The sequence below is a fragment of the Paroedura picta genome, chromosome 3, assembly GCF_049243985.1.
Source record: "Paroedura picta isolate Pp20150507F chromosome 3, Ppicta_v3.0, whole genome shotgun sequence".
Taxonomy (NCBI): Eukaryota; Metazoa; Chordata; class Lepidosauria; order Squamata; family Gekkonidae; genus Paroedura; species Paroedura picta.
Window position 1 is genome coordinate 52,109,681 of NC_135371.1, and position 205,975 is coordinate 52,315,655.

The 205,975-nt window shown below is 42.8% G+C and overlaps 2 protein-coding genes and 1 non-coding gene across 13 annotated transcripts; all 3 read left to right on the plus strand.

The window, feature by feature from the left end:
- Nucleotides 1–8,947: 8,947 nt before the first annotated feature.
- On the plus strand, nucleotides 8,948–40,057 carry TAMM41 (TAM41 mitochondrial translocator assembly and maintenance homolog). Of its 6 annotated transcripts, XM_077325677.1 has the most exons (9): nucleotides 8,948–9,264; nucleotides 9,711–9,778; nucleotides 12,675–12,854; nucleotides 14,174–14,266; nucleotides 24,613–24,763; nucleotides 27,232–27,377; nucleotides 31,014–31,179; nucleotides 34,692–34,763; nucleotides 39,151–40,057. In XM_077325677.1, the coding sequence occupies exons 3-9, from the start codon at nucleotides 12,681–12,683 to the stop codon at nucleotides 39,222–39,224; spliced, it is 876 nt and encodes a 291-aa protein (XP_077181792.1). In that variant the 5' UTR covers nucleotides 8,948–9,264; nucleotides 9,711–9,778; nucleotides 12,675–12,680; the 3' UTR covers nucleotides 39,225–40,057. The 6 variants fall into 6 exon arrangements, with proteins under 6 accessions (XP_077181792.1, XP_077181793.1, XP_077181794.1 ...); XM_077325678.1 differs by lacking the exon at nucleotides 9,711–9,778; XM_077325679.1 differs by lacking the exons at nucleotides 8,948–9,264; nucleotides 9,711–9,778 and adding an exon at nucleotides 11,350–11,712.
- Nucleotides 40,058–48,415: 8,358 nt separating this feature from the next.
- LOC143834598 (U6 spliceosomal RNA) lies at nucleotides 48,416–48,519 on the plus strand. Its single transcript, XR_013229849.1, has one exon. It is a non-coding gene; the product is annotated as a U6 spliceosomal RNA (small nuclear RNA).
- Nucleotides 48,520–69,449: 20,930 nt separating this feature from the next.
- On the plus strand, nucleotides 69,450–190,602 carry VGLL4 (vestigial like family member 4). 6 transcript variants are annotated; one of them, XM_077325684.1, is made up of 6 exons: nucleotides 69,450–69,611; nucleotides 79,366–79,442; nucleotides 151,885–152,074; nucleotides 180,663–180,885; nucleotides 185,707–185,830; nucleotides 187,605–190,602. In XM_077325684.1, the coding sequence occupies exons 2-6, from the start codon at nucleotides 79,379–79,381 to the stop codon at nucleotides 187,874–187,876; spliced, it is 873 nt and encodes a 290-aa protein (XP_077181799.1). In that variant the 5' UTR covers nucleotides 69,450–69,611; nucleotides 79,366–79,378; the 3' UTR covers nucleotides 187,877–190,602. The 6 variants fall into 6 exon arrangements, with proteins under 6 accessions (XP_077181799.1, XP_077181796.1, XP_077181802.1 ...); XM_077325681.1 differs by lacking the exon at nucleotides 69,450–69,611 and adding an exon at nucleotides 70,944–70,961; XM_077325683.1 differs by lacking the exons at nucleotides 69,450–69,611; nucleotides 79,366–79,442 and adding an exon at nucleotides 121,853–122,542.
- Nucleotides 190,603–205,975: the final 15,373 nt, after the last annotated feature.

Below are 205,975 nucleotides of genomic sequence, written 5' to 3' on the forward strand. Positions count from 1 at the left end.
AAGGGTGATGTGACAATAGAGACACATTCATTTTGCAAACAGGTCCTGTTCATAAAAGCAGGTCCTGTTCATAAAAGAAGATGCAGCAATCAGCTGTGGATACCTACTCTAATGTTACATGGTTTTTCTCTGGGCCATTCCACACTCGTCAGCATCCAGCATTCCAGTAGCAAACCGGCAGTTACATCTTCCATTTTTCCTTCGCCGTCTCTCTGGAACGGTGCTTTTTTTTTTTTTGTAACAAGCTGCCTGGAGCAACGAATACATGTTGCTTGATCTAGGCAGAGGGAAAAAATTCCACCCACCAGTTGGCGCACAAAGCATGCCTCGCAACCCCCTCCCCGCCCAAATCGGGAAAATAATTATTCTGTTGATCTTCAGGTATCATAATTCCAAAACAGGGTGGCATTAAACTGTGCACTATGCATCTATGATTATAGGCATAGCAACAGAGAATTTTTACTAAAAAAAAAAAGACAGCTTTCCCTTTAAAGCTGGGAGAAGGGCTAGCTGCCATGATTGGGGGAGACTTGCAAGAATAGTGAGTCCCTCTCCTCTGCCATTTTAATCAGCTGTGTGGAGTGCCAGGAAGTGTGAGGAAGCGGGAGAAGAAAGTGAAAGAGCGAGGAGATGAGAAATGGCAGAGGGCACAATTTTTAATAGTGTTAAGCAATTGCACTGGCTTAACACAATTTTCTTAGATGTGCGGAATGGTCTCCCTTTCTGGCTTTTTCCGGCTATCATTTTGTTCTGATTTACTTAAATACCTTATATTACAGAAAAGGAGAGCTATACTCTTCATTTGATACACTTGGTTCCCCATTTTTAATCCCTTTTGTAAATAGTTCAGGTAAGGGCCCCATTATTCTTGAAAGGCCTCTTAGTGTCAGTTTGGCTATCTTGGTAAGATCAGCTAGTTTATTCACCCAGTCTTCTGTCGAGGGTAGTTCTTACGTTTTCCATTTCTTGGCCAATTCTAGTTTTGTTGCCGTCGTCGCATAGTAAAAGAAGCTCTGTATGTGGGTTAGGAAGCACTGTGGAAAAACATTTTGGTTCCCTGTTTCAATCTTACAAACCTTCTTCTCTCCATTTAAGATTATAGACTGGCTACAATATTATGGACTTTTACCCAAAGCTTATAGACTTTTTATAGACTTTTTCACGTTTGCACCACATTTAAAAAGAGAAGTCTACTTTGTTACCATCATTTCAACATTTGTTTGCATAGTTTCTGATAGTTTTAACAATCATAAACAGTTTATACTTAACATAGTCCTAGAGCCCTCCACAATACCTTATATTCATTTGCCATCATCCAGCCAGGATTCATTCACACTTGCCAAGACTAGAGCCTCCTTCCTCATGGAGGCAAACAGCCTTATTTTTCAACACCAAATTCAAATTAGGTGTCCGACCTCATTCAGCACATCTGGAGGCTATTACACAGTGATTGAGTCCAAATTAAACTCCTCCATTTATTCGTAACACAGCCACTATCTCCACAACCAGAGGAATTCAACCGGTTAGCAGTGCTCTTACACACAGCGAATTACACATTAAACTCCTAGAGTCATTGAGTTATCAAGGAATAGCGTTACCAACTCTAGGTTGTGAAATTCCTAGATGTTTGGAGCATACAGGCGAGATTGAGGTTTGGGGAAGGGAAAGACTTCAACTTCATATAAGGTCACAGAACCCACTCTCCAAAGCAGCCATTTTCCCTGGATAACTGATCTCTGTTATCTGGAGATGAATCACAAGTCTATGAGATCTTCATACCCCTCTCCCAGAGCCTGGCACCTCAAACGCAAACTGGCAGTAAATCTTTAGGAACTCCTACGACTTGATCCTTTCAATATTGGAAATACTAGGGATTGAATCAGGGACCTTCTGAGTACAAAGCAGATGCTCTACCACACTCTCCACTTTTCTGCATGCACCCTTCTAAACACTATGCTTAATACAGGAAGCACCCTAAAGTAGTTCAGTCTTTTTATTATTTTCCCTTTTCCATTTATCCATCCACTTTATCAATTGCCTGAAAAACATCTGAACCAGCTCTTAGAAACCTTTGTATTGTGCTGCTGACTCCATGTAACAAAAAAGGTATGCTTTTCAGCAGCAAAACAGCCCAATAAAATTTTTATTTTCCTGATTTTAATTCCCTTATGACCATATGACAGTAACAGGCTGTAGGATCCAGCACAAAACAGGCATTCTAAAGGAAAGACAAACAATGCTACAAACTATAGCCCATTTTAGAAATGGATAACTATAGTTTTAGGAAAAAAGGACACCAACTGGTAGTTGTTTACAACTGCACCTGAAGCTTAGAACAATAACAAATGCCAAGTACGTGCCTGGAACAGTTCCAGTATGTTTTTTCTCTCTGATTAATTGCCAGTATATTAATGAAGATGGTGGTAATGTCTTTTGATTAGGGTTCACATAAACATGTTAAATATTTTAACAGATTCTCAAAGATATTTCATGCAAATACATTTCCTAATCTAATGAAAAGAGAGATCATGGAGCAGAAATGTTACAAACGCACTTCTTAATTGGAGCAAGCTGATTACAGGGCTTGTAAACAGTCTGAGCTGGTCTTCCAAAAACAGCTACTGAACAGGTCTGGAAAGCCATTGCTTTTAATTGCTCCCCACATTTTGCTGGTGCAAGTGTTCCAAAATCTTGTAGGCAATCATGACATTGGAAGAGTTCAAACTTTTAACAACCAGTGTGGAATAATCATTACCAAAACAAAGGATCCTACAATTACTGGGAAAGGGAAGCAAACGAGATGGCCATGGAAAACAGCATTAACGTGTTGCTATAGCCACAGAGAGCACAACAGGGTAAATCTAATTGCATTACTGCTGAGTGATTTGAGATAAAAAGTTCCAACAGCTGAAGTCACATTGCCAGTTCATTGGAAACTCTCAGAGGGATTTGGCCAGATGGACAGAAATGAGAAAAGTCTACTCATACTTAGAAACCCCAGCCAATTGAGATATAACTTTTGACAACATCTAGGTGGTGAATGAAGATCTCCTGGGATTACAACAATTCTCCAGACAACAGAGATCAGCTCACCTGGACAAATGGCCACCTTGGGAGGTGGACTGTATCAAATTATACCCCCTTGAAGTCCCTCCCCTTCTCAAACCCTGCCCTCCTCAGGCTCCACCCCCAAATCTCGTGGAGCTGATAACCTTAGAAAAATTTGCAATTGGAAAAGAATAAATCTAATGCTCCACTTCCTCCTGTCTTTTAGTCATTCTGGCTCCTGCCATCCATGCAACTGGATCATCCAGTGCAGCCAGAAATATTAGACTGTCTTCTCTTCATGAGGATTTAGGTACTATTCATGCCAAAAGCAGCATGCAAGAGACTTGAGCATAGTTTCCAAAATGCCTTGAGCTACATGAGAAGTGCAAGAGTACCCCAGAGCTTCCTCTCATTTTCCACATGCCTTTTCCATTCTCTTCTTACATTACTCTACACTTCCATAGTGCTTCAACCTACACTCAGTAATATTTAAAAAATTAGGAATCTGTCTTGTTTCACAAAATGGGAAGGCAACTACCTTCACTGTGAGCAACACAAGCTGTTTAAGGGAAATGAAAGAGTACACTTTCTTGGAACATTCATTTTGCTTCTACAGATGGCCCATCTCACAGCTATTTGCCTGACACTTGTCGAGTGCAGACCTGGACCTGCAATTAGATGTGCATTGAGGGAATTCACTTAAAAAATGCCTGTGTGCTTGGGCCCGAGCCCAATTTACAATGGAAATGAAAGGGATGTGTACTGCTGAAGCATTTGGAACAGCAGAGCCTTTGTTGATAACTAAATTCCCATGCACACCAAATAAATGGTAAATAAATGGTAGAGACTCTGTTTAGCCAAAGTATCATTATCATACAGTTTAAGCACAAATACATGGAGGTCCTATTTTCCTGACTTCTATATTCTCTTTATGGCACTATGGGCATAATTTCATGACAACAAGTCTAAAACAAGAAGGAATCCAATTGCCTGGGGTTGTTGGAAAGCATGGGAAAGAAAGGAAGAAGGAACAGCAAGAATGAGATAATGTTGGTGAGTGGGCTAAGAGCTACAATGAGGAGGGGTGCAAGTGTGTTTTCAGGATAATTTCAGAAAGGTAAAGCAGCATCAAAACTGGAAGGTGTTGCCTATTTTATGGCTCTTGACCATTACACAGACTTTATCAGTGGACTTCAAAAATTGGTAGTTATATAACTCAAGTGTTAAGAAAAAGAAAAAGACACTCAAAAGAGCAGTTGTCCCTTTAGATTTGACCATTAGACTTTAATAACTTCTTTATCAATCTTTGCCAGTGGCAGCAGGCAGTCACTGCTTGAGTAATTGTCAACTCCTTATGTTCCCAGAAGCCAATTAGCCAATCTAATGGCAAAAATAATCAGATTTCTTGGTAGTTCAGAGTAAGGATATCCATTTGTATCTACATGCATTATCACTGCTTAACAGAGTACCAAGAAGCTTGGACAGTCTGATACATAATACAGTTAAGAAGAAATACTAAGGCCCATTCCGCACAAGGACAAATGTTGCCATTTGGTTTCACAAAGCAATAACAGTATTTTAAATAGTGGAATCTCGGCGTTCCGCATACCTGCATTTGTAGTGGAATCCAGTAGTGTTTCATTCATTCCCCACAGGTTTCTGGTCTCGCAGAAATCGCTAGAAAGGAAGCAATTTTTTCTGTGCTTGTTCCCGCCCCTGGCCGTCAATCAAACGAACAGCCAATGGGTGGTTGTTATCATGCTCCCGAAAAGCCCCTTTCCTTTTAAGCACAGTTAAAAAAAACACACACACGTTTCAACGAATATGCCTTGATTCTTCCTAACGTAGAGACCCATCTAGCTGGCGTGTGAGCTGGCGAGTCATCGTTACCACGCTTCCCCAAGTGGAAAAAAAATCCCCCTCCCCTCATGGGCATGATTTTTGGCTGAAATTAAAGGGAACTGGCAAACAGGGGGCTGTGTTGTGCTTGGGGACTTAGGGCAGCTTTAAAGCACTTCTGTGGAGCGACTGTAGCCGGAGAAGCCTCACTGGGTGAATGAAGCCTCGCTGGTTCGTTGCTTTCCCTGCTCGCTCCAAGGGTGGGAAAAATGGCAATAGCTTCGCCGGAAGTTCGGAGGAGAGAGCCAGGGGGAGGGACTTTGTTGCAACCGCTACACTGAGAATGCACAGGTCTTTTTCGCAAGTGTTACAGGTTGTTGGCAGGAGTGTCGCAATTTTCTGAGGGTGAATCCACTTTTCTGGATTCCCCGGAAATCGCTACAACAAAGTGATTTTCGCGCTAGTGTTGCAGGAGTGTTGCAGATTGTTCACGACATCATGCGGAACATAGTTTTAGTGGTGAAAACAAAATGCAAGACTAGTGCTATATTAAAGTTGTGCGGAATGGACCTAAGGCTGATCTAGCCTAATGTACATTCTCATTCTATGCATGATGATCAATCCTGCTGAATTTAATAAGCCTCAGTCCCACGTAAGTGTGCATAGCAATGCAGTCTTAGTTCAAAGGGTAAAAGTAAATGCAGATACATGTGTGTGTGTGTGTGTGTGTGTACGCATGCGGGCATGCATGCATGTGTCTGTGTGGCTATATATATGTGGGTGTAAAGTTTACGTTGAGGGACAGATTAAAGGGTTAAGGACTGACTCTCATCTGCAATGCGAGGAAATACTAAGCAGTAGACCAAGTCTTGTGGGAGTCAAAGAGCCTCACTAGCTGGCCCAGTGGTCTACCCCTTGTTTTCCACTGCTGGAGGCAGGGACTTTAAAGGCCAGGAAGGCCTGAAATGCCCCAAAACTGCATGCAGGGCACTGTGTGGTCTTGGTAAAGCGAATGGGATCAAAGATTAGGTCAATCCAGGTAACCATTTCAGACCCTTTTTTGAGTAGTGCACCAAACCTCTAGATTATGCAGGCCTAGACTCATGGTCATTTGAAAGTTAAAGAACTAGAGCATCAACTCTCAGCTCTAAATCACAGGAACATTTTCTCTTAGTTTTAGACTATGAAGATTTTCCGATTTTACTAATGTTCAATGTCACAACGGGGGGGGGGGGTTATTTAGAATTTAACTATTCAGTAGTCCTAATCTAGACAGAAAGATCCTCTTGTGGCGCAGAGTGGTAAGGCAGCAGACATGCAGTCTGAAAGCTCTGCCCATGAGGCTGGGAGTTCAATCCCAGCAGCCAGCTCAAGGTTGACAGCCTTCCATCCTTTCAAGGTCGGTAAAATGAGTACCCAGCTTGCTGGGGGGTAAACAGTAATGACTGGGGAAAGGCACTGGCAAACCACCCCGTATTGAGTCTGCCATGAAAACGCTAGAGGGCGTCACCCCAAGGGTCAGACATGACTCAGTTTTGCACAGAGGATACATTTACCTTTAATCTAGACAGACGAGGTTACCCTAATCTCATCAGATCTCTGAAACTAAGCAGGGATTGCCCTGGCTAGTAGTTAGATGGAAGGCCACCAAGAAACCCAAATGTCACTGTGCACAGGTGAACAATGGCAAAAGATCTCTGTTAATATCTTGCCTAGAAAACCTTGGGCTTGTCATAAATCAGCTGTGAAAATAGCCGGGGGGGGGGGGGAGGTAGCCAGAGCCAACTTGGCAACCAGCATGGGGAGCAGGGACACTGGAAATGGCCCTCTCTGGGAATTCCCCAATTTAACTAATGGGCAAGAAGTTGTCCTGGAGTAGATTCTAGTTTCTTTTTCTCTAAAGTCTCAAACCTGTAATGCTTAAATTACCCCCAACTTCACCCCGCCTATGGTTTTCTCCAGAAGTGATGTCAGCCTTCTGTAGGAATTGCAAAAAAATCCCATGGTTTTTACCAAAACTTGGAAGAAAAACAAACCCTCTTCTTCTCCAGGGGAACTTCTTATTGTCCATTAATCGAACAGAAGCAGAGTCATGTATGGGTGGGGATGGCAAAAGCAGAGGCCATGGAAACCACAGTGCCTCCAGCTGTGGTTTCTGTTTCCAAGTGGCAGACAGTATCCTCCATGAATTTATCTAATCCCCTTTTAAAGCCGGCTGTGGTTGTGGCTATCACAACATCCTCTGGCAGTGAAGGAGGCATTTTCATCACTTGTTGTGTAAAGATCTTCTTTAAAGTGTATTTTGACCTTCCTGATACTTTCAGATAATGGTCTGGTTTCATGAAACCTGAACACCAAACTAGGGTTTAAAAACTCAGCCCAAACTCAGTGCTGTCATCTTGTTGCCAGCCTCAGGAGGAGGACTGCCAGGTCTCCCGTGGCCACCATCTGGGGATGGAGGGTAGGATTGTCAGTTCCATGTTAGGAAACCCTTGGAGATTCGGGGATGTAGCCTGGGGAGGACAGAAGCTTCAATCCAGCCTCCAAAGCATCCATCTTCCCAAGGACAATTGATTATAGAGATGAGCTGTTATCTGAGGGATCCCAAGGTCTCACCTGGAGCCCAGCATCCTTACACTGGAGGGGCCCACAACTTTCCTAAGATTAATCATATTATCTGTGTTAGAACTGTGCCATAGTATGATGGAGCTGCAAAATGGAGGTAGGGACAGAATGTGAGGAGGATTTCTGTTTAAACCTGACATCTTTGCAGAAAAAAGTTGATATCTGAGGGAAAATAATACATCTTGGAGGAAAACTCCCTGACTGAACACAAACAACGTATGTAGCTTTAAGAATACCCACAGGATTCTGTGGCTGTTGGGGTCGCTTAGCAACCAAAGATTATGGCCAAGGATTCCAAGCGATGATTGCAAGAAAGCAAAATTATGAGAGGGGGAACAGGAGTATATTGGGAGGCTGAAACAAATCAGGAAAGGCCCCTCCCACCAGATTGTCATGTCCCCTGTCAGAGGAGGCCAATGACAGGGCCCTGTAGTAACTATTGGAAAAATCACAGCTAATATGATTTAGCCTGGGCTTGGCAGGGTTCGCCATAGTGCTCTTAAGTCTGGCCCACTGACAGCAGCAGCAGTTGCACAACTGGAACTGGACCTGAACTGGCAGCCAGTCCACAACACAGCCTGGGGAGACAGTGACAGGTAGAAAGGGGGGTGGGGGCTGAAGTCAGGAAAAACGTAGGCTATTGAGTGGGAACCTAAAATTAAGAAAGGGATGAAGTGGTAGGTCTCTGTGGTTTTTAATTTCTGTATTTTACAGGTTTCATGATTTTTAAATTGTGTTTTTGTATTTTTGAAATGTGGTGCTACCTTGAGTTCCACAAGGGAGAAGGTGGTTAACAACTGTCTTAAATAAAATAAATGAATAAAAGATGACCAGATTGTTTATTCTTATAAAAGATCTAGAAATAACAAAGTAGCAGGGAAGAACTGTGGAAAATAGGGTGATCCATATATACACATATTCAAATTGAAGTGTAAAATGACATAAGATATGTGACTACTTTCCTTGACATTTCACTGCAGTGACCTCAGCTACTGTGACTTGCTAAGGCCATCTTATCAAAGGAGGACTTGTTAACTCAGGGACAATGCTACCTATAGAGGCAGCCACAAATTAGGAGGAGGAGGAGAAAAGAGGTGAAGCTTCCCCTTAGTTCCCAAACTAGCCCTTATTGTCTCTCTGTTTCTCAAAGAGTGGCAAGCATGCCAGTCAATGATGTCATGAGAGCAGAGCTGATCCAGAGAAGAGGATGGGAGAGGCTGAACCGGGCAAGTTTTACTGTGCAAGTGGGAAGATGTGTAATGTAAGCAGGGTTTGTAAAGAAAAGGTGGGTGATAGAGGGGGCACATTTCTATGACCCTATCAAGGCTTCTGTGACCTCACAGTTGTGCTCAGACACAGAGGCCTTATTACCTGGGGTGGGGGGGAGGCTTCAGAGAGAGGCAACCTCAGGGATGTTCTGATGAGATGGGTGGACATCTTACCAAGTGCTGCAACGAATGATCTTCTGGATCTCTTTCCAACCAATCAGTCAAGAATTGATGTATTTTGATATGCCACTTATATTTTCTGTAGGGAAAGTTCAGGGAGTGGAAATGGGAACAAAGAGGCCACCCAACAGGCTGAGGTCAAAGTAGACCTGGATTCTCAGAATGGCCTTTAAGTCCTACACTGTTTTTACCCACAAGATGGAGGCAAACATTCAAATGGAGGCTGACAAGAGAGGAGGAGAGCTGATACAGAGAAGAGGGTGATGTCTGGCTGGGAGAGGATGAAGCAGGCAAGTTCTTCTGGGTAAGTGGGAGGAATTGTAGTGTTAAAAAGGGACAACTGATGCTTTGAAGCCTGGCAGATACCACAGCCTGAAGCCTGTGATGACATTGGCTGATGGAAATTGGGAACAGTTGGCTAGCAGAAGCAGGTAGATATTCGAAGATGGAAACCAGGAGTGTATGTGTACACTTGGTGAGTACATGTGACGAGCTCAATGGAGATATGAGTGGAGGTCTTCTGTTGCTAGCATGCTTAGAGTGGTCAGCATGGTGCACTGTTGCCTATGGTTGTAAAGTTCATGTGATGGGTTGAATGGGAACTGGTGGAAATTCATGGACTGAAATCAGTGGACATGAGCTGACCGACTCTGGTGTATGTTGGCCAATTGAGGGCGGTAGAAGAACCTGGAGGGCACCAATGGAGGGCAGTTTGGGAGCCAGTCTGCATACCAAGCATTTGCCTTATAGGGATGTCCTCAAGTGGAGTTCTGCTGAGGTGAGCCTGTAAACCAAGAGAGCCCTGACAATTAAGGCAGGTGAGCAAAGACCCCAACTCCTTTCCTTTCTCTTATCTCCTGAGCCCCGTTTTTCTCTTCCCCAAGGGTCCTTGGTATCAAATAGGCTTCTGATTTTAATGGGATGATTGATATTCTTCCTATTCTGGTTGGGGAGTTGAAAGCAGGGAACATGCTGATATTGTTGTCCAAGTACTTACTCTGAAATAGCTTCTAGTGCACTGATCAAAGAAGAGGAAGGTGAAAGGGAATGAAGAGGAAGGAACAAGTCCTTGTGTGTTAATCTGTTCCTTATGGCAGAGCTATTCTGAGAGAGTTGTTAGTATATCACACTGTTATGCCCCCCACCAATTTGTATTCTTTTGCAGAATGTAGAATGGAATGGCTATTTATCTTAGCTTATAGAAATGCAGCTTTGTGGAACTTCTTTCCTTATAATATTATTCCCTCATAGTGGTTTGAAAGAGGATCCAATCTGCAGTGGGTCAAGATATAACTGTTCTTTTTTTTTAAATTCCAGGTGCATTTCCGCACCCTTTAAATATAATGTAATGTTTAACTTATGAAGTTGTTATACTCCAGCCCCTCCAGATGACGTCACCAACATCCAGCGTCTGGGCAGTAACCGGCTGGCTACATCCTCAATTTTAAAACGCTAGTTGGTGAATCCCAAAAAGTGGGTACACCAACATATTTAGCACTACCTAATGGAGAGCAGCCAGCAGCCCACCAGCCAAAGACAGGTATGGAGCCTCAAATGTGCAAAAGATGCCTGCCTCATCCCACCCTTGCTCCCGCCCCGTCTGCGGATGGGAACATGCAAACCACCCCGTATTGAGTCTGCCATGAAAACGCTAGAGGGCGTCACTCCAAGGGTCAGACATGACCTGGTGCTTGCACAGGGGATACCTTTACCTTTATGCATCTATGATTAGGTGCATAGGCGTTTCAACAGAGAACTGATTTTAAAAACAATTAATGGGCATCGTGGGCCCTTCAAAGCACGGAGAAAGGTGATTGACTGCCTGGCTTGATTGGCAGGCAGAAGAGAGTCATGGAGTATAAATCGTGTTGCTCTCTTCTGCTATTTCCAGCAGCAATTGTGGAGGGGAAGAAGCACAAAATGGCAGCAGAGAAGAGCAAAAAAAAGGTGAGGAGGAGCCGGGAGGCAAGATTAAATGTAGCGTTATGTCACTCAGCTGGCATAATGCTATTTTTAACCAGGTGTGGAAATGCTCCAGATATTCATATGATGGATGACACTTGGACATTAACATCATTTTTAAAATTAAAATAATATATCTTTCAATATTATAAGAATAATTTTATACATGTGTGATATGCTTGTTTCTATTAGCTTTTCGTTATGAGTAACAAAATAAGAGAACGTCGTAAAGATCATTAAAATTGATTCTTGGCTTTCCCCCGGTTTTACGCCCCAGGTGCTCTTCCTCGGGGGTGCCCTTGCACAGTCTTGCCCACCGGTTGAGGGGGGGGGGGTGGATCAGACGTCACTCATCCGGCCCGAGCTCCCCGGGCCATTCCCCTGGGCACAGACTAGCCAGGCAGGAGGGCCCGGGAGTCATCACTTGCTCGGCCTCGCTCGTCTTCACAGGCCGCAAAAAGCATCTCCTGCGGCTTCCTACCACTGGGGGCGCCACAATCCGTCGCGCCTCTTGGCCGGGCTTGCCCTCTGCAACGTCTCCTCGCCGACTCCCTCCGCGGCTGAAGCTGGGCTTCCGCCCGGCGACGCCGCTGCCCGTCCGGAGTGGCCTTGGCCGGCGCTGCGGGTCCGCGTGGGAGGCGCGCTCTACCGGCTTGCCCGCATGTCTCTGCCGAGCTCGGCGGTGAAATTCCACCGGATCCTGTCGCAGTTCCCCTCGGAGCTCAGCTTCGCCTTCGCTTATGGCTCCGGCGTCTTCCAGCAGGCGGGCGCCTCTGCGGGGGAGAGCGAGGTGAGGGCGGCAGGCGGGGCTCTCCCGTGGGCTTGCGTCGCCAGGGGCCCGAGGCTTGCCTTGGGAGGGCCGGTCCTCCCGGGGTTTCCCTCGCCGAAGGGGGCTACAATGAGGCGCCCCGAAGCGCCTGCCCCGAGCCCGCTCCGTCCGCCTTTGCACGCTGACCCGCCCTAAGCAGCCCCAAGCAGCCCCCCGGCAGACAGAACCGGCCTTGGAGCCCTTCGCCTTTGATGCTGAAACGGGACAACCATCAGGTGCTCTTCGCAAAGGCCGGCTGCCTCCCGCTAAGTGTCTCTCTCTTCTCTTGGTAGGCAGTGCTCGAGCCGTGGAAGAAAAGGTAGGAGGCTCCGGATGAAACCCGCCCACTCAGCCCTCCTTGTAGCTGCCTAATGTTGTAGTTAAGGTGGGGCAGGGTTCTTAATTTCCGGGATGTGGGTCGGTAGAGCAAAACTGGAGTCGGTTCGTCTCTAACATAGTGTCTTATTTCGCCTGGCATACTATGTGCAATCATCAACATTCTTCTAAGTACAACAAAACGAAACCAGAGTGCAGGGGCACCTTCAAGACCAACAAAGATTTATTCAAGGCGTGAGCTTTCGAGTGCAAGCTGAGGAAGAGTGCCCCTGCACTCTGGTTTTGTTCTGCTTCAGACCAACACGGCTACCCTCTTGAATCTATTCTTCTAAGTAATTATTGGGCCTGTTGGATACACTCTTTGTTTTAGCCCCCCCCCCCCATGTAGTGTATAGCTTTGGTATCAAAGTCACATAGACTTGACTTCTTGCTATGAACAATGGTCATGTGTGTTGTTTACTGAGCTGTTCACTTTGTGGGCCTTAGAACTGAAGTGTGCAACCTGGATTCATCAACGTCATGCCTTTTCCTAGGTATGGAACAGAATGTTGCCTGACGCTTACGTTCATGCTTGGTGATGAGTCTTCTGCTTTCGGTTGTGTTTGTAGAACAATATGCTGGACTTTGTGTTTGCTGTGGATGATTCCGTATCATGGCACAAGAGGAACCTGTCAAAGAATCGCGGCCATTATTCCTTTCTAAAATATTTTGGAGCCAAACGAATCAACAATGTCCAAAACTACGGAGCAGGGATTTACTACAATACATTAGTGCCTTGTAGTGGCAGGGTAAGTAAATATGGGTTGTCTCTGAGTAAGAGCCAACTTTGGGGAGGGGTCACAGCCAACTGATAAAGAAACTGCTTTGCACGTAGAATGTATTAGGTTAAATCTCTGCAACTCCAGTTTAAAAGTATCAGGTGTTTGGAGACAGACAGAATAAGACTGTTTATTGGATTTCAAACCAGAAACCTCCTGCTCTGGAGCTTGGTCTCATAGCCACTCTGATACACAGGGATCTGTAGTAACTTGTGTTTGACTTGGAATTCATGGTGCAAGTCTCTGAGGAGATGGCTTCTTGGTTCATGTTTCTCCATTCTTTTCAGGGGGCAAAACTAGACCAATTCTAACCCTTGCAGTGCCACCCTAACCAGAATTGTGTGCTTCTAAATATCAATAGAGCCTCTTGTGGTGCAGGGTGACATGCTGCCTGAAGCTGTCTGCCCATGAGGTTAGGAGTTCGATCCCAGCAGCCGGCTCAAGGTTGACTCAGCCTTCCATCCTTCCGAGGTCGGTAAAATGAGTACCCAGCTTGCTAGGGGGTAAACGGTAATGACTGGGGAAGGCACTGGCAAACCACCCTGTATTGAGTCTGCCATGAAAACGCTAGAGCAGTGGTCCCCAAACTGTGGGCCGCGGCCCGGCGCCGGGCCGCAAAGGCCATGGCGCCGGGCCGCGGCTCCCTCTCCCCGCCCCCCCCCCCGCAGTAAAAAACTTCCCCGGCCGCAAGGTTGCGGCCCGGGAAGCTACTTACTGCGGGAGGGCGGGGAGAAGGAATGAGGGCCGGGCTGCGCCCGTGCAGGCCGCGCCGGCGCGGCCCGATCCGCGGGCGCGGGCGCGGCCCGCGAGTGCGGCCCGATCTGCGGGCGCGGCCGGGCGCGGCTCGCGGGTGGGGTCGGCGGGCGCGGCCGGGCGCGGCTCGCGGGCGCGGCTGGTGGGCGCGGCTGGTGGGCGCGGCCGGGCGCGGCCGGCGGGCGCGGCCCGAAGCGTAGGCGTGGCCCGCGCGGGCGCGGTCCCTGCGGGCGCGGCCCAATGCCCTGCCGGTCCCCAGCCTAAAAAAGGTTGGGGACCACTGCGCTAGAGGGTGTCACCTCAAGGGTCAGACATGACCTGGTGCTTGCACAGGGGATACCTTTACCTTTACCTTTTTAAACCTCATCAATAGGTGGAAAAGGGTACAACTGCTTGTGATTTCATTATTGGGGAACTATTATCCACAAGATTCAGCTTCTCTGCCTGTGTACCTTTCAGTCCTCCATGTTGGAAACTATGTATTTGTCCCTGATCTATACTATGCAGTTAACTATCACTTTTCCACCCTGTTCCAGGTTATAAAATATGGTGTTATTAGTACTGATGCTCTGATTGAAGATTTACTTTGCTGGAAGACTCTCTACGTAGCTGGACGTCTGCATAAACCGGTAGCTATTAAGCTCATTTATCCATTAGCATTGGCTGAAAATCATAGTTGTAGGAATATGGCAGAGGAAACAGTGACACATATATGTGTGGGTGGAGTGGGGACAATGAATTCTTGTGGCATTAACTAGATCATTCACTTGCATTTGAGAGTCTTTTGAAAAGATGATAAAGCAGTTTTGGCATTCCATCTACCAGTGCCCTCCTCGAACCAGAGAGTAGTGTTCCCAGACTTGCTTCCAAATTTGCAGCTTTTGCAGAAATTCATGTCATAACAGGTACAGGTTACTCAGTCCTTCATCAGTCCTGGACCTTGAGTCAAGTGGGGAGGGGTGGCATTACTGATCCGGGACGCTTACACATTCACAAACTGAGTGTGCTGGTCTTGGGTAGAATACAGTCAAGAAGTTGGCCATCTGGCTGGTGTACTGTCTGTCTAACAAACTGGCCAATGTTCTGCTGAACCTGCTCAAGGTGGTGGCAGCTTGTTCCAGTATCCTAGGATGATTATCTTGGGGGACTTCTATGGGCATGTCAGTGACTCTGCCTCTGGTCCTGGTGTCATCCATGGTAACACTAGGCTTCTTGCAGTTTGTTGCTGGTCCCACCCATTAAGCAGGCTACATCCTGGACTGGATCTTTGGTGCGGGGCTGTAGGTCAGTCAGTTAACAATGAATCCTGTGACATGGTCAGATTGTTTTACCTTGAAGACCCAGCTCCACATCCTACCCCCACCCTGGGAGGCAGATTTATGCCATCCTGTGGAGATCCTAATGGATTCCTGAATGTGGGGCCCAGTGCTTCTTAGTGACTCAGTAGATGAGTTGGTTAGCAACCGGCAATCCCAACTAGCAGTAGCCATCAACAAGATCACCCCTGACACCCTCTCTGCCCCTGTCTTAAGGTAGCCCCTTGGTATTTTAGGGAGCTATGCAAAAAGAAACAGGAGCTCAGACAGCTAGAGCATCTTACAGGACCTTTATGAGAGCCTATGGCTGTGAAAACTGCAAAGAAGAATTACTATGTGGTTTCTATTACATTACAACTCACACCCAGTGCAATTGTTTAGGGAAATTTGGTCTCTTACTGCCCTAGAAGGGCAGCCAAATAATACTGAATTGGCAGTTAGTTGTGAGGCTTTTGTGAGCGATTTTGCAGATAAGATCTTGATGCTCTGCTGTGACCTTCCCCCAGTGGTTAATACAGTGAGAAAATGGGAGGCCCCTTGGCCACCTTTGGGGGATGGTTTGAGAGCTTCAGAATGTTCACACAAACCAAAATGAATAGGTTGCTGACTTCTGTGAGGCCGACCACTTGCCCCCTGGATCCTTGTCCCTCGTGGCTCTTAAAAATGAGCGCCAAGAGGATTGTGAATCCAGTCCAGGATATAAGAAGTCTATCCCTGTCCATAGGGACTTTCCCAGGGAATCTAAAGGAGGCAGTGGTTCAGCCCCTATTGAAGAAACCAGCACTTGATCCACGGGACCCAGCCAGCTACCACGCCATTTTGCATCTAGCATTTCTGGGGAAGGTGGTTGAATGGGACAGCTGCAGCTCAATTAAAAGCATACCTAGAAGAATCTTAGGCCCTGGATTCATTTCAGTCTGGCTTCCGACCTCACCATGCAGTGGGAACTGCCTTGGTCACTCTTACAGATGATCTCTGGCGACAGCTGGCCCAAGATGGGTTGGTGCTGCTTGTGTCACTTGATCTCATGACACCATTTGACATAGTAGATCATGAGCTTTTAGCTTGCGACTGTGTTGATATGAGGATATGGGGATCAGCCTTGCAATACCTGATCTCCTTTATTTAAGGCCGAGGACAGAGATTTACCATCAGGCAAGAGCAGTCACACCACTGCCAACTCCAGCATGGGGTACTGAAGGGCCCGATTTGTTCCATGGTATTATTTAACATCTTTATGTGCCCTCCTGAGCAGCTGTTCCGGAGACGTGGGCTTGGGTGTCACCAGTACGTGGATGACACCCAGCTCTATCTGTTAAGGAGCAGCCGACTAAATACATCACCTAAGTCCTCGGCCAGGTGTTTGGGAGCCTTGATGGAATGGCTCCAGCAGAGTTGCCTGAAGCTGAATCCCACGAAGGCCAAGGTTCTGTGGCTGGGGAGAGAGCGCCCAGAAGAGAAGGTGTGACCAGTTAGCCTAGATGGGGTACAACTGACAGCTGCACCCACTGTGAGGAACTTGGGAGTGATCCTCGCCACCTCCCTTACCATGGGGGTGCAGATCACTAGAGTAGTGCAACAGGCATTTTTCCACTTACGCCCTGCAAAGCTACTAGTGCCCTATCTGACCCCAGAATACCTGGCGCTAGTAGTGTTCCATGCCACAGCCACCTCCAGGCTAGCCTACTGTAACTTGCTCTATGCAGGCCTTCCCTGGACTTTGATACCAAAATTATAGCTGGTGCCGAACGTGGCTGTATGGGTCATTGCCAGGACCCCATGGAGGACCCATATTCGACTTGTCCTCCAGCAGCTGCATTGGCTGCCAGTTGTGTTCTGAGTCAAGTTCAAGGTGTTAGTTTTGACCTTTAAGGCCTTATGTGGTCTGGGTCCTGTGGACCTACGGGACCGTCTCTCCCGTGTATGTCCCCCAAACAATGTTGTGTTCCATTAATTCCAATCCGTTGGTGGTCCCTGGCCCCAAGGAAGTGTGCATGGCCTCAACCAGGGCCAGGGCCTTTTCAGCCATTAGAGAATGAGCTGCTGTAAGAGATCTGGACCCTTTTGGAACTTCCAAAGGGCCTGTAAAATGGTGCTCTGCCACCAGGCATATGGTTGAGGCGAAAACGAGCAAGCGTAATATCAAATTGGGGCCCCCTCCCAATGCCCTTTCTAACGAAGACTGCCTCTGTTATGTTCTCCAATATGGGTGTGTTAGGACAGAAACTCACAGGGCTGGATTGATACAACCAGTTTTTCTGCTGGGAAAAAGAAACAAGTGTCTCGTGCAAACACCCAAAACAAGCTGTGGGGATCATGATGCCATGTGGGTGGGAGCTGAAATAGAGGAGAGAACTGGGTGAGGCTGAGTGGAAGCCAGTCTGGCTCTAGTCCCCCCTGAAGATTTCATTGTCTGTATTGCAGATATTTCGATTGGCCACTAGATGGAGCAAGAGTGAAACCAAATTGAAACAGCTTTTAAGTTCAGCTTCAGATAAAAATAAAAGCTCTCATAACAGTGTTGATACCCTCTCCCCATTACAGGCCTACTTGCATGCACTCTTCCCCCCTCCCTGCTTTGGGTTGGATTTTTTAACGGAGCGGACTGTTGCAGCTCCTTCAGTCCTCTGAATTGTTTGAAGTCATCTAGAAGACTTCTAATTACGTTTTAATTATAAAAGTATAGTTGAAGGGGGGTGTCTCTTCAATCTTCTTGTCAGCAGTGTGTTAAAGGAAACAGATAAGAAGCCTGTAAATGCCCAAGAAACTTGTGTCCAGCTCTTCCCCCCACCCCTAGGTAATAACTCTGTTAGTAGGAGAAAGTGGGCAGGAACAGAAGACACCAGGTAAGAGGAAGTGTGGTTGCAGAGGGATCCATCCGGTGCTTTGAAAGGGAAGTGGCCTATAGCCATGTTCTCAGAACAGATTTTTGCCATTGCGTTTGTTTGTTAAAGCAAGGGCACATACCTACTCTCAAGTTTATTATCATTGTGATAAGTTCAAAAAACAAATGGCATAAATGAATAGTGGCTATGTTCTCCATGAAGGCATACGTCAAAGCCCAACTCTGCATTTTATTCATATAATTAGCACTGCCCACACACACATTGTTGCCATAGGACTGTAGTGTCTTAAAATACACACAGAGGGTCCCTTGCCTGAAAGTCTGTGTCCAAACTGTGTCATATTTCAACTTGCATGGAAATCATGATGGGCTGATTCTTTCAAACAGTTGTCTGGCAATGTATACTAAATGAGTACAGTCCTTGAGAGGACTAAGGTACAGTAAGCTTGCTAAAACGTAGTCAGTCTGGGTCAAGATAGTGATGGATGGGAGACCCTTCTGGGAGCCCTGTGCATTCTGTCACGGAAGAACGGCTGTAGGAATAAAATATGGATTCAGATATACTGGTTTTAAGAACTTATTCATACAAGGTTGGCATCAGCATTCCCTAAGCAGCCAGGGCCAGGGTTTCTGGCAAGCCCCACTACTACAGACCCCCCCCCCACGCGCACACAGTACATGCTGCCAGGGAAGGCCCATCAGGTAGTGTACAGTAGTGGCACTTATTTCAGGCACAGTCTTACGTGTTCCTGTCTGCACACGCCACCCAGCCCCGTGGGAGAAATGACATGTGAACATTTGGAATGCTCGTGAAAGAGTGAAGGGAGGGCATGCAGGCAGATGGGGGTTTGGGTGGGCTGGAAAGAAGTCATGAAAGGGGTGTGTGTGTCCTGGTGGTAGTCAGAGCAGGAAGGCCCTTGGACACACTCTGCCCATGACTCCCTGAAATCGGTCCTGTATACACTTATTCTCGAACCACCCTAGGATTGCCTTTGCTTTGATGCAGAATTGGTGCCAATTTGAAGGAGCCCCTCACCCCCCTTCTTGTGTAGTTTCTTTCCTTGTGTGCTGCAAGCATGTAGCAATCTAGGAAAACCTGTTGGCTTATAACATCTGGATTAGCAAACTGGTTTTTTCCACCTTCAGTTAGAAGTTTAATTTGCCCACAGTGTAACAGGGAAGGCAGTGGGATCATGTGAGATCGCCCTGTATACCTCTTTGAAGGTTCCAGAGCCACAGACCATGGCTTGGGGTTAAAACCTGAGCCAAAGTCTTTAAATTTTGCCCTCTGGAGTCTTGCTTATTTGTTTTGTTCCTGGGAACTGTACAGAACTAAACATTTTGCAAGATAAACAACTTATTTAATTCTAGCAAACTTTTGAGGGGAGGGAGTAAATATCATGAGGAAGGTTTTGGTTTTTAAACCCTGTTGCCTGTCAGCTCCTAGTTACAGTACATGAGGGATCGTCTTTGAAAAGTCCTTTTTCGGTAGGTTTGGATGTCCTAATTTTGTTGCATTTTGATGTCGGCGGTTGACGGTGACAAAGCATTCTGTTTGAAGCTGTTTTGCACCAGTCTTAGTAGATATAGTAAACTGAACTAAGCATTAAATGCAGGTTTTCAAGTTTCCATCTGAATAAGGAAGCAAGCAAAATACTTCCTAATGTCAGCTGCGGGGTTGTGTGCTATCTAGTTAATGTTCCGGGGGTGTGAAGGAGAAGGAGGTGACAGCCAAACTTTCTCTAGTCTCCCGTGTTCCGAATGTTCTTGCCCCTCTCCTAATACAATCTAAATATTTCAAATGAAGACAGTTCCAAGAAAAGCACAAATGACTATTGAGGCTTGTGGACTCTTTTCTTCTTCCCCAGGCCTCTCTGGCCATGGCTCAAGAGTTGGCTGGCTTTTCATTTTGGATGCCACATAAAAGTAGCCAAATGATTCTTGCAGACTGTGTTGAGGAACTGGTTACACTGTCCTGACTTTTGTGGCCTGCTATTTTGTGTTCCGTTACATCAGGCTTTCTCAACCATGAAACCCTGGAGTCTCTTGACAGCCCTGGAAGGATTTCCTGAATGGGTGGGAGTTAAGTGTTATATATTATTAAATATTATTATTAAATTCCCACTGAAAACACCTTGAAAACCCAGAAGTGGCACAATCATGCAGAATATGGTTGAGAAGGATAGCTGTGTGCACACCCACCCTCTCAAGGCTCATCACTGGTAATTGGGGAGGGGGTTGACATTACCATATATGGTCATCTCACCTGATGAATGTTTAACAAATGTTTAATATATGTAAACAAATGAATTAGCTTCCACCCATTTGGGAAACTCTTCCAGGGTTGTCAAGAAACCCCAGGGCTTCACAAAACCCTGGCTGAGAAAGCCTGATTTATCAGCTGATATGACCATAGGCCAGTCACACACACACTTAATTTACCTCACAAAGATTTCCCCAATAAAAATCTTGTATAGGGGGTGGGAAGAGGGGTGCAGATGGAACCCCCAAGCTGCCACTCACTCCTAGGAGGGGGGCCATACAGATCTTCCTTGCCGCACTGGCCTCAATCATAGACCTGGTGGAAGAGCTCCATTTTACAGGCCCTGCAGAACGCCCAAAGCTCCCATAACTCCTCTGGGAGCTCCTTCCACCGGGTAGGGGCCAGGATTGAAAAGGCCCTGGCCCTGGTCAAGGCCAGGTGCGCTTCCCTAATTGCCAACATGAAAAATAGTCATCGCTCAAACCTACTGAGTTGCCATTTTCAGTTTTAGCCCTCTCTGATAGCTGAGATGGGTGACAATCTGACTTGAGCTTACTGTTTCAGGTGATACAAGTCCACCTGTGAATGAGTTTGTTTATTTATTTAGAATATTTCTCTGCTTCCTCTTCAGTATCCTACTCGAGTTGGCCTGCAACAAAACAAAGCTAGCATAAAAACAGAAGCAGACCATTAAAAAAAACTGGTAAGATAAGCCCCAAATAAAAGCTTGGGTAAAAATATGTGTTTTGGCCTGGTGCCTGAAAGTAACTAAAGTAGGTTGGGTGCTGCCACAGAAAATGCTGTTTCTAGTCACAGCTTGCCTAACCTCTGAAATTGGGGGGCACAAAGAACACTGCTTGAGGGACAGATCTTAACCAGAAAGCTGTATAGCAGGAGTGGCCAAACTGTAGCGCTCCAGGTGTCCATGGGCTGCAGTTCCCATGGGAATTGTATTCCATGGACACTTGGAAAGCCATAGTCCCCCCCCCCCATATGTATGGGAGGAAATGGTCCTTCAGGTAATCTGGCCGCACATTGTGGGCCTTCATGGTAACAACCTGCACTTTGCATTGTGGCTGGAAACAGATGGCCAACCAATGCAGTCTTTCAGCACAGGGCTTTTGGTAAACAACTTGACAGTTTGGATCTTATAATACCTTGTGGTAAAAATGATGCCAGGTGGGCAAAAATCAGTGTTTGGGGAAGATACAGTCTGAGAGGCTGTGTTCTTCATGCGATGAAACCATTTAATACTGTTTCATAGGGGTATTAGCATGACAGCACAACTCCTGCTTAGGGTCAGAGTTCATATCAAATGACAGGCTTGCTCAGGAGTTTTTCTGTCACTAAGGTATCTGCTGAGCAACCACAGAATGCCAGTTAGCAGCATCAGGGGGTCACACCACCCCTGCTTTCCACCGGCCTCAGTTCTGCGGTTGGAGCTGCCTAACACTTGGAAATAAGCTCAGGTAAAGTCAGTGGTGTGTATTTCAGAGGGATGTCCTGTTTGGGAGGTTCCCATATTCTCACTTCATGGTTGCGATTGATCTTGCAATCTAGGAGCATGCTCAGAAGTCCGTTACATTAAAACAGGAGAACAGTTATCTTAGTATAAATTTACTGTATTTGCTGGCGTATAAGACTACTTTTCCCCCCTGAAAAACATGCCTCCAAGTGGGGGGTCGTCCTATATGCCGGGTGCACTTCAGTTGGGATAGACATAGCTGCCCATAGTGGCCTCCCGATGCCCCACCTCATTCTACATACCATCCCGTATCGCACGGTATCCAGCACGGCCGTGGCGGGTCATCAGCGTGGCTGTGGTGAGCATCAGCAGAGAGACAGGGGTGCCAGCCTTTTCGGTGTGACCGGCCCGTTCTGCTCGGCGGGAAGCAGCAGCGCTCCGGCCCACCCCTTGTCTGCGCAGAGCTCGCACATGGACACTAGTGCCGGTCACAGGGAGGTGCAGGGGTGGGCCGGGTATATAACAAACTCCATATTTTGAGTGGAAATCTTGGGGGGTTATCTTATACACCCAGTCGTTTTATACGCCGGCAAATACGGTATGTATTTATTTATTCATATTTATATACTGCCCTCCTAAATCAGGTCAAAGGGGACAGTTATGGGGCTGTGTTTCATATTGCATATTTTCACTTGTCCAAACAACTATGCATTCACAGACGGAACTTTCCAAGCACACCAACACAGTGGTCTCCAGTAGAGGTGACTTAACCATTGGGTCATTCAGCTAGCTGTGCAGTTTGGCCCTTGGAGACAGTTGGCAAATGCAGCTGTCCCTCATTACAGTTGCCTATTGTCTTCTCAGCTGCCATTTTCAGCTCTGGGAAATGATGCTGGCTTTGTTCCCTCTGCCTTCAGTGGGGAAAATGCTCCCTATAATGCTTATTTGTAAAATTAGTCTTTTAAAAACATGCAGGAGAGCAAATTAAAAACATGTGTTCAAATGGCCTCTCCCAGGACCGGTTTACCTTTAACTGTTCAGATGGTTCAGATTTTATGTTGCTAACGAAAACCACACTTCAAATGCAGCGGGAGATAATGGAAGAATAATGACACTGTATACCCCGAAGATTCATTTGGGGTCTCTAGGGTTGCATTCAGAAATATATCTCATCGACTCTGGTTTAAACTTGTAAGGTTCTGGATACAATCATCCCTTTGTCATGGACTGCCTTTTACCCATAGACCTTCTGCATGTCTGCAAAACTATAAGAATAGCAGTCTACTTACTTGCTTCAAAATTTACTTTCAGCAGTCTCCTTTGCTCTGAAAATCATCACATGGAATTTTTAGAGGGAAACTGATAATTTAAGTGGGAGGTGATACTTAGTGTACACAGTGTGTTGTGCCAACTCTGGAAAGCCAGGAGCAAAGCATACTGCATTTTTAAAAAGTGGTTTAAGATGGTTTGTTTTGTGGAAAAACTTAACATTGTTCTGTGCAGCTTCAAATGAAATCAGCCTTCCAACCCAGTGACTGGACATGGCTTAACTTTGTCCAAGTAACTCAAGAAGTCAATTGATAAAACAATGGCAGTTAAGCTCTCTTAGCAACAGCAGAGAAATGCAGGCTGAGGTCCAATCGCTTCTTAGAGACAGATTTGAACTACCTCAGGGGAAAGCTTGATTATGAACAGTTGACGGACATGTCATATCATAAACTTCTGAAATCCCTCTGCTTCCAAAACCATTTGCTATTGGGAGAAAAGTTGCTATCCAAGGAAGAAAAAAAAAAACAAGCCTAGAATTTTCCAGAGGCACATAAGGTTAATTTCACAGCATTTTAGCTCTAACCACAGCATTTTTAAAAGTAGTGGTTTGTCACTTATCCTGTTGCGTGGTCTAGTTGAGGATCTGTGTAAAAGAAAATAAGTGCTTAGCTATGAAGCTGCTGGGACCCCTGATGGGCTGGCAGGGCTCTGCCTGTGGGTTGTGATGCTTTCCTATTTTTGTGCATTTTTGGAAGTTTCAGCCTTAGTGTGGAGAAATGGCACACTGAGGAGCAGTGTGATGGCAAGAAAGAATCACTCAGTGGTGGAGAGGATTCTTTTTAGCGCAAGCCACCAATCCCTTGGCTTCTTCTGCTCTACCCAGCCAGCCTATCGATCAGCCTCCCCACACACCCCCTGTGCTGTACACAGGTGCTTGCAGAGCAGGAGTTCCCTGTCACTGGGAAAGCTAATCCCTTCATAGGCAGAGGAGGTTTGGGGTAGTCTAATAACATTGTACAATAGTGTGGGGATGGAGAAGGTCTGGGAGAGCTTTTGAGGAGGAATGTCTCCTCAGTCTGGACTGGCTTATTCCTTACTACAGTACATGACCTAGTACTTTCATGACCCTGACTGCCTCGGTTTGCTGCCTGTGGTACTGTCCAGGAAGCTGATGAGGTCATAACTTGGGTTGCTTCTCTTCCTGTCAGTGTCACTGTGATGTCACCTGACATCATTTTGCTTGCTACTCAGTGGTTTCCATATTGTCACCAGGAGTTTAAAGGTGGATGCCAGCACTCATCTTCTACTTCGGACTTTCTAGATTGCCAGTCACAAACAAAGCCATTTTCTCCACATGACTGAAGATGATGTGCTCTCTTTCTTAGCCCCACTCAAAATGAGGTTCAGGTACTTCTAAGAATAGAAAAGTCTATAGAGAAAGAGACAGTCTTCGCTTTGTTTTTGTTTTTTTGTTTGGTTTTTTTTTTGTTGTTGTTGTTTTTGTATTTAACCTGATGGGATCCTACAAACTGTAAAACTAGACTATGGAGGGTTGTAAAAGTCATTAAATCAAACAAGCCCTGCTTTTAAGAACAAGCTGCTCACTGAAGTGAGTGCACCTCTGAGTATTGAATGACTGTAGATGTTTAGTTATCCCCATAGGTCTGGAGATGCTTATTTACATAGACCGTGAAATGCTTTAAGGCTAAGTAAGAGCAAATTAAAGATGTCACGATCATTGTGTTCCATTTAGAGCTGTCTTGTTTTATGTTAAGTGATGATGATGTCTTTTTAGTAGATCTGATTACTACTTTCAGGTAAAGATCCTTGCCCAGAATGAGAACGGCAAACTTCAGGCTGCTCTTTCCAGCAACTTGAAGAGTGCAATCACAGCAGCTTTCCTTATATTGCCTGAAAGTTTCTCTGAAGAGGATCTTTACGTGCAGATTGCTGGGCTCTCTTACGCTGGTTTGTATGACTTTTCAAAAAAAAAAGAATACTAAGTTTCAGTGAAAGCTGTGTTGCTGTTTGATTCCTGTTGTGATTTGTTCTGGTTGTGATTTGTTCTTCCCCTCTCTGCTTTCTCATCCTTGTTCCCACAATAACATTTAGCCAACAGCTACCAGTGATTGAAGTGTGGCTCTCCACAAATGGCTGAACCAGCCAATAAGTCAAGGCACCATTACACTAAATATGTCATTGCTTACATCCCAACCACTAGTTAGGGCTCATCACTCTTCAGACCTCTCTAAAACAATCCTAGGTGCGTGCCACGTTTGTATACAAAATTAATTCAGACCACCACTTCACCAAACCGAAGTGCAGGGAAAAAGAATCAAAGAGGTGTTAAGCTGCAACTTCTGTTACCTGTGTAACTTACTGCTTTGGTTTTATTTCTCCATTTTGTTTGTGGGTTTCACCTGAGAGGGGTTTTTTTTAAGGATAACAATTTAACTCGGTGGGCTGTCTTGGTGGGACTGTAGCCTGGAAGCTGACTGAGGAGGGCAAGCAAATGAGTATTTTACACTAGTCTCTGGTGAGGAAAACCCTTCCACAAACTGTCTTTGACCTTCCCTGTCATGTCTGACAGAGCTGAAGAGAGGCCCAAGTGCTTTCTTTCAGAAAAGCTTTTCTTTCAGAATACCTTATCGCACACAAGTGTTGTAACTACTGTCTCTTGAGTCAGCATATCAGAACTGGATACTCTGCTCAGCAAATTTTGATTATATTCCAAGATTATGAGAAAGTGGCCTTTTCCCTTGTTGTTATGGTCTGCCTCACCATATTTTTCTTCCCAAGTTAGAAAAGGTTCCCCTACTGTGGAAAGTTTAACTCGTTCAGTATTCTGAGGGGTGCTTTTTACAATCTCCTTCCATCCCGAAATTAGTTCCTGCTATGTTTACAACATTCAAAACAAAATTGTGTCTCCATTTATAAATACTCCCCTCCCAATCACAAGAGATACTGGAAAAAGAAGAAATACAAAAACAAATTGATATTGCATAAATGGCACAAGAGCTGAAAATGTATAACTTTTCACCCTCCCTTCTTCACTCTCAGGTAATCTCTGGGGGAAGAAGCACTCCTGTCTCACTGAGTGTTTTGTTCAATGGGCTAGAAGACAATTTAACATTTTCTCTGCCTTATAAGTGGAGCATAATTCTAAAATAACTTGTTAGCGTAGCGTCACCTGGGAAATACAAATTTCGTGTTCTTGTTTCAAGAACTTTTTTTCCTTTACAGATAGCAGCTCCCAAGGCTGCAATCTCCAGGGGAGGGGGGGCGAGTGACTGGTATGGGAATAAAGGAGCTTTTGAATCCTTTTCTTCTCCATGCAGTCATTTTGAATTCATTGCAGAGCCAGAAAAGAAGCTACTTTGTTAGAACATAAGAACAATCATGTCAGATCAGACCAGCGGTCCAGCTAGCCCAGCATCCTGTTTCACATAGTGACCAATCAGATATATCCAGAAGGCCTTACAAGCAAGGCACGGAGGTCAAAGCTTTGCTTCTATTGTTGCCCCCACCCCAGCACTGGTATTCAGAGCAGATTAGTTTACAGATAAAGTGGCTTCCAAATTTGCCTAGCCTGTGACCCATTTCCTGAGAGGGGGAGGGACACATGACCTCAGCCCATTCACATGACGTGGACCTGTAATCTGTCTTTGCGCTACAGTAGGCTGAAACAGATATCCAATTATTAATTGAACGAGTAATGATTGGGTGTCAATATTGCTGTTTGCACCAGTTCTATACATCTGAATATCCTGGTAGCATTTTAAATACATGCAAAACTGTTTCAGCTACTGAGATAAAATGTCACTCTAGGACTGTTTCTGTATTAGAGGCTCCACACTGAGCTGCAGGCTGTAGTTTGAGCTGGGACAGGTTGCCCAGCCTCTTCCTGCTCCTGCATTTGGCCCAATGAACTTCCCAGTGCGGAAACAGTCATGGGTCTTTTCCACTAGATCTTGACACATATTTTTCCTGTGAGCTTAGAAGTGATGAGCAAGGGTCTGGTAAAGTTAAACCCTGTTTATCCTAGACCAGGGCTGCAAATGCTGGCAGGGGCTCATGGGAATTGTAGTCCATGAACATCTGGAGGACCACAGGTTGACTACCCCTGTCCTAGACTAAACAAGATTATATCAAGTTATGTAGGATATCAATTACTTATTGAACACTGAAAACTAGCAAAATGGTCCCAGTCCGGGCAGAGCTAGATTCCCTGTGAGCTTGTACACTACTCTCCTCCCTCCTCTTGTATTTTTTTAGTTCTTCATAGTTTTCATTAACTTCTGCACTGTTTTTGCTACTCATGTTTAACTCCAAACTATGTTTTTTGACCATGGTTAGAAACTGAGGCAATCTGCATGCAAGTTGAGGTAATCTACATTTCTGTTGACCATGTCTTGACCATCTCATGTTGGGTTTAGGTGATTTCAGAATGATGATTGGGGAAGACAAGGCAAAGGTTATGAACATAGTGAAGCCCAACATGTTGCATTTTGAGAAGCTTTATAGCAACATCTTGCAAGATTGCCCACAAGTAGTATACAAACACCAGCTGGGCATATTAGAGGTAAGTTGGTCATTGTTGCAAACTTGAAAAGCTATTAATTATATGATGTCCTTGTCCATATATGCTTTCTCCTCCACAGTTGGACTTCCTGCTGTAAGTACTTGGGTGAACTCTCATGTTCAGCTTGATTAGCCAACATGTGTTTGGTTTTATTACAAACAGATTGTGCACCCATTGTTGAGTAATTATGTGACACAATAAATAACAGTGAATCATAATGGCTGGCAGCACATGTTTCATACATATAAGTTACCAAAGTAATAACTGCAGTTATCCACTGTGTTTTGTCCTTGGGTCTTTATTTACACGTTAAGAGGCCCTGAATGTAGTGGAAATGTGTCGTAACATACCAGCTAAATAGATCTTGTATATCTGAAAAGACCAGACTCTTAGTCGGTGAACCCTTGGGTCAAATGAGGTCTCATTGTCTGCAGTGGGGAGTACTGTCTGTGAGCCTCACCTGTAGTCAACAGCTCTTCTTCAGGAAACTTGCATCTCACTCCCTCATGAAGTGTGGAACTGTGGTGGTTTTGGGATGACAGCCCTTGGCTTCTGTTAGCTCAAGGGTACCTAGACTTTTTGAGGCTACTGGCATCTTTGGACTTTTGAGAGTGGGTGGTGAGCACACCCAAAAATGGCTGCTGCAGGAGGCAAATCAAAATACAATATCTCCCTACTTGTTCTGAAAAATAATTGCAGATTGAGCAATAGAAAGAAAAGAAGTAAACCCCAGATGGGAGAAAGAGGGGGAGAAAATGAATACATGAAGGGGGATTGGAGCCATAAACCTGAGTGCTTACAAGTTCCCCTAATCCTCAAATGGCTGCAACTGCTGTTGAAGCTTTTGAACACCCTGCTACTGGGGAAGGTGGGCAGCAAATAACACACCTTCCCTCACTGTATCCATTCTCTCTTTCTGAAAGATTTGGTAGGTGCCAAGGGAAGTACTGGCTGGTGCCAAGGCACCCACAGGTAACACCCACTTATGTCTCCTTACAGTATATAGAGTTGTCTTCGTCCTATTAAGACAGAATTGTTTGAGGACACAGTTTGATCTTGTCGCCAAGTTCTTGTGGTCTTTTCAGAAATGGAATGGAATGGAATGCTAATGGGGAATTTGGCAGCTTTTCCTTTCATTGTGGGCACAAAAACATCCTAACTAGTGCTTATTAATATTAATGGTGGTCTTGGTACATCCTTGCATAAAATCTGAAAACAGATAACTGTAGCCAGCCCAGTTTCTAGTCGCAGTCCTAGCATTAAGGAAAGCATTAGGACATTTTGAAAAGTAAGGCCTGGTCGAAACTTGTCCAAAAGCCCTACCTCTGATCATGTACATTCTTAAGAAAGCCTTTTAGGCTGCATTGCTGAGACTTTGCATGAAGAACTAGCCAATAACCAACTTTCAATAAATTAAATATATGCTGAGCAGTGAAGTAGCGGCCTACCATTCTGCTGAGCAAAGTTTGAATCCTTCCTCCATCTCTAAGGGACTCTTCTGCCAATGAAGTAGCAGACTATTGAGCTTGTGGCTGAGTAGAATTTGAATGAGGACCTTCTAGTCATTACTCTTGATCACTAAAAGGGAGTGCTGGTGACAAAATGGTGCAGTGAGGTCCCCAACCCCTATAAGTGGTGCTTCTAGCCAGGGCTGTAGTTGGCTGTGAACAGCAGCATACAATGCTCTAGTTTTGAGGATGGGGGCAGGAAATGTTCCAGGAGAGGTGACAGTAGAAGAACTGTTTTTTTTGGACCCTGCTTTCTACTACCCAAAGGAGTAGTCTCAAAGCAGCTTACAATTGCCTTCCTCTCTTCACGACAGTAGGTGAGGCTGAGTGCTCAGAGAAATTGTGACTGACCCAAGGTCCCCCAGCTGGCTGCAAGTGGAAGAGTAAGGAATCAAACCTGGTTCTCTAGATTAGAGGGTACCGTTCATAACCACTACACCAAGCTTGGCCCTCAGTAGAATAACTGGTCCCTTTCCCTTTCTCCAGAACCTCTCCCTCCCTCACCTCGGTAATAACCAGTAGGTATCCCTGAATGTGGTCCCCTTATCACTCTATAGTGGGCTGTCCCCCATCCCACACACCTAACCTCTGCGGAGCTCCCAGGTGAGACTACAGTCTTTTAAAAGGATGGTTTAGAAGTAAAGGGGAATCTCACTGGAAAAGGTTTGGAAAGCTTTGAAATGTCATGAGATTCTGATATCCTTTTGGGGTCTCTTGGTGTAGTGGTTAGGAGTGCGGAGTTCTAATCTGGCGAGCCGGGTTTGATTCCGCACTCTCCCATATGCAGCCAGCTGGGTGACCTTGGGCTCGCCACAGCACTGATAAAGCTGTTATGACCAAGCAGTAATATCAGGGCTCTCTCAGCCTCACCCACCTCACAGTGTGCCTGTTGTGGGGAGAGGAAAGGGAAGGCGATTGTAAGCCGCTTTGAGACTCCTTCAGGTAGAGAAAAGCGGCATATAAGAACCAACTTCTTCTCAATCTTTTGCCAGTTAGGAAAAAGCGGAGGGACCCTAATTTCCCACTCACCTGCGATAAGCAAAAAGCCCCTTGCTTTCCCTAAGCTTAATGGTCACAAGGTTTATGCGCCACCCTCAAGTTGTGATGGTTCCCCAGCAGTATTCGAACACAAGCCCCAGCCTTTTCTGGTTTGGGTGCAGATGAAGGGAGAAACAGGGATTCAGTTGCTTACAGGTCTGGCTAAAATCTCCTTCCTTTTTGTGATGGCTAATTTGCAGTGCTTGGGTAATACCATCAACTTTACTACCAGACAGACTGATGCAGTACAAGCTACCAGTTTGATTAAAAGATGTTTTTGAATGATTAGAATAAAACTAGGGGTATTAGAATCACATGGCACTTTTTGAGTACCCATGGAGGCATAAATACTTCTGGAGGAATTTGTAAGATTTTTTAGTGCCTGGTGTACTTGGGCGCCCTTTAAAATAATATGGAAATTTCATTTTATTTTGCTGCTTATTCATCTTTTAAAAAGCTCCACTTGCTTGATATTTATTTGCCAGGCTCACTCATATCATGAGAACATCAGACCACCGGCAACTTACTTGCGGAGTACCACAAGGAGCGGTCCTCTCTCCTATCCTATTCAACATCTTCATGAGCCCTCTCGTACAACTGGTGCGGAAGTTTGGGCTGGGTTGTCATCAGTATGCCGATGACACCCAGCTCTTCCTCCTGATGGATGGCCGCTCTGACTCCCCCCCAGAAGCATTAGGCCTAGAAGCAGTGACGAGATGGCTCAAGCAGTCGTCTGAAGCTCAGTCCTTCAAAGACGGAGGTCCTGTGGCTGGGTAGGAAGGGCCCATGCGAGGAAGCGCGCCTGCCTGCCCTGGATGGTGTGCAGCTCTCTACGGCTCACTCCGCCAGGAACCTAGGCGTGATTCTGGATGCTTCCCTTACAGTGGAAGCCCAGATCACAAAGGTAGTGCAGCTAGCATTTTACCCAGAATAAAACTCGGTTGATCTTAAAGGTGCCACAGGACTCAGACTTTGTTCTGCTGCCTCAGACCAACATGACTCCCCATCTGAATATAGGTGACTAACTGTAGCTGTGAAATCTTGAGAAGTTGCTAAAAAAGAATGTATGTTCATTCCTCTGAATCTTTAGATCGATAAGAGTCCAGAAGGTCAATTTGCACAACTAATGGCTCTGCCAAGGACCCTGCAGCAACACATAACGTCTCTCATGGATCCTCCAGGGAAGAACAGGGATGTCGAAGAAATTTTATTACAAGTTGCCCATGATCCTGACTGTGGATTAATAGTACACCAGGGTAGGTTTATCGATTATTATTAAGAATGGATACATTAAGTTGATGTTTAAGAATTAAATGTGTAGGCAATGACTACAGAACTCTGAAAGATACAAAATCATATGATTCATATGAGGGCCAGTTCGGTGTAGTGGTGAAGAACGGTAACCTCTAATCTGGCTGGGTGACCTTGGGCTTGTCACAGCCCTGATAGTGCTGTTCTGACCAAGCAGTGCTGTCAGAGCTTTCTCAGCCTCACCTACCTCACAGGGTGTTTGTTATGGGGAGAGGAAGGGAAGGTGATTTTAAGCTGCTTTGAGACTTCTTTGGGCAGGAGTCTTAATTTTACTTTAGGAAAAATGTGCAAGATAAAAGTCATCTTTTTCATCCTCCATTTCTCCTGCCACATTACCAACTACATTTGAGATTTGGATCGCATTAGGGGGGAAGCCTGATATTTTATTTTTGTTATTTACAATCCAACATTTGGATAACTAGTGGGGTGACTGTAGAATGGGGCTAACATGCCTGGTTTACCTAGCATTATGTGCCAGCTTGTGTCTCTGAGTTGACTTTGAGGGGCAATCTATGTAGACTATTACAGTAGTCTAGTATCAAGTGTTACTATGACATGAATTCAGTTGATCAGATCAGCTGCAACAAGATATGGGGCCACCATCTGTGTTAAACTAAATTGTTAGGAAGTGGGTTTTTTTGTAGCTGCATTCATTTGCTCCTCCAGCAGTAATTTTGGAATTAGTATAACACCAAGGGCCTTCCCTCCCTCAGTCAGCAAGGAACAGCTGAACCCCATTGAAAGGGGGGGGGAAGCAGAATGTCCTTCAAGATCTCTGCCTTCCCAGTTAGGAATATTTTTACTTGATGGGAGTTAATTTTAATTTGTTCACTATTAGCCATTTCACTACAGCAGACAAACAATGATTTAGGAGCTGTATGACATCAGCAGGATACTTGGATAAGTAGACATAGAGCTGTGTGTTATCAGCACATTGATGACAGCCTGCCCCCAAACTACAAATGGTGTGTCCTGGGTTGAACAGAATGGGGAGATAGGACTGTGCCTCATGGAGCCCCAGAGAACTAGTCTCACACTGATGACAACTGGTCTCCAAAAGCAACCCCTTGAGTACAGTCTGAGAGGAATGATTTGAGCCAGTCCAGATTAAATCCCTAATGACTACTTACGTCTCCAAATACTTCAACTGGATGGCATGGTCCACGGTATCAAAGGTTAAAGAGAAGCCTGGTAGGAGCAACAAAGCATCGCGGCCTTTTTCTGTGTTCAGATGGAGAGCTAAAGCCAGCAGGGCTGTTTCTGCTCCCTAGCTTGCCTTGAAGCAAGGCTGAAAAAGGGAACAGAGTAGATGAATTATCCAAGAAGACCTTGCCCAGTTAGAGACTGAATGATAATTGGCAGTGTAATTTTGGTGTAGGGATGGTTTTAAAGTAATTGATGGATAATTGCTCCTTTGTGTGGCTAAGGTGCCTTCAGTTAGACCGATTATGCATGGGGCGGATAGTCCTGGGTGGCAGCAGCAGGCTAATCCCCGATAATGCATGATGCTGCCGCCATCTTGGTCCTGGCCTGGTGCAGCACCCAAGATGGTCTGTGGTATGCGAACGTGGAAACTCCTGCGTTCCCCGTGATACTATGAGCGCTATCTGTGGCCCTCCTGGGCCATCATAACCCCCAATCTACAGTGTCTCTGCAGGGACACCACATGCCCCTGTCAGCTCTGCAGAGCTGGATGGGGTGTTCCTCCACCCCACCTAGGCAGGAGAGGCACCATTGTTCGGTAGGGGCACCATGTCCCCCTCTCCCCCCCCTACTGTCGCTGCGCAGCACACCAGGACAGTTTGCGTATGCCAGGGGATTCCTTCCCCCGTGCATACGCAGGAAGTGGCGAGCTTTGTGATTCATTTATTTTGAACATCAGTCTTTGTGATTCATTTATTTTGAACATCAAGAGCACATTTGTGTGATCCCTACAAGATTTTAGCCAGGATGGGCTGTAGTCCGGTGCCCAAGTACTAGCCTCCACAGATCCCAGTGTCCGGTCACCATCCATCCCAGTAATTGCTGTGGAGGCGAGGGCTGGTGCCTGGGAAATTCTAAAACCAATGCCAACTTCGTTGCCTAGTTCTTTCAGGATCATCCAACAAAATACAGCTGGGGGCCAGTATATATTGTATTGTGAGTTTCTCACATGGACCATGGTGAGAGGTTGGGGGAGATTGTATTTCTTTCATCCACGATGTTGTCCATCAGTAGAATGGGCAAAACTGTGACCTATTGAATCAGTTTATTGTGACAATGAGCAAGGTAAAATCTCATGATTTTCATGAGAAATTGTTTTAACTCGTTTAGCGTTAATGAGACTTCAGATTTAAAAAACATGACATTGGGTAGGATGTAACCCACGTGACTTGTGCGAGTCCTGTTCTCAGGCTGCAGCAAATGTAAGATCTGTGTACATTCCTACATTACAGTCAACAAGCACACAACTGAATATGTCATTTAAACACTACAGGTGCTTGCTTATAGTTTCATTTGGAGTGAATGTAGGTTGGTTCTTCCTTACAGAGTCATGCACGTATACTGCAGGATATAGATGCATTCACCATGACATGTAAACCGGGCTTTATTCTTGGTCCTTGAGGAGACCAATTCTTTAAATTCGTGAACAAGTATGTGTTACAAAAATAAAAAATATGTAAATAGCATTGAGTGAAGAAATCAACATAAAAGACAAGGTGTTTATTTCAAAGATGTTCTCATATATATCTTTGGCAGCATGCCAGTATGTGTTCAGAAGGGAAGACTCATGAGTAAACATGAGCCATCTGCTGTGTTGGGAAGTATTATACTTTGAGAAATAATTTTCAGGCTCACTTTACATGTTACTGGGAGAGCAACCAAATTTGTTTGTGAATATATGTGTTTTATTTTTTTAAATCACATTTATCCCCCCCTTCCTTCAAAGAACTGAGGGCAGTATACATGGTTCTTTTCTTATCTACTTAATCCTCACAACAGCCTTGTGTGGTAGGTTAGGCTTAGAGATAATGGACCATAGGTCATAGAATCATAGAGTTGGAAGGGGCCATACAGGCCATCTAGTCCAACCCCCTGCTCAACGCAGGATTAGCCCTAAGCATCCTAAAGCAGGTCACAGTGGACTGATTGCTGTGTGAAAATCAACGAAACTATGAATGGCAGCTTCTTGCTGAATGTACATCCAATGGTAAAATCTAAATTTGCCTCTTTATAATGTGTGCAACAAGCTTCCAAATTATTTTCCTATGCAAATGTATGATTTGTACTTTAGTATCGTTGAAATGAATATTTGAAGCTATCTTACAAAAGAAAGATAAACACAATTGTGTAAAATAGCCAAGTTATGCTGCCATGCTGTGTTGTGTTACTGAAAAAATATTTGATTTGTAACATTAAAAAAAAAGAATGTGATGGATAACCTCTGTTTGTTTATCCTTTTTCTCTTTCTGTCCAGGCATTTCAGGAATTGTAAGATCCTCCAGTCTTCTTCAGAGTGCTAAAACCACCCTAACAGCTGGTGAGAGTGGTGTGTTTTCCTGTCTTGATGGTACAATTGAAGAAGGCATAGCAGTGCAATCCTAAACAGAGTGGCTGCAGGTTGAGTTCCCTGAAATTAGTTGGCTTGGGTTACAGAAACTCTGTGTGGGATTCTCCTGTAATTCTAGTGTAGAAATGGATAACACTCTTGTTTCCTGAAGCAGCATTGAAAGATGCATGAAAAGCCGCAGAGCCTGTTGCTTCAAATGCCTTTAAGCACCAGCACCTTGGTAGAGGTCGGAAGGTGTGGGAAACCAAGCTAGTCTGTCATCTTCTTTTAATACATCCCTGTGGGACTTTGAAGTATTGACCTTGTCCTACAGAAAGGGAAGGGAACTATTAGACTTCCTTTTGATGTGGCCCACATTCACTGTTGTTCTGGTTTGGGTTTTTTTTGCTGTCTTTTCCTTGAATTATGAAACTTTCATGACAGAAACGGGAACATTTGCAGTGCCTTTGGTGAATCTCAGTTGAAGTTCAGCAGATGTTTCATAAATACATGAGATGCTTATGCCACAAAAGGCCAGTGGCCAAAGTCTGTGCCTCCCAAGCAGAAAGCATTCATTGTAAAACAATTTAATTGGTAGGAACCTCTGTCTGTCTTCATTCTGGACTGTTAACGCACTCTAACAAAACCATAGACTCACCTACATGTGCATGAATGACTGTAATACACTAGAACGGTCGTCTTATAAACATCTTTAGGTTGGCTAATGTATAGTTGGCTTTCAGGTGTATACCAAGATTCCGGTTTAACTACTTTTTACCCCTTAACCATCCATCTCTTGTTACAACCATAATTCTTCTCATGAATCTTTGAACTTGCTGAGACTTGCATGGGTATTATTTATCTTTTCTGCATTATCCACCCATCTGCTACACCCTTTTCTCTCTTTCCCACACAGACTTTATCCACATTTCTAATGGCAGACTTTAGGCAGAATCTTCAATGCCAGATGTTGTTGAATTAGCAACTTGTATTTTCTTTTTATCACCGCCCAGTCATTCCAAAGTATGGTTGACATTTAGACCCTGCTACAGGTTGTCATCATTTTATATTGTTGCTGTCTCTAAGCGCATGACAGGCTTAACTTGCTTCAAGAAGATGCTGTATTTCATAATTGTGTAAGATGTCATATTTTAAAAGCACAAGTGAAATAGCCCTTGTTAAGTTCTGAAATAGGTATAGTTCAGATGATCACAAGATGCTCTCACCTGGGAAACAGAGTTTTGGTGGTAGTTGTTTGGTAGCTGACATGATCTGTTTGCAAACTTTATTTGGCAAAGAGCACAACAAAGGCCTTCAACCAACTGAGAGGGTTTCCTTCAGCTTTCTATGCCACTGTGGTTTTAACATAGCTCGAGCCTTATATTTTTGTTTACTGTAAGATGCCCAATTTAGCTCTTCAAGAAAAGAGCCTGTATGTTTTCTGAAAGTCTGTGGCAAGACTTCTAGTCTGGTTTCTATTAGAAGAGGCACCGTCCATTGATTTATTTTTCCTTTTAGCCTTACAGTCTTTCAGAATTTAGAGCTTTGAAAAGTTTTATATTTAGCTGCTTCTAAGGAGTGTTGCATGGCTTTTATGTCTTTAAAGATCTATATTGTTATTGCATTTGGCAACCTTATGTGGAATAACATTTTGTGTTATAGTTGCAATAATTATCCAGTCATTCTTAGGTTTTGCCCAAGGGCATGCGTTGCTGATGAACTCTGATTGACAGCTCTTCTAAGTATTCATAGATAGAATAGGGGGGAGGGGAGAATCTAAGCTTTTAGATTTTTATATGTACAACTAGATGTGTGCAGGACAGATATTTAGTATCAGGCACTAAATACCCAATGTTAATTCACCGGGATAAACTTCAGGACTTGCCTACTCTTGAATGAATTCCCTTTCCTTTGCTCCATTTGTCATGGCAGCCTTGGTCTATATGTAATGTCTAGCCTCTACCTCCAAGGGAAAGAACAGTCTCTGGCTGCAAATCAGAAAACATTACTTTTTATGGGGTGGGGATGGATCTACTACTTTATTTTTAATCTCAACACAGCTTTGGCTGCTCCATGAGCTGCTACACTGTTTTAAGTTCCTTTTAGGGAAGGGCCATGAAATCAGCCGCAGAGCACAAATGCTTTGCATATAGGACTGCATGCCTCCAGGCAGGGGCTGAAGTTTTCCTAGATCTCCTATCTATGAAATTTCCCTGGAGAAAATGGCAGTTTCAGAGGGTACAACTCTGTGGTATCACAACTCCACTGAGCTTCCTCTGTCCAAACTTTCTGCTTCCTTCTCTCCTTCCCACTCAACATCTAATCTACCTAAATCCCCTCCCCCTGCAGTCTTCAGCTTTCTCCCCAAGGCAACCTCTACCTGGGAAAGCACTGGTCCAGTTTTGCTTTGCCCCATTGTGTTCTTCCTCAAAGCCCAAAGGAAGCCTGGAAAGTTTCCAGCTCTGTCCCCCACCTTTTGCTAACAGAAGCCAAGGCTTGAAGATTGGCAATACTTTCATTTCTACCTGGCAATGGCCACTGAGAGCCTTTATTTCTTAAAATTACAGGTGCTGCTTTCATTATTTTTGGGGGTTTTTAACTCCTCTTTTTAAGATTTCAGAAAAATCTGGAACCTACAAACCTGGAACTTTTTCAGATTTGCAGATTGGAGCTCCAATCTCCAGATTTAAGTATCCTTAGATTTGGCTGGGTTGAAAATCAGATATATTGATCATTATATACTGTATCATTAATATAAACCACTTTTGAGTTGTGAAGAAAAGGCTTTAAACAAGTACATAAGCTTTAGGGAGAAGAATATGAGCAGGCTCAAAGTTGAACACTTCACAGAAAGGACACACGGAAGATGCATAAGAAACCCATGATTCCTTCCCCTATTTCAATACAAGGCCAAAGCTGCTCTGCTTTTTTTACTTGATTTATACAAATATTCCTATTTTATACTGGTGAAGGAGAGCAACCAGACTGATGTTCAGAACAATTTCTTATTCAATAAGGAAGCTTTCAGAAACACTGCTTCCTTCTGAATGAAACAAATATCTTCCATTAGCATATGTTACAATATACAGCACATGCCATCAATGGAATATGGCATCTGTTTTTCAAGCTTTACGACAGTGCACCATAAAAAGCATTATATGATATATTTGGCAGAGAGCAATGTTTCGTTGGGGTAGGGGGATGATTCTATTTTTTGCAGAGTTCACATACCAGGAAGTTTTAAAAGGACACATGGTTGGGCAAGAAGGAAGTACTAAAGGCAGTTTCGTGTTTTTTTGCACTACGTAGTGCACTACATAGTGCAAAAAAGACTTAAATATTGATGTTATCCTAATTTCAAGAATCGGAGTTGCTTCTATAGAGTCTGACATGAGAGAAATGTAAAAAGTTAGAGCTCTTGTTCTGTTTCCTCGACAATTGTGGATCTTCCCTACTTATCCCTTGTAGTAGCCACCAATGCTGTGAAATTTGATTCCTTACATTATAAGACTCAAGCAGGTCCCATGGCTGAAGCTAGATGGGGAAATGGTGCAAAATCATTCAGCATCGCTCAGGTTCATGGAGTGAGAGAAAGATCCATGACATCAGTACTGCCCATTGACAGATCACTGACTCTAACCCGAGGAGTTAGAATTTAGAAATGAGATTTCAGGAATGAACTGTTTTGGAGCTGCACTCTAGGAGGCTACCTAAATCTGATTTATTTTGTTTTGTTATGAATCATTCAGAGTCCAGTGGCACCTTAAGGACTAACATAGATTTATTCAAGGTGTGAGCTTTCGAGTGCAAGCACTCTTCCTCAGACTTCCTTGAGTGCTTGCACTCGAAAGCTCACACCTTGAATAAATCTTTGTTGGTCTTAAAGGTGCCACTGGACTCTGATTTTGTTTTGTTGTGCTGCTTCAGACCAACACGGCTACCTACTTGATTCTATGAATGATTCATGTTGACAAATCTTCATAAACAATTGATCATAAAATTGCCAGGTATTTCAGTAGCCTGTAGAGCAACAATTTACAGCTCTTTTGAGTCTGAGGACCCCATTTTTAACATCAAACATTTTTGTGGATTCCTCACAAAAGTAGCCGTGCTAGTATCCATTGAGCGAAAAAATATATAGTGGGGGGAAAGGTTAAAACGGCAATGCTTAGTGGACCCCTTGCAAAAACTCCATGCTCCCCCTCCAGGTTGAGGCCCTCTGCAGTAGAGTACAGGCATTAATTACAGAATGGTAGCATTACTTGAAATGCTTACATTTTTAAAAAACAGTTATAATTTTTTGAATTTGTAGTTTGAATGTAAAAAACAATTCTAGACACTAAACTCCACCCCCCTTCTGACGTCTTGCCTTTTCTTTTTCTTTAAGGATTCAAAAAATCTATGGTGTACAGCATGAAGAAGATGTACAAAATGTCAAAAGGATTATTAAGAAAGTCGTGATATCTGCACTTGGATTTTCTGGGAAATCAACCTGCTCTTTCACTGCTAAATATGGAAATTCTTCCTATTGCATAATCATTGCCTTGGAAAACTAAATATGCAAAAACACATCTTTGCTACTTATATGTGGACAGTTTCATACAGAAGACAAAACACAGATTGTCATTTTTGTTTTTTTGAAGATTATTGCAGGGTGGGTTTGATACTCTTATTTTTCTACAGAAAACTCTGGGTCAGTTTCTATTTTTAACTCCTTGAAAATGTTTCCCTTTACATATGTGCGATTAGAAGCCTTATTTTGTTATGTAGTTTGTTTTCATGTGCTTGCATCTTAACACTTCATCAGATTGTGCTTAGGTTTCTGTATTGGACTGAATTTTTTTCCGTTGCACTCTTGCTGACATACAGAGTTACATGTTGAGTAATTTTGAAAAAGGTTAGTCATTCATTTTTAAGGCATACTTGACAGCTGCATAATTCAAAGGCAAATACTGGTGAGGGGCTCATAATTCAAATTAAGGTCAGGTTTTTGGGCCCAAAAGCTCAACCTAATGTGTTTGGATATCATTTAAGAGTTCTGCATTACTGCCAGTTCACAGAATGATTTTTAGTATCAGCTTGTCATTAAAATCAGAAAACAGCATTCTTCATATGTGCTGATTCCTCTCTAAGAATTATGAGTTTTGATGATCTCTTATCAATTAAAATATTCCATATTTTATGAAAATCGGTTGGGAAGAGACATATTAACTTTTCCAATGTATTATCAACAGGCAATGCAAATAATGGTGCTGATCATTAAAAAATATCTCGAAGTGAGATTATGTACTGAATTTGCTATGGAATTTTAGATGCTTTCCCCTTGCCTCCCTCCTCCACCTCCTCCTCCTCATTATTATTATTATTACTGTTACTATTGTTATTATTATTATTACTACTACTATTATTTCTTCAATTTATTACCCACCACTCCCGAGCCAGCTCATGGTGGGTTACAGACATCCAATAAAAACATCAATAAAACCCCCATTAAAATGCACAGCAAATACAATAAAGCAAATACAATAAATAAATACAATAAATAAACAACATAGTGGTAAAAGTCCATAAAACTTCTCCATCTCCCCCCCCCCTTACCGCCATCTATAAAGAGATGGAAAGAGATCATAAGACTAGCTGCTGGCTGACTGGGGGGGGGGGGAGGTTGGCGATCTTCTGCACTACCCCAGCCTCTACCATAGACCTGGTGGAAGAGCTCCATTTTGCAGGTCCTGTGGAACACCAAAATCTCCCGCAGCTCACCTAGGAGCTCGTTCCACCAGGTCAGGGCCAGGACCAAAAAGACCCTGGCCCTGGTTGAGGCCAGTCGTGCTTGGAAATGACCAGTAAATTATCACCCACAGAGCGCACAACTCTGCGGGGGGCATAGGGCAATAGGTGGTCCCTCAGGTATGTGGTTTCCAGACTGCGGAAGGCCTTGAAGGTTAGAACCAAAACCTTGAGCCGGATCTGGACAGCAACTAGCAACCAGTGCAGCGGCCTCATCACTGCCTGGATGTGGGCCATCCAAGTGTTCCAGTGAGGACCCTACCAGTTGCATTTTGTACCAGCTGTAGTCTCCAGATCAGGGACAAGGGTAGGCCCACGTAGAGCGTGTTACAGAAATCTAGTCTGGAGGTGACTGTTGCATGGATCACCGTGGCCAGGTGTTCAGGGGAGAGGTAGAGCACTAGTAACCTGGCTTGGCAATGATGGAAAAATGCCTGGCCGGCTACTTTCTTGACCTGTGCTTCCATGGTTAATGAGGCATCAGTGGTCACACTGAAATTCCTGGCCTGGGTTGCGGTTGTATGTGGATAAGTGCATTTCGTGGCCTATCCCCCCACTTCCCAGCCACAGGATGTCCGTCTTGAAGGAGATGAGTTTCAGGCGACTCTGCTCAAGCTATTCACTGCTTCCAAGCATCTGGAAAATTGTTCCGGTGGAGCAGTGGTCCCCAACCCGCGGGCCGCAGCCCGGTGCCGGGCCGCGGCTCCCTTTCTCCACCCCCCCGCAGTAAAAAACTTCCCAGGCTGCAAGCTTGCGGCCCTGGTAGCTTCTTACTGCATGAGGGGGGGAGAGGGAATCAGGCCCGCGCATTGTGCATGCGTGCCGGGCCACGCTTGCACACATGCGTCATGTGCGGCCGAAATAGTGCATGCTCGCGCATGCGTGCATGTGCGAGAGCGCAGTGCATGCGCTATTTCGGCCGTGCATGGTGCATGTGTGCATGAGTGGCCCGGCACGCATGCGCAATGCGCGGGCACGCATGCACGGGCAGGCAGTTGCCCTGCCGGTCCCCAGCCTCAAAAAGGTGGAGAGTTCGGGCGGCCGTCCATTGGGAGAAAGAGCTGGGTGTCATCCGCATAGTGATGACAGCCCAGCCCAAAACTCCACACCAGCTAAGCCAGAAGGGGCATAAATATGTTGAATAATGTGGGGGAGAGAACTGCACCCTGAGGGACTCCGCACGGAAATTGATAGGTGCGTGACAACTCCTCCCCACACTATCCCTCTGTGTTTGGTTATGGAGAAAGGAGCATATCCAACTAAGAGCTGTGCCCCGTATTCCTGTCTCCATTTGCTACAACTGTTTCTCATATAGATAGTTGGGCAAAAGAATCAAATGTGCTTTCAAGCCTCAAAGCAAGTGACTGTGGGACTGAGAGAGTGGTATAATAACAATCTTGCCAGTATAGAGCTGCAGAATAAAATAATAGCCCTTCTGAAGAGTTTAATGATCAAGGTAAATAGTATGACATTTTTCACTTGTTGACTGGAAATCAGATCTGAGGTCATGGCAGTTGACTGCAAATATGTAGTCGTGTGTCAGTCTGTTCAGGGACCTGAAAAGTGATTGTAGCAATTTTCAAGACCTAAGACAGGCTTTCTCAACCAGGGTTTTGTGAAACCCTGGGATTTCTTGGCCCAGGGAGGGTTTCCTGTATGGGTGGGGAGTTAATTGATTTTTAATACATATTTTTTAAAAATTTTAACATTTATTGCTATGACCATACTAGCTGCAAAGTAAAAACAGGCTTTGAAAGCCCTCCCCCCCAGGCTCCTGCGGGCTGCTGGTGCTGTGGCCGCCTACCTGGGGACCTGCCAAGGACATGCCAGGCCCTAGGAAAGGGAACCTCCCCCCCCCCTTCCTACCATTGGTGCAGCCAGTTCCCTGGGGCCCAGTAAGTGCTCTTGCCACCTCTGCAGGTCACAGGGAAGGGAATCTTCCCCCCCCCTGTGAGCGGGCAAGGAGTGAGGATGGGAGGTGGAGAGGGAAGGCCAATCAGCTGCCCGCACCCTGATTGGCCCTATTCCATCTCGGACAGGAAGGACAGTCTCCACCCCCAGGCCTATTTCACAAATATGTAAGAGGAACAATGGATAAGGATATTGTCATGCTGACAATTCCCCCCCAATTGCCCAATGAGAAGACTGGAAGGGATAGGAAGAAGAGAGCCCCCAGGTGGGCCTGCACACAGCAATACTTCCCAAACATATTTTGCACCATCGTACCACTTCTGGGGATTCTTGATGCCTGAAGAATGTTTAAAAAGTTGAGAAAGGCTGACCTAAAGTGACAAACCAATAAAATTTAATTACAAGACTAAGTATAAGTAATACGTCATAAAATTGCTAACAAACTTAGCAATGTGTGCAGTCCACCTCTGGGTGCAGGAAGATCTATACAATTTTTGGCATATTTTTTTCTTGATCTAATCAAGAAGAAAAACTGGCTCATGCACTAGTACCATCAGCAAATCTTGGCTCTTATGAAGAAACTGCTTTGAGAATTCACACTTTTGCACGTGTACTGGGAATAGTTTCCCTTTAAAGAGCTCTTTCTTTTTCACCCTGAAGATATTTAAGAAGCAATTTGGAGACAAATCTGGATGAATGCATTCCCTACTGCTTCTGTGTCCTGAATTTAGCTGGGGGCCTCAATTCAGATTGCTAGCTGGTCTTGCAGACCCTGGGGTACCTGAACTGTTCAGTGCTTGCCGATTCTAATCTTCCATGTGCCATATCCCAAGCAGCTCTAGATATGTGCCAGGTGCAAGGGGAAGCCTGTTTAAAGTTTGGTCCAAGCCTGTAAACCTAAAAAAAGGCTTCAGATCCTCCTTGAAAGGTCACTAGTTCATAAGAGGGAGGAAACAGGCTATGAAGAGCTGGATGCATTAACCAAGTACAGAGAGCTCATTCAAGGTATTCTTTACATCTGTAAGCATTTACATATGCTGAACACGTGAAAACAATCACATATAATCAGGATGTTATCATGGAATCCCAAAAATTACTTTTGTGTGTGTTTCACTGCTTTCCCTTGATTGAAGAGGATGTCTAATGTGAGTAGAAGGAATGTGATATATGCCCACAGAATAATTCTGGCCTCCATAATAACAAAATATGTGAATTTTATCATATATGGTTTATCTCATATACATGTAGTATTTGCTTTGTTTTTCCAGATAATATATTTTAACATGGCAACATTTACTGTTCTGTAAATTATACTTTTTAAATGTTCAGTTCTTTTTGGCAGAATACCAGAGAGGGGGCAGAGTACTTAAAAGGCTAAATTTAAGCCAGTTTTCTGAAAATTGCAAAAAAAAATTATAATAATAATTAATGGATGGTCTCTGAGCATTAGTAAATGTTGTTTTTTAAGCTCTCCAGGTAATCCTAAACAGTCTTGCATAGCTGTCAGTACAAAACCAGTTTCAAGGCTTCTGCAATAAATGCAAACATCTAATTAGCATTCACCCTTCTAATAATGGCTTCAGGGCAAGGTAGTTCAAAGGGTAAGATTTACAATTCTTTGCAAAGCACAGATACATCTACTTTAGACATTATCTTCATTTACTTGCTATTGATTTGTGAAAATTTTTTGCAACCAATAAGACAAATCAGAATACAGTCAATTGGTTCTTAAATTCACACAGCTTAATTGCCATTTGTAAGAATTTAGCCACTTTACCAACCGTATCTGGATCCTGATTGGAAAGAAGGAACTGTATCTTGCATTTATCAGAGTAGCCAATACATTTAACTAGGAGTGAATCTAGAACTTTAGCCTGAATGGCACTGTATATGGGGCAGTAAAAAAATACATGCTATGGTTTCATACCAAATAGTGAGAGTCTGGTATGGATGGCAGAAAGCACTTCAGAGAATAAGATTTCTGTTCCTCATACCATTGAATTGCAATTTGAATCAAAATGATTTAATATTAGGCAGACGAAGGAGGAGGAGAAATGTCTTTCTCAAGATGATCAACAAGAAACTTGGGAAATCTGAGCAATATAGGATATTTCATGGAATTTAACCAGCAGTTGCATAAAGTGAGGTTGAGAGGTTTTGCAGTTTAAAAAACAGTGTAATCAATTTAGACTTAAAGAGAGACTTAAAGAGATGGGAGTCTAAGAGGGCTGGGAATATCTTAAAGGTGAAATACTGAAGGCTCAATCACAAACACTTTTCTTGAGAAAAAAAGATGGAAGGAGCCTAAGGAAGCCAAGGTGGCTCCATAAGCAGCTGTCAAATGATTTGAGGAATAAAAAAGTAATTTAGGAAATGGAAGGAAGGCCTTATTACCTAGGATGAATATAAACAAATAACCAATGATGTAGGTAGAGTGTTAGAAAAGCTAAAGCTCAATATGAGCTTAGGCTAGCAAAAAGTGGTAGACACAGCAACAAAGGATTCTTTGGTTATATTTCAAGTAAGAATAAGAGTAGGGATTCTGTATGACACTGCGAGGAAAAGAAAGTGAAATTATAGATGATGAAGAGAGGGCTGAACTGCTTAACTCCTATTTCTCCTGAGTCTTCTCTTGTGAGAGAAATAGTGCTCAGTGTGGCAAAAACATATCATAACAGGGGGATGGGAATGGTGGCCTAGGATCACTGTGAGGGCAGTCTATAAACATCTAGTTTCTTTAAATGAAACAAAGTCTTCTGGGCCAGATTAATTGCATCCAAAGGTACTAAAAGAACTTGCAGGTGTCCTCTCTGAACCTTTGTCCATTATTTTTGACACTTCTTGGAGAACAGGTGAGGTGTCAGATGATTGGAGGTGGGCGAATGTTGTCCCCATCTTCAAGAATGGGGAAAAGGAGGATCTGGGTAACTTCCAACCCATCAGTTTGACATCTGTAGCTGGCAAAATTTTGGAACAAATCATCAAACAGTCAGTCCTTGAACAGCTGGAACAAAGAGCTGTGATTTCTAAGACTCAGCATGGGTAATCGCAAGAACAAGTCATATCAGACCAACCTTATTTTTTTTTTTCAAGAAAGTGACTACCTTGCTGGATCAGGGGAAAGCTGTGGAAATAGTTTATCTGGATTTCAGGAGAGCTTTTGATAAGTTTCCACATCATATTCTTGTTGACAAGTTGGTAAAATGTGGTATGGATCCTAATTCTGTCAGGTGGATAACTGGTGGATAGTTCATACCCAAAGGGTACTTGTTAATGGTTCAGCATCCTCTTGGAATGACAAATGGAGTGACATCCTCTTAGAGTGAGAAATTGAGTGTCCCAGGGATCTGTCCTCGGGCCTGTGTTGTTCAACATATTTATAAATGATCTGGATGAGGGATTAGAGGGAGGACTTATTAAATTTGCAGACAATACTAAACTGGGAGGGGTAGCAAACACAACAGAAGACAGAATCAGAATACAGGATGATCTTGGTAGGCTTGAGAAGTGGGCTAAACTAAATAAAATGAAATTCGATGGGGACAAATGTAAAGTTCTGCATTTAGGTAGGAAAAACCATATACACAATATAGGATGGGGGAGACTTGTCATATATTTATTTATTAGATTTATATACCACCCTCCCCAGAGGCTCAGGGCGGTTTACATAGGACTTATGAACAATACATGAAACAGTCTATAACATATGAATAACCATAACAATACTGATAGTTGTAACAATATAAACAATGTAAATGCAACAGTGCAAAGTGCAAACAGGTCCAGAGCACTCTGGTGGAGTTCTGGGAGGGAAGGGAGTAGGGGCCCTTCAGTCACTGTTGGTTGTGCCTGGTTTCAACCAAATGCCTGGCGGCAGAACTCCTTTTTGCAGGCCCTGTGGAACTTTTTAAGCTCCTTCAGGGCCCTGATCTCAGGGAGCTCATTCCACCAGATGGGGGTCAGAACAGAATGCTCTGGCCCTGGTCGAGGCCAGGTGGGCTTCTTTAGGGCCAGGGACCATTAGCCGGTTGGTGATGGCAGAGCGTAGAGCTTTTTGACGGGAATAGGCAGGGAGGTGGTCCCTCAGGTACACTGGGCCCTGACCGCGCATGGCCTTGAAAGTAATTACCATAACCTTTAGTCTGATCTGGAATTCAGCCTCACTTGGAGTACTGTGTTCAGTTTTGGGCACCACAGTTGAAGAGGGATGTAGACAAACTGGAGCATGTTCAGAGGAAAGCAACAAAGATAGTGAGGGGTTTGGGGACCAAGACGTATGAGGAAAGGTTGGGGGAACTTGGTCTATTTACCCTGGAGCGGAGATGACTGAGAGGGGATCTGATAACCATCTTCAAGTATTTAAAAGGCTGCCATGTAGAGGGTGGAGCAGAGTTCTTCTCTCTTGACCTGGAGGGACAGACCAGAACTGATGGGATGAAATAAATTCAAAAGAAATTCTGTCTAAACATCCAGAGCGGAACATGACAGAGCGGTTTCTCAATGGAACAGGCTTCCTTGGGAGGTGGTGGGTTCTCCATCTTCAGAAATTTTAAACTGAGGCTAGATAGCCATCTGACGGAGAGGCTGATTCTGTGAAGGTTCAAGGGGGTGGCAGGTTACAGTGGATGTGCAATAGGTTTGTGAGTGTCTTGCATAGTGCAGGGTGTTGGACTAGATGACCCATGAAGTCCCCTCAAACTCTATTATTCTAATTAAAAACTAAAATAGATTTCCCAAATAGAGTAATACAATTAAAAAAAATGAAAACTAGTCATGGCAAGCTGGGTATTATAAGCCTGGCTCATTGCATGGTTTACCTCAACCAAGAGAGCAACCGGTGGAAGAAAATGGTTCAGCCAATATTTCTCATGCTGTGATGTGTAGTTATACAACTTGTGCTTGTGATGACCCATGCCATTTGTGTCTCTCTTAAAATCAAACCAGCCTCCGATTCAAAATGAAGACAAACCTGCTGTTTCAAAAGATCTTGGTATATTCAATTTGTGTGTATTTTATAATTCAGATTTTATATAATAAAATCACTTCAATTAAACTTTGCACTTTTAAAGACAGTGTTTACAAGTTAGTCATGAAATAGGAATAGCTGGCATCCTGAAATGCACAAGTGAAGTTTTGTTAGTGGAGTGAATCTTTTCCATCTTTTTCCTAATTCATCCTGCTGTTCCTCCCAAAAAGCTGAGAGAGAATGAGGGAACTGGAAGGGGAGGGGCTTCCCTCCCTTGCTGTGAACAATGGGACTTCTGCACAAAGCGGGTTTTAATCCAACCCTGTGAGCTTTTCCTCAGCTTTCTCACAAAATATTTATAAATAGATACATATTCATAAACCAATCTTGAGTTGCCAAGTATAACTTGGGAAGTACCTTGAGATTTTGTGGATGGAGCCTGGGGGAGGTGGGAGTTGAAGAGGGCCTTTGGTATATAATGCCATAGAGTTCATCCTCCGAAGCAGTAATTTTCTCAATCAATTGGAACTGCAGATAATCTCCAGGCAGCACCTGGAAGCCGAAGACTCTGATCCTAGCACTGTACCATCTGAAGCCTTCTTCCAGCCTCCAGAGTCTTCTAACCTAAGTGGTTCTTTCTCTAGAAATCTGTATTCTCCAAAAAGTGTTTCATGGATCTGACCCTTCACATGCACTCTCTCATCCTGGTCCAAAGTGCTTCAAAACTTCTCCCAAGATCCAAGCCTAGCTTGGGGATATTGAGGAAAACAGTGTGGCTATCTTGATCTTCTCTACACTCCTGAACACAGAACCAGCAAGCATGACAGCTATTGTTCTATTTAAAACAAACCTTTTCATCTTTCCCTGCTGAACTGTGGGACATTAAGTGTAAACAGCACATATTGAAGAGCTGCAAAACTTCAGGTGGCAGTGTAGAAACTTATCTGACTTAAAGTAGGAAGCCTCAAGAGTTTACTACACCATGGTGTTCACTTCGGCACCACATATACTAAAACTGGAATGCTACAGAGAAGATTAGCATGGCCCTTGTGCAAGGATGACATGCAAATTCTACTGCACCATGCATTCAATACATGAATGGGGATCAAGAAGGCAAGGGATACAAGTACCATGCATTTTTTTGTTCAATATTATGGCTATTGTAATTGGGCAAGCAACTAAGTTGTCATGTCCAAAGGGGGACTCGATAGTTTATAAATAGGTTTTTAATTTTGGAAGTGTGAAGAGATGGAAGTATAAAATCTCATTAGTTTATTTTTATATCCATGCAGACTCACATTTCACATATCTGCTTTCAGAAGACAGGCAGCCTTGGGTAAACATCTAACTTTCAGAGTGGCCAAACATAACAATTTTAAGAGTTTATTTAATGCTTCGGCTCGGTTCGGCTGCCTCGGCAATCACCAAAGCCCAAAGTGGTGTGTAGGAGGCCGATGGTGGCCTCCTATGTGCCGCTTCAGGCTTCAGTGATTGCCGAAGCACACAACCGTATTTGCCACTTTGGGAGAGTGTGCACTAATGCAAAATGTGGTTCCAGACAGTAGGAGCAACATGATCAAATCTGCTTAAGACGGGTGGATGGAATCCCCCCCCCTCTTGATAAGAACCTAGTTGCTTCCTCCTGAACCTTGCCAGCTGAGTGGGGGTAAATGTAGTGTGTCGAAAGCAGAAAAAAAGTATCATGCAGTTCAACAGCTAATTAAACATTTTTATGTACAGCAGATGTTCTGCATAAAGGCAAACCCCAGTGGCGTGGGCTTTTTCACATTACAGGTGTTGTTTTATTACAGATCTTGACTGTAACCGGAGTCAGTTTTATTTGTCTGACGTGACTGAAATATGCAGTGCATCTCTGAGCTGGGGTGGTGAACTTGTTTGTGTACGGAAACCAAATACGCTGCTACTTATACTCCAGGGAAAGGATTTTTTTTAAATCCCAAATTTAATGGGAAATATGCTAGTTTATTCCATCTGTTTATGCCTTGCAAGTTGCAAGGATTTTTGTCTGCACAGTAAATCTTTAAAGGGTGGAGGCTTAAAGCTTTTCCTGGGCAGTCTCGATAGCCTTTTATTTCAAAATAGTCTTGTTCTGTAAATCATTCATGTCTCTGTGGTTTTTGAAAAGTAGCTTACCTTCCCCTCTGGAGGCCACAAGCTTTGCCGTGCAGGTTCTTTGGCAGGGAGCCATGAATAAATTGTGGGCTGAAGAAGGCCAGGCTGTGAGCTCTTAATATCTTAATTTTTTAAAAAATTGAAGATATTCCATAAAGTTACAAAGTCTTTTTAAAAATAGAACCAAGGACTTCTTTCTTCCTAGCAGACAAAAACAGGATAGAAATCATCCATGCAGCCTGAAGGATTTGGGGACAATATTTGTGTGGGTTGTTGCATTAAAGGTTCTATTGGCACTTACTGTTTGCCATAAACATTCAAGATAATGATTTTAAAGGGATACAAAAGGAAAAGAGGGATTATGTAACAAATTATATATATTGAAGGTTATTATATATTATGGGATATATAGAGCAGAAAATATTTATCTCCAACAGCCTGTTCATGTATAATCTTAAAACATTTTCTATAGAATCCAATAGCCCTCACTTCAAACAGGTTAGATTTCATAACTGATCAATTTTGCAACTGTATTATTAATTTAATCATTATGAAGGGCGTTTCTACACATAGTTAAAAATAGCATAATGGCAGCTGAATAGCGTAGTGCTAAACATCGTGACTTCTGGCCCCTTCTCACCTTTTTGTTGTCTCGTTCTAGTCTGCCGCCTTTTCTGCTTCGCACCCTCCCTATTGCCTGCTGGAAATAGCAGAAGAGAGCAACGTGCTTTACACGTGACTCTCTTCCGCCTGCCAATCAAGCCAGGCAGCCAATCCCCTTTCTCCTTGTTTTAAAGGTCCCACGATGCCCGCTATTTTTTAAAATTCATACTTTGTTTAAACATTTATGCATCTAATCATAGATGCATAGGCTTTTTGAATGCCACCCTTTATGGAATCATGAGTCCTGACACTTAAAAAAAATAATCTTGTTCCTGCTTTTTGGTGGTGGTGAGGCTTTAGAGAGGCATGTTTTGTGTAACAGCTTGGGGGGGGGATTATTTCTGGCATTGCCTGCACACTTGTTTGCCTAGTCGCTGCTCCAGGAAGTTAGACTTAAAAAAAAAAGAAATTCCTGTCTCCAGGAACAAGGGAGAGGAAGGTGGGTGTGAGGACAGGACGAGGCAGGCTCTTTTAGTGCAGGGGTAGTCAACCTGTGGTCCTCCAGATGTCCATGGACTACAATTCCCATGAGCACCTTCCAGCAAACTCTGGCAGGAGCTCATGGGAATTGTAGTCCATGGACATCTGGAGGACCACAGGTTGACTACCCCTACTTTAGTGCATTTGAGCCTCCATACCTTCCCTCTACTGGTTGCCTGCTGGCTGGTCTCCTGTAGTGTGTGCTTAAATAGGTTGGGGAATCCACTTTATGCAATTCCCCAACTAGCACTTTAAAATGGAGGATGTAGCTGCCCGGTTACTGCCCAGACGCTGGATGTTGGCCACATCATATGTAGAGGCCGAAATATAACAACTACTTAAGGTAGTGGTTCTCAACCTGGGAGTCGGGACCCCTTTGGGGGTCAAACAACCCTTTCACAGGGGTCACAGTAGGGCAAGCAGCTTAGCTGGGTGGGGCATCACCATTGTTGCCGCTCCTCCTGCAGGTGCCCATGCTCGGCCACCAACCACTCTAGCAGCACCCCCAGGAAAAAAAAAACATTTCATATACAATCATGAACTATGGATCTTCACGCCATTGGTTAGTTTCAGTTTAATTTCTGTGAAAGAACCCTTGCATAATTTTATGGTTGGTGGTCACCACAACATGAGGTTGTGGTTTAGGAGTGTTGAGAATGACTAACTTAAAGGTAAAGGTAAAGGTAAAGGTATCCCCTGTGCAAGCACCGAGTCATGTCTGACCCTTGGGGTGACGCCCTCTAGCGTTTTCATGGCAGACTCAATAAGGGGTGGTTTGCCAGTGCCTTCCCCAGTCATAACTTAAGGTAAGCATTTCACTATATTAAATATAGTTAAATATAGTGAAACTTAAGGTAAGCATTTCACTATATTTAACAGGTACGGAAATGCCCTAAATACTGTTATGTGTTTCATCATTTCTGCATATTAGCTGTAGCTTTTAATATACCAATAACAGTCTTAATGATGGGATATTTAATCTCATGATCCGATGACTGTGGAAACGTAGATCACATTACAAAGTTCTGTACCTTTCTCTGTAGCTAATTGCTCCTTTATTGTACATTTCTGCTGGGTATATTATTTGGCTGAATTTATTACATCACTTCCTTGTTCCTGGAGACTTTCTATGATATATTTATAGCCATAATCTACTGCTTGTCCAATTTCTTACTTGCTTATAGCACTACCAAAAAACATGAAACTTTTCAAGAAGAGAAGCACCTTTCCTTGGTGAATTTGGGGGGGCTGAGTGGAGGGTGGCAGGCCTCCATGGGAAGATCTACAAGGGGGGACCTGCCCAGTTGATTTCAATAGAATATGAACCAGAGTAGCAGTGTAATCCTAAACAGAGCTGCACCTTTCTAAACTCATTAACTTCAACTCATATAAAAAGATCTAACTCTGCTTGGATTATACTCTATAGCATACAGTTTAATTGGATACTCTAATACCACCTCTTTCCAGTGGTATAACAAGGTATAATCCAGCAAACTGGGAAAGTCTGTCAGCAAGCAAGTTGATATAGGCTTCTGAACCGACGGATGTCAGAATGCAGTGGCTGCAAACTGAGCCTGTTGGCTGTCAAAAGAAGAAGGAAAATAAGCCTTCTGGCTGGGTTTATACCATTAGTTGCCAATTCAGACACCTGCTCATCTCATTGCATGACAGGGCACAGTTGCAGTTATCCTACACTGGACACAAACAAGTTCTTTGCATGCAAAATGGAGTGGTGGTAATTTTGACAGATTTATAGTACAAAATTTCAGTTGCGATACACCTGAATGTGTTACTCTCAGCCTTCCGAGCCCCAGGAGCAGCTTTTCAGAGAGCACAGGGGGCTGTTGTGCTACTGAAGACCTTCTGAGCTCCCCAAAATTCCCTCTGAGTGCCCCTCTTAACCCCACCCCAAAATCATAAGAGAAGCCAATATGAAAAACCCTTCTTTGAGGTGTGGCAGGCAAAATGTAGTCCTCCTAAATCCCCATCTCCTTGAGCAGTCCAGCAAAGATGCAGAAAGGTCTTTCCTGTTTAGGAAGCATTGCTCATTTTTTTTAGGATCCAGCCCTTCAGATAACTAGACAATCTTTTGAGTGTCAAGTGGACCTAATTTGACAATAATTGACATTTTTCATTAATAACTTGGGAGTTTGTGCAATGACTCTTCCGGTCAAACTGGATCTGTGTTGTTTGTTTTTCTCTACAGCCTTTTGAAATCTCCTGTGACCAGGTTTAACCCCAGTACTTGTAGCAACCTAGTACTGCACTTGGATTATTTCAAATGAATTCTGTTTCACAGTTTATGCTTCATACAGACTTGGCCAGATATTTTGGCAAGGCAACAAGCTTCAGAAATAAAAACCCTGGAAAGATTTATTGTTCTCCATCTGCTCAATTCCCTATCTCATTCTTTCCCCCTTAAAGCAATATGTGGGGCATAACTGAATGGCACATTGCCCCAGGATGTTAGATATCTGACTCCTCAAGTGTTCAACGCTATATTTAGAGACAATCTGAAACTCAACTGCAGGCTCCTTTTAAACTTAGGGCTGCTGTAAGCTCCTCTGCTTTATGGGTTAGTAAAATTCTCTAGCAAAGGAATGCCAGCTGGTACTGCAGGACAACAAAGAATAATCACATCAGCCAGCCATTGTAAACCTTGACATGGAGCTGACACTTATTTGTGCCTGCAGTGAGCTTTGTTTAGACACATGTGTGAATGAGTCATCACCTAAAACACATTCTAAGTAACTTGCATCAGTTGTAGAGTCTGAGATAGGGAGGAGTATAAAATCCTTCTGTTCTCTACAGCATGCTTCCTGGGGATACACCCATACATGTACACAAGTGTGGGAAATGTTAATGAAATTCTTACTGGGCACCGTTCCTGCAAGCAAGATGTTCAGTACTGTTCAGCTGCATTGCTCACAGATACAGCTGCAAGTCAGCCGTTATTGAGAAATCATCTGAAGACACAGCCAATCGTCCAACAAGCCTACATGCCTTAATACTTTGAACCAGGAAATATATAATATAGTGATCACTATTGGGCCACAAACTGACACATTTTAAGAAATGTGTAAGATGACCTACCCAGGCATGGACACTGACTTGCATCCTTCATTTATTTGTTTTTATTTGTCTATCATCTGCCTTTCTCACAGAGACTCAAGGGGGGTTATGCAGTGCAAGTCAGCAGAATCAACAGGCTGATATATAAAACAATAGCACAATGGTGGCTGATGGAACTCTGGCTCTTTAGGAAAGCATTTGGCGTTCTCATTTTTTTCTTATGAGGGTATTTTAAAGGATAAAATAGGGTTGAATGTATAGTGTGGCTGACTATGAAGAGATCAGAGATTTTACATTTTGCTGGGGGGGGGATAAGGGGAGTGATGTGATACAAGTTTACAAAATTACTGACAGCAGTGCAACAGATTTCCCCCCTCTTCCTGTAATTTTAGAATTGAGTTACATCTAATTATTTTGCAACCAAGAGACTGTTTCTGCACAGAGGCGCAAATTTCATACTGCCTCCTACTTGCAAACGCGCAGCTGTAAGCTGTGTGTTTTCATGCCTCCTTGCAGGAGACCCCCCCCCCACACACACACATTTTCCCTCTGCCTCATGGCAGATTTTTGCCTCCCAATGAGACTGCAAGGGGAAAAAAGCCAAACATCTCCCCCCACATACTCCTTGGCTTGTCAATTATAGCAAGCCACCAATCACGGCACAGTGGTTGTCTCATGGACTGAAACTTTCTCCCCCCCCCCCTCCGAGTCCCAAAATGTATTTATTTTAAAAAGGCACTTCCACGTTGCTATGCAGTAATGCCACAACACAGAAGTATTTGAAATAAAAAATTAACACTCCTGTGTTGCTATGGAGAAATGCCAGAACAATACAGCATTTACCCTCCCTTTTTGGGATTCGTAGTGTTTCAGATTCTACATGTCTGGGTAGATTTGTGAGAGGCTAGAAATGATAACTGGACCCTAAAGAGTAATTTTGTGTGTTTTCCTTGGCAAAAAGACTTTGGAGACTTTGCAGAAGATTTTATTTTACCTTTGACAAAGTAGCTTTGTGGCCCTGCAGCAACGTGGACCGCAGCATTAAAAAAATTTTAGGAGCAGGAAATGGAGAGGGCAGGTGTGAGGACGAGACAATGCTACAGAGACTATGGCACCTTTCCCCCTCCATACGGGCATGCCCCTGGTTGCTCCCTGATGAGATGTGCAAATCCAGTTTTGGAGATTTCCCTCATCCCATGGAAAATCTGAACAAAATTCAAGCCAGCCTGGACAGCTTTAGGATGCAGACAACGTCATGTGGAAGGGGCTCTAAAATCTGCCAGCAACCAGAGACTATCCAGAGGCAGATTCCTTGTCAGAAAAAGGGCATTGTAATACTGCATAATTACGCTATGGAATTCACCACTGCAAAGAATGGTGACCAAGATTAAAGGGTTTGCGGAGGGGGAAGCATACAAAAATGTAAAGGATGTGTAAATGTCTATCTGTAAATGTAAATGTCTATCTGTGCCTATTAACTATGACAGTTAAAACGGAGCTGTCTGTGTGGCAGCCTACAGGAGGAGATGAGGGCGGGGGAAGCTCAGTGGCAACTGTCCTAAATAACGTCCAATCCCATCAATTCCTTAAACCCCAATCACACACAATCAAATAAAGGGGGATGCCAGATTTGATTAAAGGACTGGTAGAGTATAAGTACTGGGCTCCCTGATGATGATGTTATCCGTACAGGTGTGTCCGACCCTCAGCGATTCTATAGGAAAGTTTTCATCATACATTTCTGTCTCTGCTTTTTTTAGTTGGTTCATGGTCATTCCCATATCGGCTTTGATTGTGTCAAGCCAGCGGATCCTCTGGTGACCATGTTTCCTTTTGCCGTTGACCATGCCGACCATTAATGATTTTTCTAGCAAATTTGATTGCATGATGTGTCCAAAGTAAGTGTGCTTTAGCCGTAAAATCTTCCTTTCTAATGACATAGTTGGTTTGCTCCTCTCTAAAACTAGAGAGGTAACTGTGGCTGTCCATGGTATTCACAGCATTCTTCTCCAACACCCTAAGGTCTCTTATTTGTAAACCTGCTGTTTCAAGGCTATGCATATCTGTGAGATCAACAGATGTTACTGCTTCCTGGATTTTTTACTAGATAGACAAGACACATGAAGATGAAAAGCTAAGACTTATTTAATAGAAAATAAAGTAATAGGTTAAATGCTTTGTGCAGCTGGCTTTAATACATACAAACTGGCTCTCAATTTCACCCCCCCCCCGAGATTATATACTTTCCCTCAATAAGAATAACTACTTTGTAGCTGAGCTTTGAGTAAAATAATTAAATCCTGAAGAAAGACTAGATTCTCTTTCTCCAAGCAGGCTGTCCCTTTCCCACACAGAGCCCTGTCCTTTCCACAGAACCTAGACACATCAGTTACGAATGACAAGCCCTTAAAAACATGTTTATTTGTCATACAAAAACAAGCTTGCTTCCCTATGCTGACTCCCAGACCCTACCTTAAAAAGCCAAATAAAAGCCCGGCTAAGCTTAAGCCCCTTTCCACAGCCACAAATTCCCTGCCCAAAGGGGGGGGGGGAGTTTATCTTCACCCCACTGAAGCCAAGACTGACTCGTTCCCTCCCAGCCAGCAGAGTTCCATGGGCTCTGATTGGTTGACAACCAGTTGGATTTACATGAGGGCTAAATCACAAAGATTGGTTCAGAACCCTGAGCGAAAGGCAGAGCTGTTAGGGATAGGCTATGTACCCCACTGATTTGGCACTTGAGGGGATAATTTTTAATACCCCACCCTTCTATTTTTCTTTCCATCATGTCACAGCTTACTTTTGGTGACCTCGGAAGCTTTTCAAGGCAAGAGATGTTTGGAGGTGGTTTGCCATTACCTGCAACCAGGTTGGTCCTGTCTAGCTTCTGAAATTGGATCGGATCAGATCTGGCTAGGAATGGGCTACCCAGGTCAGAGTACATTCTCTATAAGACAACATTATTTTCCATAATAAGGAAATAAAATTAATACTAATGGCTAGAAAATAGATTCAAGTGGGTAGCCGTGTTGGTCTGAAGCAAGAGAACAAAATTTGTCACTGGACCCCAATTTTGTTTCAATGGCCAGAAAAGAAATACAGACAGTGAACATTTTCTTTTATTTAATATTGTATATATAAACATGCCAGTAAAAACATTAAAATTCCAACATGTTATTCCATCATAAGAGCCAGCATTGATTTGGGGCTTGTCTTAGGATCTGGGAAATCCAGGTTCAAATCCCCACTTGTGCCAGTCATATTACATTCAGCCTTGCTCTGATCTGGATAGCTTGATCTTGTCAGATCTCAGAAGCTATACAGGGCCATCGTGAAGGCAAGCAATGGCAAATCACCTCAGAATGTCTCTTGACTTGAGACCCATACAGGGTTGCCTACAGAGTTGTATACCGGATCAGGTTCAAGGTATTGGTCTTGACCTTTAAAACCATTCACAGACTGGGTCCTGTATTCCTGAGGGACTATCTCCCTATGCCCTTCGCAGGGCATTCCACTCTCTGCTTATATATGTGGCCTTGTAATTTCCATTTCATTGTGTCTAATGAAGTGTGCTGTTCAAATGAGAGCTTATAATACAAATAAAACTTTGTTGGTGTTAAAGGTGCCACTAGATTCAATTTTTGTTACCAAGCAGGATGAGAAGGTCTTGAGACCAAAAAGTCAAAATAAAGCGGGGAGGAACATGTAAAACTTAGATGAAGGGAGACAGAAATGAATAAGCAGTGTGTGGGAAAGAGAGAAATTGAGAGGCACAGGCTGTTTCTCTTGCTGCAACAGTAGGATTTTCGTATTTTGAAAAGAACAAGACAACTTCAAACAACTGATCACTATAACAGGGCAAAATAGGCTCAGCCTCCCAACCCAAAAAGAGGAACATTTAGGTTTTTTGTTTAAAAGATCCCAAAATAGGAAATGCACCCCAAAAATCTGATAATCATATGCAACATCCTAACGACTGCTTTGCAAGATCTGGAAGAGAGAAAGAAAATGATATACAGACTGGCACAATTTCTGTAGCCACTTTCTGTGCGTTGGCTGGGTGATTGATAAGGGAGACTGCTTCAGTCTTGGAGCGATGGTAGTTTTAGGTGATTCACCTGACTGCTTTTTCCTATGCTCAGACTTCCCTATACCCCTAGTGGCTGCAGTCAAAACTACACTTTAAAATAAAAGGAAAAACCGTTCAGTTTGACGGGGCATGAGGCTGACTTCGAGTACTCTCTTTTCGAGAGCTTTCCCGAGCTTCACCTGGGGTGGATCGCTTCCCTGCCCCCTTGGCACACCACCCATGTGGATGATGGTCCCAGTCCACCATTCCCATAGTCTTCTATTTTGACTGGCAACAACTGGACCACTATCGTGGATTAGAGGAATCACAAGTCTGATGTCTCAAACAATTCAGATGTTTATTTTCTATTATGTTTGCTACTTCCATTCAGATATATTTCCCAATACTTTGTCCCATCTCTTATTTTGTGCTGTCCCAGCGCTGTGGTGACGTCTACACAGTTAATAACACAGAATCAGGTGATCCAAATGTCTCCCGGTTTCCATTCTTACCTGTTGACTGCCAGCCTGACTGATTTTTGTTTGTGCAGAATACAGTGCAACCAGCTCCCTCATTCTAGACCCTTTTGGAACACCTCATTCACAAGGTAGCAGGGTGAAAAGATAAACCAACTGTGACTGAGACTCTTTAAAAGACCTGTCTAGACGTTATGATATCATCATAGTGCTATGAGAGCACAAGTAAATGCAAGGTCAGATCTTTCAGTAACAGTATCTTCATAAGGAAATCCCTGTGAAAGGCGATGAGGTGTACTAGACAAAGTGTTATGTAAAGGCCATGGGAGCCTGGCTACTAAGCTATGAAGCTCACTGGGTAGTCATATCCTGTGACTGCTATCTTGAGTTGCCAGCAGAAGTCTGTGAGAAGTATTGATCAATGATAAATAAACTTCCCTCATTTTCATCCCTACCTGATAGAAGTTTTAAATTATCTGGTACTTATTTATTAAACTTATATTCCACTCCATTTCTGCAGGCTCTGGGTGCATACACAGTTAGATGTGCGTAACAATGGAATTTTTGTGATAACCATATTATATGATATATTAAATAATTATTTCTCTTGTGCATGAATGTTTTGTTTTATTGTTATTATTTTATATGGAATGTTTAATTTCATTTTTGAATTATCCTTATAATTCAAACCAATTTATATTGCCAGATTTTTTTAAAAAGTGGAGCCAAGTCTCAATAATTAACTTTCTTTTTGTGCCCCAGTTTCCCCCATTTCAAAGGTACAGTGTCAGTATGCAAGGCAGTGATGTTATTGCTGAATAAGCTACTTAAAGTGATCAAAAGGTATATGTGTTCAACTAGATGTCTACAATGAATTTCATTATTTGGGGGGGTTACCCCCCCCCCAAGAATATAGAGAACACATAATCTCTGAACTTTATATAAGAGGTAGTCAGACATCCCCACATGAATCTTTACTAATTAAAAAAAAATCTCAAAATAGTGTTACAAACTGTTATTCCCAAATTCATATGTGTATCCTATGTTTTCTAATGTGACTAAAACAATTACAAAACTCATTATAATTTAAACTGAGATTTGACTTATATCTTCCACATGTTCAAATAAGATTGTTGTTGTTATTGTTGTCAGCCATTCAGTCGAGTCCGACTCTCAGCTGTCACCATGATCCCCAATCCCGCACCATCTCCCTCAGCCATGCAATGTTCTGGCCAGTGTCCATTTTGATTGTGTCTAATCACCGTGTTCTTTGTTGGTCGTGTTTCCTTTTTCCATTGACCAATCCTAGCATAACTGCTTTCTCCACTAAGTTGCATTGCATGATATGGCCAAAGTAAGTGACCCAGAGTTTGTGATTTTGCATATCAATGATATATTGGACTTTATGCGTTGTAGTATTTCCTTATTTGTGACTTTAGTCAACCATAAAAGCTTATACAATATCTTAGAATGTGGGATTTTATTTTTGCAGGGAAGCTTATAGTGAGTCCTTCCTATCAAGCTGATAGTTGCCCACAGAGAGCTCCATTTTAATCTTCACATGTACACTTAATGCCACTCTTTTAATGGCTTCCATCACACTGATAGACATTCATATAACTGCTTATGTAGATAGGGTTCCACTAACTGCATATTTACTTTCCCATACCTTAAGAAGCATCTCCTGCATGACAAGCTAAGCATACTGTTAGCCAACACAAAGATGAAAGCTCTACATTAGCATGGGAGAAACCACAGAGGTTATAGCTACTTGGATTATATGCTCAAAAGTGTGCATCTGAAAAAGTAACTGGTTGCCTGTGAAACATATGCCTTCACAGACCTGTTAAGCAAGCCTCTATCAGTTCAGCAAAACTTACTTTAGATCATCATCATAGTATACATTAAAAGTATATATAAACAAGGCTGGTATATTGAATCCCCAAAAGACCATAACATTAATTAATTATCCATTAATAATAGGATCCTAACGGGCTTTCAGTACTCTTCCAATATTATTGGGAATCACAGCTAAATTACTTATTCCTTTAACTAACACAGTGTTTCCCAAACTTATCTGGCCTACCACCCCCTTTCCAGAAAAAATATTACTTAGCGCCCCCTGGAATTTTTTTTTTTTAAATTTTAATAGCAATTAATACCGGCCGGTGATACCGGCATGCGCCGCTTGGTGTCCAATTACCGAGTAGCCGAGTAGCCAAACCGAGTACCGAACGGCGTCAGCGTCACGCCATCGGCACTAGCTAGAGACGGCAACCAGCGATTCTCAAATACATTATTCCCAACAAATAATTCCCAACAAATATTCCAAGTATACGACTGACCTATTTATAGCTGCAGCTGGTGGGGACTGGAGAATCGGTTCGTTTCTCTACAAATACTTTACCGGAGAATCTATAGTTTTCAGGCCTAGTAAAAAGGCTTAAGCAGGGATCAGAAAACGGTTATAAATAAATAAATTACTGATAAATAAGTAAGAAATTTTGGTTTCAGACTAAAAACACAATACAAATAAAGGATGATGTTTTATATTTATTGGTATGCTTACGAGTTTGAAAAAAAATGATTAAAAAATTCAGAGCAAGACAGTCTCGCTCTTCAGCGGAGAGAATCGAAAGTGCAGAGCGATACTGTCTCGTTCTTCGGAGCAAAAAGGTCTGTAAAGCGCATATAATTATTACAAAATAAATAAATAATACTCACCAATTATAGTCGCACTATTTGTTAGTTAACTTTAACTTGTACAATATCACAACAATCTAACAGAGTTATATTACGCTGTAATTTTACCCTAATAATTACGGGAAATCTCCTGATTCATAGCGTGCTCCAAAATCTGCTGGTAGTACTTCTGCTGCCGTTCCAGACTTTGGCCTTGTGATTGACCAATCGCACGAGTGGCAGTTGCCCACAGCAATGCTCGTAGTACTCACGTGTTTTGGAACGGCAATTCAGTGGCACCGCATGAACAATAGCAGTGCGCGATTACACATATCTCAATGCAAGTGACGGAGTATGCTGAAACCGAGCTAACGTCCAGTACGTTGTTCAAAGAAAAATTAAGTGTTATGAGCGGAATACATAAATCAATTTTTCTAAATCTTCTCTTCTTTTTTTAATGCTTTCACCGCCCCCTTACAGTTATTCATCGCCCCCAAATGCACCTGTGGCCCATCACCACCCCCCTGGATCGCTGCAGCACCCATCAGGGGGTGGTAGCGCCCACTTTGGGAATCACTGAACTAGCATGATACTTTGTGAGGTATTCGTTCATACTAAGTTGCAAAAGGAAGGATTTTGTGGGAAGAACATAGATTTGGATACAAAACTGAAGATTGGAGATTTGTGTTTGTGATGTCAAGTTCCAGCTGATGTATGGTAGCCCCACAGGCTTTTCAAGGCAAAAGGCATGTAGAGGTGGTTTGCCATTGCCTGTCTTTGTGTAGGAACCCTAGACTTCCTTGGTGATCTCCTATCCAAGTACTAACTCAAGCCAACCCTGCATAAGTTCAAAGATGTGACGAGATTGGGCTAGCCTGGACTAACCAGATCTGGGCACATTGGTGAATACTTGGCTGAAATACAGAGAACCAGACAAATTCTGCACCACATTGCAATAATACATAACACTTGATGTTCTTGCTACTGAGAACATTCTGCACTCACCCAACTGGAATTATATGAGAGTTTCCCCATATTATGAGCAATATAATGCTTAAGCCAAATAGAAGAGTGGTGAACAGAGGCCATGGAAGTTTTGCATGTAAATTAAGTATTCCTTGCACTACAATTGGGGCATGCTGAATACATTCTTTGTATGGTTTACTGCATCAAAGCACTACATTGTCATGGGACTTGAGAATTACGGCATGTCTGAACCACCCCATCCATTTACAGTATTTCTCTTACATTTATGTTTGAATGGCATGTGCAACATTCTTGGTCAACATTGGAAAGGACGCATGTGATAAAAGAGAGCCAGTTTGGTGTAGTGCGGACTTCTAAATCTGGCTTGCCGGGTTCGATTCTGCACTCCCCCACATGCAGCCAGCTGGATGAAGAGCCTTACTGGATCAGTAAGGAAGAGCCTTACTGGATCAGATCAGTCATCTATTTTGGTGTAGTGGTTAGGAGTGCGGATTTATAATCTGGCTTGCCGGGTTCGATTCTGCACTCCCCCACATGCAGCAAGCTGGGTGCCCTTGGGCTCATCACCACAGCACTGATAAAGCTGTTCTGACCGAGCAGTGATATCAGGGCTCTCTCAGCCTCACCCACCTCACAGAGTGTCTGTTGTGGGGAGAGGAATGGGAAGGCAACTATAAACCGCTTTGAGCTTCCTTCAGGTAGAAAAAAGCGGCATATAAGAACCAATTCTTCTTCTTAAATATTTTTAAAAGGCAACATCTGGATTTTTGTTAAATCCAGCAGCTTCCCCCCCCCCTTGAAAAACAATGATCTGTAATGGCTGGAGCCTAAATTGCTAGACAACAGATTCCCATCATACAGGGGGATTAACCAACACAGCACAATGCTCATCAGTTTCAAGAGTCTTGGTACAAGTAGCATGCAGGGATGCTATTCAAGCACATGTTATTTATTTAAAGAAAATCATAAAGGAAACAAAAACAAAACACTTGTGATACTCAAGCATTTAAAACAGGTTAGGATTGTATTAAAATTAAGCTAAAAGATATCAGTATGAAAAATTATCATTATAAAAAAGATTAAAAGTTCAGAAATTTAGATCTTTCAATATATTTTTTGTCCTTCTGGTGAGTTTGGATCACAAATGCACAGAAATTCACTGTCTGCAGGGAGATCGGAGGCTTTTCAAGAAATTCTCTAATCCATGCTGCATTGGTTTGATGTGGCATCATGTCTAGTAGCAGGTGAATAAGTTTGGAGTACACTTGATTGTAAAGCGGGCAGTGGAGGAGAATGTGCTCTATTTTCTCGGCTTCTTTTAGAACAGCGGTCTGCAACCTTTTTTGTGTTGTGGACTGCTGCCATGGGGTGGGAGGAGAGGGCGACCTGGGCCCCCGTGCAAGTGTGGCAGCCCCCGCGCAAACGTGCATGCTTGGACCTGCCGCGCATGCGTGTTTGCACCCAAGTGGGACTGCAAACTCACATGCGCAGCAGTTTCGCGCCTGCTGCACGAGTGTTTGCACTCCCAGTGGGGCCGCAAACACACATGTGCGGCGGTTCTGCACAGGTGTGCATGCGCAAAACTTCTGCGTGTACGCATCTGCAGCCCTGCCCCGGTGCATGCACGGCAGGTCCGCGCATGCGCATCTGTGCTGCCGGCATGACAGCGGCCTCACTTCCCTCTCGCAGCAAGAAGCTTGCCGAGTGGCAAGCTAATTGGCTGCTTCGGTGGTTCTGCCTTGATATTTACACATGACCTGTCCATATTGCCTAGAGTTTATGTTTCCTCATTCCAGGTGCAAGAAGGATCTTCTAATCTTGCCACAAGGGCAAAGGGTATCTAATACAATTACAACCAAAGTTTATTGTCTTTCTTGCATTATTTCCGTTTGATACAACTTGAAGTTGGCATGAACGAAATCTTTCTTTTTCAAACAACTTTTGAAAAGGAGTTCCCTAAGTCTCCCCATATGGACAACAGTGTCAATGCTGAGGAACATTTCTGATACAGTTTGACTATATGTTGTTACTTGAGTGTGTCTAGATGTCAGGCTGTGTGAAGTGGGAGCTTTACTGCTGAACAATGCTGAAATGTTTGCTCAAATTATTTGCATATGGAGTGAAGTGACGTTTTAGATTAACGTTTCCTTGAAGTACATTTTACAAAGCTGATGTCAGTTGTTAACTGTGACCAATAATTTTATTAAGGCAAGATGTGAATGGAGCTAAAATCTCCAAGAATCAACTGCACGGAGACAAAACTGTAAAATTCCCTGGGGCACTAATGATGACCTTTACTGACACTAAGCTTACCAAGATGTTGTGACAGCCTTGAAAAAAATACTTGGTGAGTAGTATAAATTATTCTTGATATTCATAGCTTCATGTGCCTCTCCAGGACCAGCTTTGTGTCTGTTTCAGTATATGCCAGCTTTATAAGTTGTCTGGCATCAAAATGTTTCCAGGAAAACACCCTATGATATTCTCAGCGGTAGTAAACATACAGTTATATCAGATGGAAGGCCTCTTGAACTTGGGCTACGCATCTCCGGCTAGAGCGAATACCAATTCTTACATGCCAATTTTTATGATTTTCTACTTGAAAACTGCCCAGGGCAGTTGATTCACTCAACTAGCAATCAGTGTTGTTCATATCCAGTTGTTTGCAATTCTGTTGTTAAACTAATGTGATTTTCTTCCAGTGGTTGAGGTTAAAAGGGTATTCTGCTAGGACAACATTGCTTCTTTACTTTCCTCTTTTCTAAAAGTTGTTGGTTTTCCGAGCATATTTCACTTTGCTCACTTTCACAAATGTGTGAACAACCTGTATTTATAACGGTATGATGTTTACCATGACGGCAGCATGGATTTCATACTTAAGCAGTATGTTTATAATCCTCTCTCTGCTTGCCATGGGATATTATTGGCTTTAATCTTGGTCAGGTGCTTCTACTTCTACATGAACACAGAAATACATGCTTATGTCAATCTCTGTGGGAGAAGGAACTACCAGAGGGCCATGGAACCAGCAGAAATAATTAAGCTTCCCTTTCTCCCTGCCACTTCCCTAATCTCAGTTACTTCCTACTAATTATAAAGCATTGAGGTGCTCAAACAAGTCGTTGTGATAATATACAGCACAAATGGGAAAGGGTTGGGAAAATAAGCAAACTCTGGTTCCAACAATGCCAGGGAGAAATTAGGCCTTGATTTTAGGGTTACAATGAGAGAAAGTATAAGTTAATGTGCACATTTAGGGAAGAATTCTGCATTTAAAGGACAAAAGCCCAGCTCAGTCCCCACAATGTTTCAAAAAGGGAGAGAATGCAAATAACTACATAGCTAAAACTTGTTTAGCATGATCAGACATGACATTCTGTTCTGTATTTCTTTCCATTGCTTTCAATTGAAAACATACTTGTTTTCTCTTATCAGTTGTGATGGAATTGTAAAGACACATTTCAGACAAGGTAGGAGAAAGGGTCACAATTTTTTGTTATTGTTGTTGTTAGGTGCAAAGTCGTGTCCGACCCATCGCGACCCCATGGACAATGATCCTCCAGGACTTCCTGTCCTCTACCATTCCCCAGAGTCCATTTAAGTTTGCACCTACTACTTCAGTGACTCCATCCAGCCACCTCATTCTCCATCGTCCCCTTCTTCTTTTGCCCTCAATCGCTTCCAGCATTAGGCTTTTCTCCAGGGAGCCCTTCCTTCTCATGAGGTGGCCAAAGTATTTGAGTTTCATCTTCAGGATCTGACCTTCTAAGGAGCAGTCAGGGTTGATTTCCTCTAGGACTGACCGGTTGTTCGCCTTGCAGTCCAAGGGACTCGCAAGAGTCTTCTCCAGCACCAGAGTTCAAAAGCCTCAATTCTTTGACGCTCGGCCTTCCTTATGGTCCAACTTTCGCAGCCATACATTGCAACTGGGAATACCATAGCCTTGACTAAACGCACTTTTGTTGGCAGGGTGATGTCTCTGCTTTTTAGGATGCTGTCTAGATTTGCCATAGCTTTCCTCCCCAGGAGCAAGCATGTTTTAATTTCTTTGCTGCAGTCCCCATCTGCAGTGATCTTTGAGCCCAGGAAAATAAAATAAAAATAAAATCTGTCACTATCTCCATTTCTTCCCCATCTATTTGCCAGGATTTGAGATGGCCGGATGCCATGATCTTCATTTTCTCCTTATCTCTTCTAGCTTTTCTCTGGAATTCTGCATTCAATTGGGTGTATCTTTCCTCAGAAACCATTTTGATTTCTTGCATTCCTTTTTCTTTGAGATGTTTTAGTTGCTACCTCTTGTACAATGTTGCGAACCTCCGTCCATAGTTCTTCAGGCACTCTGTCTATCAGATCTAATTCCTTAAATCTATTTGTCACCTCTACTATATATTCGTCGGGGATATGATTTAGTTCATACCTGAGTGGCTTAGTGCTTTTCCCTACTTTCTTCAAAGTAAGCCTAAATTTTGCAACAAGAAGCTGATGATCTGAACCACAATCAGCTCCTAGTCTTGTTGTTACTGACTGTATAGAACTTCTCCATATTTGGCTGCAGAGCACATAGTCAATCTGATTTCTGTGTTGACCATCTGGTGATGTCCATGTGTAGAGTCGTCTCTTGGGTTGTTGGAAAAGAGTGTTTGCTATGACCATTGTATTCTCTTGACAAAATTCTACCAGCCTGTGCCCTGCTTCATTTTGTACTCCAAGGCCAAACTTGCCTGTTATCCCGGTTATCTTTTGTCTTACTATTTTAGCATTCCAATCCCCCATGATGATCATTTTTTGGCGTTGCTTCTAGAAGGTGTTGTAGGGCTTCATAGAACTGGTCAACTTCATCCTCTTCAGCAGCAGTGGTTGGGGCATAGACCTGGATTACTGTGATGTTGAATTATTTGCCTTGGATTCGAACTGAGATCATTCTGTCATTTTGGGGATTGTATCCCAAGACTGCTTTTCCTACTCTCTTATTGATTATAAAGGCTACTCCCTTTCTTCTATGAGATTCTTGTCCACGGTAGTATACCTGATGGTCATCTGAATTAAATTCACCCATTCCTGTCCATTTTAGTTCACGGATTCCTAAAATGTCGATGTTCAGTCTTGTCATCTCTTGTTTAACCACGTCCAGCTTGCCTTGATTCATGGATCTGACGTTCCAGGTTCCAATGGAATAAAAATCTTTACAGCATCGGACTGTCTTTTCACCTCCAGTTACCTCCACAACTGAGCGTCCTTTCAGCTTTGGCCCAGTTGCTTCATTCATTCTGGAACTACTCATACTAGCCGTCTGCTCATCTCCAGTAGCATACTGGACACCTTCCGACCTAAGGGGCTCATCTTCCGGCGTCATATCGTTTTGCCTTTTGGAACTGTCCATAGAGTTTTCATGGCAAAGATACTGGAGTGGTTTGCCATTTCCTTCTCCAGTGGATCACCTATTGTCAGAGCTCTCTGCTATGATCTGTCCATCTTGGGTGGCCCTGCACGGCATAGCTCATAGCTTCACTGAGCTACGCAAGCCCCCTTGCCACAACAAGGCAGCGATCCTTGAAGGGGATTAAAAAGGCAATTAAAATTCACACTTGTGAGCGGCTATAGACACTTGGCAGTATCAGGTAAGACACAGGCGGATGCATTCCTCAGCACCTGAACTTAGAGTGATAAGGCATGGAAGTTATAGAAGCATGGATTAATGTCACAAGATTGGATTATGTAGACAAGATGAGAAAACACACAAAAGGCACTCCTAGCAACATCCAACGTATTTTCAAACGTCGACTTGGGTCCAGGAGCACCCCAAGGCATTAGTTGAGGAGACATAGAGCCACTCCTAGATTATAAGAGAGAGAAAGAACTTGGGTGTATTCAGTATACTGATGACACCCAACCCCAAAGCAATAGATTATCACATATAGCACTCCCTTAGATGTTGAAGCAACACTAGCAACAGCACTAACCTCTGTGGTGCGCCATATAAAGTGATGCTAAATTCAGTGTCCCTATTGGCAGTACTGGGAATCTCCTCAGACCAAAATGGCCCTCACTTAGGCCCATTATGCACGGCCGCCGAAACGGCGATTTCGGGTCACATGGAAAATGCGGAGGGGGAAGACGCGACGCACACCGGTTATGCACGGGGCGGGGCGCGACGGCGGCAAAACCCAGGGTAACCGATTATGCACGCGGCGATCCGGGTGCCGCTTCTGGTTGCGCCCCGGTCACCCGGAAGCTGCACTTTCTTCCGCGTTTCACTGACGCGGCTTTTTCGGCGGCATGCACCGAAGCTGCGGCCGGTTGCAGCCGGCTCCGTGCGTCATCGGTGATTTTAGTCGCCGCCATTCCACCTCGAATGTGCGCTAAAACCCCCGTGCATAATGGGTCCTGGAGAACACATTTCAACCTGAATTCTAAGCTACTGTTTACATGGAAATGTTCACAATGGAATCATCAAGGCTACCAAAACATTCAACAGAATTAGCTTGGAGGAAATCTCTCCAACCGAGGCTGTCAGTCAGTGCCATAGTCAGGCATTAAAGCAAACTACAAGGGTCAAGAACAGGAGTAAGATAATGCTTTCAAAGATTTTGGGCAGGGGGCTCTAGAGCTTTTAAGAGTGGTTTGCTCAAAGGCTTATACTTAGTTGGCTATGAGTGGAAATGTCTTCTGTGTATCAGCAGAAGCTGCATTAAAACATGGTTAACCCTGTGTTAAAGCATGGTAAATAACATACTCTCTGCCCTCTTCATAATGATATGCATTGGCACCCAAACCAAGAAAGCAGAAAGCAAACTAAGGAAGATAAGCCACCCAGTTCTTTAACTTTCTTGGCCATTGTACACCCCACCCCCCACCCCCCAAATTCTCTACTCGCAGGATCCCACAGTCTGAAACCGAGCAGCTTGGTTACAATACTGCCTAGCGGGAGACCGAAGACTTTGTCTAACGGCCAAAACCAAGTCTAGGCTACAGCACCAGCCGCTTCCCAGAGCCACAACCTGAGAGCTCCACTGTAGCTCGCCCAACAAGCCGGCCTGCTTTGTCCCGAAGCTCCAGTTCGAGGCGGCGCACTGCCAGCTGCAACCCGGCTCTGGGAAGGGGGGGGGGGAGGCAACGAAGGCGAGCTCCGGTCCGTGAGGCTTTCTTTCTCTCCTCTGTCGTAGGGATATTTCACCTCCCCCCCCTGCCCGCCCGCAATTTCTACCTGCTGAGGATGTGATGTCAGGGCCTCATTAGCCTAATGTATGCTGATCTCATGGGCTTGCCAGCCAATGGGGCAGCCGGGCTCTCCCCACCTGCTAGGAAGCGAATTCCATCATTCCTGGGATTCTTCCTTCGGTGAGTGCACGGCGGCGCTTCGCGCGGGGCTCCGAGCGCGGCTGCTGACTCGGCAAGGCTCGCATTGTTTGGGGACCAGAGGAGCGGCCAGCCAATCAGCGAGCAGGGCGCTCCCCGGCTGGAGCCCGCGCAGCCGAGCCCGGCGGCCGGAGCGGCGAGAGGCGCCTGGGGGAGCGGCGGCGAGGAGCACGTTGTTCGCCGCGTCCCTCCTGGCCCGGCACCGCAGGAGGCAGGGGAGGGAAGCCAGCCAGCCAGCCGCGCGAAGCTCGTGCAAACTGGTAAGCGGGGGCAGCGGTCCGGGGGACGCGCCGCGCGCCTTTGGGGAGGGGGACGGGACGGCGGAAACGCGGTGCAACTTGGTCGGCGGGAGCGCGGGCTGGTGCCTCGCTCCCCGGATGCTTCGGAGCGGCTGGGCGGCCCCCTGCAGGAGTTCCGGCACAATTGGGCACCGAGCCGGCTCAGCGCGGTCTCGTGGCTGCGGCGACACTGGCTAAGGGATGCCCTTCTCGGGCCGGGGCCGGGACCGGACCCAACTGTTGCCGTTAACCTCTGGCCCAAGTGAGGCTCCCTGGACCTTCGGGGCGGAGATCTTCAAAAAAAATATCTTTGCCCCGAACTTGCAGAGACACGCGCGCAGAGGGGGCTGAGAAGGGCGCGAGTTGCACCGTCGAGTCCGGCGCGCTCTGCAGAAAGACCTCGTTCTGCGGGCTTAACTTGCCTTTTCTCGAGGAACGGCCGCGGCCCGAAGAAATCCAGAGGGGAATACCTGAGGGAACGAGCTCCGACTCCCGAAGCGGTCTAATTCGGAGGGAATCCGCCTGGCCCTGGCTGGCTTTAGGCATCCATGCCGAATGGGCGCAGCGTGAGAAGTTGCCTGCTTTCACGTGATGTGGACTTCCCCGTCTTTCTCAAGCCGAGGCCTTTAGCTTTCTCTTCTGCGGAGCCTCCCCCTCTTTTGCGGCACTCTACCCTCGCTTATGCGGCATGAGCGCGCTGGCGCAAGAGGCGCTTGAGGACCAGCTGCACGAATGCAACATCCCGGCCTGATCGGGCGGAAAGCAGACCTCCTGTGAGGAGAGCAGAGGAGAAGCCATAGTAAAAGCGTGCGGCTGGGAGAGCCCAAAGTGGCAATCCTGAGCAGACCAAAGAAGTTCTGTCTTATTTCTGCCGTCCCTGCCCTTCCCCCTCCGCTGCTCCATGTGTCTAGACTTGCCGCATGCCCTTAGACCTAAAAGACTGGCAGCTCTCTCTGGTCCACAGGTTTCTGTAAAGGGCAAGGTCTGACTTGCTAGATCTTGTAGTAGCAGCTCCCATAGTTCACCGTTCTACTTTTGGCCATGATAGCAGTGATGGTCTGCTCTTGTCCTCTGTTTCTGGATTATGCATCCCTTGCGGTCCATTCTGACTCTTAAATTCAGCACATTTTCTGCTGTGGGTCTTTTCCTGTGGGTTTTTAAAAATAGTCTCTCACCAATGAGAGCCTTTGTCCTGGAAGTTCTTTTCAACACATTGCTGCTACCTGTTGCCTAGTTAAAAATGAACAAAGGGGCATCTCCTGGTTGGGTTCTGTGAAATCTGATGCCATAATGCTGCCTGCACCTCATGGGTGCTGTTTGCATTGTTGACAGGTACGTAATTCCTCAGCAGTTGTGATGTCACTTGGTTTACATTCAGGACACTTTCAAACTGAGAGGTCTGGGAAAGTTCCTTAAGGCAAAATGTCATCTGAGTTGCCAGTCAATGAGGGACAGCAGCTGAAAAATCCACAGAGGTGTGCAAGGAGTTACTTCCTGCCATGAAGGAATGTGAAGTTGTAAAACTGCAGAATGAAGTGTGTGTGTGTGTGTGTGTAAAATGTTTCTAGTTTCATGATGGAAATCCTTGTGCTCTTTTTGAATATTTGTTGCTTTTCTTGCACAGTCTAAAATTTCCTCCACGCAAACCACTTTCAGCAGTCTCCTTCAACGGGGCAAATTGGCAACATGATAGAATGTTGCACTGGGGAAAAAACTAAACTAACCGGCTTAATTTTGAAACTGAATCATTGGAGAAGTTTTTTCAGGACAGTTAACAATTGCAGCTAGTTTATAGTCACAGTTAAGTTGTTAAGTGGAACTGCCTGGAGGTCATTTAACTCATGCCTTTCTCAAAGGGACATGGTAGACTTTAATTCACATTTCAGATGGGAAAATTTTACTGAAAATCATAATTTGCTTTTCTAATTAAGAAAGTGTTAAAAAGAAACTAAACTGGTTCCTTTTATGTAAAATGAAGTATGAGGCTTTTTTCTGGGACAGGATGGAAACACTTGCTAAAAAGCCCAATATAAACTTAAGATATATTTTGTAAAATTTCAATTGGTGACTTATTGGTAGTCATAAGTGGTGGTCTATCCAAGCATGTATTTTAAAGCCAGATACAGATTAGAGAATTTGATGGATACTACTTATAGCTGATCCTGAATACAGCCAAATTTTTCCAGATATATTTGGCTATACAGAATAGCTAGTGGTAAAGTTTAAAGGGCTACAAAGTTACATTTCAGTTCTTCAGAGTTCTTTCCTGCCTTTTGCTGTGGTTTCCAGGGCAATAGGGAGAGGGAAGAGACATCTCTGCAGCCCAATGGCAAAAGAGCCTTATGGTAATCGGCAGTGGTTTTGAGCCAATCGTTGCAATGCTTTTCTAACTGGCATTGCATTGCAAGTTTGCAACTATTAGGATTTCAAATGACTTTGAAAACTGCTCTTTCAGAAGTTTGTTATTTTTAAAAATTCTTCTGTGCATGGGCAAACAGCATACAAGAAAGGGTCTGGATGTGTTAAACTCCATTGTTGAGAGAGGTTTGGAGAGTGTGATCTGGCTTTGGCTTCAGTTGCTGTTCTGAGCTTGACGCAGAGTTCTGTTTTTAAAAAATATATATTATTTTACTCAAATGTTCTCTCTAAATCACCATCCATTTTTTTCTTTCACTTTTTTGGGAATTGGGGTAGGTGGATGAAGCTTTGTTGCTTGTTTGCTTTCCCCCCCTTCCAGGTGTGTACAGAGGGACTTTTACTTTAGGTTCTTTTTGCTTTCTCTTCTATCACAAATCCTTTCTCCAGTAGATTTCCTCTCCCTGTTTTTCTTCCCTTTAATTTCTAGATGGTTGGTTTTCTTGAGGAATGGGTGTTCAGGTTCACAATTCTGTGTTCTGAGTGTGTGCTTCTAGTTTCAGGAACTATTGAGTATAATAAGGTGCTTCTAAATAGGCTTTTAGTAATAAGAGCCTGTTTTAGGAATTGGTTAACTTTTAAAAACTTTTAATTAAATTTCAACATAAGAATCAGATTCAGATTCTGTTTTCAGTGCAGGTAGTTAGGTGCATAATACTTCCCCACAAGTACTACTTAGAAAGAGTTTGGCCTGAAGTAACAGTGAGTGGCAGGAAGGGAATTCAGCAGGGCCTTGGGGGCAAGGAGAAGGCTACAGGGGAGGGGGAGGGCTGCTCCACAGCTGTATTCCACTACTCTATCATCTGGCTGGAGGGCTGCAATGAAGTGGCCATGTAAGACCTGCTGCTGGGGTGCCCCCAGTAGAGGGCCCATAGGTGTTGGTCCTGGGCAGGGGTGTGCTGTTCAGGGAGCCCCTCCTCCAGCTGTTGATAGAAGAAGAAGAGTTGGTTCTTATATGCCACTTTTCTCTACCCGCAGGAGGCTCAAAGCGGCTTACATTTGCCTTCCCTTTCCTCTCCCCACAACAGACAACCTGTGAGGTGGGTGAAGCTGAGAGAGCCCTGATATCACTGCTCTGTCAGAACAGTTTTATCAGTGCCATGGCGAGCCCAAGGTCACCCAGCTGGCTGCATGTGGGGAAGTGTAGAATTAAACCCAGCATGCTAGATTAGAAGTCCGCACTCGTAACCACTACACCAAACTAGCAGGGTGAGGACCCACAGCTTGGCTATTGTCAGGCTCTGCTCCATGCCAAGATACTCAATAGTATGCACATGGTGGACAACATATCAATCATCACTGAAAAACAATTAGTGGCATGGATAGGCAGGAACCTCACAGTGGGCTTCATGGTGACCAACATGAGGGCAACAGCACAGGCATTGGGCATCAGGCTGCATCCTCCACCTGATGGTTAAGGATGACTTGGGGCTGGATATAGCAGATAATTCCAGTTTGGATGCTGAAACCTGTGAATTTAGTCATCTCTTCAAGAAGTGCTGGGACATCACAAATGACTTCTCATGCAGTGTGAAGGACAGCCTACTGATGCATGAAAAACAAATACTGTCAGACATGCCAGTATACTGCCTGATTGGTGACATGAACACTCTGGAACTCCATGTGTGCCATGCTTGAGCACTTGGGGGAACAGAAGAGAGCCCAGACTGTCCTGATCTCTGAGAACTGGGTAATTTGGGAAGAAAGCTGATTCACTCAGGAAGAGCGGCAGACTGTGAAAGTTCTAAGGCCCTTTAAGAGCTACACAGAGAATCAGCTGGGTGTAGTGCTTAGGAGCAGTGGCCTCTAATCTGGAGAGCTGGGATTGATTCCCCACTCCTCAGGATGCAGCCAGCTGCATCCACCTTCGGCTAGTCTTAATCCTGTTAGAGCTGTTCTCACAGAGCAATCCCATCAGCTCTCTCAGCACCCTACCTCACAGGATGCTGTGGGGAGAGGAAGGGCGGACAATTGTAAGTCACTTTGAGACTCCTTTGGGTAGTGAAAAGCCGGGCATAAAAACCAGCTGTTCTTCCTCTCATCTGACATAGCAAGTCTGGTTCTGGTTGTTCCCTATGATCCAAGTGATGTGTGAGGACTCGACCTCCTTTCTGGAGCCAGCTGTAGGACATGCAGACATGGTTCCAGCAAAGTGCTGGATGAAAATGCAGGAAGATGGGCTTGAGACCTGCCTTCAGTCTCCAATATAGCAGGCTAATTAGTTTATTTGTAAAGAGATGAACAGTCCCAGTGAGTTGAGTACATTTAAGCCAATTGCCATAGTGGAAGTTGAGGAAGAGATTGCTGTTCATCCCCCAGCTAGGCAGTGCCCCCCCCTCCCCAGGGCTACCACCACAATGACTTGTGAGATGGAACTCATCAGGCAGATAGTCAACTTCTCTGAAAGTGGTAGGCACATTAGATAGGACATGGTAGCTGCAATGGTGAAGGAGTTCTATGAGTTGCAGGCTACCAGTCTGCTGAAGGAGGCGGTCTGGCCAGCCTTCTCTGATGTGGGCCAGAGGTTCCTCTCATATCCTCCAGTGAGCATTTTATTTATTTATTTATTTATTTAGATTTATATACCGCCCTCCCCGAAGGCATGCAAAGTGAACAGGTTTTTCTTTCCATGCGAGGGATATTGTCAACTCACATTGGTCATGTCATGTCTGTTCCCCTGGACAGAGAAGTTGGTCTTCCTGAAGGTCATCTTGCCACTGTTTGACTACCAAGCCCTGGTCCTTGATGGTGACTGAAGCGAGCACGTATTTGTGCCTGCATCTTCTCAGACTATGCTGGGAAGCTGGGGCAAAACAACACTCCCAAAATTAAAATGAGACTAGAAAGAAGTATCAGGGCAATAAACCTATTGAATTGGCACAGAAATGCCCAGCCATCTCCCCAGTGTCATTCTGAATCTATCTGCACCAAAATACCTCTACAGAACCCTGATAGGAGTGCAGCACAGGGTGATATTGAAGTTCACTCATTGAGTCACCAACTACCCCAAACCCAAATTGTATGCTGAAATTAAAACAGCAGCTCAAATACTGTTCTTCAGTCTTGGAGACAGAAGGGTAGAGTAGGAGGGTGTGACCTGTGTGTCAAACAGAAACCTGCAGAACCCACAGGAGCACCATAAATAATGAAGCTAATTTGCTGTGAAACATTTTTCTTTGCAGGGGTGGGAGATGGGAAAAAGAAAGTCTGTGATGAAGGACAGCATCTAGGCTGAGGCAGTGATGATTGGTGTGTACTGCTCCTGTAACCCCTCCCTCTAACCTTCCAAGGTCTTCCAAGGACAGGCATAGCCAGAGAGAAAACCCCCATAGTGCAACCAAAGCTCCAAAGCCCTCCCGGACTCAAAGAGACAGATAGAGGGGAAGTTGGGAAGGCTATGAGGGAGAGAGAGATAAAGGCAGGGCAAAGGATACTTACCAAGGGAAACAGGCTGTTCTGGAGAGCTGTAGGAAGGCTTGGGAAGAGGTTTCTCCATCAGCCCACAAGCAGGATGAAGAGCTGGAGAAAACTACAGTAGACCCCCCCAGCTCTGCCACTCTCGCAAAGGGCAGACCGAGGTCTTGAGTGTGATGGAGCCTGGAAGACAGTAAAATTAACTTACCTGAATGCCCAGCAGGAGAAAGAAGACTGCTAGAGGGGAAAGAAAGGGTGAACACAGCTGAGGGAAAGACACACAATGGGGCTTAGAGCCAGGTGGGCAAAGTCAGAAGGGGGTGAGTGTGACTAAATAAGGGGGTAGAGTCAGCATAGGGGAATATAAGGAGGGGAAAAGGAAAGGGTGGTGGCTGGTGCAGTTTGGAGGAAACACTTGGGTGTGTGAACTGATGCTGAATAAACTGTTGCTGTGGAGAGCTGTGAGGGCTGCCTGTCTTTACCAAAAGCGACGAAGGAAGGCCCACATCACGGCAGAGAAAGAGGAAGCCGGGAAGGGGTCCCAAGAGCGCCTCACAGGTCTTCCCTGTGGAAATGATGCATAAGGTTTCTTTGGGTTTGCCCTTGGCTTTGGAAGAAAACAAAACATTATTGGGCTACTATGTATTGGGCTGGCCTTGGTTCGGGTGGGCTAGCAAGACTGCCTGCCCACCCTACACTTCTGAGTGTTATGCTGGGCTTCTTCTGCCCTTGCTTCTTAAAGAATGCCTGTTACGGTTCTCTGATGTGACATTGATTAATTCTGTTGGGTTGGCACTGCTGCCACATTGGTACTGAATTGTGTTGCTGGGCCCTATTGCACTGGCTCTGCTGTCCTTGCAATTCTCCTCACTTGGATTGTGTTTCTGTGCTCGACATTACTCCTGTTGAGCTAACATTTGCCACAATGGTACTGGGTTGTGCTGCAGGGTGCTAGCAGGCTAGCACTGGTTTCTGCTGCCCTTGCAGAAATACCCCCTCCTCACTTTCTACTTCAAAGATTCTCAGATTTGGCTGTAGTCCTGTTGGATTGTGGTGCTGTCACAGTGGCATTGCTTTTGGTGGGCACATTGTACTGGTTTTGTTGCTGGCCTTGCAGAAATGCTCCCCTTCACTTTCTATTGCAGAGATTCACTGGTTGTTGTTTCCCATTGGAAATAATGGAGGATGGTTGCACATTCTTTCAGTGCCCATAGAATTAGACTTCCTGGTCCAATCTCTTTGAAACCGTTGAGGAGGATCCAGCAGCTGTTCTGCTTCAATCCCCCCGCCCTGAATATACCTCAGGATAGATTTGCTATTGACTTTAATGGTCCCCATAGGATATAATGGACCCTTCAAAAATTCTGGAATCCTGAATATTTAATGAGTACCATACTTGTCTTGGGATTTGGGAATATTGGGAAATGCTGATATTTTCCAGATACCTGAATCAGGGAAAAGGGGGGGGCAGTATTATTTCTTGCACACCCGTGGTAGTCACAGAACCTGAAATCCTTCCAGTCTACCTCCTTACCCTGAGGCAGGATCTTCTGCTAGCAAACCAATGTTGCAGATGATATCTAAATTATAGTTTGGTATAATTGAAGAACAGGTGAGACTAAGATGTTGGAAGCTTCTGTGAGGTAGGCCCTTAATGCAGATTTTTATGTGAACATCACTGAATGTCTTCCATAATTTTAATCTTCTGCTCTTCTCCATTAAAACTATTAGGCCATGACAGTATTGTTGTGTAAACTATTGATCGGAGTGACAAAGAGCTATCTTCTTCTCATAGACAAGAGAGATGTGGCATTCCGTGCAAGAAAGCAGGGTCAGCAGAGGTTCTTGATCAATGTCAATTTGTGGCCATTTCTATTGAGCATTTTTTAACTAAGCCCATTTCAATTTAGATTATTATACAATGGAGTGGTTGCTGGGTGACGAGTTTGATGAGGCAGGAAGACAAAGGAGCACTCCTGAAGTGGAAGGAATATGATATTTCCTCAAAACCATAGGTTGCATTCTAGTGTCATGAGAATGAACCTAGTTTAATCCTGGACTCGTGCACTCCCTTTCTCTTGCCCTCATGCACAGATCTCAGTTTGAAGTTGTTTTGTCTTTCCATCTAGTTTGTTGTAATGTCCAGGTTTGGGAGAAAGGTGGTCTAAAAGTGTAGTAGTAGTAGTAAAGATATGGTTGTTACTTTCTGAGTACTGGGGATTCAAAATCACAGTTTAGATTGGATCAGACTCCCGGTCATTCAAAAAGAAACACACTTCAGTTAATGGAAACACCCACTTTGGAAGTCATAACAAACTAGAGTTCGATGGAAGGCAAAGATCTAAAACAAGGAAGATTTAAATCACAGCTCCATGTACAAGAGGAGGAGAAAAAGAGAGAGCGTGTGTGCAAACTCAAGGACATGCTCTCATCATAAATAAACTGATTTGCTTGCGATGTCTTAAGAGAGCCATAATGTTTAGCCACATAGAGGTGGGCAGAAACAGCAGTAGTTCAGGCTGTCATGGTCCATATTGGAGCTGCAAGTGGGCTGTGAATGAATGAGTCAGTCTTCCATCCTGCTGTGTAACCTGGCAGGCAGCCAACATCAAGGTCACAAGGTAAGCGGCTGGGCTAGTAGTAAGGCCATGGATGTAAGTTAAGCTGCTGTGTCTGAGCAGATCTGTCTAGGTGTCTGTAAAATTCCTAAGGAGCTGACAAATCTCTTTGCCATCAGCAGCAGCTTGGTTTTTCAGCCATGTTTTGTGCCGGCCTTTCTTTTATTTTTGTCTTATTGGTCTCTATATAGCTATAAAAACACTTAAGAGTGATGGACTTTTATGTACTCTTGGAAGCACTGGGAACATGTTTTAGATTCCTAGGCACCAATATCACATGTTTAGGCACCCAGCACTTTGCAGGGTTGTTTCATGGATTTTAGGCTAAATGTTCTGGATTATGTGTCACATAGCAATGATACCTTGTCTTGTTAGGCATGCAGTGCTCTGGGAATGCCAGTTGTCTTACAAAACAATACATGGAGATATTTCCCTTCATCTTCTGTCCTGTGTAGTGTAATAAAAGTGGATAAGTAGGCAGGGTGAACAAGACAATCTGTACAAAGGCAGCAGTCCTATAGGCCTGTGAGTAACTAGCTTTTTTGGACAGCCGCTATGAGCAATAAGCAAAGGATGTTGGGTGGGTCGGTGGGAGGTAAGCTGAATTCTCACCCCATGCACATACTTTCTTTCGTAAGTTGGAAAACAGACCAGGGCTCTTTCATTATGTTTAACTGGCACCTTCCAAGAGCAAGACAGGATGGCAAGTTGGTAGTTTACCATATTGTTAGTGCTGAGAGTCAGTCATCCACCACAGCCATTGTCACAAATGCTTTTAAAGTTCTTTTTCTTGCGTGTTTTTAAACTTACTTTGCCTTACCAGGTTTTTAAAAAAGGTTTCACACACATTATGGATAAAACGTTGTCCTTCCTCAGTTAATGGAGCCTTAATCTAGATTTTCACCAAATCTGTTTTGACCTTTTGAGGGGTGGTGCACCGTCGATGTTTCTGAAACCTTTAAAAAAATCCTTTGCCTGCAGATGCCGTGGATTTCAAAAGTCTGTATGAAAGAGACCTTAGTTTGATATTGGTATTAGTTAACTATGGGGAAGCTTATCTGCAGGTCATACTTATATAGTAAAGATTAATTAAAGTTGGATTTAAAGCAATGTGTGTATTGATTTTCAAGTAAACTTTGTGTTAAATATTATTGCATTTTTTCAAAAAGTTGCTGATAAAGTCCATATGTTATGATTGTTCACTGGCTATTGAATGGAAGATACTTTTAGCTCTTTTAGTTGCTGTTAATGATTCAGATAGTAATATTATATTATCCTCTTCCATTCAGGACCCTGTCAGGAATGGAGACTCCATTGGATGTTTTGTCGAGAGCAGCATCCCTAGTGCATGCTGATGATGAAAAACGTAAGTCTAAAACAGGATTTATGGCTTAATTCTGCATCTTGGTAAAGTATAGATGCTGTGTACTTTGCTTAAGTTCTGCCCAGTCAGCCTTCCACAGTTTCTAGATAAATGCATACATGAACAGAAATTGTTTAAGCATTATAAGTATACATCAATGCAAAATAATTCTTAAACAATTCTAAATGGATTTACTCTGTGCTATCAGTATATGGTTTTTCTCATGGAGTTTTGCATGTGACAGAATAATTGTGAAAATTCTGTTTAGAAAGTATTATACAATTTTGTTTTTTGCTTTCAAGTCACAGATGACTTGAAAAACCATGGGGTTTTCAACGCAAGAGGTGGTTTGCCAAGCCTGTCTCTGTGTAGCGACCATGGATTTCCTTGGTGGTCTCCTAGTTTGGTGTAGTGGTTAGAAGAGCGGGCTTCTAATCTGGTGTGCCAGGTTCGATTCTGCACTCCCCCACATGTAGCTAGCTGGGTGACCTTGGGCTCGCTATGACACTGATAAAGCTGTTCTTGACTGAGCAGTGATATCAGGGCTCTCTCAGCCTCACCTCCCTCACAGGGTGTCTGTTGTGGGGAGAGGAAAGGAAAGGCGACTGTAAGCCGCTTTGAGCCTCCTTTGGGTAGAGAAAAGTGGCATATAAGAACCAACTCTTCTTCTATCCAAATACTAACCATGGCCGACCCTGCTTAGCTTCTAAGCTCTGATGAGAGCGGGCTATCCATGTCAGGGAAACATCCAAATTGCAGGGAAAAATTATTAATAGTTCCTCAAAAGTCGATAAATTATAAAGTCACTTACAGTGATACAAATGAAGATTTAGTGTTTTCAGGATGAAATAAGAACACCCTTTGCCTAGTGTTTTATTGAAATCCCACTTTGAGACTTCCCCTGCTTTTTCATAGTCAGTTGACATTAGACTCGCATAAGAGCCACAACTTTGCTATTGCATTGTCAAAAGATGCCATAATGTTATTCCTGGTGCAAATACTTAGAATTATAATATCTCTGAAGGGTTAATTGAGGGTTATTAGCAAGCAGGTGATTGCATCCTACCCCATTATCAGTTGAAGATTAAGGAAGGCTTTTTAGTTACTTTACTAGGTTGTTTCTTAGGCTGCATTCAGCCTAGTGCATAAATTCTATCACTACAAACCTTGCTACGTGCTAGTGAAAAAGAGATGCTGTGTCAAGAAAATTGAAAGTGAAAGAATTCAGGCACAATTCAGGCTGTGATGGTTTGTTTCTGAGCACTGTACAAATAGTTACCGACAAACAATAGCAATGGTTACTTGTCTATTTTGTTGACTTAAGCTTATTCAGCACTTGATTAATCAATATTATTATGTATGAACTGATTTCTTCACTTCTGTTTTGCAATTCCGCTGTAGGCTTTACCCTGTGTTCCTCTCTGCCCGTTTTATCATTCTTCTTCAGGTTTTGCCCTCTGTTCCCTTCTGTGTACTTGACATGGAGAACCTGTAGAAAGAATCTGAGGATTAGTATATGTATTCTGACAGTATGCTATTTCTGCATCTTTCCGTTAGCGTATATGTGGGTGTTCAAGGTAGGCCTGGTATGTGAGTTTTAATGCGCATTCAAGGTCTGTATATGTTTTGTCATATGATAAGGTAAAGGTATCCCCTGTGCAAGCACCGAGTCATGTCTGACCCTTGGGGTGATGCCCTCTAGCGTTTTCATGGCAGACTCAATATGGGGTGGTTTGCCAGTGCCTTCCCCAGTCATTACCGTTTACCCCCCAGCAAGCTGGATACTCATTTCACCGACCTCGGAAGGATGGAAAGCTGAGTCAACCTTGAGCCGGCTGCTGGGATTGAACTCCCAGCCTCATGGGCAGACAGCTTCAGACAGCATTTCGCTGCCTTACCACCCTGCGCCACATGAGGCTCTTGTCATATGATAGGTGGATCCTAATGTTCCCATTCATTTTAAAAGTATAAAACTTTTTTTTTTTTTTTTAGGAATACAAATGTGTACTTTGCTTTTTAGCAAGAAAAGAAATAGACTGTTTGGGAAATGGAGAGAAAGGCATTGCTAACTTGTGGATGGAGCCCCATTTAAATCCCGATTGGCTTTTTAGTGCTAACTCCTCTCACTTTGGGTTGTGGCAGTTTCCATGGTCTCCAGGGTCAGAATCGATGAAAAGATTGTGCTATTTGTCTGTGTACCAAATAAATCTCATTTAGACTTCCTTCACTGTATTAAATGAAAAAAAAACTATGCTTGATTAATAGAAATGTAACATCTGCCTTTTAGTTGGTGAATAATCATAGCTACAGCTCTGAGTAACCCCCTCTTGAGAGCAGACATTTTTTATGAACGACAGGAACTGTAAACTTGCTAGACAGTTGAATTAGTATGGTTAAGACAGAAACACTTGGTATCCTTATAAAAGCAGTATTTTCACAGTCAGTTGAACCTCTTATGAGCATCTTTCAAAATAGATGTGAAAAATGTTCAGCCATCTCTCACCCGTTATGAAAATTATACATCAACTAGTGATTATGCTAATGAACACTAAGCTGCATAATTATGCTATGAAAGCCAAGCTCCAAAGCAGACAGTTACTCCATTTTCCAGTCTATTTAACAACTTAAAAACTGTCTATAAACTTTCTCACAACCACATAACGCCATATTGTTGACATATCTATTTTTCCTGGAAAAAGGGTAGGCACTGAATAAAAGTTTGAATTACTAAAACATTTAATTAAACCTTCAGGACAATAATGTTCCATTTCTAGCTTCTAGATCTCTGTTTTAAAAAGACTTACTCTTTTCTGATTGTTACATTTGATAGTAAAAAAGCTTAGTAACTGTGGTTACTTCTGTTGTGTATAAGGCATTGCAAAAATGGGGAGATCCAATGATTTAGAGTTAGGTTTGAGGAGATAGCACTAAGTATAGGGTGCCCAAGTTAGAACATGTGTTACGAGCACAAATCACTCCATAATAGATACAAGGTTTTTAGAATGCAAATTTAGAGTATGAATTTTCTTCCCATCTCCTACATATCTCTTCAATTATGTTGCGTTTCTTTGATCGTTTGACCCAGGCTCCCACATCTGATTACCTGGCTAATGCTTCCCTTGATCTTCCCCATCCCTTGTATGCTCATCATGGCCTGCAATTTCAATAGAACTACGATAGCTTCTTGAGAATGGGACTTTTCCTTTTTAATAGCCTCAAGTAGCCACTTCTAATAGTTCCAGCAAAGTGGGTTGGTCTCTCTTCCTGTCTCTCTCATTGACCTACTAGATCTGGAAAGGGAGAGTACTTGCAGAAAGACATGCTGCTTCCCAGCTGGGTATCATGTGTAGCTTTTACAATGTTTTTTAGGGCAGTACGTGCAGCTCTTCAGACAATTTCCCTGAGGGGGGAGCACCTGAGCTCTTTGTGCTGCCGGATGAGTGGGTAGGTGGGGTTCAATACATGGTGAATAAAGGCAAGGGAAATAAGTAGAAAGTGTCTTTCTGACTTTCTGATACCACAAGATAGCCATAAGATTTGCCAGGGGGTAGGGGTGGGGTCAAAATTTGGGATTCTTCCTGGGTGCTAATTATTATTATAAATAATATTATAAATAACAATAAACTATTATATTGTTATATTAATATTAAAGTATTACCATTTTGTGGTGTATTCAACATATTTGCTTGATGCTCCCAGTTTCAGCTTTCAGTAAATTAACAATACATGTATTGAACTCACGCCTTTATACATTAGAATTATTTTATTGCTCATAATTTTATTGTGAGTAGTTGCTGAAATAAATATGCTTACCTGGCCACTAAGTATGATCGTTGCACAACACGCAAACTTCACAGCTAGTTATAATAAAGTTATTATTTGATACTGATTTCTGGTAAACAGCAAGACAACTGTAATGCCTGCATATACCTGGTTCAGAATGTGGCAGTCCTATTATTGTTGGGGGTTAACTATTGGGACATAGGTTGCTTACCTTTAAAGAGCTACACTGGCTACAAATTAGTTTTTGAATGCTTCTCCAAGACTGTTAAAAAGTTCTTTATGATATAGGACCACATACCCACTGGACTATCTCTTCCCATACATCCCTATGTGCTTCCTATGGTCCTCAGGCAGCCACTTAAGGTTACCTACCTGGATCAGTCAGAGCCCTTGCCCTTCTCCCTTTTGGCTCCTACTTTGTGGAACAGGTTCCCTGAGGAGGTGAGAGTGGGCACCACCATTAGAATATTTCAAGAGACATTGCAAGACTGTTTTTTTTGCTAGGGCTTTTCATTGGGCACAGGCTGCAAGCATATGGGGTTGTTTAGGATTTTTTTTTGTGTTGCTTAAATTGTTATGTTTTTCTTTTTGTGAGCTGTCTTTAGCCATGAGGGAAAATGGGATATAAATATTTTCATAAATAAAATATAGGCCTCCTTCTGTTTGTTATGTTTTCTACTTTCTTTGCTACGCATGCAATAATAATCCTGCCATGTGCTGGCTTAGGTTTGTCTACTCCAGAGGAGAGGATAGTAGAAATCACTTATTTATTTATTTGTTTATTTTATTTCTTAGATTTTTAGCCTGCCGCTCTCAAGAGACTCGTTACAGGGTGCAATATAACCCCCTCCCCTTAAAAACACCATCCCATAACAGAACAATAGAACATAGCTAAAAAGAAGATAAAACAAGATTGGTGGTATAGTCCTCCCTCCTTTAGAATAGGTTTTTCCATGGTTATTGGATCATAATGATGTCCTTTGATGGTTGTCTTTAAAGTTAACTAAAGGTCTTCAGAGTATAGTTGATAAGTAAGTGATGAACTTTCATCCTTGGCATAGTTGCTCCTGGATTTAGGAGATACTCTGCTTATAATAGAACAGTCACTTGATTTAACTACTAGTATCTTATTTTATTTCTTGCCACCTTAAAATAGATCTTAAATAGTTAACATTTGCTTAGGTCATAGTGGCAGCACCAAGAAATACAAACGTGTTCTCTCCATGTGTATTCATTCCTGTTTCATCCTTTTTATAATCTGATGATCATTGAGCAAATATGCTTAGCAGACATGCCTTGATAACAAATAGTATTTTTCCTTTCAGCTTAGGTTAAACTGGGCATTGGTAAACTAGCTGCCTGTTTCAAATGTAATCATAGCCACTTGAAAGAGGAACATAAGCAAATCACAGTGCAAACATGTTTTTCCAGAGTTCAAATCTTTTGGTATCAAAAATGTAAATTTTGTTTCTGAAAATGGAAAACAGGTTTTCTGCTACCAACATGCAGGGAGGGATGATTTCAGGCAAAGTCGTTATAATAAAGATTAATATTTCTGTATTCTTTTTGGGTAGAAATAGTAGAATGTATATGTGTGCACTGGAGGTGTGAACCATTAAAGAGTGTGAAACAGTTGTGTGACAATGTTAACACCATTTTTTCAGTGGTTGTATTTAACAGAAGGTGAATCTCTCCATCATAGCACTCTTGCATTCATCATCATCATCATCTTTATCACGATCAAAGATCAACTTAAAATAATACTGACTGGCATAAAGTAAAATATCTTCATTATTATTCAAAACTACTGACCCGTTAAAATTGGACTAAAATATTGGTTATACAACAATATGTACCACTTTAAAATCACACTCGGGCACATTTCTCAGTGTTAATAGGCAAGCAATGACAAAGAATCTTGCTACTTTGCAAGTAATGTCTATCAGTGAGAAGCAAAGATAGATAGTAGCTATTTGTTCTGCCTTGATGTCTGTCCAATATTGGTGTTATGTATTGGGATCGGATGTTTTGATGGAAATTGCAATGCAAAAACACATGTTCTACGGTTTCTACCACCTGGCATAAAGCATAGAGAGTTCAGGCATTTCTTCCTTCCTTAAGAGCTGAAAGGAGGGCATTGAGTTGAGCTATAGTGAATGTCTGTGATGCTTTGGAGAAACCAAAAGAGGTAGATATCTTGCTGGTGTAAAATTTCTATGTAAGTTTCCTACTATGATGGTAGAGTGCAGTCATGCTAGATTATAAAGAGACTAGATATTAAGCCCGCTGTGGGCAAAATACAGCGGGCCCTAGCATGATGGATGGGTGGAGGGATGGGGTGAAGGAAGGAGGAAAAGGAGAAAGAGAGACAGAAAGACAGAAAGAAAGGGAGGAAGATAGAGACAGAAGAAGAGGGAGAGAAACAGGTAGCCAGAAAGAGGCAGATGGAAGAGAGGGAAGAAGGGAGAAAGGGAAAAACAAAAGGAATGCTGGGAGGAAGGGAAGGAGAAAGGGAATGCTGGGAGGAAGGGAAGGAGAAAGGGAATGCTGGGAGTAAGGGAAGGAGAAAGGGAATGCTGGGAGGAAGGGAGGAACAGAGTAAGGTAGGTGGCCTTGGGACCTTCTGCTGGGCCCAGGGGCAGGCTTGGCTGCCCCAGGGCCCAGCAGAAGGCTCGGGACGGGGGCGGGAGGCTTTGCGGCCTACTGCCGGGCCCAGGGGCAGGCTCGGCTGCCCCAGGGCCCAGCAGAAGGCTCGGGACGGGGGCGGGAGGCTTTGCGGCCTACTGCCGGGCCCAGGGGCAGGCTCGGCTGCCCCAGGGCCCAGCAGAAGGGTCGGGACGGGGGCGGGAGGCTTTGCGGCCTACTGCCGGGCCCAGGGGCAGGCTCGGCTGCCCCAGGGCCCGGCAGAAGGCTCGGGACGGGGGCGGCGGGCTTTGCGGCCTACTGCCGGGCCCAGGGGCAGGCTCGGCTGCCCCAGGGCCCGGCAGAAGGCTCGGGACGGGGGCGGCGGGCTTTGCGGCCTACTGCCGGGCCCAGGGGCAGGCTCGGCTGCCCCAGGGCCCGGCAGAAGGCTCGGGACGGGGGCGGCGGGCTTTGTGGCCTTCTGGCGGGCCCAAGGGCAGGTGAGCCTGCCCCAGGGCCCGGCAGAAGGCTCCCTGGGCGAGGGGAAGCCGGCCGGAGGACTTACCGCTGGGGAAGGCTTCTTCCTCTGAGCGGCAACTCCCCGGCCGGCCCAGGCGAGGCTGGGCCAACCAGCCAATGGGGAGCCGCGCTTTGCGCGGCTCCCCATTGGCTGCTTGGCCCTCGAGTGACACTCGGAGGGCCCAATCAGGAGCCGCTTCGCGGCTCCTGATTGGGCCCTCCGAGTTTTTATCCCGGACAGGGCCCGCCCTAACTCCTCCCCACTTGCCCTTACTCCTTTATTCCTCCCGCTCCTCCGGAGCGGGGGGAGGGTTAAAGATATCCCATAGTCTGTTTAATTAAAATTCTGGCCTGTTGGATCCCAACTTTGAGTTGATGATTGTTGGATATAGACCAATGTGGAGGAGAAGTTTCTCCTCTAATTTCTCAACCAGGTGGAGTGGAAGTTGTCTGCAAAAGCTAATGATGTTATAGCAGAAGGAATATAATTAATTTTAACCATAGTTCTGTAGCTTAAAGCCAGACATGGGAAATGAGCCCTACTCCTGGCCATAAGCGGGCATTTCATATGCATCAAGGTACTCTAAATACCATTCTAAGAAATTGCTTCTAATTTTGATTGTTTTTTGTAGGTACTCTTGCATTAAGATAATGACTAGATAGGATTTTGTCACAGAAAGATTCCATCACAATTATATGGCTGCAATCAGGAGAATAAACTGTAGGAGCACTGCGTTCCCCTTTGGGCTGCCAGGTAGTATTATGAAACCGCTTAGGCTTATACTGTGTGGTCTCCTTCTCTCTGCTCATACAGAGGCTGACAACTCTACTTTCTTTCTCTGGGATTTTGGGACACTTAATTGTCAGACAAGGGCCACCCCTCCACTGCCTTACCTTTTTGTTTCATTGTGATTTTTAGGTTCTGAGTAAAGGCCCTACTTTTAACCTGTGGCTCATCAAAACACACAATATACTAGAAGTTAAGCTGATTTTGGTAGCCTGGAAAATGGAGGATATGTCTTTAGCCATGTGTGTTGAGGGGCCTATGGCTTAACTGCTGGAGGTTAAGGTGATTTTGGTATCTTGAGACTTGCAGCTTCAGAGAAAAAGAAACGGAAGATAGGGGAATAGCTAGTTTTTGGCTCTGCATCTGTAAATGTGGTGGTGGGGGGGGGGGGAGATAAAGCTGGTTCACCAAATATAGGAAATGAGGTGATTCTGCTACCTTGGACTGTCCTTCAACCAAACAAATTTCAGATCAAGGTATCTGAGTAGCCAGTATTTACTGTGGGCTTATTGTGGATTCTGACATGCATTTGGAGATTTATATTGCATATCAAGTATGTGAGTGGGGTAGTTGTTAGTATTGGTCTAAGATGGGGGAGACCAGAGTTCAAATCCTCACTTAGCCACAAAGCTTGCTATGTGACATTGGACCAGTTACACACTCAGTCTAAGTTGTGAGGAAAAGAAACAGGGGGAGGAAATATTTCTATCATACACAAATGAAATATTTACTCAAATTATCTCAGTGATGGAGTTCATGACATCTTTCCTCAGAGTCCTCTTCCTTTGCCTGGAATTGAAATTATTGAGTGAAAAAATTGTGTTTAGAACAATGATTAATTGTTGATTACATATTTTTGGAAATATACATTATTTCATATTTAATTTTAATAGATTACTAAATGTAGTCCTGGACTAGGGTTAGCCCTGTACCCTGACCTGAGAAATGAAAAGTCCACACACCCCTGGCTGTAATAGCATGCTGTTGGTAGCAGCCAGTGAGGTGGTATGCTGAGAAGCAGAAGGCCGCTGAAGGAAAACAGATGTGATGCTCTGTCCTGTAAGAGATGCAAAGCATTAATGAAATTAAGCGGGTGTCTGGAGTCAGCCTGCAGTACGAGTCAGACCACGAGTCAGCCTGCAGTAGGCACTAATGTTGTGCCCCCTACTTTCTCTGCAGTTCTACCTCTTTGGCTGGTAAGTTTCCTTCAATTGCCAGTCAGCTGTATAGTATTCTTCCTGCTTCCCTGTTTATGAACTCAATGGCTGCTGCTGACTTGTATTTGATTCCATTCTTTGCTCAGATACCCCTTAATAGAAACTCTAAATAACATTCTGTTTGCTATTTTCTTAAACACCCTGTATTTGTTAGACAATTGCACAAAAACATAAATGTAAGTGTATTTTTATGTTGATTTTACCCTAATAATTTGTTTGGTTGCTTTTGGGAGTGGGGATTTAAACAGATTGTATTGCCATGACCCATCCAGATGGCATATTAGGCCAGAGACTGAGATACTGACACACTTTTAAGGTGCTAACTAAAACCTTTGTCCTTGAAGACTGCTTTAGATGTCTAGCGATGTAGTAGAAGTACGGTAATGGATAGTCAACCAATTATTGTTGCATAACAAAACCCCCCCAACAAAACCAGTAATTAAAAGCAATTCATAAATATAGTTCAGATGTTACTAATATTAGTTCAAGGTTAATTCACGGATTGTATACACTGAGCGAGAATATACATCTATAAATATGCCTGGGTCCTTAGTAAAATTCCACCAGCCTTGAGTCAGCAGAAACTCTTTGACAGGTTTCTTTCAAAAGAGCCAGCTGCTAGTGAGCAGTCATTATCCTTGTCATCCAGGTTAATCAATGTAATGTTCTGAATGCTTGCGACTGGAGCACAGTTGTTTTGCTGTGCTTAACATTGCTTTAAATAAAATACAGAACTGACCTATTGGCTTGCTTGTGTTTGCTACAAAAGCCTGATCAAGCTTGGTAATCTATAAATGCATTAGCAGAAGCCAGTTTGTAAATCATAAAAGTTCTTAGAAGAAAGTACAACTGAGAGGGCTCTGGGAATAAACCGTTGGTTACTTAATGTCTTTATTTAAATAGAACATTATATCCCAACTTTCCCAAAGAGCACCATGGCTCAGTGTAATTTAAAGAGGTATGTCCATCAGCCAACACCCAATTAAAAATCAAACAGTTAATTAAAATAAACCATAATCTAATCTCACACTTTAAGAATCCTGCAAATATTAGTTATCTGCTAAGTGCTTGCCAGAAAATGACAGTGTTGCATTTAACATGTTATATTGCTATTTTTGCTTAGATAACCCCTTGGCATGTGTTGTGGCAGCATTCAAGCCTCAGTGATTGTTTGTCAGAAATATACATATACTAGTAAACAAGCCCGCTGCAGGCTGAATGCAGCGGCCGCTAGCGGGGCCAGGGAGTCTTGTGGGGCGTGACGGGACAGGGCCGGGAGGCGAGGGTGGGTGAGGGGCGGCATGTGAGCGGGCGGGGGCTCGTCTGGTGCTCCCCCGTCCCGCGGCGTGGCCTACCTTGGGGGTGGTGGAGGAGGCGATGTTGCAGGCTAGGGGCTGGACACGTGGCGTTTGGCATAGGCCCCGATGGTTGCAGGCGCCATGTTGGCGAGGCTCCGCGGGTGGGCTGTCTTGGCGTGAGGCTGGCGTGGTGGTGGCGTGTGCAGCAAGGGCAGCTGGCGTAGCGGGGCGGTCTCGGCCGTGTGGGCCAGGGCCAGGCGTTTCTGAGGCTGGCGCAGCTGGAGGCAGCATGAGGACGACGGCGGTCGTCCGTTCCTGGATGTCTCTGAATGTGGAGGCGGCGCGAGGACAGCGGCGGCGGGGGCTTCCAGGGCGGCCTGGCAAGGTGGAAGGGGGGCGGATCGGGAAGTGCTTCGCGCCTCCTGATTAGTCAGTCCGGCAGCAAGGGACCAATTGCGAGCTGCGCTTTGTGCGGCTCGCAATTGGTCCCTTGCCGCCTGACTGACGATCGAAGGGGCCCTCCGATTGTCCGTCTGGGGGAAGGGGCATATTGGCACCCTTCTTCATCACGGACAGGGCCCGCCCTGGGGGCCCTTAGCAAATTATTTAATCCGCTCTGCTAGGCACGGGTTAAAGATTTGAAGCAAGATGGCATACTTCAATAGTAACTGCATGTCCCCCTCCAAAAGTCCCTGTTCAAGCAGTTAACTCTATAAGCTCTCAACACATGGTTTTGATTTTGTGCAAAGTTCTGGACAAGCCTCACTGACACTGGAGCAATAACTGTTGAACTATTCACCTAACAAAAGGATCATGAATGATTATAAATGTGTTTGAGGAAATGCACACAAATGGAGCTGAGTTCTTCTGTGGTTGCCACAGAGGTTCTTAGTCTAGTCTATGAAATTAAATACCAGCAATAGAAATGTAGATATTCTCATGATGTGGAATGACAACAGCGTCTCATGGCATCTTCAAGACTAAGATTCATTGTCACCTAAGCCAGACTGTGCAGAAATATATACTTGTATCTGCCCAAGTTTGAGGCTGTTAAGTTCCAATTTTGCTTAGTCTGCTGTTATGAAGAAGAATGTTATCAGCCTTCTGCTTGTCTTGACTTCTACTTAGTTGTCATGAAAGAGGTAGATGAAGACTGTTCTGTTTTAGTAGGTTTATGGGTTTGGTTAAAATACTTTCGGTCTTAGTTGTTGGTTGGGGTTTTGGGATGTGATTCTACTAAATTGTTTCTATTGTTGGGGGGGGGGTTAATTGTTAAATGTTAAAGTGTTAAGTATCATGAAAACAGGTCACACAGCAGGTGCATAATAAGTAACTTTATTGTAATCCCAAGGTACATCAAGAGGAAATCTTGAATAAGACTAGGTGCTGACGAGACGAAGTGGAAAGTGAAAGTGCTCTTAAGAGGCTGAATTCTAGCAGCATGGCAAGTTCAGAGGGCTGATATATTATAGTTATGTTGTTGACTGGCTGTTCAAAAGCTTGACTATGTGTGAGGACAGGCTGATATTTGTCACCCACACAAAAAGCTTGGGTCAGGAAAGGTGGCAACTCCTGGCCATATATCCTCAAGCGATCCTGGGCGGGGTTTGTGATAATATCAAGAGTGCTTGGCCTCTTTACACCTGAGTGTTATTGGGGCCAGTTGGTCAGAGTTGCCTCATTAGATCTTCTCAGTTGCCCAAGGGAAGGTTTCTTGGGTGAGCAGCCTCATTGCAAATTTTAACATCCATTTGCAAGGGCTCTGCTGGTGCACACTTGGGTAAAGTTCAGACCTGCCTGAAGTCCTCTCATCTCCCAGCTGTAGGGGGAGGCGAGATTCAGTTAGGGTTCTTTCCTTTAATCTCTGGCACATAATCTTTTAATACACCTTTTCACAGATATTTGGCTCTGGTGTGTTTTATTGCCTCTAAGCCCCTTGTGGGACCCTCAGACCCTGAATCCGGCATACCCCGCAAGGGAGGCAGGAGGAAGATCCCTAAATCTTCCTTACACTGTGCTACCAAATAAATCCATGTAGGTCTGAAGCCTATCTGTCTTGCGTCCAGAAACCTGCCCTCTTCCCTTCTGATGTTCTACTTCTGAGCTTCTCACAGATACACTTGCTTACTACATCAGTCAAAGCAAATGAAACAGCACATTAGGAGGTGAGCGTGGCCATTTTTGTGCTAGTACTGTGTTTGGAGCTAGCCACTATATAGGAACTTTACTTTCCTTAATATTTTTTTTTAAGTTATGCCTTTCACTGTGAACTGTTTCCTTACTCCAGGAAGTAATTTGGTGCTGTTCTGAACAAGCATGCTTTATTTAAGTTTCATTGTCTGAAATAAACAATGAGGTTTAAACATCAGATATGTCTTCATAGTTCTCGTTTGCACACTGGTCTACATCTTGCTCAAATTGGAAGGATAATGGAATCTTTCTGCATTGTGTTTTTCATCTCCACCCACCCTCAGTTTTGAACAAATACTTTTAAAAGTCTTTACACATAAGTTTACTTTTGAAACATGCCAGGGTGGGATCAGGTTTGCATGTGTGTACACTCAAGTGTGTAGTGCTGATTGATCTGCAATCTGCAAATGTAATATGTGTCTGCCTCTCTCCAAACCTTTATGTCAGGATTTCTTAGAAATGTCACATATCCCCAAAATGGTCTCCACTCCTCCCTGCAGCAACATTGTTGCCACTGTGTTTTCCTCCTTGCTCTGGTCACCTCTGCTCTCTCTCAGGCTCCAGTCTTTGCATATACTGTGGTCAGAGTTGCTAGGTCTTCCACCATAGCAGAGGACCTCCTGTTAGCAATCTGCTCTGAGTGGTGGTAGAAAAGACAAATTTAATCGTGGTTGGTTTTGTCATAGAGTTTACAGTGATTCTTAGAGGGGAGTGATGACACTTCTTAGTTCTCCCTGTAAGTGATGTGCTATTGCTAACAGTCCTGTCCACCCATATACCCCCTCTGGAATCCAGCCAAACTATTGTCAGGATGTGTGTGTTTTAATGCTTACAAATGGACAGAAATATGGCAAAGGTTCTTTGGTGGTGGTGGGGAGACTGCAATTTTAGTTTCAGTAATTTATATACCCATACTGGAGATCTGGCGCTAAACCAGGTGTTGGGTATTTCACATAAGATTTTAACTTTAAAGTCATGGAAGGGTTTTTTTGTGTGTGTGTGAGAAACAGCATTGTTATTCTTGAAGCTAGCAATAATAATGGTGACATAAGAGAGTTGGATTAGCTGCAGGATCTGCCTTAAACTACAGCTAGTAGGAGGAATACTAATAAATAAGCAAACCTGTCTGAACTTTCTTTGACTGCCTTGGATGTTTTGCTTTTGAAGGTCAATTTAACATGTGAGATATCATAGTAGTTAAAAACTGGGATATAACTGTTCAGCATTAGAAACATATTTTAACTGTTGATTTACCTGCTCACAACACATCTGTGTGGTTGTAAAAACAGAACTTTGACCTTTAAGGAGTTCTCAAATTTATGTTGTTTGGCAAGCATGTTATTAATAGGTTCAGTCATACGCAGAAATTGCATTTACATGTAGATTTCCCCCAGAAAATTGGAAACTGTCTTTCAGATTTAGGGTTTATTTAGCCTTCTCATTTAACATGAACATGCTCCTGCAGTAAGGATTTTAAAGGGAGAATGGGAAGGGCAGGAGAAATGTTAAGACAGGACGGTTTTAAAATGTGTACATACTAGTTAAAATTTTATTGTCCTAGCTTCAGAAATTGTAGCTACCTGAATCTTTTTTTAAATCCTCCTAGATACATGTCTAGCAATCTGAATCATTCATTTTTCTTGGCTCTTATAGGCTAGGACATCCATGAATAATCAAATAGTGGTGAAGCCAATGTTTTTAAAGATGATACTGACTGACTGATGTTTACATACAACAAAAGCCAGGCTAAAATATTTTAATCTGGTAGGATTATTTGACAATAGACTTTTTCTACTTGTAAACAACATGTCATTTCTGCGAGGTGCTCTACTGACCCAAATGCAGACAAGCTGACATCTGCTCTGAACTTTTATTAAATAAAATGTCAGATCTGACACCATGGTGATGTATCTATCTGCTTAGATGAAGCATGCTGCATTTCAGCCTAGATGGCTTACCTTGCTATTAGATTCTGGTTGGTTCTGTTGTAAGATGAGCAGCTACTTTCTTTCATAGAGGCACAGCAGTCCTGTAATGTGATGATTTGTTGATGATGTTAGTGCTATTACTTGAAACATAGAATAGAAGAAATCCCAAGATTTCAGATGAAGAAACCCAAGTCCTTTATCCAAAGGTAGAGTCCTGCATCTGTCAGGTCTCCACATGATATTTCAAAAAACGCTATCAAAAACAGTACATTTGGCTAACAGTTCTAGTAACTGAACCCAGTCACAATGTGATACAGCTCCTGGAGAGCCGAGCCAGCCTGGCCCATTTGGAAAGTATTCTTTTCTTGACATAATTTACATTTACATCCTATCTCCCATGAGCAAAGTATTGAATTCAAACCTATTGTAAGTAATTGGATATGATGGCTCTAATGCAAAGTCAAATCTTGTTTGTCATTCAGAATAACATAAAATTTCCAAAGTTATTGGGGGGGGGGGAGGTGGTTGGCATCTTTCCTGCATCAGGGCATGTTTAGTGGCAAAGTTAGGTATAGAGAAGTTCAGGGTCTTAGTTGAGCTGCCAAGACTTGATTTGTTGCTGCTTTAGTTGTAATAGAACCTGACAGATACAGACAACATGTAAATTCAAATCACTTCAAAAGGGCATGAAGGGGTGCATCAAAAGACTTGTGAATGTCACTCCATTCATAAAAGAGATCTTTCCTATATCCCTTTGTATTGTGCAACCCAGTATGCCATCTCAAAAACTTCTCCTGAGAACAGGGGATCATCAGGATTATGCAGGAAGCAGTAGAAGCGGTGAAGTCTGCTGCTTGAACAGGCATCATCTACAGAAATTGTGGATCCCTGTTTGTGCAGAAGCACCTTCATAGTCAGCCTATGGAGATCTACCTGAGGCTTAACAAACCACTTGTGTTTATGCTGAACCTTAAACAAAAAAAAGCATTGTTGCATATCTGGTATGATCCAGTGTATCTGCCAAGTTTTTAAAGACATCCTCAACTCTTGTCTATATTGTTTTGTTTGCTCTGGCTACCTTGTAATGTTGAAGGAAGGTTTTAAAGAACTCCAAACTACATTCCATGTTATTCCTCAGATTACAGATGATGTGGTGCAAAGGATAGGGAAATGTAGGAAAGATACATTCTGCTAATAGAGTTTGCAGTTGTTTGCATACAGTCTTTTGGGTTGTGGTCAGCTTAGTGGGTTGCAACTGGTATGGACAAGTAAGGTTCTATTTAAATTGTATTGAAAATGTTTGGACTTCCTGAAATAAGCCCCCCCAATACATAACAGGACACAATTTGAAAATAAGGAACATTCAAGAGCAGTTTGTAATACAGCTCTAGGTACAACTCTATCTTTGCTTATGGATTAGCACTACTAAGTTATTTGAGGACTATGCATTACTATATGTTTCTGGGCTTCTAGATATGATAGCAATAACTTGTGCTGTGTAAAACTGTTAGGTTTAAGAGGGGGAAAGTGAGTAAAGTTTACATGTTAAGCTAATTGGTCTGTATCCTGCTATAGTAAATTGAATAGTTTTATTATAGTAAAATCTTTTAAAGCAAGACTGTTTCTCACAATATTCTACATATTGACTTGAGGCTTAATATAGTTGCAGTAGGGGAACAAAACTCATAGCAGAGGAAAGAGACGAACTATTGCTTTTGATTTGCAGTTTTTCTTTGGGAATTCCCTGGTTGTCAGGGAAAGATGAATTATCTCCTGAAGAAGGCCTCCTATCCACTCATTGCTCGTTTTGAGGACCCGAGATGGGCAGGGATCTAATGGACAAGTGGTCAGTCTCACTGAAATTAGCAGCCTATCTTCTTTGATCAGCAAAAACCGCCTGAAGCCATTAAACACCCTCCAAGGTAGCTGAGGGGCCTCTATTTCCCATTCTGTACCAAGGATGGCCAGAAGGTCATGACGGAGTGGCTTACAAATGGCTGACAGCTGATCTCCAATTGGCTACTATTTTGGCACCCTTCCTTGAGAGCAACAAGAGACTGAATTACCCTAAATAATTGTGCTGAGCGTGGACTAGCGAACGCGGTGGTATTGCATAACCTTAGCAACCTTTACCACCATCTCATAGGCTTTCATAAGTACCCTATAAGATGTTCTAGAAGCCTTATTGTAAGTAACTGACCAGGTCATCTAACAAGTTTCCAAGAGGCCTTGGGTCCTGCATAGAACATATGCAAACTTCTGGGTCCATAAGTCTTCGTGAACAAGCAAAAATCCACCTGCTCACACTTGGACAGGGTGGTGGTAAATGAAACTAGGACTTCATAGCACAGTGGTCTGACCATGGAATGGCATTAACTGCAACCAGATCCACATCCACCCCTGCACAAAAGATCAAATCCAGGGTGTGGCCCACTGGCTGAGTCAGACCAGTAACAACTTGCAAGAGCCCTAGTGTCATCATGGCTGATACAAGGTTCAGGCCATGCCCTGAGACTGGCAGCTTTGCATGAACATTGAAGTCACCCAGAATTAAAAGTCTGTGGAACTTCAAGGCCCAGGGAACTCCAGCCTCTAGGAAGTCCGACAGGGCATATAACTGCTTCCAGGAGGCAGTATATCAACCAGATGGCCAACCTCCCAAATGAATCCCATCTGAGGCCTACACATACAATGCTTAGGATCTTTGGTGCTGGTAGTGCCCCAGAAGGAGTAAGCCTCCCAGACCAGTATTGCCACCCCTTCCCCCCCAGCCTGAAATCTGGGACTGATGGAGAATCCTGGGCAGGCAGTTCTATCAAGACTATTGTTCCATCCTCCCTCACCCAGGTTTCGGTCACGCAAGCCAATCTACTTCATGTTCAGCAAAATATGCCTGCATGGTCAAGGGTTTGCTAATCAACCTGGTATTGAACGGCATCAGTGATGGAGCTGGGCTAATTACCCTAGTCTTTATCTTGGCATTTCTGGGGGTGGAATGGCATTTATATGCTTGTTCTGAATACCACATGTTCTGAATTTCAAAAATACATGTTTAATTTCTGCAGATCTTTATCAGTTAGCTTTCGATGGTTTGTCCTGTTTTTTTAAAAAACAAAGTAGGAATGGATGGAATCTAAAGGCAAATTCCTCTTGCAAGTTACTTGAAGTTGCTTTGAATGGTTCATTCATTCATTTTCATAGCCACCTGTTGCTTTTCATCATGTGCTGAGATTATAAATTGTATGGAAAAGAAAGTAGTCTTTGATTGAATTACAAATATTTTGATTTAATTAAAAATACGAAATTCTAGAAACTGTGTTAACACAATGAAAGTGGCAAGCACTAACATTTCATAACTGCTCTGATATCTGATTTTGTTTATGGCTTTTTAAATTTTTTTAGAATACTAGAGTCTTGGTGAACCACACAATGAATTTGCCAGCAAAATATTTATACAGCACTTTTTAGTGTTTAAAACTCTGCATATATTATCTCAGCAATTCTTGTGACTGTAACTTTCCCAAAAGGATTGGTTTTGTTCTCTGCCTAAGCAGACTTACTCTAATTATCTGTTGGTATGGGAAAGCTCCCTAAGCAATACTGGAAAAATCAGAGATGGTTTGAAATGTATGCTGGTTCTCATGGAGAATTAGAAAAATATATTTGATAGTAGTGTTGATGCATTTAACTGTAGTCCAATGCTACACAAGTCCACTAGCTGTTTGATTTATGTCCTCAGTTCAGAATTGTATGGCCTGAAATACCTCCTGTGTCACCTGCTAGTGGAAGCAAAAATAGTAATATCAGGAAAAGATGAGAGCTTTATAAAGACAAACAAGGCAGCTGAGAGAACTCCTGTAAAATGAAGCATTGATATGCTGCTATTTTAAAACAAAGAATATTTATTATTTTTTTCTTTGTTTTCCGTTAATATAGGTCAATAAGCATCTTGGTGAACATTAAAACGGCAACGACAATTTTAAAAACATCAATGAATTTACTACAAGTGTATGCAATAAGAAGCAGTTAAAAAGTGCCCGTACCATACAAACGCATAAAAATACTGCTACGTATTCAGCAAAACTTCAGTTGGGTCTGTGGACTGCAGTGGGAGTGGGGGGAGGTCCAAAAGACCTGCTGTACAAAGTGGATGACTAATGGACTACTCTGGATTATTTGGGCTATAACCAAAAGACCCTAAAAATAGTTAGAAGCAGACCCTGCACCCCTTTAAGACGGCACAATAAAACATGAAGAACAACTTTCATAACCTGAAAAGGTGTCTCAACAGTGGCAGCCATTGCAAACCAGCTGGGTGCTGGAGGTGCAGGGGATTATCTAGCCTTATTCAAAGGTGTCATGTGGAAGTAGGTGGTATTACAATTAGCACTATACAGCTGTTGGATACTGGTTTATCAAAAGGGCTTGCTCATAGCAGCTAGTGGAAATTTTTCTCCTCCCTGTATTGCCCCTCAGCAGTGGCTGACATTCTGTCTGGTGAAACTGTGCAGGGGCTGCTTTACATCAGTGCTTTTGGGGTGTTATTTGAGAAATGTGATGTTTTTTACTGCTGAAATCACATCTGTAAGCTCTCGCCCAGCACAATTATTTAGGGTAGTTCGATCTCTTACCGCTCTCGAGCAGGAGCGCCAAAATAGTAGCAAATTGGAACTAAGCTGTGAGGCATTAGCAAGCTTTTTTGCAGATAAAGTATGTCGCTCCACCACAACCTTCCCACCACATTTGATACAGAATGTGAACTGGGAGCTCTGAGGCTTTTGCAGAGGGATGCTGTTTGATGGTTTCAGCTGGCTATCTTTAACCGAAGTGGACAAGTCCTCGGGTCAGTGAGGGTGACCTCTTGCCACCTGGATCCCTGTCTGTCGTGGTTACTCAAATTGGGTGACCACTGGATAGGAGGACTCTTGAGGGATATTGTCAACCTCTCCTTAACATCAGGAGAGTTTCCCAAGGGGCTTAAGGAGGCAGTGGTTCATCCACTGCTGAAAAAAACATCACTGGATCTGTGGGAACCTGTGAGCTACCGCTTGGTCTTGCATCTTGCATTTCTGGGAAATGTGGTAGACAGGGCTACCATGGACCAGCCCCTAGCATACTTGGAAGAAACTTTTGGCTCTTGACCCATACCAGTCGTGCTTCCATACTGACTAAGTGGTGGAGCCCATGCTGGTCACCCTAATGGATGATCTCTGGCACCAGCTGGATCAAGGCGGTTTGGCTGTCCTTGTGCTTTTAGATTTGTTGGCAACATTTGACATTGTCGACCATGACATGGGGATTAGAGGAACTGCCTTGCAATAGCTGATCTCCTTTCTCCAGAACCGAACACAGAGGGTTGCAGTGGATGACCCTTTTGTACTCCCTTGTGATACTTTCACTCATGCTTTTTAACATCTATATGCCCTCTAGCACAGCTGGCCCAGGGCTTTGAACTGGGTTGTCATCAATATGTGGATGACACCCAACTCTTATCTCCTGATAGATGGATGGCCGGATTCCACCCAGAAAAATTTGCCAGTTGTTTGGAAGCTGTATCTGGATGGCTCAGGAAGAGTCACCTGAAATTCAACCCTCCAAGGCGGAGGTCCTGTAGCTGGGTGGAAGGGGTTTAGTTTATTAATAGAAATTTAGGGGGGAAAGCCCCCTTCAAGGATCGCTGCCTTGTTGTGGCAAGGGGGCTTGCGTAGTTCAGTGAAGCTATGAGCTATGCCGTGCAGGGCCACCCAAGACGGACAGGTCATAGCTGAGAGCTCTGACAAAAGGTGATCCACTGGAGAAGGAAATGGCAAACCACTCCAGTATCTTTGCCATGAAAACTCTATGGACAGTTCCAATAGGCATAACGATATGACGCTGGAAGATGAGCCCCTCAGGTCGGAAGGTGTCCAATATGCTACTGGGGATGAGCAGATGGCTAGTACAAGTAGCGCCAGAATGAATGAAGCGACTGGGCCAAAGCCGAAAGGACGCTCAGTTGTGGAAGTAACTGGTGGCGAAAAGACAGTCCGATGCTGTAAAGATTTTTATTCCATAGGAACCTGGAACGTCAGATCCATGAATCAAGGTAAGCTGGACGTGGTCAAACAAGAAATGACAAGACTGAACATCGACATTTTAGGAATCAGTGAACTAAAATGGACAGGAATGGGTGAATTTAATTCAGATGACCATCAGGTATACTACTGTGGACAAGAATCTCGCAGAAGAAATGGAGTAGCCTTCATAATCAATAAGAGAGTAGGAAAAGCAGTCTTGGGATACAATCCCCAAAATGACAGAATGATCTCAGTTCGAATCCAAGGCAAACCATTCAACATCACAGTGATCCAGGTCTATGCCCCAACCACTGCTGCTGAAGAGGATGAAGTTGATCAGTTCTATGAAGCCCTACAACACCTTCTAGAAGCAACGCCCAAAAATGATGTGCTTATCATCATGGGGGATTGGAATGCTAAAGTAGGAAACCAAAAGATAACTGGGATAACAGGCAAGTTTGGCCTTGGAGTACAAAATGAAGCAGGACACAGGCTGGTAGAATTTTGTCAAGAGAATACAATGGTCATAGTAAACACTCTTTTCCAACAACCCAAGAGACAACTCTACACATGGACATCATCAGACGGTCAACACAGAAATCAGATTGACTATGTGCTCTGCAGCCAAAGATGGAAAAGTTCTATCCAGTCAATAAAAACAAGACCAGGAGTTGATTGTGGTTCAGATCATGAGCTTCTTGTTGCAAAATTTAGGCTTAAATTGAAGAAAGTAGGGAAAAGCACTAGGCCACTCAGGTATGAACTAAATCATATCCCCAACGAATACACAGTAGAGGTGACAAATAGATTTAAGGAATTAGATCTGATAGACAGAGTGCCTGAAGAACTATGGACGGAGGTTCGCAACATTGTACAAGAGGTAGCAACTAAAACCATCCCAAAGAAAAAGAAATGCAAGAAATCAAAATGGCTGTCTGAGGAAGCTTTACAAATAGCTAAGGAGAGAAGGGAAGTGAAAGGCAAGGGAGAAAGAGAAAGATACACCCAACTGAATGCAGAATTCCAGAGAAAAGCTAGAAGAGATAAGAATGCCTTCTTAAACGAACAGTGCAAACAAATAGAAGAAAACAATACAATGGGGAGGACCAGAGATCTTTTCAAGAAAATTGGAGATATGAAGAGAACGTTTCATGCAAAGTTGGGTATGATAAGGGACCAAAATGGTAGGGACCTCACAGAAGCAGAAGAGATTAAACAAAGGTGGCAAAATTATACAGAACAACTATACAAGAGCGAGCTTAACATCCCTGATGACCACAGTGGGGTAGTTACTGACCTGGAGCCAGACATCCTGGAATGTGAAGTCAAATGGGCCTTAGGAAGTCTGAGCAATAATAAAGCTAGTGGTGGTGACAGCATTCCAGTTGAACTATTCTAAATCTTAAAGGATGATGCAGTAAAAGTGCTACACTCAATATGCCAGCAAATTTGGAAAACTCAACAATGGCCAAAGGATTGGAAAAGGTCAGTTTACATTCCAATCCCAAAGAAGGGCAATGCCAAAGAATGTTCAAACTACCGCACCATTGCACTCATTTCTCATGCTAGCAAAGTTATGCTCAAAATCCTACAAGCTAGGCTCCAGCAATATGTGGACCGAGAACTTCCAGAAGTACAGGCAGGATTTCGAAGAGGCAGAGGAACTAGAGATCAAATTGCCAACATACGCTGGATCATGGAGAAAGCTAGGGAGTACCAGAAGAACGTCTGCTTCATTGACTATGCTAAAGCCTTTGATTGTGTGGAGCACAACAAATTGTGGCAAGTTCTTAAAGAGATGGGAATACCAGAGCATCTTATTTGTCTCTTGAGAAATTTATATGCAGGTCAAGAAGCAACAGTGAGAACTGAACATGGAATCACTGACTGGTTCAAAATTGAGAAAGGAGTTCGGCAAGGCTGTATACTGTCGCCTTGCCTATTTAACTTGTATGCAGAGTACATCATGAGAAATGCGGGATTAGAGGAGTCACAAATTGGGATCAAGATTGCAGGGAGAAATATCAACAACCTCAGATACGCAGATGATACCACTCTAATGGCAGAAAGTGAAGAGGAACTAAAGAGCCTGTTGATGCGGGTGAAGGAGGAGAGTGCAAAAGTTGGCTTGAAACTCAACATCAAGAAAACAAAGATCATGGCATCCGGCCCTCTCAATTCCTGGCAAATAGATGGGGAAGAAATGGAGATAGTGACAGATTTTATTTTTATTTTATTTTCCTGGGCTCAAAGATCACTGCAGATGGGGACTGCAGCAAAGAAATTAAAACACGCTTGCTCCTGGGGAGGAAAGCTATGGCAAATCTAGACAGCATCCTAAAAAGCAGAGACATCACCCTGCCAACAAAAGTGCGTTTAGTCAAGGCTATGGTATTCCCAGTTGCAATGTATGGCTGCGAAAGTTGGACCATAAGGAAGGCCGAGCGTCAAAGAATTGAGGCTTTTGAACTCTGGTGCTGGAGAAGACTCTTGTGAGTCCCTTGGACTGCAAGGCGAACAAACCGGTCAGTCCTAGAGGAGATTAACCCTGACTGCTCTTTAGAAGGCCAGATCCTGAAGATGAAACTCATATATTTTGGCCACCTCATGAGAAGGAAGGACTCCCTGGAGAAGAGCCTAATGCTGGGAGCGATCGAGGGGCAAAGAAGAAGGGGACGACAGAGAATGAGGTGGCTGGATGGAGTCACTGAAGCAGTAGGTGCAAACTTAAATGGACTCCGGGGAATGGTAGAGGACAGGAAGGCCTGGAGGATCATTGTCCATGGGGTCGCGATGGGTCGGACACGACTTCGCACATAACAACAAAGGGGGGAAAGATATTTAATTAATACAAATATTCTCTCAAGACAAGCAACACAAAGCAATAAACTAGCTTACCACGTGGCATTTGAAAAGTTGTATCAGGAGGTGCATCCTTAGTTACTTGCATAAGGAGGCCCTGATTCAAAGTATTTTCTATGATGAAAATCCAAGCTAGCATACACTCTCTCAGTGATCAGGCCAGATATAATGTTTGGCCTTCCAATGTCAGATGACCAATCTGGGCAATTAGGAACCATCCTTGCTAGAATCTTCTAAAAGTGAGGACCTCTCCAACTCACCTCCTCCCCTTGCAAGGCTCCAGGTTTCTCACATAACTAATTATCCAGGCAGAGTGCTGTCCTTGAGGGAGCCTGAGGGAGCCTGAGCCAGTCTCCTTGCAAACCTCTGCAAGATAAAACCATTAAAGAAACCACATTTGAACCCTTGGGAGGAGGAATTGTGGCTGCTTTGCTTGACACTGTCTATAATGTATAATTAGGATGTCCAGATTCTTTTAGTCTGGTGGCGACACTGAGGTACAGAAATTGTTTAGTGCGCTGGGTATGGGCATCATCTGTCCCATTTTTCTAAGACCAATTTATCAGTAAAGGTATTCAGATATTACTTTGACATCTAACTGTATGAAGCCAAAATGGTAATTTAATTTTGGAAGGTTTAAGAGCAAATAATTAGTTCCCACTAATCCCTTCAATGTTGACAGTATTCAACCAGGAAAGCTGGAACCACCTATGATTTATATAAATATGATTCTGTCATGGCTAAAAGGTCATACTTGGGCTTGGATTTGTGTCTTTGGGTCCTGAATCATTGTTTAAAAATCAACATGCACAAATAGAAGTCCCACACCTATATTTATTTAAGAGTACATGGATGCCAATTTCTTTTTAAAAAATGGGATTTGCAAGTAATGACAATAGTAGCTGTCAGATCATTTGTGTTCACTTAATACTGAAATAAAATTTCTGAGATGTTTTTGTATATTGCTAACCTGCCTATCTTAAAGTAGAACAGAAGTAGTATGTATTTTCTTCTTGTATGTAAAGACCAGGCCCTTTCAGAGTAAAGTTTTGGTTCTTGTGCAACAGTCCCTAGTCTTTACATTAAGGCATTTTCTGCCCTTTGCCTACCTACATACACAGAGAAAATGGCTGAGGTCTGAAAAAGAAACTGGTGTCATGTCACCAGTAATAAGCTGAAACAGTCTGTTTTCCTATTAAAGAAATCATGCAGTAGAGAATTGCATGTGGAGAAAGAGCCACTTTTCCCATTCAAAATTTCATCATTCTGCAGCTGCTTTTATGTCTGTTAGGACTCATTTAACATATAGTTTGTCCCACAGAGTACTAGCTGGATAACACACTAATTTCCTTTCAGTTTTGAGCCACTAATAACAAAGATTATTATGGTCATAGCAACCAGTCTTTGACACATCCTCATCCATGGTTCCTATATATATATTTGTGAAACAGCCTGGGGTGTGGAATGGTCCGGGGTTTCCGAGTTGGAATAGGGCTAATCAATGCTGGCTGCATCCTGATTGGCCCTGCCCTACAGCTCCCTCCCTGGATGCTAGCCACTTTTCTCTCAGACGCACCAGGGACAGAGAGAGACACACAGAGCCCTGCCAAACCCAATACAAGCCCTCATTCCCTCCTACCACTCCTGTTGCGAGGGAGGCAGAGACACAGAGGGCCATTTCGCACGGCTTCAAAATAGCACAATGGTTGCTAATTGGAAACGCTACTAATTTGCCGTAACCCACGACGTCGTAGACAATCTGCAACAATCCTGAAACCGACCCGCAAAAAGCGCTTCGTTGTAGCGCTTTCAGGGGAATCCAGAAAAGTGGATTCACCCTCCGGATAGCGATACACTCCTGCAACCAATCTGCAACAGTAGCGCTAAAGACCTGTGCGTTACCATTGTTGCTGGTTCTTCAAAGTCCCTCCCCCTGGCTCTCTCCTCCAAACTTCCGGCGAAGCGATCGCCATTTTTTTTTCTCCGAGCGAGCGGGGATCTTTCTGTTTAGAGGCTTCCCTGGCTTCAGTCCTTCACCTTTAGTCACTAAGCACAAACCACATAAAAGCCCGTTTGCTGAAATAAAGTCCCTTTATTTTTTACACATAAATTCAGCCGAAAATCGGCCCGTGAGAGGGGGGGGGGTTTATCACTCGAGGCAGCGTGCCAACGATCATACAATCAAACGACAGCTCACATTAGGCAGCTGGATGGGTCTCTCCGTAGCAACGAATCTACGTAGATTCGTTGCTATGGGTCTGTTTTTTTTTTTAAAAAACCTTAAAGGGAAAGGGGCTGTTTGGGAGCATGCTAACGGCTGCCCATTGGCTGCTTGACGGCCAGGGGCAGGACGAGCTTGGCAATAGCGCTTCCTTTCTAGCGATTTCTGCTGAGACCGGAAGCCTGTGGGAAACGCTAAAAAACACAACTGATTCCACTACAAAGGCAGGTATGCATAACGACAAATTCCACTATTTTAAATGGCGATTTTTCATTCCGCAAACAATTTGCAACAAAGATCCCCGTGCGAAAAGGCCCAGAGAGCTGCCCCAAGCTGCTGACCAGCCCTGTTTCCCTCCTAAGAATGAGCCCTAATTACCTGCTATGGCTTTTGCTGCCATGGAGAGAGACACACAGAAAGAGCCGCCCCTGCTGCTGCAAAGGGAGAGTGACACGGACTGCACACCAAACTCCACACCGGCACTGCTTCCCTCCTACAAATCAGCACTGATTACCTGCTATGCCTCCTGCTGGGAGGCACACCGAGAGGCATGCAGGGGGGGAGAGAGAGACAGAGATCTGCACTTCTCAGTGTCCCCTGGGTCCTAGCACCCATTTCATTCCTGGTTGCAATGGGCTTACTTGCTAGTATTCCTAATATATTCAGCCATACATTGGTAATTTGGGAGAGGGAGGAGAGATACAAACAGTTGGGTGGCATTTTTTCTGTTTCACAAATTTTGATGTTTGCAAATGATTTTCTTATCAGTAAATATCTGCAGCTTTGCAAAGTACAATACTGAGTTCAACACGCAACCTTACTCCATCTCTAGCGCTCTGTGACTATAGCTACCATTCTTGATGAGATCAGTAAGTGAAACATGAAAACTGAACTGAAATGCTGCAGGTGTATGCATGTTGTGACTTGGCTGCAAAGCGTGTATTTATACTGAAATTAAATACATGGAAATTGTAAAGACATAGTCTGATAACTTGCTTACAGCAGATGTTCTGGTATGTGCTGTCTGAATGAGATTTTTTTAAGAGACTGCATTTTAATAAGGGAATGAAATGTGAGAATGCTTGATCTTTCACCACAGGGAAGGCTTGTCTACTCTCGTACATAAAAATGTAAATTTCAATTAATGACTAAAAGGTTTCTACTGTGAAAGCCATGTGTGCCACAGATGGGGTTTCTAGCTCTATTCTTACTATTTTATTATGTCCAACTATGCTGAAGCCGGCGGAACTAATCAGATAGAAAACTATGCAAAACGGAGGTATAATATTTCTGTTTATGAGTATATTTGAACATGAGAGACACGCAAGACGTTAAAATATAGTAGCACTTACTCTTCACCATTGAATTTCTTTCATATGAATATGGACAACAGAACGTGAACCTTCTGAGGTAAGAGTTAATAATCTGATCTTTGTCAGTGAGCTGACACTATGGTAATCGCCAGGGTTGTTTTTCTAGCATGGAACTGTTTTAAAGGCTTTGCTGCTTTATGAGGAGATTTATGAGAAGGGCTTCCATAGAAGTGGACAACAGCACTATCAGTATATGCAAAGAACTGTGCTGAAGGTGAACTCAGGTACAAATGAGACAACTGCTTTAATGACAGATTTAAGATGTAATATGTTAGCTTTTACTTTTCGTACCACAAAACTGTAGGATTATGTGGGAATTTTCAAGGGGTCCATCTACTCCAGCATGCTGTTTCACACAGCAACCAACCAGTTCACTTGGAGGGCACACAAACATGGTAACACTGATATTTTGATATCCTTCATTTTCAGTTTTCTGTGATGCAAAACAAGCAAACAAACAAAAGCCCTTCCTTAGTATCTTAATTCTATTCATTGTATGGAATTTAAGCCAAAAATGTTAGGATTGTGGGAGATTTTTTTTAACCAACCCGTTAAGTGGTTCACCATTTGTAGGTTGGGTATTGAAGTATCTTGTTTTTTAAGAAGCTGGAGAGTCCCTCATAATCCTGCAGTAATACTAAAAGTATTTGTCAAAATACCAGAAGTTAAATATCATTATGTAGTGTTCTTATTTATGCCTAAATTCATTGAGTTCCTAATGTGCCTTCCTTGCTTTGTGAAAAAACAACAACAAGCATTGCTTTACAAGTCTACAGAGGTTGTATGGGAAGATATCTGCATGCTAAGCTCACATATCTGTAAATGACCCAGGTTGAAGTATTTGTCCCAAGATGCCTGTTGTGGTTCCATCTTGGCCAGGACTGTGATGGGTGATCTTGTATTATGCATTCTTTGTTATGAACATTACATATACACTTTAATATTGGAGCTCAAAATATCAATGAAGAGAATAATCAGTTGAAAACACAGGTATATACATGTAGAACTTGTTATGAGCTTTTTGATGCAATCTTGTTATGAACTTTTTGAAGCAATTTAGTTAGCCCCAACAAGAATTTGAACTCAGTAACTTTTTTGTGGACCTGTTTCCCATACAGCTTCCCCCACCAGTCTGTGTAACTGCCTTAGGCTGCAAAGTTAGAACCCAGTTTGGTTTCATTATTGTTTCTGATGGATGTTTTCACTCTGCTGCTTTATTTCTGCAAGCTGCATTTTAAAATTCAGACACAATTTGCTGTGCCAGAGAGCAAAGGAGGGGAAAATAATTGGGAGGAGGGGGGACACCTGTCTGCTCTTGCATCTCAGTAGCACCACCTTTAATTACGTAGGAAGACATGTAGTAACACTATTGTAAAAAGGAACTCTACACAATGTCTTTAGGCATGTTCACTGCATAGGGGTTCAACAGGTCTGACAGGTTCTGTGTGAAAGTACTTAGGAATGACTAAACAACATTAAATGAAGAGGGTGTGGTATTGCACAAAAGATGATGCTCTAAGAAATTGCTTCCTCGGGCCATTCATATAGCAATTATATTTCTTCACTTTACCATCTGCAGAAGAGGCAGCATTGTGAATGATACTGCAAAGTGTGATATTGTAAACTTTTTGCTTTGCAAGTAGGAGACTAATGTTGACAATAGTTTTGATTTTTCTGACAGAGAATCTCATATTACAGGATGTAATCCTATGGATTCTTGTCAGAGAATTGTTCATTGGAATGTATCAATACATCCAAACTTCGTATGTGCTTTCATTTCCTTAAGAAACTTGTCTGCAAGATTTTGTATATTTGTTCCTTGCTTACTGTGAGTAGAAGCAGGATTTGGGGGTTAGCAGTACTTAAGTGTAACCTCCATATTCCAAAACACTATACCTTTATTCATGACATTATAAACACAAACTATTGATGTCTGTTCTGATTTGTTTTAAATCTTTATCCCACAAAACATGCTGATGACTACCTTACAGAAATGAATACTAAGATTACATGTCAGATTGACTAGCCTTCTTCTACCGCTGTGGAAAAGTACTGGTAAACAAATCCACGGAGTTTGACTATGATTTTTGAAAAGATCATTGCTAGATTGTGACTTCAAATAAACTAACAAGGTTAGCATAAGATCTGGTGATTCTGTTATTGCCTTTGACCTCTGTGCATAGTTTAGTAAATCTGTCACACTGAATCACATCTAAGCTCAAGGTTCTTTCAGATTCTGCCTCCTCTAACACAGGGGTAGTCAACAGTGCCTGCAAACGCTGGCAGGGGCTCATGGGAATTGTAGTCCATGGACATCTGGAGGACCACAGGTTGACTTACCCCTGCTCTAACAGACCCTTGTTGGTACATATTGTAGGTGATCCTTCAAACCCATTTTTTTCCAAATGAAGATCTTGGCTATTGTTTTGAACCAAGTAATGAGGATGGTTCAACCACTTGGCTCTGCATCTCAGGTGAATGATCCACACTACAGATCAGTATATTCTAAGGCTGCCATTTCCATATGTTATTGGCCTTCATTTTATGTGGCCATGGAACAAACTACAATAAGAAGATTGTCACTTTCTCTTCAGTCACTCAGAACCCAGCTTGTTAACTGGGTTATTAACTTTAGAGAACCAAGGTGATGATAGCTACCAGTGGGAGGTGGGGGATTTACCAGGAACAAAAGGAGTCCTAGGAAGCAGAATTACTTCTAGTGCATGCCGTTATGATGCTGTCATGGGGATACTCTAGTATCTGGGCAGAAACTCTATTGTGGAAGTTGATTTTAACCATAGTTTTGACCAAACACCAGAGCATTCCTGCATTGGCCATGACATGATGTCACTTCTGGTACATGATGGAAGTGACGTTGCTACATTGCCAGCAATGCCAGCCTACGTCTGCTTTTGCTACTGCTAAGTCTCTCCCCACCAGAGGCAGGTGGAGAGCCCCTGGGCTTGAAGTTTCCCCATCCCCATTAAGGGCCTGGCAACCTGAAATACCTTCTTCTCTTTGTAAAAAAAATTACAGAACTGTATGGCAACCACATACCTTATTCAGAGATTGACTACTGAAGTTAGTATTGTCTTTACTTTGGTTGGAAGTAGAGTCCAGACAATGGGAATACAGCAATTCTGGAGAAGGGGCTTCTATAATGTGGACCAGAAAGCTGGTCAGGCTGATACGTTTGTCAGACAAAAAGTCTACTGAATGGGGTTTCATGGCTGCTTAAAGCAGTATGTTTTTTGGCAGACACTACCTTGGGCGCTGTAATTTTTGCAGCCCAGGGATTAGCGTCACGGGCAGCCACTAGATGGGTTCTGTGCTTAAGGGGCTGGTCAGTGGATAATCACTACAAAACCATTGCTATAGCTTATCCCTTTCAAGGAGATAAGTTGTTTGGGGAAGCCCTGAACAGAATATTGATTAAAACCAGGGACAAAAAACATGATGCCAAAGTTTGTGAGGTGAGGTACTGATTGAAAGTATCAAGGATTCTGTTTCAGGTCTCAAAACACCTAGCAGGACAACAGGAGAGGCTCCTGGGGATATAATCGATATTCCTTTCGGAGAGGAAGATACTCGAGGTTCAGCAGGCAAGGGTCAAACAGACAAGACATACCTGACAGAGACAACTTACAAAGCAGAGCATGATTGCCAGAAAGATGGAGAAATTCCGGTAGGGGGTTGCCTGCCATTGTTCCCTCAACCTTGGTTAACTGCTCAGTCTGACAGGTGGGCTGCAGAGGTAATTCAAATTGGGTACAAGATAAGAGTTTTATGCTCTCCCTCCCAGTTGTTTCTTAGTGTCACCCCTGAGTACAAATCAGCACAAGAGAGCGGCTCTCCTGCAAGCCATTCACCACCTACTCAACATAAAAGCAATAGAGTCTGTTCCATTGATGGAACAGAGGACAGGTGTATTCAATTCTGTTTACTGTTCCAACGCCAATCAGGAATTAGTGCCCCATATTAGATCTAAAGTTCATAAATCAATTCATTCGACTAAAGTGATTCCGCATGGAGACATTAAGGTCAATCGCAGAAGCATTCAACCCAGAGGAATTCCTCACTGCATTAGATCTAAGGGAGGCATACTATGTCCCCATCTTCCCTGGGCACAGACAGTACCTCTGTTTTTGTGTGGGGAATTCCCATTTCCAATTTCAGGCCCTTCTGTTTGGCCTAACCACAGTTCCTTGAATATTCACCAAACTGATGGTGATTCCAATTGTGGCTTTTCACCAGTCAGGGGTGTAGATCCATCAGTATTTAGACAGCGTCTTGAACCGGGCATCCTCAGTACAGGAGTCAGTATCACACACAAGGAAAACGATCACTACACTGGTGACCTTTCAGTTCCTGATGAATTTAGAAAAGAGTTCCATCACTCCCACCCAATGTTTGGAACATTCGGGGATTTTGTTAGATACAAAGCAGGACAAATTGATCTTATCAGAAAAAAGGTAAAGAAAACTAGAGGGCTGGTGGGAATGGTATTCAAGTACAAGTTCATCCCACTCGTGACTCTAGCAAAGCAATGGGGCAAATTCCATCTCCGTCCCCTACAGTCCCTTCTCAAACCTTATCAGAAAAGGATTACAGCAAAGTCAAATATCATGTTCAGGGTTACATCCTCAGTGAGAACTAATCCGTTATGGTGGCTAAAGATTGTGAAATTAAAACAGGGACAGTTTTTTCTTATGGAACAGGAATCAGTCCTGTTCATGGATGCCAGCCTCTCGGGTTGGGGAGCATCTCTGGAGACCTGGCATACTCAAGGAAAATGGTCTGCAAAGATTAGGTACTTTCAGTAAATGTGCTGGAAATCAGAGCAATTAGATTGGCCTTGGTGCATTTCCAGAACAGGTTGGGCCACAAAAACATACTTGTCAGAACAGACAATACAACTGCAACGGTTTATCTGAATAAACAAGGGGGGGCATGATCATCCTTGCTCCACAAGGAAGCAAACCTGAGGGCAGAACATATCAAGGGCACCATGAACATTCAGGCTGACTGGCTCAGTCGCCAGGAGGTATCAGAGGCAGAATGGTCCTTGAATGCAGGTGTGTTCAAGACAATTTCAGAGCACTTCAGCAATCCCTTAGTAGATCTCTCTGCCAGTCAGGAAAATGCTCGCCTACCTCACTTTTTTACCAGGTTCTTCTACCCCAGAGAGGAGCAGACCAATGCTCTGACAGCACAGTGGCCGTAGGGCCTCTTATATGCCTTTTCTCCCTTCCTGATACTACCCAGGGTGCTCCTTACTGGCCACGCAGGCCATGGTTTGTGGCAATACTGAGCTTACCAGTAGGAAAAGAAGAAAAAGAGTTGGTTCTTATATGCCGCTTTTCTCTACCCAAAGGAGGCTCAGCGGCTTACAGTCACCTTCCCTTTCCTCTCCCCACAACAGACACCCTGTGAGGTGGGTGAAGCTGAGAGAGCCCTGATATCACTGCCAGGTCAGAACACTTTTATCAATGCCGTGGCGAGCCCAAGGTCACCCAGCTGGCTGCATGTGGGGGAGTGCAGAATTGAACCCAGCATGCCAGATTAGAAGTCCACACTCCTAACCACTACACCAAACTGGAAAATACCTAACGTTGCCAGTAATTCTGGATCTATTAATGCAGGGTCCGATCTGGTATTACAATCCTGGTTGGCTACAGCTGACCACATGGAGACTGAACAGTCAGTTCTCTTAAAGCATAAAGTCTTAGTGAGAAGGTGATCAATGCCATCTTAGCCTCTAGAAGACCCTCCACAGTCAGGATCTATAACTATTCCTGAAAGGCAGGTGTAAGAAGCAAGACTTTTTAGAACTCGGGGTGCTGGTCATACTGGACTTAATGCAGGATGGGTTGGATAGCAGTTTAAAACTGTCCACATTACGCAGATAGCTTGCAGACTTAGCAAACTTGATCTCAAGGGTACAGGGCATTCCATTAGCTAGACACCATCACATTAGCAGATTCAGAAGGGAGCAACGGTTATATCTCCAACTGTCTATTGGTTCCCAACCTGGAGTTTGAGTATGGTACTCTTGGTACTTCAAGTCTGTCAAGGACATTTCCTTAAGATATTTACAGCTAAAGGTTATCTTTTAGGTGGCGGTTACTTCCACCAGATGAATTTCTGAATTAGGAGCTTTATCAATCCTTAAGGATCTATGTGTCTTTCATAAAGACAAGGTTTTTTTGAGGATAGACCATCTTTCGACCTAAGGTAGAATCCTGATTTCATAGAATGCAGAAAATTAATTTGCAAACTTTCTGTCCCAATCCAAAATTCCGAGGAGATTTTGTGGCAGAAATTGAACGTGCAAAGAGCGCTTAAGGTTTTCCATATCTGAATGAAGGATGTCAGACTCATTGTTCATAGGTATTTCTCCCCCCGATAAAGGGGGGAAGGATGTCTTCAGTGGGCATCGGTAAGTGTCTAAGAGAGTGCATTATAGAAGCTTACAGAACACCGGGCAGGGCCATGCCAACGGGCATCATGGCTCACTCAGTCAGAGGGATGGCAATAAATGCCGTTATGATCAGTTACGCTTCGGTCGAGCAAATCTGCAAATCGAGCAAATGGTCTTCAATTTCAATCTTTATCAGGCATTATAAAATAAACTAGCAAGAAAGCCCATTGCCACCAGGAATGCAATGAGTGCTAGGACCCAGGGGACACTGATAGGCACAGATCTCTCTCTCTCTCTGTCACAGCCATAGTAGGTAATCAGGGCTGTTTGTAGCAGGGAATGAGGGCTCGTTTGGGAGGCTCTCTCTCCCTCTTGCCAGCAGGAGTCATAGCAGGTGATCAGGGCTGGTTTGCGGTTTGGCAGGGCTATCTGTGTCTCTGTGTCTCTCTCACACACCGGCTCCGGCTGCGTCTGAGAGCAGAGTCCAGGGAGTGAGGGAGGAAGCTGTAGGGGCAGGGCCAATCAGGGTGTAGCCAGCTTTGCTGACTGCACCCTGATTGGCCCTATTCCAGCTGAGACAGCCAGGACACTCTCCACCCCCAAGGCTGTTTCACAAATATTAAGAGGAACAATGGATAAGGATGACTACAGTGCTGACTTTGGCAGAAGTGTCCTATCGCACATGTTAGACACAGATGACACTTTCCCACTCTTATGTTCCACCAGGCATGGAGTCCTAGAACCAGGGAGAATGACCATTGGTACTTACTGTGAAGGGTACTTCTCCCTGGGTTCTAGGACTCCATCCAGCCCACCCTGGGCATCGTCTGTGGTTAATCTTAAATACACTTAGTGTACCTTGTCAAGAGGGAATTGACAGAAACAATTAGTTCCTTAAATAATTTATGCTTCCTTTTCCTGTGTCTGTAATTTCACTGTAAAAAAAAGAATTTTAAGTTTATCAAAGTTGATATAAATAGGTGTGTTAACCTTGAATAAGTTTCTCCTTGAGCTTTTGGAAGAATCAAAACTGAAGCAGATGGCAGGTTCCTCTAGGGAGACAGGAAGAGGAAGTCGTTTTTTAGTCCTGCCTCCCTAGCAACAATGATGAGAACCACCCATCAGGGATGGAGTCCTAGAACTCAGGGAGAAGTACCCATCATGGTAAGTACCAATGGTCAATTTGGTCCTGTCCCTGAACTGGTGGAATGAGCTCCCAGAAGAGCTGAGGGCCCTGATGGAGCTGTCTCAGTTCTGCAGGGCCTGCAAAACAGAGCTCTTCCACCAGGACTTTGGTTGAGGCTGGGTTTCAGGCACAACTTGGACTCCTCCTCTGGCCAATGCTATAGTACTTTGGGATCCTATACCTGTGATGGTTGGCTGTAGATTGGGAAAGGACTGGGGACTATGCCATTGTGTTATGGGTTTTTATGGTATTGGGGATTTATGATTGTTTTAATGGGGTTTTAACCTGTTTTTCATGTAATCCACTACAAGTCTACGAAAAGTGAAAGGATATAAGTCAAAATAATAAATACTCCTGAACTCTTAATGTAACAGCCCAGTTCTCTGGACTAAGAGTAAAACAGAGTTCCTTTTCTTGTTTGGAAAACAAGCTTAGGGTAATACTTGTCAGGCCTGAAGGGGGAACAGAATCCCACTGACTAAGGAATCACTGTGGGCTTCCTCATCCTCCAGTGGCTACAGCTACAACTGCAACTCTGGGAATGGTTCATTTGAATGAGAGGAACCACTGACTAGCCCTGCCCTACAGTGTTCATTTTCTGAAAAACTCAGTGGGTACCACATTGTAAACCCTGATGTAAATTCTGTTTTAAGAATGGGGAATAGCAGGTGGCAGTTGCTTAGTGTGAAGAGAAAACACTTGGCATTTGTTTAAAGACATTCATTTTATCATTTTTTTCCTGATTCTGAGCCAGGGTTCTATGGGCAAGGCACTTAGTGCTGTACCTAAATTGGAGATAAAATGGAAACCGTGTCCTCTGGTGCAAATAAAATATAGTACATTGAATTTTTATACCAGTTAGAAAACACTGGACCCATTACACTTTGAAACCAATTTGCTGTATAGCTTGTGACCCACTGTACTGCTTTTGTCATCAGTTGTATTCATTTTTATTTTTTGCCTCTGGCACATTATAATTTAGATTGTGTTTGACTCACTTTTGCTTTCCGGGCTGTGCCATTGGGCTGCTGGGCTTTGTTCCTAGTTCTATCCATTGACACATAGGAGTGTCCCTATTTTCATCTGTGAAATGCTGGAGGGTATGACTCAGTACTGGCACAGATAAAGCATAAGTGCATTTTAAAAGGCTGTTCCAAGCACATCTAGTTTGTCTTGGATTCGGCAGTTTTCTGTTAGTCCAAGGATGATAAAATTGTTGTTGTTTTTAATCATATCAGTAGTTAGTGAAACCTTGAAGCACTCACAAAACTCTGAATGTTGCTAGCAATTGTTAAAATGAATAAAGCTGCTTTGCCATTTTTTAACAGTATGTGATTCAGCATTTCTGTGAAACTGAAGAACATGCAGTTTTGATGATTGCCTGTAGAGGATAGTGTTGGGCTAAAAATATATCTGAAAAAAATTGCTTTATAATTCCTGAATAATAATAGTGTATGTTTTGTTGGATCAAAAATATCAGTTTTGTGGTTATTTAACGACTATGTTGTAAGTGTCCATGGAATGACATATTTACAATGTAAGTTATAGCTAGCATGAAGAAGAAGATTTGGTTCTTATTTGTTGTTGTTAGGTGCGAAGTTGTGTCCGACCCATCACGACCCCATTGACAATGATCCTCCAGGCCTTCCTATCCTCCACCATTCCCCAGAGTCCATTTAAGTTTGCACCTATTGCTTCAGTGACTCCATCCAGCCACCTCATTCTCTGTCGTCCCCTTTTTCTTTTGCCCTCAATTGCTTCCAGCATTAGGCTTTTCTCCAGGGAGTCCTTCCTTCTCATGAGGTGGCCAAAGTATTTGAGTTTCATCTTCAGGATCTGGCCTTCTAAGGAGCAGTCAGGACTGATCTCCTCTAGGACTGACTGGTTTGTTCGCCTTGCAGTCCAAGGGACTTGCAAGAGTCTTCTTATATGCCCTGAGGTCCCTTGGATAGACAGGGCCCGGACCACATATGGCCAAGACCAATACCTTCAACCTGATGTGGTACTCAATTGGCAACCAATGCTGTTGAGCCTGATCCGGTACTCAACTTGCAGCCAATTATATTGTTTAATTACTTTTTTGTTTGTATACAGTAAAACCAATTTGAGATTGTGGCAGCTGTTTTAGCTGTGAGAGCTCATGATGATGTTGTAATGGTAAGTTAAGAGGCAAATGCTGTTCTTTATTTTCAGTTCTTGCATTTAATAGTCATAAGAGTGCTGATTTTTTTGTATTTTTCTTAGTAATGACAGTTCTGTATGAAACTGACAATACCTAATATGCCCTGATATTACTGCTCAGTCAGAACAGCTTTATCAGTGCTGTGGCGAGCCCAAGGTCACCCAGCTGGTTGCATGTGGGGAGTAGAGAATCAAACCTAGCTCGCCAGATTAGATGCCTGGGCTCCTAGCCACTACATCAGGAGACATACCCACTTTGAATAGACCCTGTGTATGTACACATACCTAAACACTTCTTTGCCTGATTATTATTATTAGGACAGGAAGGCCTGGAGGATCATTGTCTATGGGGTCGCAATGGGTCGAACACGACTTCGCAACTAATAACAACAACAAGATTATACTGTACATCTGATGAAACAACTTAACTCTGTTAGTCTTTAAAGTACCACAGCATGATGGAAATGGTAAAGGTAAAGCACTGGGTCATGTCTGACCCTTGGGGTTACGTACAGTGGTGCAAAAACACGTTTTGAAAATCCCCATATGGTATTCGGTGAAACCTAACATGAATGAGGGAAACATTAAATGTTAAGGTTTAGTTCAGCTAAAGGCTGATATTTGCCTTCGTTCCATGTAGCATATTAATATTTGTATCTTTTGATTTAAAAAATTGTACTATTTAACTTTGTATTATTTAACTTTGACTGATAATGTTTTAATGTCTTTCCATGATGTAAACTGTCCTGAGCTCCTGGGAAGGGCAGTATACAAACACAATAAATAAATAAATAAATAAATAAATACTTCCTATGATGACAACAGCTTATGCTTGAGAAGTCAGGGAAAAAAATTTTTTTTAAGATTGTTGTGGTTGCAATGTGATGTCGCTCTCAGGGAAAACAGGCGCATAATGTCATGTTGCTGTTTGAATCACCATAGACTCTATGATAAAAACATAAGAGGTTCCATCAGTTCCTAGATTGACGTGTAACACTTTTCTTGAAAGTGACTTCCTGTCATGTTCGACAATGATGCCTCCACCATGTCCCACTGGTACCTGCCAAAGGCTGGCAGCCCTACTTATCACTGATAACATTTTCATAATGTATAGTATAGCTCTTGCAGGGAGTTTATAACTTTTTTGTAATAAGATTTTATTGGTGTTCATGTGTGTACTCACACATGTCCATAAATGGGAGTGGGTAAGTGAATGTGTTAATTAACTTCTTTCGGTACTACTTCAGTTGAGCAAAAGCTTACTAAAATACATCAACAATGACTGGTTTTGGCCGTTTATGTGGTTCTGTACTAGAGGTGGAAATAAAAGTCTGAGGTACTTTTTAAAGTGAAAAATCAAAAAGGTAGGCACCTGGAAGGAAAACAGAAGTGCAAGTATAGTTTTGAAAGGAACCTGATGATGATAATTCTTTTATTGTATTCATTGCCGAGTAAGCTGCCTGATGAACATTTGCTTCAGAACAGAGGATACAAATGTCTTGATAATAGTACTTTTATGCCCGGATGCCAAGAGGTTAGGTTGAATGAATAGGTATTTAAATTGTGTTCCAGAGCTATGTCTGTTCGATGGGAGGCGTCCCATTAAATTTTGCAGGTTGGTGAAATGGGAAGGGCTGCCACAGTTGCACTGGGAGATATCTGTTGTGGGGAGAGGAAACGGAAGGCGACTGTAAGCAGCTTTGAGCCTCCTTCGGGTAGAGAAAAGCGGCATATAAGAACCAACTCTTCTTCTTGTACTATCAGTGTGTATCCCAAATACCAATGAGATACAGCCAGCATAAGGAGAAAATTGGGGGGTTGGGTATGGTACAGGGAAGAGTGGGACTAGATCTAGGATCACTTCCAGGTCCCGATAAGTGTAATATTATACCTCTAAAAACCCTCCCCCTGAGTCTATGAATAGTGTTTTTTTCCCTACCTCTTCCCCATCAGTCTGCACAACCACATTTGAGGATAGGATTGACTAATTCAGGAATCAGTCAGCTGTCACAGCATGAGCAATACACAAGCTCCAGCAACACACATCCAAAAACATTGGGGGTTGTATTTTACTCTTGTTCTCATGGCTGCAAAATGAGATACTCAAGTAGTAATTCAGGTGACAGGCGAATATATTGCTTTGTGGAAAAATATATTCCTCAGTAAGAAAAATAGGATTGTCAAATGAATTAGCCTCATCTTCTCTCAGATCCTTTTATAGGTGCTCTGCTGTAGCAGGAAGACCACAGTCAAGGTCTATAGTGGCAGTAGTAATAATTAACAGCTGTCCCTGTGTTGGATTGCTATTTTTTTCTTCCCTGGGATTCTGTGCCTCACAGAAGTATATGGCAGATGGAAATAGAACAGGTGCAGGAATACAGAGTATGAGTGGAAGCCATGGATTGGTACTTGTATCAAGCAGCTTTCAGAGAAACAGAAAACCCTCCATGGATACAGGCATGGCATCCTCATATTTCTGTGATACTGTCAGGACTCAATACAACAATAATACTGTTCACTAAAAGCTGCAAAAGATACCAGTGCACCTGCTATCTATATTGTTGAAACGTCGTGTGCAATTTATTGAGGATTAGAATCCGTGTCATGGGAATCTGTGGCTATGGGTTCTGCGTGCAGCTTTCCTGTCTACCAGGTTATGGGATGGGCTAATCATTTCATATATGTGTATGTGTGTATATAAAATTATATCAAAGAGTGATAAGAGTGTTAAATATTTTTTAAAATAAAAAGCTTTGCAGATAAAAAGTGCTAAAGCACCAGAGATCTCAGGGTCTTTATCCTCAAGAAGAAAATGTATCAGCCTCATATCAGAATGAAAAGATCTCCTTCTCAGTTGTGGGGTAAGGTATAACTCCCGCTCCAAGGATATATATAATATATATTGCAGGCTCCTATTAGCCTGGTTTGGACTGATGGGTGTTTTGAGCCCTAGCCTGAAGGCTGCTCCAGTGGTTGTGATTAGAGAAGTGTCTGTTGCTGTTGTTTTTGTAACTAGAGGGCCATGGAGGCTTTTAAGAAGTTGCTGCGGCATGTGTCTGGCAGTGTGTGTGTAGGAAAAGTTGTGGATTAGGCAGAGTTTTTATAATGTAACATACTTTGTTGTGATTAATGTCTCCCCTTCGTAGGGGCTATGGAGATGTCTCTTCAGTGGTCAATCTTGAAGAAGAGTTGGTTCTAATATGCCGCTTTTCTCTACCCGAAGGAGGCTTACAGTCGCCTTCCATTTCCTCTCCCCACAACAGACACCCTGTGAGGCTGAGAGAGCCCTGATATCACTGCTCGGTCAGAACAGCTTTATCAGTGCTGTGGCGAGCCCAAGGTCACCCAGCTGGCTGCATGTGGGGGAGTGCAGAATCAAACCCAGCATGCCAGATTAGAAGTCTGTACTCCTTGACCACTATGCCAAAATGGCTCTTGTGATGAGTGTAAGTGGAATTGCCAGGGACACTCTGGGAGTAACTTTCTACCTGCATTGTTTCACGTAGGGCAGCCTTTCTCAACTTTTTTACCCCTGAAATGTTTCCCAGACTTCAAGAAACCCCAAAAGTGGCATGATAATGCAGAATATGGTTGGGATGCAGAGCTGTGCACCTACCCACCCAGGGCGCCTTCCCTTCCCATCCTTCCAGGCCCATTATTGGCCATTTTAGGAGGGGGAGATGGGTCAATATGACCATATGTGGTCATGGTCATATCACCCAATAAATGTTTAACAAATTTTTAAAAATATTAAAAATTAACTCCCACCCATATGGAAAACCCTTCCAGGGCCATCAGTAATTCCCAGGGTTTCATGAAACCCTGGTTGAGAAAGCCTGATGTAGGGACTAACATAGTACTAGTGTAGCCTAAATATAGCAGACACTAGCATGGCCAATTCTATTGCAGTATATACTCATGTCCTTGAAGTTAAAGAGAAAAATATATAAATGAGAAGGAGGAAGAAGTTGGATTTTGTACTCTGCTTTTTACTGCCCAAAGGAGTCTCAGAGAAACTCACAGTTGCCTACCTTGGGAGGTAGATAAGGCTGAGAGAGCTCTGAGAGAACTGTGACTACCCAAAGTCACTCAAGTGGCTGCATGTGGAGGAGTGGTGAATCAAACCCAGTTTTCCAGATTAGAGACCACCACTCTTAACCACTACATCAAGCTGAAAGACTTATTACCATAAGCATCTATATATGGCCTCAGGGGAAGGGTTGCATACAAATATAATAAATAAATACATTGTTGTGAAACGGGGGAAATAAAAAAGCATTTGTGTTTGTGTAGGGGGTGATTCTGTCTTTTCTGAGCAAGAAGACAAAGCCAAGTGCTACTGCATTGCCTTAATTTCTACCTCTTTGAAAAATGATAAGTGATAAACGTAATTGTATCCTCATGTAACATTTTTATCACTTTTCATCCAGGATCAAAGCCTTATCTGTTTAAAAGATTGTGTTTCAGACCTGTAGATGGGATAGCAACACCTGTAGGTTCGTGTGCAGGGTTCTCTTAAAAAGTGAAACCCTTCAAGAGAAGGATATTCCAGCTATCTAGAAACTTGCTTTATTGTTGAATAGTTATCAAACATTCTCTGGTATCCAAGTAAATTTATCTCACTTCATCAGAGTGCTGCTTGTTTTTCTCTCAAGAGTCCTTAGAACCAGCTCTTCTTCCTCTTTTAGGCCTTTTAAAAACTGCTGTTATATCACTTCTTAATCGTTTCTCTAACTTTGTGATTCTTAAACAATGTCATAGGTTGTGCCACACCCCAAAAGAGACTCAGAAATAGGGTGGGAAGGTGAGAGACAGAAACAATATGGGGAACAACAGCTGGGGTGCCAGCCTCAAAAGGCACCCCTGGTTCAGCTTCTGAGTCACCACACTTAATGACTGTGGCTGTCACTTAAAACATTTTGTTGTAAGTTCTGTCTGATAGAGTATTTAAAATTAAAGGAGAAATCATTGCCAGAGTATTAAATTTCTGTTCCTGGCATCCTCTCTTTTTCCTATTACATTTAGTTTTAGTAAAGCAGATCAGGTTTGAGGCAATAATCTTGCACAGGGGAGCAACAGATTGCTTTCCATTGACCCAAGATTCATATAGTGGCATTGATTACAGATGTTCCACCTCTTGAGGGTGATTCACATGCATCTGTATAAACAAGCAAGAACATTTTGGATTGAGATTTGATGTGCAGTAAAACAAGCCACATCCTGAAATGCAAACAGTGGGCAGATAAATCCCCTTTGTTTCTCTCAAGATGGAGAAGGCTTAAGCAGTAAAATTCCCAGATAGTAAAATGCCACTTTTATAGCTTTTTCCAACTATTATGGTCCTATAAATATTTCAAATGTACTAATTTACGAATTAAACCATAAAACAATCATATGCTCCCTCTCTGCCTCCGATTGTTATAGTGGCTAGCTCTTGTATAAAAATCAATTAAACTAGATCTTTAACAAATACGTTATTCTTTTAAATAACATTCAAAATGCCACTAACTTGTGTCTTACAGCTTGGAAATTAAACAGGAGTTATATGGAGTATAAAAACAAGCAAGAGGGTTACTTTTAAAGCTGAAAACTGACTTGCAGCTTGATACGTTTTAAAAATTCCTTTCGGCGTGTGTGTGTGTGTGTGTGTTGTGGGGGTGGGGGGGCTTCTGTAAATGGAGTTTGCTAACGTGTTGCCCAGAGCTCCTCCTCCTTTCTTTTCCCTCCCTCCTTTCTCTCCCCTCGTAGTTCTGCAGTGGCAACAGCGCTTCCTGTAAGGGCAGAATCTGACATGGCCTCTTCTGAATAGTCTCCACCTCCTCCTCTTCTTTCTCTGACTTGCATTCAAAGCCTCAATACATTTAGAGCCTGATCTTGTGCAGAAAATATCCCTGACATTTGAAGAGCTCCAGGGATTCACGGAGCATGCTCAGTCATCACTGTCTGCTCGAAAGAGGAAGCTAGTTTACATAGGAGTCATACCAAGCATAGCCTGCATGTCAGTGCAGTTAACTTGCAGCGGGCTGTGAGGAGAATTAGCATGTCTTTGTGCTAGGAAATCGTTGCCGTTGTTTTTCCCGCCCTCCCCTTCCCAGTCTGGAAACTGATCCAGATGCAATTTTGTTTGTAATCGGGAACGCGATACGTTTCCGATTCTCCGTCTCCGGTTCTAAAGCCCCGAAAGCAGATTTTGGTCCCCCTCCCCTTCCTCAGCTCGCTTTGAGTATACTTTGTTTTGATCAGTCGGAGGCTGGGCCTGGAGCTTGTGTGGCTCAGGGAAGAGCCGGGAGCTACTGGCCAGCATTTGCCCGCGGTCTTGTCGCTGTTTGGAGGGGCGGAAGCAAGCAAGCTGGTCTTCTTTGCTAGCCCGCTAAATGCTATTTATGAAGATGGACCTGTTGAACTACCAGTACCTGGACAAGATGAACAACAATATTGGCATTCTCTGCCAGTATGAAGGTAACTTGGACTCGTGTTGCAGTGTGGTTTTCCGCTTGTTGTTTTAGGGTTCCTCGTTCTGCCTTTGTAAGTGGAACAGCTTTGCAAATGTGTTTGGGGGGTGTTTTGTTTTTTTTAACATTTAAATGCAAGCTCCGTCCTTCGTGGTTTGGAATGTTGATTTCTTCCCCCTTCCCCGTGCTTGCGCCTTATGCAAGTGAAATTGTTGATCCAAATTAATGTAGCTGTGTGAGGGGATCATGGTGTAATGCTTGTCTAGTCAGTGAACACTTTTCATGAACGGCTGTTTTTTCTCTCTCGAAAATATAGATTCATTCACACGGACTATAGACATATTGTATCAGTGACTGGATGTAGGATTGGGATATTGTGTGTGTCTTGCTGAGATCACTTTCTGTTTTTAAGGTGTAATACAGAGAGTTTAACTTCTCAGTGCCGGCGAATGAAGGGTGTCTGTGGTACAGAATACAGAGTGGCCCTTTGTTTGACTTCTCGCTTCCTGTACAGCTCTGAGAAAGCTCTGACACTGAGAGCTGCCTCCCCTTCTTCTCAAAGCCCACATCTCCTTCCTCAATTGCAGCCTCACCAGTCTGTCCCAAGCAGAAAGGACGCCATGGCCACTAGAAACCATAACTTTATGGTCATCTTCTGGGTGGTTTCTCGTTGCCCTCCCCCTTCCCACACCCAAGTTTGTGCTCTTGTTAACATTTTGTTAACATTGTTCCGAATGCATCAGTTTTACTATAGGGTGGTTGTGTTTAATTTTTCTTCAGGTATTGTCAGGAGGGGTGGCAGAGCTTAGCTGCTTTTTAACTAGTTAGCTTTGTATGTACGTGCTGTTTGAAATAGTAGTAATGGCTTGGCTTAGTAAGCAAAGAAGAGGCAGGGCTGGGCGAATTCTGCCTGGAAATAGGGCTCTTTTCGGTGTTTTCTCACACTTACACACACTCTCTCCCTCACACCCAGAACAAAATCTGAGTTCAATGGTACCTTTAAGACAAACTAAGTTTTACTCAGGGTTCTCTCCCTCACACCCAGAACAAAATCTGAGTTCAATGGTACCTTTAAGACAAACTAAGTTTTACTCAGTGTATAAGCTTGTACTTTTAATAAAACTTTGTTCATCTAAAAGGTGTCATTGAACTTGAATTTTGTTCTCTTGCTTCGGGCAAACACAGCTACCAACCTAAATCTACACTCTCACTCTGTCTCACTTTCTCTCCATCTCTGTTTTGTGTGTGTGTGTGTGTTCTAGTACATTTTACTATGGTGGTCAGTGACGAATGTGTAAAGGATATACCTAAACGTGAAACAGCTAATGTTGGAGGAATAGGCTGACTAGGCCTCAGGTCAGGACAAGTGGTGTTGAAAGTATGTCAGCTGAAATTTTCATGTCTCCAAAGGGAAATTACTTTGTTTGTGGTGTGTGGCTGCACCCTTGAAATATGAAGAGAAATGCATTAAATGTATCTGTTTGTTCATTAGTAGTGGAAGGGGAAATATGTAAGAGCGGTGTGATGGATCCAGGATATTTTTCATGACTTTGCAGAAATTTCCCTTTTTTTCCCTTTCAGATCTTGTTATTTGTTTGAAATTTGTTACTAGTAAAGTTCTTTCAAAAGCCTTTATTATTGCCATAATCACAATTTACTGTTAATAGTTGCTGCTGTTTCCTTCTGTTTTAGCAATTAAAACATTTTAACTGAAAAGACAAGAACAGAATTTGAAAGGCCTTTTATATAACAATATTAATGCTCTCCTGGCTTAAAAAACATATCTGCCATTATCCCCCCCCCCCTTCCCATCCCAGAATTTCAACAAAGAGTTGTTTTGTACAGCATAGTTCCACCTCTAAATCCAGCTGACTTGTAATAAAGGTGTGCCAAACACTTGTAGAACTTCAGTGATACTTTCTTTTTTCAGAACCACTTCTCATCTCATGGACTATACATTGGGATAAATGCCTTTCCCTCATAGAACTAGCTTTTATCGAGATTAGTACCTGGACATATGTATTCTACTCAAGAAAATGATTTTGAAGAAGCAGGTTTTAACTGATAATAGAACTGGAAAGAAATGTAAAGATTCTTAGGATACCTGCTTTGTTACTTTGTCCATGTTTATATGAGGGCGACACCCCAAGGGTCAGACATGACTCGGGCTTGCACTGGGGATACCTTTACCCTTTTATATGAACATTAATTGTTTGTATCTAGCTTTTTTTAAGTGGTGAGAATGGGAGGAAGGGAAACCCTTTGACCACTAGTGTTGGCTGTGTTTTGGATTATGGGATATGATCCCAAAGCCATATATAGAACAGCAGGGCTACAAATAAGAAGAGGAATTGGATAGGATTGAGCCAAAAAGGCTGGCTGGATCCAGTCCAACATCAGTTTTAACAAGGCTCTGATGCTTGCATTTTTCTCCGTAAAAGAGTTATACGGATCTTTATTCCTGAAGTCATGTGAGGATATTCCATTTGCACCTTTACAGGATTCTTTATAATAAAGGGAGGGGTTCAGTGTATTCTGTCTAGGAAGTTAAGCAGTAGAGAACTGGAATATCCTCACATGACTTCACCGAACAAAATCTTCCTTGCAAAAATATATTTAGGGATGTACCTAAATTTAGGTATGTACTTAAACATTTGAGTTCTATACCCACCAGAATAATGTTCATAGGACCCTAGTGTTTAAATCAAGAGTGGAGTTCTTAAGGGACTTGTCAAGAAAACTCTTCTTTAAAAAAAAATCAGTATATATATGTAGTTCCTTTGAAATAGGCATCCAGATGCCTTTTTTCAGGTAGCACTTATGTTCCAGGAATATTACAGTTTCTCAGCTCTCAAATAGTCATCCAGATGTTACTTGGAGAAAATGCAAGTTGCTCTTTCCCCCTCCTTTTCAGTGAGCATTATAGGTTTATTGCACTGTTAGTAAAATGGATTTCCAGGGTGCATGTTGATTGGTTGTCTGAAAAGCCCTTATTTCCCTGTGGTATTCAGGGCTCACTTTCCCAAGAAGCATAGTTATGATTTGTTTCATAAAAGGTACCGAGGTACAGAGATAAGTAACATTATTAATAAAATAAATTTGCAAGAGAAAGAAATTGGTGATATGACTTTATCTGTTCAAATTTTGTTGAACCTTGGCTGGAGACCTGTGGTGGTTGGAATGTTTGAACACCTACTCTGTCATGGAGGTTTGCTTGGGTGACCTTGGGTCTGACATACACTTTCAATCTAATCTACCTTGCAGGGTTGTGTGCAGATAAAATCAAGATGATAAAGTTAGTGTAACTGCTTCGGGTCCCTTTGATATAAACGAAGTAAAATAAATTGATTCAGCCCATGGACAGAAACACATGTTTGTGTTTCTCATATGTAATAGGAATTCTATTCATAGAATTTATTATGAGAACAAAGAAATTTATCCATAACTGTTGAAGTGAATGGAGCCATATAAAAGCACCAGCGCTTTTGCACAGATCTCATTTATTTCAGTGGGATTAGGGTAGGGAATTTCTCTGCTGGATTCTATCCTATCCTAAGCCTAATGGTGTATAATTCAGGACAAATACTCGAAAAGTCATGTGGGGAGGGGGAAACAAGAGCAGTGTGCTGCGGACCCATTGAGATTTTGACTCACAGAATTTTAATTAATCAATTAATTATCCTGGATTTCTATACCGCATTACCATAAGGCTCAGGGCGGCTTACATAAAGCGTCATGAATATACATCAAAATCTAGTGACAACAAACATAACAGTGGCTCTAAAATGTCTTCCGATGTCTTTACAGTGGCAGCAGTGTTCTTGTGATGGCCATGAAGACACAGTCATAATTAGTTTGGCCTTCAAAGTAAATCTTAAGTGTAAGAATGAAATTAAGCTCCAAATTGTGTTTCAGAGGAATAAACAACAAAATAACTGATTCTTAGTGTTGTGCTTTTTTTCTGTATATAGGCCATTTTGAAATTACCTTATGTTTGTTTCTAAAATAATCAGTTAATTAAAATGAAATATGATAATCTGCTTGTCACTGCTTATAACACAACTGGTCATCTTGAAAGGAGCTATAAAAAGGCATCTTATTTTCTTTCTTATACATGACTTTGATACAGCTATTGGCTCCCCCACAAAGGCATTTTACTGCAAAGCCTGTCTGCTTAATCTCAAATCAGGTTCTTCTGTCTGGACTCTAGCTTCCTATCACCAGTGGCAAAACTGATAACAGGGTGGTTTTGTTGATAGGAATAGATGGAATCCTGCTTCCTGTTGGAGGAAGTTTCCTACTTAGCAGGAAGGTAATGCAACAAAAGCTTGACTTTTGGCTTGTTTACATAAAGCAGACATCACACTGGTTGAGGATGCTGATTCACAAGTGTGTATTAGTATTGTGAGGACAAACTGTCAGGCATATCCTTTATTTCTTTGCCTGTTATGGATTCCTCATGATGCCCAGTGTCATAAGGAATGATGAAACACTACAGTAGAAAAACTCCTTTCCTGTATAAAATATGCCTTCATTTAGTTAGAGGTGAGGGGGATTGGGGGATGGTATTGGGTGAAAAGTATGCTGTTTACATTAGTATTACAGTTGCAGATTAGAAAATTCAGCTGACAAATAATATCTTTGTTGTGTAGAAGAGGGAATGGAAGACATTTTCTACTTCAAAAACTTACTATCAGTAGACAGACAAAAGGAAAGCAGAAGCTTGTTGAGGTAAAGGATGAGTAGGATTGTTTGTATCATAGTATTTTTATGTTGGTGTGTGGATGTAATGAAAGCAACATTTTAGAAAAACTGAAGAAGGACAAATATACTGCTTGTTTTATTCAACAGCGACATAGAATATACCTCCTGTGAAAATACTAATAAATAGTAATGCTGTGGAATGCCAATAAAGGTAATGAAAGAGTGCTAATAAGAAAACATAGTACATATTAACTGATGCAAACATTGAACAAGACGGTTTGATCCACCAGTATAGTTTTTATGGCTATGGAAATGTTATAAATTTGTCATTCTTATATGTCACAATTCTTTATAGAATCATAGAATTGGAAGGTACCTCCAGGGTACCTGTACCAACCCCAGCCTGTACCAACCCCAGGTTCAGATGAACCTTATCCACACGGTAGGCTTGGAGAGATAGGTGGTGTGTGAGAGCAACAAATTGAGGAAAGGGGGATGGATCTAAGTTGCTTTGAGTCCCCATTGGGGAAGAAATTGGCATTTAATTAAGGGGGGAGTTAAATCATTAACTGCAACTTGTATTGTAAGAGTAACTTGGGGAAGGGTGCATGTTCTGATTCTTGCCCGTTTTTGCAAACATTTGTAAGGCAAACATCTCCAAATGTGGAACTATACTGTTAAGCTGTCTTCACAGGGTATGCAGATGCTTCTGTGATCAAGGAGGATATATCCTTCCCCCTTCCCAGATGTAGAATTCTTGAGTCTTCAGCTGGAGCAAAAATGCAATAAATTGTAGAGAATTCCCTTAGGAATGTTATGAGGCTTGCAATAGTATTTCTTCTACATTTTATATAGACAGCCTAGAAGGCTGCATTTTATAATGAAGGAAATTATACCCATATGTGAGTATCAGAACCCCTAATTTTTTTTGTTCTAGCTTTGCGTGTCAGTTTATATTAGTTAGTTGCATATTACATAATTACTTCACTCTCTTCCTATAACATTGAAACATTACTTGGCTGAGAGTAGTGTTTGGCAGTGTAGTATAGAATGAACTTTTAGTGTAGCTCCCCCCCTCCGAGTAGCTTAGTGTGCACATACTTTTAATATAAAAATGCAGGGCCTGGAATCTACTTTCTAAACTTTGATTCTGCACCAGTAAGCAATTTGCTTAAAGCCTGTGACTTGCTAACTTGCAAGTCAAATTTGTTACAGTGCCTAGTTTCTTTGTATGCAAATCCAGGAACATTGGGAAGTATCTGACAAAGCTAAAATTTCTCCAAAGTCCACACAATGTGTTGTATTGTGTAAAATGTCTTCTGCACAGCAGCTCAAAGCTTAAACAAGTCTACATTTTGTGGCACCTAAACTGTTTGTATTATAATTAATATTTATATTTTTCAAAAGGTCTGATTTGAATGAAATGCTTTCTTAGTAGTTCCTTCTTGAAAGATTAATATGGGCATTGAGTTTTTACATTTTTCTTTTGGGTGAGTAGGTGTTGGAAAAAACATGCTGCATATAGAGTATGTACCAAGCAATTTAGTATTTTCTCAAGATCATGTACAAGGGCAGAGCACATAATTTTTCATATAAAATGGCACGAGCAATGAATAGGGATGAGTACAAACTGGAAAAATACGCTTTGTGTTGGTTCATGGTTGAACCATGAACTGAAGCAAACCAGGAGGCTCATTTATGAACCAAACTTGTTTGTGGCCCACCAACCCCACTGAAAGGGACCACAGTTCATTTAAATAAGGTTTGCAGAAAGCCCCAAAAAACCTAAGCAGCAGGGAACAGAGGGCTGTTCCCGTTGCACAGCTGTTTTTTGGGCTGTCTTGTACAGTCCCTCTAAAGTTTACAGAGACTGTACAAGACAGCCTGAAGCAGCTGAGTTGCTGGGAGCAACCCGCTCCCCCCGTCAATTGTTTTTGCTGCTTTCATGGAGAACAGAAAAGGATTTAAAGAGCCAGTGTGGTGTAGTGGTTAAGAGCGATGGCCTCTAATCTGGAGAACTCTGTATGATTTCCTTACTCCTCCACGTGCAACCAGCTGGGTGACTTTGGGCTAGTTACAGTCTTCTTAGGCCTTTTCTCACACAGCAGTTCTGTTAGAGCTCTCTCAGCCCCACCTGCCTCACAAGGTGTCTATTGTGAGGAGAGGAGAGCAAAGGTTTTTAAACCTCTTTGGGACTCCTTTGGGTAGTGAAAAGCAGAGTATGAAAAAACAGCTGTTCTCTTATAAAGGGAAGATTCCAAGTTTTCATTTGTGGTTCAGTTCATGCCCATTCCTAGCAGTGAACACAAATTTCTTCATTCAGACTTGAAAGACATTCTGCTAATTTGATTTTTAAATGTTTGCCAGTCTTCTACATACAGTCAAGCTGTATTGTCAACCCATGTGTTAAAGTACAATTGCTCCTTGATACCGGGATGATTTGCTTTCCTTCCATTTTCAGTGAAAAACCATGTAGTTCAAAGTTAGTTAATGTTACAGAGATACGCTTGGATCCTGTTTTTAGAGAATGAGGACTGTGATTGAAGTCACAAACTTGGAGTGTGTAATCCAAATTCATTTTGATGTTTTATTAATTTCGCCCTTGGAAAGCCTAGGAGACCTGGATGTGCAAAGGGAACTCACTTCCCCCCACTTTTGCAGTAGGAAATTTAGCTTTATTGTTCTGGAGGGGAGGAGTTCCCCCATCTCCCCTTCAGTCGTCTCTTCCTGTGTATGGAGAAGGCAGCATTTGGAGAGAACTTTCAACATGCTTTCATTTTCAGATCCCTCTTTGAAGCCCAGCATCTTGATTTACAACATTTGTCCTTATCTTCAGCCATCTCCCATTAAGAAAACATGCCTTGGCTCAGGAGAGTTGAGGGGATTTCCACTTTGCAGTGCTGCATGGAAACATCAGGGAAGCTTGGCAGTGGAGCCATCAGCGGGATCTTCTGTCTGTCTGCCCGGCAGAGTTCTGAGGGCCACGTATTGGGTCATTGATAAACCTACAGGTTTCAGGTGGCTCAGATTAAGAAATGTTATGCCTTCCCAGCTTCAACTAACTAACTCCTATGTAACTTGGTGTGGGTATTACTGTGGCCAATACGGCAGCAGGATCAGACTGCCCTATGGAGAGGGGAGAGGACACATAATAAGGCTGCAGTCTATGGGAGTGGCACAGCCCTACACAGAGTCCATGAGACGAGTGCCCTCTTTATCTAGACTTCAATGGCTTACTGCCTTTTTAGCGTGTTTATCATTCGTTTGGCTGTGCAAAAAAAGAAAGTTTTCCAATATCCCCCCACCCTTTCTGACCTCCTAAGGGCAGAGAAGATCATATTTTGCAGCTGATAACTACCTTGGCCTTTGTGTGATTCAGCAAGGTTCATTCGTGCTACTGTGGTCTCCTTCTGCCTGAGCTTCAGGGCATATTACTTTTCAAGGGAATCGTTACAAGGAAGATAATTAAAAAATCTTGCTACAGGTTCCAACCTTCAGCATCTAGTTCCCACACAGGCAATACTGGACCCTTCTTTCCTAAGGTGGTGGGAAGTCAACTGCAAGAATTCAACATTCAGTGGATACAGTCTATTCAGGATTAGTGGGTCCTCTGGGCGATTTTCTTCGGTCTTTCCAGCTTGGGTCTTCAAGTAGAATTCACCTCACCTCCTCCAAGAAGGTTTCTTCAGTCTCCTCTGTCTTCCAATCAAAGTATCAACAAGTTCTTCAAGCTCCAACATCTTCATGAGCTTGGGATTATAGAACTGATTACTTTAAATCAGTATGCTTTAGGTCAATACTCAATTTTTTCATGTTTCCAGAGAGGAGCTACAAATCCGCCCAACTCACTATGCCTCAGTATGAGTTGAGCTGATCCTCGTTGCAGTTCCCACCGTTCTTTAATGTTATTATGTTAATGCTATTGTTATCACCTTGTTATTGGTGATAAATGGAGTTACCTGTATCGTTTCTTGTTTTATATAAACCGCCCTGAGCCTTCAGGGAAGGCGGTATATAAATACCATAGATTAGATAGATATATAGAAAATTGTGACCCAGTCTAGGCCCGAAGTTCTAAACCAGTTGCTGAAACTCCTTTGGGTCTGGATGGGAACTCTTTAATCCAGGTTATAATTTCTGAACAGATACACTCTTGGTTTTTTTTTTTGTATAGACCTCAGCAAGATGTACATTTGTTTATCTGGTTGACCTCTATTTTGGAAGTTTTTTGAATTCTCTGTTCAGGACTGGTATGTCCAGTACTGTTTTTGCTCTGGCATTCGCTCCTAGATGTTTCACCAAATTGTTGGTATCTTTATTGATATCTCTTTGGAGGAGTGGCCTCTTTTTTAACTATTATCTAGATCAGTGGTCCGCAACCTTTTTCAGGTTGCGGACCGGTGGGAGGGAGGGCGATCCGGGCGCCGCACATGCACGGCAGCCCGTGAGCAAACGTGCATACGCAGCAGGTCCATGCGTGGCCACAAACACGCATGCGCGGCAATTACACACGTGCGCATTTGCCCTCCTAGTGGGGCCGCAAATGCACATGTGCGGCACTTTCGCGCATGCGCGCACAAAATTGCAGCATATGGCGCAAATGCACATGCGCTAACCTGCCACACATCACGTTTGCGCCAGCGGCCGTGCTTCCCTCCCCCACCCACAGAAAGAAGCTTGCGGGGCCGCAAGGTAATCGGACGCTTTAGCAGCCGATTTGCTTGCGGCCTGGGAAGTTTCTCATTGTGGGGGGTGGGGCGGGGAGAGGGAGCCGCGGCCCAGTGGTTGGGGACCACTGATCTAGATGACCTTTGGCTAAGCCTGAAAACTAGATATTTTATTGGAAATAATGGTAGCTGAAATGGTAATTTCAAGCCTGTGCAGACTTACTTCCAGCCAAGTATGGTTTAAATGGCCTGAGTAGCCCTGGTCTGAGTAGGCCAGGCTAGCTGGTCTTGTCAGATCTCAGAAGCAGAGTCGGCCCCGGTTAGTATTTGGCTGGGAGGCTGCCAAGGAAGTCAGAGCCAGGCCATGGCAAACCATCTCTGAATGTCTCATGTCTTGTTAACTATGGGGTCATAATAAATTGGCTGCAATTTGATCGCAGAAAAAAAGACTGCAATAGCTCCATGTAGGATTGCGTTGCAAGACTTGGAAAAGCACTATAGGTGTGTTATTCCTTACCCCCTTTCTATAGTATTGGAGTAGAAGGGATGAATGAGTGCTGATAGGATGAAACAAGGGAATATTGTTTGGTCTTTAATTGTAATCCTGGAAGTAACCCTTTAGAGTTGAAGTAGAGTTGACATGCATGGTCTTTTGAGATGTACCAGTATTGCTTCCATTTACCATGGAAATCAATCCAATATTATCTTTTAATAATAAGTACGTTGCAGGCTCAGTTTTGAGAAACAGAATGAGGGTGTTTAAATGAAGGTTATCTATTTGTGTGATCAGTGATGGACTGTTAGCAGAATATGCTCTAGAACTGGACTTTCAGTCGATCAGGGGTTACTGATCTGTTTCATGGAGATAACTTGTGTGTGTGGGGAGGAGATCAGATTTATTGTGACTTGAACATTTCCTTGCCTGCTCCAGTTGAGAATGGACATTCCATGGGTATGCAATATGTAGAAAGTTGTGTAATGAAGGGGAGAAAAAGGTGGTGCCATGATTTCTACAAACTGAGTTTAAATATATTGGTCCTTGGATTACATGCAGATATTTATAGCATAGCAAGGAGATTCTTTGTGTATGCCAGAATTTAATAATTCAGATGTTTGTACTGACATCTGGTATGCATTGCTGCTGTTCAACTCTCCCACCCCACCCCCACCCCAGTCTTCTAGCTTGCATGCTGTGGCATCTTAAAAAGCTATCACAGTCATTCTGTGGTTGGCTTAAATTAAATCACATGGAGCCAGCTAGAAGAATGCTGACATACACAGTTTTCATGCTGAACACACTGAAACCACAAGCCAGAGTTAAAGAACTCCTGACTGTTTTGAGTCTAGACAGCAGGCTACAATTTGAAGGGAGAAAATTGTGCATAACACAAAGATTTAATTATGAAAAGTGATAAAAACCCAGGCTTCCAAATCCAAAACCTTTTGCTGTACACCAAAAGCTTTCAAGATTCCTAACTGTGGCTGTCAGTAAAATCATTTTTGCAGCACTTCTGACATAAGCTTTGGATGTAGTAAGTATGCGTACATCTACATTTGGCACTAATTATTGTTAAAAATTTTGAGATGTCTGGTCCTTAATTCGTCACATACTTGTTGGATTGTGAATTATTCATATATCAAAATATAAAACAGAGCAAGCATTTAAAAAAATAATCTTTCTGACTAATGAATTCAGATTTCAAAAACTCTTGCGCACTTGGGCTGCTTCCACCTGGCAATGATTTTTTGTGTTCTTGTTGCTGCTGCAAGTGCAGAGGTATTTGCAGTATCAGTGCAATATCCAAACAACAGTTCTCATGGACTTTCATTGCCTTGGCCTCTTATAACTTCCATTTAAGGAATCTGAGGATGACCTTTGATGCCTCCCTTGCTATGGAGGCCCCAACCTGGTGGAATAAGCTCCTGGAAGAGCTAAGGGCCCAGACAGAGCTCTCTGCGTTCCGCAGGGCCTGCAAGACTGAGCTCTTCTGCCAGAGTTTGGTTGAGGCCAGGGCAGGGCAGTGATCAGAGTTACTAAATCTGTGGGTCCCTCCCTCTCATCTACAATCTGCCCCCCCCCGCTAACATCTTTAGGGTCATCCAGTGGAGAATTAACGACTGCGAGCATCAGAGTTGTATGTCAGCAAAGGAGTTAGGTTATTGATCATGCCATTATCTACTGTAAGGGGTTTTTTATATCTATTTTATATTTTACATTTTGTAAACCACCACGAGACAGCTGGGCCGAGAGTGACGGTCTATAAGTCTAATAATAAAAAAATAAATCATGAGTGTAGCTTGTCTGGAGTTCTATCATCTATGCTAGGTGAAGCTACTAGCAACCTATCTGGCCCCAGAAGACCTAAGTAACCACAGTGATCCATGTGATGGTCTCCTGGCTTACTGTAACTCACTCTGTGTGGGCCTACCTTTGGCTATGATCCAGAAATAATAGCTGGCACAGAATGTAGCTGCACGGATCCTGACGGGGACCCTTGGCTGCCAGTGGATTTCTGGATCAAGTTCAAGGTGCTAATATTAACCATTAAGGCCTTACATGATCTGGGCCCTGCATCCCTACAGGAGCCCTTCTTCTGGTACTTCCCCCACAGAACATTATGACCTGCAAATATAGAGAAATCTGACTGGCCTTGACCAGAACTAGAATTTTTACACCCTGGCTCCTGCCTGGTGGAACAAGTTGCCAACTGAAACCTGAGGCCTGATTGAACTAGTAAAGTTCCATAGGGCCTGTAAAATGGTACTCTTCCACTAGACCTATGGTTGAGGCCAGGACACATGGGGACTCTAGGCCTTCCTCTACTTTTCCCATATCAATGTTTTTAACTGTGGACATGTTATGAGCCTCCCCAAGCCTACTTGTGGGGACGGGCAACCTATAAATTAAAATATAAAACAGGAATTGCTAGATCTTATTAATGTTATAATAATCTGTTGCCATAGTTCCCATAGTTGTTGGTTTTTTTAAAAAGTCATAGTCTGGCCCTTTCACTGCAGAGTTTTAAGGGGAAAGGTGCAGTCTATAAGGAAACAATCATGGACCAAAGCATGTGGAAAAGGTCATTCCTGCATTTCTTGTACATGTTTATTTTGATATTTGCTTTGCTTAGCCATGGCTAGACAATAGGTAGATGACCTGCATTTTAGAACTGTTAGCAGGAATTTTGTCTGACTAAATATAGTCATGGCTCTTGTGACTGGACTTCTTGCCTTCTAAAAGTAAAAGATGTTTGGAAAAAAGGAGCATGACATCATATCGGTGAGTCAAGATACTAATATTTCTAAAAGCCAGGTATCTTGTCCAGCAATTCTCAGTTTCTAGAATGTCATGAAAGGAGCTTAATCTCAGTTGCCTAATTTAATCATAGATTTTTCTTTCCCTTTTCTGTGAACAAATCTGAATTGCAACAAGGTGTGAGAAATTGATTGCTCCATTGAACAATTCAGATTGGATATCTGCAGTTGCACCAATGCAGTATCTCTGTATGTGACACTGGGTTGCCCTTACAAGTCTGAGTTAGAAGTGACACTGGCTGTATAAAAGAAACATACCTCTGTGACTTTACGTGCACATCGAGCAGTGTGTTGTCAATTCCTACATTTGTAGTATTAACAGGATTCTTTTGCTCATGCGCACATTGAGTAGATGTGCCACTGATGAATGTGTAGGAGTTGGTAACGTACTTTAAGTCTGACATTGGTCTTGTGTAATAGCAAAGAGATGATTGTAGGAGCTACAGAGCGTGAGAAGGCGGCATGGTATAGCCTGATCTCATTAGGTCTTGGAAGCTAAGAGGGTTGGTTCCTGTAAGGCCCATTATGCATGGAGTGGAAGGTCCGCATTCGGGGTGGAATGGCGTTGCCTAAAATCACTGATAACGCACGGGGCCAGCTGCAACCAGCCGCAGATTCGGTGCAGGCCGCCAAAAAAGCCGCGTTAGCGGAATGTGGAAGAAAGCGGAGCTTCTGGGTGACCAGGTCACAACCAGAAGCGGTCCCGGAGTCACCGCATGCATAATCGGTTACACTGGGTTTTGCCGCCATTGCGTCCCGTCCCGTGCATAAGCAGTTTGCTTTGCTTCTTCCCCCTCCACGTTTTCCATGTGGAAATCGCTGTTTCCAATCGCTGTTTCGGTGGCTGTGCATAATGGGCCCAAGGGAAGTCATCAAGGAAGACCCTTTTGAGGAGCAGTTAGATTTAAGTTCAGTAGCACCTTAGATATCAACAGGAGTTGACAAGGTATAAGCTTTCAGGTGTCAAAGTTCCCTTCACCAGACACTTGCAGAGGTAGGCAATGGCAAATGACCTCTGCTTCTCACTTGCCTTAAAAGCTCCTTGCTGTGATCACCATATAACTCAGTTGCAGCTTGCTGGTATTTTACACGCAGTGTGTTGCTGCATTAATGAGATATTGCAGATACTCAGTAAAAATAAATCCTAAATTTGCATAGAAGTTTTAAAAGATTTTACATTCCTCAGTGATATATATTAGGAGTATGGGCTGAGTATTTAAATTGTAATTTCCAGCAAGGGTTTGATTTGGGATATTTGAATGTTCTTAATGTTTCCTGTTCGCTGCTTTTGAGTATTTCCTATATATTTTTTGAATCTATCAAATAAAAGTATAAACATCTAGAATAATCTCTGATTTGGTTTGTAAAGATCATATTACCTTTCTAGCTAATGACCAACAGATAAATCATTTGTTTATTAGTGTAACATAATTACACCCTGCATAGCAGCTTACACATCATTCTTCCCTCTTCCATTTTACAGTAATGGCTCTGTGAGGTAGTTTAGAGTGCCAGAGAGTGATTGGCCTAAGGTCATCCAGTGGGTTTCCATTTGAACCTGGGTCCCCAAGATCCTAATCTGATTCTCTAACCAGTAGATCACACTAGCTCCAGAACTGATTAATAAGGGCATCAGGTGAATCCAAAAATAAATGAGAGACTACCAATTGGACCATGTCTAAAATGTACAGGCATGGGTTCTTTTTGCAAACCTTGATGATCGTGTTTTTCTTGCATGTCGCAGGACTTTTACACCAAAGTGCAGGGGCTAATAAGTTTTGACTGGTCTTGGAAGCTAACAGGAATTTGAGTTCAGAACTAATCATGTTTCTTTTCTGGTACTAAAAATATAGGAAGAATTTCATTCTTTTTATGCTCCCATCTCATCCTCATCAGAAAAAGAGAGACATTCACTGTGGTGACTGGTGAACAAATTTATGTACCACTGCCAGAACGCTGTAATATGTTGGTGTTTGTGCCACATTTTCATGATTGGCAAAGCAATCATCTGTTGGTCAATATAAGATCCTGTTCCCTCAGCTTGTCATTTTTTGGGCAGGATTCAGGTTTTTTAAGTTCCTACCAAGAACTCTAGATAAGATGACCACTGAGTTCTCCGGAGTAAGTGCCATTTGATTATCGATTTGGATCACTTTCCTGTAATGTCATTCATTCAGTGGTGAGTATGAACAATCTAGCGTAGTGAGTTTAATGAACATAAATTTCCCTGCCTAATACTAATTTGATTAGAAATGCTTTATTTGGGTTCATAACTCAATAATCATTTCATTAGGAATTGCTTCATAATTCAGTCACATCTGCTTCTTTGAGACTGTTGCTAAATCAGTTTGCAGTAGGTTTTGGAAGTTTTATAGAGATTACCTTTGTGCAAGGAGTTTTGCTGGGGGGCAGGAAGAGTTTCTTTGTTCAAGCTCTTTCCTCTGTTAAGAGTTGTAGCTGTATTATCTGGCAGCTCTCCACCCCCTGTTTAACAATTGTCTGTGATCCAAGCAAATGCTTCCTGTTTCTTACTTGTACAGCAGTACATGCAGCAATTATCTGGAAAAGAACAGAGACAATGAAAGTTGTCATAGCTAAGTGACTAAGGCATTTCATAAAATCTTGAGTATGTCTGTTAAAAGAAAAATAAAATGGTGGTAAAATTCTAAACATGACATTCTATAAAGCAGTTGTTTCCAACCTTTTTGTTATGGTAACCCAGGAGTCTAAATTTACTTGGTTAGTGAATCACTTAACAAAACAACAACAGCAGACACAAATCAATAAAACTGCAAAAGTCTGGGATCCACTTCCACAGGCTTTGTGACCCACAGGTTGGGAAATGCTGCTGTAAGAAATGTTCCATGTACAGACTCTTTTCCATTAAGGCTAGCACTAAGACACTGGCTGTCAGGCAAAGAGTTTATTTTCAGTCTTGTACTGAAGATTTAGGGGCTTTCTAAGCTATTTCATAGTCGTATAATTCAGATATTTTTCCTAACGTGCATCCCAGACGAGAAAACTGATTTTCCAGTGTTATGAGGGAAGTGCAACATCACTTCCCCTTCTTCTCCAACAAATTTGTCCATGTAGCGTGTCTTTTCTAGAGTTTCACTGAGGGAGTCTTTTTGTTCAGTTCATTTGATTAATAAAAGCAGCCGAGGAGTGGAAATGGTGGCTTGAAGGTCTTAGCCTCTTTATACAGCATCCAAGGTTGCTTGTTCAGTACCCAACCAGCATTAGTTTTTTCCCTTTCAGAAGGACTCATTTCAGCTATTGCAGGCCCCGTGTTGGCCTGCCCTCTCTAAAATTGCATTGGTAACAAATGCACTTTAAATATCTTTAATATTCCTTTGCAACAATCAGCTATGTACTCAGTGGTATAAAATATAAGATATTTCCATATTTTAATAGATGCATTGCAAATATCTCTGAATACTGCTAGCCTATCATGATACTGGACAGGAAGGCCTGGAGGATCATTGTCCATGGGGTCGCGATGGGTCGGACACGACTTCGCACATAACAACAACAACATCATGATACTGCTATTAGCAGAAGATCTAACTTGATTTTCCTGTTGTAACTATACCCTTGCAAAAATTTGTCTTTGAAGTATAAGGGCAGCAATAAGCCTTGATCATTTTCAGTTAATGACAGAGACACCTTTGATCAGTTCACTTTCCCTGTGTCTTGTGTTTCAAACAAATCACTTTACTGGCTAATAGCAAAAGGCTGAGATTTTGTGATGCTTTGCCTTTAGGAAGCAGGGGTAATTTGAACTGCATATCTAATGTATTGAATACTGAAGTGAAAAATTAGTGTGTCCATTGAAAACTTTTTTTTAATCATAGAGGTCTTATTAAGGCTCTGTTAAGATCAGTTTTGAACACAAATTTAGAATTCTTTTGCAGTCTCCAAGTTCTCATCTATGTTAAAATGGGACTCCTACACATCCTAATTATTTGCACAAAATGCAGGGATTATTTTAGCATTCTAGATGTTGAAAGCAAAGAATTCATTCTCAACAATCAAAGCATTGAATTTCTTAAGGTTGCATTTGCTTGAAACTGAAACAATGGATTTTACTTCCAGTTTGTAAAGATTGACTGTTCCCACTTTATTGGGGAGTTTCTGCATGATGATGTGCTCTGTCCTGAGCATGACTATTGGGGTTCCCAGGATTTCCCCTTTTAAGCTTCAGCAAAGTCAAATCTCCTTTGTTCCAACTTAAAAGGGAAACAGCCTGCCAGCTGCAGACAGAGTGTCCCTGTGAAAGTTCTGCCTGCAGCCATCCTTAGAGAGGGCTGTGCTTACTGCTGTCTTCAAAATGGAGGCACTAAGTTCTCGCATTTCCCTCTCCCCTGCTAGCTGCTTAACAGGGGTGTTTTATTTTAAAAACAAACACCAAAAACAGTTAAAGCTTTTGGACAGAAGAGAAATTGCCAGGCCATATAGATAGCTGGCAAGTGTCTCATCAGGTTAGCACTTCTGGAGAGGGGTGGTGCCAGCAGCGATAGCGCAAGGATGTTGCACATGGACAGTGACCCTACACTCCTCTATCCCACTTGCTGCTGCCTTCATAGTTGGGTTGGGAGTGGCTTTTCCCAGCCTATTGTGGAACCAACCTTTGTTTTTTGCCAAATGAGCTGTCCAATTACCCCAGTCTTGCACTTATATGTATTTAAGGATCTATGAAAGTCAGATCTAAAATTTATAGGCCAGGCTTTCTTAATCAAGGTTTTGTGAAACCCTGGGGTTTCTTGATGTCCCTGGAAGGGTTTCCTGAATTGGTGGGAATTAATTCATTTTTATATATATTTTAAAAATTATGTTAAACATACATGGTCATGTCAATCCACCCCCACCTTCCCATAATAGCCAATGATGGGGCTAGAAGGGGTGGGAAGGGGCCTAGGATGGGCATATACACAGCTATGCTTCCCAATCATATTCAGCACAACCGCGCCACTTCTGGGTTTCTCAAAGTGAAGAATGTTTCAGGGGTTTCTCAACGATAAAAAAAGTTGAGAAAGGCTGGCGTATCTGCAAGACTTTACCTAGTCTTTTAATTCTTTAAAAATATTTTTGGTTATTGTATAGCCTGCTTGTGGTCTAGGTTAGGAGATTAAAAAAAGAATATTAAGCTGTTTCATCCTTTTTTGATGCCACTGGTTTATTTTGTAACTAGTAAAAAAGCCCATTGTATCCTAAATACAATGGGTGCTAGGAGGCAGTGGGAGAGCAAAAGATGTCTTACCCGGTGCTGCGTCTTGTGGCTGGCGGCCATTTTGTGCGGCGGCTTGAGCGGCGGCGGCAGAGGCTTGAGGGCGGAGGCGGCTTTACAGCAAAGGCCTGAGCGGCGGCTTGACGCGGGGAGAGGTGCTTCGCGCCTCTCGCCGCGCCAAGCCGCCGGGCAGGGAGCCCCCGGCAGCCGCACTTCGCGCGACTGCCGGGGGCTCCCTGGCCAGCGGGCTGACGCGTCGGAGGCGCTTTGCGCCTCCGTCGCGTCAGCCCGCCAGCAAGGAAGCAACTGCGAGCCGCGCTTCGCGCGGCTCGCAGTTGCTTTCTTGAGCGGCGGCTTGACGCAGCGAGAGGCACTTCGCGCCTCTCGCCGCACCAAGCCGCTGGACAGGGAGCCGCCGGCAGCCACGCTTCACACGACTGCCGGGGGCTCCCTGGCCGGCAGGCTGACGCGTCGGAGGCGCTTTGCGCCTCCGAGGCGTCAGGCCGCCGGCAAGGAAGCAACTGCGAGCCGCGCTTTGCGCGGCTCTCATTTGCTTCCTTGTGAGTGGGGTGGGAATTGGCTCGGCCGATGGTCCATCAAGAGGAAGGGGCCAATCGGCACCCTTCCTCATCCCGGACCGAGCCCGCCCTAACTCCTCTTACACAGCCCTTATGGCTTTATTTAGTCCGTGGCGCCCGTGGCGCCACGGGCGGTGTAAAGATGATGTGATTTATTCATTAATTAATGTAATAATGCTAATTGTTACTGTACCCAATCTATTAAAATCTTAAAAGTAGAATACAGAGGTAAGACAAACTCAAACACAATAATAAATGTTTGATTGTTTTTTGTGATCATGGGTATTTTCCAAGTTCATCATTCCAAGCCTGGCCAATATTAAGATATTGCTTCAAACATGAAGGCCTCTGTTTTCTCATGTGTACATTTTTTCCTCAAATGTGAATCCCGTATCCATTGTTTTGGTAGTAAATGATATTATAAGCACAAGCATGGTTTATTTCACTGTGGTAAGCCTGATTGGTACCAGACTGTAACATGCAGAGGCTAACAGAATTAGGGTCCTGCCATACAAATTCCACATGTTGAAAATGAGATATCAGAGAGCAGACTTCTAGCCTAGCCATTTCCATGAAGTAAAGGTAAAGGTGTCCCCTGTGCAAGCACTAAGTCATGTCCGACGCTTGGGGCGATGCCCTCCAGCGTTTTCATGGCAGACTCAATATGGGGTGGTTTGCCAGTACCTTCCCCAGTCATTACCGTTTTACCCCCCAGCAAGCTGGGTACTCACTTCACCGACCTCGGAAGGATGGAAGGGTGAGTCAACCTTGAGCCGGCTGCTGGGATTGAACTACAAGCCTCATAGGCAGAGCTTTCAGACTGCATGTCTGCTGCCTTACCACTCCGTGCCACAAGTAGTTTCCTAAATGCACATATAGCATCCAGTCACAGGTTTATCGCCATAGCCAGAACTAGCCATGGTTACCATGACTTTTTCTTAACTCTGTCCACCTAGCCAGCTGTACATGTGATTGCCATCATGTAACAAAAAACTTTACATTTAAAACTAAAACCCAATTACTGGTTTGGCTTAGTTTAGTAATTCCTGCTGAAATACTTTATGCAACACATTAAGAACTCTGGAATTCGACATGGGTCTTTTTGTTCCCCTTATTTGCATACAGGTGGCTGCCTTGGACACATGCTAAAGAGTATAAAATATAAATCTTTTTAACAAATAGATTGCACAAGAACATATTGCAATAGTTAGATGAGGCAGTCAAATTCATACACAGACTCTGCCTGAACAAAACATTCAGGTGATGTCATCTTAAAGCTGGAACACCTAAATATGAAGAACTGTGTGAAATAGAATCTTGAAGACCTTAAGAAGAGACACTGAACTAATTTAATTCTTCTTAACTTGGCTTATACATTAACAAAGTCCGTAGGACGTTCTAGAATTGGTCAAAATGATTAAAATTAGGCCGTGGTATTTTGCAAAAAGTTGCACATCAAGTGGGCTGAAGAAAAACCTTGCTTTTTAGTTGTGTACTCATCAAAAGAAATTTGTTTCCCCTGAAGATTATTTCACAAACAAGGCTTCAGCAGTAACGCTTTTTGAGCATCATTTCTGTCATTCCACATAAACTCATGACTACAAAACTTGAATATCCTTAACAGTTTAATCTTAAAATCCATTGCGACAGACATACAGAATTGTACAGACTTACAGAACTGCAGAACTTTTTTGCCATTATTAAGACACTACTCTTGTCATTGTTCAGGTGGATAGCCATGTTGGACAGAAGCAGTATAACACAGTTTGAGTCCAGTGGCACCTATAAGACCAACACAGTTTACCTCTGAGTATAAGCTTTTGTGTGCATGCATGCAAGAGTTTCTACCCAGGATTGAACTTTACTGGTCTAAAAGGTTCCACTGGACTCAAACTTGTCATTTTCATTCTGCTCCTTTATAAGTAACCCCCAGAAAGTTACTCTGCAGGAATTTAATGTTTTCAGCTTTCCTATAGACACCACATTAAACAAAATGCGGGTATTATATGTTTCCATATTGTCATTCTCATGAATTTATTAGTACGTACTGAAGTGTACAGTCTTCAGGCTCACAACCCTGTGATCAACCTGTGAACTTCATGTCAGAGTGAGGGTCCAAACAGAGGGCTCCTGGGTCTAGCCCACTCTAGCCACACAACTACACTGAGAACTGACAGGATATAGCGGACATAGCCTGGTTTCAACCTCCCGCTTGTGCCGTGGAAGCTCTCTAATAGCCTTAGGCCAATCTGTGAAACAAATGGAGGAATGGAGTGTACCGTTCTAAGCTGCTTTAAATTCTTATTGGGATGAAAAGGGGGGTATCAATAAATGCACTCATTATAAATTGGCTCCTTTATAATATTTATTTAGTTGGTGAATTTACATATCACCCCTCTCCAGAGTTCTGCTTGAGGCAGCTTACAAATAAAACCAGTGCCATAAAGCGTGATGGCAGCTGCATGGACTAGGCTAAGTGGGCAGAGTTACAAAAAAGGTCATGGTAACCATGGCTGTGGGTGTCATGCTGCTTCAGAGATCTTGGAATCCTGATCTTGAAAAATACAGAGGTTAGGGGCAAGAATGCGAAGCTTCCTTATTCACGTGCGCTTTGTAAAGATGCTGGGCCCGTCCTTTATTTTAAATGTGGATAGTGGGCATGCAAATAAAGTCAATAAACTTGGGCTGCCCTGTCCTTTCCCCTTGGCTCCCTAATGTGCGTGGGGTGTGAGGCAAACAGGGAGTCATAGGCCCATCTTTTTAATCTAACATAAAAAAAAATCAGCCTTCCACTGTAATAAGACAGTCTTCTTTGGCCAAGACATTTGAATTGCTAAATAAGAGGAGATTGTGGAGACTGGATTAAGGATCAATTTATACCCAAGTTTTAAAAGTTGTGGGGAGGGGAGAGAAATGTCAGACTAAGAAAAGAAATGCAGGATTTTAAATGTCCCTGATCTGAAACTTTCTATCTCTGGACTATATGGACTTCTTATTCAGAGAACTTGTAAGTGAATTGCCATGCTGATTTGGTACTATTACTATACTCAGACAATACGTCACATGGTTATCTCTGATTATCTTGTTTATACTTCATCATGTTGCCTAACATTCCAGATCTTGGGGGAGGGGGGGGAGTTGATGAATAGAGCTATAAGCTGAGCTATTTGAGAGATGCAGATATGCTGTGCCCCAGCCCAGCTGCTTGCTGAAACAAAGAGGCATTCTGAGTGGTGCAATGAATATGCATTCGTTGTGTGCAATTCTGTTGTAGGCCAGACACTGGCCTGTACAGTAATGAATTTGGAAGACTTTGGGTTATGGCTCTGGGGATTTTTTTTAAGTACATTTGTTTTATCGGTGGGTTACCTTGCCAGTGAGATGATGTCAGTCTGGTTACCATAGAATGTGGTCAGACAGAGACAGACAAATGCCGTGTGTGAAATAGTGTTTTGTTTTGGTAGTCTGAACTGTGGTTTTTCTATTCCTTTCTAAAACTTGATTGCTGCGCAGAGAGAAAGGCTTCAAAAGCTGAATGTGAAAGAAAGAAATGCACATGCTGGGGGACTTTATTTTGTTCTGCATGTGAAGCGGTCCTCCATCTCTTGGCCTTGGGTGGGGGTCTCGTAGTGAAATTAGTGAAATTAGCAATCAAATGTGCAGCCCCTTCTACTCTGAAATGTTTGAAAAGGAAACTTGAATAGGCTGTATTGGTATCTGCAGCCTGTGAAAGCTGACCTTTTGAACCTTAGTAGAAATTCTGCCATACAAATGGAGAAGCAATTGCGTATTTAGCTGGTTATGGTTTAGCAGGAAAAAAAATCCAAAGCATCTTTGAGCTTTTTATTGTTCATGCTCTTTGAACACAAACCCACATATCCTTTTTGAAGGGATATAGGTAGTTGCTCAGGGGTAGTCACTGTGGCCCTCCAGCTGTCCATGGACTACAATTCCCATGAGCCCTTGCCAGCAAATGCTACCCCTGTAGTAGCTGTTAGCTGGAGGGATACATTGTACATTTAACTGTTTAGCACTGTTTTTGAAACGAACAGTTGCATGGCATTTAATTGACTGAAAGTTGGGGTGTGGCAGGAGATTCTGCTCGGTGGCACTAAACAGTATTTCTGTTAACAATTAAGTAATGTCTAAGTTGGATAATGGGCATTCCTATTAGACTGTTTTTATTCAAGTATCAGAAGACTTCAAAGGAGACCTTCAGCATAGAAATAGGATGATGTAGGAAGTATCCAATTGCTTCAAGTAAACAAGACTTCAACTTTTGAAGTAGGTGCCAGTTGGTCTCTCAAAGTAAATAATAACAACACAACAACAACATTATAAAATTGAGTGAACCACTTCTTACAGTTTGGGAATAACTTGATTGCATCTGGTCTGCTAAATTAAAAGAATTGATGTTGTAATTTTATAATACAGTTCTGGGTACACAAATGGCAAAATTTAAAACCCTCTTTATTAAGCCCTCTTAACTTTTTGTGCTGAGTTATGTGAGATTTTGAACTGACAAGAACTTTCCAGAACTTTCCTAATGATTCTTCATGACTTTTACATTTGAGTATATTTTGTACAATTTGATTTTCATGTTCCTGTAATAATCTTGGGGACTGACTTCAACTGAAAAGTAGCGATCCCCAACCTGTGGGCAGCGGACCACATGTGATCCTTCGACTAATTGGAGGTGGGCCCTGAAGGACGCCTCCCCCCCCCCGGCCCTTTACTTCATCCCCCCCCGGCCCTTTACAACACACTTTGGGTGTCATTGTCTCCCATCACTCCTATCACGACTATCTCGTTGCAGAGAAACAAGCTCAGGGTTCCCATTGATTTGTCATTGTCATGAGTTAAAATTTCCATGAAAATAAAATGTTCCTTATGTTCATTGTTGTGGCGTGTCTGTATCCTATTTTGAAGGGATGTTTTAACATTATCATAGCAATCAGAGAGTGTTAGGGCAGTGGTTGAGAGTAGAGGAGTAAACTACCCCCCCCCACCGGGCCTCGGTAAAAGGCGTTGCGTGGTCCCCGGTGATAAAAAGGTTGGGGACCACTGCTGAAAAGCATTAAAGATTGATATAAAATACTACTACAGATTTGTAATCTTCCACTTTATAACTATTTTTTTCTTTTACTCCTAAAGGAAGGGTGGAAGGTGGGAGAGAAGTAGTCAGTCATAATTTAATTTGTGGGCTAACACAGCAGGATGGCTGAATGTTTGACTTCCAAGTAACTGGGTGACTATGGAGCGCACAACTTTTGGTTTTAGTGTTCAGGTGGAAAGTTACAGTTTAGCTTCAGTGCCAGAGTCCTGAATAAAAGTCATGGTTTGTGGTGTGTTTAATATTTGCTAGTTTATATCTTGCCTGCTAAATTAACAAATGTTTATTTTTTACTTGTAAACATACTGGTGATGAATCCCTGGTGGTTCCCTTCACAACAAAATAGTATTTGTTGCTTATAGTAAACAGATCTACTTTTTATATAATATGTCAGCTCAGAAATGAAAACACATGGCAGTAGAAGCAATTACTTTCTTCGGTATGACGTGCTACAAATATTCTTACCTTGTGCATTTTTCCAGTTTCAAGTCATTAAAGGGGGGAGGGGAGGGGCCCTCTTTAAATTTAAACCGTTTGGTGGTGTGTGTACTGTAACTTGGGAATTGGTCTGGTTTCATTGGTTGATTACATTTAGTTAAAGAAGTGTAGTTGTATGACCAGATTTGACATATTGTAAATTTTGTAGCCAAGCTACATAGGAAGAGCCTTACTGGATCAGATCAGTCATCTATTTTGGTGTAGTGGGCCTGTTTGGTGTAGTGGTTAGGAGTGCGGACTTCTAATCTGGCATGCCGGGTTCGATTCTGCACTCCCCCACATGCAGCCAGCTGGGTGACCTTGGGCTTGCCACAGCACTGATAAAGCTGTTCTGACTGAGCAGTGATATCAGGGCTCAGCCTCACCTACCTCACAGGGTGTCTGTTGTGGGGAGAGGAAAGGGAAAGGCGACTGTAAGCCGCTTTGAGCCTCCTTTGGGTAAAGAAAAGCAGCATATAAGAACCAACTCTTCTTCTTCTTCTCTTTCTCCTCTTCCTCCTCCTCCTCCTTCTTCTATTTTGTCCAGCAGAGACAAAGTGTCTCACAGAGAGGCCAACAATTTGCCTGGAGGGCCAACACACAGAGCATAAAGGTCAAGGCCTTCCCCTGATACTGCCACCTAGCACTTTTATTCAAGGTATTCTGCCTCTGTATGTATAGATTCCTTTTATTCATCATGGCCAACAGCCATTGATGGATCTGTTCTCCATGAATCTGTCTAATCTGCTTTTAAAGTCCTCCAGTCTTGTACCATCATTATGGCCAGTGACAGGGTTACAAATCTAAAGAAATAAAAATAAATAAAATCACTTATTGATAAAGGAAGTATTTTCTTTTCACCATCCTGAATCTCCTGACCATCAGTTTAATTGGCTGTCTCTGTATTCTAGCTTCCTGGAGAAAGAATCCTTTTCCCTATTAATTGAGTTTGTGGAAGTTTTGGAGGCTTTGAGACCCAGCTTGTAGTGGTTAAGAGCAGCAGCATGTACTCTGGCAAACTAGGGGCCATTCCGCACCGAATAAATATAGTGTAATGCTTACTGTCTGCAGATGCCATATTTTCGGCATTTTGAATGACGTCGCCAACATCCACCATCCAAGCAGGAAACCAGTAGCTATATCCTCCATTTTAAAGTGCTAGCTGGGGAATCACATAAAGTGGATTCCCCCAGCTAAAAAGTGTGAGCTACAGGAGAGCAACCAGCAAGCCACACGCTAAGGAAATGTATGGAGCCAAAGAAACACTATCTCTGCCTCCAGTTCCTGGCCTTGCACCCACCTCCCTTCTCCCAGGGACGGGTTTTTTTTTTTTTTTGAAGCAAAGTGCCTGGAACAACTAACAGGCATTAAATCGTTCAGGGGAAGCAACCCCCCCCCCAATTAAAACACAAAGCATGCCTCTCTAAAGTCACCCCCCCAAAAAAAAATTGGTCTCAAGATTAATTTTCACAATATTCAAAGCTCATGATTCCAAAAGGGATGACATTTAAAAAGGCACTACACATCTATGATCAGATGCATAAGTATCACAATCGAGAAGTTTTACTTAAAAAAAAATTAGCTGGCATCACGGGCCCTTTAAAATATGGAGAAAGGTGATTGGCTGCCTGAATTGATTGACAGGTGGAGGAGAGTCGCGGGTAATACACATTGCTCTCTTCCACCATCTTAAGCAGGCGTACCGAGTGCTAAGAAACGCGAGAAGGAGGCAGAAAAAAGCGAGAGAGCCAGAAGGTGAGGAATGGCTGGAGGGGTGTTATTTTTTTTAGCATTACACCATTTTGCTTGCTTAATGCTATTTTTTTTCAATGTGTAGAACTGCCCTAGATTTGATTCCCCACTCCTCCACATGCAGACAGCTGGGTGGCCTTAGGCCAGTCATAGTTCTCTCAGAGCTCTCTCAGCCTCACTTACCTCACAGGGTGTCTGTTGTGGGGAGAGAAAGAGTAGATGATTGTAACCCACTTTGAGACTCCCTTTGGATAGTAAAAAGCGGAGTACAAAAAAACAGCTCTTCTCTTTAAGGCTTACATGTCTCAACATGAAAGAGGTGTGAGCAGTTCTTGCTTGCTAGCCAAGACAGAAGTGGGCTTCTCTTGCCCTGCTGTAATTATTTTAGGAAAAGCCAGTCAGGTGATGAGTTTGGTTCTTGAGGATGAACTTCAGGGAATGCTAGTGGCTTGAGGTGCCCTATATCTTTATTTGATTTGGAAGTATTTTTAAGAGACCAGCTTACACATTTTGGTGTTATTAATACTATATTTTTTTATGTACTCCGTTGAGTTGACTGTTTTTTATACTTAAATATTTCAGATTTTTAAAAATCCGTTGGTACATACAGTAGTCTTGAGCAGACCATCATTTCACAGTGGTTGTGGGGAGGCTACATTACAGTTTTGGAAACAATTGTAACAAACAGTTATTTTTGAGTAAATGTTAATATGACTGCCTGATTTAAAATTAACTCAAGACTATAGCTCAATTATTCTTGTACTTAATTTTTTAAACATATAAGCTAGTTAACAAGACATTTGTGGTTTGATTGCATGCAATATATTATGTAAATTCTGGTTGTCCCATCTTAGAAAAGATAAAATAGAAAGTTTTATTTATTTCATTAATAACCTGCGGATCTCCCTGCCTATTGGGGACTTGAAGCAAGTAACATCATGCTCCCCTGTACCACGTTATCACAAAAATTCTGAGGTAGGTTAGGCTATGTCCATCCCAGCAAGATTGGGCCCTGGTTTTCTTAGATCCTAGTCTGACAGTAACCAATGCACTACAGTGGCCTCACGTTGTAATCTAAGAAAGGTTATTGAGAGGCAAAGTCTTCCCAGTTTGGAAAATTTTGAGGAAACAGTTTAGGAAATACATAATAGGTGTCTGTAAAGAGAGCCAAGGGGACATTTTCACTTGATGAGAAAATGAAGAGTCACTCAGTAAAATTGGGAGACTTTCAAGGGATATCAGAGAGTGTAGTTTTCTCCACATAGGCCCATTCCGCACACAATAGATAATGCCCTTTCAATGCACTTTAAAAGTAGATTTTGCTGTTCTGCACAGGAAAATCCAGCTGCCAAAGCACATTGAAAGTGCATTATCTATTGTGTGTGAAATGGGCCATACACTGCATAATTAAGAAATAGTGATAAGCTTTAAAAATGACTCATTTCATGGAGGATAGTTCTATCAGCAACTTTTAGCCACACTGCTAATTGGAATGTTCATATTCTGGGCACTATGCTACTTGCTACCAGATACTTAGGGCTTGAAATGGAAAACCCAGGATCTGGGATGTAGTCTGATAAGATACAGCGGACTCTGGGACTTGGTCTAATAGAGGCTTTTATGAAATCTTGGGTTTCTCGATGGCCCTGGAAGGGTTTTCCAAGTGGATGTTTTAACGTTTTTTTAAAAACATGTATTGGGTGATATGACCATATATAGTCATGTTGACCCCCCTCCCAAAATGTCCAGTGATGAGCGCCAGGTGGGTGTGTACACAGCTGTGCTTCCCAACCATATTTGGCATGATCATGCCACTTCTGGAGTTTCTCAAAGCCTGAAGAAAGTTTCAGGGGTTTCTAAATGAAAAAAAAAGTTGAGAAAGTTACAGTAGACTCTGTTAATACATATGTGTATGGTTCTCAATGGCCTCTTAATAGAGAAGAAAATAAGGGTGTAAAATGGCTCCTGGGATTAAACGTTTGGCACTTAGACCTGGTATAAATTTGCAATGAATGACTTATTTCCAGCTCAAGCCACTAACTGTAGGAATTCTGAGGTACACTTTCCAGGTCTAGATTCAAATACGCCCACTTGCAGTCCTGGCCTGGCCCTGATAAGGCTCTCAAGCAGCAGCATCTCCAGCAGCAGTTGTCCAGGACTAATATTTCGTTGTGTAGTTTCTCCATTGCTGTTCTGGGTAGTGATGCAGCCCAATGGCAATAGGGCTTCCATATGGCAGCCCCCCCCCTCCATTATTTCATTGATGTTGTCTCTGGCAGTGGTGAGGGCCTTCCTCATGTCACAAGTTAGTTTTTTAAATTAGCAGCTAAATATTGTTATAGGAATTTGTTTATAAAGATCTCTGAAATCACAGATTTTTTTAAAGTACCTCCCTAACGCCTTCATTGCAGAGATACACCTTTTTTTAAATTTCTCATCAACAAAACTGAAAATTCAGAGAACTTGATAGTTGTCCTTTAAAAAGGCAAAAGAACTTCCTGATTCAGGGTAGAGGAATATCCAGATTTTGTTTCACCCACACAGCAACAATTCAAAGCCTTGCGGCAAAGTCAGTTTGAGAAAGACAGAATGGTCATGGACAACTCAGCGGGCACAGGACTGTGCCACAGGGCTGTGAGGAAGCAGGGAGAAAAAACTGCTTCCCAACCATTGAGCCACAGGTACATAACATGATGTGAAAAGGGCCTTTGACTGATAGTGCAAAGGTTTTCTTAAACTGTGACAGTTATTTACTTACTCATGTGCTTTTTAATTGCTTTTCCCCCAAATTTGCATTCCAGTAGAAATAAATCTTTGTCAGTAAAATGACCATTATGGCCAGTTGGCACTTAGTCAACACAGACCTTTCATATGGTTGTTTTACATTGTAATGTACAGAGGGGATGATTTATTTATATTGCTTCCTGTTAGAATCATTATTTGTACGAAACACATGAAAAACCACCATTGTTTAGGGTTGGCCATTTGCTCATGATGCAGCCAGTGCCAGGGGGGGGGGGGGAGAGGTGCAGACACACACATGCAGGTGCGCCAACACCCGCACCTCTCCACCCCCCTGCGGCACGGCACTGGCTGCGCATCAGTTCAGTTCCTAATATTGGATTGAGTTGATAGAAAGTGAACAAGAACTATGAGAAATATGAACATGTTAAGTTGATCATTAAAATATTGTTCGATGCAGGTGAAAAATTGAATATCTGCCAATAAGAATGCTGTTTAAAATTATAGGTCAGTTTATTGTCCTTCAGGGGACCTGAGGTGAGTCAGCTGTTCTTCCCCAAGCCTTTTAAATAAATTGGTGTTATAGTCCAGTTATTTGTATTTTAAGAAGCATTTGGATTGTAACAGTCATTTCTTATTTTAAGAAAATGAATGTTCCACTTATAACCACATTTTAAAATGTCTCAAGCAGGAACGACAAGGCTTTTGTGCCTTTTTTGTTTTTTGCTTTTATCCCTTCTCTTTAAAAAAAAAATAATTCTCCTACACCTTTAGGTGAAGCTGCTCTAAGAGGGGAACCCAGGATGCAGTCGCTTCCAGTATCCAGTGGTGTAACCAACCATAGGACAGGGCCACCCCCTATCAGTCCCTGCAAGAGGAAGTTCAGCATGGATCAAGGAGATGATGACCTAGACTGTGAAAATGAACATGTCTCAAAAATGAGTCGAATGTTCAGTCCCCATCTGTAAGTCTTCTATTTTCCTTTGGCTGTTTTGACTTTTATGTCTGATGATTGTTTGTGCCTAACATGTTCATTTTTATTCTTTAAAAATGTATTAAGATTTTAAAGAGATACAGAACACATGAGAAAACACCCACCAAATGGCATCCACTTGTCAGATTCTCCCCACTTAATATGTAGTGATGTCTTCCAAATTCTGTGTCTCTTCATTCGCCTCCATTTTCTGTGATGTTGCAAGAGGAAAATGTTCAGTGACATAATGGTGCATCACACCTAAATGCTACTACTGATAAGTTGGGAGGAGGGTAACTTGACACAGGGCTTCTGTTTTGAGTGGCATTCCTGTGACTTCTGTAATGTCTAGTTGCATCATGTGGCATATCATCATCAGGATATATATTGCACCCAGAAGTGGGTGTGACATTCTGATGTTGCGCTATGACCATTTTTAGCTTTATTTGTTTTGTCAAGTTGAAAATAATGCATTTTTAAATCATTACTTGGGACAGGTTTTGCTTCTTTTCTATGGACATAACAGAACATGGTACTTTAAAACCATGTTTTCCTCTATAGCCTGGCTTCTGCTGACAGGAAATAGTTAGGTATATTTAAAAATACCATTCCTATTCACTTTAACTTTTCCTTGCAGTAATCTCCTACGCCTTAAGTCTCCCTGCCCTGGGAGGAAAAAATGCTTCACATTTTTTTTTTTTGAGGCCAGGAAATTTAGTAACAGCTGCTTAACAGACTCTGTACTGACAGCTGGTCTGTCCACAAACTCTAAACTCTAGTTATGTGCTTTCATTTTCACTTGGCAACAAGGGTATTTTTGCTGTTCAGGTAAAATATGGGTTGCTGGAAAGGAGGAAAACTCCATCTATTTTTTTGTTATAATTCCTAGGAATGTTGCTATGGTTGGCCTGAAGTAGAAACTGAGAGAATTCCTTTCATTCCTTATTGGAGGAAGTGATTGCAGTGTTTCAGTGAGAGCCAGCTTGATAACTGTATGCTGTTCCCTGCTGCTTTTAGCTCAAGAAGCACTCCACATTCCACACATGCCATTCAGCTTTGGATTGTTGTGTTCAGTCATAAGATGTGGACTGAGGCACTTCACCCTCCTCTCATAAATCACAGCAGAGTTAGTCAGAAGCTTGCAGACTGCAGTTCAGGAATTTATTACAAATGTAAGGGTTCTAATACCAACGCAATAAAAACTCTCAAAACAGAAAGGCTGAGCTGTGTGTGTATGTTTTACATATAGGGCTTATGTTGAATTCACCATTTCTAATCACCCTTTATGCATCTATTGCCTTTAAAAAACAAACCACACAATAACATTTTAACTTGGAAATAGACCTACTGAAAGGGACCTTGCTGGAAATAATAGCTATACATGAGGCTGCTCTTAGTTATAGCTGTGATTTTGAATGGTTTTGAAGTTGTTTAATTTGGTATTAATTATTGTTTGTTTTGGTGTTGTACATTAGCCTGAGCCAGCTTGCTGGGAGGGGGGTTATACAAATTGAATGAATAAAATAAATAATTTGGATGCTTGTGAGGAAAAAGATAAAGTCCTGAGTCATGAAATAAAAGCTAGAAAACATTAGAAGGGGATAATTAGTACAGGCATCAGTTTTGGGCATCAAAGAAAAATAATTACTTTTAAATTCACATACCTAATGGAAATAAAATGCACATTTAACAACATTTTATGCTTGATAGATTATAAAAGATTTGAAGTCTGTCAGAGTAGGATGAAAGGTTAAATTCACATCTCTGGAAACCATGTTAGAATCTCCATGATGAATACAAAAAATGATTTTTCAGCTTTGGGCTGTCAAAGTTCAAACAAATCCATGAAGTAGAGCAAACATGTACAAAGACAGTAATACATATTTTATCATGGATGGAATATTTTTTATGTGAGACACATCTAGCACAGCCCCTGGGACTGAAATGGGTACAGATGTGACGTCTGTAGCCTTGCCCCCAGGAGAGGTTGGGACAGTGCGGGCCGTTTTGGGAGGAGGCTGTGCCATAGCTGTGCTGCCCGGGAAGGCCTGGGCAGTCACAGGGCAACTCAACAAGGCAGTGTGGCGGCCGGGCGGACCACTGCTGCCATGAATGTGAGAATGGGGAGGAAGTAGGGAGTTTGGGTGGTGGGGAGGGCCAGAGTTTGGGGGCCAGGGCGGAAGCCGCGTGGCTCTCAGTGGTGGGACAACTGCCCTCCAGTCCGCTGGGGACTGGTGTTCAGGCTGTGATGCCAGCACAGGCCCAGACGCTGCCCTCCAGGCTGGAGGAGGCTGGGACCCTCCTGGGAGAAGAGGTAAGGAGGGATGGGAGAGGACTCTTTGTGTGCAAGTTTGTGTGTGTCTGGGGGGGAGGGACCGGGGAGTAGGTTGGAAAAGGAAGAGGGGAGGGAAGGAGTTTGCAGGCATGTATTTTTGTGTGTGTTTGTGGGAGGAAGGGAGGGAGGGAAGGAGGGGAAGGAGGACAGAGAGGGGGGATCGATTAAAGAGCTCAGGAGCAGGTATGTGTCCCACATACCTGTGAGATCCCAGGTGTCACTATTTTTATTCTTGGTATGTTTTGTATTGTTACTTTATAAATAATGCAGAGCTTCAGCAAACTGTTACTTAAACCCACCTTTTTTAGTGTTCAAAAATTTTAAAACATTGTGCATAGAATTGTTTGGGCAATGTTATGTTTGGATGCAGTTGAACTGTATAATATTTGTTTTAATGTTTTTTATGCTTATGTAATGTGGAAAAATTGTAAGCATTGCTTAATGACATTACTGAAAAGGTGGATTAAAACCAAAATGGCTTTGTTGACAAAGTACTTAGAATAAGTACTGTCATGTGCCCTTTTTGTCATGTGCCCTTCTGAGTCACACACACACGCACGCACACACACACGCACACACACAGAGGAAACGTCATTTGTGATCCAATGCAAAGGAAAAACATCACAATTGTAAATATGTAACTTTACTAATGGCATAACATTAAACAGTAGAACATTTAACATTTTTCGTGATTAATACTGCACTGTGGATCAGTTCTTCATCTGCAGGGTGCAGTTTGTGGAGGAAGGGGCCTCTAGGGGTTCTAGTTTGGTGGAGTTGGTTCACTAGCCTCGACCATTTTCTTTCCTTTGTTTTATAAACTACTTTGTGTCCCCATTGGAGAAAAAAGCAAGATATAAAATGATTAATCAATAATTTCATGTGCTTAGTGAAACTAATATAAAATAGTATTAAATATTACTACAATATTACTTACACTAGCAAGAAAGCCCATTGCAACCAGGAATGCAATGGGCGCTAGGACCCAGGGGACACCAGGAGGTGCTTTTTTTTTCTGCTGCGTGGAGCTGTGAAAGGCTCCTACAGGGTTTTTTTTTTCTGCTGCTTGGAGCTGGGAAAGGCTCCTGCAGGGTTTTTTTTCTGCTGCTTGGATCTGCGAAAGGCTCCTACAGGGTTTTTTTTTCTGCTGCGTGGAGCTGGGAAAGGCTCCTACAGGGTTTTTTTTTTCTGCTGCGTGGAGCTGGGAAAGGCTCCTACAGGGTTTTTTTTTTCTGCTGCTTGGAGCTGGGAAAGGCTCCTACAGGGTTTTTTTTTTCTGCTGCGTGGAGCTGGGAAAGGCTCCTACAGGGTTTTTTTTTTCTGCTGCGTGGAGCTGGGAAAGGCTCCTACAGGGTTTTTTTTTCTTGCTGCGTGGAGCTGGGAAAGGCTCCTACAGGGTTTTTTTTTCTGCTGCGTGGAGCTGGGAAAGGCTCCTACAGGGGTTTTTTTTTCTGCTGCGTGGAGCTGGGAAAGGCTCCTACAGGGGTTTTTTTTTCTGCTGCGTGGAGCTGGGAAAGGCTCCTACAGGGGTTTTTTTTTCTGCTGCGTGGAGCTGGGAAAGGCTCCTACAGAGTTTTTTTTTTCTGCTGCGTGGAGCTGGGAAAGGCTCCTACAGGGTTTTTCTTTTCTGCTGCGTGGAGCTGGGAAAGGCTCCTACAGGGTTTTTCTTTTCTGCTGCGTGGAGCTGGGAAAGGCTCCTACAGGGTTTTTTTTTTCTGCTGTGTGGAGCTGGGAAAGGCTCCTACAGGGTTTTTTTTTTCTGCTGCCTCTCGTGGGCGTGCCGGCTTGGAGCTCCTACAGGGGTTTTTTTTTCTGCTGCTTGGATCTGCGAAAGGCTCCTACAGAGTTAATTTTTTTCTGCTGCCTCTCGTCGGCGCGCCGGCTTGGAGCTCCTACAGGGGTTTTTTTTTCTGCTGCTTGGAGCTGGGAAAGGCTCCTTCAGGGTTTTTTTTTCTGCTGCTTGGATCTGCGAAAGGCTCCTACAGGGTTTTTTTTTCTGCTGCCTCTCGTCGGCGCGCCGGCTTGGAGCTCCTACAGGGTTTTTTTTTTCTGCTGCCTCTCGTCGCGCTAGCGGCGAAAGGCTCCTCCGGGGGTGTTTCTTTTTTCTCTGCAGCTTCTCGGCGGCTGGAGTCTTGTGTTGTGTTTGCGGCGGGGGCTTCCTTGGGGCGGCAGAAGGCTTCCCTTCCCCCCCCACCCATCCCCCCCCGAGGCTCTCTGGAGCCTTCTGCCGCCGGCCGCAGCGGGCTCACAGCGTCGTAGACGCTGTGAGCCCGCTGCGGCCGGCGGCAGAAGGCTTCCCTTCCCCCCCCCACCCATCCACCCCCCCGAGGCTCTCTGGAGCCTTCTCTCGGCCGGCGGAGCGGGCTCGCAGCGTCCACAACGCTGCGAGGCCGCTCCGCCGGCCGAGAGAAGGCTTCCCGGCCCACCCCCCAGCCGAGGCTCTCACCAGGCGGGCCGCCATTTTCCGAGCGAGTGAAGCAGGCAATGGGGAGCCGCGCTTCGCGCGGCTCCCCATTGTCTGCTTGGGGCGGGATTGACACTCGGAGGGGCCAATCAGGAGCCGCTTCGCGGCTCCTGATTGGCCCCCCCCCCGAGTTTTTATCCCGGACCGGTCCCGCCCTAACTCCTCCCCACTACCCCTTACTCCTTTATACAGTCCGTGGCGCCCGTGGCGCCACGGGCTGTTTACAGATGGTCAATGGAATATTAGTAGCTATTTCACTAAATAAAGTAACTGTTCTCTTTAAAAAGCTTTATGTTCATTATTCTCATTGCTTTGGTAGTTCCTCTCCAATTGGGAGAGGTCTGTGCTCATTTTTTTTTAAGTTAAAAACTGGATCTTGTATCTACCTCTGCATAGATCTTGTATCTACCTCTTCATAGTAATATAAATGCTTCTATCCTATTGGATTGTTGGCCCTTTTCTCTTTATTTTATAATATATTATAATACCATTGGACCACTCTTCTTCTGTTTATGATAATTCTGCTAATGTAGCGTAACATTCACGTACCTGATGGAATGGACTCTAGCTTGCAAAAGCTTGTGCGATAATATACTTGTTAGTCCTTAAGGCCTTTTGTGGATTAGTCATCTGAAACCGAAATCACCCTTGTGATTCTGCTTATATAAGCTTTGGTTAGTGTAAGAAGTAGGAATTTCTATTCTGTAGTAATCTTTCCTTTTCAGATGAAGTACCTGAGTTCACGCAAAACAAAAAAGGGAAAATATTGTGACCCAAATCAAAGTCAAGAACCGAAAAAGGTCAAAATAAGGGGAATTTAAGCCTCTACATTAATTTCCCTTATTTTGACCTTTTTGTACCTGAGTTCATACTTGAAATAAGTGAAACTACCATCCTTTTCACTGGCATTTTTGAACAAAAATAATATTTGAATTTATTGTTAGACTCCTTTGCCCCTGGGTACCTCTGTGTTTTATACTGTCTTCAAGGGTGAATTACAAACAGTACTGTATTATGTTAACCCACATTTACACGCATAAACATTGCTGAATAAACGTTCAGCAGTAAGTTGCTCATTGGTAATGTGTATTGTGTCACTGAACATTAGATAAGAAGAACGTTACCTTGCAACTCCTGAACAAGGCAAATTGACTAAAAACATATTGGAACTATATATTTTGTTTGTTTATTTGAGAGGTTAGAAAACAGATGCTTTAAATGTCCCCAGTCCAGGTTTTTTTTTTAAGACGGGAAAGGTTTGGTATGAGATTCTGGCCCTACCATTCATTTATCCTTTTCTGTCATTGTTTATGGATTTTGGTTTCTGGATGATACATATAGATACTTCGGTGAGAAGTTGGGAAGACGTACACCCAAAGTAGCTGTTGCCTTAATCTGGGTGCTGGTTTTGTGCACTTCAAAAGTTTACACTCACACAGATTCTGATTAATGTTGAAGATGTCTGGATGTTACAGTGTAAGGGCAACACTAACAAAGTGTTGCCCCTTTAAACAGAAGTCTCAGGCCTGACCTATGCTGTGTGGGTTTCTTGTTTGTAAGGCTTGGAGGTATTTTCTCATTTTCACAGTTCAGCTGAAAACAAAGGCCTCCTTATCCTTGCAGGGAGCTCTTAAGAGCTGACATCAGCCTTTTCCCAGCAGGCATCATTTCTGCCTTAAGAGTCCTTGCACAGAGCTGAAAGGCTTGGTAATTTCTCCTTAGGTGGCTCACTTTGCCAAGTAACAAATAAAACTAGGAAACTCTAATAGTACCAAAGAGTTAAGGAAGTAGGAGGAGGGAAAATACTAACTTGCTTTGGCTTTTCTAAATTGCCTTAGTTGCTTGTAGAAATGAAGTTCTTCTTCACATTCTTTGTAAAATATGTGGCTAGCTTTTTAGGTAGTGTTCTGTACATTTTAGAAGATTGAGTCCCAGAGTGCTTTATGTATGCAGGAACTTTATGATTAAGTTAGCATTTTTGTGCCAAAATGAGGTATGTTGTTTGAGGTTCTACATCAAGAGGTTTCTGAGCCTTTTATGTATTTATATATATGGTAAAGTTCTATGTATGTTTTTTTTAGTGAATTCAAAATAAATAATTGGCAGTGTGCAAAACTTTTAGGAGCCACATTAGTGGTTCATTACAAAGAGAATTCAGGTGTGAGCCAACCTTGAGTACATTTCTGTGTAACCTTTCTCTGACTACATGACATTCTTTAAAGTTTTTTCCTGCCTGTGTTTCCCCCTCCCTTTTGCACTGGGTTAAATGTGGATGTAGTGTAGTGGGGTGCTTCAGAAGGACCATGCAATGAACTTTCAGCAAGGTGGGCAGCAATAAATTTGCCCCGTTTTACTTTTTAAAAAACTTTACCCTGCTCTGTTCTCTGATTATTGAGTCAGAAAAGTGGTTCTTTGAAGATGAGTTTTTTGTTCATTGTTTTTGGTATGATGCAATGTATGGCAAACGGTTTGGATTGAGTGGTGCTTTGGTACCCACCTGCATTGGTTTACCCTGTTCTTACATTGTTAACACTTAAATCATGTTGCTAATGGTGCTTGAATTGGATGAAGAATCCCCTATTGTACAAAATTAAAATATAAAAAGAATTATGTACAGTTCAGAGGTGCTTCTGGACTAATCAGTATTCCTGAATCAGGAGATGAGATAACTAGGAGTTCCTTTTACCAATTTAACCTTGTTTGCCAACTCTCAGTCTCAAGTAAACACAAGCAAATCCAAATAGCTGTTTTTCCAATTTATCTCTGGAATCCATTAGCCATTTTCATTATGCTGTATGTTAATTGATAATCCCACACTCAGTTTATAAGTTTGGACTAATTACTTCCATCCCATTATATTGAATCTGAGGAAGTGTGCGTGCACACGAAAGCTCATAACTTTAATTAAATGTTGTTGGACTTATTGGTGCCTTTGGACTCTAAGTTTAGTTTGCCTACTGTAATTGATCCTTGAATAAGAGGACCTGCTATAAAATGATCCAAAAATTAAACTGAACATACATGAAGTATTTTGGAACTTTTAATCAATCTTACATAGTGTTTTACTGTTTTGTATTTTGTACTGGTCGTTAACCGAAATAAATGTATCTGTATCTTAAACTGAACACCACTGATAGTCATATGCAGCTCACCATTCAAACCACTTCAACACATCATGCACAATGAAACATTGCACACAACAATGCACACGAAAGCTCATGCCTATTTGACTCAATTTGCTGTAAGCCATGCTGGTTTCTCCATTTGGGGTAAAAGAGCAGGATAATGAATTCACTAAATATATAGAATATATACATGGACTCATATGAATCATATGCACACTTATATGTATTTTGCTAGAACAGTTGGGTTACAAGCAGCCAAAATATACATAGAATCATGTTGGAAGCATACAGGAGATTCAACCAAATAGGGGCAATTTCAGCTTACATGGAATCAGCACATGCATATCCATGCAATATTTTAATAATGCATATGTACATGTTAATTCCGCAAGGCCACTGTCAAGGAAGTTTCCAGCCTCTTTAATGAAGCATTCTAGTTTGTACAGTGGAAGCTAATGGATAAAAATGTTATAAACTTGCTATTTTTTGTTCATTTTCCCAGATGTTTCCTACAGCTTGACAGATGTACCATTTACTAGAAAGTTGAACTCTTGAGAGTTAGAATGTTATGGACACGGTTGCTATAGACAATGGCTATAAAGTCAAGATTTGGAATAAAACCTTATATTTACTTCTGGTTGAATAAGAATATTTTCCCCCTAGACTCAAAATGATGGCCTTGACAATATCCTTTCATTTTCCCTCATACTGTAATCTGCTACCAGGAAAAAAAAGTTTTCCAAACTGGCATTAGTTCTGTCTAAGACTGCCAAACGTTAACACTCACTCAGGATGGGAATTCTGTAGTGCTAAAAGGTTGCACAAGTTGTTTTGGCATTTTACTTGAATCTTCAAGCCAATTATGGCACTGGCATCTAGTATTTGACAATGATTAATCTTTTTATCATTGCCACCTCTTTATTGGCCAGTCTGAAACTAGGCCTGAAGAGGGTACAGGCAGATGTGCTGAAGTGTGAAGAGAAGACAGAGGCAAAAAAGCAGCCATTAGTAGGATATTGTTGGTCTGACAATGGAAACAAATCCTTTTAATTGTTGTTGTTTTTTTAAGGGGTGTGGTTTCAGTACTCAGGGCAATTTCATGTGCACATAGGAGGAACTGTCAAACTTCTCATCCGGTAGAAAACCCTCATGCTTACTGTAACATAACTCTAGAGGTTTCTTGATTTTTGAGATCGAGTTTTTAAAGGGGCATATGGAGCTATGAGAGAACAGGCAGTGGCTACATAGTATTATTCAATTTCCAGACTGCCTCTTTCCCATTGAGCCTGAGATGGTTTACAACATATTAAAAATACATAGATACCTTATTAATTACATATTAAAATTCTTAAACTTGAACACTAAGAATAACCGATCTCTATCCGGCAACTAATTTAACTGTCTAACTACCTACCCCCCCCTTTTCTGCCATTGTTTCTTTCTCTGCTTGTTTTATATGGCAAGTACCTCAGTGGCATGGGGGAAGGACTGTTAGGATCAGAGGATGGCCCTTTCAACCATGGGCCTGGTGGGAAGAGTGCTACAGGCAATAGCTCTGTCACGGCCCTAGTCTCAGGTGTCAGCTCATTCCTTCAGGTTGAAGCCAGGGCTGAAAAGGCCCAGGCTGTGGTCAAGGGCAGGCAGATGTCTTGGGGGCCAGTGCAGTTATTGGGGGACTGCTTGAATATGTGCCCTCTATGGGGTCCTTGTCAGGATCTGGGCAGCTGCATTCTGCACCAGCTGTAATTTCCAGGTCAGTGTCAAGGGTAGCCCTGTGTAGCCAGAGTTGCAGTAAATCAGCCTGGCAGTAACCATCTCATGGGTAACTGTGGCAAGGTCTTCTGGGGCCAGGTAGGACACTAGTATCTTCACCTAATGTAGATTGAAAAATGCCTTGTGAGCTGCCTTTGTGATCTGAATGGGAAGCATCAATAATCACCTTCAGATTCCTGACTGTGTGCAATGTTGTTAATTGCACACTGTCTAGGCAGGGGAGATGCTTCCTTTCCTGGTCCTTTCTTACCCAGCCATAGAATCCCTGTCTTCAAGGGCTGGAGCCATCTAGTCACAGCTTCCAGTCACTGGTGGTGTATCTGGCTGGCCATTCATCAGTAGATAGGGCTGGGTGTTATCATCATACTAATAGCATCCCAGGCCAAACCCTTGGACCAGCTCATTTAGAGGGTGCACATAGATGTTGAATAAAATTGGGGAGAGATTCACATCCTAAGGCACCTCACAAGGGAGCGGACATCAGTGCAACTGCTCTTCCCTGATAGCCACCCTGTGTCCCTGACCTGGGAGAAGGGAGACCAGTCACTGTGATGCTGGCTCCCTTATCCCTGTGTCAGTGAAGAAGAGTTGGTTTTATATGCCACCTTTCACTGCCCGAAGGAGTCTCAGAGACTGACCTCTGGAGCCCAAACAATATTTACGTAATTCTGCTTAATACTGAAAGAAGAAAAATTTCTTTCCACCACAGCAGTTTTAAATAATTTTTATTTTGAAATAATCTATATGGGCGTAAAGTCGTTATTTGCTCAGATTCCTTTGAGAGTAAGCATTTCTTCATTAGGGGCAGACTGATAATGAACCAATACATTTGTACTATGTTTTTTTTAATTGATTTGCCAGTAAAACAGATTTTCTTCAACCCTTTTATTTATTTTTAAATTTAGGTACATCTGTATCTCACTTGTAAAAAAATGCATGGCAACAAACCAAAAGTAGTCTTTGTGGTGTAAAATTATTAGTGCATCTCCAAAGTTAAATTTCCAATGTAACTTTTAAAGCACTATATAAATATAAAGATCCAAAAGCACCTCAAAGACCAAGAAAAAATCTCTGTGGCCTGTGACAAAGTGAATTTTGACTCATGAAAACTTCCTAGAAGCAAAATGTTTGCATTTTCTACAGATTCCTACAATCCTAGTCATGCTACATTGCCTTTGGATGTTTCATCCTATTGATTACATTGACTTAACATTATGTTATCTGCCTTGAGTCTCAATGAGAAACTGGAAGATTTTGTTGACCTCTAAACAGCTACTGGATTTATATTTTGTTTTACTGCAGACTAACACAGGCTTTCTCATGACAGTCCTGGTTAAGTTTCCCAAATGGGTGGGATATGTATGTATGTATGTATGTATGTATGTATGTATGTATGTATGTATGTATGTATGTATGTATGTATGTATGTATGTATGTATGTATGTATGTATGTATGTATGTATGTTTTAAATTTGTTAAACAATTATTGTGATATGACCATATAAGGACATGTCAACCCGCCTCTCCCAAAATGGCCAGTGATGGGAAGGGGAGGAGAGGGGCCATGGGTGGACATGTGCACAGCTGTGCTTCCCAATCATATTCTGCACAGTTGCACCACTCTGAGGTTTCTCAAAGCCTGAGGAATGTTTCAGGGGTTCCTCAACGGTAAAAATGTTGAGAAACTCTGGACTAACATGATGATCCACTTAAAGCTACATAAATATTAAGTTTGTATTGATTATTCAGATCTGCGTTCCATTCCTCATCCTCAGTGGATTCCAAAGAATCTGTGTGCTGGTTGACCTCAAATTGTGGACAGGTAGTATGTGAAGGTACTTTGAACTGACCCTGGAAACTAATTGGTAGCCAGGGGTGTTGATAAAGTATTGGCAAAACATGTTCACACTGACAGCCAGTTGAAGTAGCCGTTTATATTGCACATTACCTGTGGTTGCCAACAAAAAGTCCTTTTCTCTGCCAGAGACCCATTTCCTAGGAAGTAATGATTTAACAAAAATATGCAACTTGATGCTAAAATCCACCTTTTTCAGAAAATTGTAGTAGATGTAATATTAATTTTTTTTAAACCATCCAAAAGGCATCCAGGAACTACAGGCCAGTCAGACTTAATGTCTGTTCTAGAGAAACTGATCTTATTGAACACATAGAAGAATGAACATGACTAAGGAAAGAGTCATATGGGTAATAAGCATATTGGGAAGGATGAGCTAGCAAACATTATATACTTGACCTTCCAAGAGTTTTTCCTTCAGAGGCTAATTAGCTTGTGGAATTCACTGTCAAAGAATAGCAGTGATAGGCTTTAAATGGGCATCAGACAAATTCATGAAGAGAAATCCATGAGTGGGTATTTGCCATCACACTTAAATGGAACCTCCATGTTCAGAGTCAGGTAGTACTTTGTATACCAGTACTGGTAGCCAACAATAAAGGCAAGCTTTGTCCTCTGTGCCTTACTTGTGAGCCATCATGTGAAACAGAATGCTGAACTCAGATGGTCCATTTGTCTGATCTAGCACAGCTGCTCTTACATTCTTAAATGTTCCTATTGCATACATCAGCCTGACCATTTATCATGTTAGCATGTCAGCAACAGCTGCCTCCAGAGCTATTTTAATTATTTAATTATTAATTTTATACTACTTTAAATAATATCTAGAACTGCTTGGCATATGAGTGCTGCACACACCTAGACTACTATTACACAGGAAAGACCCTTTAAAAATTTTTATTCTCCATTATGTTCTAGGGCAGGATTGTTCACCAGTAATGGTATCGGTGACATTCATCAATTGACTTAAGTATTCTGTTCACCAACTTTGTAGGGCAGAATTATTTCCATGTTATAGACTGGGGGACTAGGATTGAAAGAGTTGGGTCACAGAGAATTGAAAAGAAATTGCATTTTATTGCTTAAATCACTGTGCTATGTGACCTTACACATTTTACTGTGTTGAAATGCTCACTCTGCTATGAAGCTTGCTCAGTGATCTTGACTTAGGCATGCTCTCTGAGGCTTGCCTATTGGGCAGAGTAACTGAACACCAATTGCACCTTTAAGACCAACAACGTTTTATTCAAGGTATAAGCTTTCGTGTGCAGGAACACTTCTTCAAATACTTCACTGTATCTGTTGTGCTGCTTCAGACTTATACGGCTACCCTCTTGAATCTGGCAAGGTAATTGTTCAGATAAAATGGAGGATTTGAGAACCACTAGACCAGGGGTAGTCAAACTGCGGCCCTCCAGATGTCCATGGACTACAATTCCATGGAATTGTACATGGAATTGTAGTCCATGTACATCTGGAGGGCCGCAGTTTGACTATCCCTGCACTAGCCTGATGTGATTTTAGCTAGTAATGATGCTTCTGAAAAACTACCAGCTTCTGAAAAACTACTGGCTGAAATGGTCAGGTGGTAGCCCTAGGCAGCATGCAGCAAATTTCAGTGTAATGATCTTTGAGTTGTTACATGATTAGCAGTGTGTCCTGCTCATGAGTTTCATTGGTTTATTAATTGGGACCTTTAAGCACGCTTTTGGAAGGAATCATTTTGCTTGCCTTTCTGTATTTCTTCTGAATTCTAAATCACCACCTAATCTGCCTCCTTGGAAAGGCCTGGATATTTTTCTTCCTCTCTTTGGGGCTTTAAGAGGGATTCATTGTGATTCTGAAAACCTTTTGCATTGGAGAGAGAGATGTTTTCACTGAAATGGTGTTTAATGAATGTAGGAGAAATCCATCCTGGTTGCTTCTGAGTACGACTTTCCCAAAGAGAAAGGACTCTTATTGTGACACAGCTTCTGCTTGCTGAGCTTTTTGAGCTGGAGTGTGCTTGCCAAGTTTGTGAGGCCCAAGGCTTTCTTGTGGGAGGAGGACGCAGGGCTGTCTTCATGCTCTTTGGCAATGATTAAAGTGAGGTTAGTACAAAAAAAAAATAGTGTGGGGGGAAGGGAGAGCTTTCATTTGATTCCCTTATCCTTGCTTTTTCAAACCAGATGGCAAGCCCATATTTTCAGCTGTAATTAATTTAAACTGTAAGTGCAGAACAGAGAAGAGCATGAGTGCATCAGTAGCGGTGCTCTGGAGAGTCAGTAGTGATTTTCTTCCCAAGCATGCATTAGTGCTAACACTTTGGTTCCCCACTCACCCCCCAAAAACATGGAGAAAAGACTAGGACAGCTGGAACTGTTGCTTAACAGACCACTCCGTGCAGGAGTTAATCAAAGATAGTTCTTAAAATCTCATTGTAAATAGAGTTGGGAAGGAGTGAAATGCTCTTACTGGCTTATGAGAGCTTGCAAAATATAATAGGTATATATTTAAAGTTAGGATGAGGAGTTGGGCATGTGCATTTCTGTTGAACCAGACATAGAGAGCATCTCTGAAGTTGAAGATCCTGGTCACTGTTCCCTTGCCATCCCTTGTGAATGCAGTACCTGGACATCCAATACTATCCAAAGCAAAACAAAAATAACCCTCCCCCCCCACACACACACCCCATCACTCTTGACACAGTACATAAATGCTTTCCTATATGAACATTATCTTTGTGGAGAAAATATTTAATGTGTGAAGCATGGGGACTGGATAGCATTTCTTCCCAAGAATAGGAGATGGAGAAAGTTGGGTATAATTTTGCACGATGTTTATCCTTGAATTGTGAAAGGAATTTGAAAAAGAAGTTTCTGAAGTTTCTGATTTTCAATTATTTGACCACTGCCTTTGCTGGACTTCAATCCTTTTCTAGTTTGCTGTCTCTTAGATTTTCTGCTTTGTTGTCATACTTGATGTGAACTCTGAACTACGTCCAAATTATTATTTTTTTAATGTATATAAGGTGACGTGTAAAGATGATTAAAATTTAGCACATGTTCAAAAACTTTGCTGTGACTTACACTCTACATTAAAAAGCTTCACATGGCTACAGTTGTTGTGCTTGACTGGCTTTGTGCCAGATTATGTACAGAAATTGAATTCCATTTACATTTTTTTCATCAGGCAGCTGACTTGCCTGCTGTGAATACAGGGAGTTACTGGTATATGTGATTAATTACAACCCCAGGAGGCAGGCAACACAACACGTGACCTCTGTTCTGAGCTTGACTTTTGCATGGTTTCTGAGCTCTTGCTAGATACATGTAGAATTACAAATTTTTAAAAATACAGTACCCTAAGATATTTACATTTGTTTCAGAGTTTACTAAACAATGACTAATGGTCCATTGTGTGTGTGTGTGTGTGTGTGAGAGAGAGAGAGAGAGAGAGATTTATTAATTTTTTATTATATGGCATGTGTGAAATATAACCAGGAGACCCTAAAATTGTCTGGCTGCCAGGCAAGAGACGAGCCGGTCAGAGGTGGTTTGCCACTGCCTGCTCCTGTGTCACAACTCTGGTATTCCTTGGGGGGGGGGGTTGCCCTTCCAAGTGCTGACCAGGGCTAATTCTGCTTAGCTCTTGAGATCTAATGAGATTGGGCTTGCCTGAGCTATCCAGGTTGGGGAGAGAGAACAAGAGGATGCCTGTTTCCAAGCAGGGAATAGGAAGCTTCCCATCCCTTCCTGGTTACAAAAGCAAGGCACCCTCCCAGCAACGGAAGCAAATTGCAAGGTCCTGAAAGCCTGGGAAAAGATATAATGTCTTGTTTCCATTCCCAAGCTTCAGGCACTACCAGCATTAGGAAATGACAGCACAGTGATTCACTTTCTACTTAGTGGAGATCTGTAGAAGGGAGTAGGATCTTCCACAAACCATTGCAGATTCAAAAGCCTCATTGTTGGAAAGTGATATTTCTCAATACTGAAATGAATTTGATACGTTTCTGCTTATCCCCAGCCGCCTATCTTCTGCATTGTCACAAATATGCAGCACTAATTCTGCACAGTGACATTTTGTATCTCTGCTAGACTGATCTTTTCTGCGCCCTGGGAGCCCTTAATATGCCTCTGATAGCAGGAGTGTCACTTCTTCTTTGGGTTGGTTTTGTGTATGTATTGTGCTGGCTTTAAAAATGCCTTGCTTTTCTGTTATTATTCTTTATTACTGAATTTCCCTAGGAGCTGATAAGTGGATGTCTCGTGAGAGGTGGGGCATAGAACTAGAGTGGTATTGCTTAGATGTGTACAGTCAGTGGAGAAGAACCTGCATGACAAGTATTGGAAGTTCTTGATCACAAATAATTAGAATGCTATGTATATGATTTACATATATTTGTTATATGCAGTAGAGTAGTTGCAAACACTAATGCTAAGCTTTCTGAATAAAGTGATCACCCATATGTAATCCCCTGGTTATATTTTTAAGACCCCAGCACTTTATGTCTAAATGTACTAATTCTGTGGGTCAAATTTCACGTCAAGTTAATTTGTTAAAAGGCATGTTTCTAATCCTGAAGATTGGGTTGGATCCAGGCAGCTTTTCAAGTGGTGCAAAAGAAAATGCCATGCCGAGGGGTCATGGGACCAGCATGGAGAACAGTCATGTGAGAAGGAAGCTGCATTAAGGAGAGGAATCGGCTAGGCTGAGTGAAAGAGCTGGCAGAATCCAGATCTAAATCAGCAGTTCCATGTAAATTGTTTCTGAGGTTCCTTTGAGGACTACCTATATGTGATGGTTGCTATATGAAACCCATAAAACATAAATTCCAAAACTCAGTAAAAATATACAGGAAAGGGAGGACATCTATCCGTTCCCGATTCTAGATTTCATTTTGCAGCAGTACCAGCTGTTTTATCCTGCTGGGGGGAAATGTGCTCTTCATTGCGTTAAGCAGTGCATCTTCGGTGAATATTGAAATATCAATCAATTGTTTATCATTTTCTTCAAAATATCTTGAGTGGGTTTGTGATTATTCTTGCCATAAAAATATAATACAATCCATCATAGAGTTGGTATCGGTTCCGAGATCAACAGCAGTTGCTCAGAAATTGCAGGATTTGTTGAAATCAATTGCATGCAGGTTTCTTTGGGAGAAGAGGGGCTAAAGTTAAAGGTAGATCTGACAATTTGGATAGAAGCCAGTCATTGTGTCCTGGAACAATCCATATTTTTAAAGAGTGGCTGGTTGTTGCTTTGATTGTATATTGCACATCTGGTACTCTGGAGCTGTCTTGCGTCCATTAGCCATTTTTGTCATGTGGGCATTCTGGGAAAAGGGTGATGCTTACTACCTGGATCGTGGAGGGAGCCACTTTTGTTGGGTTGAAAATTTTGCTCATACTCTGCACATGAAACAACTGGAAAAGAGGATGCCTCTCCATTCTGTTATTCTATTCTTTTTTGCTTTTTATTTATGTGCAAAATGTATATGGCACCTCTCCCAGGAAACTGCCCAAAATAACTAAAAAAAAACATAAAATAAAACATTGTAAGATATAAAGCATACTACTCAAATCACTTTTAATATTCAAATGTTCAGCAGATTTCTAATTCTAATGCTGACACTATGGTCCCTTTCTACCCTAGGGGAAGATTTTTTGGTCTTGCTAGCATTAGCTTATTAATATATTTTTGGAAAGAAGTGTTTGGGCTCTAGGGTGCAAAAAAAGTGACTATGTATGTGTGGGTGTCATTTTCTGTAATCTGAATGATGCAGAGACTTCAGTGTATCCGTTTGTTCTTTGGGTACTGCTTTGCTGTAGAATTTATAATATTTTAAAGGTTTTCCAGTAACAGTGTTACCCCTATTTGCTCAAGCCCAGTTGAGCTGGTTAACCAAATGTACAAGTAACCAAATTAGGTTAGAAATCTTTTGAGTTTTGCTTTATTTCTTAGAACGTGTACCCTAATTCTGTAACATGTATATCAGGGGTGGCCAGACTGTGGCTCCCCAGATGGCTGCGAGCTACAATTTTCATAGATCTGGCATAATGCTGGCAGGGACTCATAGGAATTGTTGTCCATGGACATCTGGAGACTCACAATTTTTCCACCCCTGCTGTATACCTTCAAGTGATGCTGACAGTGGAATAAAGCTTTGTGCTGTTCATGAAATAAAAAAGACTGCATTAATTCCTCCTCACAGCCTTGCCATGCCTATATCACCAGTCAGCCCTGTTTGATCTTTCTTCAGAGGTGGGTGACTCAGGAGGTGGTGGCAGCCATCAAAGAAGAAGTCCTCTCCAAGCACTTATGAGAGTTGTGGAATTTCCCACAGGGAAGCCTGAGTTTCCCTTGAACAAATCCCCCTTAGACTCTGGGTGAGGTTGTGTCTTCCTTGTCTGCTCACTAGCTAGTTGGAGGTGCAGAGAGAGGGGAGAGAATGCTGAGAAGAATTGGAGCAGGTATGTCACTTGAGTTTTTTTTAAATCACGGTTCTCAATAAATGGGAGGAGCAAGTGAAGCAAGCTGCAACAAGCCAAGTTTATGCACATTTTCCATTAACCGTGGTTAAATGTGACATATGATCGTAGAGTTATGAAGTTTTCAGTCCCACAATTTTCAGTCAGTATGTCTTACACATAAAATGCTTCCTATACTATGTTAATCTGAGGTAGGAGTAACATGCAAGTATATAGCCTGTGGAAGGTCTCATATTTGTGTATAATATAGCTGTACCCATTTTCAGAGTATGATGACAAGAAACTCTTGTGAAGAAGGGGGGGGTGCAAGAGAGTGAGAGAACTTTCAACCCTGGGGTTGCCTCATATAAACCTGTGTACTTACTATCACTAGCTGCCTTTCTAAATAACATGTATGCTCAATATCCCGCCTTGCCATACATACGTCAGCTATTTCCAGGATGTAAGAGGGAGGAAAACAGAATAATCCATTCTCAAGTTTATAAAACCGTTTCTCCTTTGGCTCATGGAGGGCAATTCTTCCTTCCAGCAACCTACCAGGAGAGTATTGCAGTCTTGACACAAGACTTCAGTTGAAACATTGTATTTTCTGTTTTAGAGATATTTTGGTTGAAGTTTTGCATGATGATATCTGCTGTGTGGATGTCGAGCCTAAGAGTTGGGTCCTTCGATTCTCCTTCCACTAAGTGTCAAACACTTCTCTTACTGGAGCCAGGCATCTCGCTTAGCAGAAGGATGTTATAAGATGAAACAAACAACAAGTAAAATGCAAGCATAATCAAAGTGTTGTTTTGAAAAACACTTTTTAACTTGTTTCTTAAAAACACCTTTCTTGTATTTTCTGGGCAGCTATACTTTAAATCCAGTACTTTTGGCTTCTGTTGTATACTATGTGAAGAAATGCTTCCAGCAATTAATTGCATGTTGTATGTGAAATTGGGCAATCTAGCAAACCTTTTCTGCTTTACCTTTTGTTCTAAACCTTTCACGATAGACTTTGGAATTGATTCATCAAAATGTAGAAAGGTTTGGCATGGATCTCGATCTCTGTAGTTCTTCACAAATAAAATTGTGTTTCAGACTACTCCTGGGTTTTTAACTGGGTGGCCTCTTTCAGGACAATTACGTTTGTGTATAAACAAATCAAGTGCATCAATTTATTTCCTTTGTTTCTTGGCTTGAATTACATTCTGAGAATACAAAGAGTAAGCTAATCTTTGTGTTGCTGTTAAAACATGTTTATGCCATCTTGTAACAAAGGTCCTGAGCCAGCTCTAAACAAAAATAAAATGCAATCAATACTTTTCTATTCTAGCTTAAGTACATAACTAAGTAATGTATTTCTGATCCCCACTGAGACTTGGATTTTGTTCACAGTGTCTCGTAGGCACAGATTCAGGTGGGTTGCCATGTTAGTCTGAAGAAGCAAAACAAAGTTTGAATCCAGTGGCACTTTGTTGGTCTGAAAGGTGCCACTGGACTCAAACTTCTTTTTTTGGTAACAGTTCAGGATAATATTTAGGGTAAGTTTTTATTATTGTATTGGTAAAAAGTCACCTCATCAGCACTTTCTTGGCAGCATGCTTAGAGAAGTGACTCAGTAATGTAGTCCTATTTAGACATTACCACTTGCACATTAGTAAACGTAAGTGGGAAACCCACAAGGACTTGTGGGGAACCTCATTTTCCTGTCCTCCATACTACTTTCACTTCCCTGAAAGAGCCCCCATAGCCTCTATCCTTTCCCCCTCCCTCCCCCAGCTTTTATCTGCAGGTTTCCCACCTTCCTTTCTCCAGGCAATCTCTACCCAGAAAACCTCTGGCTACATTGGGCAGTAGTAGTTGATTCTGGCCCAGCTGTGTGGTGGGGAACTCACAAGAAGTTGCAGGGGGCATGCCATTTCCCCCTGCATCTCATTGCACTGCTTCCTTCTCTCCTCCTCTTGGCAACCCCCCTGTCATGACCTTTCCCTGCTCCTTTCTCTCCTTTTCACGAATCAACTAGCCATTTATCTGCCCCTCCAGACTTATATTATTTTACTTATTTATATCCTGCTTTTCTCCACAATTGGGACAAAAACAATTCTCACAACAGCAACCTTGTGAGGCAGGTTATGCTGAGAGTTTGTGACTGGCTCAAGGTTGCCCAGGTAGCTTCACAGCAGAATGGGGATTTCCCCTTTTGTATCAGGTGGACTTCACAATCATGGTCTGAAACTCTAATTACTATCTTGGCTTTTGAGGGGTGACTGCAGTTGAACAGTAGCAAGCAGCCAGACTTAGGTAAGTCATGAAACTCACATAGTAGCAAATTGTCCATGGTTGCTGCCAGGCCTGGCTGTTATGAGTCTTCCCTCAAAGACCAAAACAGCTCTAGAAAGGACCCCCCCCATCTCCTTCCTTTCCTGAGAGAAAAAAGAAGCAGAGGAGGAGGAGTTGGTTCTTATATGCTGCTTTTCTCTACCCAAAGAAGTCTCAAAGAGACTTACAATCGTCTTCCCTCCCCCCCCCCAACAGACACCCTGTGAGGTGGGTGAGGCTGAGAAAGGGCTGATATTACTCCTTGGTTAGATCAGTTTTAGCAGTGCCATGAGGAGCTCAAGATCACCCAGTTGGCTGCATGTGGGGGAGTGCAGAATCAAACCCCGCTCGGTAAATTAGAAGCTGCTGCTCTTAACCACTACACCAAGCTGCCTCTAAGACTTTTGAATACTGTTGTACTTGCCTAGCAATAGCTACTGAGACCATCTGATTCCTAAACCTACAGGTGCTCATTTAATCATTTTTTTACAGGGCAACCTTCCATCTTTTGTTTTTATTTCTGATTTTTCTGTTAACCTGGGGTTTTTCTGAGGTCTGTAGAAGGATCTGCCCTTTGTGTCTATGGCCCAAATCTCATTTAAGTATTAATATTGAAAATTAGGTACACCGTGTTTCATGTGCAACCAATTAAATGTTTCTTTCTGTAGACTGTAGAGCATTGAACAATCCTTTAGAAATCAACTGATTTTGACACTCTGATGTTCTTCTTCTCAGTGCATTGAGTCCCATTTCCCAATGAATAATTGATTCAAGGAAGCACTGAATCAAAGAGTTGTTTGACTTCATGAAATTAGGTTGACACCAACAGTGAACTTTACTGTAGAACATTTATGTCATCAGTTGTAGTTAATTGGTTTGAGTAGGAAAATGGCTTCATGAGATACCAAGGCTATTATTCAGTAATGATGCATGCTTGTAAACATCCTTGGTCTTGATGAAAAACTGACTTCTACTACCAGAACCACTTTTTTTTTTTTGGGGTGGGGTGATACCTTACTGTCCCAAGATGCATTAGAATTTGGCTTAGGGTAGTAAATAAACCCCAAATAAAAGGTGTATTGTTTTTTTCACGTGCTTCTTGAAGGGTTTTAATTATACAATGTCATCTGAAGAGAATGGTTGTGCTAGATCAGTCTAGAAGAGAATCAGATCTGAATTTTGGGGGTGTGCTCAGGCAACTTTCAGTAGCTTTTAAAATTAATTTATTTTATGTAATCTATATTCCACTTAGTACAAAAATATTTCCTTGCATACATAGGATATAGATCTCAGTATTTAGCTGGAGATGGTGTGACACATTGAATAAAAAAATGTTGCTCATTGGCTTTACATGGGCTTTGTATTACTTGGCATTAGATTACTTTGATGGTAAACCAGTAAAGGGATTACTCATTTCCTCCTTCAGAATTTCAGTTGTTTCTGTTAGAAATTAACTGTGTAATAAATGGCTCTTTTTCCAAGCTTTTGAGGCCTCTGGATGAAATCGGCAAAGAGGACTTTCAGTTGGCTTTAAAAAAACAAATCTTGTCTCCAGAAGCTTCCTTTCCTGTATACCAGATAAATTCTGTTTGGCTTCATTCTTGTCTCTTGTTAAAGTATTTTGAACATGAAAGCTGTACCATCTCCACATTTGAAATACACACTAGGGAAAGTTGTTGCTTGTCCAGCATGCTAGAATATAGCTGACTCCAAGTGTCTTTTAATTGACCATTGAATAAGCTTTTGTTTGAAAACTCTCAGGGCCTTTATTGAGCGGTGTTATCAGCTTGAGGCTGAGTATGAAGACAAACCATCTGCTTGTTTCTTTAAATATGTGACTAAAAGGGTGAAGAACTAGATTTTGGCCAATGGTAAAGAAATTATTGTTTGCCATAAGTTGGGTTGTACACTGTGCTCCTGACATAGTAAATTCTTGTGTGCATTTTAAATAATGAATAGAACCTGTTTGCTTGATTATGTGAGAAAGGAGGAATGGGTAATATGATTTTCCCTCATTTTGCCTTGGATATATATTCAGAACAGACCAGATTTCAGTTTCCCTTTTTATACTGAAATGCTTAATGAGGACTGTTAAAGTTTATTTAGTCCCAGAAAATAAATTCACTGTCTCTGCAATATAATGGAGTGTGCTTATTTCAGAAGCTGGGCTGAACATTCCAGAGCCTCCACACAGAGCCCCGCCCATGCCAGGAGGCTTGGCAGGCCGATGGGGAGCATTTAAAGGGACGGCCCCCTCTACACTGCAGCTGATTATTACAGCCTTGTGGGGCTGTCATGATCAGCTGTAAGGCAGGGGGCCGCTTTGTTTAAATGCTCCCCACCTGCCTTGGCAGCCTGGTGGGGAGCATTTAAACGGATGTAATAGCTGATCATGACAGCCTTGCAGCTGTCATAATCAGCTGTCACCCAGCTGCACTTCCTTTTTAATACTCCCCTCCTACCTTCGCAGGCTGGGGATAATATTGAATAGGATCATGGATGGCCTAGTGCCTGTTGCATTTTTTTTGTACAACAGGCTTTACTGCTCGTGCAAGATATATTTAACTGAACATTTTACATAGAAGTCACTGACAGAACAACTGAACTGCAACAGACTTTTGAGAATAAGCCTTTAAATAAATTATATAATAAAGTTGGAACTTGAGGGGGGAGTTTCAGAAGTATATGGAAATACCACATCTAATGGCTGGTGTAGTGACTGAAAAGGTATGGAGAAGGGCAACAGATCACAGTATTGGGCATCTTCCATGTGATGAAAAGCTCAGGAGTTTGGAGCTTCTTGGCGGGAGTAGGGGAATGAAGGAACATTGTGATAGAGAGTTGTAAAATGTGTGGTCTATCCATTACACTGATGGGATGTGTATATGCACAGAATTGATTTAGATACTCTTATTGAACTAAGCTTAAAATTATTTTTCAGCTTTTGCTTCGCCCTCTGGGAGCGCTGGGTAGCAACACACATGCTGAATATAAATAAAATCAGATTTCCCGCTCCATTATTCTTTGACTGTTGCGGCAGAGAAACTCTGAGGAGCTTCACTCATAAGATAGGCCCTTTTTTGTCAGAATAATCCTATCTCCAAGAATGTTTGGTAAACATAATTATGCATTGTGTAAACAGAATGGGTAGAGAAGGTTTTCTCTCTTTCCATATACGCATACTATACCAATAAGTAGGCCCACTTAGTGACGTTGATGAGTAACAGCTTCAGGACTAACACAACAACACTTAATACAACACATCATTAGTGGAACTCGCTTCTGTAGTATGTAATGGGGATCCTCAGAACCATTCTGAGGTGGTTTGCTATTGCCTGCCTCTGTTTACTGACCCTGAACTTCCTGGGGGGACCCTGCGTAGCTTCTGAGATCTGATGAGATTAGGCTAGGATTTGTTAGAAGTGAAATATTCATGTACCTTTATTTAACCAACTATTTTAATACACGCTATATACGAGAAAAAGACTGATTTTAGCTTTTTCTCAGCAGAGCTTTTGGCTGCTACTCTATAAAGAGCTGCACAGTGGAAATGATCTTAACGGAACAGTCCCCTTTTCTGGGCCTCTCTGTCTCCTTTCCTCTTTCCCCCTTTTCCTTAAACAGTTGGCGGAGTTTTCCTGTTTCTCTAAGATGGGTGTGAATTACCCATTGCTCAGTTCCAGTAAACACAACAGCAGCATTAAGAGTTCTACAACACAAGAACCATTTAAGGACAATGTGTCGCAACCACCACTTGAACATTTTAGTGTGCATTCTCAGGACTTTGCTTTCAATTAACAAAGAAGAAAATTTGCTGCAGTTTGGTTCTAACAGTCAGGATGTGTGTGGTTTTGGTATTTCATCTAAGCACGTGATGCTTGGGTGAGCAGTGGAGCCTAGTTATGATTCACTGGAGAGAATCATGGAAAACAATGTCTGTTTTAAGCACAGTTGAAAATAAATGGTTTGAACAATACAGGATTGCTTCAGCTGTTTCCTACATAATGGTTTGTATGGAAGCCTAGCACTTTTTCTCCATCTGTCAAACAGGAAGCTGATGCTTCTAGCTACGATGGCTTTAGAATTACCAAAATTAGATAGTAAGTTGGTTATTTGTAAGATGTTCAGAGACTCAGAAATGTGGAGCCTTTTCTGGGAGGCAAATGAGAATCATAAATCCAAGTACTGGAAGGCGACAAAAGAGATTTCAGTAAAAGCAGGTTTATTAGGACCTACCAATGTGTGAACTTCTAAGTTACTCAGAACCTTTTCTTGGAAACATTGAAATAACAATGAAAAGTAAAAGGGTTTTGATTGAAAGATCTAGTTTTCAGCTGTTTGCACTTTATTTCAGTCTTATGATGGTAATAGAGGAAGTTTTTCTTTAAAATAATTAGGGTAGAACTATGCTTTGTATTGAGTTTTCAGGTTATAGAGACATAACAGGGCAAAGAAACAATGGATTTCCTTTGGAAGCATTTAAGTAGTCCTTGGTCATGTCTGTTTTAGCATTGCTTCAAACTCACAAGCCCCTTGTAAGATGAGAACCGATACATAAAATCTTTACCTATCTTAAGCTAAAGCTATGTCCAAAGCAGGAATTCTCAACTGTTGTGCCATTGGTGCACCTGAGCTCTGCCATGGCATGTTGGGATTTTTTAAATGATTGATCTTAAAAAGAAATCTCCCCCTCCCAAAGTTGCCAATTAGGGCCTGAAGGGGAGGTGCCTTGGCCATTCTGACCTTTGCTAGCCAAGGCTCCTACAGCTTTGTCAACTTGTGTTGTTGGTGGCAGCTGGAGTTGAGTGAGCTGAGTCTTTCCTTGGGTTGGGGGTATCTTTGAGGTTTTTTGTTTGTTTTATTTTAACATGAGAGGTCGCAGAGGGACCTTCAATGAATTCCAAGCCTTGGGTGGCAGGGAGAGAGGCTTTCTGCAACCTAGCAGCCACCTGCCACCAGGTGCTAGGCTGCAGAAGACCCGTGGTGAGATACAGGGCCTTCTGCAGCCTAGCACCTGCTCTGTCCTAGCGCCCACCCTGGCAAGCTCCAGGCCATGGGTGGTGAGGACGGGGGCCTTCTGAGATTCAAAAAAGCCCATCTTTAGAGTGAAAGCTACTGAACAATGGTTTTCACATGGACTGGTGATCTCAGGTGTCCTATTTTGCTGTGCCTCATTTGTGCCAAAAAGGTTGCTAATGAAGCAATGGGTCCATCTGGGTGACATGTTGTTTCCAGGATGAAGCATAGTCAGCTGACCTCCCTTCTGGTGTGGCTCAAAATATGAAAAAAAAAAATTTCAGGTGTGCTTCGACAGTCAAAAGGTGGAGAAAGGCTGCTCTAAGCTGTTTCTCAAGAATGTTGATCGTGCCAACTGGCAGGACTAGATAGCAGCCTGTTTCCTCATTGGTAAAACCACAGAACTCTTGCGCGTAGTGCTGAGTCAATCACTGACTGTATTGCAGCTGTATTTCAGTTTATTTGGATATTTCTTGAAGGAGTCAGGACCTGAGCTGACGATATGTGTCTAGATTTTGTTTTTCTTTTCCAGGTATACTCTTCCTTGGAGATAGAGTCCAGACAAGTATTGTCAGTACACTGCAAGTGTTCATGCTTATTTGAAGCTAAAGCTTATTTGACGGAGACAAATGAGTCCCAAATGTGCTGCTAATTTACTAACGGCTTTTTAATTCAAGTGCAGTTACAACACATAATTAATATTTCAGTGGAAAGCTATGTTTTATGGAGGTTGGGTTGAGCTGCTGAAATACAACTCCCAAATGACTATAATGTTGGCGAAATAAGTCTGACGTGTCCTATGGAAATGATGGAATCTTCTGCTCACTCTTGCATTGGCACTTTGGCTGCCTGTGAACCGTTCTATTTGATGAAAGCACTCACACAAAATACAAAAAATAAAACCCAAAGACAACGAAGATAATTTGAATTAATGCCAGTGCACAAAGAAAATGACTATAGACCTTAGCACAACTACTGAAGTTCAGCCAGGCAGCAGCAGCACCATCATCACCACCACCCATCCCGTCATCATCTACCACTTTATTTTTGTATCCCACCCTTCCCTAATGGCTCAGGATGGGTAAAAACAAACTTAAAACAAACTCTGATTATTAAAACATTCTAAAACATTTAAAATGACCCCGTCTTAATAATTTTGACCCTCACTGAGGGATTAGTCAGCCTGGAGGGATTCCCCCCCTCCGCGCAGATGGATTCTCAGGTGTGGAGGCCAGTGGCTGTTGGTTTTATTGCCTGGCAGAACAGCTCTGCCTTGTAGGCCCTTTCGGTACAATTTAAAGTCCTGGATGCCCTGATCTCTTATTATGCTAATAAATGTTGACCGAGCGTCGGGTGAACTTTTCAGCTAAGTTATTTTCCCTGATTTGCCCTTTCATGCTGCTGTCCATACAACAATGAGGTGCCCTTGTCCTGTTGGACAGCTGTTTTAGATCAAGACAGTGACTTTTCCAGTCCCTCAGTAGTTTTCCAGTAAAACCTCTATGCACTCACACACATGCACGCATGTGCACACACACACGGAGGTAAAAAGTTCTAGTTCATCCATGAAAGGGTTTATTCCAAACAAAACGTGGTTAAACATGTCTCTGTAATCAGTGGATGGCTGCAGATGAGTTCTCCAGCAGTACACTAGTTTTAGTCTTGTTAGGGTGCCTTCCCACCCAAAAATTGAAAACTGCATTGGTGAGAAAAAGGCCAGGAAATTTGCGCCAAGGAATTTTTTCCCATCACAAGGCACCTGTTCATTCTTTAAGGGTAACAAGGGCTGTACTATGATAATTTTGTTAGGAAACCTTACCCCATCCACCTTATAGCCCTGATCTTGTCCCTTCAGACTTCTTTTTGTTCCCAAAACTCAAAGAACACTTGATATGGACATGATTCAAGTCCTTTGAAGGTGCCAAAAGTGCCATTTTGAAGTGGAAGACTACAGAATTGGATGCTTTAGGATGCTTTGAGCTGATCCTGCATTGAGCAGGGGGTTGGACTAGATGGCCTGTATGGCCCCTTCCAACTCTGTGTTTCTATAAATTCTTCAGGGAAGGGTTAGAGAGATGGAAACACCACCTTCAGAAATATGTAGACCTAGGGTGGAAGATACGTTGAGAAACAACAGATTCACATTTCATAGAATCATAGAATCATAGAGTTGGAAGGGGCCATACAGGCCATCTAGTCCAATAATTAGAAAGTTTGGTCCTTAAAATATAAAACCCTGAAGGTTGAAAATAAGTCTGGCTTGTAAAATTTGGGGCTGTTCCTGAATCCAAAGAAAATGCATCAAGCCTTGCATTAAAACCTATTTTTGTTTTGACATTGTGTGCATTGCCAGCATAGCGAATCTTTCAGTGCCCATTATACCTGGATATTACATCATTCTGATTTATGTTATCTAATAACAATTAGTACCTGTGTATTTTTCTCTGCCATTTCTGTAACCTCCCCCTTTTGTATCAGGTGGACTGCTGTATTGTAGGCATTTATATTGAACTGCAATCTGCCTTGAATTTCCAGGGGTAGAAAAGGCTATATTTAAATGAAAGAAATAAGCCAGCTTTTCTCTGGCTCTTTCTGTTGGCTAGATGGCTGATGTTTACCACAAAGCAGTAATAGGGAGGCCTAGAGTAGATCTCTGGTGTTGTGCTTTGCCTTTCCACCCTTCTAGCTCACAGCTGCTATAAAACAAGAATTTCAGTTCCCCGTTCTTTGCCCTCCCAGGTACACGTGCTCGGTCAGGCTTTCAGCCTTCTCACAGTCAGTGAAAGTGCCACTGTTGAATAAAGTGGCAGGTTTTATGCTGTTCTCTAAGGAGGACTTTCTGTTCTTAACAGAACATAAACCAAGCATCATTTAATGTTTCATGCATTTTGATTGTATCAGTCTAGTAAAATGAGACTCTGGTGGTAGGTGGCATGGGCCATGGACCGTTTCTTCAGAACATCATCATGCGATGAGGTGTTGTATGTCCATGAAGTAGACACCTTACTTTTTTCTTTTGTGTATTAGTTAGATGAAGCTGACAAATATCTCTAATTACTTTTTTTTTAAGGATTGCTCTTGCAGTGTCAGTTCAGCTGGTGATTATGTTTGTGTATTCAGTTGCTTGATTAATATTATATGCGAACAAAAGACATGCTGAAATATTCTTCTAACATTTCTGAACTGGGGGGTGGAAGGTGCATACTGCTAACATATAATCTGATTTATTTCTCTTAGAATGAAGACTGCCAATGGAGATTATCGGAAAGAGCACAGAGAAAGAAGTCGCAGTCCAATTGACCGGGCTGCTGCACCAACAGTGAGCATTCATGCTAATCACATGTATGCCTCAATCCCAAGTTTAACCATGGATCAACCTCTAGCACTGACCAAAAACAGCATGGATGCTACCCGGTCTATCAGCATCACTCCGACAATGACGTCGGTGGAACGGCAGCAGGTAGTTGGCAACTTGATTGTTACGATGTGCCTTCCTCTTAGGGTCTGTTCTGTATATTTTTAACATGTAGCTTTCTTGAAAAGGAAAGTCTTGCAGTTAATTTTGTCCCTATTTGCAACTTTGCATGCACATTAATGCAGTTGGCAGTTTTTACAAAGGTTCAAATCAGTCGCAGATTATATCACTGAAAAATCTGGTTCAGGCTTTCTGGCAAGCAACACAGCTTGGTAGTGATTTGGAAAAAGACACATTTATGTCTTTGCATAGTACATGGGAGTCTTTTTCCTGGTTGCCCAGTCTTGATGAAAGGAGTCACTTCCCTTCCACAGGCGTTCAGTCCACCCTTCTAAGGCAGAAGAAGCCTTGGTGGTTTGTTCTGTTCTGTTCTGAGAGAGGGGAAAGAAGCAGGAGCTGCTGCAGCCCCACACCAATCCCATGGCAGCTGTAGGAATAGCTATCTTGTGAAAGCATCACTTCCTTGTGTGTGAGTGAATTCCCCTGAGCATGCAAGCAAGAAACTGCTGCTTTCAAAAATGCAAGGAATAGATAAGACAGTTCCCAGTCTTTACAGCTGCAGTTTGCAGTGGGAGAACAACATGATTAAAATGTTTTCCTACAGTTAAAAAACACAACCCTTTCTATATATGACAGAGAATATATTCATACAAAACAGCGTAGCAGCTCTTAATTATTATTTCCTCCACTCAGAGAGGGCAGAAGTAGGTCAGTGTAAGAACTTTCTTGAGCCAGGATATTGGTGCCCAGTTGACTCCTCCGTTAGACTTGTGGACATTTATCTAAGGAACCACCTAACCAACCATTGGCTGTCCTAATGACTAATTAGTAAGGTTTTTTAGAAGACATATGTTCTGTAGGAAATGTCTGAGGCTTTGGGAAATCATTGTTTATGGAGAAGTGAGACAGAAACCCATGAGAGGATATGGTTTGGGAGAAGTCTGAGCTTGTCTTTGAGACAAAGGTCTGGCATGGTCTGCTTGATCTTAAACCTGGGAAGGTACAGATCACTGAAATCCTGTTCACCGTGTGTCACTTGTGCACAGAGCCACTGGCACTATTTTTACCTTCCTTGGGCTGATGACTGATAAATTCTTTCCGAATTCTTATTTGGAGACTTTTAAATACCTCCCCCCCCCCCAGTTTCCTGTGTTATAGCAGGGAGTAAGCCATGTTGGTGGTGCAGATCTTTTCCTGCAGGCTTCTGTTGTTGTTGCTTCTTTTGGGGAAATTCCTACACTTGTTTATAAAAGCTGCTTCCCTTGCCCACTACACATTCTCCTACTCCTTTTTAGACTATTTGTCCAGAACTATTACTTCCACTCTGCTCCTCCTCAACTGTGTACTCTCAGCTGACCGGGGAAGGAAGTGAATATGTTTACTGTGATTTATTGCAAATATCAACTTACATGGGTACCTCTTGGAAATCAGGATAATGTTTTGTGAGTTTGAAAGAGAATTCGCCATTCCATCACCTAACATTTGATAGTATTTCTGGCTTTTGTTTTTGACACTTGTGGGGGATTTCATGCTTTCCCTGTACCTCTGGTACATGTTAATATTATGTGTGATCGAGCCTACAAATCCAATTGGTGCTGTTCTCTGCATACACCACCCCCCTTTCTTCCTCTCCGTCATCAGCTCAGCGATGACAGATGAGGAAGGGAGAGGCTTCCATTGACGACATTATCGTTCTTTGATTAAGTCTTACTATTGTTTCTCAGCTTGGCATCCAGCTCTGGCACTATAAGAGCACATGAGAAGCTGTTTTTACTGGACTGTACCAGGGCGATTATGGCCAGATATTTTAATGACTGTGAGGCATGGCTGGATACTATCTCAAATAAGATGCTGCAGGGAAACATGCTATCCATGTTTAAAACTGGACTATGCCTACAGTTCATGATTGTATCAGGCTTGTTCATTTCTGGGGGGTTTCTGTGAAAAGAGAATCTCCCCCCCCCTCTTTGGATTCCAAGCTTTCATGTTTTTTAAGTACATTTGAATATTTGTAGAGACCTAGACAATTTTATTTGGATTGTGTTGGAAGAATTTGGGCTGGAGGTAAAGGGGTGAGAAGCCGCAAAATGGGTGGAGCTAAGTCAGTTAATCTGCTCTGGTGGGTAAATTTTTATTCCTGGGCCCTCTTCTTCTTCTGGTTGGTTCTTTTTAGAATGTCTGCAGTGAAAACAAGAGAAAACACTGAACAGAAAATTGGAGTGAGAATTGTATTGTTTGGGAGCTGTTGCCTCTGTTTGTAGTGGGAAATTTGGCTCAGGAGCAGATGGGGTGGAGGAGGTGGGAGCAGAAAAAAAGATTGTTTTGCTTCACTCAGCCTGGTGTCGGTGTTTAATCATTAACCGCAAACCACCTGGCCATAACTTGCCAGGGTGAAGGAATGTATGCCTCTGACCATGTGTAGAATGCATGAAGTATGCAGGGAGGAGTTTTAACTAACGTTTGTTAGTTTGGGTCTATTGGATGTGGAAAAAATTAGGTATTTCTGAAAAATCCCAGATCCTGATACTGGTTTAAACCATGCTTAAACCATGTTTAAACCAGGAGAAGCAGGCCCTATGATCTGCTTGTGGCAGGGAGGCTCTCCCAGCTGCACACAGATCCTGGCTGGGAAGGCTATTTACCATGCTGCAGGAGAAGCCATCTCCAACGTCTGTTCTGCCTCAGCTAACAGATTGTTCCAAGCTGCACAGCAGCTTCTGGGACTGGCTTCTCCTGCACCAGGCTGTATGAGAAGCCAGCCCCAAGCTGAGCTGGTGGGAAAAGTCTGATTCCCCCTGGCCCAGCTGATCCTCTGGCTTTCTTCTGCAGTCCCTTTAAAGTTTAAAGAGACTTCATTAGACTGCAGTTGGGAGTGATCTGCACCTGCCTCTACACTGTTTTTGGATCTACCAATAATTCCTGAATATATCTGGGATATTCTCAGGCTTTCCCCCCAAGAAAACCCAGCCATATTTGGGAAAACAAAATACACCCAAACATATAAATGAAGTGTTCTGGGGGTATATTTTTGGCTCGGATAGATCTGAATGCTCTCCCCAACTCACCACTGAATACACTGTTAGTTTCTCACCCTCAAGCAAGCCAGTGTGATGTAGTAGTTAAGAACGGCAGACTCTGATCCAGAGAACCGGGTTTGATCTCCACATGCAGCCAGCTGGGTGACCCTGGGCCAGTCACTGTTCTCTCAGGACTCTCTCAGACCCATCAACCTCACAGAGTGTCAGTTGTGGCACAAGAAAGAGAGGGCTACTATAAGCCGCTTTGGGTAGTGAAAAGCAGGGTTTCAATTTGAGCCAAGGATAATCTAATTTCAAATGCTCTGTCAACAGAACCAAGCATATCTGTTGACAGTATAGCACGGAGTCATTTCTAGGTTTGCAGGGGTGAATTGCTGGGCAGTGTGCCATTTTAGCCATTGAAGTGCTGCTGAATGACTCCACCCTCAGCTTTGCACCGTTTTGAAAGTTAACTCCTGGTAATATTCCTCCAGAGAAGGCTGTAGGCATATAGGCACACTACTTCAACCAATACAGGACTTCTGATTATAAGCAAAACACTTTCATCTAGATAACTGAAGATATGCTGTGTTAAACTAATATGTGGCTCCTTTTAAAATATGTGGCTCCTTCTAGGCATGCCTGTTTGGGATTACTGTGGATGGAGGATGGAGATGGAAAGCAGTAATCTGGCACTAGTCGCTCCATTACACCTTGCATTTAGCACATAATAAGTGCCCATGTTTTAGTCTGCTGGTTCTCTCTCCTCTTCAAAGTCATGTGATTGTGACTGCACACACATACCTAGTGTTTTGTGGATGTACTGCTTTAATGGTGCTTTCTTGGTGTGAGAACATCAGGGTTTGCCCAGTGGGTTAAGGCAGTGGTCCGCAACCTTCCAGTTGCCGCGGACCGCTGCTCCGGAGTGGCGGGAGAGGGCGGCCCGGGGCCCCGCGCACGCGCGGCAGCCCCAGCACAAACACGCATGCGCGGACTGCCGCGCACGCGTGTTTGCGCCCGGCAGTCCACGCATGCGCGTTCGCGCCGCTGCCATGCCGGCGGCCGCGGCTCCCTCTCCTGGCCCCTCCGGGCCGCCAAAGCGGCCAATTAGCTTGCGGCTCGGCAAGCTTCTCTCCCCCCCCCCCTCCCGAAACAAGAAGCTTGCCGGGCCGTGAGCTAATCGGCCGATTTGCTCGTGGCCTGGCGAGCTTCTCGCTTCGGGGGGGGGGGCGGGAAGAGGGAGCTGCGGCCCGGCGCCAAGGCCTTCGCAGCCCGGGTTGGGGACCACTGGGTGAAGGCATTTGGGGATTTGGCAACCCCACTCCCCACCACCACCTTCAGATACTCATGCGCCCTGGCCATAACATTTCCAGCTGAGAAGCCTGCACACCCCACTTCTTCCACAATTGCATGTGTGACCAGGCCACATGGTCACCGCTCCTGTGACTCTACATGTATGAACTGGTATAACACCCTACCCAATCTTGCCTTGTCAGAATTCAAAGGAACAAAGGAATGGGTTTTCAGCTGAACTGTACCTGCCTTTCCTTTATCTTCCTTTCAGCTCAAAGATGTTCTTTGATTTCTGAGTGCTATAAAACAACTGCCTGCCTGAACACTACTTACTGTGTCAAGTAGAAAGCTGCTCTTATGCCCAGATAGTTTAGTGATTTCATTAGCCAGGCTGTTGGTTATGGTGCATTTTATTCTGTTGTGAACTGAGCAACTGCTTGCTTTACTTGAGGCAACAGCTGTGCTGAATGTCTGTTCATTTCTCTGCCCTCCCCAGAACCGTCCATCTGTAATCACATGTGCCTCTGCAAGCAATCGTAACTGTAATCTCTCTCATTGTCCAATTGTGCACAGTGGATGTGGCACTACGATGCCAGCCAGTTACCGGAGACCATCTAGCAGTAAGTAATGCTTCCTGATTACGTTTGTTTTTTCCCCTCTTCCTGAACACTTGAAACCTAATACATAAGGTCCTCAAAAAGATCTAATGTAAGTAATTAATTAAGCCGTACAGTGAGACCTGAGGAGAAAGAGGGGTATCCTAGGGTAAAACTAAATGTGCAATTGTGAACTGCAATAGAACTTCCTTCCCTGTAGTTGGCAGTTAAAAGCTTGATTCATGCCAGAATTTCTAAGCAAACTCGGATGGAAAAAAGGATGTCCCCCAATATATATATTTTCTTATTTTGTAGTCAGTGTCCCAAAATCTAGTAGTGATTCGGTCTTATTCTGTTTGTATTTTCTTGACTCAGATCAGTAACTGTCCTTTGCTGCCTTCTGTAGTATCATAGCCATACCACAGATATCTAATGTGGCATGCAGAAGAATTACCCCGCTGGGTTCACATTATCAGAAGAATGTACTCTGGTGTAAACCAGATTTCCTAAGGTGGAGGCAGGGAGAGTATCCAGCTCCCCTTGAGTGTAAAACCGGAGGTGAGAGCCAGCTTGGTGCAGTGGTTAGGAGTGCTGACTTATAATCTGGCGAGCTGAGTTTGATTCCGCACTCCCCCACATGCAGCCAGCTGGGTGACCGTGGGCTCCCACAGCACTAATAAAGCAGTTCTGACTGAGCAGTAATATCAGGGCTCTCATAGCCTCACCTACCTCACAGGGTGCCTGTTGTGGGAAGAGGAAAGGGCAGGCAAATGTAAACCACTTCAGGTAGAGAAAAGCAGCATAAAAGAACCAGTTTTTCTTTGGTTTAGTCGTATCAATAATATGCAGGATAAGGTACAAATTACAGATTGAGGAAAGAATATACAAATTATTTTCTGATAGTTTTTTAGGGGGACGAAGCTGAAATGAACAAAAATACAAAAGCAAAAGGCAGGCCTTGATCCCCACTCATAACATTTCATGAAATTGTCTACCTGATTTTGGGAACAATTCTTTAAAAACTAATTGATATTCTTCTTTCCATCTTGCTTATTTTCTGCAACAATATAATTGTGTACATAGTAATTCAGTTCCGCAAGTATACGACTAAATGCACATTCAAATAGTAGTTGGGGCAGTTTTTCATAATAGCATTTGTGGAAATAAATCTTTTTGACTTCTCTGACTTTTTTAAAAGATAGAAAAACCACAGCAACTAATTCACACCCCTAATGCATTTTGTTTTAAGAAAGTAAACATAAAAGAAAGCAGTGGCAGAGACTCAGATCAAATTGCTACAAAGGAAACAGGAAAAATTGATTATCTTTCCCTCTTGTTTCTGGTCTTAAAATGGCAAATTATTACTTCCTTTCCTGTGGAATCTGCTGTTACTCCTAGAAAAGTGTGTGATCATTTATAAATAACAATTATGTTATTAAAAACACTTATTATAAAACTGGGGGGTAAACGGTAACGACTGGGGAAGGCACTGGCAAACCACCCCGTATTGAGTCTGCCATGAAAACGCTGGAGGGCGTCACCCCAAGGGTCAGACATGACTTGGTGCTTGCACAGGGGATACCTTTACCTTTATTATAAACACTCTTCGACATAAATCGGAATTTTTAAGTTCATGCAGTCTTAGCAAAGCTATTACATTTTTCTTTGAGATGTTAACAAAACTTGTAGTATTAAAAAAAAACAGCCAAGCTTAAGAGACATAGTATTTTGCCAGGCAGCTGCAAAGAAAACTATCAGCATTTTTGTTCATAGCCTCCCACTTCTTTTTCCCCTGAAGCTTCCACTGCCTGTGATCCAGTGGTGGAGGAGCACTTCCGCAGAAGCCTTGGCAAGAATTATAAGGAGCCAGAGCCGGTGACAAACTCTGTATCCATTACGGGATCTGTTGATGACCACTTCGCCAAAGCACTTGGAGATACATGGCTTCAGATCAAAGCTGCAAAGGATGGAGTGTCCAGCAGCCCTGAATCTGCCTCCAGGAGGGGCCAGTCATCTTCTCCTTCTTCCCACATGGTCAACCATAATCATTCACCTTCCGTAGTCTCGTGAAGAGAGGACCACAGCTTCTTCACCCTGATGTGAATTTGCATGGTTTGACTGAGCTCAGAACAGTGCTCAAACAGTAATAGTGTTTGGGAGGGAGGAAAGGAGGTGAGAAGTTTTTCAGCAACACACGTTTTTTTTAAATATATATATATATATATATATATATGTATTTGCTTGGTTTTTATACAAGTATGCCCTTAAAAGATAGCAGGAACTATTTGATTAAAAAATAAATTCTACGATGTAGCACTCTTTTTTTTTCCTGCCTCAATTACCAAAGAAACCTCTCATGCAAGTCTGCTGCCCCGCCCCCTTTTTTATAACACGCGCAGAAGCAAGTTAATGGGCAAAAAAAGCCATTCTGTACAGTTGGTTGACCCAAATACTGTGTGCTTTGATTAGCTTCATGAGACTAGAAATTTTGTCTGTGTTTCTTTGTTTGTTTCCATTGCTTTCTTCTCTCTTTGTGAAGTAACTTCGTATGTATATACTTGAAAAGAACTGTCATGGATGATTTGCACTATTGGAGGAAGTCTAAAGTTGCATAGCAACTTCACGCACGATGCTTATATTCTGAGGGCAAACTGCTTGGGGGGAAAAAGTCGTAAGGGTGATATTTCTGTCTCTTTAAAGCAAGAAAGCAAAATTGCCTAGGAAGGGGAAGTCTCATACAGGTTATAGGTCTTTCTCTCTTTAGCTGTCAGGTGCTTAGTGCTTGCAACTGGACTGCGTTAATTGACCGATCGTGGGCATTTTAATTTTTCTTAACATTGCAGTTTGTTAGAATAGAGCTGAAGTCAGAGGGTTCAATAGTGCTTAAAGATGCATGTTTATTAAAAAAAATAGCTGGTATCTATTAATGTATAGACAGTAAGAAACATAATACGTATTAGCCTTTGAGAACTAGTTTATTTTTATTTTTTTCAGTAACAGCCCTAGGTAGACTTACTGCTGGTACAGTTGTACTCTGGTATTTGTATCTGTAATTCACCTTCAGTAGCAGCCAGCAGACATGGACAGCCTCACGTTGGCCACAAAAGGAGCCGTTGATTCGGTAGCGAATGCCGTAAAGTGCAGGATGCTTTCGCTCCATTCCCTACTCCATCTGCAGCAGCATCTATTTAATATGAACGTGCTTACTGAAAGGGTTAGACATGCATCAGCTAATTAAGTTGCAACAAATGGTCTCTCTTCAGAGATCCTGACTAACCAATAGATGGTGAAATAATGATCTTTAGTTATTAAGGCTGCTTATCAATCTAGGCCAATGCACCATACATTCCTCCATTTAAAACAACCTTTTATAAAGATGTTATTTACATTTATTTCATTTGCTGTATTAATAGCCAGTAACTAGGTAAATAGAGGCAGGCATAAAGAACAGATTTGTGTTAATAGCAATGAGCTCAGCTTTGTTAAATGCATCAACTTGCCCTTTTCCCCCTCCCACACATTCCACCATCCCCCAGTGAAGTTGCATCTAGTGGGTTTTTAATATACTGGGTTACATGAAAAGACAGGGTCCATTTTGGAGAGAGAGGCTAGAACTGGTTGTGAATCAGAACTACATGTGTTGTATTCTGGACAGTGTTACAATTTTGGGTCCATACTGGCTTTTTCAATTTTTCCACTGTTAAATGCTATTTAAAAGAAAGGCATAGGGCAAGAGACCAGAACATAACTTGTTTATTATTACTATTATTTTGTGTTTCCTCTGAGTGAGGCTGCCTAATTTTAGAAGCCGGACAAGGCCAACAGAAACTCCTCCCCCATTTCATTCTCATCATCCTGGGTAGTCAATGCATAATCTGCCTTGGCATTCAGCACCCAACTCCCTATAAGAAATTAGCAGGAAAAGACAACAGCAACACTTTTTTATATAGGTGACTTTAAGACCATCATTACGCTGTGCGTAAAGAATGTACAGAGAAATTTGTAGGTATTTTTTGAGGAACAATTAATTTGTTAATGATATGTAGCTATTTAATTTTTCCCTTTCCTTTATTGTAATCATTCTCTTTATTTTTTTGTCTGTTTGGAGAAAAAAAGTTGATCTTTTTTTTGTTTGTAGATGTGTCTGTAATACAGTAAAAGTGCAGGAACACAGTTATTCTATGAGAACACTGCATTAGCAATTAATAGCCACTAGTGTGTTATTGCTACAGGCTACTGAGCGGTCTAACAGGAAAGTACTAATGATTGTAGATGGGCTCTGTGAGGATATGTAACTCCTCTGACATCTCTTTGAAGCACAATAGAACAATGTCAGGCTTACCTATCTGTGATAGGTGTAAATGCTGTTGTGGTTGGCAGAGATTGGCATCCATCCACACAACACTTGGGAATTATTTGTACTGATTATGATGATTTTGGTGGAACCTATGTCAAAGTAAATGTGCTTAGGATTAAAAGTCTGATGTGAGGTGTCCCATGTTTAATCATTATTTGGGGGGGGGATAATTTCTATGGAAATTATTTTGTGAACGCCAAAGGGGATTAGGGGGTGGGTAGAAGGGAGATATTAGCCTCACTGTTACATGGTGTTTTATCACAGAGCCACAGTGTCTACAGTTCAGCTTGAACAATGCTCTCCATGTTTGTAAATCTGTAATATATCATTCTTTTATGGCCTCGTTTCACCTAGAGATTTTTAAAAAAGGTTTGGCAGGCCATCTTTTTTTTGTACTTAAAGTAGCCTTAATGAACAATAAAGTGCTCTTAAAATCTTAGATATGAGTATGTCTGTGTCTAAATCCTTGATTAGTGCAGTTTTGAAACACTTGTATTTTACAAAGCAACCACACATTCCAAAGCCAGGTAATTGCAAAGGAAGTATACACAATACATCTACTACCACAACTCTGGTCCCCATGTTTCTACAACACCTAATAAATGCCAAGGTGTCTTGTTGAGTAGAAATATTGTCATTTCTTCCACAGGCAAAATTTCCAGAGATAAAGCCTGCTTTGTGCTTACAATAGAGCGTATAGTTGCTAGCCTTGTTTTAGTGGGGAGAACAGCTCCATTGTGCTTTTGTTCAGTGTAATAAAAAAAAAATCATTGTACCTTTATGCTCATGCAACAGATGATGCCAGTAAAAGAAGCCCAATTACTGGGAGAGGGGGCACAGTAAACTCTTATCTGTAAACTCTGGCTAACTAGCTCATGTTTCCACTGGAGGCCGGGGGGGGGGAGGGAGGAAAGAAAACTTTGCCCAGTGCAGTGCCAATCTGATATTACTGGAGAGTTAATAATACCACTGAGCACCTCAGCCAACAGAGTTCTCTTTTCAGCTATATGAAGGACCTGTTCACATAAGTGCACCCTGTACTATATGATATCACTTATTTGTCCCTTGGGCACTTTGTGGATCTGCCATCGCAATTTGTATATGTGGAATATTGGATCACATGATGCTTTTCTCCATGTTCCCCCTAACCAAGTAGTAGTCCTTAAAGTCTAAATCGAGGGGGGAGGGTAATTCTACATGAGGGTAATTCTACATGTATTTCAGCTGCCAAGTACGTGTATTTGACCCATGAGAGAAATATTTTTTGATAAATTAATCATCTGACACCATGAAGCACTTCACAGCAGTCTCACCCCAAAACCTGTGATTTGATATTACCTGTTAGTGTTTTTAAAATATCAACTGTATATACTACTTGGAACATCAGCGCATCTTCCATCCTGAAACTAGTCATTTTATATTTTTACAGTAAACAAGTTTGTCTCAAAGTTAGCTCATCTTAAGTCTCTTCCTAATTTCCAACCTGTGTGTCGGTACAAGGGTCAGTGGAATAGCTTGGAATAGCTCAAAATTTCTTCTTCTTTTGCTATTATATATTTCCTAAGCAGAAGCTGGGATATAGCTTATCCTTCAGTATGACACCTTATGCATATATTTTAATAAAAGACAGCACACCTATGTGTGCAATTTCAGCAAGCAATGCCAAATCAAAATATCTAAATGTACATAGAATACATCTACTACTGCAACACTTGTTCTCATGCTGTTTCTTTAAAAACCCTAATGAAATGTCAAGCTGCTTTGATGAGGAGAAATATTTCCATGTCTTCCCCAGGCCAAGTTTTCAGAGGAAAGCTGTGTCTTGTGTTAGGCTTTGTGCTTGCTGCAAGACTTCTATGCCAACTCTTGAGGAAATGGCAGCATTCCTACTTTTGGCTGACAGTGACTGTAATAAAGAAAAGTGTACCTCAAGACTTAGTGTACTCATAAAGTGTACTCTGTGAGAGAAAGCATGTTCAACACAGATGGGTGATAAGGACATTGATGTTCACAACAATTCAGCTCGATGTCTCACCCCCTAACAGCATCCACCAAGCTGAAGGTGAGTGATTTACCAACATCCATCTGAGCACCTGTTTCAAGAAAGCTTCCACTGAACTAAGTGGGATTGAGTTCCCTACTCCAAGCCAAACTTCCAAGATGTTCTATTTTTGAGAATTAAAGCAACAGAAAAAAACTGGCTGTGGTTCTAATTGAATTACCTAATACTCAGTGGTTGTATGCAAATTAACAAAAAAGCAAGTTTTCAGGATGAGCCTTGGAAACATTTTCTCACATCTAGCATGGCACTTGAAGACTTTAGGGCGTAGACATTCACAATTTTTTTCACCCAATGGAGAAGCAACAAACTCTCTGTTTGAGAATGCAGAAGTCATCAGTTTCATGAGCCAGGAGAGGGAAAAAAATGTATCTTTATCCTGCCCTTCATCTAAAGAGCTTCCCGTAGTAAACTGGGTTCTTTCCACCTCCATTTTATCCTCATGCAATCACTGCAAAGTAAGTTAGTCAGAAAGAGTGACTGACCTGCAATCACTAAATGCATTTGGTGGTCGAATGGGGATTTGAATTCAAGTCTTCCTCTGCCTGCTTCAACGATTTACCCTTTCATGCTTGTTCTCCAGAGCCTGAGGACTTCCAAGGCTCACTTCCATATGATAAATCTTAATTTATTACATTTCAGTGCAGTCAGTCATCTTACATCTAGCCATTGTGAGACGTGCCCTTCCAAGAAAAAGTTGGGCAAAAGGGAATACTCTCCAGCTGTATGGTAAGCTTCATTTAGAATCATATTTGTCAAACAGGAAAACGCAAGTTAGCTGGATCATCCATCCATCCTGGTTCTCTCCATAGGCTTAATTCTTCTAAACAGCACACAACATCATAAAGTTGTTTCTGTATTGCATTACCCAGACTGGCTAGAGACGAGGGCTTGCATTATTGAGTGGTCTCCATAACAAAGTTCCCAGGAAAATCAAAAGCAACCCATTCACTTACCGAGGGATCTTACCAATTGTATTTGAAGGCTACAGCAATTTGTATGTACTTGTTCCAGAAGTACTTAATAAATGGAATTTAGTGATCCCCCTCTTAATTTAAAATATTATTTTAAAAGGCTACTTCCCCCACCCCCCTTCTGCCTCTTCCTTCTCTTTACTCACCTGGAAGCTTGTCTTCTTTTTCCTCGCTCATATTACCCTACTACTGCAGTTGGTTGTTTACCAAAGTGTAGGACGCTTACTTGCTTAAATCCTGGCCTGACTGTTCCTGCCTATTATTTTGTGTGGTTGATTTTGCTTTATGCAAGTATATAAATATTTAGAATGACGTATAACACCTAAATGGTAATGACTGGGGAAGGCACTGGCAAACCACCCTGTATTGAGTCTGCCATGAAAACGCTGGAGGTCATCACCACAAGGGTCAGACATGACCCAGTGCTTGCACAGGGGATACCTTTACCTTTTTATAACACCTCTAGCATTGCATGTCTCAAAGGAAGATTTTTTTTAGTGAAGTTTAATGTTGCCTACTTGGCTCACTAGAGCTTGGAAGGATTAGTTGCTTTTGGAGTTCAGTCTTTCAGCCTTTTTATGACAATCAAAAGGCCAATTCATAACACAGCACACTAATACTATTTCATAATTTGCTGCTATATCATTTCACCCGAGTATTTATATCCAGCTGACAGACTTCTTCTTCTGTTTGCTGCAATTGGTGTGGGAGGCATCAAAAATCGACATTCTGGTGTTCATATGTAGCAGAGGTGGAAAAATACCACTTCTCCTACAGTAGGCTACTTGTAATTTATTACAAGATTATTAGTCAGTTCCAGCAAGAGTACACTCTATTCCATTGACACAAAACCTTCAGCTTTTCTCATGTGATGCGTGACTGGCCTTACTATCCATTGTTACTTCTGATGTCACAAAGTAGAAAAGAGTAGTCAGAAAGTAGTCAGAAAGGCACATCATCTCATTCCCCCTTCCACATTTTCTCTTGAAGTTATTTTCATGTATTCATCCTTATATATTCTTCATCCCTAATTTCACAAAACATTCTCTGCTGAATCTCTTGTCATTTGATTAATGGCTTTTGTGTTATGAATACAACCATCCAGAATGGAAATGGAACCATCCAAGACAGCTGTTTCCAAATTTGAACAGCCCAACAACATGTTTCACAGACCACTTCAGCCTTCACCTCACTGACCCCTTTCACAGACCAAGACAAGCCCCTTTCAAAAGAAGCGCAGCAAGCTGCATATATTATATGGTCGCCTGCAGCCTCTGGTGGCCTAAAAAGAAATGTAGTAAGAACCATATCAACTACACCAGTGGTATTCACTCTGCAGTTTATGGAGAGCTGCATTCACAATTATAATTTACTGAGACACATTGTTATTATATGCCCTATGTGCCATCCTACCAACATATGTATACACAAGATATCAACTGCTGTCACTCTTAAATAAAATGGAAAGGCCGGAACAGGTGACGCCTGTCCAGACCTAGCCGGCTGTGTCTGGACTTCACTTCTGGCCCATGGCCTGTCCTGATTGGGCCACAGACCGGTTGCACCTGCTCCCACCAAACCAGCACTGGGACTCTGGCGTGATACACACCAGTGTCCCCCTGCCTGCCACCGCAGAAGGAGGTAGGTGGCCCGGGGGCAGCCTGGCCCCTGGCACTGGCCCCCACCCCCTCAAGCCCCGCTGCCGCAGCCCTCGCTAGAGCTCTGGCCTGTGGTGGAGAGCACCACCAGCCCCCTTGCCTTCCACCATGACAGAACACGGACTGCCTGCCGCCTCCACCTGCTCGCTCACTCATCACCGGAGTTCTCACCATTCAGGAGCTGGGGCTGGGACTGGCCCACCCTGCAGCTTGCCCTCCCCCACCAGGCTCTACTCACACGTAGATGCCAGCCTTCTGTCCCCCCCGCCCCCTCATGGCCCCCCTTCCCTGAGTCCAAATGGCCTGCTCCCTTCCCGTCCCTTTCCCCACCCAGCAGCGCTGCCACTGTCACCAACACCACCCTTTCCACTTCCCTTCCGGGCGCCGCGGACTAAATAAAACGATAAGGGCTTGGGTAGGCGGGATGTGTCCGGGATGAGGAAGGGTGCCAATTGGCCCCTTCCTCTGGACAGACTACTGGAGGGACCAATTGGCAGGCGCAAAGCGCTTGCCAATTGGTCCCTCTGAGTACCCACCGGAGCAACTGCGCGCGGCTCGCAGTTGCTCCTTTGCCGGCGGCCTGATGCGGTGAGAGGCACGAAGCGCCTCTCGCCGCGTCAGGCCGCTGCCCAAGGGAGCCCCCGGCAGTCGCGCGGAGCGCAGCTGCCGGGGGGCCCCTGCCCGACAGCCTGATGCGGTGAGAGGCGCAAAGCGCCTCTCGCCGCATCAGGCTGCCGACCAAGGGAGTCCCTGGCAGCCGCGCTCTGCGCGACTGCCGGGGGCTCCCATGCCTAGCGCCCGCTGTATTTTACATACAGCAGGCTTGATTACTAGTGTTTAAATATATCGTTATAACCTTTTTAAATAACATGTCAGACTGACACTTCCCACCACTGTTGAAACTTTGCCCAGATCATCTGGAGTGCCGGAAAGGGCTCACTATCATCCACATGAGAAGCTGCGGCTCAAGTGAGAAAGTCCACTTGTTAAGGTGCCCAAAGGAGAGTAAGCAGTCTGTAGATAAAGAGGAGTAAAACCACCCCCACCACCTCACTGTAGCCAGTTTGCTCTTTGCCAGGCCAGTTCCAGGAGATTTGGGAGGAAATACTTGGAGATGATGGCATTTCAGGAGATGAGACAACGCAACTTCCATGGTGCTCTAGAAATTTCCTCAGTACCTATGGTCTTTGCCACAGAGACTGGGGTTATCCCTATAGCATCGCCACTGATGCTATTACCTGCCCTTCCCCTCCCATTGTTCAATTAATCAAGTGTCTGGTATTGCCTGCTGTCACTGGGCAATGACAAGCCTAGCTAAAGAGGATGATCTTGTGATGTAAAGAAGAATTAAGCTGCTGGGTAAAGAGACAGTCCTGATGTTCCAAGCACAGGAACACAGAAAGAGGCACAAACATAGCAATGACTAGCAGCCATAAATGGCAATGAAAGAAAGCAGGATTAGCCCCATCATTAGGTGCCTTTAGTTTCACCCATGCAAAGGAATGGAGGCCAAAGTACTACACCGGTAGGCACCAGTATAATGGGCCAGATATTGTCCTCTAGCTCAGGTGGGTGGCCCAGGCCCTATTAACAAGGGCCTCAGAATGCATGCAGAGTTACATGCATTCTGCTAATATTGACAGCTTGGAAGAATCCCAATCACATCTGACATTTTTAAACAACTAATGTTTGGGGGAGGTGGGTTGCTATCAAGTTACAGCTGACTCATAGTGATCCAGTGGGTTTATTGTTTTTTTACCATTGGCTGCTTTCACATCATGACCATGGTATCAGGTATTCCTTGGCAGTCTCCCATCCAAATGCTTAGCAGGACTGACCAGGATCTACCAAGCCTATCCAGATCAGCTAGTTACTTAGGGCTATGTCTCACATAGAAATAAGACTGGCAACTACTAACATTGCCTAAAGCAGCTAACTTCAGCCTCAGCTCTTGGCATCAGTGCTGGAACTACAGTAACAGGCTACAGAGACAAACTGCTTTTGTACACAGTAATGTATTACATGATGGTGTTTGTTCCACTCCTCCCCCCCCCCCATTCCCCCTCATGAGCCGGTAGTCAAATCTTTTGAGCCCTATCACAATGAGAGCTTATTGTACTCCCAGTCAGCAAAAAAATGATCACATCTGAAATTTTCAATGGATTCTCTCCCTCCAGTACATAAGCCACATCATTTATTTGCTTCTACATTTTCAAACCATCCTGTTCTCTTACAAAATGTTGATACTGTTTAAAGTGCATGTTTCTGACTTAAACCTGATCCATAATAAAAGGCTTGCAGTGGTCAGCTCAGTTGTGGGTTCCTGAATGCATTTAATGTATTTAGGTGCTGTTCTTCACAAATGAAAAACAGGTACTCTGTGCCACTCTGGTCAAGAACTGATAACATGCGAAGAGCTGCAAACACTTCACCTAATGACTTAAAGATGGACATGAAGTTTTAATGGGGTTGAGATTACTGTCACCCGCCTTGAGCCTTCCAGAAGAGGCGGGAAATAAATCAAAATATAATAATAATACTAATATTTGGAAAATATATCTGAAAACCAAAGGTTCCTATACTAACCTTTTCAGGACTTAATGCAATCATCACACTTGAAAAACAGCTGCTGTAACTTGGGCCTGGACATGAAAGCTGTCAAACCATGAGCCAAAGGTTAATTTTCAAAAAGGGTGAGTTGGCTTTAGAAGAACTATTGCTGTCTACTAGACATGTTTCCACTAGCTGGTCTTAAGTTGTTTCTCCACACCCACAGCTAGACCATACTGGTTTGATTTGGAAACACGAGTGATCCTAGCAGTTGGAGCTTCCCTGGACACAGATAACATCAACAGGTATAGTCATCATCTGACAGTGCCAACAAAGCTTAAAATGGCATTATGGCAATTAGCAGATGATGGAGGAAAAATAGGCAAAGAAGAAAATAAAGGTTTCTGCTCAAGTCCATACAATGAAGACGCAATTACAGCAATTAAAACACATTTTAAATTGCTGAAGCTGCTGTAACTCCCAAGTTTGGGTTACTGTACTTCTGTACAGAACTGTGTATTCTTGAAAAAGAATAAGTACACTAATTCTGTAACAGAACTGGGAGCCCATACTATGAAGGCAGAACACAAAAACATGTTGCTAGTTAGCCTGACTAAGAAGAAAGCTATCTTAAAATAGCCTCTAAATCACAACAGATTTTACACATGAAGTAAATGACACATGAAATGATGATAAACCAAGGAAAGTGGATTAGTGTTTGCTGTAATTCACTTTTAAGGGCATGTAGATAGTCCTAAAGCAACTACCCGGTTTAAGCTGGTGGTCTGTTGTGTTGATAAAGCTAAGCTGTCCAGGGTTCATCCATGTAGCATCCTATCTCACTCTCCCAGCCATTAACTTCAATATATTTAATATAAAATGTGTTTTATTTATTGTAACGTATTTTCCTCCCAGGGCACTCAGTGCAGCTTACATAAGATTTCCAGGCTGTTTCTCTTCAGGACAGTTTATAAGACATAATGCCATAACTGTAGCTGCACAACTTGCCTTTCTGTCCTGGACTTTATTCTGTTTTATGGGGTCAAGACTGATGGCTACAGTTTTGGGCTGTGATTGATCTGCACAGGATTGACTTGAGCTCATCTCCACAAATATCTTTGCAGTTTGGATCAGCGACAGCCCTAAACCACACAAGGCAGTCCTTCCCCCACACTTCATGGCCAGATAAAACATCCCCACATCTAGTGCTTCAAGCAGAAAGAGCAGAAATATCCCTCCGTATTTATTTGTTTGTTTCTTTAATTTATATACCACCCTCCCCGAAAGCTGGGGGTTGGGGACAGCTGATTTAGAAGATACAAAGGCAATCTTGATTTGATCACTGAGCAAGAACTACAACCTAACCCCTTCCAAACAAAAAATACAAAAAACCCAAATGTGAGTATGAGACCATGTGATTGTCCTACAAATATATTCAATACTGGAAATGACCCTCCTGGGTTCACCACATGAAGCAAACATGCAGACCTTGCACGATTGTGACAATATCACAATGCTGTAATTTTGGTATCCCCTGTGCAAGCACTGAGTCTGTTCCTTGGGGTGACGCCCTCTAGCGTTTTCATGGCAGACTCAATACGGGGTGGCCTTGCCAGTGCCTTCCCCAGTCATTACCATTTACCCCCCAGCAAGCTGGGTACTCATTTACCGATCTCGGAAGGATGGAAGGCTGAGTCAACCTTGAGCTGGCTGCTGGGATCGAACTCCCAACCTCATGGACATCGCTTCAGACAGCATTTCTGCTGCTTACCACTCTGCGCCCCAAGAGGCTCCATATATAGTTAGTTGCATATATACATATAGATATAAATAAGAAAGTAAAGGTAATGCCCTGAATGTTATTACAGTTTGTTTTTTTAACATCTCTGAGGGGCGTTTCACATTGTAACATTAATTGTATTACAACAGAAATCAGTGTGCAGTGCAGGGCAATGCTGCAAAGCCCCGCTTCACATCTCTCATGGGCCACAAAGTAGCCTTAAGGAAGTCACTATCTACCAGCCCATTTCAACACCACTGCTAAGATGTAGATAATAAGCCACTGACCTCGCTCACAGGATTGTTGTGAGGATGACAGTGATCATGGATGTGAAGTACTTTGAACACTCAAAATGCTAAGGGTAATGATGACATGAGAAGAGATATATTTTGCAATTATTCTACCATGACATGACACTTGAAATCTATCATCAACTTGACTGGGACTCAGTCAACTTTTGCCCTGAATGACTCCTGTGCAACTTTACTAATATTCATCTGTAGTAGACCTGAGTAATATAGTGTGTTGGTTCACCCTTCGTTTGCCACAGGTTACGCGGACCAAAGATATTGCCTTCGGGTTTGTCCAAAGGGGTTGATTTGTACAGCTATAATGTCCACCCACTATACGCCCAGGAACATTGCTAATTAAAGCTAATTCAGATTAAGTGTTGAGTGTCTCACAACTGACTCATCTGTTGCAGCCTGACTCCATTGCCACAAGGCTAGCAATCCTGATAAACCAGAAAAGGAACAATGTCTTGCAGAAAGTTCCTATTATGCTGCAGAAGTCAATTAAAAAAATGACTGCAGGAAAAAGCGGTTTAAGCAAGTGAGTTAAATTATTTCTTCCCTTCAGAAATGCTTAATAAGGTCAATTAGTTCCGTAATCTTCCCCCAAAAGGGAAAGCCTGAGATGGTAAAATGAAAGGTATGTTTCTCGCATTAGGTGAGTCCAGTGTTGAGGTTGCCCACCTCGCATTCCCCCAAATGGCAATAATGGCAAGCAGAGTGGTGCCAGCTCTTCTTGGCTGCCCGTCCTCAGGCAAATTGCGCCTTTGTCCAGAAGAGCACTTGCAACTTGCATCTTGTCAAATACACAATTTCTATGGTCAGCATTAATTCAAACACTTCTGAGTGTGCAGGGAACTTTGGATGAATGCTAACCACCACCAATGCCATGTGGAGAGTCTGTAGCTCCTCACAGTTTTTCTTTCATCCTCTGAATAGGATCCAGAAAAATAATTGGTGCCCAGAGATCTATTTCTACAGGTGGATCACCTTTGCAGGACAGCAGATGGCATTTCCCTTTTCCCTTTTGCATATATGAAACTGGTATTGTGAGAATGACACAGCCGGCACTTAAAGGACCATCCATACTAAGTGACAGAAAACACTTTCCTGTAGATGGTGCTCATCAAGGGGTAACCAAGGCAGTTATAGATGGAGACCGCACATGGGATGACTTGCATGGGAGAAGGCAAAAGGTCCTAAATAGATGACGTGCTCCTCTCCGCCATGCTGGCTTCCCACTTTTTTCTCATCATGACATGGGGATAGGGGAGCACTGCTCCCTCAGTTCCACAAGGCTGCCACTAAAGAGAGTAGATCAGATAACAGAGAAAAAAATAGAGCCCCCAGTGCTGATGGAGGGAGGGATGTGTGGCTGCATGAGTGAGCACTCAGTGAATATGTTGTCAGTAAGTACAACTCTGTTTCCATCTTCATGGTCATTATGCAGTCCCTCATGAGAGAATATTGAGCCAACTTCCCATGTTAAGAAGGAAGGCAGGGGTGGGCCGTTGCTGAATCAAGTTTGTAGTGCTGCCTTTCAGGCTTCTTTTACAGCACTGATAGCCATGGAACAGTGCTTAGCAAAGAAAGAGGAAGAAGACCAGATAGGTCCTCTGCTAATTAACTATAGATAGTAAACAACGAAAGGCTCGCAGAGCTCACTTATGCTGTAGGGGAGGGTGCAGAGATCTCTAATGGACAGTCAATATACACCAACTTGTAGCAAAGACAAATAGACAAAACAAGCCATCAGATTGTGCTAAAATCTTCAAATCTTTATTTGGGCCATTAAACAAATTTGGAACTTTTTACAATGTTTTGTTCTGTTAAAAAAAGAAAAGCAAAGCACATCTCATGTCTAGTGAAGTGAACATTAGTTTATATCCTTAGACTGCAGAAGAAACACTGGGAGTAAGCAATCCTGATGAATGTGGAAGGGAGATGACCTTTGCTAGGAAAGAGAGGTGCGCAACATCACTCTTGTGTCATATATCTTAAGAAATGGTAGGTTACTCCTCAATGTCTCCCATTTGCTAACTCTACAAGTAGCTGTAATAACCACCAGAAAAAATGGCTTCCATTGTGAGAAAGACACAATGTAACAAAAAGCTCAAAAGATTTGGGCATAATCGTTTCTCTTCATAATTCACTAAGGGCAGTGTGGGCGGGACCGGTCCGGTCACACGACTAGCTACAGTTCCCACCAGTCAGGAGGCATGAAGCACCTCCTGACCCGCCTCCCCCATGGGCCCCGGGCACTCCCACCCACCCAGCCGGCCAGGGGCTCTCTGCCACCATTTTCCGCAGAGAGACCCTGAGGCCCCCCAGGACACAGGTTAGTGCCCTGGGGTGGGGGCAACCATGACACTTTGTGGGGGGGGGCATGGAGGGGACCGGGTAAGACTCGACCATGGACTTGGGAGTCCATTTATTAATAAAGCTTTTTAAAGAAAATAATAGACTCCCTTTGCAGAAATATTGATTTCTCATAAATACATGAAAAGATGCTATGGCCACTAGATGAACTCTAACATATGAGACCACAAGGCCTCCTTTGACCAGATATAGGTGTTTGGTTGAGCCCGGGGGAGTATCTGGAGTTACAAACTGGGGTCCTGCCCAACATTGGGTGCTGAATATTTGGTGCTGTAAATCTTAGTCTGAGTTTTTTTAGATCAAGTGGAGTCACTGGATGATTATAACACCTCAGTGGGATAGAGGGCAACTGCTGTTTTTTACCGCCACCTGGGGACTTACGTTGTTCAATATTATTGTATGTCAATTTTAATGTTTTATGAATTTTATGTGGTATATTGTTTTTATCATTGCAAGCTGCCTCGAGACAACTTAGTCAAGAGAGACAGGATATAAATTAAATTATAAATAAAATAAATACTCAAATGTGTTGCAAATGGGTTGGTAGTAGGGTCTGCTTTGCTTCTCATTAGTTTATTGACAGAATCTTCTCCAATTGAAGGAGTTGGAATGCCAGGTAGAGTGCTTCTTGGCATCTAGCAGGATCTCTTAAACCCAAGTCAAAAAAGGAAGTGTCAAGAACAAATGTGCCATGCTGTCAAATCCAGGCTGAGGACTTTTGGGTGACAGAAGAACCTTGAGTTTGATGGTCATTGTCTGGGGCAAGGGTAGATAGTTTTCCCAGCCAGGTTCAAAGTAGCAAGTGAATAGCACACTGCTCAGAATTTCAAAATATTAATGGGCTGTTGGGCTACTCTGGAGGCCCATTTCACACTGACTACACGGTATCCAGAACAGCCAGTATCTGTATCAGGAAAGCATCCCTAATCAATGTTATTTTGGGAAGGGTAATACCAAAGGAGGTATATCATAGAAGGTTGTCTCTTTTCACTAAGAGGGAGGGGGAAATTGCCTGGAGGTGCTGAAACTCTTGGGCTGTCAGTGCAAAAGGGGAATGAACTGACAGATCCCCCAGAGCTGGAGAGATCACATTTGTAGCCTTGCATAAGAGAACACAATGGTAGTGTAGACTATGAGTAAGGCTGGTTGTAACCTGACACACTGAACTGCTTATTGTACTCCCAGTCAGCAAAAAACATTCATGTCTGAAATTTTCAATAGATTCTTTCTCTCCAAACAAAAGCCACACCATTTATTTTGTTCTGTGTTTTTAAACTAATCGGTTTCCTTGCAAAATGCATCAATCCTGTCCTGAGGGTGAAGGTCTGTGGCCTTAGAGGAGTTGAAACCAGTGCCTATGAAGTAGATTCCCTGAGTTTTTCAAAGTTGACTTGGAGTGCAAAGGCCTTTGAGTGCAAAGCTGGAAAAATGTCCAATGTATCTGGTAAGCTAGCTACTCTGAGCCAGTTGTTGAGGTAAGGAAAAACATTGCATCCCAATCACCCTAAATGAGCTACAACTACAGCCGTGATTTTTGTAAAGACCCTGGGGACCATAATGAGGCCAAAGGGTAGAACTGTGAACTAGAAAGAGGTAGGACTGCACTGGAAACAGAGAAATTTTCCAAACTTCTAAGATCATGAACGATGTCTGAATGCAAAAGAAGAAGTACATCTGATGCAGAAGTCACTGTGAACTTTTTAATTAGAAGAAATTTGTTTAAATTCCTGTAGTTCAAGATAGACCTCCTCCTCCACACAATTTTTCCACTAGGAAGTTAAGAAATGTTGTGTTCTTCCCTACAGTCTGTATACCCTCTGAATAGGGCTTTTTGACTCATACACGAGTACACAGCCAAAAGGATGGGAGAAATACAGTATTAGTGCTTTCATTGTTTTAACAGATAATCATGAAAATGCCTTTATACACAAATAGGACCATAAGAAAAGACAACTCTTCTTTGTGGCATTTTTGCATTCTTCATGGCAGACCTCTACACACAGTACCCATGCAGGATTGCAGAGCAGCCATGGTAACAAACACAGGTCTTGCATATTGGAGGTCCCAGATTCAATTCCGGTCCTATATAAAGGCACCTGGGTGTGGTTGAGAACCTACCTTTGAGAGTTACTCCTAGTCAGAAAGATAGTATGGGTCTGGATAGACCACCAGGCAGTATAAGGTGGCTTCATCTGGAAAAACTAATAAAAACTCACTGAGATTCCAAGATGGGCAGAAATAATAACATGAGCAATATATTTGGTCCCAATATAGATGGTATTCAAGTTGAACTGCACTACTTTTGAAATAACCACATCCCCAAACTATTAAAGCAGCCCCAGCGGAAACTACACATGGCATCCTTTTACTTTCACTAGAGAGGAGCCCTAAGTATCATGGGTGAGGTTGGTTTCCTAGAAATTTGTACTCTCATCTTGGGAAGTCATGTCAGCAAAAAATACCCCAATTCAACCCACAGTAATTCACCCCCAAAGCTCCAAAATCAACTCTCTGTTATACAGCAGATGAGACGGTATCTGCCAGAATCCTGCTGTCTGTATATACAAGGCAGTGAGCAAAAGTGCTTAAAAGTTCTTTTAATATATATTCCATTCATTTGAATAAAAGCTTTCATTCTGCCCCTTTCAATATGTGCTTAAAACATTTTACAAAAAGAAAATTATTTTTGAGGCAAGCAAGTAAGAGCTCCACTCTGGTTTGTCAGGGAAGAGGAAAAAACAAAAGTTAAACAACAGAAGGTTTTCCAAATCACACTGGAGCCACTGCTGCAGAACACAGACATCTGGGAAGCATATGTACAGGAAGCAAGCTCAAACTTACACAACCCTAGGTTACTGGAATTACTAAGCAAGGAAACATTGCATTACCCTGTGCTTCAAATGTCATATATGGCTGAAGCTCAATGACAAAAACATAGTTGACAAATTCAATCTTGATATTTTATCTGTCAAGGTAGATGTTCTTCCTGGGAGATACCAAGAAGTTTCTGACCCTCATCTAATCAGGGCTTCAGAACTTCAAAACAGTTTCCTGTTTCACTATCTACAAATGACGTTGATGATGGTGACTCAGAGTAAGTTGTAGAGTACTAAATTTTCCCAGTGTGACTTCCAGTCTGTCATCAGAGGGACTGAACTTCCTTAGCAAAGGAAGTCTGAAAGTCATTAAACAATTTATTTCATTAGTTTAAACAAAAAGATTTCTTTTGCAAACAAATGAGAACTGGACTTTCTATTTCAGTTTTGAAGGTCACTATATGCTTCTTTCTGAAATCTATATTTATTTTATGACACATAGTTTGGCCAATTCACCAACTGAAATATAGTTTTTGAGACAGGTTAAGTATTCTACAGTTTCTTGGTAGCAAGCATAAGATTAAATAAGAAAGCTTTTTGATAGTAGTAAGACACAATCAGGAACATAGTTCAGCAAGCAAGGGGAAATGGCCAAAGCTAATGGTAGAGCATATGCTTGGCACCCACAAGGTCCCAGGTTTAATCCCAGGAATCTCCAGTTAAAAGGATCAGATCTGCCTGCGACCCTGGAGAGTCACTGCCAATCTGAAAAGACAGTGCTGACATTAATGGACCAATGGTCTGATTCAGGATAAGGCAGCTTCTTGCATACAATATGCATTGTTAAATTTTTAAAAATGCCTAAATGATGTACCATGACCTGGCTAATTGGAGCTTCTCTTCAGGGTTCTTTTTTTTTTTTTTAATAATTTGTACATGACTTCAGAAACCTTTAGTTTCTGACTGTTTGGCTTAGCTTGTTATTGTTGAGATGGGGAAGGGAAACGTTGTAGGAATAGTGCTGTTAAAATAGTAACTACAGTATTTGTTGGCGTATAAGGCTACTTTTCCCCCCAGCAAAACATGCCTCCAAGTGGGGAGGTCATCCTATACGCCGGGTGCACTTCAGTTGGGATAGACATAGCTGCCCATAGTGGCCCATAGTACTGTATTTTGAGTGGAAATGTTGGGGGGGAGGTCGTCTTATACACCCAGTCGTCTTATACGCCGGCAAATATGGTAAATAGAAACTAAAGCATATTTTCTTATTAGGTAAACAAGTATCATATATAGAATTGTAAAGCAT

Excerpts from the sequence above, each read along its gene's own strand:
- TAMM41 (XM_077325679.1), top strand. The coding sequence starts at position 11,584 with ATGTCTCTGCCGAGCTCGGCGGTGAAATTCCACCGGATCCTGTCGCAG. Across the intron at positions 14,267-24,612 it reads CTGGACGTCTGCATAAACCG|GTAAAGATCCTTGCCCAGAA; the intron begins GTAGCTATTAAG and ends TACTACTTTCAG. Across the intron at positions 27,378-31,013 it reads ACCAGCTGGGCATATTAGAG|ATCGATAAGAGTCCAGAAGG; the intron begins GTAAGTTGGTCA and ends CTGAATCTTTAG.
- VGLL4 (XM_077325683.1), top strand. The coding sequence starts at position 122,458 with ATGCTATTTATGAAGATGGACCTGTTGAACTACCAGTACCTGGACAAG. Across the intron at positions 152,075-180,662 it reads CGAATGTTCAGTCCCCATCT|AATGAAGACTGCCAATGGAG; the intron begins GTAAGTCTTCTA and ends TATTTCTCTTAG. Across the intron at positions 185,831-187,604 it reads TTACCGGAGACCATCTAGCA|CTTCCACTGCCTGTGATCCA; the intron begins GTAAGTAATGCT and ends TTTCCCCTGAAG.